Source organism: Scomber japonicus, chromosome 3 (genome assembly GCF_027409825.1).
Source record: "Scomber japonicus isolate fScoJap1 chromosome 3, fScoJap1.pri, whole genome shotgun sequence".
Lineage (NCBI taxonomy): Eukaryota > Metazoa > Chordata > Actinopteri > Scombriformes > Scombridae > Scomber > Scomber japonicus.
The window spans coordinates 11,219,173-11,507,530 of NC_070580.1; the positions used below are offsets into that span (position 1 = coordinate 11,219,173).

Here is a 288,358-nt window from a genome sequence, read left to right on the forward strand (position 1 = left end):
ACAACATAAATTATGTCCCCTCACCCTCACCCACGCCCTGCCTGTCTGCTTTCTTTATATTCTCCTTCACTTTCCCTTGCTTTCTTTCCTTTCTCTTTCATCATACTTGAAAACACAAGAAAGAAGACTTGGCTTTTGCTTTATGGCCAGCAAGGCAACCTGGGTCGCAGCTATTGATTTTGCAGGGCCTCAGCAGGTGAACCCCCTAGTTATGACAAAGCCCACGCATAATTTAGTCTGAGGTGAAGAGGATTTCTCACTTTGAGTCACATCATGCTCCCTCAGCCCACTCTCTCTCTCTCGCTCCCTCTCTCTCTCTCTCTCTCTCTCTCTCTCACACACTCTCTGTGTATCTGTCTCTTGGTTTTATCTCTTGCCCTCTGATGTATACACTCACACACATACACCCAAATGCTAGAGAAAGTTCAAGGCATGGTGAGACGGGTGTATTCACAAGCTTTGCCACAAGTAGCTCATATAAACCACCAGAACCACTGACATTTACAAAGAGTCTGTTTTTTTATTGATTGAAATCGCCAGTCACTCCCACCACTTCCCAACCGCTACATTACAGCCTGTATCTGCAGTTTCACTTGCAGCTTGGCACAGATGCCAAATGTGAATTTTGGTAATTAAAGTTTCCGTTCTGACTGTGTGCATTTGAGGTCATAAGCAGATCAAGTATTGTTGTTCATTTGTTGTTTAAAAGAACATTGAGCATTTCTTGTTACTCAGAGTTATCGTGGATGATCAACAGGTTAGATCTTCGATACATTTTGTGTTCATTCTCACTGGCAGATTCTTGCGATGACTGATACGCTAATTTTTTCCTGCATTCAACTGAAGCAAGGCACTCTTTAAAAGCCTTTCTCAGATGATATTGCAGTGTTTTTGAAAAAAGGCAATGATGTAATGCCGCTTTTTAAAGCCTCCACATGCAAATATTGTGTAATCAACAAGTCTGGTTCAGAGGAAGTGAAACTGACATCTGCTGTCCACTAGAGGGTGTCCAGGGCACACAGATGTTAAGATATTATACTGCAGCGTAATGGTTTATTTCTGGCTCTGAGCTCAAAGAAGTGATTCAGTTCCTGTCAACATTTGAAAATTATTTTGAGGCAATGTTACTATATCGTTCCTTCCCAAAGATCCAAAGATCTAATATGAAGGACTAAAGTAAAGTTAAAAACAATGTGAACACAGAGGGAAGTGTGAAAAAATGTTTTACTGACAAAAGTCAGGATAAACTCCTTAGTCAATGTTTTTTTTAAAAAAGAAGTTTTTATATTATATACAACCCTCCAAAAGGACAGAATACTCTACACACACACACACACACACACACACACACACACACACACACACACACACACACACACACACACACAAACAGACACACAGACACCCACACACTTGGATATTAGAGGAGAAAAACTCCTCTAGAGAATATGAAAAATAATAATAAATGTTGCCATAAATGGGCTAAATCTGATTTTTTCCCCCTGGAACTACATTATTTATTTATCTGTCTCTACTTTCAGTTCATGCTTGTATTAAAGAACAACTTTTTTGTGTGAAAAGGAAACCTAAAAAGGTCTTTAAGCCGCTCTGTGGCATCAGTGTAACTACAATAATTATGAAAGAACAGACACAATAATCACAATACATCAGCCCTGTTGTTTGTGTACTGTTCTATATGATGATTTTATTTTGAGTGTTTATTGATTTTGAAGTTTTATCCTTAATAGTTTATTGTGTTTTATGACTGCATTCATGAGATATATGATGTGTAGTACTGTTGAATTTGTTGGTACTGTACAGCAATAGTATTTTTTGTTTGGATATTTTGTGTCTGTCATTTTTCAGGGACATAATTTGACCCTGAAACAGAAGAGAGAGGGTTTAAATCTGCAACAAAAAAAGGAAAAAAAAAGAAAAAGGAAACAAGAGACAGGAAGGGAGGAGGAGGGGGTGTACGAAGACAAAAATAACAGGGGCATGTGCCTGTCTCTCCTTGGTATTTTCCACCCTGTTACATAAAATCCCTCCTTCCCTCTTGTCAATCCCTTCCCCTCTCTCTCTCTCTCTCTCTCTCTCTCTCTCTCTCTCTCTCTCTCTCTCTCTCTCCCTCTCTCTCTCTCTCTCTCTCCCTCGCTCTGTCTCTCTCAGCTCCTCCTTCCTCCCCGTCATTGGTCAGCTGGTCGGCTCCACAAAGCCACAAACTTGTTCTCGCCTCATCCAAGTGGATCAGAGTCCACACAGGGAAAGAGGGAAGGAGGGAAGGAGAGCAGTGTGGCAGTGAGCATCTATCACTTTGGGGCACTCTGAGTGAACAAGGGGAGGCGAGAGATGATCGGCAGCCTCTCTACTGAACTCTCACAGGGCTGACTGGCCATCAAATCACTGATTATCTCTGATTGATTATCACTATTTCCTCCAACTCTCCAGCAACATGAGCTCCTCATCAGCCAACCTTCACAACAAACGCCTACCAGGTGAGTAATTCTAAAAAACTTCTGATTTGCACAAACTCACCGCTGAGTGGATGTGGATGTTTTGAGATGTAACCATAAAGATGTTCCGGTTTGTTCTGTTAACACAGGTTTTATTTTTGGATATAGAGCAGGATGTTAGAGGGGAGAAAATACTTCTCCATATTTGGATGTAAGACATACAGTACACACTCACACACAGAATGAACATTTAAGGCAGAGGAATTCAAGCTAGTGACAGCTTGTGTGTGTGTGTGTAAATATAAGTGTAAATATAAATATGTGTTGAATTGTGCAGTAGGCCTATATGTACCACTAAGTTTCTGTGTATTTGTTAAATTAAATCTGTCAAACTGATGTGAAGTAACTGAAGAAAAGGCACAAATGAATACTTTCCCTAACAATGTCTTTCACTTTTCATTACTTGTAATTGGCACCAAAAGTATTTACAGCTCCTTAAGCTCTGTGTGTGTGTGTGTGTGTGTGTGTGTGTGTGTATGTGTGTATGTGTGTGTGTGTTTGTGTGTGTGTGTGTGTGTGTGTGTGTGTGTGTGTGTGTGTGTGTGTGTGTGTGTGTGTGTGTGTGTTTGTGTGTGTGTGTGTGTGTGTGTGTGTGTGTATGTGACAGATAGATGTAACGTGGAAGCTGGCGTGACAGATCAGCCACTGTGTTAAATAGCTGCAGCTGTGTTGATGTTGCCTAAAGTGAATGGCCAAAATGCTGTGCCAGCCAAAATCAGACAGGAATGTTGAATCATCACGCTGAGTAATCTTCACTAATACCAAGTGAATAGGTCGCACTCTCTTTGCATGGGAACAGGGATGCATTCCCACACAGACACACACATACACACACACTGAGGCAAGCTTGGATTGGGGCCACTGCAGAGCTCCATGACAAAGATCTCTTATTTCTAATAGGATTGCGCCTGCAGATCTCATCAGACCCGTCAGACTGCAGCGGGGTCTGCAGCTTGTTGCACAGACACACCAACGCTGACAGAACAGAGGCCTACAGACCTGAAATTGAATTAGTCCCAGTGAGATCAGTGTGTGATTTCATGAGGCTAAAAAGGATCAGAAAACGACTCCAGAGAAGACACATCCCATCTGTTGCTCTGCCCTCTGTGCCTCTATAGTCCTCTCTGTCACATCTTGATTATTGTGGGAATGTGCCAGAGAGCAGCACATCCATGTGCTGCAGAGTGAAGGACTGACCAGCTGTTGATAGCATGTTACAGACTTAGATGGTTAGACTTAGGTGCAGAAGGAATTATTTCTATTCTCCATGTATTCTTCGTTCAGTCCCTTTGGACATGACCCAGATAAGACCGAGAACGTAGACACTGTTTAATGAGCAAATTAGAAGGCTAAAAATCCATATCGTGTACTGTCTGTATCTGTAATTGATCACACGCTGAGGGATACAGTGTGTGCTGCTCTACAGTAGCTACCCACTGGAGCGTATTGTCTGAGCAAGAGAGGCTTCAAATAGGACCAAAGTGTTCTCTTTCTGTTTCTTAAGAGTAGCGACTTTGACAGACACAGTTGTGCCAGTATTTGGATTTTTAAACATTTCATTCTCCTGGTGTGCTTCTCTTAGGCATCTCTGCAGGACTAGAACTACCACTGAAGAGAGAGTAATTTGGGGGGAATTTGGAGGGGTTCACTTGCATTCCAGTTTTAAGATATATTTTATCTATATTTTATAGGTTTAATCCAGTTAGACTCAACACACTTAAATCTGATTACTGTTAGGCCAAATCTGAAGTGAATTGCTCCTAAAAAACACTACTGCAGCTTCTTTGTTAAAAACTCACTACTAATTGGTTACGGTGAACAAAACAACAATAACAACAACAATAACAACCCCCCAAAAAACAACATGTCCAACTCAGTCTCATTTTGTCATGGAATGTAATCTATACATGAATATTTCAAATTTTTTGGTGAGACTCTGCACGACTTTAAAACTAATGTATTTCAATTGGAAGTATATTTCGTGCCAGACATCATCTATAACATCTATATAAGGGACACATTTCTGTGTTTTTGGAGGTGGTAGGTTGGTGGATGACTACATAGATGGGTGGCAAAAGTGGACTTGACAAATTAATCATTTGTGTCCATGTTAACGGATCTATGGTTTAAACTTCATGACTATCTCACAAACTGCTGTTGTAATATATCAGTTCAGTCTGACTATGAGGCTAGATAAAATGGTAAGACATCCAAATGATTGTTTTGGTGGGCAACTTATGTTCTGTCTGTTTGAGGACCAAACTTACTTCAGTCAGCTTGAACCAGGCATCATTTCTCTGTCAGTTTCTCAAGTTTAAATCATATGTTTACAGTTTACAGACATGTTAAATGAATACTGGCACTGTCAGGATTATTTGCAGTCATAACAGAAATGTTTTTCCTTTTTTGGTCTTTTCTAAACCAAATCACAGACATTGGCTCTGAAAATCCCAGCACTGTTGCTGGAAGAGAAGAAGTGTTACAAGTGTAACTGTGTTATGCTCTTTCAGAAACAACAATAATACTCTCAGGATCATTGCTCACCAGAGTGAGAAGGGCTCACATGGTGCAAATACACACATTATTGTATTACAAACAATGCCCTGTGGCATGCCAACACTTTAAGTTAATTGTGTGTGTGTATTTGTGTGTGTTTATTCTTAACAACCTTGAATGGATGGCTGAATAAGGTTCCCATCAATTCACCCCTCTTAGCTGTGCTGCCCCAGGGACACAGACCAGCTCCTCTCATTATTTCACCAACAAATCCATCTACTCACCACCCTGCTCAATCCTTCGAGTATAGAGTTAAGGGCTCCAGGCATTTATCAAAGTGTTCAGGGCTCCACACAGACAGCAGCAATGTATCATGAATGAATGAGTAGTCCCAAATGTGTATCTGGAAATGTATCTTTCAGTCCCCTGTGTGGGTCCTGACCCTCAGGTTAGGAAACAATAATATTTGGCAGGTTCACTTCATGTACTTAGCTAGCCATGTTATCACGCTAACATTTGCTTACTAGAACTATAAACAAATGATGAAGCAGTTTTCCAAATATGTGGTCACAAACCACCACAAAGATATTGAAAAAATGACATTTTCGATGTGATGATGGTGCCGAATGAAAAATTGAGTCTACTGTGACCAACAAATGGAGATAAAATTAGTTAGCGGACTAAAAAATGATAGCAGTCAAGAAAATGAATCAAATAAAAGATGAGTTTACCTGAAAACCTTTCCATGGTTCTCTCAGCTCTAAACCCACTCGGTAGACCAGATAATTGAATGTTTTATGGTGTGGTTACAAATTTAATTGTCAGACAAAAAAAGTGAAGGTATTTCTGAGTGGTTTACAGTCACTCCTGACGCACTTTACCCTTAAAAGGGAAACCGCTCATTAATCATTTTCTTTATTATGCGGTCTTGTTGACTGATGTTGAATACTCCAAACAGAGAGTAGACAAAGAGTTTTTTTAAAACCCAACAACTTTTCACCACTTTTTTCCCACACGGTGATGTCATCCTTATTGACTGACTGGTTGAATTGTTTGTATAATGGTTTAATCTTATTCTACAATTCTAGTTAATTACCAAGTCATGCTGGATAAGGGCATTTATAAATGTGGTTAAAACTATGGTTATGTCTCTACTTTGTCAGCTGGTGAAGCCTATTGTGTCATGGAAGTCTGCTTGTGGGCTTATGGAGGGCAGTGGGACATGACACTGACCTACAAACAGTCCTATTGTCAGTCTGGGTGTAATCCAGGGAAACAGAGGGTTAACACTGATGTCATTGTTGTCCTGACACACTGGGCTGATGGTGCTGAACGCTGCTTTGTGCCGCCAAAAACAGTCAGATCTCCTAAGCAAAAATGAATAAACGTCACACATGCATGGACCCAAAATTACAGAGAAACCAGATGGACTCAAAAACAAACATCAGCAAATGCCATTAATAATTTACTCTTCTTACAACCACAGCTTGGTGAATGACAGCTTTTGAAGAGACACAACGTAGTAAGAGAAACCAAAAACTAAAAGTGTGAGACAGAGAGATTATTGTCCATTTTACTAGTGTGACCACCTGTCTGTTCCACTTCAATTCAGGGCATCTTTTGTTTTGTGATGACTGGGAAATAGATGTTTCCTGCTGAAGCCATGCTGTGATGTCTAGAAAATACACTAGAAAAATGTAAAAATACACAGAATAACTTAGCAGGATGTGTGCCGGATTTGCTTAAACATCATCTTTTTACTGTTGGTGATAATTTAGTGCTGCAATTTATGGCTGCAGCTTTACCCCTGCAGGGTAGAGCGGGATAAATCTTCTACCTGTAGCCATCCAGTCGCTCCGCCATTCCTCATGAGATACCATTAATTACCGTAACAGCCTTTGCAAAGAGACTGATCCACTAATGACCAGCTGCAGACTGTTTAACAGCCTGCTGATGCTGGGGTCAATGTTGTGCTGGAAGGTACGGAAGAGACACTCGGTGGAAATAACAACACATCCTCTTTAACTAATGAGCCCAGGCAGAATTCCTTTTTCTGCCTCTACCCTCTCCATTTCTACAACCCACACCCTTGTGTTGAGTCACTTTTGGCTAACCTCAATCTGATAATACTTTAGATTTTTTAAGACACCCTCCTCCTCCTCCTCATTCTCTCTCTACTCTCTCTCTTTGTACTAGTCCTCCCTGACCTTTCCTCCCACTTGTATGCTGCCTTTCTGTGTTTTCAGACACTCACTCCATCTTTCTGCACCCTCTCTCTCTCACTCTCTCTTGTCGCATTTGGGCTTTCGTCCATGTGAAATAAAATCTCTTTCCTCTAAGTGTCTGGGTGGAAAGGCCGGCCAGTGTATTGGGTGCCTAGAACCAAACAACAGTTACTTCATGTCTGTCCCAGCCATCAGGCATCATGCCTCGTCTTTTTGATATACAACCAGAGTGTGTTTTGGCGAGGCAGAAAGGGAAACAGATTGTCTTGGGAAAAGCAGTAAATCTGGCCTTTTTTTCCCTCCTCCAACCACCACAGTGTTACTTCGAACTAATAATGGGATGGCTGAGGCAACACATGGAAATATGGACCACCACCAGAGCCATTTAAACAGGGATGACCTAATCCGTTTGTACAAGGAAACCACTTTTCAGAAAGAAAAAAAGCCTTGGTTTGCTTGAATAGAATCAAACGGAGAGTCTGGCAAGCTGCTCTATAATATGCTACGACAACCAAAAACAACTGGATCATGTGGAGAGGCACTTTTCTCTGCTCTCTTCTGCCCCGACCTTCCCATTCCCCTGTCAGAGGGGAGTCTGTCTGTGACCTCATGTTTTCATTCAGCATAGACGTGGGCTAATGGCAGCCTTTGGGCGACACCGAGCCCTTCCATCCCGTCATTTAGCCCCCAGATCAATGCGTTGCCTCGGCTGGTTGTGCAGTCGGTGCTTCTGAACGAGGGTTTCAGGGTCCCGTCCTTGAAAATGCGACAGTGGAAAGAGGCACATGATGTTCAGCACATCAGATACTAAAAAGATACACAGAGAGTGACCTGATTTTAAAAAATACAAGAAAAAGAAGCCAAATTGAGAACAGTAGAGTATTGAATGATCTCTTCATCGTCATGTGGGGATGATGCATTAGAATGGTTGGCAGCTATGCCGGCCTTCTGAGAAGTGTCACGATGACACAGTTTTCATGGAAATTCAACAAAAGCACTAAAAAAAAGTTGTGACGGACTGCAGATTATGAGGAATTTAACAATGATGTATCCAAATGAAAGGCTGAGTTTCAGGGTATTCATCCTCTGCTACATCCAGCTGATTTCCTGTAACTGGCATCATGTTTAAGGAGTGCAGGCCAGTCCCCTTCCCTTACATCTCTGTCTTTGTCTGGCTCTGAATAGGCTCTTTCTCTCACTGCCCCCTGAGCGGAGGATCTGGGTTTGTCTTTATGTGGGGAGGCAGAGAGGCATGCAGACACGTCCGGCCTGCTCTGTCCATCTCTGTCTCTATCTTTCTGTCTGCTCCAGTCATTCTGCGTGTCCAGCTGGTCCTCAGCCTTGATCTATGACCTTTTCTTCCTCAACTCCCTAAGCAATAGAGGGAGGAAGGAGAGGGAGACAGAAAGAAAGAAAGAAGGAGAGACAGACAGACACAGAGAGAGACAGAAAGCGAGACAGAAAAAAGGCAGGAATAAAAAGTGAGACAGAATGTGAAACAGAAGTGACATGAAAGACAGAAAGAGAGACAGAAAAAGGCAGAGTGAGACAGAAAGAGAGATGAAAATTAAGACAGAAAGAGGAACAGAAGGAGAGACAGAAACAAAAGAAAATCAGAGGGCAAGACAAACCTCTATAGTTGTTTATCCCCTCTCACCATCTCTCCCTCCTCCTTTTTGAAACCGCAGGCCCTCCAGACGTCTTGTGGTATGAAACTAAAGATTCAGGGTTGTGGCGGGGCTGCAGCAGACTGGACATGTGATCTCATCAGCAATGGACACTGTGACCATGCTGTTTTTTGCCACAGAAGGTTTTTCCCATGTGAGTGGTTGTGCTAATCAGAGGTCACCAGGGTTATCCGCAGCAAGGGAAGCCGCATCGATCAAGGTGATTCGATGGAAAAAAGAACTGGTTAGGGAAGCAAAATCAATGTGAGGATATGCATCTGTAGCTAACCTTTAGCTCTCCGTGGGCCTCAGCCTTTAAGTAGAAACAATCGATGCTGTGATCAATCAGTGGTTAACTGATCTGGGGGGGAAAAAACTTTAGGATAAGCACTTTGTTTAAACCTGTAGCCTGTAATGAAAATCATCATTTTCTCAGAAAATGTCACAGCACTAACATGCTGTCTACCTCCTGTCTGCTCTGCTTAAAAATAAAAAAATGAAAGATATTCATTCATCCAAAAACAAATCTTGCATTCTGTCTGACATGATGTCCTTGGCTGGTCACATAAAACAAGGGACTCTTTTCATTTAAACATACATGTCAAACAAGCAGCTCCAAATTGTTAGTGACATCTTGCTTAGTCAGCGTGGATCCCTTTGCTCCCTTAAGACGCTGTGGACAATAGCTTTTCTGATTGTGTAACAGTGCAAGGAGAGGAGACTAACACACACATTTATACACACAATTGACAACCTCACACACACACATAGACAAAGACAGAAGTACTGCAAAGACAACTGCCATAAAGATGACCGATGCAGGACAAACAATTTGTATTCACTTGCCTGCTATTTCAATACAGGCCTACCATCATTCCTTTTACTTTTGCAACTAAGAAACAGCAGCTGTACCCTGTGAGTTTTATTGCTGCAATAACTAGCAGAGACACCTGTTTTCTGTCTGTTTGGTATAGTGCAATGGTTGAACTGATTTAAGCTTTCAGGAAAGAGAAGAGGCATAATAAATCACCATGTATAAGGTCAGTTAAAGTAAACTAACCTTAACGTCAGTTTACTTGTCATGAAGAGCACTACTCAGCCTGTGAAAACAGCAGTAAACCATGATGTCCTTTGTGGCCCCAGAGGGAGCTTTTTTTTATTTTTTACAAAGTCAACAAAAAACCCCAATGTTGTCATCACAGTAATATCCAATGGACATTGTTGATGGAAACTCTGCTTTGAAAACTAGGGATAAGGAGAGATATTGAGTTCCTCCAACCATCGAGCACAGCAAAACAGGATCTGAGGAACATGAGAGGGTTCAAACTTGACTATTTCTATATATATCTCGTCAAAAAGAAGAGAGGAGAAGGGAAGATAGATTTATAAAACAAAAACATATAAATATCTTTCTATATATAAGATGAGCCAGGTTAACATGAGCATTTAGTTGAAGAGAAGGATCTCATTTTGTCTGAACAGCCAGAGAAAAGCCATATGACAAAATCTGACAGATACTTATATTTATCTACCTGATTGGAAGACAATTCATTCCAGCTGGTTCAACTAATTTCCCCATGCCCCAAAAAGGACATGATCCAATTAATAACTTAAGGATAATCAATTAAAATATGGAAGAAAAACCTAAATTTGAGAAAAACCCCAAAGCACAATGATGTCTATTAATCCTGCTACATAACTTGAACCCCTTACAGTGTGATCATTGTGTCGGGGCAGATATTGTCAACTCATCATTTTTTGCGGCTAGTTTGCTTGTAGTATCTTGTGTTTTCAGTCTGTGGGGAATCCCGCCTATGTTTCCGGGTTCTGTCTACACCCACATAGGCTACTGTATGCCCATAGTTGTATTTAGCCAGTCCAGCCCTGGGGGCTGAGTTGTCCTCTTCCTCTCTTCCCTCCAAAGCTGTCTGCCTATCTGATCCCAGAGCTAGCGAGGCCCCCATGCCCAGGAGACAGGATGTCAAACAGGGCACAGCAGAGCTGCAGCGACAGGCGTGTGTCCTGCCGTCAGGCCAAATTGACAGTGCTAGCAATTTTATTCTGACTGCAATAGTTATAAGGTAAAATAGTTCATTATGAAGCCATACCAGAGAGGTTGTGTCAAAGAGACAGTCTCTTTGTATTGTGTACGCCAACAGAGAATACCTGGAACTCTTTTCTTTCCTGGTATTGTAATGATCTTGAGCTGAGTGTGTTTCTATTCTCCATCATTCACTAGTGTATTTATAGAGCTACTGTGACTGCTGCTCTCCAAAGGCTAGATAATCTTCACATTATTCCCAGTTTAGACAAGGCTGAAAGCTTCATCCAATTAGCTCAATTCCCGGCTTGCAGGTTGTAATGGCTTCTCAAAACCCAGACACTGCTCTAATAACTGTGTTAACACATGGGTTCGTAGTAACAAAGGAAATAGAGTGGAAATTTCTCTTTGTAATGAAAGACTTAAACATTTGTCAGTACATACTAAGAGGAGGCTATTCTAAAATATGCAACATGTTTTTTTTCTTTCTGTGAACTGAATTGAAAGAAATTGAGTTTTGGTAAACACACTTATTGACTTTTGTGTAGAATTAGATAATAAGACACCACTCTCATTAAAAATGAAGAAACAGCCAGGAGATGGTATTTTCCCTGTTTTCATACTAAGGTGAGGTAACTGTTGCTGCATATTTAGTGTATAGATATGACAGCCATCACGTAACTCTCAACAAGAAAACGTATTCCTTCCTCAGTATGCCCTTTAATGCAACTGCTTCATTTGTATCTTTTAATCTGCTTCTACATGGGTTTTGTCTTTACATTCATAGACAATATAGGAATCTACTCTCTCTTAAGCCTAATTTCAAGTGTTTGCGGAGGCCATATTTACAGTATTTACTGAGCCCAGCATTTTCCCTCTCCTCATGCATCTTGCAGTCACACTGCTGCATTTCACCCCTCCACTTGCACATTGGATGTGCACTCAGCTTTATTACAGTGATGCTGATGAGGGGGAAAATGGGATTGCATGGTATCTTAAACCAGATTAATTTAGCAAGAGATATGACGGCTCGCCTTTACAAAGCAATATGTGGATCAGCACTGATTTAGTAAATGTATAGGCCAGTACATTTTGTTTAACCAGTGTGCTGATCAAACCAATAAGTTTTGGTTTCATCAGTTTGTTTTAACAGACAAAGCAGAGTTGGTGGAATTAATCATCATCCACAGGAGTGAAAATTGAGAGGAAAATGGAAACAGACTGTTTATAGTTAAGATATGAACAGTATATTTCATTACTTGTGATAATATCCTTGCTGTGGAGACTCCAGAAAAAAGGGAATTCCACCTCCTTTCAAGTCACTTTATTAGCTCAATGCCTCCCCCTTCTGGCTAACAACAATTGACCCCTGTGTGGATAATGTAGGTCTCACATTATACACCAGGTGACAGCACTGTGTTTTTACCAGAGTGGAAGAACTTCTCTGTGTCTTGAATGGGATCCAGCCATTTATGTTGTCTGGCCATAAGGCTCCAGGTATTAGGTACAAAACGTCATGAGCTAATATCTCAACTTTTGTCCTGCTGTTGTGATTTCCAGCGGAGACCGAGCGTGGCCAGAGGCTCCCAGATGTGGATGCAGCACAACAGCTCAAGCTGAGAGAGAGACAGCGTTTCTTTGAGGAGGTCTTCCAGCATGATGTGGATGTCTACCTTTCTTCAGCACACCTTTGCATCAGAGACTACAAGAGACGTGAGTTGGACCAGCAACATTTTTATGAGCAGATGCACAAATACACACCCCCTGTTAAAAACAGCTTCACACCTCAGCTGGCCTTTAGCTGGTTTTACGGGATTTGCCTGTTGAGTTTAAACTGGTTTGAGCTAGGTTTTGATGGATGGTAACAAGCCAGCTATCAGCTAACTGGGAACTGGTTTGACCAGTTACAAGGTCAATGTGGATTTTCCAGTAGATACATAGAGTGTAAATATGTATTTAATTTCTAGCTTCTCCTCTACTTGCAGCTCCCATTGGAAGCATATCATCCATGGAGGTGAATGTGGACTTGCTTGACCAGATGGAGCTGATTGACATCTCTGACCAGGAGGCTTTGGATGTCTTCTTCAGCTCTGGGGGGGAAGAAGGGGTCCTAAACTCACCTCTGCCAGGTATAGAAATTAGTAATATGATCAGAAATTACAAACGATTAAGCAGCACATTGCGTCTCTAACAATGTTTTTCTTTTCCTGAACCTGAACCACAGTTCAAGGAAACAACAACAACGAGGAAGTCATCAGTAATGGACTCTTTCAACATGTCCTTGAGGGTCTTGACACCAAGTCACGCCTGTCCTCCACATCTTCAAACTCCTCCTCTGACAGCCAGACCACCAATACCAATGGGCGAGACACCCCTGTAGTCGGGTCAGACGATGAAGAAACATACACCAGCACAGTCAAGCGGAGAGCCGCGCCCCCAGAGATAGAGAAGGTGAAAAATCAGACTCCATCATCGTCTTCATAGGATGCACACTCCCCACAATAGACCTCCACCTGCAGCACAGAAGTCAACACCTTGGCTGGGAGCGAAGAGTCAACTTTCAGATGTGAGCTATTGAAAGTGCAGCTGTCTTCCACATACTGGCTCATACAACGGCTTTCAACCGTTGCTTTGATTTAAGGGTATTAGGTTGGGTTCTGTGTGCGTTTTGGAGATGGGGACCATGAACTGTAAATATGGAGATTTCCTTTTAATTCTCACCAATTTCCATCCCAGTTTTGGCATGTTTCAGAGGACAAAATCTATTCCCCTGTTTCTGACCTCACCGGACATGTAGTTGATATATGATGATGATGATGATGATGATGTTTCTAAATTTTGTACAGTATTAACACAACCCAGGACAGTGCAACAATGACAGGAATTAAACATAATCATTGAATGATGTATGACTTTGGGTAAATTTAGTTCTTATCATTAAATGTACTATTTTTGGGGACAATACTTTATCCTGCAAATGCAAATTCTCTGTTTTCTAGATCTAATTTCAAATTAATCTCTAACAAGTTGTCTTTGTTTTACCAATAAAAGAAAATAAACTAAGTTCATTCTTGTTTTTCTTAAGAGTAACCTTAACTCACACCTGGTTACTTTTAGCTGCGTGTGTAACAAGTGCTCTTCCACACAATGCTCGAGGGTGTCCAATACTCAGAACCTGCAAGGCAACATCATAAAATGTCCTTAAACTATGTCAAGTTTGTAGACTGCTGCTGACGCCACATCACAGTTGAAAAGGAAGAGAAGGACGTTTTTTCTCAGATACCAAAAATTGTGTCACAGTATATAGCAGTAGTATATAATCAATCCACTCCATGAATCGTTCAGTCATTGAGAAAATATCATGAGTAAAGAGTGACATGCTGTTGACACACTAACCAAACATGCTGTAACCTGTAATAATCATGTTTCATGGATGTGGGTGTGTAGAACAGAGGGGGCTTGGTCTTGCGTGCCATTTCTCAAATATCAGAAGACACTCACTCACTTTTCAAACACTCAGTGCTGAACGTACTGGACTTGCATCATGCTGCCCTTCCTCCTCCTGGTATGTAACAACAACAATTTATTTCTAAAATGACTTTAATTGGAAATGTGTATTGTTATGATATTTGATTTTTTTTATAGATATCAGTTTCTGCTACAATACATTGTTAAGTAAACAGAAATATTTCTTCTTTCTTTATATAGAAAATGGAAATGTGAGATAATATTACTTATAAGTTAGGCTTATTTTGTCATCTATAACATTGGTCTCCAGCCTGTTTTTTAATGATAATGTTATTTTCGAGCAAGCTGTCTATAGGATAGAGGACTTACTATATAGTTGATCTTTTAGCTTTGGTCAATGTCTTCCAGTGGGAGAGTTTAGATCAGTCAGTAATTAAATAGTATAACATTGACTCCTTTATGCATATAGTGAAAAAAATAATGAGGTGCAAAGTATAGATTCACAGCGTGATACTGTTTTTGTGGAAATGCCTTCAAAGGAATTGGTGACCTAACTAAACAAAGCGCGCTTTTCAAGTGTATTCCCAGGTGTAAGGACTATACACATTAGGACCACTCCCACTCATCGCCGTGAACTGTCCTACCTAATTTGCATGTTATGAGATATGATCTACTCGTAAAGGCCATGTGCTTCAGGTTTGATTGGCTGCTCCTCTTTCAGGTATATGTATCGCTTGCGTCATGCTCAGAGCTGCTGAGCCGCCACAAAAGAGTATGGATCATTGACTCCTTTACAATTGAGGAGGGGCATAAAGGGCCGTTTCCATATGAGCTGGGCAAGGTGAGAAAAACCACAGAGCAAATAAAACTTGTCAGAACTTGTATTCATAAATAAATCACTTCCTCTATTAAGCCTTTGCACACCCTTTAAAAGCTTAAATACCTAAGGGAATATAATTACCAAACATTACCATTTGGAAGCAAAGCTCTTAAGACACTTGATACTTTAATTAGTTGTTTTAATCTGTCTGTTATGAGCTTTATTTATTTATTTTTTTCTTCTAGCGATCTTTTTCTTTAATTTCATTCAAAATACAGGTCATTTAATCTTATAAATAGCAAATGCAGGCCATTTGCTATTTGCAAAACCAACTGTAAAGCTTTTGCTCTTGTGTTGTAGATTAAAATTGAACGTGACTACCGAGTGTACTTTAATCTCCATGGAGAAGGAGTGGATCAGGAGCCGAAAGGACTCCTCTCCATCAACAAAGAGACTGGCATCATATACGTCCACAGACCTGTGGACTACGAGGAGAGGAAACTGCTGAGTGTTAGACTTCACACATAATTATAAACCAACATCCAATTACATCATCTCATTTCTTATCCATATTGTTGTAAACTTTGTTCACCTAATCTCTATGCTTTACTTTGAATCATATCTTTCAATCCGTAGCTGAAATTTGAGGCCAAAAAGACAGATTCATCACCAGACACTAAATTAGGCATTGAGATTTCCATTCTGGACATCAATGACAACCCACCACGCTTTCAGACGGATCTGTTTGAAGTCAATGTCAATGAAGAGAACGTACAAGGTAAAGGACAATATGTCTTTACATTTAATTTTGATAATCATTTTTTGGGAGTAGTTTCCAGGGTTTCCAGGGAGATGCCAGCAAACAGGGAATTAATTACAATTATTTTCACTATAAGTCCATTTCTAAGTAACACAATGACAAAATGTGTGACTATTTTGGGCTTCATACACTTTCTGTAGTAAAACATCTAAAAGCAAAACTCATATCAGATGGGGGGCCCTAGGGCAAAATCTTTATCAAATGGGGGTCCATGATATAATTCAGTCTTGGGGTCCCTTATGTGAAAATTTTTTAGACCAATTGTTCTAAAAGGTTTTGTCATTTGCCAACAGGCTCTAATCTCCTGACTGTGGTAGCCCATGACCGTGACCAGAGTGGGACACCAAACTCAACTTTCCATTATGAAATCAAGTCTGTGACTCCAAACCTTCCAGACACTGAATTTTTCATCAGTAAAACTGGACTGATCTCATTCAGAGGATGCTTGGACCATGAGGCAAGTGTTTCTTCTAGTAAAATGCTAGGATCACATGACAGTATTTTACATAATGAAATTGAGAAATAGTAGCACTCCCAGTGATAGATGATGAAAGAATGTGATACATGACGCAGTATCTATGAAAATATGTAGGCTACAGTGCGTCTCTGTAAACAAATGGATGCGGACAACAACAATCGATATTCAAAACCATTCATCAAAATTAATTTACTTATATTAAGGTGGCTGAAATGTTTACTGTACTGGTGGAGGCCAAGGACCATGGTGAAGTAGTTAGCCTTTCCAGTTCAACCACTGTTGTGGTTCATGTCCAGGACGGCAACAACCACCTCCCGTCCATCATCGGACAAACTGTAAGTAGTATTTTCAGTTGAAACATGCTGAACAACATTACAACACACACACACACACCTTTAATGCTTCAATGGTGCATACTAGTGTCATCAAATGTCAATATTCAGTTTGACACGATGTCATTGTGTACTATAATTAATCATAATCCATAGACATTTACAATCCTTTATCTAGTCGCATGAATGAAACCAAATCAAACAAGCAAAAACTCCACAAAACACACACACACACACACACACACACACACACACACACACACACACACACACACACACACACACACACACACACACACACACACACACACACACACACACACACACACACACACACACACACACACACACACACACGCACACACACACACACGCACGGGTTAGTCAAAATATACAAACAAATTACCCAAAAGGTTATAATAAAGGTTAATAAATAACGAACAGAGAATAAGTTCACAATATGTTGCACAATAACAGAAGAGGATTAAGGCCACATGAAAAAAATATTTGAGCTTTAAGTTTAAAGTCAGAGCATTTTTTCTTTCAATTTTTGCTATTCTCTGTCATTTTTTCTTTTTTTCCCCAGTGTTTTATATCTGCTTATTCATTTCCCTCTGGCAGTAGTTATACAACCAAACGAATAAATAATCCATAAATGCAAGTCTAAATTCTCCAGGGATCATTCAAATTATTGCAATCTTGGGATTCATTTACAAAAGCCTGCCACAAAGAATATACACTTCTTTTAACTGATGTTTTAAAAATCAGTGTTGCTGGTGTTTATGCTGTTAATTTCACACTTTTAATGAGCCACATCAGCTCTAGTTACTAACAGTAACAGTATAATTGTCCAGGCAAAGAATTACAATACAAATACCAGGTGTGAAGACATTCACTAAGAGCTGTAAGAAGTATTAGTTAACTAGATTTCCTCTGCACCCTGGATTCATACTATAGGGGACTGGCAAAGTGAAGGAACATGAGACTGGGTCTTCTCCTCTGCGGCTGCATGTGACGGACAAAGACACCAAGAACACCACAGCATGGAGAGCCAAATACACCATACAAGGTGACGAGGGAAAGCACTTCAACATAGAAACAGACCCAGACACAAATGATGGAATCCTGACTGTAATCAAAGTAAGTACTGCTTGCTTTACAAAACAGTGACGCCCACTTTTAATCTTATTACAAGTTTGTCATAATGTGTCTTCTCCTGTTGAAGTTACTCTTTTTCTAAGTTGATGCATCTTCTGTACTGCTTAATTTCAGCCATTGGACTTCGAGGAAGGAACAGAGAGGCAGCTGTCTATCACAGTGGAAAATGAGGCACCATATTTCTCTTGTAAAGTGAAGGAGAGGATGTCCACAGGCCTCTGGAAAGTTGAGAACATCAAAGGTGATGATCCTGGTGCAGATCAGCCTCAATCTGTAAAAGTCATCATCGAAGTTGAGGATGTTAACGACCCCCCAGTTTTTGATATGACTGTCAAAGACGCCATTCTGGAGGAGAATGGTCCCCTTGGCACCTGGGTAGAGAAAGTAACCGCTGTTGATCCTGATGCCAGTCATGCAAATGACTTTGTGTGAGTCAGATGTTTACATTAACATGTTTGAGCTCTTATCTGTGATCACCTGTAATAATGCACATTGTATCTTGTACACAGCTACTCAATAGGACACGATCCTGCTGGCTGGGTGACCATTGATCCCCACACTGGCAACATCACTACAGTCAAGACACTGGACAGAGAGTCTCCTCATGTCGTTAACGGTGTCTACACTGTCTTAATACATGCGGTGGATGATGGTAAAACTCATTGACACACTCACTGAATATTTCTCACCTTTATGACCTAAGAAAGGTTTGATTCAAATCTAAAACACTCTTGTGACACCATTTAAAAAAAAATCTTGAACAGGTGAGCCACCTCAGACAAGCACAGCTACCCTGAACATCCATGTGACTGACCTGAATGACAATGTGCCACAGATGGCATCGGACTATGTGGATGTGTGTGTGTCAGATGATCCCACCACCGTCAACATCACAGCCTTCGACCTGGATGAAAATCCCTTCGGAGGGCCATTCACATTTAGACTGCTTGGGGATGTTAAAGGAAAATGGACACTGAATCCTAAATACGGTACGATCGACTATGCTGTGTAGTTAAACATCACAGCAAACATTTCACAATACAACAATTACATTTTTATTTTCTCTCTCTTAGGTTACACAGCTGGTTTGGTGAAGGAGCCTGGTGTTTATGCTGGCAAACACACAGTTGATTTAGAGATCTCTGACAAACAGGGACTGCTTGGCGTTTACAACCTCAGTGTGATTGTGTGTGATTGCTCAATGACATCCGACTGCCAAACCCACCGAAACGCCAAAATCACTGTTGCCCCCGGGACAATAGCCATAGTGTTTGCGTCAATACTTTTACTCCTGCGTAAGAAACTGAATTATGACTCACTTCTTTATCTCAGAAAAAGATATGGCATGTCATTTTTCAAAGTCAAACTAATTTTAGTCCTCAAAAGCACCAGATAATCAAAGGAACTGAATCATCAATCAATGAATCATCTCTCTCTCTCTGACAGTTCTTCTACTGATGGCAGTCCTGATCACCTGCAAAAAGGAGTTCACTGCTTTGCCATTTGGTGATGCCTATGGAGAAACGCTCCTCCTGTCCAACACTGAGGAACCAGGAACAGACTGCAAGGTCACTGCTCAGTAATATTTGAAAACTAACCAGTTACACATTTCCAGATTCCCCCTCATGTAAATAACAGCTGCAATTTCTTTTTTTCTTTGTCTTTCAAGGTACCTGATAGTATCCTGTCAATGTGCATGACACAGCAGCAACAGGATTCATCTAAAGGGCAAGGGTTGCAAAGTGTAGTGCAACAAACACAAGTGTTGACCAAGGTGGGAAAAACCTGAAGTAGATTTGTTTTTTGTTTTTTTAAATTCTGTTTTTATTGAAAACATTTTGACCAATTTGATCTTTGACAGGTTTTGTCATACAAACCCTTACTGAAAATATTGCTTGTAAAAATAGGCTGTTATATTGAATAATAGGTGGACATACAGTATCTTAATTCAGCTGCTTATCACAGTTGTTGCTTCTGTCAGTCTGCTCCACAGGATATGGAGCAAAACTACCAATACAACACAGTTCACAAGCAGGAAGACATTTCCCATCAGTTCACCAGTAGCAACATGAACCAGGTAATATGCTCCCCTTAAAAAAAGGTCTGGTGAATTGAAGTACATTCAAATATTCTTGTTCATTTGCTCCTCTTTTTTTTTTAAATGATAGTCTTTCCTCCAATCTGAGATGACCTGGGATTCTCAAGCAGCCAGTAGAGATAACCTCAAGTACCAGGTAGGGTAACAGCTGTTGGTTTGAACACACTTTAGTTTGAGTCAACAGCAGAAGAAACTTAATGTGGTTTTATGTGCACAGGGTCAGGACTGGAACATGATGAATTTCTACCACAGTACGAACTCCAGTGAAGTACAGGAGGCGACTCTATTAGGGCTGCTTCATCGGGTTAGTATACAATGCACGATACCTGTTGCAATTTAAAGGGTAGTGCTGTGACTTGTTATTTCTGTGCTGTAAAATAAGGCTCTAAAAGTGCATGTATGAGCATGCAGCAATAAACTCTATTCGGTTTGACATTTTCTACTGTCTGCAGAGGCTTCTTGTGCTCAAGGAGGATCAGGCGGACTATCAGCCTCACATCTATGCAAATGAGGACTTGGACAACTTCTCAGATCTGGATGCCATCTCCATTCCTGATGATAATTCATTCATGAAATCCCTGACAGACCTCAGCCCCAAGTTCAACCAACTGGCCTCCATTTGCAAGCCACCACATTTACAAAAATGATTCTGCTTTGTTCTGTAAACTATTTGATGTGTTTGAAACTGTACAGACTAAGTTCAATTTTAAAAGTTTAGTGTTAATGTTTTATGTATATATATTTTTTGGAATGCATAATGTTTAAACAGTTTCTCTATTCAAGAAGAATTTTGTACAAATAGGGGAGAATTTCCATTAATCACATTATTTAATAGCAACTGTTACACATGTTACTCCACAGTTAATTTAACATGTAGGGGGAAAAACAAAATAAAGTACAGCTGTCTGTCCTTCCAACTTTGAGAAATTTGGAGTTTCTTTTGGACAATCAGGCAGATATAAGTATAATACATACAGACAATTAGCAAAAAAAAAAAAAAGTGACATGCCTACTGGTTTGTTCAAAGACAAATTCCACATTACATGCTTTCAAACTACTAATGAATACATTTAATCCATGCAGCTGTACGCTAGAAGCAAAAGAAATTGTTCTCTCCTTCCATATAATAGAAGAGGTCCAAAGTACAATATTCCCATAAATGCACATTTGGGATAAAGAAAAACGAACATCTTTGCTTCAAGTGCTTCAAAAAGGGGAAACAAGGGAGGTACTTTTTAAATAAGTAGAAAACTACAATATCCATTATTTACAGAAAATGTTAGCAAAAAAAAGAAAAAAAAAAAGTTTCACACCCTCCCACTACCAACTTTTGGGAGGGGTCGTTGCTCAGTGGTGCTCTGCGCTTTGCGTCCTCGGCCCCTGAACCCTCTGCCTCTCAGGAGGCGGCCGGGTGCTCCAAATGTTTCCATGTTCAGCTTCTTCTCCTCCGCCCATGTGGTCCTCCTGAGGATGTACAGAAACAGCAGCTAAGCGTAACAAAACCTCCTTGATGTAACAAAAAGACAAACACTAAAGGTTGAATAATCACCTGGGTTTAAGGTCTGATGAGATGTTGTCAAAGAAGCCTTTAGCTTTATCGTAGTACTTCTCCCCAGGAGTTTCCTCCTCCTGCATACCCTGGCTGTCCAGAGCATCCCCTGAGTCTATCTTCTCAACTGCAACACAAAAAGGATTAATTAATTAATTGTGTATTCCACTGAAATAATTTTACGATATCCTTTGAAACAAATATGCATACCGACAACCTCTTTCGTAAGATCATCTTTAAACTGAGCATTTGCAGTCTCAAAATCAAAATCTGATTCAAACTGCAAGGTTGTGGCTTTGGAGTTTTTCACAAGAAGCTGGCCTCTGCTTCTGGTCCTGGACCTGCGACTGCCTACACACAAGTACCCAAAAGAAAACATTTAGACATACACCATAGAAAAACTGGTTTACCTCAGATATTTTAGTTTTGCAACTAACAGTCTTACTAAGAGATGAGTAATTTGTTCACTTGGACAGTTTGTGCTGTACTTCTGCCATCAGTCATTTACTGGCAGCAGAAACTAGTATTACTGTTCCGTCAGTAAGAAATGGCTTGAAAAATCTGATTTTTATATTGATACCTTGTTTCTGCCTTTGTTTCTGGTTATCAGTGCTTTGGCCTTGAGTCTTGGCTGCACTTTGTTGGGATGGTGTCCGACCTTAAAAAAAGAAAAAGAAAAGAAAAGTAAATGAAATGTTAAAGATGTTTCTTATTTCAGTTGCATTAAACACAAATGGAATGCAAAGCAATTGATAAAAAAAAAATAATAAAAAAAAAAAAATAGGGACTTGGATGTTAAGAGACACTTTTACGTAAGCCTACTGGTGGAAATATTCTCCTTTTGAGCTTGAGAACCATCCCGACTGGAGCGTTGGGCTGGACGAGCAGTCTGTTTGCTTTGTGGCGGGGTTGAGGATTTCCCCTTTTTCTGGGCAGCACTGGCCAACGGTGCGGTCTGGACAGCCTGCTCTACCATGGGAGCCCTTCTGGCTGGGATGCCGTGAAATCCTGGTACTGCATGAACAGAAAAATACATGGTGGTGCAGACACAGCCACAACTCCAGTAGATCCTAAATATATCACTGAGACATCAGAGGTTAAAAGAGGTCACTATACCTAGGCCCAGTGCTGCATTGTACTGCTGGTTGAGTAGCGAACTAGCAGCCAGCTGGTTGTAGGTGGGCATCATGTCCCTGTATGGACTCCAGCGTGGGTGATAGGCACCAGAGGAGCCTCCAACAGATGACTTAAAACAACATTTAAGACAGTTGTACTTGTTCTATCAGTTGTGAGTATAACTTCATACCTCAGCAAAGTGGAGATGACCAAGAAAGCACACACCTGAATAATAGCAGGGTCACGAGGCAGTCCATGGTATGGTTTTGGTGGTTCAGACACAGTGATGTCCTTTATGTCACTTCCTCTGAAGACGATGTATTCATAAATTTCATCTTTGGGTGGCATTGGTTTATCAGTGTGCCGGTCCTCTGTGCCATAGGATTTAACTGTTGGAAAATAAAAATAAATTACAAAAAAAAGTTACTTAATCTCCAATATACTTACTTCAAACTTTAATATAATTTAAGATACTTGTCAAAGAGAACAAAAACCCACAGGTGTAGACTAGGCTTGAGCCACACTCTGCAAACAATCAACCTACCTTTGGCTAAAGCAACCGTGGACCTGTCTGTGTCGACAGAGGATAATATGCCCTCATAACGAATCTGTGCCTTAGATATCAAACTTATTTTACTGCCAATGTAAGGAGTTCCTGCCCTGGCACTCATGTTTGAGGCAAAAAAAAAAGTTTTCAATTTGCTAAGCAGCAGTTCAGTCGCTGAATATTAACCCAAAGACACACATCAGACATTAACTTAACAGCAATGTGCACAATTGGCGGGCACCTGTGCGATTTATAAGATTGGCAGTGACGCGCCTCTGGTTCACCTGCGTATCGAAAGGGTTAGTTTGTTTATCCAGCCGGCGCATTCCGCAGTGGTTTAAGTTTCTGCTACATTTGATCATTTGAACGCAATGCCAATTTTATTATGATTGACCTTTCCCCTAAATCAAAATGTGTTATACCCTAAATTAAAAGACAGCCATACACCAATATAAAAATAGACTGAAAATGACATTGATACGGCATGAATATAGTGAAATGGCAATTGAAAATGCTTTTATTATAGTTTAAATTTCACTCTCCATTCTCAAACTGGCATTATCATTTTACCCTGAGTAGTAATATGACCTAGTTTTTATTATTAGGCTATTATGTGTCGTTTGTGTGTAAAATTCCTCACAGCTGTGACTGATAAGGATGAAAAAGATGAATGATAATGATAATGGCTATATAAATGACCAATAAAAGCCTATATGAGCGGCAAAGTGACATTTCCATATTTCAACAAATAAATAAAAGTGAAGACACCAATTGTGTATGAATTGTGCTTGTATGGAAACAGTCAGTGTAGTTGTGAGTATGACCAGAGACAGAAGGACTTTGGTATGACGGGCTGACAGCAGCTTCCTCTGTAAAAAGAGGGTGTGGCGCCCTCAAACGCCTCTTTACAACAGCAGGCAACTTCACTCGCTGGCCAAAACAGTGGAGCCATCTTGCACGGCGCATCGGCAGTGATTAAATTCTGAAATTCGTCGTGTTAGCTCGTTGTAAACCACATTTTTACTTTACTAAAACCTACACGGTACAATTCTGAAACGGACCAGCTATCGTGATAGCGTTAACGAGCCGGCGACGATGAAACATTTGACGAAAACATTTCAACTCCGCTGTGATGTTGTTCCGTCTCTGGCACCCGTTGGAATGACAGTTGAAGCCATTGGTACCGCCTTTTAGAATGCGGAGTAGCCAATCACGGCCTGTCGACACGCTTCCACGAAGACGTTTTAGTTGTTGTGCGCATGCGCAGGTCAACTGGGCAAATACCTCACTTCTCACAAGCTCGCAGAAGAGTGTGAAGATGGCGGTAGGCTCCGGCCCGCTGGATGATCTTTTATTACACACAGAGGTGAATAAAGCGGTAGTTTATCATCCCGTACGGTCTGTAGAGTCACAACTATCGTTCTTGTGTCACAATAATCACTGGTAGACACGAGGCACCCAGTAATTACATGGCTATAGTTCCGGGACAAGCGAGCTAATGTCCAGCTGGGACTTGGTCAAGACGGTTGCTGAGCAGGTACGCTGTAACTAATGTTGTTTTGCTCTTTAGTCTCTCTGAGTGTACATGAAAAGCAAGCACCGGAGCAGAGAAAAACCAGTAGATGTGCCTGAGTCTTGCCCCATCACATCCAAGATTGTTTCTGTTCCTTCTAAACAAGTTGCAGTGCAGGGGGGTCTCATCATAACCGGGTCCCCATGGTTCAACTACGGACGCGTCGACGGCCAGCACGGACGACCCTGGCAGAGCACTTGTTGTCAGAGGCGGTGTAACTTATTTCCCCCCCAAATCACCAGGAGAAAGTTGGCTCGTTCTCGGCGCAGAGTTTCAATGGGAGCCAAACTATGAACTCGCACAGTTCAGGAAGCGCTGCTGCCCCTCTGGTGGGGACGACAGTGACAAGTGGCACTGCGACATCTGTCACAGCTGTCAGCGGTGGACCCGTGTTGTCAAAAGGGCTGACCACCGCGATCATGCCCCCTTCAGTGTCAAACAGTGTCATCCAGACGCCTCTCATGAGCTCACAGAGCGTTGTCGCTTCAGCTACCACTGTGAGCCAGGCACCAGGACCCACTGTGGCACTCGTCAGGCCGCCTATGCAAACAGCGGGGTCGGGTGCAACTTTGAATGGTAACAACAATGCGAGCCCCGCAGTGGTTACCAATACAACAGGTATCGGCGCGCAATCTCCCCTTGTTAACAGCAGCCAGCCGTCCAACTCGGTGACTGTGAGGGCAGGGTCGCACATAATCAAGGCAGAGCCACCCACCACAATAATACAGTCAGCACCGCAGCAGGTTGTCACTCCAGGTGCCGTCAGCGCTCCACGGACTCCGGCTGCCGGCCCAGGCGGGATCCGACCAATGGTGCCTCAGATGTTGGCCCCAAGACTTTCTCAGACCTCAACGGGACAGTCTAGTGTACATAACATCCAGCTCCCCCCGGGTGAGTGAACTTAGATTTTTTTTTTACTAGTAAATGCACTGACATTTATTTCCACACTTTGCATCTATACTCAAAATAAGCATTTAATATTGATAGATCCATTAACATCATGTCAGATTGCATAGAAAGTGTGTGTCCCCTTAGAGTCGTTATGAGTTGCACATCCACTTCTTTAAATTTCACTGATGTAGGGCTGCAGAGCTCTAATGATTATTTACCATTATTAATTAATTGATTGATTGTTTGGTCTATAAAGTGTCTGAAAATGGTTTAAAAATGACATCACTGTTTCCCTGAGCCTTAGGTGACATCTTCAAATGTCTTATTTTGTCTGCAACAGTCTACAACACCAATATTGAATTTACTGACATAGAGGACTAAAGTAATCAGAACATATTGACATTTGAGAAGCTGAATTCAGAGAATGTGGAGATTTGTCTCCTTTAAAAATGACTCAAAACAATCAATTAACAAAATAATCAGTGATTAATGTAATAGTTGGTAACTAATCAATTAATTGTCTAATCACTGCCGTTCTACACTGATCTGTTATGATTTACAGTGACGACTTCACACAGTAAATCACCCATACTAATGTACGCCATAAATTGACCATGTTTACTCTGTGTAGTGGTTCAGCTGTTCACTGTTTAATTTATTGAGAAGACCATCGATTCTGTGATAATATAATTATAATTAAATTGCCTCATAGATCTTCTGACTTTTTTCAGGGATGGTGCTTGTACGCAGTGAGAGTGGGCAGTTGCTGATGATTCCTCAACAGGCCCTGGCCCAGATGCAGGCTCAGGCTCAGGGAGGCATGGCACCTCGGACTACTACTCCCACAAACATGCCTCAAGGCCAGGTGAGAGCATACAGTTAGACTATGAAGGCCTTTGTGTTGTCAGTATCCACTTTAGTGTAAATGTCAATATTATAGCCCATGTTCAGCTTGCCTGCCTCCTATAACATAGACAAGCACCTGTTGAGTAGAATATAAAATGAGATCGATTTAATTTACATATGTGTGTGTGTGTGGCTAGTAGTGTACTTGTTTATTATTGTGTTGTTTATTAGTCTTCATTTATGCAAACAGATAGATCAGAATCTGCCTTTAAGTTTACACACACTAGGAATTTCACTCTCAGTTTACTTTACACAGAATAACAACACAATTTAACACAACAGTCTTCAGGAATATACACAAGAAATGACTACATGCAGGTCAAACTGTTTCTTTGAACTGTAAACAGGATATAATTAGTACAAAGAAGTGAACAGTGCTAAGATAAACATCAGTAATGGCAGGGCTCCTCCTGAAGTTAGTCAGTTCGACCTCTCATCTGTATTCAGACTCCTCTCCATCTTTAGTGAGGCTGATGGCTGTTGTGTCGTCTGCAAATTTGAGGAGTCGCCCTCATGGGTCTCCTGAGGTGTAATAGTTTGTGTAGAGTAGAGACAAGAGCAGTAGGGAAAGCATACACTGACTGTCCAGATGCTGGATGTGATTTTCTCAAGCCTCACCTGCTGTCAGGAAGTTTGTGATCTGCTGACAGGTGGAGGCGGGACAGCATCATCCAATGATCTGTTTGCTTGATAGGCAAACTGCAGGTGGTCCAGCAGGGGGGGGGGCTGTGATATCCGTCAGGTGGGTCAACACCAGTCATTCGAAGCACTTCATGACCACAGACATCAAGGCAACAGGCCTGTAGTCGTTCAGTCCAGTGATGGAGGATTTCTTGGGGACTGGGATGATAGTGGAGCATTTGAAGCAGGAGGGGCTCTCTCCAGCTCTAGTGATCTGTTGAAGATTGGTGTGAAGATGGGGGGCCAGCTGGTGAGCGCAGACTTTCAGACAGGAGGGTGTGATGCTCACACTTGTTGCAAACCCTCAGGGCTGGTGGGGAGTTGGAGGGAGGGAGGGGTGATAGCAGAGGTTGTAGTTGGTTATGTGATACCAGTGTGTTTACCAGAATAGCGGTGCAGGTTGGTGAAAGTGAGGGACGGAGACGATTGATGTTACGTAGATGGAAGTATGCAGACCGAGTAACGCTATTGATGTGGGCTTCGAAAGATAATGTGCTGTCCAGGATGACACCCAGGCTCTTTACCTGAGGGGATGGAGGAACAGTGGAATTGTTGATGGAGATGGAGAAAGTGTTGAGTGTTGCTAAGGTTGATCTGGTACCGTAATGTCTGAGTTGGAGTGGGTGAGGGGTGTAAAAGTGGGCTGATCAAGCCTGCAGTAAAATGCATTCAACGGAGAAATAGCCCTTTATTTCTGAATTCAGATGTAATATGTTATTTTTTTCTGGTTCTTTCTGTCAGGCCCCTGGAAACACCATTATCAGCAGACAAGTGGCTCCCACCACCATCGTCCGACAGAACTGTCCAACTCCAACATCACTGTCTGCCACCACCACTCTTCACAGGCCTCCCATCCTTCAGGTAACCTCATCTGTTTGTGTGAAATCATTTCTGACATTTATTTAGCTGGTTGAACATTGTTACTTATATCGACTTTTCCACTTGCATTTAGGTACTTAAACCACTGAATGTAAACATACCTGATCAGATGAGTTGATTAGGAATGTTAAATATATGTACCCTAGTATTACAGTGACAATGTAATGATTATATGGGTTTTTCATCCTCTGTGATGAGATGTGTTAATTTGCTGCACAGTATGAATAAATGTTTTGAAGATTTATATCCTGCACTGTGCTATTTGGATTTACTGTAGTAAAGTTCAGACCTTGAGTTGTGCTTTTTGAAGGATTTATAAATATTTTAAAATTATACTTATTTATATATACTCTGTGAGTGTTAGACAAGTTTTTTTAAAGATCAAATTTACTTCAGATAATTATAAATATAAAACTAATACAATGAAGTTACTTGTTTTTCATGGTTTCTACAAGAAATTGGTAAAATTATTAGCCTTGATAGTTGAACATTTAGACTAATTGCATTGCATTGGTTACAACATGAAGAAATGTGGTTCATGCAGATCACTTCCTCTAACACCCTGTTTAAGCCTGTTTAAGTTTCATGAATCTCAGCATGCTCTGATGAAGGCTTCCCACCAAAATGTGTCTGCAAATTTGCCAGTTTTAAATAAAATAATCATATAATTATCAAAGAGTATGACCAAAGCACTAACACACCACCCCCAACCCCCCACCCCACCCCCCAATATCTTTGAGGAAAACAAACACGCTGGAGTGTGTTTTTGAGGAAGAGCGTTCAACTGAAATTGAGTGCAGCAGAGCACACCTGTTTCCTCTTATGAACTTTAAGTTTGTTTAATGTATTTGAGCCACTTTGAAGCAGCCCTATAAAACACTCAGTAACAGTAAAAGCAGTCTTTGAAACATTTCAACAACCTAAATGCTATGATGAGGATTTTTCTCTTCCTAGAGCTCAGTTGGGGCTGCAGTACCAGGAACGACCCCAAGGACAGTCAGCCAAACAGCTGGGACCGCAGTTACACCAGTAACAGTGAGCAAAGTGAGTTACGCCAATCAGATCAGAGTGTCTGCAAGTACTGTAACTTATCTGTAGAGTTATTGACATGACGTCTGATTCATATCTTTTGATCTGCAAATGCAACTTGAATTTCCTCATCTTAATGTGATTTGTGTTTCTGGCAGGAGACAATGGAGAATGTAAAGAAATGTAAGAACTTCCTGTCTACATTGATCAAGCTGGCATCCACTGGGAAGCAATCAACAGAGACTGCAGCCAGTGTGAGAGAGCTGGTCAAGGATTTGCTGGTGAGGTACCCATAGAAACAGGAGACATGCTGTTTATGGAAATAACCTCAGTCAGTCAACATATTATTGAGTGGTTTGGTTTAAGAAAGTTATGAGATCTAATATTTTATTTAAAAGAAGAAAAAAAATCCCTCTCGGCCTTTAAAAGTGTAAAATCTTCAATGAAGTGAAACATCGTCAGTGTCTACAATTATTACAACTCTCACTCCAGCTTTTTATGTCCATATATCGTATCAGGAGGGCAAACTAGAGGCAGAAGAGTTCACCAGCAGATTGTACAAAGAACTCAATTCCTCACCCCAACCTTACCTTGTGCCTTTCCTCAAGGTAAGACAGCGCATATTCTACTCATTTTCATTGACATACCTTCCAGCAAACATCTGTAAAAATGTGCGGTGTGCTATCTTAGCCCACAGGAAACAGGAAGTCATCTTTGATTGCATTTTGTAATGTTTGTCTGCAGAGAAGCCTCCCAGCCTTGAGGCAACTGACTCCAGATTCAGCAGCCTTCATCCAGCAGAGTCAGATCCCCCAACCAGCCTCAAGTCCAGTGTCCTCCACCTCACCCACCCCCACCACGGTGGTCCTGGGCAGCCCGGTCCCTCGCCTCAGCGCTCCAATCATCAGGCCTCAGCTCCAGCCTGGCGTCAGCAAGCCAGGACAGACCCCCTCACTGGTAACTCAGCTCGACTCAAATATTCCTCAATAAAACATAAATATTAACTCCAGTGATGCTCAGAGTAATCATGACACAATCTCTATTTTCAGATTCTCCAGCCTCAGCAGCAGAGAGCAATGTTGAGACCTCAGGTAACCTTACCGACGACCCCCATGGTGACTCTCAGGAATCAGGCCCCTGGCCGCATCGTGCTGGGACAGCCGCAGGTTCAACTTAAAGAGCTGCATCCAGGTGAGGATGTCAGTGTAACGGCACCTCTAGCTTTGTGTGTGCATGCGCATCTTTCATTGGGTAGCCAGTGGTATTTACTGCCATCTGATGTAATCCATCCATGTGTCACTTTCTGTGTCTGCCAGTTCCTGTGAGGCCAGAAGTGCCACTTGTTTCTAAACAAGTTTCTGCTGCAGCCTTGACTCCAGCTCAAAAGAACAAGCTGAAAGAGGCGGGCGGCACTTTTAAGTAAGAACAAAATCATTCAGATCAATTTTACCAAATATATTTAGTTTGTAATCACAAAGGTTTTATCATTAGTATTACTTGTAGGTGGAAAATTAACTTTTGGGTAACGTTGGAAAGTAAAAATGAAGGTTCATTTAAATCTTATTTTTGTCAGCATACCTTTTTAAATCTTAAAAAACAATATGTAGCTGTCATAGTGATTTCTCCTCATTTAAAGTTTTTCCAAACTTTTATGAGACATATCTGGATTCACTGTTGTCAATTTCGTGGTTGCTTTAATGTGTTTACATTTACAGAGATGATGATGACATCAATGACGTGGCCTCTATGGCCGGAGTGAACCTATCAGAGGAAAGCGCTAATATCCTAGCAACCAATTCAGGACTGGTGGGAGCAGTGACACATTCCTGTAAGGACGAAGCTTTTCTTTCCTGCGCCTTGCTGCAGAGGAGAATGCTGGAGATAGGTGAGAGACACTGACATCATAGTTCACAGTAAAATATGCATCTGTCTCCTAAAGCCCAAACGTGTCTCTGTGTTTCTGCTCCAGGCAGGAGAGTTGGGGTGACAGACCTGGGTGCAGATGTGGTAAACTACGTCTCCCATGCTACTCAGCACCGACTCAAAACCCTGCTGGAAAAGGTTTCCGAAGTGGCCCAGCAGAGAAACGTCAACCTCAAGGTTTGTTTCCAGCCTCTCTACGGGAATGAATTGGATAAGTGCTACTATTTATCCCACTGTTTAGATTTAGCTTGTTTTTATGGTCAAAAACACCCAGTTACAGCTATACAGTCCATGGAAGCAGCCCTTCTGTCTAAGACTGAAACAGGCTGTTTTGCGCCTGCTCAGTGGCCCTCTTCTGATTGGCTGACTGTTTTCTGAGTGACACATGCCCATGCCCACCATAGATAACGGATGGTAGTCCCACATAGGTAGTTTAAATCAGGGCTGCTAGATTGTGCCAGCCACCACTGAGGATAATATTGTCCAGCCATTAGAAAGCTGTGCAATGATGAATTTGCTTCTTGACTTCCAACAACTGTGTAGTGCTTCCTCTGCGACTGTCTGTCCTCTGCTCCACTCCATGTTTGAGTGAAACACAGAGCAGAGGAGAGAAACTAGTATGATCTTAAATGACGGCAAAAAGCAGTAGAGACTCTAACTCTGAGATGAAATGAAGCAAGTGCACATGAATTAGGTAAATAACATAAATAAACATTTTGTTTCTTTCAGGAGGGGCGGGCTGCCCCTCCAAGACATAGTTGGGACATCACAACCTTACGTAAGTCCAAACAGCTCACACAGTTTCTGAATACGGGCTGTGTGAATTTCTCCGCAGACTGAGCGCATTGATACTTTCACAGTATTTATACCTAGACCTGTTTTTATAATCAAAAAAAAAGAAATCTTCCTTTTTACAATATGTCCCATTTAAGGTTTTCACTGTATATTGAAGAGGATTATTGGCTTTGAAATAACAGACATATGTTTTGAGTCCTTGTATCTGCAATAATCTCTCTTGCACTGTCTTATTTTCTTTTTAACCTTTTAATTCTTTTATTGTAATACTGCCGTCTGTTAACAGGAGGATGATAATTATGAACAGAGCAGCGATGTTCGTGTTCAGCTGAAGTTCTTTGAGCAGCTGGACCAGTTAGAGAAACAGAGGAAGGAGGAACAGGAGAGAGAGATCCTTCTAAAGGCAGCTAAGGTACAGCAACAAGTGACACACATTACCATAATAAAAAACAATCCACATGACATATTCTGTTCTGATATTCTGTTGAATTTGAATGTATTAGAAAAAAAATGCTTTGAACACTTAAAGAGAGAGACTAGACATTCACCTTGATTATAGAACATCCAGTATATTATATTCAACAGGCACGTCATTAAACATCTCCTAGGTTTAAAGCACACTTGAAGTAGTTACAAGTTATTTTATGGTCATAATAGATGTCACATTAGATCAAGGCCCATTTTTTAAATATAAGCAGATACGTAATAAATGTTGATTTATTTCATCTAGATTTAGTGTTTTGGTGTCTTAAAGCTTTTCTACACTCCAGAGGTACATTAATAATGCACAAAGTTTGACAAAAGGTTGCCTGCGATTGATTTGGACCCAGCCTCAGGTTGTCTGTTCTTCTAATGATTGTACTGTGTGATAAATCAAATGGCACTAGGGATAAATTTATCGCACCAAATAAAATTCAAGCAACTATTTGACATTAAGAATAAAATGATGCATGGATTTAATAAATGATCTGGGCATACAAAAATAAAGTAGAGTAATGAATAGGTTTTTATTCAGTCTAAAAAACATTTCAGCTCTAAATGGAAATATTGATGGAAATGTAATATTGAGCAGACTTCTGGCTTAGCCTTAGATGTCAAGTAGTTGATATAGAAACTTTCTTCAGGAATACTGAATGTTTTCTGTGTGATTGTAGATATTCATGCAGACTGTATTTTAGATAACTTCATATTTTTCTACCACTTGCAAATTCCACAGTGTGTCTAGTACAACACAACCTGCTCTTTGGTCCTTCCTCTGCAAACATCAGTTATTAATGCGTCTCACTTTCGACCTTGCAGTCTCGAGCTCGACAAGAGGACCCGGAGCAGCTGCGTCTGAAGCAGAAGGCAAAAGAGGTACAATGAGACGATCACAGGCCACAAAACTCTTGTTTCTGTATGTTTATGCACAGTGTGGTTGATCTCTCCACCTTGGTATGCATGTGTTGTCCAGATGCAGCAGCAGGAGCTGGCTCAGATGAGACAGAGGGAGGCCAACCTGACGGCTCTGGCAGCCATCGGCCCCAGGAAGAAGAGGAAGATTGTGGACTCTCCTTCGTCCTCTGCTACAGCGGAGGTAACTGAACTGTGCAGTTTTCTTTTTTTCAGTTGTACTGTAACACCATGTGATACTCTTCTTTCCTCTGCATAGAACTTCTCTCTAAATGACTCAGCTATCGTGAGCAACAGTTGCCTCTATTGCTAAACAGAGACAGTAACAGGGAGCTACTTATGACTGACACTGAGGTTGGAACTGTCATAGCCTTGTATAAGCACCCATGGAAGTCAGTTGCAGACAAATATTTGGTGTGTTACTTCATTTTAAAATTGAAGTGACAGCAACAATAACACAGGAAGTCTACTTTCTTTGTCAGTCTAAAATATTGTTTATAGAAACAAGCTAATGTTACAGCGAACAGTGAGTCCATTATTCTCTCGGGTTACTGTATCAGCCAGACAAAGCTGATTTGGTGACGAGCTGTGACTGACAGGCCACGCTGCCATGCTGTCAGTCATCTGGGCTCTTCGGAAACCTGGAGAAAATAATGCAATGAAGCTTCTTATTAGTTCTTCTGGCAGATCAAGTGAATTAATGCACACTGTCAGCTGATTTATACATTCACACATCACATTTAAACAAGTTTACACGTGACTGTCAATCAGTGCAATGAGGTGTTCACTTATGATGCTACAACTGCTGGTTTAGCTTGGTCTCACCTTCTACTCAAAGCTGTTACTGGTTGGGTTGAGGCTTGTATAAACTGTATGTAAACAGTAACCATTGAATGCGTGGACTGGGTTCTGCTCTGCTTAGTGTTAGCCTTTGCGTTTGATGATTGCATTCAGTGGGGAAGAAAAGCCATTTCTGTGGAAAAAAACATTTGCTGCAATAAAAGGCTCTGAATCCTTTAAGTGTCTATGGCGGGAATTGGCAGAAAAGAAAACTAATCTTCAGGTAACAATGTATGATAGGTCTTTTATTTCGCTTTGACAAAGCTTGCAATAATTGAATGAGTTTCTGTTTGTATCCTCACCCTGGACTCCCTGTAACAAAGCTGCTTTCATGCTGCTTTTGTGGATGTAGACTTCTTTATAATGTTCTTTTATAAAATACAGAAAACAGCCACACAGTGCTGTTGTACTCTTTTAAGTTCAATGCAAATTTCTTAGGCAGTGATTATGTAGTGTAAGAGTGGTTACCAAATGAAACAAATACATCTTATGAATTACCCGGTAACAAACTGCGCTGTACTTCAGCAGGATTTTTAATGAGTTTCTTTTAGCAGCAACAGAAGCTCTGAGTGCATTTTCTCAATGACTGATGTTGTGCAGAGGTATGGGGTGTGGTGCCCAATGCACTTGGCCATGTCACAGTGTCTATAAAAGCACAAACATTTATAGACAAGGAAATCTACTTCCACTACCATTCACACTTTAGGCAATTTAGAGTTTTCTGTTCCCCTGAACCAGTGTTATCTCAACCATTTATCCATCACTTTTAGCAATTTCAACCATTGATTCATTCCTTTTAGCTTATAGTTATACCCACTTCATTATTTTTGTTTTTCAACCATTTATACATTATTTTAACTACTTCCATTATTTCAATGTTAACCACAGCTTTTATCCACAACTATTATCCAATACTTGAAGCTATCTATTTATTCATTATATTTTTAAGCTACTGTAACTGTTCAGACTTACTCGCTTGCCATCTAGTTTCAATTGCACTCTCAGTTTTAACAAATACGGTTTAGTTTTTGCAGCTTAAGAGGTGTATTTTTTTTAAACAAATTTTTGTCAAATTGGTTAAGCTACTCCACAGTCTTTCCATGACACCCATCCCAATAACTGGAGAAGTAGGCTTACTCCCTGGGGTGCAGGTACCGTTTGGTTGGGAATCACAGAATTTAGCTGTAGCAAATGGGAATAATCTGGAACATCTGGAGAACATCCCTGCAGGAGAACATGCAGACTTACTCCAAACAGGAAGAGGGTGACACACAGGTGGTGCTTTCAGTCAGTGCACACACTCACCGACCTTGCTGCTACTTAATTTATCAATATTATTAGGGTTAAACCTGAAAATATAAAAAAAAAGATACAAGTGTAAAGCTTCATATAGGTATGACATCTGCCAAATTCTACTTTGGGTCCCCTCACAAATTTCAAATATCATACACCCATTCCCTACTCTCACCTTCTATTTCTCCCTTCCTATGTTATTGCAGGGATCAGGAACAGGTCCCTCTCTGTCTGGTGGTGCTGGTTCATCAGGCTCCAGACCCACACGGCAGCGCATCACACGTGTCAATCTCAGGGACCTGCTCTTCTGTTTGGAGAACGAGAGATTTACCAGTCGCTCCCATTTCCTCTACAAGGGCTTTCTCAAATAGGCTTGATGTCAGAGAGGAGAGGAGGAGAGGGGAGAGCAGTGGGTGGGGGAAATGAAGTGTGTGGAGAGACCAACCACTCCCACCACAGAGAGAGCATAAGAGACTCTTGGAAGTGAAGAGGAGGAGAACAGTGACTTGGCACATGTCAAGGTTGTTCAGACGTACCGGATAACCTGAAATACAAAAGTAGCCATATTGGATGGCCTCTCTACCTCCCTCCTCAAATAAGGCCTATTTCCTTTCAGAGCAGTCAAGGACTTACTGTACGACTCCTTTTTGCAAAAAATGGATTATATGTTTTATGAGGAAGGTTTTTTGTATGAACAAATGACCTATTGTATAATTATGCACTGTAACACAGTAGTTTGTTTTCTGATTATTTGTATGTGCAGTAGGCTTTAAAGCAATGAAAAAAAAATCCACATTTGATATTTGATTTAGACCACCAACTAATTTTATTATTTTATTACAACTAATATTTTGTTGTTTTGTCAATTTAATTAGTTTGAACTCCAAACTGTGTAACCTACTGAGTTGCCTTCCTGACTATGAATAAGCCATATAGCCACCCCGAAGCAATTAACCCTGCTGTAACTCGCTCTGTATCTGTCATCTCTATTACTTTACTTGATTTGTTTTGTTTGTTTGTTTGTTTTCAGCATATTTATTTACTAAACTCAAGCTTAAATTAATTTTTAGTTATTTATTTAATTTCATGTGACACCTCATTTGTTTCATGTAGCTAAAATTCAAAACAAAATGTGTGTTTAACTTCATAGGACATGTTTAAAATCGTTTTTTTTTTTAACTTTTGTTAGGTGTATAGATTTCAGTGTGTGAAGAGAGTTTTTCAAAAAAAATCAGTTTGAATTGTTCTTATTGAAATTAGTTTGACATGTGTTGATTTATAAAACTTCAAACAGGTTTCAGAAGGCTTTTTAACCTGTATTGCTATACCAAACATACATCTACCTGAAACTGATTTCTATTTTTGTAGCTGCCCACAAACACACATTTTTACTCCTTCAGTGATGACTGACAGTGTCCTCCAATCATTTCTCTACCTGCTTATATTTTGGTGTGCTACTGGACAGACTTAGACTTAGATTTTTTTGGTATCTATGACTTAAGAAAATAGTTTCCTCATGTATATTTGTAAATGTTACACCTAAAGTTTTACACACAGTTTTGTATAGACTTGAGAATTTACCCATCCATCAAAAGGAAAAAAAAATGCATTTTCTCTATTGAAAGGTTTGAATAAATAATGCTTTTACAGTAACTGGTTTTGATTTGATGTGTGTGGTAGATTTCAGCGGGTCAACAGTGTTGTTTTGATTTTTGTTGTAGTCCACTGGGGGGCAGCATTGCACCATTAGAACACCTGGATTTGTGCAGCATGTGGCTCTTTGGATGGTGAGAGAGGCTTTGTACATGAATGAGCTGAATGCCTTTAATTCCTTCTTACTCTACCTGTACACTGATAATTCCACTTAATCCTCTAACATCTGTAAAGCCACATGCAGCGTGTCCCTTGGGTCTATACAGGAATCTACACAACTCCCATGAGCAGAACACGCAGCTCTCAGCCCAAAATGAACACACACACATGCACGCTCACACACAGTCTGCTACCAGTGTCCTTTTCTTTGTTGGGCTGTCTTGTTTGAGTCCGTCTCCATTATCAGCCCAACACATGGTGCATTGGCAACAGCTGCCACATCAGCTGCTAGCATTCACCACAACCATAGGCTGGAAATAATTAGGCCATTCTGCCACTGGGAGAGTAGCCTGATGTTACAATGATTGGGAGCAGCTTTCGTTTGCGCACCGACCAAAGAGGAACAATAAGTGTACATTTGGAGCCATCAGTGATGATCAACCACAATTTCATTTTCTATAATGAAAGTACATCTGGGAGCCAGTAGGTGGCAATAGCTCATTTTACCACATTACAGGATTCTGCTGTGGCAGACATGGACTGAAACTGCATCTTCATATTCTTCTTTATAGTTCATATTACCTAGTCACATTTGGTTGGCTTTATTGTTCCCATGCGTATATTTTACTCTGCTGGGCATCCACATTACAGACTTCTAGGCCAAGCTCTCCCATTTTGCACAACATTTGGCAAAAATAAGCCCCAGTATGGATTGTTAATAGTATCAAAGCATTGTGCTGCTGTGAAAAAGCAGAGCCGGATAAAACCCTGGCTTTCTGTTGTGAGTACAGAACCAGCGTGGCCTGACAGTCTCTCATGGCGGCTCTGTCTGGTGGCAGTGGTGAAGCAGGTAAGGCCTTGCACCTTGTGCCTCAACGCAATCCAATATTTTTCCTGGTAATCCCCCTTCCACTCCTCAACACTGCTGCTCTTTCAGAGTTAAGTCCACATAAGCTCCCACTTGAGTGCCAGAGGCAGAGCAGCAACAGGGATGGTGTGGTTGCCTAGCGACATCTCAGTCACTGCACCTGAGGGTGTTGGGTAAACACCCTGAGCTTGCCAGAGGGAAGAAGAGAAAAGTAACATCAGTGTTTCCTTCCATAACATTTATTAAAGGGGGCTGTTATTAATTTGTTACATTTGGTGTTGTCATTTTTGCTTTCACCCAAGGGCAAGATTATATTATAAATCATATCTAAAGCAAGTTTATTTGTGTGTTTGCGTGTGTGGGTGTGTGTGTGTGCTGGCACACTCATGCCTGTGAACGTTTGATTGTTTGTCTGTACGTCTGTACTTACCTTTTGTCTGATTCCAAGATGGGACTTGACTGCTCTGATAATGCATCTCAGCAGGGTGTTCCTCTCGTGCTTTAATGATAAGTCTCCAGTCTAAAATTCTTTGCTTGTTTACGCTCACAGAGGGGCTCAGTTTTAATGATGGTTAGAGGCGGATGAAAGCTCACCCAGCCTCCACTGCTTACATGAAATAGAAGGTTATGAAATTCTTTATTGAGGTAAGACCCCTATAGCTAGATGAATACGAAGGTTGTGATATTTTTTTCATTGACATTACTTTGCAAACCAATGAGTTCAAAAATCCATTCGTAATCCCACTGTATTCATGCTGTGAGACAAATGCAACACTAAAAGTCAGTTAATTAATTTGATCCCTTTCAATGCCTCCTTGCATATTGTTGATTAAGCTCTGAGCTTATGAATAAAACTCTCTCCTAGGAGGGACATGAGAATGTGATTTGGACGAACTGATGTGGCACACTGTGATTCAGTCGCTGCACATTATCATCCATTAAGATCCACAAATCCAGCAGCCTATAACCATTTTCGTGGTGAAATGAAAGAGAATGATTTTCAGTCTCTCCTGAGGAATGAAGCCCTGAAATATAACATGCAGCAACAGTTCATTAGTTTACACTTCCTCGCAAGTCCATTTCCTGTGTGTCCCTGACCCTGTGCCACCCAGGTTAATGCTGACTTTAGGAGTCTTTGGTTATGGGGGTGACCAGGGCAGTCTGCTTTGGCCCGGAGATGCTATAATAAGGCCAGTGTTTATGACCACTGCTGAATTGGGTTTGTAAGCGCAGCTGAACCTGTGAGGTATTGACGCAGGGGTTAATAGCCTGTTGGCCTCTTTAATGGAGCTGAATCAGGCCAAGCAGCAGGCAGCGTCAGCCCACAGGAGAGACACATCTCATTTTACAAAGTCATCTCCTACATGATGCAGGACAGGTACCAAAATGTGTTGAGTGTACACACCTGTGGTACACACAGAGAAAGATGCGACACGCACTGGAACACACACTCGGACAGGCACAGAAACAAACACGCTGAGGTGCCAGACTCCACCTGTTTCTACATGATACCGGTTGATGTGAAAGTCAGACTGACTTTCTGCATTTATACCCACTGAGCTTTTATCTGGTTCTCAAACTGAAGCACTTTCTCACACATTGATCTGATTTTGATCCTCAAGAATCTGCACAATTTAATAACTTGCTCAGCTCATGTAAATCCAATGTTATGTCAGGAGATATTACACTTTTACATAAAAAGTCTAGAGCTATGCTAGCAGCTCTATGAGGCTGTGTTTAGGCACAACTAGTGCTAACATGCTAATGTTAAGCTAGTATAATCTTCACCACATTAGTTAAGTTTGATAATAAACTAGTATTTGCTCAATTAATCAATCAGTCAATCAAGTTTATTTGTCATTTGTGATCATATAAGGTACAATTACAGTGAAATGTAACTTTTCAGTCCCTTGAATTTATGCCCTCCCAGAATTGTAGTTCCATTTTCTTCACCTTGCCCCTTTTTACTCCTCTACTGCTCTTCTTATGTTGCAAGCTGCTTTATAACTGTCTGTGTTTCCAGTTTGCAGCTCTAAGGTGTAGGCTGCAGGTGTGTGTTTATGCCATCTTAGATAGTTCTGGTAATCCATTGTTTCTGGTTGTGCAATGATTTAACTGTAGTTTTGGGTACAGATTCAGCTTCAGTTTTTTCACACATGATATTTATCACAGACTAATTGTCCTGAAACAAGCTCCACACTGTAGTGCAGACTGTAGGGTGGCCTCAGATTGGCCTGACCATTTCCTGACCTTTCACATCACTGGGGGCATGTGTTGTAGTTTGTTTACTTGAAAAATATCTTTTTATTTATAGACATTATTCACACTTTAATTACAGAAGCTGAAAGGAGCAAACCAAAAAAAGCCAACAAAACAACAAATATGAGAGGTGATCAATAAGCCAAGGAAAGTTTGCCTAATTCATGATAAAATACCACACATTATACATACAATAATTATAAAAAGTCTCTCTCATTGGTGAAACAAGCATGCCATTTTTGCCACTGTTTTTCACCCAAATCTTTGCAGAGGCATATGGAATAAGTCATTTGCTCTAAGACATGTAGATGTTTTACAATGTTAACAAAAGCCAATATTTTGTGCATGCCTTTTTGCTAGCAGCCAGCAAGACCTTTAGAAGATAAGTGTCCTTTTTACTCAGTCCTTCAGAGACATTTCCAAGATAAAGGGTTCTGAATGATGTATAGATATTGAAACACAGAACCTTTGAAATAATTTTGCCACTTCCTTCCAGAAAGTTTGGATGGGGGGACAGGACCAAAAGATATGAGCATGATCAGTCATCACCTCTCCAGTTGTGTGCCAGTCTGTTTGAAGTTTTGCTTAGGAGTAATGAAGAAGCAAATTAAGTTTTTCCAACAGAAGTCTCCCCAGGTCCAAGATTTGGTGGAGGATGACTGTGTTTTCCAGGCATTCAGCCACATGCCCTGTGTTATCTCAATGTTCAACTCTTTTTCCCATCGTTTATTCACATAGTCTGCAGTATCCTTATTCAGTGAAGTGATGCCATGATATAACTTGCTTATCAGACCTTTGTTGCTCCCTGAGTTATAGGCATCTATAAATATATGAACAACCGCTGGTGGATCTGTTGGATTACAACCTTTCAACTTTTTACAAAAATGATCATGAAGCTATAAATACCTGTAAAAGTCCTGCCCACTCAACTCATATGTTTGACATAAATTATTAAAGCTATTAAGCTCCCATTTTTCAACGATTTTGCATATGGAAGTGATACCATAATAGACCCACTGTCTATATCTATGATGCTGGTGTGAATTCAGGATCATAAACTGGCCATCTAAGCAATTCCATCTGTTTTTGGAGTTGGAATTGTTTAACCACTTCCCCCCATACCTTCAGTGAGAAATTCATCCATTGGCTTGCTGTCTGTAATATTCCCTTCTCTATTCCCATACCACCAAGCAGTGACTGTATTGGTGCATCTGTTAAAGATAACGTAATTTGTTTACATATTTTGACCTCAGCAAGATGGGAATGGTTGCTTCTCCAGAGCATGGGTAGTGATTCTGCTCTGTGGCTGTTTTTGAATGACATACAGTAGCAGTGATCCAGAGTGTTTATTCCCCTTGCGGCACAGTCAATATGTTGATGGAAGCCTTTTTTAGGTTAGCCTGATTGAAGTCTCCAGCAAGAATGAGCACAGCATCAGGATTACCAGTCAGTGAGCAGTTCAAGTCTTTGCAAAGATTTGACAGGGCAGCCTCTGTACTTGCCTGTGGTGAGGTGTAGACCACTGTAATAATGACCAAAGTAAATTCCCTTTGTATAAAATGTGGTCTGCACATCATTGGCAATAATTCCAGATCACACCAATTGTTGTTAATCATAAAGTACATGCCTATTCCAATTGTTCTTGTCCTCTGTTCTGTCAGATCAGTATATAGAAAATCACCTGGTTGAATGATGCAGTCTGGTATTCCAGGATCTAGTTTTGGTGAAACAGAGGACACTATAGTTCTTGAATTCCTATTGGAAACTGATGCAGGCACAGAGGTCGTCCTGTTTATTATACAATGCTTGTACATTGGCTAGCAGGATACTCGGCAGAGAAGATCCATGTGGCTCTTCACAACCAGTTACAAATTCCTTTATACATAAGTAGTAGAGGTCCCACAGTAGATATGTCAAGTGAGTGAAATTGGTATGTGTACATACATCTTTAATGTAAAAGGGGAGTCAGATTTTGGTAGATGTAAAAACCTAATCCATCAAAATATGACTCCTCTCTATGTCTCTCCCCTGTTACCGCTACTGACAAATAGGTCCAGATATGAGTGACGAATTAAAGGGAAAACCAACATAAAGTGTCTTAGTCAGGTGATGGACTACCACATGCTGTTAGGACAACTTCAGTGTGCCTTAGCAGTGAGTCTCTGAACTCTCTGAACAACATTCTTCCAAAAAATATTATATCATTTGGTTTTGATGGTGGTGGTGGAGAGCGCTGTCTACCACGTTGGTCAGAAAATCTCCCATAGGTGTTCAGCTGGATTGAGATCTGGTGACTGTGAAGACCAGAGCATATTATTCACATTTATCAAACCATTCAGTTAAAATGAAATCCCTCATAAAACCATCTCCCTGTCGCTTTACTATTCTTTCATTGTTGAAAAGAAAAAAATAAATTTGTCCTGCATTAAACTGAAGAAAGTAATATTTTCAATAAAAACATTTAAACCAAAGCAGAGATCACAATTAGCTGGTAGCGTGAAATGTTTGCACATCCACACGAAGGGGGCAGATTCTGCAGGGGAGTCAGAAAATTCTATAGCACCATAATAGCAGCGAGTGTTTAATCCCTCCACGTTTACCTCCATCGCTGATAGTGAGATACATTCCAAGATAGACATAGAGATGATCTTGTTTGTCTATGTGTTCGTGATTGTAGAAGGTGTTTATCCCCTAAATCTTAACCTTGATGTTTACTCTGATGTTTACATCTGAAAACCTGAATCAGTCAGTTAGCACAACTGGCAGGAATAGAGATTACAAAGTGATGAGTTGACCATTTCTCCATCCTAATAGGTGACTCAAAGTCATATGTTATTATTGTCCAATATTATTCACAAAAGGTGCAACTAATGTAAAAATAAACTACATACATTTGCAGAAATTTAGCAAGTGAGAGTCATCGAGATGTCTCACCCAAAACCATATGTCAACATCATGATGGATGGTGCTAAAGGAAGAGTCTTTATATGTTTCTTTCTTTAACCAAACTTGGTAGGATTCATCATCTCTGAAGGTCTGTGCCAAATTTTGTGGTAATTCATTAGTAAATGTGATAGCCTACTCCACAGGATAAGTGAAAACTTTGATCTGATGGTCCTGTGGGAAAATTAAGAGACCATGAAAATTAGAATTCATCCATCCATCCATCCATCTGTTGCCATTTCACATCCATAGCCAAGAAGCCACAACACCTTTACTCCCTGGGTTGCACAGCCTGAAAGCCAGAACCTCCCATACAAGGAACAGCTGTTTCCCAGGCTGTGAGACTCAACACCCTGCTACACTTCAGTACCTGACACACACCTTTACTGAGACCCTCTGCACCACACACAACTCCCTCACATGTCAACATTATGGTGGCACTAGATGGGACAATTGGGGGTCTCCAAGAGTAAGTGAAGTTCAACTGTTTGCCACCACAAGTGTCTGTACACAATTTAATAGCAATGCGTAAGTTGTTGACCAAAGTGGTGGACTTGACTGACCAATACTGCCACGGTGGTAAAAATGGTCAAATTCTACCAAAAGAATACATCACATTAAATTAAATTATCTGCAAAGTTGAATCAGAATAATCATGAAAAGTTATATACATTTAGGTCAATATATTTTCCTCACCTTGAAGTGCTTTAGGATTCACAAAGACACAATTAATTATGAAAAGTGTTATGTATTTTATTTGGAATCACCATGAAACAGATGTATATTACCACTTATGACTTTATGAATATTGAGTTGATATATGACACACACATAGCCTATAACAAAAAGTCATCAAGCTGTGACTAATCAGCTTACATTACCCACATGACCAGATAGGCTGTCATATCTCCCCATGATGTTACTGTAATATCAGCATAACATTTACAAGACTAATGCTGTTACACATGTGTGGTGCTCAATTATTTATTTATACTAATGACTTCACTATGCATCCATTATTCATTATAAGCGCTGGTCTGTCTTCCTGAAGTGATGCTGACAGAGGGAAACGGAGGGGCAGATGCGAATGGAAGCTTGATTGTACCCTAAAGAACACCAGAGGCAGACTAGGCTGTAAGGGAATCATCTCCTACCATTTAGAGATGTAGCTAGTGTCCCAGGGAAGGCACTTAACCTGTGGCTGAGGTGAAGAATTACATCCAGTTGATTAGAGCAGTCGCTCTGCTCGAGGATGCAGCTCGGATTTCCCACTACACTCCAGCATGTAATCACACAGAGAAGTCAGTCTCTACAGGGCCATTCAGCATCAGGAGCACAGTTTTCAGGTACTTGATTATAAGATGACTGTCAACAAATAAGAAAAGGGCAATCCCTTTCAATCTTTTCATTATTATAAGACTTCCTTTACTTTCTCAGGCAGCTTGATTCACGAGGTAACAACATCACAAGATCATGGGGAACCATCTCTAGAGTATCAGGTTAGGTGTTGAATATGAATATTTGGGCTGTTGTGTAAACATTCATTATGTTAAATGTAAAAGTTCTTAATTAGAGGGTTCATTATCCAGTGGTATGAAGAAGTATTCAGATTCTTTACTTACTGTAACTTATAGTTACTGTTGTAATTAGTAGCAATATCACCATATGGCAATTCTGGAGTCCAAGCAAATGAAAGTCTTAAAATCAGTGGTTTGTTTTGCAGGATTTTGGTCATGAACAAATTTAAATTTTGACCAAAGTTATTACGATTTCATCCTGAGTGGAACATGAATGTTTGTGCCTATACCATACAAGCTATTTCACTCAAAACCCCAAATGTCAACCTCATGGTGGCGCCAGAGGAAAAGTCAGGTGATCACCAATGAGCTGTGTTAGTGAGTCAGCATGCACAATATCAGAGCCCTGAAACTGGCTCACCTAAATGGAATGTTGTCATCATTAAAGTAATTAATTCCACCTGTGTTTACCCTGCTTTCACTAGTACAAATGTATGTTGTGAAAAGTGTCTGAAAATCTGTCCAGCGATGGTCAAGCTATTTCACTAAAAAACCCCACCTTTGTGAGGAACAATATCAACAGAGGTGGACCCTGTTGGTAATATCTGGAACTTGTTCATTGGAGCTTGAAGTCAATCAAATGATTTGCAATGTTAACTAATTGACACGCAGTGAACTGGGGCTGTTGTGGTCCCTGGAGGTGCCTAATTTGCCAATTTGAGAATCCATCAGTGCTACTACACTACAACCACTGTGCAGGTACAACACAATATTGTTAGGAAGTTCAGTGTATATGATTGCATCCTATTATCTGATCTTATTTGATCTCATCATATATAACATGTAAGATGTAATTGGTGAGATTGTAACTATGGCTGTTAAATAAATATAGTGGAGTAAAAATAATACTTCCATTTGAAATATAGTTGAGATATAAAGTAGCACAAATTTGATACATATTGATAATAGGTTTAAGAACTTCAAACATAGACTTAAGTTTAGTACTTGAACAAATGTACTTACTCTTCAAATCTGAAAACAGTTAAGATTTTATGTTTATTTCCATTTCTTAATTAGATAATCCCCTACAGAAAACAACTAAGCGATCTCAGCAAATGCTGTTTGATTGTGCAGATATAGTGTTTCAGGCCTGACTGAAATTAATTTGACTCCTGATGGTATTAGCTGGACCAGTCATCCATATCATGAATGGCTGGTCGTTAACAAGGAGATATTCTCTCCCCCACATGTAGCAGGAACATCAAATTTATTCTGCTGCTTTGATCTCATTTTAGACTGAGTCCTAAAATAGCAGGAAGCCCAGAGTGGTGTCAGCAGAAAAGCAGGCAGCAGAGCCAGCCAGTCCTGGGCGGTACCTTTACTGAATAGCAACATCAACACTAAACTGTGAACAGTTGGCATCAGAACCAACATCCGGTGGTGTTTTTCAGATTGGACAGTTCCCAGCTTCAGACCAAGAGACTCAGCAGCTATATGGAAAGGGAGTGAAAAGAGCCAGGCCTGGACACGTTTGAAGAGGAGAACTTTATTTACAACACACAAGGCACTGGCTGCAAGCCAGCAGAAAAGCTCTCAGTCTATGTACGCCATTTATCAAGGGAGCAACTTCAGTCTGCTTTCTTCTTTCAGACTGCCTATCTGCCACAGGGACACCAAGTGAACCTCAGCTAAATCCATCAAAGAAGCCTTCTATGAAGTTAATCTCCTTATCTGGCAACTTGCAATGACCAAAATGACTTTTTACCAACTTGATTATCATTTCATAGCAGCACAGCCCACCACTGATGAATCTCTTATTAACAGGGGTGCACTATCCTGCCAAGTCTTTAGGCAAAATTCATTATATTACCAAAGGTTATCTAGTCCAGTATGCTCAATCAGCTCTACTCATCTCTACCTAAATCTCTCTGTTGACCACTTCTCTAATTTCTGGCCATAGTGGACAATACAAGATTAACTGCACTCTGTTTCACTTCCTCATATCTAACCTTTTGTTTAATACCATTTTCTAAATGTTATGCATTGTCCCTGCTGTGCTTGAATTGCCCCTCTCTCCCATCCTACTAATCACTTCTCTGCACAGCCTACCTGCATCTTGCCACCACCTCATTTTTCTACCTCTCTCTTACTGCCTGCCTCTCTGCTCTCTCTCTGGGTGTCTCATTAAAAGCGCTCTATCTAATGAGATTACGCCGTGGGGATTAATGGTGTGGCTAATTGATAGACACACAGCCGGAGAGGATTAAATCCCTTTAAATCCCCAGTGGGTTTTTTTTTGGCGCTTCAGCTGACTAATTGAAATCACAGGAATGGACACAAATATAGTTCTTGACCCCATACAGTGCTCTCAGAGATGCAATAAAAGGACAAATAGCAAGTGTTTTGTATAAAAATGAAGCCACATCTAACAATAGGGTCAAAGATTAACTGCATAATCCTGAGGGAGTCTGTTCCACTTAATGACTCCTTCTAATGCTTGAAATACATTATTACACAGTTAGAAATAAAGATGCAGCGGCCATTGAATTTGGAAATATATAGAAACCAATCATTTCATGAATATATCTCATGAATATATATGATTATAGCATTTGTATTATTTGTCATTCAGCATTTTTATTATTATTTATTCTGACAAATAAGACAATCTACGTGAAACTGATGCACTCTCTGTGTTGCTCTCATCCTATCCATCATCTGTATTCCCTGGTTAGTACATACGGGTGGGGGGTAGTTGCCTGCATTGCTGTCTGCCACAGTACTTTATCTTAATGATAAATGTTACACTGAACTGTCACCTTTATTCTCCTGTTTTTTGTTTACCTCCAATTTAATACTCTTTAAATGTATTTAAATGTATTTTTATATTGCCTTGTGTTGCTTTTATATTCTGACTTTGATGTAATTTATGTTCTACGTAAAACACTTTGTTGTTGAATTGCGTTGTTACCACTGGGGGGCAACAAAGTCAGAAATTGTGAAATCCTATATGTGGCGTCTTTAATGATAGGTTAGTCGAGATGAGGCTGTAATAAATCATAATTACTATTTAACACTTTGAATGACATTATTTTTAAATTACTATGATGAAATCAACCAGGCCACTTCACACTGCTTACACCTGAAGATGATGCATGAAGGCAATATTCCAGAAAAGATGGCACCTTTTCAAAACATGTCTTGTTTATTTTCTAAAGCACACATCCAGTATCTAGATGAATGAATAAAAGAATTCCAGTACACTTAATAATAGAACAACTATCAGCAGGCATGGCTAATGACCCTTCCACTGTCCCAGGGCCAGAGGCCGGCAGGAGGAACATGTCTGTCAGAGACAATACAGAGTGAAAGGGGAAGGCTGTGTTTTATATATAAAAGGAGTATAACAAAGCATTTTTAAAAAACAATCTGCAAAATGAAAACAAAAGAGCAAAACCGAAACAAAGAATGTGTAAGCAGGCATCTTAAAAAATGGAACCGTATGCTTCAACAAAAGAAAAAGAAAATATCTACATATTAAAAATGAACGGGCCAAAAATCCCTTAAGCCCAGTGATGGGCTAGAGAAAGAGAGCAGCAACTTTTATGTCATCAATACTTCAAAAATAGGTATCTTACAGTATTTTTATTTTCTCAGTGTCTTTATACAGAGTATATTCATATAGTTTCTGCTGACTACTTTCACATTCTCACCACATAGTAACAAGTGCTTTGAGTAAAACATTTTGGAAAAAAAAATCATGCACCTTTTAATAGTTTTGTTGGCCTATAAAAAACGGGAATGTTCAAGGCGACAAAAAAAAAAAAAATCTTTCAGTACTTCTCAGAGGCCTTCGTTCCAAGTCATTTCAAGTTCCACTTTCTTACACTGTCTGACTGATCAGATCATGCCTACATAAGCTTTACATTGTGGAGAAAGCAACACAAAACCATACAGGGCAGGCAAGCGTCTCAACATATAGGCTCCTAAATTCATGAGTCCACAGAGGAAAGGCAGGCATTCTCCACTAAATTAGAAAACCCCCACATGTATAAAAATGGTCTCACACAATATCAGCGTGTCGCTGCGGTGGTGTCGACAGGTGATACTTGTGAAAGTCAAACTGAGCAGGTCCTTGGAGAAGAGGGTTGTCCTCACTTAAAATTCTTATTGGCTTCTTACAGGCCATATTTCATTGGGTTATGATATCTGATAGTCTGCCCTGGTTGTGTCCTTCCCTCCTGGGACTGGCTGCTGGGGTTCATCTGCACCACTGTGAAGGGGAGAGGAGAGTGACAGGCAGGGCTGGTTTGAGGAGCGCAGGGGAGGCGGCAAGAGAACGTGCCTCCACTGTACTGCACGAATGGCAACCGATCCTGAGATAGCAGGAGTCTGATACAAAAACACACCACAAAAGGCACTTTATAAAATGACAGTGCTTCTGTTCTAAGGAAATTCAAGTTGACAGAGTGAAAGAGAGAGTCCGAGAGCATCTTCCCAAAAAACATTCTCTTCAGTGTGAGACTAAAGCAAGAGATGGTATCTTTTTAACAATCAATCAAAGCACAAATTCACTACTCGTGTCTCTCACGACCGCCTTGATTCGTCCCCGGAGAGCTCCGGGTCCAGCACGGTGAGAGAACAACAAAAAGAAAAATAAAACATCACACTACAAACTCGCCACTAAAAAATATAAAGCCAGAATACAGTTGCGTTGCAGCAGAATTCATGTTTGTGGGCTTGGTCGCTGTGAGCAAACTAATGCAGCCCATGTAAGCGTCCATTCCTCACATGTCTACTGTGAAGCCTGCGTCATGTTTGTGGGCCCTGCCCGTGGTTTTGAGGGGCATCCATCCAACTGACCCCGCCTCTCCTGACCCCTGCCACAGCCCCACCCAGCCCTCCCCAGCTCCGCTCTCAGTCATCGTCCCCTCCTCCGTAGAGGTCAGCCAGCTTCTTGAAGCGAGGGCCCCAGTCGTTGAGGTAGTCATAGTCCTGGTCCCCTGAGCTGGAAGAGTTGAGCGAGCTGACAGAGCCGGCGGTTGAACCACTGCCCTCGTAGTCGAACACCAGCAGGGAGTCGTAGGGAGGAGCTGTGGGGTCGTTGTCTGCTGCCCTCAGACCCTGGAGACACAAAGACATGAAAGATTGACGATGAAATGTACAACCAGCACTCTGAGTGACAGTATGTCCTGTTCTCTCCAGTTACCCCTGATATAAGAACTTAGTCTTTTAGTAAAACAAGACATTGGTATTGCTGTCCACTGGCCATATAATAGAGGTGATGATTGTACTGTAATGGGTTCAGGGTGCACCTGCAACAAACTGTCTGATTCTGCTCAACAGCATGAACATTTTTCACAAGTTTGTTTTTATTGAGGTTTTAAAGTTTCATCATGGTTTGAATGCTGTCTCTGTGCCAGACATCGAGCTGTTTTTACAGGGGGGCAAACATTTCTAGTAGCACCCTGTTGTCAGGAATACAATTCAAGGGGAAAAAAAGAGTGAAATCCTGCTTTTTTCCCACTGACATATTTAAAGATAATCCATTCTGGGTATTGTTGATACAAAAACACAGGAAACTTTCAGCCTGCAAAATCCATGTTGTGTATAGCCTTTGTATGAGTCACATCATCGAGGTAACAATAACACTGTGCAAACTACTGCTAGGCTGTCTAGCTTTTAAATAGAAACACTTAGAGAAACAACACAAAAAATATTTTTATCCATTCAAACCTACATCATTAATGAATTCTCCGATGTCTCCAGGGTGAGGCAGACTGGGTCTGACGGGATACTGCGACTCAGCGATCACAGGCCTCTCGTCCACTCTGCGCACCCCTGCTGGCTTATTGATGATGTGGTCCAGAGACTCAGGCTGCTGCAGCTGGCTCAGGTCATAGTCCTGGATGAAAGCAATGGAGAAGATCAGTTTGATCATGACGGTTATCCCAAATTGCCAACCTTTTACTATTCCCTAAATATATATTGTGTTTGGGATGGAGCACAGTTTCCAAGTGGGGATATAGTGTCAGATCAGGTCCCAGGGTGCGCCATCACAGACTCGCTGTCTTTGATGTGTGTTCCCAATAAGTCTGCGAGGGCTCAGGACCGACCTGCTGTGAAATGTGTGCTACAGCTCTTCGACAATTGACAGCGCTACAGACTTTGCTCCAGAAAAATTGCCACAATTCACAGTGTTCTCATGTTACAAAAAATGGCCAGGACCATGTTTATATTGACGTGGCAGCTGTTGTTTAACTGAACTTAAATTACTGATAATATATACTGTGATTTACCATTTAATTTCATAAATGAACAACAAACACTCAATTTTAGGAACACCTGGGAGCCTCACACTTCACACTTAGATCACTCTCTCATGAAGAGCTCCTGCACACTTTGACTCATCAGTACGTACTCTTTCTAACAGAGATGAACAAGTGCACACAGACGCTCTCAATTTGCTGATATTTATACACAAATTATTCTGACTGTACTTTGCTGTGAGTCTAATCTGAGTCTGATTTGTTCGTACAAATAACTACACTGTATGCTGTAAATAGAACTAGTTGATGAGATCACTTTACTGCTTTCCCGCCGCTGATAAATAATTGCACGCACTAAATCTTAATGTAGGTGCCAAAGATGGAAAACATCTCTATATGCACTGAAGCTATCTGATACAAGCGTATGTTTTCTTTTTAACGCATATGGTGTGAGTGGGTGTTGGAAAATGGCAAGTTTCAAAAATGGCATAATTAATAATACATTGAATAAATCAAAGATGCTGGAGCTCATCTGTGTTAAAGGTTTATGTTTATTCAGTAAATAATATTAGATAGGAGGAGGTGGTAGGTGCAGTAGGTGAATACCTTATACAAAAATATTATTTATGGGAAAGCGTGTCTTATGGAAAGAGCTGCACAGTTGACTTTATGTGGAATTCAACCTAAGCAGCATATTCAGCCCCAGCACATGTTTTATCACAGAGGGCAGACTGCATCCTAAAAAAAATATCATTCAGTTTTAGAAAAACTGAAGGGAAGCTGGTGTGAGTCTTGTGTTCAAGAAAAGTGGCCACTGCTGACAGCATTTTATGAATTATTTATATACATTTACTATCTACAAACGATACCTGGTCCTCCTCTCCTCCTCCTTCCTCATCGTACTTGAGGATATTATCTCTAACATCGTCCTCGGGGTCGATCAGCAAGGGTTTTGCCTGCCGCTCCTTCTCTCTGCGCTTCATCCAAACCACAAACAGGAGAACCATGCCTGCGAGAAGAGGAAACATGAAAGGGAAAGGAGAGAAAAGGTTGAAAATATGTGGTGTCACAATGAAAGCGTGTCATTTTTCAAGCTCTTCTCATGAAACTGCTAACGGATCCTCTGTTGTACTCACTGAGCAGTATGATGATGCAGATGAGGATAGCGATGATGGCCCCGGTACCGAGACCGGCAGCCGCCACGGCCCCTGTGGTGCTGCAATCCCCGTTGTCATCACAGGGACACACTTTGACTCTGATCAAAGAACGATTTGATAGAGGAGGATTCCCTGAGTCAGACACGATGATGGGGATCTCGTACACACCTGATTCCAGGTAAGGAATCCTTAGCCTCAGCTGAGCATAGTCACCTAGAGAGAGAGAGTGGGAATGAGACGGAGCCGATGATGGAAAACAAACAGTGGAAATTAAGGGAGGATGTTAAGAGATGGAGAATGTGTAGGAGGAAAAAGACATGAAAGAAGAGAAGAGGAAGAAGATAAAGAGGAAAATAAGATGAGACAATGTGTTGCAAAATTACATTTTTGTGCAGGATAACATATCATCATTAGCGTAGGTACAGGTGAATTCATGGCCATAGGAAGTAGCAGCACCCTTGCCTCTCGATAGTTGGTAACACATAGTCCTATTTGTGCTGTTGTATTAATTTATTATTTTCTGTTGTGTGTGAGTCCGTCCTGAAAAAATAGACCCTGCAGGTAATGATAGTAGATTGGGGAAAAGAACCAGACATGAGACATGTGGCTCATAGACTGGGTTGACACATGGTGGTTAGAATTGTCTCCAGCAGCCTGACAGAGCCAGAATACAGTGCAGCCATTTACTGTGGACATTACACTCCACTTCTACCGGCCCCTGCAGGCTATATTGCGCTTTAAATTATATCGAGCAGTGTTCCAGGTGATTGCTTTATTGCGTGTTGTATTGATGTATGATGAGTGTTTTATTTAATGATATACTTTAAAGATCAGAGAGGCTGCCTTCAGTAAATGTAAGCGTTTCCAATGCTGCAGTAACTAATTAACCTGATGCACCAGATGGTTTGTTACACAGAACCATTTGAGAAGTCGTCCATGGAAACTGTTTGGAAAAGGGCAGGCTCTTTCAAAAAATACTTGGCAAATAATTGGGTGAACCATCTGTCTATCACCGTCTTAACTTGCAGGGCAGCTAGATTCTCAAGATCACTTGAGATTCCCCATAGATACTGATTGGTCCGAACCAACGGTGCTCCGAACCAATGGTGGTTCAGACAAAAACGCATGACTGTTAAAGTGTGTTGAGATGGATTCTTGCGTGATGCAGGGTAGGTAGCTTGTCATGGCAGCAAATATCGTGGGACATTTAAGCAGCAAAATTAATACTGTAGTTATGAACTTGACAGGACAGCGAGGGCTCTACAGGGGACACTGAATTAAAATTTTAGCTTCTGACATAGATTTTGTTTTTTAGAAAGCTCTGATGGAGCTCATGATCTATCAGGAGAAGAGCTAATTTACTCCAAATATTTTCACTGTATGAACCTTGACTATGTGTGTGTATGGAACAGCTGATCTATTGGAGGTGCAAGGGAACATGGGCAGTTCTTGTAACAGTGTCAAAGTCCCCCTTGAGCTGTCCCAATGACAAAAATACACAGACATGCCAATTCTATAGCTTCACTGTTTCATTGTGCCCAATAACAAACATTTACGTTGATATCACCCCCTTCCTGGAATTTTAAAATCCCTTTGAATAAATATGGGTCAAATTTGACTCATAACGCATGAAATACAGTATGTAGACTAGCTGCACAAAAATAAATAATTTTGAAATATTTCAATGTTTGTATATGCTGTGCCACTTAAGGAAAAGTAATCAAATCTCAGTCTCAAAGAATGAGGGTGTTATCTCTGCTTTCAAATGTCAGAATGGGTTAAATCTGACCCAAACAGTGTGTAAGTGTTAAATAACCAACGAAGCTACGCTGCTGTGCCTCATGCATGAATGCTTACAGCAGCTCTCTTAATGGGGAAACTTACTTATTGTTTGTGCTGCGGGGGGGATCACAGTACGATTTAAATAGTTAGCACACCCAAACCCCCAACTGAGATCATGTTCCTGTGGCTAAATAGTGCAACAGTTATTCTGACATGCATGTATATGAAGAAGCATTAAAGATATAAAAAAAAGCCCCACAACATATAACCTTCTGCATCCATCACTCAGTCAAGCTATGACAAGACGCTCAGTGGGAGAAGAATCCAGGTATGTGATCAGATTTGTCCTCAAGACAACTACTGTGATACATCCATCTGGGTGGATTAGGTGACAGATCGGCTGCTCGGGGGACAGGGAGATGAATGGATCTCATTTGTCACAAACGATAGATCGTATGTCAACACTGGATGGCACCCGCGTCTCTCACTGTGAGCTTTGTGAGACATTTTGTTAAACTTGGACTTCTTTCGCAGCTCAAAGCAATCCCTGGTTCCCCGATTGATGTCGCCAGTCATCCTGCAGCAGGATTTTGCATCCCATCTGTTAAGTTTATGGTTTAATTCAGCTGAGGATGCAGAGTATTCATATATCATCCCCAACCCCCATACCTCCTAAATTTTACTTTACAATGGCACATTTCAAGGTAAAATATTTGTGAAATGAACGATGTCAAGACGATGTACAGCATTTAATTACCGCTGAGTCTGGAAATGGTCCAGTTGCGGCGGACGGTGGCGGGAAAGGTAGGCAGATCAAAGACAAAGGGCCCGACATTGGGGTCGGCATCAGCGTCAGATGCGGTGATGTTGATCCTGGAGTTTGGGCGTGCACGCTCGCACACTTGAGCCTCCCTGGGTATCAGCACTGGCGCATTGTCGTTCACATCGATCAGGTAGATCTGAAGGGTGCCTGTCCCGCTGGCTTGTGGAGAACCTGACGGGAGGTGTAAGGAAAGAGAAGATGCAAAGAGATCAAATGAGGCAGGAGGATAAACATTAGAAAGGATAGTGAGATAATAATGTAGCGATCGAGAGAGGAGCGAACAGCGGTGAGGCAGAGGAGCAGAGATGAAATGATGGGAGATGGAGCAAGAAGCAAGAAAGGGGAGTTGAGAGGCAGTGTGATCAAACACCTACAGAAGCTGGCAAAACAATCCTTCCATTTGAATCACATTTTTGTGGTTGATTTATGTGTGGAACTGAGAAAATGAGGTGTACAGGTAAAGGAACAACGGGGAGCAAAAAAGGTTTTGTTTACTGAGGTGGCTTTCTGCAAATAGAGGGACAACACTGTGTACTTTTGTGGCGGAGCCACCCAAACAAAACAGCCAGAACAAATGAAAGAACACATACATTTTTTAGTCCTTGTGTTTAGAGCTGGCTGCTTTGTGAAAAGCTGAGGCTAGACTTATATTGGAGAGGACAACGCTCACCTAAAGATTGCTGTTATCTGCACTCTGCTGGGAAATGACTCAAACACTAGCCCTCAACGCAACGCAAGCTCTTCATAACTTATTCAGGATTTCTTACTACTGCCAGACCAGAACAGAACCATCAGACTGGGATTGTTGAACTGTTAACAGAAAACCTCTAATGTGCTTTGATTGCATCACATAGTGTAACTGAGCTGTTGTTTTCTTGCCTCTCTTTATGTTGCGGTTAATGCTGTACAATAAGATGCTGGGAATACTATTGTTTTTTTTAAATGCACTGCTTACCTCCAACTTCAAAGTGAACTTGAACTCAAGTATAAAACATTTGTTGTGTGTGTGTGACAGAAGTCAGTGTGTATTTTGTAGAAGTAATCAGCAAAAGCAAGACTAATTTTTAAGCAATTGTTTTTAACTTGATGTTCAAATTACTGACTTTTCAAATTACTGTATAGCATTAATATGAGCAAAACTCCAGTTGATGTTCTGACCGTAATTTTAACACCCTGAAATCCAGATGAAGAAAGTATATGTAATGCTCTGTTGAACAAACAAACTGCAGTGATATATTGTGGCCTTGATATTCAGTTGACAACCCCCCGCACACAGACTGTCAGCAAGCGGAACTAAATTACTGATGCGGTGCAGCATAGATACAGTTTACCCCAGTAGCTCATCAGTGTTCTACTTCAACTTTTTTCTCTATCAGACAGTAACTTGGTGCATCAACTATGTAAAGGTCTGTTGCCCTTGGCCCCAAGGCCCATCGACCGTCTTGTCGGTTATGATTGGCTGGGTGCTTTGTTGCTTCTTACGCTTCGCTTGAGTAGAATAAGTAAAGAGAATTTCAATCAAAGTGGAATATATCCCCTTGTTGACACTGGGCTCCAGAATCAATAGGCAGTCAACACTTTAAGCTTAAGTTGGTGTGCTTCAGGGCAACCAGTGCCTCATTTCTCAAAACACCTTGGTCCCTCATACTGACACAGGGAGCTAGCTCCTCCATTTGTAGTGCTTTAATTCTTTAGCTTCGTACATTGTTGCAGCAGCTGAGGCTGATAGGCCAGACCTTCACTGACTCTTATTTTTTCTATCAGAAAAAGGGCAATCAATGTTTGTGTACTGTATATGGTACAGTATCTACTATGTAAGCACAATGTCCCATTTACTTACTCATTCACAATCCACCCACACTATGAGTGAGATCTGGCAGAAAAGTAGTAAGGATATGGTTGCAGCATGGAACATTTTTCGTGACTGACTGACATTCTTACAACTTGCTCTTTTTTAAGTTTTGTAATAGTAAGTTTAGCCCAACCTGTATAAATGAGTATTCACTTTGGTCAAATACAGAAGAGAAAAGCAAGCTGACAGACAAATATAGGCAACCCTAATGTGTTTCTTTAATGTTAAGTGTGCAATATATTTCCAGGCTTAAGCTGAGGGAGACAGACTGAGGTGAGTGAACAACTTCTTGTATACAAGCTAGTGCTGAACCCAATATATACTGTTACATGTAATGTAAATGAATGGGATCATGATAAGGGTCTAAGAAGACGTTCCTCCACAACCTCTACATTGACCCTTTGCCTGCTCTGCTTTCATTCTGACAATGAAAAATGGCAATTACTCTTTTTGAGTAGATTCTCATCAATATCAATATATAGCTGATGTACTTTTAAATAAAAAGTAACACATAACTCATAAGTCATCCTGACTTACCAGACTTACCATTGTCGAAGGCCAGGAATGTGGCCTCATATATGTTGTTTTTGACATACATGGACTCTCGGTCGAGCAGGGCCATAGTGGTGATCTGACCATTAGTCCTGTTGATCTTCAGCCAGTTAGCTGGATCTGATAGCTTGGAGTATCTGTAAGTGCACATGTAGACAAAGGCAGGGAGATAGAGAAAGAGAGAAAATTAAAAAAAAAAGAATCCTCATGGAAATATACAAACACACATCAATCATCAATCAATCGGTCAATCACTCAACCAATCAGTCAATTTTATTTAAAGTGCAGAATCACCATGCAGCATGTTCCCAAAATAGTTTTAAATTAATTAAAATTAAATAACCATATTAAAAACACAACAGTAAAGGGTTGTTAAAAGGTAATGGACCTGACTATGTTCTAAGGTAGGCTATAATGAAGTGAATAAAGGTAGTTTTCAGTCTCGATTTAATGATTACAACTGCATGTGCTTCTTTAATATGTAATGGGAGGCTGGTCCAGAGATAAGGGGCATGGCTGGCAAATGCTCTGAAACCAACTGATTTTATGTAAACTGAAGGAATGAGCAGGAGATCAGCAAAGAGGGAACGAAGAGGGAGTGCTGGTGTATATGGCATAATTAGCTCAGGTAGGTAAGGTAGTGCAAGTCTATGCAAGGCCTTATCAGTTAAATGAAGAGCCTTAAAGTTAACTTGAGTTTGCACCGGTAACCAGTGAAGAGAGATGAAAAATGGTCTAATTTTCTAGTTTTTAATCAATGTTCTAACTGAAGACCTATAGTAGCACAACTAGGGCATCCAGAGAAAAGGACATTATAATAATTAAGTCTGGAAGGAATAAATGCATGGTTTAAGGTTTCAGCATCACACATTTTGGCAATGTTACTAATATATTACTACTATGAAAAAATGCTTTATATGAGGCTGGAATGTCAGATGAGAATCAAAAATCATACCAACTCTTTTGATGGTTGAGCAATAATACAACCAACAATGTTAACACTCAAATTCTCATACAAATGTCCATATGTTTTTTCAGCATTTACTTGCAAAGCATTCATGCCATCAATAGTTATTTAAAATGTCTGATATATTTCTGATAGATGTCACTGTGTGTAAACCGAGAGGGGCATGCTGAGGTAGATGTGACAGGGATGTGGTGTGGTAGGGAAACAGGTGGTGATATTATTCAGCATGAAGTGAGAACCTAATTCCACATATTAACTTTTGCAGCGGACTGTTATTTGAATCCCAGCAGCTCTGAATCTTTTATTTGTTGATCCAAAGTACCCATTATCAGGTTGAATGTTCATTACCATAATAAGCAATAGCAGCCAAGCACCTTTGAAATATTACAGTGACATGGAGAGCGGAACATATGTTCACAGAGCTTATCATAGCAGCAGCTCATTAGCATGAAGACCGATGAAAACCTGACAACTTTCCTGCTCTTTGTACCCACACAGTAGTCACAGCAACTCTCACAGTCATCACCGGTCGATACATCAACGGAGTGGAAAGTGACAGCTGCAATTAAAGTCTATGAATCCCATTAACAACTATGACGAGTCTTAACTACAGCCTGAGCGGAGGAAGTGCTTCTCTGTTCGTCCTAATGAAAAATGGTTAATTGTGGACAAGCGAGAAGTCACATCGGTAGGTAGATAGTCAGCCTGTCACTGTAATGACAGGCAGTGGGGGTGAGAGTCGCAGACAGACAAGGGAGAGAAAGAGAAAGAGAGATCAGAAGTGTGTATCTGAATTTAAGCATGGTCTGTAAAAAGCGTGATGAGGGGGAAATGGGGCTTAATTAAAGCAGTGCGTTGGAGGCTGACACTATAGTTAGCAAGAGCCTCACAGGCATTGAGAACACTAAGTCCATCTCTGTCTAATGACACACACTGCTGGACTGGTACATACTTAGCAAACAGCTGAATTACACAGACAGAGGACATGCTGACAGGCTGGAACACCCGCTATCATATTTTTTTTTCCCTACTTAAAAAAACAAAAGAAAAACACACACAGAAAGAGAAACCAAATGAAAATAAATACAATTTCCAGTGAAAGAGACTGTCATGCTATGTTAGTCAGGATTTGATGCTGCCTCGCAGGTTAGATTGTGGTGTTTGGGTGGCATGCCTGGCGCTCTCATTTCTCTCTTGTGCCAACAAGTTGTCACCATCTGCTGTCTTCCTCTGCAGCTGGCAGAGCAAAGTGCACATGAATATGTCTTAATATACTTGTGAGGACTTGCTCCTGACAAGACTCACGCCAAACGTAACCCGGAGTACTAACCCCAATGACCTCCAGCCCACGCTTAACTTATTTTTAAACGCGCTACTAATTTATTTATTTATTTTTGAAATACTCATTTGCTTTCTTGCTGAGAGTTACATGAGAAGATTGATATCATCCTCATGTCTATTTGGTGAATATGAAACTAGAACCAGCAGCTGGTTAGTTTAGCTTAGCATAAACACTGGAAACAGGGGGAAACAGATAAAGAAAAATATCACAAAATCGGCACTTTTGTTTTTTTCAACAATTGTTGACTATTTCTTGGCAGTATCATCCTGGGGTGTCCTTTGGTTGCGTGGTAAACTCATAGTGATGACAAGATCCCTTGTAAAATCCAAAATTGTCGTTCTTACATGTCAGTTTTGAATCGCATAGACAAATGACATCTCATGTGTTAATTAGGGGGCTTTAAAGGAACTGAAATAAGATCAACCGAATTAGGGAGTATCCCAAAATCCTTAAATCCTTAAATCAAGCCCCAAACTAACAACTTTGGCGGTAAAGACTAACAAACGAATGGCCTCACGTCAAAAAAAGTCTCACTAATTAAAGCTAATATTCTAGAATTAACTAGGGCAGAAATATAAGAACTCACACACGCAAACAAACACACATAAATTTGCTCTTGCTGCCACTTAAATCACAGTTAACAGGAAAAATCAGCTGGCAAACTGCCTCACATCATCTTCTCTTCCCTAGAGGAGCCCACAGAGAAAGATAAAAAGCGAGAAATTCAGAAACATAAGAAAAGCCGAGCTGGCTCCTCTCCCATCTACTGCTCACTCACACGCAGGCCTTTTATCCTCTGTGGGTGCTCGTGTGCATGCTCGTGTGCATTTTGGGAGTCTAAGTTTGTGCATTTCGGTGTCTATTGTGTGTGGGGGTTCAAGCGAGGTCATCTAGGGAATACAGCAGCAGCAGCAGCAGAGATGAGACTGTCTAAGCATGAGCTGAGCGTCTGCTGGCAAGCTGCTTTAGTGAAGACAGCAGTTCTGAGCTCCCATCAATAACAGACACACACACTGACGGAGAAGAAAGTGAGAGGGTCAGCGGGAGCAAGAGAGAGGGAAGGATGAGAGAAACGAGAGCATAAAAAAGAAGTTATTTCTCTCAAGAGGCATAGGAGACCACTTAGTTTGCATGACATTACTTTTTAGGAGAAGAAACCTGAGATGCAGATAATGTTCTCTCTATATATGTGTACATCTTGCACTACCTCCCCCTCACTATTTATTCAGTAATATTTCCACTGGGTTTGTTGGTGGAAGAGGCCGTCTCACTGACATTAAGAAAAATCAATCTCTTTCATTGGAGCTGGATATGGGGTGGAACGATGCCATTGGATCTCAGTGGGCACGTGGGAGTTTCTGTTATACAGGGTCGATGCCTGGATGGCACGATGCCCACTGTGTGTCACCCCAGTTAGGAAGGATGGAAGGAGGGATCAATGAGAAGGAAAAGAAGAAGATAGGGATCTAAGGAGGGCAGACAGACAGTGTCCAGCTCATTACAGGATGACCTCTTCACACCAGTCGCCAGGCAACGAGGAGGTAACCGGAGCCTATTCTGTGGGCGGGGGAGCGGGGGTCAGTTGAGAATGTCACAGAAGAGAGATAATCTTTGGAGAAAGCGCTGACCACTGTATGGGGACACAAATATTCAGTGGAATATACACCAAATCTGTGTTGAAAATATTAGATATGTCTCATGATGTATGAATGTCAAGTAGCTTCAGAGGAGCTTCAGGCTTGCCTCGGACAACTTCATTATAAATCCTTAACTGTCTTTTCATTTAAAGACAATACACAACAGCTGGTTTTCAATATACAGGTGAAGAATGCAGTTGGTAGCATGAGCAGAGATTGCTGTCATATTGTAGCTGAGTGTGCTCTACAGGAAGCATTATTAAAATGAGAGTAGGTCAAAACCTGGTATGTGGCTAAACCATGTGTGAATTGCTGGAAGGCTTTTCAGTTTGCATGTCGCCTGTGTATCATCATTTTTAACATGTTTGTTTTTACTGTACGTTTGTTTCTTTGTTTAGTACGTTACGTACAGTAATTGTAACTCAATGTGCTGTACATATAAAAAACATTAAGAATATTCTCTGGTACTGGTGCTGTTGTAAGAAGGGTTGAGTTAAGATTGATTTTTCATAGGTTTTATATATTATTTCACTTACCCACAACCTGAAAGATAGCTTTAATGCAGTAACGATCTAGTTAATCATTAATGCAGAGTGTATATTTCCTCAACACAGTGTGCTTCATGTGTGTAAATGTATTTGATTTACTGCTTTTATTTCATTCACCATGAACACGGTAGTGCTTTAATTTCAAAAGATACTAGATGCATGTAACATGTGGAAATTGACAGGAGGTTACACTAGTGACGGGGAACAGATCCTCGCAGTTGTCTACATTTGCATCTCAATGATCTCTGTCATTGTTTCGGCTTTACAGCCCATATGTTTTGGTTCACTCTCACCTATTTTGTGTTTTGTTGTGTCACTTTTTCGCACTATGAGTACTGATACATCACACTAAGTAAATACTGAGTGAACCCTCCATATTGAGATGTCCTTAGTACCTGACAATCTGATGGATGAAGTGGTCAGGGTCCTGAGCAGCAAACACAGTAAGAGTGGTTCCTGCTGGGACACCCTCCTCAAAGCGGATCATCTTAGGGTTGACAGGGAAAACGGGCGGCTCGTTCACATCCTGAACAGAGATGGTGACTCCTGCTGTGGACTGGAGAGATGACTGGATGCCACTGGCCAGGTGTGCCTGGTTGGACACCACCACGGTCAGCATGAAGGCGCGGTTCATCTCAAAATCCACCGGCTAAAGAAGAACCAATGAGTTAGGGGAGAGGAGAGAGATACAGATGACTAAATAAGAAGAGATGGGAAGAAAATGAGTATGGCTGATTGCAAGATTAGCTCTAACTGTGTTACAATTGGATAAAATTACATAATCAAAAACAATGTGAGAGTGAAGTACTCAGTCATCAGCAGCTGGCACTTCAGAGCAGGTGGAAACATACAAGATGCAGAGCACAACTCACGCTGAATAACAATGGAAAACGACACACTTTCAATTTTAAAAAGGTAAATATGATGGAGAAGTTAACTCTTCACTCTCACCTTGATCACTGTCAGCATGCCCTCATTGGTAATGGGGTTGGTGCGGATGGTGAAGTGTCCGGAAGGGTCCCCGCTGACGATGCGGTAGACAGCGTTCCAGTTGGGGCTGTGGGGCTGATCCCTGTCCACCACTGTAAGGTTGGTCACCACCACATTAACCTTATTCTCTGGCACCTCTCCAGAAAACTATAGAGTGGGACGAAGGGAGGAGGCGAAGAGGGAGAGAAGGGAGGGGAGGTGACAGCGGGGAGGATGGGAGACATAACATTACGCTGATGTTGTTCCAGGAGTCGGCTAATGCACGTTAATAACTTGATTTATTGAGACTTGAAGCTTTTTGCTTGTGCCATCATCAATCTTTTAACATTTTCAGTAATTGCTGTTACGAAAACAAACTGCTTTTTTAGGGTCATGCCAATAATGCTCATTACATTAAAACATGAATGGAAAGTGGTAGTTAAACAAATGGGGAATTGGAAAGATAGGAGAGGGAGAAAACAAAAGCAGACAGGAGCAAACGTATTTGTTTAAATGTGAATAATAGAGAATCATATCTTCCATTATGTTAATGTAGTCCCTTATTCCACGCTATGTCTACTCATGTGAAACTCCTTATTTGAACTAATGGATTTGTTCAATTAAGTGTTTACCCATTTAATTTGGATTCTGTGCATTCACCAAATCTCAGTCTTAATAAGCAATTAGATAAGTACTGCAATTAAAGCAGCGGTAGGAATAATCTTTGGCTAATGATCTTCATTATATTGCAATCTGAAACAACTCCCCTCTGAACTAACTCTGGAGGAAACTTGGTGACAGCTGCAGAGCCCGCAGAAGAATTTACGGCGCAATAGGATACGTGTCCTTCTCTATAGGGATTTATCTAGCTACAGAAGAACGGGCACTCAAAGGTATACACACAAAAACACACATACACACACACACACACACACACACACACACACACACATACACTCGGGCACACACTAAAAGCTCTCATTGTCAAACGATAATCCGTGTTTCCTCTTGTGAAGCCTTAACTTGTTTATGGAGTGTGTCTGCCAGCTGCTGTTCACTTTAATGGCTTCATCATCGTGGGATTGAAGCAGCGTCCAAGCCACCCGATTCCTCTCTTCCTCCTTCTTTTCTCTCCCTCCCTCCCTCCTCCCCTCCTCTTCTCTTATCCCCTGCAGTACAACCAGGCTGATAAGCACAGAACAAATTAAATATGCACTCTTAGTCTCTGGTGTGTGGGCTCCTCCATTTCCTTTTCACCCCGAGCTTTAGCACAACACCAACACAAACCTTCCAAGCTTTTTGGCCACGTTGTCAGACAGCCAAATGGAATATGCTCTCTCAGAGGCATACACAATGGCGCTGACTATAGGGGAGGGTGCTTCCAAAATGGCAACTCTTTCTAAAAATGCAATGTGGACCCATTGATAAGACACAAGAGACACAAGCTTTGGGTTTCTGTAGGATTTTGTAGTTGTAAAGAAGGAGTGGCACAAATAAGATTCAACTGTAGGTAAAACAGAGCCTCAGTTTACTTTGAATGCAAAATTCAAAGCATGCAACTTTAAGTATGTTACAATATATAACAAAAGCTATTGTCAACATGACAGATTCTGGCTTTACGTACAAATGTTATGCGCTCTGCCTATTTAAACAATTAACAATGGAACCTTTATTGCAAATCTTGGGAACAGTGTGAAGTTTTTCAGCAACATTAGCTAAAGACATTTTCTGGAGGCCTGCAACAAGACGAGAACAATTAAACAAATCCCGTCTTTTTGCTGGAAATGAACAGTTAAGACTTCTTAAACAAAATGTTTCTAAATCTTTTGGCTTCATAGTGAGGCTAGTTATAGGACAATGGTGAATGCTAAAACATAGTATAACAGTAACATACGTGGAGAGGAGTCACACATTAAATGACCTGATTCAGTCATGTCAGTTACAAAATAACATCCAAGAGCCAACACTGGCCACCTTAAGCTAATGATCATACCAGATCAAGTCCAAGTTTGAATGTGTCATTTCCTCTTTCAAATGTTACAAAGTGTCTTTAAAGAGCTATGTAATCTGAGATAAGGACAAAAACTGAGGACAAAATTACTTTTATGACTATAACTTTTAACACCATTAAAAGCATAGGCATCACCAGTGACCACTAGGTCTTACTGTAATAAACACAATTCAGATAATATAGGGTCTCTTATGCTGCAACTTCCATTTATTGCTTTTTTACATTCCAAACTGTTTAGACATAACTGGTCCTCTGATATTTGAGCTCCAATCAGGTCAGGGGAAATTAGTGAGGATACAGTGCTGTATAGACCCCAAATCATTTCAGAAAATTAATCTACATGAAGGTGTGCTGCACAGCAGGGGAAATCTACTACCGTCTTACTGAAAACTGACTCAGCAGATGAAAATGTTGCCTTTTAGATGACAGAGCTACAGCTCAACATGACTAAATGAGCTCTTACTCTCCATCATATAGGGTGCTGAGGACAACATCAAAAGGGTTATGACAGTATTACGAGGGAATAGATGTCCCAAAACAGACTAACTCTGTTCTGACAGACATCAGTCCACTTTCAGATAGCTGCTATGTCTTCACTGTGGTGTAATAAAGAGATAGTTAATGTCAACAGGTGTCTATCTTCAAGTCATTTTTTTTTGTTTTTTACAGACATACCTATCTGCATTTTTCCTCACAGCCCCTGCTCCTTTTTAACTCAAAGTCATGGAGTGGGAAGCAGAGGTGCACGTTGAATGCTGATAATCTCAGGCACCACAACTCTTTCAGTTATGTAGAAGCTGCAGCTCTACAGGTGAATCACAAATAGTGCTCTATTCAGATCTGTAAGCCTGTGTGTCTGGGAGTTTTTCAACTAACTCTCTAGTTCCTCATCATTATTCGGTGAATGACAAACCACTGGGTACACTTTTGCACGGGTGTTATACACTTGATTAAATACTTTATTAGCTAGATTGTGGCAAGCACCGTTGTCTTTTTGTTTATCACATAATGATGAACATGGCTCTAGCACAGCCCATTCAGGCCTGTGTGGTGAAATGAATAAAACATTTGGGGGTTTTTTTCAAATTAGATGCAATATATCAGCTTGGTTTACGCCCCCCCTCAAGCAATTTCACTTAATTAACGTGCTTATGTTTTCTCTATGCCTCCTGTAGAGAGCAATGAATTCCGCTTGCGTCTGTCATACACAAATAATTACTGAACTGCTCCAAGTCTAGTTGCTTGTGTGGGAAGCAAAAGATTGACAATCGACAGAGAACAATTTCTCCGTCGTCTGTGTCTAAATGAAGAACATCATAAACACATTTTTATTCTTTTTTTACACATTTCTGCCTTTGAGTCATAAACCAAAATGTGGTCATAACTTGTTTCCACCAACATGCTCAGGCAGTCAATTATTCATGAGCTTGGCAGGGAGAGTAATGGGTAAGGCCCTATAGACGTGAAAAAAGTGACATTTATTTCAAGGTGTGTGAGCATACATGTATGTGCATGTCTACTGTATGTGTCAAAGACATATGTTTTTTTGTGTGTCTATTGAAGCAAAGTGTGGCCTTCACTTTCTAGCAAAAGAACTGTGGTCCAGAGCTCCTCCCCAGTGTAGAGCGGTGACGGAGCCAGCACCACAGACGGGGACAGAGCAGTTCTGAGTGGAGCAGCAGCCTTGTTCGGCGAGCTCTACCCCTGACAGCTGGGGAGCTCTTATCAGAGCATGCGGCTGGAACTGTACTGGCATGCATGCTGACGACGGCCCCGCCGAGGAGACGGGGATCACAGTGTGTGACGCTGACATACTGCTTGCTCTGCCTCTGAGCTCTGCTGCAGACAGCATCTGTCTCTCTCTGGAATCTCAGAAATCCACATAAAGAGAAGCTCCAATCCTGTAGGTCTGTCAGGCTGCGGTCAGCATTTGATTCTATTCTATGACCAGGCTGAGAGAATACAAGCTATAAATGGGGAGAGGCACCCATTCATGCAGCACGCAGACCTTCTGTTTACAATTGATGCTTTACTTGTCAGTAACCTCTCATAAAGTAACCCTCATTCTCTGAAAAAACAAACAACTCTCAACTTAATCACACCCACACACTGCCATGGGAAAGTAGGCCAGCTGTGGCCTGGCTTCCTTTCAGACAGACCAGTGTGGAGGTATCAGGGACCAAGGCCAGATGCCTGCAGACAAACCATGGCCACCAGAGGCCCCGCTGGCTGGGAAAACATAGAGATGGAGTGAGGAGAACCCCTCCCATCATCAAAACTCATCTCAAACTCACTTTCAGTCCCAGTTTCTCTATTTATACCTTTTCTGTCCCTCCATATATTATTCTTAATCTGTCACTGTGTTGTCTATTTTTGTCTCCTTATGTATCCATCCTTATCCTACATCTCTGTCAGTTGTTCCCCTCATATCAGTGTTCTCTGAAGATATATTTCAGTAGCGGTACATGATTATTGTCTTTGACAGGGACCAGAAAATGTATTTTGCCAGCATTGTCTGCTTGGAGATCTGTTGAGCCGATTTTGTCTACAAATAATAAACCATTGTGTGTTGTATGTAGTATAATGGCTCTATGGGACACTGGAGACACATAGAGACTAAATGAGCAGTTGTTAAAATGGCAGTCACAGGTTCAAACCCTGAGTCTGATGTGCTCCTTACAATGAATAAAATATATGTTGGGGGGGGGACTCACCGTTCTGACTGTCAGTTCTGGAGGGTTGTCGTTGATGTCGGTAATGGAGATAAGGGCCGTGGCAGTGTTAGACAAACCAAAGTTCAAATTGCCTTCCATGTCGGTGGCCTGGACAATGATGGTGTACTCAGACACTTTCTGTAGAGAGAGGCAGAAAGAGAGAAAATATGATTAAAGATCTGTATATCAAACTTTCTTAAATTTTCTTGTACATATATATTTATGTGACAACGGCATATTGAGTCATATGAGTGAAAGACTGCATGAATGAAATTTCTCCAGCTCCCACTCATACAAACACACTTTCCTTCTTTTCACAGCTGCCCACTCACTGGAGCAACAGAGTTACTTGAGTCTGCTGAGACACCATATTTGGTCAACATCAGATAGCAAACAGCACACACATACAGTACACTGACACGAACAGTCATACACAGAGTAACAAAGAGGGAGAAATGTATTGGTAAAAGGCCCATCCATTAATGCCTAAAAGTCTTGGCTTTCCTCTGTGGGATGAGACCTGGATCATCACTCATTTTAATGGAGGCGCCGCCACTTTAAGAAGCGCCACAATGCTGCAGATAATACCAGGAGGTGAATGGGCCTTATTTAGTCCAGTTACAGTGAGGGGCAGTCGCCCCTGAGTGTACTGCAGCACCAGCTGAAATATTACAGAGCCATGACGACAGACACCATCAAACACTAGGCTTTAGACACAAGTGAATGAAACAGCATTTAAAACAAAAAGGCAGAGAGGGAGAGAGAGAGAGAGAGAGAGAGAGAGAGAGAGAGAGAGAGAGAGAGAACATCCACATCACAGGATGGTGGCTCTGTCCATGGTGCTGAAAGTTCAGTCTGTCCTCCAGACTCACCACTGGAAGGAAAACTGGGTGTGTGTATGTGTGTGTGTGGAATTCCATCCTAACCAATCCTAACAGTGTAAGCCTCCCTCTGCTTTGTGGTATTTTTCTCTGCCTATTAATCCATTTGGCTTAAGCCTTCAGTGCGACAGTGTGCAGAGAGGGAGACAGGGAGAATGGACGTCAAGGACAGGCCAGTGTTCTGTACCGCTCGGAGTTTGCCGCTTTGTTCAATCTCCACATTGCATCCCATCAATGGTCTTATATTTGTTTGTGGCTAGGCTAGTTTTGCTGCATTCACCCTGGGGTCGCACTTTCTACAGACTTGACAGGCAATGGCGTGATGTAAGGGGCTGCCTAGGGAAACAAGAACAAACCCAAGCAAAGGTCTATCTGTAGATAAGTGAGTAATTGCTTTGCTTAGGTGGCATCTTTGCTTTTTTTATTTCTTTGAGTCGTGGCTTTTTTTTCTCATCTGGTTTATTGTGTGCTCTTTGCAACTCCCACTTTGTGCTTTTTTCAATCTCTTGCTTTCTTTCTCATTGCACTCTCTGCCTGTCTGTTCTCTATCTATCTCGCTTACTGTCTCTCTGCAAGTCTCTGTATCTCTGTATCTCCTCTCTCCCTCCCACTCTCTTTTTTTCAGTTGTGAAGGATGCAGTTGATTGTTAGATCAGTCAGACCATTGAGGCCAGTTAAAACACCCAGCAGGAATCATTTAGCATCTCTTGAAGTCATTATGAAGTGCACAGACATGTTAATCTGCACCAAACCAACCCTATTAATGAAAACTCAATACTGGCTGCCCTTTATTAGACTCATAATGAAATATCAATACCATCTCCCCTCATAGAGCGCTTCAGTAAATAGAGCCTCCAATGAATGTGTCTCTCTGCAGACTCATTTAGATCCGGTCACATATATCACTCTAGAAATAGCACCAGATGGCTGTGGGAAGCTAATAGGCCCGAGCTTTGATGGACGCCTCTTTCTTTGGTCAGGTGAGGAGAAATGACTGGAGCTGAGCCAGCAGGTGGAGCTCTTACACAGTCGGGGATGTGGCTGATGCATCCCTATCCTGCAGGGTTATATCACTCATCTGAGGGTAGTTGGGAGTTTATGGACCTTCTATTGCACACACACACATCCGCTGACGCTCCAGTGAGCGGGAACAGGTGGGACATTTAGACACTGACACACACTGGGTACACACCAAACACACGCACAGTCAGACGCACTCTGCCTGTCCAAAAGTGGCTGCCCGAACAAGCCAGTAAAGACTCTCTAATGAGTCCTATAGAAGTGCTGAACAGAAAATCTCTCTGTTAGATTAGAGTCCAGCGTTGGCAAGGAATACAGCATCTTGTCTCACTACTAACAGCAAAAGACCAGACTCCCTCCAAAGGCCTTGAACCTCACGTACTTAATCTGCAGACGCTGAAAGTCATCAGAGGCCACAGACACACCTGTACACAGAGCTTTGCCAACCATAAAACCCAATTCCTTTTTTCATTGGGACTAAATTAGGTAGTCTACCATCCAGGAGGCTGAAGGGAAAAAAAAGGAAAATGGCCTCAGGATATCAATGTTAGCTACTCAACAAGTCATGCCAAGCTTTTTTTGTCCAGGACAGGTGGAAAAAACCTGGCTGCTCATGGTTTTTACTCAAATGGATTTGTGCTGCAGTGAGACTTTGTTAACAAGAACAAGGTAGGGGGAATAATGGTCAGAACTGGTAAGGTGATGTCGAACAAGAAAATGGAGAGGAGTGTTTTTCTGGCAAAGCATTCACAGTGGTGAATTAATTATACCCGTGAGCTGAATGTGCGTTTTTACTGGCGTGCTGTAAAGGGCCACTCAAAGAGAATAAAGATGGAAAGGCCAGGTGAAAGAGAGAGAGAGGGAAAGAGAAAAAAACTTGGTCTTTACTTGTTTCCTTTGTGGATTGTGTTCCGGCCTGCCAGGCTCCTACTAGCTACAGTCATTAGCTTGTCACTTGCAATCTGTCTCAAATGGCCCAGCACTCACGGCGACCAGCTACCCCCCTTTTCTTTCAACTACACTCTCTCTCCCTCCCTCTCTCTCTCTCTCTCGCTGACCCTCGGTGTCGGTGACCCTCCCTACTGTTTCAAATCAGGGGAGATCACTTCAATTACATTCACCAGGTCCAATTTGATGCCATTTGATTCAATTCAATTAGTTTACAGCTGAGTTCAATTCAGCTGAATCTATTTCAGTTCACTTCACTTAGACGTCAGTGTTTACAGCACAGTGCTGAGCCAGTAATGGAAATTACAAGTCATGTACTTCCACTTAGGGAAATGCTGCCTGAAGTATTAAACACGGCTAAAGTTATTTTCTATTTTCACATATTTTCCCAGCGAGTCCCAAAAATGCAGAGAAGTCAGTTTTATTTCCATCTTTATCATCCATCCCTCTTTCTTTTTTATTCCTCGCAGGGCTGCTCCCTCAGGTTGGGTTGAGGACACAAACAGACTAACATTACTTTGTACAGAACACAAACCAGCGGTAACTTACTGCAAGCAACGCACTGTTTGCTGAAAGCTTTTCACTGAGACCCATTGTACAGGCAATCACTCAGATACGTAGGTAAATCCGAGATATAAACTCAGAATCCACTTGATTAGATACGCCTCCACATTTACCCAAACAGCTCAGAGTCACATACTGGATAAATAAAGGCTGTGAGTCACATATGAATACAGCTGCTAAAGCATGAAGACTGAGCAAGAGCTTAATTGTCTGACTGAGCATTGCAATACAATGGACAGGACATGATTGAGCAAATATGAGCATGATGAATATGCTGTTACCAGACTTTCTGGCTCCAGCATGTCTCAAAGAGATATAAAGTAATGCCAGAGAGCAGGCAAACAATCCTTAAAAAAATCCAAAAAAGTCAGAGAAGAAAAGGATACAGAACAAAAATGATGTGTAGAAGACACCTTGTTACGCCTTGATCTCCTACAGCAGCATATCATGTCAAGTTTCTTCTCTCTCATCAAAGAAGACAAAAGGAGCCTCAAGAGGCCATGTGATTCCCTGAAGCTGGGCAAAACACCAAAATACTTTGGACGTTTTGTTGAATCAAAGCCTTTAACAATAAATCCTATCTCAAATTATATCTTAGAGAGGGTTCTGTGAAAGGTTAACTTAACATATTGAAAAAGGAGCCATAACATTCGAAATGCACTGGATTGGCCCTGTGAATCTATTTCTTTTACCTTTTGAGAATTAAGAATACCTATAATCCAGCAGGAGTGAGAGGGAGGATATTTGGACAATGAATCAGCATCAATCGTCTTTCTAACAAGGTGACGGAAGCTATAACAGGAGCGAGAGAGTCAGAGACATCCTGAATAAAGCTGTGAATGTAATATCTGGTGTGGTGCTAAAAATCTTTCATTCCTTTAACTTACAAAAGGAAATAGAAATACGTGCATGAGGATTGAAGGGGAACATCAATCACATGTAGGAGGAACATTGTTACAGTTTTAGAAAACCTGCAAACCTACACTTGCATTGTATGAAGGAATGCTTGCACAGATAAGGATGTTATGTATGGAGCATAATGGTCATCTGGTAGCTCCTCTTTCAAATCATCCTCCCACTAGGTAGCATGAATTATGCAGTTGGACATTTGTTGAAATATCAGGTGAATTTGAGTGTAAACGGATAAGATTAAGCCCTTAAAATAATTGGCTGGTATCAGACTTATCTATGGGTGTGTTCATGGCTATACAGTGTGGATATTTTCTTAGCTCTCTTTATTGAATGTTGGCCACAAGCAATAAATATCCACCTACATGCGTCAATACTCTACATTCAGCAACCCGCTCACAATCCTCTGATGGCTTCACTGTCTGGCTGCTAGAGCACGGATGCAAGTTGGCGAGTTAACATAACTCAGCGTCTCTTAGACAATAAAAGCCCCAGGCCCATTTAGGATGCCGGCACTCGTGCCTGATTCCCCAGTCAGACACTGCATATTCTAATAGTGCCAGGTTGTAGGCACTCATGTCCTTGAGGCAGCCCAGGCGATGTCCTAATCGACGGTGAGACAGTCTCACGTAGAGCTGGCATCGGCCGTCGGACAGCCTGGCGAAGAGCCACATCACACCATGCCACACCAGACCGTTCCAGTCCAGGGCTCATGGGAGATTGAGACAGCCTGGGGTAATGAAAGACAACAGCTCTGCCTGCCAGTACAGCCGCTGCCATGAAGAGTGGGTACAAAGGGAGAACATCCTCGCCAGCTGTGGCACCCTGACATCTTCAGAACCTGCTTAGGGTTTAATCTCTTTTTTCAGACACCTGCAGCACTGGAAATATGCTTCATTAGAAATGTTCTTGATCAATTATTGACTGATAGGAGAGTCTATTTTTGGTAAAACATATGCGCAAACATAGACAAAACTGTATGATCATAACCCCAAATACAAAACCCACATCCGCATTCAAAGAGCCATGATACTGCAAAAAAGATTAAGATGTATAAAGTCAAACACATGTACAGTTTACAGCTTAGCCCTACTAGTTGACCTGTGAGCTGGAGCACGTGGAAGCATGTGAGGTCAGAGGAGAAGAGGGGTTGCGGGCGCTGAGTGAGGGAGAATAATTGGTATTCAATGGTGTCAGAGGTAAGTGATACCAGGCTCACCTCCATGTACCCCCTGGTCTCCTCAACACGAGAGAACCTGCTTCACCCCTTAATTAGCACATGAATATTCTAATTAGACACCAGCACGGCGGATGAGGATGAGCTGAAGTGTATGAAGAAGCGATGGGAGAGGAGACAGAGGATATATTTGCTGCATAGATGAGGGTGCATTGTCTATACAGTGAGGATGCATATTCATGTTTTCATGTAGCAGCATGTGCACACAGTACTCGGCTTGCATGGATCCAGCGTGACACCTGGGATGGCATTTATGATACAGGCACGCTTTACTGCGCATAAACAACAAACGTACAGTAACTGCATGGGAGTATGTGTACGCAAACATGTGCCAATGTGTCTGAGTGTGTTTGTGCGCTTGTGTTGATGACCTTGACAGCAGGTGGGTGAACTCCCAGGTGTGTCCCAGTTTTAGTGGGAGGATCAGAGGCAGGTGGGACTGAGCCTGGCTTGATGTGTCCAGATTAATGAGCTTTCCTTCACTCACATCAGCTGCTACTGCTGCCGCATGGGCCAAGCTGGAAACAGGGACACAGAGCTGGCCCGCATTCACCAGACTCATTTATATTGTCCTACAAATGTATCACGCTGTCATGCATTGCCAACGCCGAATACATTTTGGATAAGGAACGAGCGCTTGTATGTTTTTATTCTTCCGGTATCAAAATCTGTTTTTGTTCTAGAGACTTTAACCATAATTATCCTCCCAATACGTGTGCCTTAGTGTTGGTAAAATCCAGTTTTAAGTTGTGCCTGGCCGGGTTTAGTGCTGAGAGGGACCAGTGGGACTTCTCAGAATATAAACATTATGGGATACACTCAACAGTGCTTTTATGTCTGTAGTAAAATCAGCCAACTAAATTACGAGGATGAGATTATCCTCATAATGGTGGCATATGAATTTGAGCGTTTCTATGATTTTGCTAGTTGTATTTTTTTTTTTTTTTAAGTCTTGCACGACAGAGACACAAGGGAACATCTGTGTGTATGTGTGAAAGCAAGGCTGCATGATGAACAGTCTGCTATGAAACACTACTGCCCACAGTCACCTGATGTGGCTTAGGATAAACAAAAGTGGACCCTGTGTGACCTCCCTCATTAGGAGAATAAGATGGAAGACGGAGAAGGGACGAAGTGTGTTGCGGTCGTGCTGGTGTGTGGGTTGGCGAACAACTACAGCAAGCAAAAAAGACACACACATACACACACACACACAGACACACAGACACATAAGCGGTGGATGAGGCAAAAGAAAAACAATGAGGAGAAATCTCCCTTGACCTCGCCAGCAGAGAGGTGTTGGATTTGCGTGGTCATTATATTTGCCCTGAAAAACATCAGATATTAGCCGGTCATTTATATTTATACACACTAAGAAAACAAGTAAATGGCTATTTTTTTTGTCTTGGTTGGTTTTATTTAACTTTTTTGTGGCTAAAAGTGCTCCTGATTTTGTTAAGGAGTAGTTATATCCAGGGATCGTACTGGGATCGTTTTCAGGATAAGATATTTATTTTGGTTATTTCATAGACTGGTGCATCCAAGAAAATAGTACAGAAAAGATATTGTGTTTTCAACTTATACTAAAATAATGTTGAGATAATTGCTTTTACATGACCAGTGAAATATAATTTACTTTACTTACGTTTAAGTTCATTACTCTTTTTTATCATTTAGGGAATTTAATGTCCCCCTCCAGTCAAAAATGTGTTTTTCATCTTATTCCATCAATTGGATATTTGAGCTTCACTGTGCAGAATTATGTATGTGCACAGATTGACCCTATAAGGCTGTTTTCAGTTTGTTCGGAGCCAGAAACTTGAAGCCTCCAGTGCACATACACACTGGAAATGGACTTTTCAGTGAAATGATTGGTACATTTATAGATTCTAGGTTCTTAATGAAGTAGACAGACAAGATGCAATTTATTATTCCAGGAAGAGGATGTTCATATGCTCTAATACACGTCTGGAGGGGATCTTTAAGGATTTGGTAAGGGGATTACTTAGGCAAGTAATAACCAAAATGGATGGAACAGACAAAGACACGTCAGTGTTTGTGGATGTCTGGGAAACATCATATTGCACTAATTTACATGTATTGTAGGTGACATGCATTTGATTGATTTGACGTCTTTCCACGAGGACACAAGCTACTGTGAGGCAACACCCTGTACCACCGCTCTGTGTGTGTGTCTGAGTGTGTTGTGGGTCTCAGCAGAGTGGCTCTGTGAAATAATGGAGTGGGTGGGACATGGGGGAGCAGGTCAGTGGCTGTGACCAGACAGTGAAAAATCATTTACACATTATGTATTACCCCCTTAAAATAGCAGTTACATTACTGGTAACTTTACTTTCATTACTCAACTGTCAGCTCTCTCAGAGGTGACTTTTAAACAATGTCAAAGCCTCCACACCCACATCATCTGTGTTTAATATGTGTAGAAAAAGAAAAGAAGACATTATTGTTTAACAGACATCTGGCCTACGGTTTGGAGGGATCATCCACAGTGACTGCATGAAGTCCTGTCCTCTAAGTGAAGGTGCATTGTTCTCACATCCTCCATTTCTGTACTACACCAACTGATTCCTGAATGTAGCCTTAGTAGCGAGCAGGTAACATTAGCAAGCCAGCGTAGAGGACACAACATGTAAATAAGACAACTTTGGAGTTCTGGAGTTACATTTCTCCTCTTCCTCCAACTCCTGAACCAACCAAGCAAGCACTACCCAAACAAACTGTTATCAACCCTCCATCGAGATTGCATGTTGAGGATTATTAGCTGAGATGTGATTACTAAATTTCAATATGGAAAAAGTAATTATGTTACAAAGTATTGCATTAGTGCAACACTTTAATCAGAGTAAAAAAGTCAAGAATACAGACTCCACATGTATTTATTGTAATGGAAATGTCCTCTATATGTGTATTGTGTTGTCTACCAACAGTCAGGACTTAAAGCTGAGCTCCAACAAGATGCAGTTTGGAATAGAGGAGGTCAAACTCATTTGGCATTGGCCTAAATTAACCCCTGGATTCAACCAAAACATTTTACCTTGTGATGGTTTAAGAGTGGAATATCTCTTCAGTAAGTTGTTGAAAGGTTAAGGCCCAAAATGTAAGACATAACAACAGTTAACCCTCACCTCTCTGTCCAGGCCGGCTGCCACTGTAACTATGTCTCCGGTCTCGCTGTTGATGGTGAACATGTTGGGGATGGGGCTGTGGGGTGTCTGCGAGAGGATGCGGTAGCGAACCATGCCGTTAGCTGTGGTGGAGTCGTCCGAGTCGCTGGCTGTCACCTGCATCACAGACGAGCCTGCGGAGAAAAAGTTAGTTAGCTTGAATGAGTAAAAAGAGAAGTAGAGTGAGCACTACAGGAGGTCAAGTTGGGAAAAAAGCAAGACAGAAAAACTAGTAGGCAGCATTCATTAAAATAGAAAGATGTGTTTTTTAAAGTCCTTGGCACACATACTTTTGGAACTTCATCATAACGAGGGTTTCCTGTAAGCACATTACTATTAATGAATTTGTATCAAAAAGAAGAAAGGGGGCGAAGAGAAAACCCATTTATATACATAGAAACAAGTCAATCAGACTTTGTAAATTGCTGTGACATTCTCTGTTCTTTGGCAAAGAACTTTTAAAGAAGGACTATTAGAGAGCAGAGTACAAAAACACAAACAAAATCTGTTAAATAAGCCCCTATTTTTAAGCTGTGCTGTTTTGTCCTCCGTATATAGCCAAGGCGGTCGCACAAAGTTTCCACCTCTGCAGAGTCCATTTAGTAATGAGCAGCGTTGGGTCTTCTGCCATTTCCACCATCCATTATTTCAGCCTTCAGCGGGACCGTGGCTGCCCTTAATGCTCCGATGCTCTCTCCCTATTTGTCTTAGAATCACGGATAAACACTGCCATTTAAGGCAGACAGCACAGAGGTGGTGAGGCGGAGGCAGTGTGTGTGTTTGTAATGTGTGTGTGTCTGTGTGTGTGTGTGTGTGTGCGGGTAGGTAGAGAGTGTACGTAAGTCGGCATTTCCTAACAGGTCCACGTGTGCATCTGTATGTATGTGAGTATGTCCTCACAGCACGTATTAGGCCCTGTGTCCCTGCATCTTTCCTGAGCAGAATTATTGATTTGCACGAGTTTGTCAGCTGGGCTCACAAATGCGACCAGGCAATTAGGAGCACTTTGTGCTGGAAAGAGGAGAGATCACCTCGCCTCTCTCACAGGGTTCTGTGAAAATGTCACTTTCCATCAGGCAGCCATTTACAGGCTGCTGCTGCTGAGAGAAAGACTGTCAGCTCACAGGAGGAGGACGGCAGAGAGACGAGACGGCTGAAGTGCTAACATGCTTGAACAAGAAGACAGTGTAACTAGAGAAAAACTTAAAAGGAAGGGACAAGGACAGAGTTGAAGGGTGAAACGGAGACAGGGGGGAAGCAGAGAAAAGGAGAAAGGGTGGTGATTATAATGTCTACATGGAATGCCTTGTCTAAATTAATGGGAAACCTGTAATTTTGACAACATTTCTGATGGATTTCAAAGATATACCATAGTTTTCATGTCACGGTAATGCATAAGCACTCTGGTTGCCTCAGTGGGCATGACGACGGCAGGTGGATGACATGCTGAGCAGGCATTAAACCTAAAATGTTCAATTATCACATTGAAAAACCAATCAAAATTAGTCTGCAAAAAACATGTCCTCTATGATTTACTGTACAGCAGAGGTAAGAAAATCAGATTTTGCTTCACCACCTTCCAAATCACACATGTAAATGTCTTAGCCAAAGCACGAGAAGTGCTGGATTTGAGCAGACTCGGCAGTCCCCCCGTGGGTCTGAGCAGATACAGGTGTCTCCATTGCCATAATTGGGTCTAGATGGCACCATCATTCCTGTGACAGCCTGCATGGACAGGATAATTGTAGCCAAGAATTCTATTTCAAACTTCATTAAGTTTCAAAGCAGGATTTGTCACTTTGTCCAGCAAGGAAAAGAAAAGGGTCTAAGGAAAGACAGGAAGAAGAAAAACAATTACTGCTACTCCATCGAGGACAGCGTCAATATATAATCAACCTTTCCAGTCCCACGGGGAGGGAGAGGACGTGATGTTGGATCACATATCAGCGCTGCTACCTTTCATTTCAGTGTGGAGGATTCAATGATATCATGATAGCCCGCCCTCAGATCCAAAGAGGGGTGGCCATGCCTGAAAGGGTTAATCTCTGAGCCTGTTTAATTCCTCTTTAATTTGAACACTAATTCCAAATCCTAATTGCTTTTCCGCCAAAATCGCTGGAGCTGAAAATTTAATTGGTGGCAGGCACACATATTGTTGGCCATTTTGTTCACGTGATTCGAGCTCACCGGTGAGGTCTATCTGCTGCCTAAACATTAGTCACCCAGAGTCAACATCTGCCTCCCAATTAGAGGGAAGTTTGGGGAAAAAAGAGGAAGATGGATAGAGATAGACAGACAGGAAGAGAGAGAGAGAGAGAGAGTGAGAGTAGAACCAGGAAGATAGACACGAACAGATGCAAAGTTGAGGAGGAAATTGCAAAGTGGAAATAGAAAGTGAAGATTAGAATAGAGGTGAGATGGTTTATAAAGACCACTAAAAGCAAAAGTACAAGGGGAAAGCAGGAAGCGAGAGGGCATGGGATGGACTGTTTAAGTGGATAATAACTCTCATCAGTGGAGGTAAGATAGAGGTGGCCTTGTAAAGGGAAAGAGTGGCAGTGAAACAGCAGATAGAGAGCGAGGAGAAGTAGGGGTGGAGCAGTAAGGTAGGTAAGAGACAAGGTTGAAACCTGGTGAATCTTTGGGGAAATGATGAAGGGGGCACAGCGTTGGAACAAAAGCCTCTAATGGAGCCCACTGCTCTCTGAGGACACAAGCCAAACCATTCAAAACCAGCTACTATGAAAAATAAGGGCAGAAAATGGCATTTGGACCTCAATGCAAAGGCCAGATCAAAGGCATGGGACTCTTTTTAGAGCCCTGATCCTTCTTAGTGAATGATGGTCTTGTCCCTGGATCCCTACCTGCTTACTCTTATTCAAGGTCACAAAGGCTGAAGCTTTTTCCAGTGTGACAGGCAGACAGCTGGCCCTCCTCAAGTCTAGTCTATCAAGCTGAAAAGCAACAGAGTGGCTGAATATGGAGAGTTATCTCAATTGTCAAGGATTCCAGTTGCAGTAAGAGTCTTGTCATTTTCTGTATAGACTGGCTGCTGGAACATTTTCAAAGCAAAAGGTGACCACCCACGGTCCTTTATCATAGTTCTCCACTGATTTTACACTTACTGATAGTGATTTTAATGGTCAGTATTGGTCAGTACGGCTCAGCCTGCAGAAAACTGTTGTGCAATGTCTTTTGTGGAGGAGCTTTAATATAAAGATAATATAAATACCAACAAAATGCCAGAAAATAACAGGTGACCAGCTGGGTGTCGGACTGTGCTGGGAAACTTCCTTATTAAAAAGAAAGTCTGTTGAAAACTGGGTTCATCTTGAAAGATACAGGCGTTTACAGGGGTTCGAATTGCATTATGGGAAGTGTATGATTCAGTGTTTTTGGAGCTTGGCCCAGTGTCTAGTGTTGGCTAGTCTCTTTCCCAAGTCTCCCAACTTTATGGAACAGCGATACTATAAAAAAGCATTTAAACAAGCAAAAGAACATCACAAGAGACGTTGATAAAACTTCTCACAGCAATGTTGGCAGAGGCTCAGAAGAAGGAGCCATTTTGGAAGTCCCTGGCTACAGTCTCATTCATTATCTTCATAGACGATGCTACATGACTCAGAGTTGGAGCACTTACACTGCTTGAATTGGCTTGAAATTTTCCCGGTTGAATCAGCAGTACATAACATGAACAACTGTGGTAGAAAATATCTGGTTCTTTGATGTGGGTCAATTTTAGATGAATCCAGCAACTATGGTACAATGTTTTGTTCATACCTGCAACAACAGTTAAAATGTGCCTCTGATTGGCTATGTCCTTAACATAAACCTACAGTATTTTTAGACTATCCAGAAAAATCCTGTGTTTCTATGTTCATGAACATTGAGGTTATTACAAAAAGACAACTTTTATATCTCACCAGCTTCTGGATCTTAGTGTGTTTCCTCATAGAGAGTTAACTTCATTTGACTGTATGAAAACTGAAGAAGTAGATCTTGGAGTATCTATCTCTTCACTTGAAAGGAACAAATTAACACCTGAGCCTTTTTGATAGTAGTTAGTGAGGTTTGATGAGATTTTGAAGCATGCCACTTACGCTTTATGACAAAACTCCCTGAATGACAAATGTTAGAGGAGCAGAAGCTTATAGGTATAAGTGGCAGGACTCTTTATAACACCTGCAGGTAAAATAGTTTCTTTGCTCCACATGAATATCTTGTCATAACGAACTGAAAGACGAGTCAAAAAAAAGCAAACTGTCACAAAAACGGTCCTTCATATAAAGGCAGCAGTGCTAAGCCTCTGTGTCAATAGAAACTATTCATGTGACCCTGATTGACACTATGACACTGTACATGTCGATATCATAAGCACTTGAGAAGCACTTGTGGGTTACTTGCTCACGCAGTCTAGGTCCAATATCCTGATAGAAATATTTTTCTTCCTCCACCTCTACTCGCCTCGATCACTCCATATCTCCCTTCCTGTGCTTATCCCTAATTAACCCCCCCTAGGCAAAACAGAGAAAGTCTCTCACATCTCTCTCTGCAACTGCTAGCACAACTCTTCAGGAGACAGGGGGAGAGAGAGAGAGAGAGAGAGAGAGAGAGAGAGAGAGAGAGAGAGAGAGAGAGAGAGAGAGACGCCTGTCCCCCCTTGGGAGGGCAAATCGACTGTGAGAGAAGGCACTCAGCGGCTGGTTTTGATCTTGCACTCTCATTTCAGAAGGCCTTTTTGATAAAGACGATCCATAAAAGGGAACAACTTGCTGTCAGAGTCTGGGAGGAGGGGGAGGGTAGGAAAAGGACAGGACATCACAGGGCAGATGTTCTAAGTACACGGCAAACTCAGAACACAAGTACTTTCTGAAGAAGTCACGCCATGTCGACTAATCTTCATCTGAGCCCACTTAACAAAACCCAAGGAGTGTCTCATGTCACGGTCTTGAAGATTTTATAGAGCGTTAGATCATTTCTGTGACCTCAGTTGAAAAAGCAGCAGTGTTTTATGCATTTTTATATTCTACGTGCGTGTGCTGCATGTTAGCTTCAGCTTATGGCTCTTGAGCCAGAAGCTACAGGTGAATTATTTTTATGACACCGAATGACGAGAGCTACTAAAAGAACATATTTGCACACCTTTAATAGGTTTAGCAGGTTTCCAAGGATAATCCTCCAAATTACAGACTGAATCCTATTTATTCCTCATTAATGCCAACACTAGAACTGAATTTGATCAGATAGCTCACTTTGTTATGTACTGTTTTGTTACGTTTGATTACCTGCACAAATTAAATTCTATTAGTCACAGGTTCGTTTAGTGTTGAGCAGGGGCCTGGTGGCAGAGAGTGACAAATGAAGCCGTTTCAAACCGATCCTGGCTGATGGTTTGATCGGATCTCTCACTACGTAACATCTGGTGACGGTGATAAGGGTGGTTCCCTGTAGGTCTCCCTCTTTGATGGCTTTCACACAGTGTTAGATGGAGAGATGTGTTGTAATGCTTCAGAGAACCTTTCACATGTGGGTCTGTTGATACAGAATGTGATACTACTACAGCGTAACTCCTAGTATTCCCTGTTTGCTAGGTATTGAGAAAAAAAATGTTATATCTTATATAGCTGATAGTTCCTGATTTTTAATGGGTTACTACGAAAAGCAAAGGTTTGTTACTATTACACAAATTTTCACCGAGTTACAAAGGGGCTGTATCATGCACCTTAGCACGTGCATATGTCTACTTTTATATTCTGCACTATCTTTGCAATAGAGCAGTTACAGTTCAACTCATTTAACTTATACTGCAGCTCCTCAGTTCCACCTCTTGTCTAAAAAAGGCAGTTTTAGCCCCGATGAGACAATTCTGGCTAACTTTTTCCACTATAATATAAATTAGAAATATTTTACACATTTTAAAATAATTTGGACAATTTCTTCTTTATTTCATAGAAATTGTGGAATGAAAATGTTTCACCTTTATTAAGTGAATAATTTCAACTTAACTCTAGTAGCATTTATTTAAGCAGATCATTTTTTGCAATTTCTTTTTCGACATCTATGCTGCTGAGACTTCTGTCACCATGCCCATACAAGTGAAGCCAGTAAATGTAGTTAGTAGTTCAGTAACAGAGAAAATGGGGGTTTTGATTTGTGTGAAGTGACCAGAAAATACATTTTATGGCACTTAATGAGTTTCATGATAGAACTATTGAATTGCTTATTACCCTGAAATTTCATACAAAACATTGTACAATTGGAAGCTTGTAAAATATTCTCTTTGTTTTTTCTACACATGCAGTGAACAGCTACAACAATGTATTGGCAAACCCACAATGTGATTGTAACATTGTGCTTCATTATGTAGATCTGGATATAATGTTTGATGTGTCACCAGTGCTCTGACCTGCTGTGGTCAGTGGAAGACAAGAGGATTGAGATATTCCAGGAGCATCGCTGCCCAGAGCAACACCTGTCAGCTGCAATGCTACAGCAGGTTTCAACACAGCACCTGTTGCCAGAATCATCACCTGAGGTAACACCCTCTGGGATTTTCTCAGCCTTTCTTTTCCACAGAATGATCAAAACCACATGCAAATCCTGCATGTACACTGGGGATCTCTGAAGCACAGATCACTGCATTGTGACCTGGTGGGTCTTTTGATAACCACTTAAAGTTTTGATTCATGTGTGACATTAAGCTTACGTAAAAGCATATCACAAGCATTAAATAAAGGACTGACAAAAGAGAAAGAAATTAATATTATAATGGCGTAAGAACAAAGGAGAAGTCAGGACTGAAAGACAGAGAATCTAGAGAATCTGAGACACTCCTGTGCCAAAAATAAGTGCCTCAGATTTGTCTCTATTCCTTTCATTCACTGTTAATATTTTTGGTTGTTGCCGTAGGTTTAGTGAGTCTATGCAGCAGAGTTTCTGCTGTAAAGAAAGGCACATACAAAAGAGTTTAGTCGAAGAGAACTGACATTAATTAATATACCTTACCTCGAGTGCACACTTGGCTCTTTATCCCTTTCTCTAACTGCAGGGCTGCCGGGTATAAAAACTGACTTTAGCAAAACTGTGCGGCACATCTCTTGAGGTCTAAACTGGGTCCATTATTGGTAAGTAAAATATTTAACTGAGGGAGGATATATTAAAGGCTTACATGGGCCAGAAAAGTATCAAGTGTCTCTTTGAACTGACAGCACCAGTCAAAAGTCTGGACGCTTTCTCATTCAAATGAATGTGAAGATGTGTCCAGACTGGTACCGCTCGCTGAAGATGAATCGCAGTCATTCGTTTTCTTCGACTAAACAGCCAATTAGGCCAACGCAGCATTGTAGCTTATTGTCCTAATTAAAATTCATCAATTCAGAGACCAGTGACTGAGCAAAGGGAGACAAAAAGTGCTGTGCTCGAGACACAAAATACTTTTTTGACACCAAACTCTCCATACCTGACATTGTGCCCCACAAACAAATGTTATTTGGCAGTGACTGCTTAATGAAGAGCAGAGCAATTACGCTGTACATTGTGTAATATGTTTCTTGTTAATTGGGATTACAGATAGCATTCTCTTCAAAACAAAACTGAATTCAAAGACTTTTGTCATTGCACGCTCTCATTTTAAAGTAAGCAGAGAGCATTGGAGTGAAAAACAAAGAAAGTAGCTTTTGGAATGTCTGGCTGCCCTCGCTAATTAGGAGCTCTGTATATAGACCCACGCTCCACTGAGGAGTAACCAGTATTCACACGCATACACATACACAAAGTCAATCCCATGCTCTCTCATCCATACACGCACACACACACACACACACATATATACACACACACACACACACACACACACATACACCATGCTTTCCTATATTGTTTACAAATCCCCCTGAGATTAAACTTTGCAGCAGAACAATATCTGAACGCTGTGAAGACAAACATGGGTCCTCGGGGTCTGATTGTTAGTACATGAGTTCTTCCAGTCGAGACATGAGAGCTACTTGCACATTCTGCTCTTGTCTCTGGCTTTGCACTGACCACAACTCTGTTCCCCGATTCTGAGGGAAGGTCTACGTCTCTCCATGCTCTGCAGAATCTGATAATGATGCATCCTGCAGTATACTGAAACACAGTTACCTTATGAACTTGCCTTGGTGTGAACCAACTGAAAACTCAAGAGTCATGGTAAATCCACACCTCAGAAGGTAGGTTGATGGTGTTAGTCAAGGTTACTGTTAGTAAGATTGAAATGTTAAGGTTTTCTGCAGGAACCTTGGAAGACTAAAAAATGCATGTGATGGGGCAAATTGACATTAAATGCTGTCAAGTTCAAGGAAACCCTCCATGATTCAAATAGTTTAAAACAAAGACGCAACCAGAATGCCTTTAAGTTCTTTTTTATTATTCTTAGCATTTTAAAGTAAACATTGTTATTCATAAGTCTAACTCTCAGTCTAACTGGCAGCTTCAAATGGATTAATAATGTAAAGCACAGTACTGGGAATATAAAAGTGCTAGTATAAGTGGTGGTTCATACTTAGTGCAGTAATTTAAGTGGTTACATTATACAATTTAAACTACATGATTGAAAATGATTACAGACTTGTATTTATAAGTATTTCATGGCTTTAGGTATAACTCAGCTGCTGAGAACTGAACAAAAGTGCAGTTTGACTTCATATTATCCTCTTAAGTGGCAAAACTATGTGTCTCAACTTTGTCTTCACTTTGTCTGTAGTCACAGTGGAAGCTGTTGTCATGAAACTCTTTTAGATATGCAAACTCTTATATATAAATCTCCTCAACACTACAGAAAACATGTGAATTTAATTACTTTCTTTTGAACTCAAACTGTCAAACAGTGGAGAGTCAATTCGTGACTTTCTTTCTTCACTTTTGTAAAAATTATATTTCCAGTAAAAAAAAAAAAAGAAGTGTGCTGTGCAGTGTGTTTTCTGCCTACACGAATAGCTGGAACCTGTCAATGAAAGAAGAAAAGAATATGTTGTTTGGAAAGCTGCCACCTCCATATGTGTCCATGGAGTTTCTAGCTGTTGGTTAGTTGTACATATGAGAGCATCCAACCTGAAGAAGGGTGTGTGGAGTTGTTACTGTTGCTACCAGATCAATACATTTGATTTGTTCAGTCTGGATAAAAAGTGTTGGCTTAACTAAGCTGAATAATTTAGGTATAGGTGGCATGTCATAGCTCGTTTGTTGTCTAGTGCTGGACCGCAACAGTCAGTCAATGACTAACATCAACCGGCAGCACTAGATTAAACTGTTGATATATCACTGTTAACGTCACTCAATTCATTTTTAATATTTCTTTTAGATGAGAAAGTAACCATTTAGATTCCCAATTTGTGATCCATTTATACAAATAATGTTTGTTTGAAATTTGCTCAATGTTTTCAGAGACGTGTGGAGTCGCAGCTGGCCGGGTTTGACCAGTTGGTCATCTCAGCTGCTAGGAGCCCGATTCCTGCGATGGTCGGCTAGTCAACGTCTGTCATCGACTCCGGGGAGAACATGATCCGATGAACTGATCTGCAGCTCTTTGGTGATTTACCGCTGTCTCTAAAGTCTCTGTATCATTTTGATATATGAAGTTTGTCTGAATGTAAAATTAAGCTACATGTTTTTACCGGATAGAACAATAGTGCTGCCTCTATATGTACAGATATCACCACATTTTAATAATTTAAATGTAGTAAAATGAACAGATAAGTCTATATAAAGATTGTTTTATCTTATTAAGCCCCATAACAGTTTGGATTTTTATCATAGCTACACTACAGACTGAATAACACAATTTAATACATCTATCTGAAGGTTTTGTGAGAAAAAAAAGTGTTAGTGGAGTTTTGAGGTGAGATTATTTGTCACAGAACAGTCAGTTGTTGTGTGTTGAAGCTGAGCTGCTACTGTAAGCAGGCAACATGTCCATACTGCTTCCTCCTAGTCCAAACTAGAAAGTATGCAAGTCTGAACTCGGCATACTTGCCTATGTCAAATCAGCTTCAGTCAAAGTCACTTTCATGCTTCTTGGGGGTTTGGTTGCCACATGTTGGCACTTCCTGTATCCATTGTTTAAAATTCATTTGTTTCATACACGGTCCAGCCATATACTATGTTTTAACCTAGTCGTGTTTTTCGTGTTTTCCTCCTTCTTCAGCTCCTGGTTGCCATGTACTTCTCTTCAGGATGAAAATCAACTTCAATTTGCATGAAAAACCAAAACTATCACACTGAGCAACATGCATGCATTAGTTTCATCATTGCTGCTTGGTGATGGAGTGCAGACATTTCAAATGATCTGGCACTCGCACGTGAATTGACCCTGCAGCGTTTTCTACAATGAGCTGACGGAACTCTTACCTGGTTTGGATCCTTCGGCCACGGAGCCGTTGTACACCTGGTTCTGAAACTCTGGTCTGTTGTCGTTCATGTCGATCACGTAGATGTACAGATCTATTGGATTCTCCACCTGGTTGCCGTTCATGTCCACTGCATGGGCTCGCAGCTGTGAACATACACAAATGCACACAGAGAAATGAAGGATCATTAGCCTTCATTGCTTAACAGGAGGCTGAATGACTTTTCCAGATGTTGCTAGGCTGAGTTTGACAGTAGGCCGCTGGGTGTTATTGATCGACTTTGTAGACCGGTCTGAACTGAAACAAACCAAACTTTGACTTTGTTAATTGGCAACTTCATTTGACTAACAAATATTCTGTTCCTTGTCTGCCAACGGGGCATGAGTATCCTGTTGGTATCTTGGCATGGACCATAACAACACAGAAAGGGGGCAAAGTAGTGAAATGTTCCACACACACACAAACAACACCTATTTTATTGTTAGCACAGCCAGAAGCCCAGAAAATATCAGAAAGGTGTTGCTGATCAAGCTGTGGTTTCTTTTTGTACGGAGCAAATGTTTGTCTCAGTTTTGTTTTGACAAAGCCGGCCATTTGGATGCATGTCTCTGACTGATGAGCTGTTCCTTGACAATTCTCAGTGTGAGAATAGAGAGAGGAAAGATACAGAGAATGAGGTGAAAGAAAAAAAAAAGGCGGTGTAGGGAAAAGGGGAATGAGATGGGATGGAGAAGAGGAGAGTGGCTGAGCCTTGTGCAAGTAAATGAGAGATGAAAACACAAAGAGGCAGTGTGGGGATGGGTGGGTGTGTGGGGTAGAGGGGCTTGAACAGGGAGGACTGACAAAAGCAATCATCATCTACACTGGGATGTCTTAATCTCCGCCGCTACTGTTACCCACCCTCTACTCCCCACCAATCCCCACTAATGATATCTAACATAACGCAAAGCTTTGTAATAGCTCTGGAACCAAAATAGCACTCCTCACCGTGACATACATTACTCTCGTTCAGTTGCCTAGAAATTCATATCCTCAGCTGAAATGTTATTCAATGACAGCTTGGCTTGGTAAAAAGAGAAAGGGTTTCTCATTCTGGCTAAAACCAAAGCAAAAATATTTTGTCTGCCACCAGCACAGTAGAAGAAGATTTGCCTGCCAGCCTATTTACAGGAAGTTATGATGTATGAAAGATTGAATGGTGGCACCTGCCTTCACCGAAACACGAGTCATCATATCAGCTTTTGTGCCTGCCTATCAATGATGTTTCAAAACATACCCAAACAGGCTCCCGCTTGAGCATTCACACACACACACACACACACACACACACACACACACACACGCATCCAAACACCAATTCAGACACATGTTTACGCATATTAACATGGATGCTGACATAAGTGCACAGATGCACACTGGAGAGACACACAGCCAATCAAAAGAGCCCTCTTTAGCCACTTAATGATCCTCAAGATGCTAGTTTTCCATTGGCTGAAGCACAGCAAACAAACATGGAGAGGAGACCCAACAAACAAACAAACCCAATCTGTTTTCTCAGCTGTGAACGCTGCACGCTGAGGGGTGTGTGACTGTGATATGTGTGACTGCTTCAGAGTATGTGCGTATATGTGTGTGTGTGTGCACGCGTATGTCTGATTATTCATTTTCCACTTTGTGTTTAACTGTGTGCGCATTCATTTATTTATTTTGGCCTTTCCGCCTGTGCATTTGTATATGTGTGTGTTCTTGCATGTTTGCCTCATTTCCATAGGTGTATTTTCACATGTGTATGTGTGTGTGTGTGTGTGGCTTCCTCTGTGTGAGCACTGGAGTCTGTTTGTATGTGTCTACATTTGTGTGCTCGACGGAGGAATTGGAAATGTGATCTGAGGGGTGGGAAGAGTGTGTGTGCGTGCTTATCCAAACTGCAAATGTATATGTGTGAACTGACATCAGTATTCTGCAGGGTGAGCTTTAATATGACTGGACTATCCACAGAGGAGAAATGCACTTTGTATTTGGCCCATTGGTCCCCTCACCTTATAAACACTTACTTTACACCTTTATTGGGTACACCTGTGCAATCCAATGCAATCCAATACAACAGCTCTGCCATAAATTCACTTTTACGAAGCTTACACATTTTTAGTTTTTGTTGACATTTTTGGAAAGGTGATAATTCTACTTGAATCCTACTACTTGCATTATATTAAGAAAGTGTTCCTTACATTTTGCCCTCATGTATGAAAATAAGGTGGACAAAATATTAAGAACACCTTTTAATTTAATGCACTCCAGTGCCATCACCACCACCCATTGCGTCCTTAATAATTAACATAAAGTAGAATAACTATGATTTTACAAATTGCTTTTGGAAATACATAATTTTCATCAGTAATAATCAATCATATTTTTTTCTTACTGTTTATTTTCAAATTGTGCGATCAGTGATTGGTCAACTGATCACTCCAGAACTTATTTCATACAAAACTATGAACTCATCGTGATTAGTGTTTTCCAGTAAAACATACTTACGCTGAATTTTCATGCAAACAAATGTAAAAAAAAAAAAAATGAAAATCCATGATATTTTCATATTTGCTCAATTCTCCTCGTGCCCTGCTGGCTCACTGTAACTCTGTCTGACAAAACTGAAACTCTGGCTCACACCCACTCTCCTCACCTCGCGGATCACTTCCCTCTGGTGCTAGTCTGTCAAAAACAGCAGCCTCGTCTCTCTTTTCACTTGAGCCCAAAACTAACAAGCAAAGTTTGGCCGGCAAGAGCGCTGCAGTGCTGGGAACTTCCCTGTCAAGTTGAAAGAAAGTAAGCAATGGACTAAATTTCCCCTGGGTCAAATGCTGGCTACATTCTCCCTACACTAAATCATACATCACATCACAAGCAGCATGAGTCCACAGGAGTCTACAGTAAATAGTAGCTGCATTTGAGTTGAAGTGCCCTCAACCTAACATGCTGTGTTCACTACAGGCAGTGTCAAATACGAACTGTTTGCTGAGTGGCTGTCCTTTCCTGGGGACCAATAACCTGGCTGCTTTATTGATCCCAATTTGCTAGTTGAGTGTAAGAGCAGGTATGGAGAGACAACATATACAATCATGCAATAGTGTCCAGAGCCTAAGCGACTTAGCAAGTGAAGTAAAGGCTCATCTCAAACTAAATGGAACACTCACACACACAAAGGAGTACGAGACAAACCAATCAAGGAGACAATCATCTGGAGCTTTGTCTTTGTTTATACTCAGCGCACGTACTGTATGTGTGCGTTGGTGTCTATAATGTGTGCATTTTGCCGAGTGTATGCGGTGACGGAGACGCTGAAGAGATCCACTCTCCTTTATTCTATCCTTCCTCCGAGACAGGAGCATGCTTTTGAATTAGCTCTATCAGCAGCACAGCCATCTATCATGCTGACAGGCACACAGGCGTTGTGAGTCTGACACCAGCGCTCACCTCGAGTGGAGGTGTTAGTCTTTGCTGATATAAATTGAAACCTATAATGTGTGTGTATGAACCAATGGCCTAGCGTGAACAGAAGTCTCATGTGGTCTGTATATTTAATTCACGCATTCCACAAAGCTGTTTAACCCGAGGTTCCAGTGGGGCCAGTCATGAACTCAGCCTCTTGTGTGTGTTTGTGTGTGTGTGTGTGGTGTGCGGGTGAAGTGGAAAATCCTATGGGCCATATGCAGGTTAACTGTACATCTGTCTGCTTACACCTTTGAACAGCACAGCTGCAAGGTGCATGAAGAGAGCAGGCAATACAGTGTGGGGGTGGCTAAGAAAAACAGGGCAGCAGAACAAAAACGTAAAGTGGGAGACATACTGAGAATAAGAGGAGATGGGGAAACGGAGAGACCTCACCCTACTTATGAAATAAACACACGTCATACATCAATCAACATATTGTACGTGTAGGCATAAAAACACTTTTCCAGACACACAGACGTGCACATACACACTCAAAGCTGCACCTGCTCATTAGCTCTGACGGTAAAAAACACAGTTTTCCTGCTCTCCACCTCAGTTGTGTCTCTTCTCTCTGTTCTATCCATCCTGCGCCACTCTGTGTAGCTAAACCTCAAATTCAATGACAGCTGAAGTGGTTGTGTGTTTTGTCGAGGCATTCTTCATTTCATCAGTGGCTTTGGCATCAATCAGAGCCTGGAGAGGCTGGAGTGAAGACACAGAACAGCAAGTCCTCTGAATGTGTTCCGACTTGTGGTTTTGTTTTTGGCAGGGAACATTAGTGGTAAAATGAAAGGTAGATCGGGAAGGCAAAAGGCAAGGCACATTTCCACTGGGATAATTGGGAGATAATGAGATAGATGTACATTGAGAGGAAACAAGAGGGAGACAAGACACAAAGCATTTTTTTCTTACGTGGAAGGATGCTCTCTCCTCTCTGTCCAGGGGTTGGGTGACAAACATGTTCCCGCTGATGGGGTCTATGTTGTAGATGCCACTCGGGGGCTGATCAGCGCCTGCTCCTGTGATGCTGTAGCGGATGCCGACATCCTTGTCCTGATCTGAGCGGATCTGAGGATGGAACCAGGAAAAACAAGCTCAACAATGAGAAAAAATGTCAAATATTGTACTTATTAGTCCTGGCTTTACACGGTTTTCTAACACTTGCAACGGGAAGCACAGTTAGTGACATAAATTGTCAAAAACGCTTTGTAACCAGGTTTGAGAGAAAACTGCGAGTACATGGGATGTGTGATAGATACAGTGATTATAACAGGCTCACTGCAAGCTTTCTTTTGCACACTTGGAATCTACAGCCTGGAGGTGAAAATAGAAAATTGAAAAATGTGCATGTGGGAAATGGATCCAACATTTTATCTGACCTGTTGGTTGTTTTGGTTTTTGTTACCGTCATGGCAGTTTCTCAACAGACATTGAACAAGTGTAAAAGGGCCTTACTTCCAGCTATGAAGTTACAGTATATCTGAAGGCTACCTGCCAGATGATGTGAGACCGACTCATGCCGTTATTCTCAACTATGTCTGACTGGAGATTAATATCTCAATGTGCCTGTTCCACCTTTAACACTGCAGGTGTTATTTCACACACAATTCAGAATGTGACATTTAAAGAGTGATATGTTTCACTCTGAACAACTTCCAGCACACTGCGACAGCTATAAAAATATCAATACTTTTGCTTGGTGCCTTGCTGACTTGAAAGAAAACAAAAAGAGATGGGCCTGTCGCACTTCTTGCAGTGGCATTGATTTTCAATGGGCTGCAGGGATTCTACTGTGTCACCACACAATGCAACAACATGAATGTGACACCAGTTAAATTGGTAGGTTACAGTTTTCATTATGAAGTGGATATACAAGGGCACTCTCCTCTGCTAACATCTTGTTAATGATCTCCTGGATAAATCAGGTGCTTTGGAGAACTTATGTCAATTGATTCAATAATTCTATTTGTATTTTTTAAATTTATTGACTGGGGACTACGGACGCAAATTAGCAGCTTTGCTATAAACCGGCATGTTTACAGAGATGTTTAAATATCAATGTTCATCAACGTGCATTGTCCCCATCCAAAAATAAAGTATTTATTTATTTATTTATTATTTAATTGTAGTATTTATAGAATATTTTTATAATGCATATAGTAATGTGATATTATGTGTAGTTTGTGGCTATGAATTGAACCAAAACAGTGCTGTATGGCTTGAGGACAAATAGTAATTGCAGAAAATATAACTCTCAAGACCCTTACATTAAATGAATCACTCCCTAGTACAAATCATTTGAATTGAGTTATTAGCAGCATGGTTCAAGAGACGGCAATGCCAGTCTGTTGGTTGGTCAGGCAGCCACCACTTCCATCCACTCCAAAATATCTCAGCAACAACTGAATGGTTTGCCATGACATTTTGTACCAACATTCATGGTAGCCAGAGTATGAATCCTAATGACTTTGGTGATCCTGAGACTCTTAATCTTGTGCCATCAGCAGATCAGTGTTTTCACTTGTCCAATCAAATATCTGAACACCTAGAAGTTGGATTGGCATTACATTTGTACAGACATTCATGGTTCCCAGATGATGTATCCTAAAAAGTTTTCCTCTAGTGCCACCATGAATATAACATTTGTGATTGTTTTAGGGAAATATTTCTACAATTGTTGGCGATTCATGTCCACCTTCAGGAGAATACTTTGGTTTATGACCAAAATGTGATAAACTACATTAGTCAACATGGTAAACATTATACCTGCTAAATGAATCTACAATAGAATTCAAACATGATCCATTTAGAGTGACCAGTATGTGTGGAGATCCTTACAAAAAATATATGTATATAACAACTTTTGTAGAGTGTTCTTCTTCGTGGGTAACCATTTTTGTTGATAAACCCTTAATAGTCAAGCAATGTCTAGCAGTTACACAATGCACAAATTGTGAGCAACTTAACTAGAAAAATTGATTCATAAGTACTTTTCCTGCTCAGACTGTGTTATTGGACTCATTTTTAGAGGCCTGCAGAGTAAAATATACAGTACTCAGTCTACAGTTTGCACTGCTTATGTTCAGTACCCACCCCCCACACACACATACACTTTGACTAAACTTTGAAAAAATACATTTTTTGAGGCACAATTGTTTTTTATCATCTTATTTCCTACTCCAGAAATCATCTAATGGAAGAAGAACAATACAACCCAGTATACATGGTTATACTCTGATCACTGTGTTACTTGTATAGTATACAACCTTACAAATACAATTTAATCAGATTTCATCAATGCCAACAATACTATAGGTGGATTTATAGCTACAGGCTCAAACAGTAGTGTATTGTCACAAACTTTAGCAGGTAAAAAGAGATTTGCAGATCCTGGACCAGTTTGATCTTTAAGTACCATATATCCGCATATCATCTTTTCTCCAACCTCAGCCTCAGGTTCAAAGCACAACACAGCATTGTCTTTTTTTTTTTTTTTTTACTGGGTCTGAACCATCACTATGGTTACAAGTCAGAAGGAATAATTACAGAGTCAAATGGAGAAAAGGGAAGGCTTGACTCTTTTTTCTCTCTATCTTTCTCTTCCCCTCCTATGCAATTTTCCTGGTCTGTGGGGCTGCAGATCATGCATGAAAATGAAATTACTTCATCCGTTCAGCGGTGACGGCGGCTTCTGCATAAAACATCTCTCTGTTTGAACATGATACCCTCTCTCTTAATTTCCATTGTGGTCCTCCCAAACCCACACTGCAGAACTCCACTGCAACTTTTCAGAGGCACAATTTTCACTTCACACCGGATCCATATGTGAAACCTGCAGGTCCAGGTGTAACGTACACTAATATATAACTCCTATCAATCAGTGAAATCACCCTGTAGTCACTGTAGCATGACAATGATACTGTACGACTAATTACATTTATTTTGCACTACGCCCACCATCTGTCAATCATAGCAGGATAAAATTATGGCATGAATAATAACATAATTTGATCATTCACCCACATCATCAGTGTCAACTGTTTGGATAACAGATAGATAATGTGGCAGAGCAGATGGATTATGAGATTCAGTAACAAGAACGTGCCTGAGAAATCCTCTATCTTATCTATGAAGGGAACATGTTTAGACCTCCCTGTTCAAAACAACAAAAAACTGAGGCACACCACGAAGAGTCCCATCTGCTTGAGCTGCAGGAACATATTAAAAAAAAAAAAAAAACATCCTGCAGCTACCATTTCTTTATTTTTCAAAGATATGTTTTGGGTCATTTTTGCCTTTAATGGAGAGTTGATAGTGGAAGAGCAGACAGAAAACCAGGTAGAGTGAGAGAGAGAGAGAGAGAGAGAGAGAGAGAGAGAGAGAGAGAGAGAGAGAGAGAGAGAGAGAGAGAGAGAGAGAGAGAGAGAGAGAGGAGTTTGACACGCAATGAGGGTCCCAAGCCAGAGTCAAACCAGGGGCGTTGCATGCACTGTAACCATTCAGCTACCAGGGCATTCTACATCGACTGTTTCTGCATGTAGTATTTCCTGGGTGCATAAGAGGCAGCTTGTAGTCAAGTGTGTGTGTGTAGTGAAGTGTTTGACAGGTAAGAGATTCACTATGTGTGCACCAAAGCGCAGATCAAAAGGACCAGCTCAGTTCAATAATTCACAAGACCGTCATGTGGGAAACACACATAAGAAATTTTCACCTGCCACGGGTCTTTGCTTCTGCATCCAAACGTGTGTGTGGTTGGATGTCAGTGTGTGTGTGTGTGTGTGTGTGTGTGTGTGTGTGTGTGTGTGTGTGTGTGTGTGTGTATGTGTGTGTGTCTGTGTGTATGTGTGTTTGGGTGCAATCTGTCTCCTCACTAGAACTTCAAAGCAGTGAGTGTGTAGCTGGCACATTGGTGTAATAGCCCCAAGAGGAGACAAAGGAGCTCTTACACGTCATGCAGCCTCTGCTTCCATGCCTGCTTAAAATTCCACATCAAGGCCACCTGAGACTAGATGTCACATTTGCTGGTGTCTCTTAATGAAGAGTCTTTATATCAATAAATTGAATAAATGAAGAAGCACGGCTTCTCAGAGTTCTGGGAATCCCATGAGTGACAACTGCTCAATTGAGCCATTTGAATAGAATGCTAATGATGAAAGCTGGGATTTCTCTCCACCAATCTATCTCTATCTTTCATTCTCTTTCTTACTTCGATACCTCCTGATGGACAGAATGGCTACTAATCACACTGAAAATAGCAGAAAGAGGCAGATGCAAGGGACTTAACTGGCTGTCTGTCTCCTCCAGATCAGACCAGACATCAGATAAGTGACCTATTTGTAGCTCTTTGAGAGTGATTTCCTTGATTACTGACAACTGCTGGAATCCTGTGGGACAAGCTATCAGCGTGAGAAGAAAGATGGTGAGGGATGGAGGCAGAGAGACACATAAAGTGAAAGCAATGGGGAGTTGGGGAAAATTAGATGAAGAATTAGTGTTCTGATAAACTCCTCAGGGTGACACCAGACACACAAACAGATAGCGGGAAAGGAACGGAAAGGAATTTATTTCCATTTCTTGAGCATAGCGGCTGGCTGCCTAATTAGCGCACTGTGAAGTTTCAGTCTGTCCAAATCTCCTTTAATTGATCCAAGCCTGTATGATCACCACATCTGCATAAATAGTTTGATGCCTACATTAACAGGAAATAATTTGGTGTTTATTTGATGTTACTCTGCATTTCATCCATTCATTCCATGGCTGACTTTTTCTATCAGCACTGCAATATGAACAAAGCAGCACACTGTTATGCAAAGGACAAGCATATGTGGAGCTGTTGTTCTCTTTTCCTGGTGGTATTTTTCTTCCAGGAAACAACAATCATTCAACCAGGAAGTCATTAAAGGACAGTGTGCTGCAGGCACCCATGGGATCATTAAGGGTTACTGTGTGCTATTGGCTAATGTCACGCAATAATGGGTTTACACTCTTTGATAGCCTCTTTTATGTTTTGTCCACGCTTAATGGTTCAAGTTTGTGTTGTAGTCCTTTGGCTTCACACATCTCTCTCCCTCTTTATTTTATAGCTCTTTATGGGTGCAGTCCCCTCACTTTGCCTTCAGGGCAAGCACCCCCCACAGGTTACACAGGCTCAAGAGCCACACCAGGGAACCAGAGGATGATACCACAGAGGATCAATACCACAATTCTATGATTTTCCAACGACGATAATGCTCCATGTTGTTTCCTCTGATAATCACTTTTTCAGTTAATCAAATGATTGAAGAAATGTCCTCTTCTTTCCTAGAGAGTATTCTCTTAATATCTGTGATGACAGCAAATAAGCAACATGCAGCTCAACTACAAGGCCAGGGGTCTCATTTATAAAACAGTGAATGGGATCCATACTAAAAGTGTGAAAAAAGGTACCAGAAATACATGTGTGCTGGTTGGGGCTGCAACCCAAGAACCTGCTGGTCAACACTAGTGGTGAAGGAGGCTGTCAAGCTGACAAAAGATGCCTTTCAGGTCTGGCTGGCCCAGGGGTCTCTTGAAGCAGCAGATGGGTACTGAAGGACCAAAAAGGCAGCTGCTCAGGTAGTTGTGAAGCAAAAATCCACATGTGGGAGGAGTTTGGGAAAGCCATGTAGAAGGACTTTCAGTTGGCCTCAAAGACATTGTGGCAAACTGCCAGGCACCTCAGGAAAGCTGAGGTGAAAAACTGCTGACTTAAGTAGTAACATTGTTGGGTTGTAGAAGGAACACAATGAGGATCTCCAAAACCCGACCGACGTGCCCTTATGAAGGCAGAGCTGGAGGACTCAGGGGAAGCTTCATTCATATGAGGTAGTCAAAAAGCTCATCAATGGTAAAACACCAGGTGTGGAGGAGATTCACCCTGAGATGCTGAAGGCTGAACCAGAAGGCAAAGCTCTCAATTTACCAGTCTGTCTACATTCCAACCATCACCTATGGTCACAGGGTTTGGGTAGTGACTGAGAGAATGAGACTGTGGCCGAAATGAGTTTCCTCCAGAGTGTGTCTGGGCGTAAAGATAGTGTGAGGAGCTCAAAGTAGAACTGCTGCTCCTTCACATTGAAAGGAGCCAGCTGAGGTGGTTTGGACACGTGGTGAGGATGCCTCCCTCTGGAGGTATTCCAGGGACATCCAACCTTGGGGCAGATCCAGGACACAGCGGAGGGACTACATATGTCTTCTGGCCTAAGACCACCTTGGTATCCCCCTGGAGGAGCTGCAGTGTTGCTAGGGTGATGGATGTCTAGGTTTCCTCTCTCAATCTGATGCCAGTGTGGCCCAGTCTTGAATAATCAGTGGAAAATGGATAGATGGATAGACTAAAAGCAAAATTCTGCAATTTTTCAATGTGGCTTATTTTAACTATCACATTTCTCCACCGGGCGAAGCAGCACAAGCCTCCTACAGCTTCCCAAATAAATTTGACCATAATCAATTTTGTGTGAATAGTTTCAAACACTTGTGGTATTATAGTTTGAACAGAAGGAACACAAAATCAGTCCCCTAGAAAAGTAGTACAAAGTGTCCACACACTCCCCTAGATGACCAGCCTTTGCACTTAGTTTTCTACTAGTTTTTTCATTTGTCTTTAAAAAAACAAAAACACTTTTCTAGTATGCACACATGCTAAATTAACTGTGAGCTGTAGTCTCACAAATGTAACAACTGGCATGTGGAGATAGGCATGATTAGCTGACATGTAGCCCAAGAAGTAGAAGTATCAAATGTAGTTAGCTATAACTACTTCAGGGCTAATGTATATGGTTACTTTTAGTCCAATTCAGAGACTCTGAGTTATTTGAGATTGATTTACATCAAATGTATGTTTATTTGAAAAGCTATAGGAGATGCATGCTGCTTGTCACAATGTACAGTATCACTAAAAAGGTTGGGCACACTTCTTCATGCAAGTAAATGGGATGGCTGTCAAAACTTTTGATAGGCATGTGTGTTGTTTTGTACAACCTGTGTTTCCTGAATCTTTGTAATAGAATGGGTGAGTTCATAGGTAGCCTGACCTATAGTTAGAATGGATACAATGTGTCTTACACTTTACAGTATAAGGAACTGGATGATGCTTTGTACCTTAATTTATCTAGGGCTGTTTTTTATTTTTCCTTTCCTTTTTCTATCTGATTACCTTAGTCTCTGTCTTCTTTTCTTTCTTTGATTCAAGTGTTACATTAAATGTACTTATTATATGAAGTCGTCATGCTCTGATAATGCATGGACAATTTAATATAAACCCTGATCAAATTAAGAGTTGCAAAAGGTCTATTGAAATTGCTAGGTGGGATGTCATTAATGGTGTCACAAGCTAAATACCAACATAACAGTTATTACAATTTGGAATAAAGTATGCAAGCTAGAAGGAAGGTTAATATGCAGTAGATTAATACAGTAAAGGCAAATTAATGCCTTTTCCATGCTGAGTTGCTTTATGAGAGGAAGTGATGCCAACCACTCCGGGGACAGACATGCTATGACTGAGCCCTTCTGGTGGCCTCTCCGTCACGCATTAGCTGTCATAGCTGTCAACCATAATTAAGACAGTGTCTGCCAAATATCTGGATGCCTTTAATAGAAACAACTCACCGACTGGATGCCTCATATACTCACAAGCCTGCTCTGCTTTTAGACTCTTGTCTTACAATTCATTTAGCTGTGATGAAAGCATAATCCTGAATTTTCCAGAATTAAAATAATAAATCACAGAGCCAGAATTAGCTTAGGGTATTGATCACTTCACAGTTCATTTATTATCCGGATTTTGGTGTAAGCAGAAAACATAATATTTCTGACATTTTTCAACAGTGTGTCAAGGTTTAAGGGATAACCAAATCTAATTTTCTCACTGATTCTCTACTCTTTCCCCTTGTAATGACTCAAATTTCCCTTAAGTAGTGTGAATTTCCAGTAATTTCAGCTGCAAGCTAATATGTTTCATTTCTATTTGCTTTGCTGCTTCTTTTTACACTGCTGCCTGTCGGCTAGGGCATTTGCTGGAAATTTAATGTTTTTGTGTGTGTGTGAGCGTGTGTGTTTCTTGCAGTTGCATAGGTCTGCTAGGTCTGGCACCAGTGTGAGTGGCTTTAAAGAGAGAAAATGACGTTTTCTTGCTGGAATAGACTACTGATTTTTCCGTCTATCCTGGACATTCTGACTTCAGTCTCACCACTGGGGTTGAAATGTTCACATCTGACAATAAACCGTTGCATTTGAAGGGATGCTGGAATAGCTGCTCACATGACTCACTTCAAATGGGTGAACTGGTATGTTAAACAGCATTATCAAAAGCATCTATGCATCTGCAAACTGCACAGGCATCCTTGAAAATCACCCTGTTTGATAATGTCTCATCTCTCCCTGCTGTTATACAGTATCTGTTTCCTCCTTGTTGAACACGGGGGAAATGGCAAAACTACATGCTTTTTAACTTCCTCTTAAATTTCAGTTTTGCATTGCTTTGATCCTTCCTGCTGCGCGCTTGTCACTCTTCAAAGCTGATGTGCCCTGCTTTTGATTGGGAAGAGGAATTCAAATAGTCTGATAGGCCATCCACACAAACATCCAACAAAATGACATAGAGGAAATAGTGAAGCAGAGGATGAAAGAAAGAGAGAGAAGGGCTGACAAAATGGGAACAAAATTTCCAATTAGGGAAAATGTAGGACCTCAAGTTTTTGCCAGCCTTCAAACTTTCTTTCCTACAAAATACAATAACAACCTTACAAGCCAGAGTGTGGCAATAAAGAAGGAAAAAAAAACACACTGTCAGTTTTGTGGCATCATGAGAGGGAATGGTGCGGATACTGTTTTAAAAATAGTCACATAGGAGGTCTGCGAGAGTGAAGCTGCAGAGAGCTCAGGTTTAATATCTCTCAAGTGAGAGCCACTGACAGCAACCATTGCACACAGTTATCCCTGATACTCATAAAGAACAGCTGCGTCTGCGTCTCGGCACACAGGCAGGCTAGTCCATTATGGATCGGAAACTGAATGGGAAATGAACAGAGCTCCATGCACCTCTGAAATATGTATTTTTCTTTATACCTCGTTTTCATTTGGTGTGCTCTCCCATTCTGTCTGTCCTTGTGCTGCCATATCAGTTTGTCTATCTCTTTCTGTCTCTCGCCTGCCTGTGTTCCCTCCTCCCATTTCCCACATATATAAAAAAAGCGAGAGTCACCACCTGAGGAAGGTTTGTCTGCTCTGGTACTGGCACTGTTACTCAGCCATTCTTCTCCACTTTGTAACACGGTCAATTAAAGTGAATCCTTTGACTTTCTAAGGTTTCCTGAGGTAATGCTGCTGTGAAGTGGATTCGGATTTAAAGATAATAGAGCAAGATTTTTTTTTTCTTGACAATTTATGGAAAACAAAGCTGAAACCTTTTGGGGGCGATGTTTTCCTCTCTCCAGAGGAACTGATTTAATGTGATGTATTAGAGAAAAAGACAATCCAGTTATATATGAATGTTAAAAGAAGAAGGAAGCTTAGAAGAAAATATCTGAGGAAGGAGATAGACTGTCAAGTAATATGTCTTTTAATAAACGGCAGAAAAAGAAAGGCGAGCATTCTGAATGCCGGCAGCACATTCAGTAAATAACCTTCAAATGAAAGAGTTTGGCTCGCTTTAAAAAAATAGATATGAAGTCTTTGGAGGAGATATAGTCTTTTTATCCTCACAGCTCATACTGTGATCGCAGTTATCTGGACGATATTCCTCAAATTTTGACAACCTGTCTAATGTCTCTTTCTTTAACTGGAATATCATCCAACTTCATCCTCTGTCATTCATCATTACCCAGTGGAGAGAAAGGAGTCCCACCACTTTAACATTTTGTATCTGCTCAAAAATAGATTAGAAGCTTTCTCAAGCGCACACGCGCACATGCACATGCACGTCACTGCCTCTACCTCAGACCATTAACCAGACGAAGGAATGAAATGTGGGATTGGAAAAAAGGGGCAATTAGAGGGAGAACAAATATTAATGGAAGTTAAGAAGTGACTCACAAACCCAATTACGGCATTAGCCAGGCAATTTAGATGAGCTCTGCGAGAGGCGAGAATCCTGTTGAAATGTACCAGCGGTCTCTCCGCATTAACAATGGCATTAATTCCCATGATTCGCAGTGAGGGAGAAGAATGGAGCAAATACAGCCATTCTGTCTGCCTTATAAAGAGAGCTGCATTCCCTAATTCTGTGATGGGAATGGAGGAGGAAGGAACCGATGTTCCTGTCTTACACAGTCCAAACAGACCGCGGACCCCTGGAGAGTCTCAACTCATTAAACAGCTCCATTCTACTGCTCTACCCAAGGATTTCCTATACAAGCACAATAGGTAAACCAAACCTCAGGTGCTCCATGCATAGAGAAATGTCCCACAGGATAATTACAGTGAAGACATGACTGGCTACCTGAAGGGTGACTAAAGGGAAAGAACAGGGTAGATAGATGGAGTTATGGATGGAAGGAGGGGACAGTCAGCTTTCTGCTGCTCCTGCGCTTTTCTTCTCCATCTACCTTCATTGTAAAATTGCATCCTTCAGCCCAAGCTGCTGCCACACGCTCCCACAGGAGACATGTGGCCCTGACAGTGTGGCCAATCAGCCAGTTGGCCAGTTGAAAGCCCTTCTGGCATGCCTAAGGCTAGTGGGGTCCAACCAATCAGTTAGAGGCCAGGCTTGAAAGGAGGGCCATGCTTGGCTCAGGGAGCTGCTAAGGCTGCCAATGAGAGTCCAGAGGGGAGTTAGAGTGGCTCAGAGGGAGGCTGCCAGAGGGGTCAGAGTGGACGAAGGCAGACTGACAGTTATTTAGTGAGAGGCTGAGCTCCGTGTCAGTCACAACAGCACTCAGCCTTTGTACTACTGGGTTGGTTCTAATGGGACTGTCACCTTCTAATTGTCCAACTGGGGATGCTGCAAATGACGGACACACACATACACTCAAATAGATAGACAATACATACAGACACATACACACGTACACAGATACACAAACATTCCCTCACAGACAAAGGCATACACCAGCTAACAAAAGGCAACACGGACACTCTTTTATGCTAAGACATTTAGGTCTCTGGAAAATTCTCACAAGACACAGTACACATTTACTGTACTGTCCTGCACATCCATCAACACTGCCGGCCTGGGGCTAATTTATATGTTAGAGTTACACCTTACATTGTGCGCATAAAATATCGGAAGATATTTGCGTGCACAACTTTAAGTTAAATCAATCTTCGGCATTTGTGACTTGTTATTGGTATATAATTGAATTGAGGTTTATAAGCCTTTCTGTTAAATGTTGGCAAATTAGCCAGAAATGCACAATTATCAATGAGACTATCCTATTTTACTGTAATCTAAACCTCCATTAATTTACTTTCAGGCCACTTGGGAGCAGCATCATAAGCTCTGAACACAACATTGACAGATTATCGCATTAAAATGTTGATGTGGTGAGCATACAGGAAACAGTTGCCTTGTCATTTCAGCTCTGTTTAGGTCTCCAACAACTCCTGAGGGAAATATTTGGCTAGTTAGTGGTTAAATGCTCCATCTGCTAGTTGTCCACTCTAGTTGTCTGCTGCTGGTGCTGGTCCGGTATTGTACAGTGGGTTAATCTGAGCATTTTTTACCGTCTGTTGAGGCTGAAAACAGAGTTAATGAGAGTGGAGAGACTGAGTCAAAACTAAATTGTGGGATGTAAAACCAAAACAAAGAGCTAAAAGATGCTAAAACACTATCCAGAGTGAAGGGTTTTTTAAGAAAGCTAATCTGTAAAATTTATACAGAGTATACTACATGTCATGACACAGATCTCTAGAACTAGGTCAACTGTCAAAAGTGACAGCATCAACCAAAAAGTCTGCTGTATGTGGAGTAGAGACAAACAGTAACAGTAACAATAGTAATGGTTTCAAGCCTCTAACATTTAATCATCTGTTTGGTAAGAAAGAAAAAAGGAAGGCTGAACTCCTGAAGGAGATGGAATGAAATATTTGGATCTCTTTTAGAGGACTTTGGTTATAGGACCTCCTCGTCATGAAAAAGTAAAGTGGAAATGGAAGTGGAACAAGATCAGAGCAACTTTATTCTTGGAGGCCTTGTTGTTGTTATGGATGATTCAGCACCAAGAAACTCCTGGATTCTGGGACGCACTCTAAGGATGGTGTCAGGAGAAAAAAGAGTGAGGAGCGTCCTGATTTAAACCAAAATGAGACATGTCAACAAGCTCCGTCTGTTCCTTGAAGCTGAAAGCTAAACTGACTCTGAATTTCTATCCCAGGCAGATGTTGCACATACTGTAGATTTGTGGGGAAAATAAGACTCTGAGATTTGAGATGTAGTGAGTCACTGATTGTATGAACCAACGCTTATTGGCTTTATTGACGATAACTTTAACTGCTGTTTAAGGAAACAGAAGCTGAATTGTTGGAGCTATTTGGGTGTACTGACGTGGTTATGGTTAATTAAATGATTATTTTTACATGCTGTTGATAGAAATTGGAAATTACTTTCTTCATGCAGATCAGTCATAGAGCTTGCTGCTGTTCCAATTTACAGCGGACACATATTGTGACAAATTACAAGGAAGGACAAGGAAGGAGCTCTCTTTTACACCAGTGAAGTGAAGACCACAGAAATTGAACCACTGCGGCATCTGAGAAGCTTGAGCCCATTTAAATTCCAAATATTTGCCAAAATCATCATCTTTTGTGATTTCTACTTTGATAACATTTGACAGAGGAATGCGAGTACATGTACCTTCTATCACTGGAGTAAACACTGCTTTTTTTGGATGAATAATTATGTTAAATGTTAGATGTAGATCAATCTGGTCTTGAATAATGTATTGTAATGTTGTGAATAGGGATATAACCTTATTGGCTTCTGTTTCAATGCTGGGTTATCCTGCACTGTAAGAGAATATGTTTATGGTAACACACCCATACACCCACACACAAAGTAGACACAATGGACACAATGTATTTCAATGCACAAGGGATGCAATAAAACTGCAGACAAAACAAGCAGATCCAAAAAGCATATTACAAGCTCATTATGAGCTGTAATGAAATACACTGTGCAATATGAGGTTGTAAATAAACCACCGTGTTTTCATTTTGAGCACTGAGCAAACAGCAGTACAGACATTACAATGTCACTGAGCTAAGTCCCCCCACCCCCTACCCTCATATATATATATCATATATATTTTAGCTGCTCTGCATGGTAAAGTAATTAGAGGTCCAAAATAAAGTCATGTAAGTAAGCAATATGTTTTTCCCAGCCAAAGTATGAAAAAGTTAACTTGAGTGGTTGGTGAAGTTTATCTGCTTCTGTTTGCTTTTAATAAATTCCTTCTAAATGAGGAGGCTCCAGTCATTCTGACTGTGACACATTCAACACTACACTCTACCATATTATATCCATGAGCAGTACCTTAATGGGCTATTCAAAATAATGAGGTAAACCAAATCATGCTGAGATACACTCTAATGTGCCAGTTCACCTATTCACCTTTTTTTTTTAATATGAATGTGAATGTATGATAAAGGCTATGTATTATACATATCATTACAGTTTAATTTAGCTCCATGGAAAGGGCACAGAGTCATGCAGTGTTCACAAAAGGAACAGCAAACACAGACATTTCTCTTCAGTCACATAATATTAAAATAACCTTCCACAATGTGTGCAATTATTTCCAGCTCATATTGTTCGTTTCCTTGTCCTAACTGTGGTCAGCGAGAGTGAGGGAGAGAGAGAGAGAGAGAGAGAGAGAGAGTGAGAGAGAGAGAGAGAGAGAGAGAGGGAGAGAGAGGGGGGGAGAGAGAGAGAGAGAGAGAGAGAGAGAGAGAGAGAGAGAGAGACAGTGTTTGAGGTCTGGTTAAATGAAAGGAGGATCTTTTCTCTTCCATATTCAGACTGCTTTCCATCAGTTTTGCCTCATTGGCCCTGGTGTAGGTGCTGTAGGAGACGGTTGAGATGAGAATGCCACAAATGGCCTGAAACTAATGTTGGCCTCCCTCACCCTGCAGATTTACAGCACTCTTCCAAAATGTTTTTCTTTTTCTTTTTTGTCAGTCTCTGTCTGTCCCCCTTTCTCCCCTTTCCATCTTCCACCCTTACTACTTTTCGGTCTATCAAAAGGAGTAGATCTTACCACATATCTCAGTATCCATTTAACTGAACCTGTTTTTCAACCTCCCGGTTTCCTCTGCACTTACATCTGTCATGTCAAATAATTTGACAGTGCAAGCTCGGAAGCATATTCCATTTGAGCACAATGGTAAATCAATGCTATCAAAGCTGCACCACTTGTGGTTCTTCATGACTGAATTGCACATGTCAAGGTAAAAATGGCCAACAGTGGAATGAAACTCTTGCACACTATTGGTGTGTGTGTGTGGGTTTCAATGTGTGTGTTTGTGCATTAGTGTGTGTGAGAGACATAGGAAGAGAGACCATTTCTTTTGTTTCAAGGAAGAGAAAGTACCTTTCAGAAGCTGAAACAGGGTATTGCTATATGAGCTCGAGGACTGTGATGTGATGGTGATGATAATGGCGGCAAAGTCAGAATGCAATGGGACATAACCTGAATGGCACCATGCATAAAACAAAATGACAAAGAAGCAATAAGTGAAAGCATTGTGATCATATGAATGATTATTTACAATTAAATCAGTCAGGAGTTTGTTTTGTGTGTGTAATTGGATCTGTCAGTGTAACTAGGATGAAATATCTTAGCGAGGCAGAGTTGCATTAGCCTCTCATTGTACTCAGTGTCATGCTGCCAGTTCTTTCTCCACTCTCACTGAATCAAAGGGAAAACAAGCACCAGTCCACCACACACCTCTATGGGCATGTCATTTGTATTATTTGATGGTTGCAAGGTGGTAATTACACGCTGAGGGTTAATTGGTCTCTTTAAACCTGGCGAACCTGCCTATGTGAAGGCTTGAGTATACAAACATGAGTAAAGAAAATTTAAAGAGTTTCCACAGCACATAAGAGCTGGCGTGTCTGAAAATCAAGTGCTTCCACTTTAAAGGTTGTTTTAGGCCATTTCTGAGACCGGCAAGATAAAGCAGGAAATCCCCACTGCTCCCCTCCATGGCTGCATGTCAGAATGGAGAGTTATGTCGGAGAGAGAGAGCAGGGGACTGAGGAGTAGGGGTCCATACCAATACCAAATATTAGTAATCAACGTGACCGATAACCAATATTAAGAATCAATATACTGTACAGTTGAGTATAAATGAAAATCCTGGTGTCAAAACTAAAATGCATGATTTTAAGGAATTTATGTCTTATTTATTACAGCAAAACAGCTTTGGAAAGCTTTAAGGCGGTTTCAATTAGTAAAATGCATTGGTGGAAAGTACATTAACTAAAGTGCTGAACTTTACTACAATTTTAAGGTATTTTGCTTGAGTTTTTTCATTTTGTCACTTTTAACTCCCATTTCACTACATGTTTAAATAAAATAACATAATGATGAGTTTATAAAATACAGCATATAGTTAAAGATTAAATCGGGGGTGGGGGGGGGGGGGGTTATATACTGTAGCACAATACATACATACATACAATAAGCCAGTAGAAGTACTTGGGCACCATCTTGGATGATAAACTGACTTTTGAGGCACAACACTGACTACATCTGCAAAAAAGCCAATCAGAGACTGTTCTTTTTAAGGAAGCTGAGGGATTTTAATGTTGACAGATCGCTTTTAAAAATGTTTTATTCATCTTTTATTGTGTTGATTTTAACTTTTGCAGTGATTTGCTTGTACAGAAACCTCAGCATCACTAATAAAAATCATCTGGGAAGTATCGTTAAACTTTGCCAAAAAATCACTGGCACTAGCTTGCAGCAGCTTGACAGTGTTTATCAAGCAAGAGCCATTCAGAGGGCAAAGGTCATCTTGGCAGGCCCACATCACCCTCTCCATGTTGAGTTTTGACTTTTGCCGTTGGGAAAGAGGTATACCTTTTCTGAGAGGGCCAAATGAAACAGATACCTCTCAGATCATTTGTTCCCTCTGCTGTAGGGTTTCTAAATAATCTTTAGGCTGGTTGTAACTCACCTGATGACATTTATTATTTATATTTATGTTTCTATGTATTGTACTGTTTTTTTGTTTTTTTAATGGTGTGAATTTGTTGACGACTGCTGTTGCAAATCAAATTGCCACTCGGGGATAATAAAGACTTTCTAATTTAATCTAATCTAATCAATTACTGATTTCTTCTTTCATACCCAATCTGTCCTCTCAACAATTCTCAGGTTTATTTCATGACCCTCACAAACAGTTCAACCTGGCTCCTCCTTATCAGTATTAATAATGTACTTTATTAAATGTATATAATATATAAGTCAAAGTTTAATTTTCTGCTAAACAAGTACTTTTACTTTACTTTAAGTACATTTAGCTGGTAATACTTCTGTACTGTACTTGTGATTAACTGGTGAAAATTATGTTATAGGCTATCAATGTTTTGCTGTACTCAGCTGGCTAAATTATAGCTCAAAAAATGAACTTATTGATGTTTGCTATCACATTCAAATGAGTTCAACGAGACTTAATGAGACTCAACATTAGTTTAACTTACATTATGTCACTGAAACAAATTGCATCATTTGGGTATTTATGCAGTGTAACTAGAAAGCTGGGCATGTTTGTTATAGAAATAGATCATAAGATTGTGGTGTTTTTAGAACTTCAGCGTAGATTACTGTGATGTTTATTGTAACTTTGCCAATAATGTGCTACCTCACCTTCTACACACAACTGTGCTTGCTAATCTGAGCTGCTCCTGATGTGTACCCAAGCAGATAGCGCTGTGGGTGGAGCATCGATTGACAACACAGAGTGGTGATGACAAACAGAGGGAGGAGGCTGCACCACAGTCAAATTAGTGAATATTGGCAATCGGATAAAAAAACAAACATATTGGGATAATTGTAAGAATGCTGAATATCGGATCCAATGATCAGCCAGGCTGATGATCGGTCGACCCCTGCTGAAGAGTCCATAAAGTAATGGACAGCATGACTCACAACCCCCATGATGCACTGCTTTCAGCTATGACTAAGGGCTGAGACACACCTATGCAGTATCCACATATAGTATATGGAAGCACAGACCCTCACACACATTGTACATGCAGACAAACACATCCACACTCAGACTTACCCCACCTCAACATTCACATAGCCACACACACAAAGGAAGCCCTTGAGGTTTAATCCTGCCATCTAACACCAGACATGTGAAAAGGGGATAAAAGAGGGTCCATTTCTCCAGCAGGGCAGCACAATTTGGTGCCTCCCCTGATGCTCCACAGCTCTGCTGTGTCTGTGTTTTGTGAGGGTGAGTGTTTCCATGCTTTGGTGGAAAATCTGCCCTCTTGCCGACACATTGGTGAAAGGCGATTTCCGTAATCCGGTAGTGTAAGCCTCGCTGTACAAATGGGCGTAAGGGACTTTGTGTGTGTGTTTGTGTGTGTGGGTTTGTGTTGGTGCCTGTGTGTGTGTCAGAAATGCCAGCTGAAAGCTGCATGTCTGTCTGGGCGACTGATAAGAGGCAGTGAGTGAGGGGAGTTTAGAGCTGAAGCATAGAGCAGAGACTACAACACCTCCTTGGAAACTTTCCTTTTTTGATTTTTCTTATTTTTAACATCCGTTGTTACCAAGTGGTTGTAATTATAAACTGGTTACATGCATGTTCAGTTCAACTTTTTTCTCCTATTTTGTCTCCATGTGAACAGTAGACAAACTACATTGGAATAATTGATTGAATTTAGGCAGATAGAGTATAGGTGGCATTTTCATCCTTTGCAAAACTTGTCATTTGCTGAAATTTGTGTAAGGCAGAGCTGTTCACTATAAAATTAAAATGTGCACAATCATTTGACTCCATTATTACTAAGTTTTCAGGAATTAAGTTAAAAAAAAAATTCCCTGCAAAACCATTCCTTTAAAGGGGACGTATTATGCCTTTTGTGATTTTAGATCATGATGTTGGATATCTTTGCTAAACAAGGTCGAAGTAATGAAACTGTAGGTGAATGTATGTAGAAATGCTCCTTGTAGGTCAAAAAAACCTTGTCCAGACCAAACCTTGTCCGTTGTGCATGCCCATAAATGGCCATTATTCAGTTGCCTTTGTTGTTATGTTTTGCTCATATTCTGGATTGGATTTCTGATATACAAATATATTGGAGAAGTTGACATTTCGAGTAAAAACCAAGAAAAAATAGTGAAACCCTTCTGCTACAGTTTCTTTCAGGGTTTGTTGATTCAGCTTCCAGAGCTGGTAGAACTCTCCAGAGGGAGCTGGCCAATCAAAACAGGGTTGGCTAATCAAGAGTGGGGCCTTAAAGAGACAGAAGCTAAAACAGCCCTTTTCAGACAGAGGCTGAACTATGAGGCTGCATAAGGGATCAGAATGATTTAAATAAGGAGTGTTAAGTGTAAATCATGCAAAGGTATTCCAGTAGAACCCTAGATTAAAAATATAGACCTGTAAATGTGCAGAATGTTTCCCCTTTAACAAACATCACATGTGTTTGGATAAAAATGGATCATGATCATTCAATATGCTGTAATCTGCAATATGATGTGAAAAATACTCCACCAGCTATATTTACATGTGAAACAATGCCACTGAGAGAGAATACTCCTGGGTAATCCTTAGATCTATTCTTCTGAGACCAAGCATGAAGTGCGAATTTGTGTGCTTTCCAGGCAAGGATTATATTTGTCTGTCTATCTGTCTGTGGTGCCCACAGGCACAGCAGACAAATCACCTGGCATCATGATTTAAATCAGAGACAAGCAGTGCTTTTAGCCTGCTGGGCATGCTTGATAGAAAATACCAGAATAGTCTCTGGATCTCATGGTGATATTACAGTATATGCCCCTGTCTTAGAAAGAGTATATGAATTGTCTATCAAGTCTCTCTTGGAATATTAAAATTTACCATTTTATCTGCAAACTCAAGTTATATAAAGTTTTGTGGCACTCCAAAGACTTTTGAATCAAGTTGTGTAGTATTTGCTGAAATGATTCACACTGTCACTCACTCTGACAAGCATATGAGGGAAGGGTCCTCGGGAGTTTTCAGGCACATTGATAGGCGGGATGACCCAGTCTCTCTTCTGTCGCCTCAGCCCATTGGCAGAAGAGCTTCTCTGATGTTTTCGAGAAAACTTGATAACTCTGGGTTGGGATTCCCAGACTCTTGACAGCATTTCTTCAAAGCCAACCTGAAAAGAAAAAAACCCAACATATTATATCATGCCACATCTTGCTTTGAATAAGTTGCGCATGTTATCATTTCAAGGATGCTATTTTCCAAAGACAGGTCGGAGATGAATCTATAAAGCGCTGTGAAATGACATGCCTTCCCTTCTGCTAAAATTGAAACTAAAATACTGGATGTCACACCAACAATAAAGCCATTTTGTGAGAGTGACAGAGAGGCTAACACAAGTACATATACATAAACATTTTCTGAATGCTGCATCACATTTCATGAGGCCGTTGGCAAGACACCTGAGCCTGCCCAAACCCTCAGCTTCTGACTAAGAGAGCGAGACCTCCCCCAGGCTACGTGGCAGGGTTTTGTTTACAGAGGCCCTGTTCACACCTGGCATTAACATGCGTCTTGGGTGATCCGATCACAAGTGGAGAGCTCTAAGTATGTCAGTTCACAACTGTCATTAGAATGCATCTCCATATGTGTCTCAAGTGACCACCTGTGATTGGATCTAATTTCCCTGCTCTACATGCAAATAATCACATACATCATTTCTGTTCGCAAAGACCAAATATGTTGTTTTTTTTAACTGGCAGAAAGCAGCAATGCACTCGTCATGCCTAGTCTACTGTAAATTAAATTAAAAATCAAAACTGTTCAGCTCAAATGGAAATCAGACAGTGTGCTTTGTGCATACTCCATCTAAGAGAAATCATTTTGCCTCTTGTTGTGGCTTCTTCTTGTTATTTTGCACTTTAATGATATAGTTGTCTCATGAATGAGTGACTTCTGCTTACACAGAGGACGTCATTTGAGCAGGTGGTCCTTCAATATGACCTAGGACACACTGTGTACACACTGCTAATAAAAGGTGACCACCTCCGAATGTGGTCTGAGCAATTGGATTTCACACCTGTTCTTAGAGCTGTTCTCTTGCAATCAGATATTTAATGCCAGGTGTGAACACAACCTAGAGCACCCTGTACAGATTTTTCATTCAGGCAACAGTATGCCTGCCCCTGTCTTCATCCCCTCTGTCCCTGCTGAAACAAAATGACACTTTACCCTGACAGAGGTCTATCATCACAGCAAATAGGTATTGACGAAATACCTCTGGAATAACAAGCAGAGCGGAGGAGAGAAACGGTAGACCGCCCAGCAGTGTCATCCTTGCGAGCACTTCGATTAAGAGCGGCTCAAAATGTCACATGCTAGTGTGTAGTGTTTGGACTTTGTGGATTAAATACAGGGTTCCTCAGTCCAGGGTCAATGGTTGACGTGTGTGCATGTGTGTTCGACGTCTCAGTTCTGATGAGGTACTTTTGAACATCATACAGAACAGTATTTTAATGGGATCTTCCAGGTAGGAATGTATAGGTGTACACAGAGCCCCTCTGCCCCTGCAATGACTCCCTCCAGCTGTAGCTGCAAAAAGAAGATTGTGTTCTTACTCTTCTTGCCTGGTGAAATAAGGGTTAGAAGGGTTTGTAAAAGCGTGTTTTTACCCCCCCCCTCCCAAACCTCTCTGGTGTCCTCCTGTGTAAGATTGTTGTATTGCTGTAATCCACCTAATCCTATTGTTGTCTCTGCACCCTGCGTACACACACACACACACACACACACACATACGAACACATTGGCAGAGCGCTGCTGTCACCTGAAGCACATTAGAAATCCTCCTGCTCATCCCACTTGGAACACACACAACGCAACTATACATGCAAAGACACACATGTGCACACAAGTATACTCCCACATTGCCATGACAAACACAGGGCGGAATTTCAGCCTATCAATATACACCTGCTTTGCCTGTGAGTGAGGCAGACTGTCAGCTACACCTGAGCAAACGCTGTGTATATTTTTCATCTTTTGTTTTAACTCTTCACACATTCACAGCTCAGAGGATTGAACCGCCAGACCAGGCCTCTGGACAGCCACAGCTGTGGATTAAGTTGGGCATGAGCATGACGTAGAGGGAGCGTGGCGACCGGAGTGGATGGTTAGAGGACAGAAAGAGGAACGAGGGGACCAGATGTGTTTCCCAGATAAGATAACTCTCGTTCCAGCTCCACTCATCCAAAACACTCACAGGTACCAACTGGCACAGGGCACTCAGGGTGTGTGCCAGCCCCTCCACGGGCAGCAGGTGGAATTAGTCTCTGTCTGTGAATATGTGTGTGTTTCTGTGGCTGTTTATATATTTGCAGATGCTCAAAACAAGGGACGTAAAAAAAAAACAAACAAACATGCAACAGAGGATAAACAACACTTGCTCTAGCAGATGATGATGAATCATCAGGACTGCCTACATGTCTGCGCATATGGACAGTTATGAATATAAAGGACATTTATTTCAATGAGAACGCTCATTCTCATCTACGCTCAGCCCAGTGTGCTGCTACTATGATAAAGTCCTTATCTTACTTCCTGCTATCAGCAAAAACACACAATGAATATATGAATAGCTGCTCTATATGCCATTCAGCCTGCTGACGGAAGCAGCACATCAGACCTGACGATAATGAGGCTGAAGCATCTGATTGGTCAGGCCACTGCATTCCTTTGGAAATGTTGCCAAAACAGAAATGAAGAGGAGAGATGGTCCGGCAGAGAGACAGACACGGAGAGAGACAATGAAAGAGAGACGTCCTTTATTGTATGTCTGCTTGTGGATGATATCAGCGTAGTGGCTGCATATGACTGTCACTTTCAAACAGCATGGCAGATGACAGGCTGTTGGCTTAGGGACAACACCAGTAATACAAAGGAAAGAAAGGAAGAAAAACTGGAAACAACTCTGTGTGGGCCGTCAGGAAGCAAGGTGCTTATTAGGGTTTGGGGATTCTTTTCTAGTCTGAATGTGTTTGTATATAGTATGTGCATGTGCAGTGATTTCAGTCATGCCTGTGTGAACATATGGGAAATCATGTATGCTGGCCTTGATGCAAGCATGTGAGCACACATGCAAATGTATAAAAATAATGTATGAGCATATGTGCGGGATTATTTTTCTCTATGCATGAATGTGTGCGTTTGTGAGTCTCAGTGTGTGTGTGTGTGTGTGTGTGTGTGTGTGTGTGTGTGTATGAACACATGTCAAAAAGGCAGTTAGTGTGTCCCTGATGCACCCGGGGCTCTTGACACCCAGAGGCAGGCAGGGCCAGCTGGCAGCTCTCTGCTCCCAGGCAGCCTGCACATTGTGGGGGCATTCTTCAGGCTTGTAGCCCCCAAGTCTTGGAGCTGACATCTGGAGGTTATCAGTCTGACAAACAGGCAGAACAATGTAAGTGCGTGCTCATCGCCCATTCTGTGTTCAGTGTGGCTCTGAAAACATTTGATTCAGGTCTTTTGATGTTTTTTTTTGTTTTTCAGTGCTGCAGTGTTATTTCCCTTTGCTGGTTCACTATGATAAAAACTGAGATCTGAGTGTTAGTCTCCAGTAAGAAATGCTCTCCCATGAGATCTCCAAGAAAAGCTAAAGTAAAGAAAAAGAACACTTAATTCTAACTTTGTATAACAAAATAAAACTATTGAAATTCTTACTGTTGTTATTTGCCTGTTGAGATTCACAGCTTTCCAGTGCAGATTGTCAACATAATCAAGCTATAATCACAAAGTTAAAGCACATAGCAAAAGTGCAACCATCCAACCTTGCTGTTGTTGCCTTTCAATGACCAGTGGACCCCAGGGTCTTACGTTCCACCATGCTGCCAGCCCTTGCTGTAATCTACCTTGAACAGGTGAGGCTGTCTAGGGAGAGTGTGGTGAAAATGCAAATCAAATAAGCACTAAAACCCGTTCCGGCAACCAGTCGACTTCAAATCCACTGGTGCATAACTAATGGGCTCTAAGCTGGTGGAGAAGGCAAATCAACGTGCCATGAAATCAGTACGAGTTGGAGAGCACTCAACGAGAGGCCCTACCTGTGTGAGGTGAGATAGCCTGAGTACATAAACACAGTGGAAAGGGCTCTCAGGCCAAAGATGCTCTACACTTCAATTGTTGCGGTATTGTGCACTGGAAAATTAAATACTAAAATGATCTGGTCGATCACGGAGCACATTCCAAGTATGCTAATTTCTGCTACTAAAACAGAACAGTGAGAAACTAAGCCTGTTATTAAAAGCAAATCAACACACTCTCACTGATGCTTTACAGTGAAGTAAAGCATAGTATACTGTAGCAGAGAAGAAAATGATTCTGTGTTGAACCCAGTTCATCTGAACCAAGCATATAATTTGTTACAGTACAGCATCTCTATCTACATATCAATCATCTGTACACAGAGTGAATGAGAAAAAAAAAACAAACAAAAACTTTAAATCACCATTGGGAAGAAGAGGATATCCTGAGCTGTTTAGATCCTCCGCACCTGTTTCCATGTTGACACAGTAGGCTGCGGTTAGATGATGCGATTATGATAACCTCTTTTCCAAAATAACTATTGACTTTCAGAACAAAGACATGGGCTCAGATAACACATACTCACCCCCATGTGTGTTTACTAAACTGCAAAATGAAAATGGGCCACATAGTTCAAAACCACAGCACTGCATTGATCAGGCTGATACGTTTTAATTTCAATATACAGATATCATGTCAAGTCATTGCATTGAACTGTATGCAACATGCCTCTGTTCACTGCCTTTACCAGTTTTAATATCATATATCAAAGGAAAATAAATACGGGAGTTTAGCTTTCTAACTCAATCCAAGAAGTTCATTTGGGCAATCAAGTGCAATTTAGACTACAGCATCTTAACTGGTACCACTTGTGATTAAATGTTCAGATATATTTCACAATTGAGACACACATGTGACTCTGTTCTTTCATTGTAAACAGACATGTTCACAAATATTTGGCAGGTGTTTTTACCTCACCCAGACACCATTACACAAAGTGTCATTCAGCCAATATTTTGGATTAATACTTTTTGGTCATTTTTGGTAAACATGGTAAATATACTTGCTGTACATTAGTATTACCATTGTGAGCATATTAGCATGCTGAAATTAGCATTTAGCTCAAAGTATAGCTGTGTCTAAGTACAGTTCATGGGTAGCAACAAGGCAAAAAGACTTCATCCACAGAACCGGAGCCTTCAGGGACATTTGACATTATTCCAGGTGACAAATTTAAACTAGTCTCAGCTGCATTATATGGACTAACTTTCTGCCTCTTGCATGTGAATGAAGGGGTAGATACATTTTATTACATTTTCAAAATGCAGCAAATAAATCAACCAGGCTGTATATGTACCATGAACATAAAAATTCAGGTCAATTAATGGATGTCAGTGTGGACAAACTGTTGTATGATTTCTCAGTCTTGTGGAGGTTGTCACTCAATTTCACATTTTTTGAGATCATCAATGTAAGTTTTGACTATGAAACAGAGAAGAAAATAAATAAAATGAAGCTTAGTGTAATTTCAAGCAGGACTATCCATGTACTCATTCATTCAATCTCATTCCTCCTGCTTTCTTCCCCCTGCTCCTCCTGCTCCCTTTCAGCTAATGAAGATTGTTAACTCTTAGTTAAACCAATCCAATTTTGCTTCAATTTCAATCAGCCAATCATGTCTTAGCTGTCAACCTTTACATATGTTGTCCTCTCTGCTGCTCTCAGCTGTCATTTCACCTCCAGTTCATCACTTCAGCACCCAGGCGTGAGTTCAACAGAAACCCACCGCCCTTCTTATCATCCAAATCTCAGCATCCTCTTTATCCATCACCGTCATCCAACAGCATCTAGACTCCATCAGGGGATACATTACTCTACTCTCAGCTTTACCACCACCTTTATATATATTTAAGATGATGTCAGGGTGTGGTCTAGTCGCCAATGACTTTTCTCATTTCTCGTCATTATTGTGCACTTCTCAATAATACTATTATATTTTTTTATAACTATGCACTCAAGTATCAAGTATTTATTTTAATTTTCTCCTCAGGCCATCACAGCAATTTCCCACTCAGGAGATTGGAATAAATTCAACTGTAACATTTATTTATATCATCTGAAAAAAAAGTGCATATAAACACTCTTGTGGAAAAATAAAGCGCATTCCTTTTAAAGATGGTTTTCATATTTCCATGCGATTAGAGAAAACACATTTACTTCTTGTTCAATTATTGAATCTTCCTCTAGCTCCACAGTGTGGGGAACATAATTATACACGGAAACTACATCACCTGGTCCTCGCAGACTCTGCCAGAGTGGAACATTAGCTCAATCAATGTCAATTATTTCCCAGTCTCCATTATTGCACTGCCAGGAGTGGGCAGAATTTTAATCCCCACTCTGCAATTGCTTTAGCTACATGAGTCTTGGGCTTTTTGTCATGATTAGAAACATGACTGAACATTAAGCCCAATGGCGTTCAACAAGTAGTGCAGGAATAATGATAATGGGTTTGTCGCTCAAGAAAGTGCAGCCCAGCAGTGGAAGTCAGTAACTATACATTTGGCTTTGTGTAGTTACATACTCGCTAATAGTGCCTTTGTAGCAAATAGGGCCATGTCTCTACTTGTCACACAGAGAAGCAGTGCAGCTTCACTGCTGTGCATGCACTCTTATAAAATGTTAACTTAGAGACAGCAGGACATATTCAGGGAAAGAAAGACACAATGTTATTACTTTAATTGGTAAAAGAAGGAATCTGAAAACGTGGCTCATAAGGGTTTTCTTAATTAACAGCTTGCCATATTGAATTTCACCCTGTTCAGATTTTACTTAGTATGTTAATGTGATTAGTTTCTCCTGTCTTAGCTGATTTCTGGGAGCCTTTGACAGGAATATCTTTTACAGGTTCAGAAGACAGCAAAAGATTTGTGGGCGATAGCATTTTGTCAAATCCAAATCCAGTATCAAATCTGCTTATCGAATCCTTTACAATCCTCTTATCAAATATTTTAAAGTTTGGATTTTAACAGTTGCAAGTAAATAAAGTTTTAAAAAATGTCAAGTTTCACAGTTTGTTCCAACAACCTTCTTATTCAAGCAACTTGCTCCAAACACTGGAGGTCCCATAGAAGAACTATACAGTATAAGATTAAATATTAATGTGAAATGCATAAACTGCTTGTGTTATACTCCTGAAAATATCTTAATAATTGTTTAACAGCTGATATAATCTACAGCTAGTAATGTTTGTCATTTTAAGTGAATGCATCAGCCATCATTGGGTAAAAGAGATGTATTTTTGAGTCTAAGCTTAATAAATCTGGGCCAAACATCTGGAAGGTGTTTGAAACATGGGGCAGATGAGTTTGTGTCAGATGGGAGCATGGCCTGCTAGTTTCTAGATGTGGTAAAGTAGGCAAAAAGCATTTTAGAAGTAAACATACAGTTTATGCTTTCCAAAGTGTAATGTAAATGTGTTATTTTATCATTTCAGTGTGCCCTTGTTTTTTTGTCTTATTACTATATTGGTTCTCTCTCATTACCTTTGTCAGTGGTAGAGGATGGGGGTGTCCGGCCAGGGCCAGCTTAACAGTGGTCTCCCAGATGTGTGGGTCATGGAGTCCCCGGGCCGTCACCATGAACTGGACAGGTTCTGACAGGTTGGCCACCTCCTGCTCAGCATACACCATCCCATCAGGCCTCACGCTGAAGTTGGGGTCACTGCTGATGAAGCCCACTTCTCTGTTGTGCTGGCAATCCTCAAACTTCACTGCAGAGACAGACAGAGACAGAGAGAGAGAGTCCAGATTTAGAGAGCAGCACAGTGAGATTTACTCTACGAGGTGTTCACAAATCCTTGTCACATCTGGCAGGCTTAAGATTAACCTGCATCCATCAAGACGTATCTTGAAATATCTCATCCCTTCTGCTGTCACTCCTGATTCTGATTTTGACATCTTTGGCAAAACAAACTGCTTATCTGTTTCTGAACTGGAATACATGGTGAGGAACCTAATTCTTTTTATATCATTCTTTTTTTCCAAACTAGATGGATAGCAATGTCAAAACAGTGTTTCCCCAGTTTCTCCAGGGAAAGCATGAAGACAAGGTCTAAATAAGTGCATTAGGCTGACTGGGCCAATTGTGCTTCATGCTTTTCTGCCAAGCACACGCAGCACAGTCTTGAATGACATGAAATGACAGCTCAGCCAGCAACTATGCACCAAAACTATGGAACCTATACCCACCCAATGATATAGGAGATGCAAGCTCTGTGAACATTTTTATGTATGTATTTATTCAACAAAGCTTTTAAATAACTGTCACTCTTCCTTTGTCCTACATATTTTATTGTTCGTATGCCTTCCTTTGTATTGTTTCTATCTTTTACATATCCTTTTGTTCTGTTCTTGGTATTTGCTGGCTCTTGTTTGTTATTCATTTAATTACTTTTTTTCACTTGTTTTAATACCTGTTTCTATTCTCTTGTTTCTTCACTTAAAGTGCTGATATGATGATATTACATTGTGAACAATTAAATGTCTCCACAATTTGATTGTTAATGTCGTGCTACAGTGCACACTGTCTGCTAGCAGGAAGCTAACGGCTAACAGCACAGACAAGGACCATCCACATATCTAATCTGCTGGTGAAATAAGCAGTTTTAATGTCCTGCTAGGAATGTCACCTAATGCACATCATGTTAAACTGACAGGTGGGCTGCAGCTGAATGCTACTGTTTAGCGCAGGAGGGTCAAACTCATCTTCATTCAAGGCCACAAACAGGCCAGGTTGGTCTGATGTGGGCCAGACAAGTAAAAAGATGGAAGGAAGGAGAGATGGAATGAAGGAAGGAAGGAAGGAAAAGAAGACAGGAAGGAAAGATGGAAGGAAGAAAGAAAGAAAGAGCAAAAGAAAGGGTGGATGGAAAGATGGGAGGAAGAAAGGAATGAAAGACAGATGGAAGGAAGGAAGAGAAGACAGGGCAGAAAGAAAGACAGAAAGAAAGGAAGGAAAGTTGGACTCCTCGGTGGGCCGGTTCTGGCCCACCGGTTTGAGACCCCTGGTTTAGCGGTTAGCTCTCCTGCTAACTTGTAGCTTTAACTTCTGTCAGCTTTTTTTTTGTCAGCTCTGACGCACTGTGTTGGTGCCTCTTTTTTTTTTTAATGGTACACACTCTGAGGGTTATCTGAAATGACACACTAATGCTTCTACACAACATCAGCTATTTGCTTTTCAGCTGTGAAATTAGTTTGGTTGTACTGTTAGTTTATTTCCTGCTGCAATATCCATTTTAAACAACGTCACAAATAGACTGTCACTACTTTTTAATGTAGCTTCGCACACTATGGGAATGTTTGTGTTTTATTGTAATTTTATGTCTTTATGTCTTTCATGGGTATATGTTTTTATGGTTTTTGTGAGCCCCTAACCTAAGAAATTTCCATCATTATGTAAAAGAGGCGAAAAAGAACTGTGATAAGATTGTGGATCATGCCTGAAAAAAAGATGATATAAATATATATATTTGCCATATCACCCGCGCCTAACATAGATAAAGTTTAATTATTATTATTTGCTGGGTTTTGCTTGACTGAGACAAAAGAAAGTGAGCTGAGAGGGAGTTCATGTTTATACACACACACACACACACACACACAGTTTCCACAGTGATATACCATATGTGTCTGTATGAGGAGTATTGGAGTGCGTAGGGGTGTTTGCTGTCTTTCTGCTCCACATGAGTAAAGGTCTGCGACAGATTGCATAGAGGCAGAGGGAAAGAGATGATGTTGGCTGCTGAGTTCATCAGTGCAGACTCTCCAGTGACAGCTGACATGAATTTGCCATTACACCACACAAAACACAAGGGGAACTGACAGCATCTCAGACATGACAATTTGGAAAATCCTTTTATTCCAACGCCAAATTTAATCAACGCTCAGTGCAACATTATCTCATGATTTGCAGCATGATGCAATGGCCTGAATGTGTGAAAGTTTTAAGCATGTCTATTGTGAACTCACGCACACAAACATACACACACACACACACACACCAACCCTCATCTCCCTCTACCCCCACGTTGAAATGCATGTGCTCAGATCTTATCCCACAAACTCTGGCTGCTAATAACAAGACAAATTGATTTCATAAATCACCCAGGGAACAGATTGCCTCTTATGAGCTATGGCAGTGTGATTTTTCAAAAATCCAGCGTGAAGAATTCTGCACAGCAAGCTTTTTATCAAGCCATCTATTTAATTTATCGCCCAGCTTCCTGTCAAAAGCAGCTCCCAAACAACAGGCTAATAAAGCATGAGAGTCTTCGTGGCCACTGCAGCTCAGCGTCACACAAATGAGGCTGCTTGTTTTCAACCTCTGAGTAATTGCATGCGTAATGGGACGGATGGTAAACACGGTTTTGACAATATGTGCATCTGTCTATGTTGGCAAATGCAATCCATATTTTCATTGAAAAAAAAACAAACTGCCCTGTAGAGAATGTCCCTATGTGAGTGATAAGCTTTGTGTGAAATTATTGCCTGGCTTTGGGGATCATTTATAAAGTCGGTACGTGATTTAACATCAGGTTGTGACAATGTGACACAGACCTGCTTGGATTGTCCACAGATGAATTGTGATGGCAGGCATGTATTATGTAAATGACTTCAATTAGCTTGAACTGAGCAGGCTAATTGTTGTCACTTAGACAGGTCTCTTGTGGTGCAGCTGGAGAAGCAAAGGCTTAAGGACATGAGCACGGCAAAGCGCTGCTTATGAATGTGCGTGCGTGTCCCTGTCTGTGTGTGGATGCACATACAGATATGTTCAAAGTACAGCTAGTTTGAGAATATCTGTTCTCAGCTGGTGCATATATTAATTTCAATGTTAATTCTACAATAGAACCAGCAAATTCTCAGAGGGACTGTCTAAATCAGCTGCCTTGTGTGCTGCGGTGGAGCCAGTTGGCATGGGAACACACATGTGGTCTGTGGGGCATCGCCATTGTGCAGAGCTGTTAGACAAGGGTCTTTAATTCTTTGTGAGGGCACCAGGTCGGCCCTCAGTTTACCATTCAATGCCTGGTGGTGTGCACCCGGGAGGGGCCGAGACCATGAACCTGATTTCTGACAAATCTACTAAATGTGGAGATATTCATGAATGCTTTGCTATTCATTAAAATACTGTCCACAAAGCACATTCACATCAGGTGGAGGGATCTGATCTGTCACGCTGTTAAATGGAGATGAAAGCGGCAGAAAGAGACAACGTTAAGACTAGATACTGATAGAGGACTTGTGTGTGTGTCTGCGAGAGAGCAAGATGGTAGGATAAAAAGGGGTGGGATAGGCAGATACTGAAGCACACCATAAGACAGAAAAAAAGATTGAGCGATTTATTTAAAAATATATAAAATAAACCCTAATTGGCACAATTGGTAAGGCCTTAAAAAACTCTCTCTCCCTCTGTCTTTTAAGACAAGAAGAGTCAATGTAGCAAATGTAGCGGTGCAGTTTATTCAGTGCTGTCACATCATAATGGAAATGGAAACGGTGAACGAAGACTAACGCTGCTGATGACTAATCTGTGCTTATTTATTGTTATTGTTCTGTAGCGCATGTAATTCTTTTTGTCACCTCACGCTTCGCAAAATACGGCATCTATTTGTACACAAAAAAAGAGAATGAATAAAAAAAAGAGAACGCTCCATGCCTTTTTTCACAGCTGATAGCTGTGAAGGTCAGTACACCAACAACCCTTCATCAATTTAAAAATAAATCAAAATCCCACACATATTTTCCATCATGTTCAATCAATGCTTCATCGCCTGGTCAGCTTATCTGGAGACTAAATAAAAGAGACAGATGAATGGACTGAGGTTGGGTTCTCACCTCTGGCTGTATGGAAGGTCTATATATATATCTATATATATACATATATATAGATATATATATATATTCTAAATGTAGTTATTGTACTGTATACATCCATCAGTGCACATTTTTTGTTGTCACAGACTTCACAGATCTCTTCAGATCTGATGACAAAATCACACACTGACCCAAGGACATCAGACTTCAGTACCAGGCATCTAAAGGCAGCTCAATTCACTAGCTATCTTTTATGAATCTGTTAAGGGTTAAGTGTGTAAATACATGTTTGTCATTGGGTTTAAAAAATTCTGAACAAGATATTTATTTCACCAACACTAAGCTGATACACCAATCGCCATCATGTCATTGCTTAGACAGGGACATGGCAAGTGGCTTACCCACAAGCTGCCAGGCTGTATCTTTGAGAGATTTTTTGTTGTTGGATGAATTCAGAAGACCAATACAAATATGTAAAAGGTGATGTCATGATAGAGCATTTCCATTAACATGCCTCTCTCTGACAGGGCGAAGACTGTATTAAAAATTTCAAGATGTCTCTGCAGTGTGAAGCTTGGGTGTGTATTTCTGAACATATTCCATTACAATGTGAATTAATGGGTTAATGGGTTAAAATGACTGTGTGATAATTGTGTGTCATTGTACAATACACATGGGCAATGACAGTAGGAGGGCATGGCTACTCTGCAACAGGGGACAATTGATAGTGCTGCTGCTCAGCAGTTCAGATTCAGAAAACGATGTAAACTGCATGAAAGTAGAGGGACAATTTTGTGTCTTGCTAGTTATGGTAACAGCCTTCTCATTCAAATGTCTATTGTGTCAATTGCCTTCTTGTTAATATATTTCGTGAGTGTCCTTGTACTTCGCCTTGGTTCACTGTGGCTGATGAGGAAAACATCAGGGGTATATGCTGCCAAGATACTGTATGCTGCACATGAAGCTTCTGTAGCCTGTAGTGTTCAAGCTTGTGTGTGTGTGTTTGTGTGTTTGTGTGTGTGTCAGCCTGCCCCTGTGTGTCCTTTTGTAAACTTCTTTGTGTGTGCGTGCACGTCTCTGAGTGTGTGTCCTGTATATTTTAGTGTGTCCTGCCATCCACAGCGGTGTTTGGCAGGCTGCTGAGGCTGGTGTCATTCTGCTCGGCTGCTCATCTCTGGACTTGTACGGCAGAGAACATGCTGTCCAACAGAGCGGCTAGCGCGGCACAGATGCGGCTAAAACAGAACAGCCAAGCAGCCATGACCACCGACCACCGACTCTCACCACACACCCACACACACACACAAACACACACACACAGACACACACACACAGACATGCTTATGCTCTTTGTCTCTTCCCGCTTGTAGATCCACGTCAATACCCTAGGGGAGGCCAGAACAGCTCTTGTATGGAAACATTACATGTGCATAATGTAGATGGCAGGTAGCATCTCCGCACAGCCGGCTTTGTGCACTCACACGGAGCATGCCTCCCTCATCCCTCTGCATCCGCCCACTCCGTGTTCACCTGTCGACCATGCACACCTCCCCTCTCTCCACCCTGTCACCGCCTCCTCCCCTGTCTCCTCCACTTGCCTGTTCTCTAATGTCACAGCTTCCCTGTCCTCCTTCCCTTTCTTACCATCCTTATTTTCTCCCTCTCCTGCTGTTTAACCGCCTCCACCTTTTCCTCATCCATCCTCTTCTTCTCCTCCCCTCCCGAGCGCACTTTCTTCCCCATTGAAAAGCAGGACAGCTACTCTGAGCCGACTGCTATGTTCAAATGGACACCCTGGTGGGTCAGTTATTACCATTGTTAAAGTGAACTGAGAGACAGGCACAAAGGCGCTAAAATAAGATGCTAAATTGATTGTAACATTTACACACTGGTTAGCTGGTATTTTTTGAAGTGATAACAGGATTTCACTGATCATTTTTAAGACTAAAATTGGATCTTTTTATAGACCTGCTTCCATTAACAACCTTTATTACAGTTATTAGTCTCCCTATTATGGTTCTTGATTTGTTTCTACATGTCTCACATTGTTTTAATTCCTTCTGCTGGTAATTCCTTCTCTGATCTGTTTTTTAATGAGCTGCTTTTTTAAATACAAGTAAAGATGAACGTATTAGCTTCAACAGCTAAAAATAGACATCTGACAGCTGGTGTGGGACATAAAGTACCCCCCCCTCTTTTACACGGTTGACACTGTTGTGAATGAAAGTTGAAGTTAAAAGTCTCACTGTGGCATACTCTGTGTCAGCCTTGCCACGAGTGGGGCTGGTAAATGGGTCCAGACTGAGCATATGGAGTTCCTTTTGTTAAGGTGTTGTTCATCGCAGTCGTGGCACAGTGCTAAGTAAACATTCCCACTGGTACCCTGCTGCTTTCCTCAAGCCAACGGGAAAATCAATGCCACCCACTCAATTTGCAAATAACAGTATTTTTGCCAGGCTGAGGCTTTGATAGACAGCAGTGCAGAGCCCACTGATGAGTAAACACGGCTAAAATACAAAGCATTCTGTATGAATGTAGCTGTGAGGAGTACTAAAAAATCTCAGTCCTTGTAGAAATACACTGCGACTTCAGTATTACAATTTTGTGTGCTTGCCTGCATGTAATTTGATAACGCAAGATCATTATTTGCCTGTTTAAATCACTTAATTATAATAAGTCTAGAATGACTGATTCATTAAAAGTGACGGCTCTGGTGTTTGACTCACCTGATGCAAAAATGTAAAAAGAATGAAATGCTAGGATGCTCAAGTATTTGCATTAGTCACAGTGGACTCAATTTTGAATAATAAACTGCATCAAACATGGCCCTGTGAAACCAAAGAAAAGCCTAATTTGCAAACCTTTGAATTCGGCATGAAAATTGCTGCTGATACCAAATGAAAAGGCACAACTGAGAAAAACATGTGAAGAAAAGTAGGGATGCTCCAATCTGACTTGTTTTTCGGACAACCCACCATATCAGGGAGGCCTGCTCATTAAATATCTTTAAAGAAAGCTAAAAACTTCTCCCTTCACTTTACACTTGAACTATCTTTTCTCTCTGCCTCTCTCAGTTTTTTAATATTCATTATAAGACACACCGTGAGGTTAAACCCGTGGGAAGATGTTCTGGGGTAATCTGAAAGAGGTTCATTTCAGTTAATCAAGGTCTGTGTCCATTGGGAAAAGGGAGGTTCTGTTTGCTTAAGGGTTCAGTGACCGAGGCACCAGTTTATGGATTATGTACTTTGCATTTTTTCCACTTATTATGTGTCAGTTAACTATTTTAATTGAACTAACTCGTGCAAACAAACTTGATGAATTATATCACAATTTACAGAAGTGTAAACAAGTAATTTCATGGAACTTGTTGGAGTAACAAGTGTGAAATGCCTCCCTACAGCTGACATGTTGTTAGCTCCATCCTTCTTCCTTCAAGCAAAATGCTGGGTGTATCAACGCACTGACAGTACTCATAGGTAGGCGTAAACATAGGATTGAATTAAATAGATTGTCCCCTATTGTCACTGATACCAAATCCAGCTGTTTGAGTCAGCATCCATATCAGTTCATCCCTTAAGTAAAGCACCATTTTCAGCTGCTATGTATTTTCACATTTATTGAGGCATTAAAAGGATCCAATAAAGAAGCATGCAATCCTTCAGTGTAAGTTTAAAGAAACATGAACATTCAAGGTTTCCAGTGACATTGACAGCGACATTATAGCAGATAAAAGTTCAGAAATTCAAGTGGTAATATTATTCCCACCTACACCGCCAAGCAGGATGAGTTATGAGAAAAGTTTACAGCTTTTAGTGTGCGGTGAAGTAACTGTGGTGGAACAGACATGATAGGCAAGTAAAGATGTAAAATCTACTTCTATAATCTAATTTATAATTTACTCTGATGCTGTGATTTTATCACCACTAGTGTACAATTTCATGTGAATCTGTAGTCAAACCTAAATTGCCCCATGCAGTACATCCCCAACCCTTGAAACTCTTTTGAAATCCAGCCTACTGGGCCCCCACAGGAATGCTTATAACTAATTCAATTTACATGCTGCTGTTTTTAAAACACTGCAGGTACAATGTGACTTTCCTGAAAAGGCTTTTTTTTACTGCCGCAGTTGGAAATGAATTTCTCTGCCTCTGCAGTTCTCTGTTTTAACAAAAGCCCACACAGTTCCCTCTGACAGCTCGCTCTCACAAAAGGAAACCACTGCGACTCAAGTGTGTGTGTGTGTGTGTGTGTGTGTGTTGCTGTGTGTGCTTATGCATGTGAGGGAGCCAGAGTGAGAGATAAAGAGCCAGAGTGAGAGAGAAGGGGGACATTGGAGTGGGAGTGTGTGACATGAGCTCTTAGCATATACAATTATTACAGGCGATGTATAAATGGGTATGGGTATCATCACTACCATTCCCATAGCTGTGTGTGTTTGTGTGTGTGAGTGTGCGTGGGAGAGAAGGTGCTGTCAAGTTGCATTTGTGTGCGTCAGCACACACGTTTCTCTTTTTAAACGGCACACACTTGTTATCTGGTGCTGGTAGACTTAAGGGGCTGAACAAAACCTTGTCACATTGTTAGTTCACTGTCACATCTATATGGCCAACACCCGCCCACAAACTCGCCGCCCCCACCCCATCACACCTTTGTTTTCCTCCTGTCACCTCCCTCCTCCTGCAGGTATGAGGGAACAGCTGTAAAAGAAGGCCCTCCTGTCATCAGCAGTGAAGGTGTTGGAGCCTACAGGCCTGTCAGGGTACAGAGAGTCTTTCTACTGCAGTGTAACCACGCACGCACAGGATGTCATGTGGGCCAGATGTTCTGTGGTGTCACGGTATATCAATGGATGATAAAGATTTTTTCACAGATATTTGTCTTTCTGCTGCACACCATCGCCTCGCACATCATTGCATTACACAGTTAGCTCCGTTCTACATAATGGCTCCAATCTCAGCATGCACAAGTGCTACTGTATTCTCTGTCCTGCGAGTTTTGGCCGGGGCACTTTGGAAAGAGCATTTGGGTTTTGCACATCCCCAGCTCTCCCTCTTATCTGTGCATTAGCATCCTCTCATGGGTACGTGCATGAGGAGGCTTGAGGAATGAGAAAGGGGAAAGAGGCAAGATAAAGAGGGAGAGAGAGGAGCAAAGCAGAGCGGATGCAATTAAAAGACTGGGTCACAGATCGCAGTGCCAGGCGTCAGTGTGATTAATACACCACCATTCAGCCCAGGAGCTTTTCTCCTCTCTCTCTCTCTCTCTCTCTCTCTCTCTCTCTCTCTCTCTGTGCAGAGTGTGTGTGTTGGAGTGGGTTGTTTATAAATTTGCTATCTCTTTAGCGTACTGTAGCTAGCTCGTCTCAGTACATGTTATCCCCAGGTGTGCCAGGTGGATTAACCCCTTTGATGTCCTTGGGTCCCGCTGACCTGAACAAAACAGGTCACTGGGACCAGAAGAAATGTTGTGTCCCTGTCTTACCTGATTTAGTTTGTTCAGGAAGCAAATCATTCAAACATCCAAGTCAAGATACATTTCCTCTTACAACAGAAAAAACAACAACACAGAGTTTGTTTTTTCATCAAATGACTAAAAACGGACTTTACAAAAAAAACAAGAATAGTTCATTTCATCTAAACTTTGCACAGATGTGAACTTAGAAAGGCTGGCATGATGCTAAACAAGAAAAAATAGCTTTGGCATGGATTAGGCTAATGGTGGGGGGCCTCCTGTGCTGTTAAATTACTCAATTCTATCTCCTCTGTCTTTTTAAGATATTTGAAATTTTGAGATTCACTGCTCAAGAGCTAGCTGAGGCAGAATCTGCTAGTACGTCACACCTGAAAGATAAATCAAAATGCTTTAGCTTAGGAAGCTTTAGCATGATCCCACCCCAGACCTAGCACTATGCTAAGTATGTATGTATGCAATTTCTGTAGCCTTGAGTTTGCATTACATCTGGATAATGAGCAAAGCAGGACAGTAAAAGTGGGCTGTTTGCTGGTTCTTCAGTAGCTAAAAAGTCTTTACAGCCTTCCAGAGGATGGAAATTTACTTTAGGAATCTTCCCTCCGTTATCGGTTGTGTGTGTTCTGCACATTTTACAGCTGACTGTCTGCTTAATGAGACTCAGTACACCCAAGCAGTAAGCTCTGGGTCTGAAAAATGAGGCCAACGTGGAAGTGACTTAAACCTTCATTCTCTCTAATGGCCAGCAAGGGGCGACTACACTTGCAAAAAGAAGTCAGATTGTATAGAAGTCTATGAGAAAATTACCCTACTTCTCTCTTGATTTATTACCTCAGTAAACACATTCCTAATGAGTTTATGTTCTCAATCGCTGGTTTCAAGTCTTCCTCAATACAGCATGATGTTCATTTAGTAAATTATGGCTCCAAATTCAGAATAAAACAGACGATAAAGCAGCGTATGCTTCAGGGTATGGCTACCTTGCGATTGAAAACTTGCTACCACTGTGAAAATGTTGGTTACCTCTCCAGCTGCAGCCAGTGCTCCGGGTAAAGATGTGGGGTAAGGGAACTTAAATTATTCATTGGGTCATAATCTGAGCCAATTGGAGTAGGTGGTCATAATGTTTACTTTATGTAGATAGCTTCTGAAACAGCCTGCTGGAGGACAGAGAGGAATCTGGGCTGTACGGAAAGATGGATTTACAGAAATCTAAACAACTTGTGGTGAATAAAATTAAACAGATATGTTTAAAATAGACTCAGTGTTTATAAAAATGAGTCAAAAAAGTCTGTAATAGATCTTTAGCGAGCACCCACTATCCATGACATGTTTGATTTTTTGGACACCTTTTGGCTGACCACCATCTACCAAATAATTTCAGACGATGCCAAGTAAGAGAAATCTGGCTCCCAATGAATCCACCTTCTGCAGAAAACTAGCATCAAGGCAACAAACAATGCTTCAGAAAAATTCCCCCAATTGAGCTGGTGGCCCTTCTCAGAGTCTTATGGTAATGAGAAATGTTTCTTTTGAAACACAGCAAGCCACACAAACATATGAACTGATTCTGTTTATTTATTTTTTATTTCTTTCATCTGGCTTCTATTCGCCAGACCTTGCCTTCAAGGCTTCCCCTTCGAGTTAGTGCGAGCAGAGAAGGAGTCACGCTTTATCACAGCAATATCTTTTTTAAGGAGGTGAAGCGAAGAAACTGCCTCAAGGCTATACACTGTCTGTTATCTCCCAGTACAATATAATAATTTCACAAAGCCCAAAGCGAAGTGGTTGGACCTCAGCTGGGCCGAGTGACAAAGAGGGGAATGTGAGCAAACTAGGGCCAAGGATCAGGGGACAGAAGGGACTTCTGGGAAATATCAGTGACTCTCACTGAACCGTATAATGACTGTAATGAAAACCCATTATTCTCAAATAAGTAGATTTTTGTTAGGGATGAATCACATTGCCCTTACTGCACTCAATATAGTACAATGACAAACTTTAAGTTTTAGATAATGGTTACTCTTTATGATAACTGGCACAGTGCAGAAATGCCTTCCATCTAAATGAGAGAGATGTTTTGGCCGGGTAAGTATGTGAGTCGAGTAATAATATATAAGGCAGTGGTCAGTCTATGTCCAGTGTTTAAGGCTGCAGCACCTCTAGCTGGTTATTTTTAGCTGCTCTTGATTACCCTGGAGACTGGCCTTAATAAATACTATAAGACTAAAAACAGGTTTTTTCCTCCTGCTCCTCCTCCTGATCCTCAGAGACACCAAAGACTCACTCACAAGGTAATCAGCTTTTAATTTTCTCCCCCTTCTCCTCTTACATCTCCCTCTCAGCTCTCACCCTCCATCAACCTCACTCATTGGCTGTGCCTACGAGCAGCCCTTTTTTTCCCTTCTCCCCGGTTCATCCCATTTTGCTCTCCATCTTTTCCCCCTACTTGTGTTATTAGCATAAAACTGTTTGCATCCTTCCCTGGTGATTGTTTAGCTGCTGTGTTCAGCATCTTGATTTGATTCCCTACAATTGCCCCAATTAGCATTACAAATATACACTTAGAGAGGAGCAGAAATATCTGTTATGCCTGACAGACTAATTTAAGAAAATAGAGGCCAGAGAAAAGGTGTATCACTGCGTTTCAATAATGAGTTGTCTTATCTGAGTCCACCAAAACCACACTTTGGGTACATTTATGTAAATCAATGAAAAGGTTGTTTGCTTTAACTCAGTGAAGCAGCAGACTGAATATCTGACAATGGTAACATATTGGATCTTCAATTGTGATAAACGGCGTAATCACAACAAGAAACATACCTCTTATCTTTTTTTTTCTCCTCTCGCCCCCTCTACAGCCTGGATCATGTCTTCTAAAGCCAATGATTAGACTTAAGACAGATCTCCTTCATTATCCGTTGCTCTCATCCATATCTCTCTAATCCTGTCTCTACTCCAAAGCCCCATGGGGCAAGTGATAGGACAGAGTCAGCCATTAGTCTACTGGCCCCAAAACCAGGGAGAAAACTCATCAGTATTTCCCCAGGAGGAGATCTAGGCCATCTCAGAGGTCAGCTACACAGACTGATATCGCATACTCATACACCCCCAATGCTTATTCTCTGACTCTTCATTTGGGTATGTACTTGCTGTTTTGGAGGTGACCTTTGCCCTTCCACAAGCTGGTTCATCTAATCAAGGTTGAGAGACCTTTAAAAAGAAACATTTAGCTAGAGTGATGTTGAAGTAATTGTCAGATTCCTGTTGGCTGTATCGGCAAAGGTCATTCTCCTGATCAATCAGCATACTAGCTGATGACAGTAATCGGTCTCATTATTGTCAACCAGCACAAAAAAAAAGAGTCTATGAGCCAGCAATATTAATCTGAAGAGCACAGGTACACAGCAGCCAATAGGGACAAATTGTTGTGAGTTGGGTGCTGATGTTGTCATTATGAAGATAACTGCTTCTCCAACAGTAGCATTAAGCCAGAAGGCGCAGTGTTAAAGTCAAAATGCGAATCAATGCCAAATGCTTTAGGCCCAGAGAGGAAACATTTTCCATTTAGTGTCAAGCCCACAAAAACATAGTTGGATGAACAGTGTTGGAGACTTAATGTTAGGACAAGCTAAGACAAAAAAAATCATACCAACTATGTGAAGTAATAAAAGATGGACACAATAAATATGAAACCTTAGAGTAATAAGTAAAGAATAAGCATTGTTGAAGCCGTGGTAGCAGTGGGTTTTCTTTTTCCATGAAAACAGGTGTCTGCTCTGGCTCAAAATGAGGTTAATGAGAGTGAACAAAACAATGTGCTGCATTTATCATTAATTGTATAATACCATGCTGCAGTTGAAATATTTCCTCCTGTGTAATCAGCCTTCTGCACAATCTTAGTTAAGATTGGATATGCGTAGCTACTGGAATTAAAAAAACACTGCCTGAGCCTTTCAGAGTGCAGCCCTCCCTTTAAAAGCAACAAATCTGACTTTTCTTTTAACAGCTTATTTGCTTTGAAGTCACCCTGGCCTGTTCCAGAAAATCAATTAAAAACATGACTAATACATTTGCACCTAACATTCTCCACTTTTCCTCTTTAGAGCGTTTGATGTCCCCCACTGCCGAACACTGTGTAAACGCTGAGATCATACAGATAGTGATGGGAGGATTTCAACGAGGACCCTTTCGTACTCATTCACTGCTTCGAGTGAAGTTCCGACCTAAAGTGAAATGAAATAATGACGGATATCATTGGACCCCTACTGAGCTCTTTTTGCACAACACTGGACAGAGAATCCAGCACGCCTTAAAGGCCCATCAGAGGGGATGGTACAATATTACTCTTTTGTCTTTCAACCATGCAAAGACATTTTCCCGTTGGATGATTTGTAATAATCTCATGCAGGTGTCCTTTTTCTTCTAGCACTCTGGCCCTCCTTACATTTCCTACAGTGTCCCCTAGTGACAGCTATCAGAGAGATCTGCAGTGGTCCTTAATGCCGGCATACGGCTATCCCTTAAGTGGACACTAAGCCTCATTGTCTGCTATAGATGTAAGAGACACAATAGGAGAGGCTGAACCCCTCTGCTCAAATATCTACACGGAGGGAATGGGAGGTCGGTCTCCCCGGGCCATGACGCCAAAACCATTATTCTTATCACTGCAGGACAACTCACTGCAGGCCAGAAAAACCCTTCCGAAAGGTCAAATGAGTGTGTTTCTCAGTGTGTGTGTTTACCTCCTCCCTGCCGCTCTCACACCAGACATTTCTGTATTTCTCATTAACTGATAATACATCACTCATGACCTTGTGATAAAAATACATTAGCTGGAGACAAGTCATTAATCTATAAAGAATCAGGCTGTTTAGGTTATCAGGTGAGAATGGCTATACGTGTTATCGCACAAGTAATGGGAATAGGCTTAATTGCCCATCTTAAGTGAGTCTCTATAGTTGGAGGAGGTTTATGTGCTGTGTACGGGAGCGAAGATGACACCATCATGTTTGGCTCCCATTGAGCAACGTGATGTAGGATTGAACAGTATGCAACAGAACTCACGCCAGTCTCAGATAGGACTGTCACTCATGACTATAAATCCAGTTGGCTCAGTTTCCCAGATTTGGACCTCCACTAACCATTTTTGTTGCTATCTGGTCGGTCTTATTAACAACTAAAATGATCAAAAGCATCCCTCCATTTCCCTCAGTCTGAATAGGTCTAATCTTCTGCCCAGGCAAGCAAGAACGCTGTTATACAGATTATCTCTGTTAGAAATAATGAAGCTGAAAAATCTCACAGTAACCTGTCAGCACCACAGGACAACCCAAAAGACAGTATACCATCTTAAGACAGCTCATTTTGAATGAAACAGACATTCAAACTCCGTCTAAACCTGGATCCAAAGCAGCACTGATGATAAGAGGGAAAGGTTAAAAAAGGGAAGAGGAATGCGGCTCATTAGGTTCATCAACACACTGTTTACTACATTCTCAAAAACTTAAGAGCCTGTCTTATCTCATTTGACACGACTGACAAACTTTGGATCCAATCAGTTTTTCACCAGTTAATTACTCCACCTATTTTAATTCACCATGCTAGATACATTGCTTTGAAAAGGCTTAGTCTAAAATTAGTATATTAACAGTTTATTCTGCCTCACAGAAGCTGAAAACACAGTTGTCCAATATGTGTGTGTGGTGTTTGTGCTTGTGCCCATGAGATACAAAAGGCAGCGAGAGAAGCAAAAAGTTGTTTGAATTAAGTAAAATATGTTTAATCAGTCTTGGTATCATTTTTCATTAATTAAATATGAGCTATAATTGCACAGAACCATTATCACTCCCATTACAGAAAAAATTAAATACGCCACCCATTCTGTCGAGTTGGCAACCAGAAGCTGATGGCTGGTTGTCAGCCTGGCAAACCGCTTCTAAAATTTACTCTGGGGCCCTGGAGAGGTTGGCTAAATTTTTTTTTTCAGTTGAGCAAAAGCTTGAAAATCTAAGACCCAACAGTATTGAATACACAACACAAAAGCACACCGAGGGCTCATCTCCCAAAACAGGATTATTAAATTAGCAGTTTGAATGCACAGAGTACATGGCAGAACAGCTCTTTTTACTTCAGTCTGTGGTCATGTGTTTTTTTTTTTTGTTTTTTTTTTAGATTTTACTTTGTTCAAGTAACATGATTATCCTGCTTCTTAAGAAAGGCCCAATGGCACAATGTATTGCAGTTAAAAGAAAGATTTACTGCCAACACTTGTGAGAGTAACGCTGTTGATTGCGCAGATAAATATGAAAGCTGCTGGATGTGTAAAACAGACAAGCTAATCTACGGCAAATGTTCCAAGGCTGGCACAATTAAAAAACACACAAAGAATGTGGTAAGATATGTATACAGTTTTTATTCCCTAATTAAAGGGGCCCTGTAGTGTTTTCTAGTAAACAAACAAAAGTTATGTTAACATTCAGTTACTAACCAAAATGCATTTTATGTATCCTTGAGGTTTAACAAACCCCTCCACTGCATTTCCTTCCTCATCAAATGTTTGCTAAGCTGATTTTTTTGAGTATTTTGAATCTTGCTTGCATCCTTGCATACTAGTTTGTAGTCCTCCTTGTAGCCACCTGTAGCTCACTGGCAGTACTGTGAGACAAACAACACCTCTCACCTCTCAGACATTAAAAATGACCAAAAACTGCCAGTTTTCAGCTGATTGGCTATGACCATTGACCTGCTCCAGTAACATGTTGCACACTGGCATCACAACCACCAGAACAACCAACCAAACGCTGGACTCAGATGGTGGCATGAACACAGACTACACCTGGATTATCCCATGTCTCCTCAAGATGGGACAGGTGGTGAGTCCGTCCCAAAACAGCCTTCATACAACACAGAGTATACACACTGGGGTGTGTTCAGCTGTTTACACAAAGTTTACCTGAAACCAGGTGATTGTACTTTTAAGGGAAATTCTAATATTAATGTTTCATTGAAAATCAACTACGGGTTGGTTCTGCTGATAATATTGCTGCAGTTTTTATTTATATTAAATATAATTTAACCTCTTTCTCATTATCTGGCACAATGGCATGAATCCTGCTGTGTGCTTCAATATGTAAGGAAAATATTAAAGAGTTTTAAACAATTTGAATGTTGAATATTATTAACCTTGATCTAATGCTATGATGACCAGAGCGCAGTGAATAAAATGTACACTGGCTAACTGGAACTTTTTGAATAGGCTGCACTAAGAAAAGATAATATTTAGGAAATTACAACATATAGTGAAAAATACAGTGGAAAGAACTGAAAGAATCTTTTTTCATTTTAATTTTTTTTTTGTTATTGTAAGCTGCTCTTTACTCGTTGTTACATTAAATGTTTCTGACAATGTTCAAACCCAGAGAACTCTGTAATTGTAATCCAAGTATCAGCCCTTTTTCACTTGGACTGCCAAAAGGTCATAAATGGACTTTTTATCCACATAAAGCCTTAAAAATGTGTGATAGAAAACTTAAGCTCATGCAGCAAAAGCAGCAGCAGCTGCTCCCCCACAAAGCAATACATCCACTTAATAATCGACACCTGAGTGGACATGTAAATGCTCATGCTCTGTTCTCTCCACATTCACAAATATTTTCTACAGTGTTTGCAAATATTCCACCTGCACAAAAATTAGCAGGGTGAAAACACATATTGCGCTAAAAATATCAAGCGAGTGTGAAAAGAATATTTAAACCTTCGACTTAACGTGTAAACAAAGTCTGTAGAGGAGGAATGTGTTTCAGCAGAGTCAGCTGTACTGTAATCACAGTTTCGAGCTTTAAAATATCAAATTAATTGCTCTGTTTTATTTTCATGCCAAATACATGAGTGAGTTTGTCTCTCTTGCCAGCATCAGTTTGACAGAGTGTAGGTGTTAAACTTTCGAAACCGTGAACGTTTCAGACACTAAGCCTATCTAAGCTAGCCAACAGCACTGCTCGTGTTATGCGCTGTAGCTTGCTAACCTATATCGTATGTTTGGACTTGAGCTGTCTGCTATGCATAAATCTTCACCCTGCTGCAGGCTGAGAGGTGACAGAGAGGCGGATAGGGACATCCAGTGCAGTATGAAGGATGATGGCAGCCATTCCCCCAGGCCATGGTGATGGCACTACATCGATCCAGCCACTCCGGAGCCTGAAGTGCAGAGCCTTTTGGCTTTGTCAGCACTGTTCAGCTCAGCATTGCTCCAACTCCCCCGATCACTGTCAGAAACCCAGGAGAAAAAGCCCAGAGAATAGAAGGAGAAAACGCTGATGTTACTGGAGCCAGACAGGTGGCGCAGGATATCAGCTAATAACTGCTAACTATTCACTGAGCACTCCTTTATAATTTTCTCGCTCTTTTGAGACACGGGCAAATTATTATTTACTGTCAGGCAGGGGGAGAAGCAGAAAGACACAGAGGGGTTTTGGAGCTGTTCCTTCTTCATCTACTGCTAAACAGAAGCACCTGTTTGTCCTATTCAACCTGCCAGCTGGTCCTTCAGGAAACTTAATTCTACTAATCCACTCGCATATTTACTCAGGTGGAGGTGTGCTGGCAGCAGTGAAGGTATGCACAAACACTGTTGTCTTCAGCTGGCCAGTGTTCGTCTTCTTAGGTGATTCACTATGTACACAAGTTGTCATCTATCAATCAATCAGACTCGCTGATGGGAATCAATCCAGGCTACAACCCTGATCTTAGGGATTCCTGTTTCATTGTTACCACCTTTTTAAAGCTTCCTCTAGATTGTGGGTCACAGCACAGGTGGGCGGAAAACCTGCAGAATCTAAAACGGAAAGATTCAATAGAAGACACACACAAAGATTCAATCTTAAAACATCACATGTAGGTGTGAGCGTGGGGCATTTTGAATATGGCAGTCAAGGTTGGTGATAGACATGTGGTATGTGGCTGTGTGCTTTGGCTTTTTAGACTGACACCATATTCTAATACAGGAACAGAAGGTGACATTTGAAAATCTTTGGCAACAGTTAAATTAGTCAAATATAAAGCAGAGATTTGCAAACCAGTACATGAATATTACTTTTAGGTTTTTATCCTCAAGCCCACGCTGCTTTTACAATTATTAGCAAACTATATTATATACTGCATTACAATGATTAGTTTGTTTAGTCAGATATTTTCTTATATTAGCGACATCAAGGTATCATCTGCCATCAGTCTTCATGTTCCAGTCAAACGTTACAGCACTAAGTCTTGTAGGACTTGTAAATCTGAACTTTCTGCTGTGCACAGGAAAAAAAAAGGAAAAAAAAAAAAGCTTTCGTTCACCTCATAACTATTTGTGTGTTCAGCAATAATGGTGCAGTGAAAATCCATTAGGCGCAATTGTTATGTTGGCATGGTTACTGTTTAGGTGGGATAAGCAAATTCTTGCACACACAGGGAATTTTGCAGGCTTGTCAGATGTGGAGCGGCGACAAATATCCATCTCTCCGGTTATGCTTCAATGTAATCAACCTGGCTCGTTTTAGGCTTGAAGAGCTTCTTTTTTTTATCTCAGAGGGGGGCTACACTAAGATGCAAATTTATTATAGAAAAACCCTATTATTAAGTCCCTTGAAGTCCCTGATTGTATTGTGTTTTCTTCACAAATTGCCCTGGTTAAAAGTTGTGGATTGCTGACATCTCAAGATGGCTTTTTGTTATCTCAGGGTTTTTTTTCATATTTCAGAATCAGTAACAAAAATATTTTATGAAGTTAGATATGCACGGATTGATAAGGTGTTCATAAAAGTTACTTTACAGACATCACACTATCAAATAATCAAACAACGTGGCATTTCCTCCCATTGTGCTGGAACAAAAATAAAAAATTCATTGAGTACCTCCTATGAAAAGCTAGCTGGGAAATGTCAAGACGGCTGCCATTAAAGACACAGTGACATTTTTATTCCATCTTTAAAAGCTGTGATTCCATCTCTGCCAACAGAGGCCCTAATCTCTCCCGCTCCCCAACAGACAGAAGCCAGACAGATTAACTCAATTACTCTTTGACTTGAGTGAATGAAGAAAACAATACATTTCTCATTTAAGTCTAATCCTGTGTGGGAGAAGTGGAGGAGGAATATTGCAGGTGGAGTGAATAAGGCAGAGATGGGGGAGAAGGGGCTGAGGCACGTGGGGGGGGGGGGGGCTTGAAAATGAATTCTGAGGCAGCCCCGCATGTTTGCTCATCTTTTTTCATGCTTTCTCTTAACTACAGTCGCAGAGAGGCAGAGTGAGAGAAACAGCAGGCTGGGAGATGTAGATGGAGAGGAGCTGTGAGGGCAATAGACGGAGAGATAGACATGATGGAGTGACAGACGGGCAGAGAGTCAGGCAGAGTGGGGGGGGGGGGTGAGGGAAACGAGAGAGACAGAATGGGGTTTACAGCTCCGGTATGTCAGAGGTAGTTTGCAGGATGAAGCAACCAAAAAAAAATCAACCAATTTCCACAGTGCTGACACACCCGAACTAATACCCTGCACTGGGCATTACAGTCAGCCGCTGTATGAAACACGGTGTGACACATGTGGCCTCTGTATTGTCTGCAGCATCTGTTGCAGGGGCACAGATGGCAATGGCTATCCTCGCCACCGCTTCGCAAAAGCTACCGCCTCGTGGGAGATGTGGTCTGTGTGATGACGTTTTTACTGACAGCGTGGGCCATCTGTCAACACGTCGCAGCCCGTTTTCAACTTCCTCGTCTCGCCTGTAAACGCGGACTCAGTCACACACATACAAGGCTAGGTCGCGGGGAAAAAAGAGGTCGCTGTGTGAAGGATGGATATTTGTATGGTGCGTGTGAAAAGGTCAGGGCCGGGCGCTCGCTGCGGCAGCAACATCAGTGAAACCCTGGAGCGGCAACAGCGGTGAAAACCTGGGATCCTCAACAAAGCTCTGTCAGACTGCAGGAGAGAGCTGTCAGTGCAGACGCCTAAACCTTTACCGCCCTTCCCTCTCCCTCGTGCTCGTTCTCGCCTCGCTCTGACTCATTGTGTCAGCTCTTAAAACTCTCTCCATTCTCTCCTGCCTTAAGCTAGACGCAGAGAGCAAAGGGAAGAATGAGCCCATCTTTGGCTGGCTGTAAACAAACAGGAACGCTCTTTGTTCTATGTGGATCTTCTTTCTCCCCTTGTCTGCGTGCCACATCAAACTTTTCCGTTCCACATACATGCAAGAATGGATTATTTTCCCCTCTTTTCCTCATTTACTGGTCCTCTGGTTATTCGCAGATAAAAATAAATTGAGGGAGGGGGAGATAATGAAGATATGATGAGGACAAAGCAGAGACAGTGATCCAAGAATATTGAAATTGACTTGAGTGGCTCCAACGCTCTCTCTGCTCCCTGGCTCTGAATGGTGATACAGTCTCATGAAAAATTCATCTCTCTACTATCAAAAGAGTCGACGTCTGCATTTTGGCCAGATTGAGAGACAGCCAGCAATGTTTGGACTGTCTGTGGCTTTGGTTTATACGATGATGTCTGGTTCTCAAAAGACTGACACTTGAGATTCAAAGATTCAAAGCTGAAGCAATTATAAAATGTATTAATGGACAGAAGGGGTGAAGGTAAATGAAGAAGAATGTTCAAGATGTACAATAACAAACTATTCAAAGAGATAGCAAACATGTCATCCAGGGACACCACAGATTCAAATATCGTCATCTTTTTCTTCTTTGTATAGGGAATCAAATGTCATGAACATTAATCTTGTTTAACCTCACAATATAAGATATTATTGACTGTTTACACGCCATACAAATATGATTCTGCGCTGTACTACAAAGGGCTTTAGTGGGTTCATGAAAATAATCTACACTTCCCTGGTGAGCATGTTATTTACCAGATTCAGAAATGTAAATTAAATGAGCCACCCAATTCCCACAACAGATCTTTGAATATTCTCAGTTTTTTCTAAACACTGAAACTGAAGGAATGTAGCTGATGCTGCTTCTTGTGAGACATGTTCACCTCTTCAAATGATGAAAAGCAAAGAAAAGGTCTAACTCTGTGTGAATGTACAAGGACATCTCTATAGACTCACAGAAGAATATGGTCAAATGATAGTTTATCTGCAGTTAGTGACAGTACTCAGAATTACCATGCATGGACATGTACAGTACTAATTCTCTCACATAGGCTACACATATGAAACCAAAGTCATTCACATACTGAAAACCACACATACTGTACAAATAACATTTCTTTAGATACACAATTGAAACATTCTGATTGAAACTATTGAAAAAGAAAGTGCCCAGAAGACCAGGATGTCTTACACTGAAAATGTTTTTTGAAGCTTGGCCAAGGAGAATCAAAGTATTATCATTACACCGTCTGATGCATGATGCCACCATGATTCCGAGGAAACTGCCCTCTGTGGATAGTCTTTAAGCCTTCACAGATAGAGCCATTCATTCTCTTTGCCCATAAATGATCATACTAAATGCATCTACAGTAATGAAATTTGCCTCATGGTCCGTCATTCTACAAACAAGGAAACACAGTTACCCATCTGTGCGTTTAGGGAGTCAGACAGTCATATCCTATGACCTTGGGTGCCACAGCAATGCTGCGCTACCGTTATCAAAGTGACTCCTGCTTTCCCCAAAACATCACACACTGTTGCCTTCACCATCTCAAGGAGACAGACGGTATGTCTCTCTGCCAAAATGATAGTGCAGCCTTTACTGAGAACTGAAGGCCTATGCTTGGCCCTAAATATGGAAAATTCCTTAACAGTGTTCACAGTTACTATTATAAAAATATTTTCAGAAAGTAATTGAGAAAAGAGAGCCCATGTTGTTTGTTCATTAGCTGCACTGATGTCTGCTCAACAGCCTGCAAGTAGCCTAACCAAAGCACATCGATACTTAAAAATATATTGGTGTCAGCAGAGACCATCAGAACCCTGCAACGAACCATTGCAACTGGGCAGTCACTGAGCATTGCTGCTGCCAGCTGGAGCTTCAGTCAGGAGAGAATGTGCACCACGGTATCAAACGCAGCAGTGCTTCAGCATATGGACATAAAAGCATTTCACTTGTATGTCAGCCATGTATATGAGCACACTTTACTAACATGTGTAAAAGCTTTTCAATAGCTTTCATCAGAGCATTTCAGTTGTATGTAAGTATATATAAGTGTATAATTTTTTCGGTTTGTGTCAGAGTGTTTCACTTGTGTATGTAAATCATTTCACCTATATGTATGCATGATTTTCAGTATAGTATGTGAATGTTTGGTTTCATAGGCTATGTGTATGTGAGAGGAAAGTACATGTACGTACATGCATGATAATTATGAATAATGTCCCCAATGACTGTTCATGCTGCACTTAATATTCAACATTTCTGTGTGGTCTGTTATGCTGTGCTGTGTCAGAGTGCAATGGTAATGAGTGGTGTCTGAATGCTAATGAGCACTTTGAAAAATACATTGAAACACAACTTTTAAACACCTGCTTTTAACATACATTGAATCAATCCACCAACAATTTCCAGGGTAATAGTTAATGTGTGGAAGGAATTAGAGACATCCATCCATGTGTGTCCTGTGCAGCACTGTAGCATGTAGCTACGACACTATTTTTACTTACTACCACGCCCCCCCCCCCCCCCCCCCCCCACCCAGAATGTGATATTTTCATATTAGGTGCTAATCTTGCTGATTGAACACAATAGTGATAGAAAAATAAGCTACAAGCCTACAATAAGGCTACAGCCATGCTAGCAGCTTGCGGCGCTTTGAGCAAAATGCTAAAGGTGGCACACTAACAATACTTTTGTTTGGTGTGTATAATGTTTACCATATTAACCATCTTAATTTACCATGCTAACGGGATATGTACAGTTCAAGCAGTCATGTCCGTTTCAGCTAAAAAGTCAGGGCATTAAACCAGATGAATTACAAATGATCCTGTTGAGAAGATGTGTATAGCAATGTTCATGGCAGTCAATCCAATAATTGTCAAGACATTTCACTAAAAAACACACTTGTGAAGATGTCAAATATTAGCACTTGAAGAAAAGTCAGGGGATCACTAAAGTCATTAAGATACATCCTCTGGGAACCATCAATGTTTGTTTTCACGGCAATCCATCCAATAGCTGTTCAGATGTTTCAGTTTTAAATCCCTAGAGCTGAAAGTATGGCTAATAAAAAGGTGACCTATTAACCACAGTCACCTCCATTAGTCACTTCCTGTCTCATCTCACAGCTCTTTCATCAAAACTGCCACATCTCTTCTGACCTTACCATAATATTCCTGTGGCAAAATGGCACAGCCTTTAACTCCTTTCTCAGAGATTGTGTTGTAGATTTTATGAAGCACATGACCAACTCTGAGACAAGCTTTAACTGCTGGATAGTGCTGCACGTGTGTGCAACTAGCAATGGCTGTGTGTTTGACTCAATATTAGCTTATACATTTAATAAAAATGGTTAAAATTCGAACATTTTATCATTTATTTTTAGTGTATGAGATGCTCATGATGCTCGCTAAAATACAAAACGTATTTTTCAAAGTTTTTGAAAATCACATTCATTGGCTGAGAAATTGTTGAATATGCAGTGAAGTTCAATAAACTCCTGGTAGGGTGCCAATTTAAATATGTAAATGTCAAGATTACTGCTCACCTAATAAAGGCTTGTTGGAGAAGCTGGGGCTGAGACTTAATGTATAATAACGGGAATAGCATCCACAGACTCTGCACTGCACAGATCTGAGTTTCCGGATGTTTTTGGTATCATTAGGGTGGTAATTCAAGACAGCACTGCTCTGCTAATAATAACAAAGGTCAATAAAATATTTATAGCCTTAAATCAGGGATGAATATTAATCAACAAGTAACAAGTTAAGCATATTTACAGAGAATAGCAGTAAGGGAATAAGCATACTAGCAGTGCCTGGCTGTAAAGAAGAATTTAAAGGTGTGAAAGTGAAGGTGAGGTTTCTTGTAAACAAAGTTTTCCTTTCAGTTTTTCTCACCAAAGATATTGTGTTTGCCCTTGAGGCCTAATAAACATGCTGAATGCATTTCCTTCCTCATATACATAACGTCTGAGAAGCTGATTTTCACAATATGTTCAATCTTTCATTGTTTACATTAATGCTTGCTTGCTGCAGTCTTCTTACTGCCTTCATAGGTGCATTGCTGCATTTTTCACTGTTCTGTTTTTCTCCTCCTGTAGATCTCTAGAATAATCATAGCACTACTATTGGCCAAAAGAAACTCCACAGGGTGCATTTAATGAGATTGGGAGAAAAATGCAGTTACTGAATTGACTGGAATACATTTTTTGAAAAACTGTAGTATGTGAACTGCTAGTCCAGTGTGGTTTAGTTTGACCTTATACAGTAGGATGACTGGGAGAAATAAAGAGGAAAACACAATGAGAGAAAGGGAGAGTCATATAGCAAGGGAGGGAGAGGCGAACAAATTGAGCGACTGATCATGTATAATTTAAGGACAAGTGACTCTCCCCTGAGACATCGCTGACAGTTAATAGGTCACAGTTATTAACGCAAGAGAGCGATCCAGCCGGTGCTTCACACCACAGTGTTTTGGAGGCAACAATAAAAGACAGAATGAAAAGCAAGGAAGACATTGGAAGACAGGGAGGATTAAAGAAAAGAGATGTGAAGAGGAGATAAAAAAGAATGAGGAGAAAAAGAAAGGAAAAGGGGAAAGCATGGGAATTAGCGAGGACGCTGGGGAGCTTGTGATCAGATAAAAATAGACAGGGATGAAGAGGCGAGTCATGTTCATGGTGGAATGTGCACTTTAAGACCTAAATAGTTCTCAGAGTGGCTACTAATGTACATCTAATTTTACCTTTAATAACTATACTAATCAGCTTTTCCTCGCATGGGTCTACAGTTTCACAAATGAACAGATTATTAAATATGACTAGACGACTCTTACTGTAGGTCACTATATTCTTCAACGCTGTATATGATGCACATCCACACTAATGTGAGTACTTCAAGTCAAAAAGGGACTGAAACACTAACTGAATGAAGCACTATACATTCAGATCTTGAAAGAATGCTTGACAGAAAAAAAAAGAAAAAGAAATATGTGGTACTTGTTAACATTCCTGCTCGGTATCCTTGTGCTAGATGAACGGTAATGCTTTGTTGCTTGCCACTCGTGGAGCTACAGTGTAAGAAGCTGTGAAAGCTGGCTGAAGAACACGTAGGCGCAAACAGTACCGGTCAAAAGTTCAGATACAAAATCATCATCATTCAATTCATTCAATTCATTCTTTAATTTGACTATTTTCTACATTGAAGAACACAGAAGACATCAAAGCTATGAAATATCACATATGGAATCATGTAGTTAAACAAGAAATATTCTTTATATTTTAGATTCCTCAATGAAGCCATTTCTTTACCTTGATGATAACTCTGCACACTGTTGGCTTTATGAGGTCGTCACCTGGAATGGTTTTCAATTAACAGGTGTGGTGCCGTGTCAAAATATAACTGATGGAATTTCTAGCCTCTTTAATGCATTTCAGATTAGTTGAGTTGTGTCGATGTAGTGTTGGTATATAAGAAATAGCTCTATTCAGTCATATATAGCACAGTAGCAATCCATATTACGGCAAGCAACGCTCCACGAATTAAAGAGGAATGACAGTCCATCATTACTTCAAGTTATGAAGGTCAATCAACCTGGACTATTTCAAGAACTTTGTAGATTCGTCCAGTTCAGTTAAAGGAAAAAAAAAAAACATCAAACGCTGTGATGAAACTGACTCTTACGAGGACCGCCTCAGGAAATGAAGACCAAGAGTTACCTCTGCTGCAGAGGATACGTTCATTACAGTTAGCAGCCTCAGAAATCGCCAATTAACAGCACCTCAGATTACCACATCAATGCCTCCCAGAGTTCAAGTAGCAGACGCACGTCAACATCGACTCGAGGACACTGCCTACGTGAATCAGGCCTTCATGGTTGAACTGCTGCAAAGAACCATTGCTGAGGGAGACCAGTAACAAAATAATTGCTCGGGTTAAGAAACACAAGGAATGAACATTAGAATTTGGTGTCATGAGTCCAAAGTAGATTTTTGGTTTCAGCTGCCGTGTCTTCATGAGAAGGTCATTGGATGGTATCTGCATGTGTAGGAGGTGTGATACTTTGCTCGTGAGTGACACTGTTGGGCATTTATTCAGAATTCAAAGCACGCATAACCAGCATGGCAACAACAACAACACATCATCCCATCTGGTTTGTGCTTACTGAGACAATCATTTGTTGTTCAAGAGGACAACGACCCTAAACACACCTCCAGGCTGTGTAAGGGCTATTGGACCAAGAAGTACAGAGTAATACAGTGCTGCATCAGATGAGCTGGCCTCCACAATCACCCAGCCTAAAAGCAATTGAAAGGGTTTGAGACAAGTTGAAGTGCAGAGTGGAGGAAAAAAAGCAAACAAGTGCTCAGCATTTGTGTTCCAGATGACCTGAAGAAGCTGGTTGAGAGAACAGCAGTAGTGTGAAAAGCTGTCATCAAAGTCAACAGTGGCTATTTTGAAGAATTTGACATTTAAAACATATTTAGCTTTGTCTCCATTTTTCTCACTTATTACATAATTCAATCCATTATTTCATAGATTTGATGTATTCAAAATTGTAAAGTGAGAAGTTGTGTCCATACTGTTGACTGGTGTTGACTGGTACTATGTAAACACTAATGAAAATATTGGGGCTGTCAAAGTTAATAATGTGGGCTATGAAACACCAAGTTAATAACGTGTTATTATGATTGATGTGTTATTCTGATAGTTTCAATAATAATAAATATACATTTACTGAATAATAAATAATGAATAAATAAATGAATAATAATACGTTTGCCACTTTTCACTTGACATGTATTTGCTTATGCCTAAATAAACATGATTTAAGTGTTCTTTATCATAGTGTAGGTGTAAAGGTACAGTCATGCTGACACAGTCATTTCTATGGTCTTTGGTTTTGTTGTATATTATTATGTTTAGACTTGAAACCTTACACTGTGTAATATGATATGACAATGCACTAGATGGATGAAGGGTTGCTGGCAAATAACTTTATAGAAGTATTGCAGCGAAAGTAAAAAACCAGTAACTCATCTGAATCAGCTGTAGTATCTTTATATATTATATAGTATCTTTATGTAATCTCTTCACAAGTCTTTTTTTTTCAGTTTCATCACATTGACCTAGATACTGTATCTTGAAACTCAAAGTTCAGAAGAAGAACACTTCATCTTCAATAGGTGCATTTGTTTTTCGTATGGTAGTGGTCTTGTTTTCATTGATGGCGGGTGGGTTTAATATACTGTAGCGTGCATAAGTGTCCTTTGATGAGTATAATATATATTCTACATTAAGAACAAACATCTGATCTTTTATTTGCCCTCCAGGAACTATTTAGTTTAAGTGCGTTTAAATATGTTCATGTATGCCTGTGTACATAAAAGAAATGTATTATAATATAACCCTAACCCTTTTTACATGTCATATAATGGAGTGTACTAAGATCAGAAAGGAGCAATGGAGGCAGTGCACTTTTTTTTAGATGAACCACAGCCCCTTAAAAGAGGCTTTGCATGTCCCTGACATTCATGTACAAATGCACAATCATCCCATTTTTGTTGACATGTTATAATCATTAATTCATTTTGAAAATCCTGATGTGCTCAGTCAAACATCTTCAGTCAGCCACATATTTTACTGCTTTGTGGGTCCCTATAGGCTGTCAGACCTCTCAGTAAACAGTGGGTGTCCTGAAAACCCCACTCTAACTCATCAGTGATGGGATTATCAGCTGCTGCAGTCTTTGGTTAATCTCTCACTCATCAGAGCAGTATAGGATGCTATAGGTTGTGTGATCCTAGCTAGCGCTCCTGGTGTCTGAGCTGTGTTTGCACGGTAGCGTACAGAGTTGAGCTAATCACTTAACAGGTCCACTGAGGGAGTGTGCTCGCTGGGAGCCTGCACTCAACACGGCAGAGTGAGAGCCAAGTTTGTGTGTGTGTGTGTGTGTGTGTGTGTGTGTGCGTGTGTGTGCGTGTGTGTGCGTGTGTGTGCGTGTGTGTGCGTGCGCCACACTGAGGATGACTGAAGGGTTTTGGCAGAACGAGGTCACTCTGTTCTACCAGGTGAATTTGTGTGGGGGTGGACAAGATAAGGAGTTATGTTTGTGTGTGTGTGTGTGTGTGTGTGTGTGTGTGTGTGTGTGTGGAGATCTATTTGTGTGGCAAGTGTGTGAATATGTATATATGACTGCACTGTAAGGCATGTAGCTTAAAAGTTCTTTGCGAAATTGTTTTTTCATGAATGCAGCACTGCTACATTTGAATCAGCATTTGAAAGCTATGTTTAGTTTTAATGAAATGAGCAGAAATCAACAAAATCTGCATTAGCTACCTATATAATGTGATAATATGGAATCATCGTCATACTGGAGAGTATTTTCCTGCAGGAGCTAAACATACTGTGGGTCAAATTTGATCACTCAGCCATTATTTTCTTTACAGTGTGATGTTCAGGCTCTGTGTCTGCTAGATCTTGTTTGTTTTCTCCTTCCAGTCTGGCAGGTTCAGCCAGGAGAGCCACTGAGTTGCAGCTGATTAAAGATAAAAGTTTGGGTACAATTTAATCTTATACCAGCTCAGAACTTCCCGAACCCTCCATGGTCTGACAGTGCTTATTTTATCTCCATGACAAGACTATTTAGGCATCTGCTTTTGAGCCCCACAAAGCAAATACTTGCATGAGCATGCTATGAAATATAAATAAGCAGCTAATGTAACCCTCTGTGGGACCCATGCAGGGATGAGATGTGATGTGAACACTGTGCTGCTTAATGAGTGTCTCAGGAGAAGGCTGGTAGATGTCTTCTGTCCCTCTAGCCACCCCAGAGCAGTGCCCTTCTCTCTCAGCATCATTAACTCCTACAGTAATGATGACAAAAACACACACTCATGTAAGTTAAGTGACACTTGTATGTATTGAGACTAAAATAAATGTGTAGCTTCACAGTGTAGTCAATCCAAAAAGTCTTCATTATGAAGTTTACTAGAAAACTCACAACAGGTCTAATTCATTTAAATGAGGTATTTTGAGAAAATGTCAGCACTGCAAAACAATAATTAATACAAGGCAAAATACCAAACGGCTCACATTTTGGAAGGTGATTTTGTGGTATTTAATCATATTGTTAATGAGTGACTAATTGAGGGGTTGCTTTCATACTACCATCCTGGCTGGATCTCAGGAGAACAGCTTTTAGTGTTTGTTTAATCCAGTTCAAGATGTCTTGGAGCCCTGTTTGTATTTGTTGCCCTAAAGGGTGTGCTTTATTTTCTGCTTCACACAAACAGCCTTTCATTTATCACATCCGGGGCTGAAAAGACACCTGTCGCAAAGCTGGCACCAGAGCGAGAGATTGAGAGAGAAAAAGGAAAGCCTGAGGGAAAACTAATGTTCAGTGTGCTTTGTCCTAAATATTAACCAGCCGCTTCCTGCTCTAAACCTGCTGATGGTAGCCACTTCTGGATAGACGGAGGGGAGGATGCACCCACAATCCTCCATGGACAACAGTGCCCTACTTGTACAGAGGTGACCCCCGCAGCCCTAACATTCACCATTGTTATTTATGAGCTTGCAAAGGTGTCCTATTGCAGGGAGACCATGTGCCACCTGTTTTAGCAGCGGGGTTAAAGTACAGCGCAATGTGTTCTACAAAGGTGAAACAGGAGGTGCTTGGCTGTAGCTAATCTACTGGGTAAAATGGGATGGGAAGTTTTAAACTAGGCTGCAAGCTCTAAAGTCAGCAGCTACCAGTTCAACTAAAACAGATTTTGGATTTGACTTATTCAGCTGCTTTGTGGAGCACTCTCTAAAACACTACTGTCAGACTAACTGCTGTGCTGATAACATTAGTAAGTAACAGTATAGATGGGGGAGCGGCTTGCTTGGTTCACTCTGAAGGTAACAAAATATGCCTGGAGGCTCCTCTAAAGCTCACTAATTTACACATTTAATCCGTACAAAGACTTAAGCGTAAAAACACTCCAGCTACGTATTGATCTTTTCATCCAACTGCTGGCCAGAAAGCCAACAAGACTATTCCCCAAAAATCTCAAACTATTGCTTCAAAGACCAAAAATATGGAGGAAAAAAAAAAAAGCTCCATAACAAGAACTCATAACATAAACCAATATGTGCAAACTGCCCACTAAATTAAACCTGGTGCATGAAAATGTGTTTAAAAAAAAAAAAAAGGCTGCCAAGTGTGGTCTTGTTTGTTTACTGTAATTAAAATTATGGCTCCGATTTAATGCGGTATACCACGTTCTGATTCAGACATTAGTGTAAGAAACAACATTTGATGGTTTGAGGCCAATTTGCATTTAAAATTTCCCAAAATGGTAGCACACGACAGGGAGCAAAGTGTGTTCACTGTCCTCACAAAGTTGTTCACCTGTTTTCTCTTATAAAGTGCTCATGTATAAAAATAAAATTAAAAAAACGATGCTGTAAGACTTTATGCAGCTCTGGCTTTATAAAACCAGGTGGGCTTTAGTGTGGGATTCAGGTGCAGGAAAGAACAGAGATCGTCTCAGTGACACCTTGAGAAACCTTTTTACTGCTGATTCCTTTATTTTCTTTTTGTGAGGGAAGGTTCCCATTTAGCCTAGCAGTCAAGCAGGGAATTAAGGATGTAATCAGAACTGAAGATAGTCATCTGGACTATATTTGTGATTAAATGTAGAGGACATAGGTCGGCAATTTTCTTATTAAGTGCTGTTGTGCTGAATAAGGGCCCTTGGGGTTTATTATCTGTTCTTTAAAATTCATGACATTGAGGAGGACTACCACAAAGACCTACATCAGTCAGCACCAGCAGCTCTCAGTATAGCCAAGGATGCACCAGGGTGGAGCCTATTACTGAGTTTATTCTCATGGAAGTTGAGGCAGGAAATATTTTCTTCTTGTTACTCCCCATTTAATGATACTGAGGTGCATTTATTCATGCAGTGTACACACAGTGTCACAAGAAAAGTCCAGATGTGCACTATTATACTGGCTGGATATCTACATGCAGACGCTATGTGCATGTGTATGAGGACACACACACACACACACACACACACACACACACACACACACACACAAAGGAAGCAGACATGGCCTTTGGACTGAGTGAACTTTATCACCACTTCAAAGCATCAAGGTTGAACAGAGGACTCGGTTTCCTATAATGAAGAGGAGATAGTTAATCTAGCATTAACGCCTGGCTTCCCATGAGGAAACACCATGATTCAGGGAGGTGTGAAGGCGTCTTCAGTATGCGCAGACATACTCTCTCTCTTTCTCTCTATCTCTGTCTGACCATCTTCTTTTTTTCTTTCTTTCTCCATGGTGATACAGACCCACCACAAAGAGCGCTCGAATGAAAGGGGCGTCAAACGGACATCGATTTCTAATAGGGAACTTTCTGGATCAGCATGGGACTGGGCCTAAGTCACGACTGTGCTTCGGTCAAGGACACCATGTGTGGGAGCATCAACCGCACCTGTCTCTCTCCGCCAGGCACCAAATGAACCGCCACAGCAGGACACAGGGATCAGAGAGCAGTGGGAGTCTTCTTTCATCTCAGGGGGATTAGCGCTCCCATAGGCGAGAAGTATACGTGTGTATGTGCGCAGTGTTAACACTCTAGCAGAAGTATCTACCTTTTAGCCACAGGCAACACACTTCCTGTTTCTGCTGCATGCTGAGGTTTCCCCCAAGGCCACAAATATATGAGGCTCCATAGGCAAGAGAAGGATGAAGGTGAAGACATCCTCCTTGGGCGAGTTTTTTCTTAAAATAAACATGAAACTGTGTTTGTGCACTCTTTCCTCATGTGTAACAGTGACGGTTAAAGGTTGAACTACAACACTGTTGGTTGATTATATCTAAAATATTCAGCTTGTAAAAACACTGTTCAAAGCTCCCTGTTATGTTTAAGAGGAATCCCATTTGTATGAAGCAGGCGACACAGTGATGGTAACAAGAAAAATGTTGACATATGGTGGAGAGTGCCATCCGTGGTAATTCTAGTGCAGGCATTAAACATGCATGGAAACAGTGAAAGCTTCAGTGGACTGTATCCACTCAGTTCTACTGAAGTGACAGTGCCATTGGGGAAAAGGTGGGGCAAAGAGCAAAACCATCTGGGAAACAGAATTGCGTGACAATTTATGGTATGCTGGATCATCAGCCACTTCACACTAAGCAACACCTTTAGCTCTGTTCCTGCACACGAGCTTTTAGCAGAGGTAAGAGAATATAGGTGCTACATGGATACTTTTTATTCTGTCCCTCAATCCCGATCTTCTTTCTCCTCACACATACATTATGTCCAGACACATGTGTACACAGCCCTTCCTTAATTTCTGCCACACAGCCAGACACTGATGGTAACTCTTCACATACTGTCAAGAGAGTGTCTATGTGTCTCACCTTGTGCAGCCTTTCTCTTTTATTGATGCCACCACTAAGAATAAGAATGACTCCTGCTGCGCTCTGTGTCCTGGATACTAGAAACAGCCACTCAGCTCGAACTCTTCAAAGCCGGCTGTCTGCACACATTGAGGTACTTAGTCTCACCATGGAGGCAATTTCGCAAGATTTATGTTCAGTTACAGCAGTCCAAATGTGAATACATCATATGATATTGCCCATTTACTGAATAAAAATTGGACAGCTCGTATTTGGTCTTATGTGAATGAGTGATTCTTTTCGTTTTGATGACACAGGTGTTTTCTAATTGTGTTTCCCTGTTTTATATATATATATATATATATCACCGACTATCAATATGACACAATATTCACAAAGGCCTACCTCTCCAGTTACGCCAGCGTCCAATTTCAGACAGTCAAACATCACCACCCTCCCAACAGACCTGCTCTCCAAACCATTTTCCTTTTAAAAACAGACCTGGCCCTATCACAGCTGAATGCCCTGGCACGGCCATCCACCTGCAATATGCCCACTATGCCAGCCTATGCCTGGACACCAGATTCTGGGCAGCGAGCAGCGGGCAGCTCATAAATGAGTAATGGCAGTCACATTAACATTTGGTGGTAGGGCAGGCTAAGGGCAAGAAGGAGGGGCACCCAGGGACTGCAGGCGCTCCCTCTGTCTTATAAAACAGTAGCTGATTAATGTTTGATTCGAGCTGGCCTCATTCTTCCACCAGCACTGTGCAGAGCTAATCTGCAGACTGGCTATGTATGAGAGTGATGGAGCTCTAATGGTGAGGCAGAGAAAAACAGTTTGTACAGGTGCTGTTTGGAAAGGTTGAGCCAGCAGTACGCTGTCTTTCCTCTGCTTGTAAAATGAAAAATATCACGGTGCAGAACAGTTGAATCAATTCAAAATGAACTGGGGCATTAATAGGATAAGGCACAGAGACGATGATAAACGATGAGAACAGGACTACAACGGGGTCACTTTGGGTGAGTCTAATCTTCAAAGAAAACCAACTTTCAAAACTTACAGGTGATGAATTTATATCTATTTTTTTCTTGATTATGTACTCTTTAAAAAATGTCTGCACATTATGTGACAGGGATGTTTAAACAAAGAGTCTTAAGTCACAGTGAGGCTGTACTGTAGACACAGCTGTGCTGAGTTAAGCTTCCTAACATTTGCTACTTAAAACAAACAAAAAATGATTCTTAACACACATTAGCTGAGGCCTGAAACTTCAGGGGAGCTTTGGGATTCATCCTTTGCACCATGAATATCAGTCAGTATAAAATTTCAAAGTAATTCATTCAGTTATTGTCGAATTTCAGCCTGGACGAAACAGGTGGACCAACACTGTAACCGTAACCCTGGTGACACCACTAGCTTGGGTACAAAAAACAACACTTAAAAACAAATAATGAATTAATTAATGAATATCAACAGACTGTAATGAAAAAAGTTTGCTAAATCAGGTCAAACAAATATGTTTCTACAGTATGTGATGGCTTCAACATGTGATGAAATACTATATACAGTAAATATCCAGGACAGGCTGCTTTCCTATACTGTAGTACTGAGGAACTTTTTAAGGAGCACCAAGCTGCTGTGTACATGCATCCATCTTAAACATAATCTTAAATATAATATAAACGTAGATGGAGAGGCATATAGCAGATAAGTGGGTAAAATAAAAGCACAACCTACTACTTCCTACCATCAAAAGAAGTGCATACTGTATGAAACATCTAGTGAAATAGTAACTCGGCACACAGTCCTATCCTTTGCTATTCAATTCAAAATTGACAACAGTGAATCACGCAGATCCACAGCAACAGAACTTTACCTTTCATTCTTTTATTCATAAAATGTCAACAGTCGTATCCTGCTCCGTGTGTCTGACTCACAGGTGGATGGTGAATGTGCTGTTTTGGATGATGAGGGAGAAAATTGTAACAGCAAAGTGGTTCTGACAAGTTGCGTGACTGGGGAGCAGAGGAAATTAGAATTTGTCATAGGTGAGAAATACGCCTCTTCGTACTTCACAGAAAAAAACACTCATTTCATTTTCCTTTTTCCAGAGAGAATACTTTACAGTGTTTCACATTTCTCCCTCTGTTTCCATAAAAATGAGTGGTTGCATTACATTGTAGTCCTGGAGCTATTTCAGTGTCTAATCCCTCAAGATTAAAAAAGGAACATCCTGTGTTGCCGGCTTTACTACTATAACAAAAGGGAATTTACTTACATAAACATTCAGTACTGACTCTCACAGCCAGAAAATTATAAATTTAGAAACTAAACATCTCCAGTGTATTTTCTTGGGTGGAGGTACATTTCACTTTTTTTTAAAGTTTAAATTTTCACCACAATTTTCCTTCTTTTTTTCCGGGAACGTTTTTACACCTTATAACTGTTCATGTTAACAGAACAACTAGACCAAACATAACTATAGCAATATCATCAGTGAATTCTTCAGCTTTTAGTGCTATTTGCTTTCAAGTGGAGATGAACAATAATTACACAACAGTGTTATGTTGTTAATGGAAAAAGGCCCAGTGAGACTGGATGTGCTCTACATACCAAATTTGCTGCTAAATGGGAAACATTTCTGTGGCGCAGTGAAGAATTCAGAGAGAGTTTAAATGATATTAATGTGTCAAGTTAAGGTCGATTAAAGTAATTTGGTAACATAGAGGGAAGTGCAGTGAGAATAAACGTCAAGGGAAACAGGAACTCAGCAGGTTCTGTCAGCTGGGATGTTGACATATGCCGCAGGAAGTCAGCTCCAGCAGTAATCTTATAGAAATGACAGATTAGTGCTTATAACATAAAATGTCTGGAATGCATACACACGTACACACCCATCCACCCACATGAACACACAAACACGCATACACACACATAGATGCATGCAAACATGTACGCTCATTTGCACACACACACAACATTGCATTGAGTGCATCCTCTGAGTAGCAAAGTAATCTGCATGTGCAAGGAACACTGAGAGGTAGTGTTGATTGACAGGCAAATCGTTGCTGCTGAAATACCCATTTGACAGAGAAAAGCACCAAATGCATGAGTTAAAAGCCAGCCACAGAAATCGCCTCAAAATACTTCACATGAAAGCAAACTTGAGTATTTTGTGCGTCTTTCAGAACCGTCTGAGGTAAAACGTGCAGAAAATATCAGGGCCGCCTCCCCTCCCCCCCAAATGAAGAAATGTAATGCTCTTTGTGCAAACCAGGGATGTCAATCATAAGCGCTCCTCTTTGAGGGCCAGGCCTCATGCGAATGTCAGCTCAGTAGTACATTATAATTCCACCCCAGATCTTGAAGAATGACACAGTTCGGAAGCTGCACTTGGCTCCACCGTGCAGCTCTGCCACAGAGGGGAAAAGGGGATAATAAAAACTGCTTGCCTTTTTGTTCAAGAGACATTGTAATTTAACTGGTGGTAGAAGGCAGCGGCAATTGGTTTTAATAATGGTCTCTACACTCTAATTTGTGTAGGGATTTGCCTGGGCCAGCCTTGTCTCAGAGGCCCTTAATGCTACTGTGCCATGCGGCCTTGTAGCTGAGAGAAGGGGAGGACGTGTCTGAAAGTACTGAGCTGAGGAGAGCAGGGGAGATATACAGTTAAAAAAAAGAGTTGGAAGGAGAGCTGGGGAGGAGAAAGACTCCCATAGTGGGAGAGGATGAGGAAAGGGAGAGGTACTAATGTGTGCTGTGCCATTTCTTGTTACTCATAATGTCATATAATGTTGGTGTAATTAACCTGAGGAAATGTGGCTCCATTAGTCCCAGTCCAGGTGTTAAAATGAAGTGTGAATTAATTGGTCAAGTATACACCATGACTGAAATAATAATGCCAAATTAAGATGGGAGAAGGTGCCTAAGAGTAGATAGAAATCACTGCAAATTATCTTTTTTAATTACAGATTCATCTACCAATTATTTTCTTGATTGATAATTTAATCATTTTGTCTCTAAATATCAGAAAGTTCCTATTATATTTTTAAAGGCCATGATGATGTGTTCAAATGTCTTATTTTGTCAGTCAAAATCCCATAGATTTTCAGTTGACTATTATGTATGATACATGAAAGTTTGAAATCCTGACATTTAAGAAGTTGCACCCAGCTAATGTTCGAATATTTTTATTTTTAAAAATCACAAAAATCATTGCTGAATCATTTTCCGTCATTGATTAACTGACTAATCGTTGCAGGTCTGGTTGGCAGCGTTTGCTCTTTCAGCCGAAACAGGCAGGACTGAAGGAGGAGATGCCCGCATGTAATGTAGAAACTCACGACACGGTAAAGTGGCGTGACCCTGAACACATGCTCGCATTGTGCGCACTCTCTATTTTCTCGTTTGTATGCTCTGAACCTCGGCACAAAGCCTTAGACGCCATTGATTCCAGAAACTTCCCTGTCTGCTTTCATCTGCATCACAAAAGAGGCTTTTTTTCCCTCTAAAAATACTGATCAAGCTTTATCTTTCTGAAACATGTAATCCAGTGGGGGAAAGCTGGACTTGTAGCCATTAGGCGCTGTCCTCTGGTGCCTTGACTCTGTGCTGTCTCAGCCTTTGTAGGGAAAGGCCGGAGCAAAGCTTGTTTCCATTGAGCTGGGAGAGCTGGTCAAAGCCTTGAGATCAAGCAGCTTCCAGCACTTTTTTTCTTTTCAATAGCTTTGGAGGATGGTTGCAAAAATTCTCCACAGAAAAAAAAAGATCTTATGTTTCCCCTTGTCTCACGCAGGTTTGACAACATTTTTGAGGAAAAGTTTGAACATTTGGAAATGGTAAGTCTTAAATTGGGTAGGGTAAGAAAAAAAAAAAAAAAAAAAAAAGGAGCTCCTCGCTGGAGATGGGCTGCCATTTTTGTGCTTGTTTGTTTCCTTCTTCTCTGCTATCTCTCTTTGCACATAACTTTTGCACAAACCATCTGCCACACAGGTCCTGTGCGACTTTACTTCAAGAGCTCTTAGTGGCTGTCTTCATCAGCTCAAGATCTGCTGCAGAAAAACAGCTTTAATTGGTACTGAGGGGGAAGAGAAGCAGAAGGAGCCACATGCTTCACCACATTTTAGAGAAAAACGTGTGTGAATGATCAAGAATTGCAGCCTCTTTTTGGCAGACGCATTTAATGCATCAACTCACTGTTGTGTTTTTTTTTTCAACATGATCCCCCTTTGTAAAATCAAACATACAAATTAAAAGGATGCTCGAATTATTAAGTAAAGCACTCTTCAAATGAACACATGTTCACATTAGCAACACTAAGGCAAGCTGTTAAATTCCAGCCCTTAATTCACTTGGAGCAATAGCTCTCCAGATCCACGCAGGTAAATCAACTTGTCTGGCTAAAATTGCTAACTGTAATATATCACATTGGCCTGTCAATATCCCTGAGCCCTGAATTTGCCCTACTAAGCACTGAGCTAGAAAGATTGAAACAGCAAATGTCAGAACAGTGTGGAGCTGCTTTCAGGATCTTGCGTTACACGGGGAAGGAAGGAAACCTCACAGAGTGCAGCCAGCAGTGCAGTCCGATCCATTCCAGCAGGCAATTACGCTGTTTCACCAGGGCCACTAGCTTCACTACAATTAGGCTGACAGAAATGGCCTCTCTGACACATTAGAAGAAACCAGGGATGTTTTCTTCCCCCCTTCTCTTCTCTTTGCGCTGTCAGGGTTCTTCGCCGCTTGTGTTGTTTCAGAAGAGCTTTGAGACATTAGCTTCTGTTGTTGCTCTAGCTTTGGAGACATTTCGCAGCCCATTAGCTGCTCTTTCAGCCCCAACCCCTACTCAAAAGCAGGGGAGAAAGAGGGAGGGGTGGGGGAGACACAGACAGACTGAGAGAGAGACTGTACACAAAGCACTTCTGTAGGTGTATCTGGTTCAGAGTTAGTGATTTCAGATGCAGACTATTAGAATATCATTTAAATATAATCTATTGTGAAGATATTTAAGTGTTATAGGAATATTTATTAGGGGTCGACAGATAATGTTTTTTAAGGGCAGATACTGTTCATTACTAATCAAGGAGACTGATATTAAAAACTGATATATGCTTGCAGTAAAAATGAAAATTTTAGTGTCAAAATTAAGAACGCAAGCTTTTAATGCAGTTATGTTTCATTTATTACAGCATAACAGCTTTAAAGCCTTAAGCTTATACATTACAACACACTGTTAAAGATTAAACCAAAGGTTCCCTGTTAGCTTGTAGCCCCTTACAAAGAGTGTACATCTGTGTCTCTTTGTTGTTCCACCAAAGAGAAATAAATGTAACTGTTTAAGGTCCAAAGAGGTTACATTCTACAATATGTCACCAAGAAAAGCAAAGAATAAAGAAACATTCTGAAAGATTAATACACATTCAATTATATGTAGCAGAATTATGTTTTTTCTTCTTTCTGACTCAATCTGTCATCTCAGCACTCCTCAGGTTTATCTCATGACCCTCACCAACGGTTCAACCTGCCTCCACCTCCAGCAGCTACAACAATGAAATGCTGCTTATTCATAGACTTATCAGTATTAATAATGAACTTTGTTAAACTCATTTAACAGGTCAGTCACAACCCTGTCACTCATTTCTGCTAAATGAGTACTTAGCTGGTATAACTTCTGTACTCATACATTGTGGTATTGAAACTTTTACATAAACGATCTGAGTACTTCTTCCATCACAGTTTAAATGTTATATATTAACAACATGTGAATGTAGGGAACCTGTCATTCAAAACGTGGCTACTTCTTTACTAATGATTAGCTGATTGTGTACAATAGAAGTGACTATTCAACTCTGACATCAGTCCTATGCCATCCATGTATGGATTAACATGGATCTTTGATGCAGATCCATTGTGTCTAAAGTCTCTAACAACAATCCAGCTCCTCTCTAACAGTTACAAAAAACAGAGTCAGAGACAGCTTAAGGACCCACTTCAATAATGTTACTAGTAGTTGTGAGTTGAGAGTGATTAACTGGTGATAATAATGTTATAGCCTATCAATGTTTTGCTGTACTCAGCTGGCTAAATTATGGCTCAAAAAATTAACTTGTTGATGTTTGCTATCACTTTCAAATGAGTTCAACGAGACTTAACGAGACTCAACATTAGCTTAACTTACATTATGTCACTGAAACAAATTGCATCATTTGGGTATTTGCACAGTGTAACTAGAAAGCTGGGCATGTTTGTTATCATAGAAATAGATCATAAGATTGTGGTGTTTTTAAAACTTTTCAAACTTAAAACGAATATAGTGATGTTTGTTGTAACTTTGCCAATAATGTGCTACCTCACCTTCTAAACACAGCTATGCTCTCTAATCTGAGCTGCTCCAGTCTACAGATGTTTCTCTGTGTCATCTGTGGTACAGCACCATGTACAGTCTTCAGTGCTGATAGGCTATTACTCCTGATGTGTACCCAAGCAGATAGCGCTGTGGGCGGAGCATCGATTGACAACACAGAGTGGTGACTACAAACAGAGGGAGGAGGCTGCACCACAGTCAAATAAGTGAATATTGGCAATCGGATAAAAAACAGACAAACATTGCGATAATGGTAAAAATGCTGAATATTGGATCCAATAATGAGCCAGGCTGATGATCAGTCAACTCCTTATATTCATTTCTAAAATGAGATTGCTGACATGACAGGATCTGCAGGGAGAGGTAGAGTTGTTTATTTGACCATAAAAAGACATTCATGTAGTACATCAGATATCTAACTGTCTCAATATAATCACTGTTGCCTTTAGCCAAAAAAAAAGAGGAAACCATATATCAGTTTATGAGCTCACACAATCAGCAGCGATCAGAAGTGAAAGCCGATGGTCAGGATATTGTAGCCTAATCAGCAGTACATGCACCGTGCGGTTTATATAGTTTGCTGATGTGCAGTGCGGTTTGGCCGAGATGGAGTTAAGGTGGTTTCCAGCACACTTGATGGGGCTGAACAATTTGCACGGCTGGCAGAAAAACCATAATCAATCCGGAGATTATAGATAAGGGCACTAAAACCAGCCAAGCACAGCGTTTTCTCTTATCGCAATTACACCTTGCCCTCCTGCCTCAGGTACAGCCAATTAAACTGGGAGAGGATGCGCCAGCAGCCACTTCACATTGAGAAGACCTATCAGACAACTCTAAACACACTCCATCACTACAGAAGGGGCGGAGGAGAGCTTGTTAAGCACTGGAAGACACATGATGAAAGCACAAGTGTGCACCTCAGGTGTATATGCTGTATGTTTATGTCAGTCAAAAAAACACACATGCACGTATTTTATTATGAAAACAGTTATTGAATGGCCTGAATGATAAATGCTCTGGTGAGTGATAAGCAGTCTACTGGATGGTTGCCTGCTGGCTGCGTTTCATAAACGGACCAAGGGCACACAGACCTTGCCCTAACACAGCCTCCCTCTCACTCTCTCATCTGCTTTTTAATCCATTCATTACTTCCCTCTTCTTTTTCTGCCTTTCACTGTGGAATATCACTCACATTATGTGACTACTCAGCAGTACAGAAAAGGAAAGTAGGTGTGGGAGAGGAGGCAACTCATGCGCGGGTTTTAATGTGAGAGCAGCAGGGTGGTTAAGAAAGGCAGCGGTGAGGTCAAAATCAAGGATAACACTTAGAATGAATACAAATCTTTGCTTATTGTGACTTTCTATTCCCTCCTTATTGTTCAAAACTAACACACAGAAAAGAGTGGCATACATACTGTTGCTAGGTCGGCGATGAAAAATTGATCACACAAAGTTCTCTGTGCTGCGCATCACTGCTGTGTTAAGTTAACCAGGCACACAAACACAAACCTCACGGGCTTGATCTGAACCACAACTTTACACTTCTCTACCCTCTCACCACTTTGAGGTTTCAAAGCCTAGATGCACAGCATGTGGTGTTTAGTCTACACTGTGTGATTCCACCACACCCATTTAGCTCGACAATTTCACCCTGTAGCACCATCCCTTTCGCGGGGCGGAGAGAGAGCGAGTTAAGCGAGATCACTTCTTGTCTCAGCGCCACGCCGAAACTCGACATGTACAGCGGGAGAAGAACATGAAGCTGTGTGACAGAAGAAGAGAGGCTGACACAGGTGGTCTCGTTTTGCTTACAGGGCAGACCAGATGTCCGGCCTGAGTATGCACGCACGCACACACACACGCACTCACACACACACACACTAACAAACACACACACATATACACACACATGCAGACATGCAAAGTAAGACATAAACAAAGCTGGCACATTGCATCTTTCTACCTGCTTGATGAAATAATTAAATTGCTCCTTTGAGCACTGGAAGCCATTAATAACAGCAAGACAGGAGGGAGTCAAAAACAAATTCAAATGAAAAGAGGCCGCCACAGTGGGGGAATCCATCTACTCTCTATTTAGACTACATGGAGATGCGTTCCACTAATGCTGGAATGAGACAAAGTGAAAAAGATACTCCTTATTGGCTTCTTATTAAATACTACTGGAGTCAAAAGGGGGTAAATTGACTAAGTAGGTCGACGCAAAAATGCGTGTGGGGAAAATATGCTAAATTCAAATTCTGATTGGCCACATGGGTCTGTGGATGCTGCTTCCATAATTGCCTTTGCTTGATGTTTTTGTCCTCGTTTCAACATTTGCCGTGACATGCAATGTGCTGGAGAGGAAAATAACTTCCTGGTGATGCAAATGATGTTTGTGGCTCGGCGCTTCCCCACCGAGACCAACACATCTGAGAATGGTTCCTTCCACATCAACACAAACAGCCAATCGGCACTAGCTTGGCACAGTCCGCGCACAGATGGCTCCAAATCAAGCTAGTGTGCGGCTTCAGTACTTACCACGTTCGCTGGACAGGGTGGTGTCTGTCAACCGGGGGGAGAAAGAGAGGAAAGGGGGGGTACGGGGAGGGGGAGAGAGAGGAAAAAGGGGCACGGGGAGAGGAGAAGGAGAGAGAAGATGATGATTAGAACATAATAGGTTTCAGTAAAAGTGGCACTGCGATACTAAAGTCACCGTTAAACAAGAGAACAAAACAGATCAATGAGGAGGGTTAATGGAAAGTCAGGCAATAGCTGGACAGTGACATATAAAGAACGCAGGGATGCTATTGGACTAAATTTGCTGTCACATCAGCGTAGTGGCTCACATTTGTCTCTGTCTATTATCCAGGCAGCACCATTTAACCAGAATACAGTTTGTTTTCTCTGTTATACTTCTTGTCATTGCCTCAAGCTGTGGGATTCATCATTATCTTCAAAAGCTTGTAGTGATGTCTATATTGCTCTTGTGCTCACTCATTGAAACACAGGAGAATTGCGGGATATTGCTCATGCACATTGCACACAGTTATGTACAATCGTCGTGGGCGATATTTATTCAGACCTTGGCACCACAGCTGCGTGACAGAGAGAGTGGAGAGGCAGCCAGTGGAGGTTCTTGATGTCTTTCTCCTGGTTGCCTGCCCTTCGCATGTCCTCCAGCGCCAGCATAGTTGTTTCGTGAGATTTGATCAGAAGTAATCTCCATGGCTCCTTTTTTTTTTTTTTTTTTTTTTCCATGTGTGCATTTATTACTCTCATTTTTTTAAATCTGGAAAGCCTTAAAGCTGACTGAAACTTTTTTTTTAAACACCAGCTCTGATCACACACACTTGGTCACTAAGTTTGAGGACATTACAATTCCCAGGCCTGTGATTTAAAAAAAAAAAAAAAAGTTTGAATAAAAACACTAGGTAATGGCTCTCTGTTGGTTCCAGACATGCACAATTTCATATTAGTAAGTTGCTCTTTGCTTACTTGCAAAAAGTTAGCAAGAAAAATTAAACTTGTGGTGTGGCTGTAGACTCTTACTGGGGATATTTACTGTCGCAAATTACTGTAAGGGGAAAAAACTTTTGCGATAACCCTATTTTTTAATTTAGCAGTGCATTTACTAAGACTATACATTTAAATGAGCTCAGCCATAGTTAGTCTGATTTTGCAGTCTGCTCAGGGCTGTTTTGTTGTGCATGTCTGAAAAGGAAAGGAGCAACAAAAGTGTTTTCTGCTGTTGAACTCTAATAAGTGATTGAAGAGAAGACAGCTGGAACTGCAAGCGTTATATTGAGAAGAACGCTTTATGAGAGAAAATATTGGTTAAATATTCGCTCAACAAGGTCAGTGATTGAATGGGTTTTGAAAAATCTGTGGGTGATTTTTAGTAGAACTCCTTTGACAAGATTGTTTTTCTACAGATAATACAACAGTTAATTACTATGTTATCGCTATGAGACATTCAATGCCTTAGTTAGTGAATCAACCCTAGTTTAGCTTTCACTCCAAGCACAGAGGTGATTTCAGTCTGTTGTCAGATGATGTTTATAAGATGATGTTTCTCACACATGGCAACCTTTAAATACAGGTGTGTGCAGGTTGTTTATCTGACATAACTCCAACATACCAAATTAACCCTGACATTTATTTCAAGCCTAAAGCATCTATTGTGGATGGAGTTGTGCTAACCAACATTTTCCTCCTCCAGTCTGCCTCTGTCAGTTTGTTGTGTCCCTGAAATCTTGAGATAATGTAGAGCTTTAAAAGTGTCCTATAACTGTAAGAGATTGTAAGCTGCTCCTTTTGTTGAGTTTATTGAGAGCTGGTCTGGATCAGTGCCTGCTAAATTAAAATTTAAACATGAAATGCATACCACATTTGAATGAACGCCTTTTCTAAATTGTTTAAGTCACGCAGACTTCCCTTCAGACACTCTTTAGTCTTCAGTAAGTATGTTTAGTTTCTTGGTTATTTGTGAGCTTGCGGTACAAACTTGCAGAATGGATGACAGCTTTTGGTCTCTTTGGCTATAGTTGTTATGATCAAAATGCATGAATGCCAATGAGTCACACTTTTTTCTACTCACGTCTCACCACGAATCCATTGAAGTTCATCGTAAAATCTTTGCAACTTTTTGACTTGTTTACAAAAAGCGCACACATCACTATCTAAATGAGAGTTTTCTTGTAGACAGCAAGACTGTCTCCATTCCCCCTCTCCATGTATAAAAGCACCCCACTCTATCCCAACAGAACTTCGCTCCGCACATGTTCAATTATTCATCTCCCTCTGTCAAGAATTCAGCCTTGCTAGCACTTGCCAGTATCCCCCACAAATTGGCAGGCAGGCTCATATTTGGCATATGGTGCAGAGCAGTGCTGCTTTTCCTCCTCTCTTCAGTTGGCCTGCTAGCGTTCCTGAGGGGCACAGTAACACACATTGGTATGCACACACGCACGCAAACACACACACACGCACACACACACATACAAACATACTTACACACACCAATGATGCACCATGTCTATCAGTTTTGTAAGTGAGACCCCCCCCCCCATTGAGTTGCTGGGCATTCATCCACAACCTCTGTGCAACAGGTTTCAAGATTTCCAACAACAACACTGTACATGCTGGAACAGCCAAATCAGCAACAGCCCGCTACTCACAATACTGGAAGCAGACATCTAACATCACTCAACAGTCAAGAATATCTGACTATCAATTAAGACCAATAACAGCCCTGCACACCAGCACAGGGGCTTTGAGGTAATCTGCCTGATCAAACCTCTTTTCAGGTCGAAGTTAGATGGAGATACCACCAGTACACCAAACTAATCCAAAAGAAATCAAATCAATCATATAGGTGGAACATTTTACCCACCTTAAAAAGGTGCAAAACAAGAGAGTCAAGGAAAACCAACAATCTATCCTGAGAAGAAGTCCCATCAGGCAGAATAACCACTCAGTGTTGCTCATACAGTATAGGCATTTTTCACTGAGGACATTTTAACAGCTCGCCGTTAGAAGAGGTGTAAATGATTACATTAAATATGGTTGAGTTGCATTTAGCTGTTTCAGTTTCAGGATGCTGATAGTGTTCATGCTCACTCAGTGTCACACAGTGCTTTTCCTACAATGTCATGTATCCGCTGTGAAAAAGCAGATATTTGTTTTGTAAGGTGTAAGATCTCACTAGTATAAATGTGACCTGCTCAGAAATGGGCTAATTTACATGACCGATAGTACACTGCCCTAACTGAAACCAAGAATTTCCATCATAATGACAACACATGACATATGGTTATTATGTTATAATATAGATATAGATAGATATCACATAGATTATAGCATACAAACCTAATGAGCACTAGGCTGTAGAAACACTCACAGATCACAGTATAAGCTAAAAACTGCAGAGCAACACTTAAACTTACTAGAGTGGAGGACAGAGGTTTGATGTGTTTTTTAAGCTTTTACCTTTAACATTAAAACTATCATCAGGAGCCGGTAGAGGTACCAGGAAACAACTGACAGCCCATTTCGAAGTTGCATCAATTATACTGATGATGTCACAGGTCTGCACTGTTTGTAAGATTTAACACATGGGTGTAGAAAGCATTGAAAATCTATATTTCCTTTGTTGAATTCTAGTGCTTTTAAACAGGTGGTTTGTTACTTTTATCTGATAATACTAGCATGAGATAATTATGGGTACATTTTGTAATTTCATTCATAGAAAGTGTTTGGTCCCAGGTCACATATTTGAAGATATTAAAAAGCTACGAGTACAGAAATTGATTGGATGATTAATTCAGAGCCATCTTAATAATAACCACTCATAGTTTATTTAAAACTGAGGATCTCTTCATGCATGCATTCAATTGTAATTTCAGTTAATTTGTTATCAGATGATTGAGTAAAGTGGAGAGGACGACTGTGGTCACATTCATCTTCCAATCATTTCTACTATTGTGAAAAATCACCAGGACCTGAGGCTTGATTATTATGTTTGTTGGGAAGTTGGTGGTGGCTTTGTTTACACACACTTTTTTGTTTTACACACATAACACTTCCATGCCACTTAAATATTTAGGGCAGCATTTCATTACAAAAGGCATCAATATAACAGCCATCTGCCCCCTTTCATGAAAAGCGATAGTCTTGAAATCATAAGTGGCATAAGTCTGAGGAGTGGGTGTGAGCAAATCAATCAACTTAAGTGGATCACATCATAATAGCTTTGTGGCCTCTGGGGCTAAAAATACACATTTCAAACAGTTCAAATAGCAAATAACTTAAAATCCAACATATAAAATGCAAAAATCTCATGAAATATTGAAATGAATGTGACACAATGACTCTACTGTCACACAGAATGACACTCAGGGCTGAAAAAATAGAGAAAAAACTACATATTTGGAGAAGCTGCTGAAATGTCAGGGCTACAAAAACCCAAGTGTTCAGCCTGACTTATTGCTTACGACCCTCTACTCTTCTTGTTGCATTTGTTTAATGGTAGACTACGAGTACGCCTTACCACATAATGAAATGTAATTGTTCACTAGCATTAGCCATTTTCACAATCTCAAACATGTGCTTTTAAAAAATAATCTCTTAGACAGCTGACTGGTATACTCCCAGGAAGCAGAAAAAAGCCTGTATGTGGTTGTTCCACCATCCATGAATACATGTATATGAGTGAAACCTGTTATTCTGCGGTTAGCTAAAAGATACACACTGTAGAAACTTGGTTGAGTATTTACAGTATGACACAGGGAATGCACAGCAGGTTTACTCTTCATGTCCTTTTATAAGTTGCTCAGGTGTTGAGCATTGAGAAATGAACAAGTACCATCAAAAGGCTTTCATTCTTTTATCCAGCAATATATTCTTTTCATATTTTAAGTATAGTTCATTAAAAAAATGCGAGAAAGCACTGACGCAGGTATTTAAGCCTGACACGATGCTGTTTCTTTCATCCTTGCTCTCCGATGAATAAATGACATTTTCAGATATACATCCTGTATTCTTTTATGGACCAGTTTTTCCTGTTAAATTCATCCACAAAACATTTGAACAGGTTCTTTACAAAGCCAAGTACAGCTGTGAAAAGAATTAGTCAAAACAAGTAATAATGCGGAATCCCACACATTTTAAACTCACCCAAAAAGGTCATGGTTAGTCATTTCCTTCATCAAAGGTATGAAGAAAATATTTAAAGCTCTCACAAAGCACCAAATTACATCCGTATTGTCTGTGTGCTAACCTTTCTTTCAATTCATGTACGGATCTAATTAATCTAATGAATCCGGGATGAAAAAAATCTTCAGTAACTTCTCAAAGTATATGCGAGTGTAAATGACTTTCACTAGCGACATGCTGAAAGGCAGCCAAAAATTTTCACAACATCCCAACAACGTGTTAAATCACACGCGTGCCGCCACCTGTCATGTGAGCGAGCGTGGATTGATGTGAGCACGTCTGTTTGTATGCAGATGAATCCTTATGCCAAATCTTCTTGTTGCCCTTGTGATGACTAATAACCAGAGAGCATTTTCAGCTAATAAATAATACATTTAACAGTCTAATCAAATTGAACAAATGAGTATGTCTAGAAAACTATTAATCAGAGAGTAAACATGTATTTACAAATATAACACTGGCAAAAACAATCAATTATTCATAAAGTGAATGCTGGGTAAGTGGGCTTCTTCCCGGGTGAGATGCTGCCATAATTGGAGTGGGACTACAGGAGTTCCGGCTGGTGTGTGTGTGTGTGTGTGTGTGTGTGTGTGTGTGTGTGTGTGTGTCTGTGTTGGGGGGGGGGGGGGTTGTACTCACACATATACACACAAACGGAGACACGCACAAACACTTCTCCCCATGCGCCAAACTTCCCCCAAACACGACAAGAGCAGGCAGAGTCGGCTCATTACTGCCTAATGAGTTGTCTGATTAGTGCCGAATATAAAAGCCTTATTGTCAAGCGCTGTATGTTTATTTTGATTAATTATTGTACTAAAGTGACAGAATGGAAGCACAATGACATGGAGCATTAACGTTTTGTGGTAATAGGGCCCTAGTGAAGAGGGCAATTGTATACTCATCCCTCAATACAGCGCACCAACCACAGCCACTGCCTGAAGAGGTTTTATATTGGGACTAACAGACACGTATGTTGCCTCTTCCTAACATGCAATTCAACCTTTAACTCCATATGGTAAGATGAGGACTGCGTAATCCAACAGACCTGTAGACACTAATGCTCAGTAATGACCAGCCTCTCTCCAAGCAGGTGGCTGGCATTGAGAGGGTTAGTCCTTGTACACTGTGTACCAATCAGTGATTCTTCCCTTTTCTAGTGTTTTTTTTGTTCTCAAAGTAATAAGAAACAAACCAAAATGTGCAAAACTCTCATCTGAGGTGTGTATTTACTTACTCTACATACTTTTTCCATCTTATATGGTGACATCACCCTGCACAGGTGGGCGTAAATTAAAATTTAAACCGATAAAACCTCCATAAATCTTTCAACATCCTCTCTTGTGCACCTACCCCTTAAAATAAAAATGTGTTTCTCTCCCTAACTGACATCTTATTGGGTTTACACTTGCAAATGATCCCTCTCTGCACTATGTTTCCACCCCAACCTCCTGTTTCAAAAGGAAATATATCAAATCAAGGAAGTAAGAGTGTCATTTGTGGAACCACATTGTATAAATACTCCATCACAGTCTACTTAAACTGAAGTTGTCTCATCAATGCTTTTTGTAACAATTAAGGGTCAAATTAGTAGATGTACTGTAAATTGGGAGGGGGCACTTATAGTGACAAGCACAGAGATAATTATCAATAGACTCTGCAGGTCATTGGGCTGTTGGTAGCGTTTTACCATCTTCTAGCTCATTGTTTTGGTTTTACAGTTTAAAGCCCACCAATTCAATCCCACCATTCACAACCTGCTCAGCACCAAATAGGACACAAAGTAGATGACTAGTTGGAACATAGTGGAGCATTTATCAACTAAACAGTCAGATATTTGCCTCACAACTTAGTGAACAAAAAAAGAACAAAAGATTGAATATATAAAAAAAGAGTGAATATCGGACTATTATCAGGTGGACACAAAGAAAACCACAAATAAATGAAAGTATTGGTCCTGTCCTTGTCACCTGGATGTGTGAAAGAGCAACTGTTTGCTAACACTCACATGTCAGCTTTATAAGAAGATATTATGTCAGTCTTAACAGTTTGTTGTGCTGGCCAAAATAGTGAAGGTTTGAGTAAAGGTTTAAATAAAAGTGCATTATCAGCAGAGTGCATCAACATCAGTATTTTATTAGCTGATCATATGATTTGTTTGAAATATTTGAGTCTGCTGTGTGACCACTAACTAAAGCTTGTATTGTAATAAAAGGTATTTTCCTCTGTAAAAAAGTGCAGTTCTGTGATGTTACATAAAATGGAAATCCAAGTCAAGTGAAAATATGTGCTCAAAGTACTCAAAGCACAGACCCTCGAGTAAACAAACTCAATTATTTTCTATCATTGCCACTGGAAAAATGACAAAGGCCAAGACTTGAAATCTAAAATAGAAGTGTTGATTATGAGAAAAGAAAATATGCCAGATGCACAAACACTTGTTCTGCAGTGAGTCATGACTCCCTCTTGGCCAGCAAGAAATCACATGTTGAGAGATTAGCCTCAAATCACTGATTAGCAGAATGTTTCTAGAGTGCTTTTATTTACAATTCAAACAGGTAAAAAAATACTTTGAGAGATGTTACCTTGGCAAGCCAGCACAACCTGAGTGTGTTCAGCTGCAGAATATAATTAATATCAGCCAGCCTTTCTCTCTTCAATGTCCTGAGGTATAGGAAGGTGTAGTAACGGTAAAAATCCCAGCACCACATTTAACTGTGACCTTTTATCATAATTACTCCCTTTGATCAGTCAGTTAAATATGTTTCCAGTTCAAATAAATACATTAAATGTGTTCCATTTAGTGTGGTTGACATACGCTGAAAGACATTTTCTTGTTAACCTGAGGTCAGTAGACCTAGATTTGCATGAATAAACATGTACGTAGTTGATGCAGAAGGCTTTTCAGTGTATCCTGTCTAAGGCACGTCTCAGTAAATGTAGATTTTGATCTATGCAGGTAAGATAAATGGATGAATGCCAAAATCGTATTAATGTGAGAAGATCTGACTTTATGCCTGTGAATAAGACCCATTTCCTTTCCCATAATTTATCTCTTTTCCTCTCCGTGCAGCAGGCCTCTCCGTGAGCAGAATGCTATTTGTATCGTCAGAGGAGGGACTGTGTTGCTTGCCCTGTTGCTCTGTACACACTTTAAATCAGAGGTAATGGGGCACTTCAGGAGACCGCTGTTACACACACCCAACTGCCAATACACTGTAATCACTAAAGGCCTCTTTTCTTCAGAGATAAGAATTGTGAACGTGCATTGCACTCAAAATTACGCGGATACACTGGGGATGAATTGATGATAACTTAGTGAACAGGACTCTATGATTTATAGTGTTTTGACATCACTGCCTTGGTTACAGGAAAGCAGTCACGCCAAGTGAGATTTCATCCAGTTAACAAAGAAAAAACATGTAGCACCCGTTCATATGGTCACTCAAAACAGATGTCTCAACAAATTATTAGAAAAACAGATTGAGAGGTTGATTCAGTTTACATCATACATGCTAATTTGTAAAAGTTGTCCATCAGAAAGCCATCAGCAGCTGATCCACTAATTTTCCCATTTGTGTACAAGTCAAGAATAAAGTCTATACGGTGTTACAGGCACGGGAATCAATCCTGCCAATAATCTGGACAACAAGCAAATAGAATCCATTCAAATGTGCAGCAGCTGCTTAGATGCTTCTCTAACTCTTGGTTTTGAAGAATTTCTCAACATGTAAGGGTTAGGGTTAGTAAGGTGATGATCCACACTGGAAATGTTTTTTAAAAAGAAAAAAAAATCAGCTCTTGTGTTTGAGGAGACAAAAGTCAGTAACTGAATAATTCAATCAAATAAACAGCGGAAACATTAACAACATAAAATGAACAACTGAGTCCTAATTAATCTGAAGTGACAGAAATATATTACAGATAGTGGATGATGGCAACATACAGTTTTTGGGTTTCACTCTAATACTTAAAGGTAACTGATGCAAAAATGAAGTGTAAGTGTTTTTTGATTTGTGGCATCAATAAATACAGATATAGCTCATTTGTTACAATACTTTTTACTCTGAGAACTAATAGAATAGCTGTAAAATAATACAGAGTGAAACAAAACACTGAACATGACTCATCTTTAATGAAAATGACCCTCTCATTGCTGGTGAAATATCCCACCTGGCCTGAGTTTAATTATTAGACGGCTCCACAGACATACCTTCTCATTTCTCTGTGCAGTGTCAGGTCACTATACTGTACATCTATTTTCATAACCCTCATTGTTAACAACCTCATGGGCCAAATCAGTCATGTTGTGCAGAGTGCCCCCATTAATGTATACTGTATACAGCTATTTGTACTTTCTCTCAGCCAACATTAAAGCACTTTCCCTGGAGGCTTAACACATTTAATGGGGTGTCTCAACCTTAATGTTAATGCACTGTAGGTAGCAGCTGATAAGCCCAGTAGGTGGTTTCATTCCAGCATGTAAACATCTTATGTGTAAGGATATTTGGCCTTTGTGGGTGTACATTGGCATGCATTTATATGCTTGACACTTGTACATGTTTGTCCAGTCAAAGCTAACATTTTCTACCTCTGCCTTCTGATTAAATTCAAATGAATATGCATGGAATACACTCACTTATAAATAGCTACTTCTCAAACGAATATGCATCACAATATGTGATGCACAGAGTTTTCTCTGAACGCAGCCTCCCAACATGTAGAGACAGAGGCAAAGAGGGAGGTGGGCGGGGGGTCCCTGCTGTGATGAACTGGTGCTGACACAGCCAGATGTTTAGTTAAAATGCAGAGCCCCGATGTGGGATGGAGGGAGGAGTTGACATGCGCTTCGGGGGCTTTAGGCAGCCAAGTGCTCCTCTGTAGCTGCCTCGTATCTCTGTAGGCAGACTGTGTGTATGCTTTATCTCACACATTTGCATTCAGCTGAGTGTGCACGTTTGTGTGCGTGTGTGTGTGCATGTGTGTACACAATCACCTAGCAATTTGGACTACATGTAAGAACTATCAGAATTAATGGCATGTGTATGTGTGCTCCTGTACATGCACTTGGGTGTGGGTGTGTAAAGAATGCTACATTGAGCATGTGTCTAAACCAAGGTCTACTGTCGCAGTATCCTCTCTGTGGACTGTGTCAGAGCTGGAGGGCGATAGACTGCACAAGCTCGCACAGAGTCAAGTGGAAAACACATGCACAAACACACTCTCTCTCATACACATACACACACACACACACTGCTGACTCAATCCTTCCACTAACATGCGGAGTCTGACACTGCTCTTTGGTGGAGAGCAATATCCCAACGGCAGAGCTTCTGCTGATATAATGAGGTAGGAGGTGGCGTTGAAGAAGCAATCAGTGACGTCTTTTAGATGTGATCACATTACCAACTGACAGCATCAACAGCCTGTCATCATCATCACTACTATCATCGTCTTCATCAACATCATCAACATCATCGTCTTCCTGCTGGCTCGTTAGGGCACGCTGCAGTGAGACAAGATGGAGCCTGTGACAGAATGGCAAGGGATGGACTGTAATGTTATTAAAGGACCAGTATGTAGGATTTAATGGCATCTGGCAGTGAGGTTGCAGATTATAGCCAACTGAATATCCTTCCCGTTCCGAACATGTAGGACAATCTAAGGTGGCCATGAAACTTGTGAAAAATGCAAAATGGCCTCTCTAAAGACAGTGATTGGTTTGTCCATTCTGGGCTACTGTAGAAGAATGGTGGTGTACCATGGTGTACCTCCATAGAAGAGGATCCGCTCCCTATGTACTGTAGATATAAAAGGCTCATTCTAAGGTAACAAAAACACAATGATTCTTGGTGATTATACATTAATTAAAACATACTCATCAATATTACATTTAATTATTTACAGCTAGATTTCACTGAATTCTACACACTGCACCTTTAAACGTGCTCGTTCTGTAATAACTAGCACTTGCAGCTGGGGAGGTAGGCAGGTGGCAGATGACAGGCTATGACACACACATTTTCTTTTTCTTTCTCCCTCTCCTGCTCTCCTCTCTGTCCCCCATGTCCTCCTCTGTCGAAACTAATCTCATTTCCCAGTAGCTCGAATTAAATAAATGTCTGTCATTAAGACCAGTGAAGGATGGCGGAGGGCCTGGGGAGATCAAGAGTTGGGTAGGCTGGGGAGGACAGAAGGTGCTTAGTTAGACCCCGTGGATCCACAGAGGGTGGGAAGGAGATGATGAGGGTGGAAGACAAAAAAGTAGACACTAAAGCAGAGGTTTCACAGCTTCTTTCACAGCTGCTCCCTTTTCCATTTTAGTGACATGTTGCATGAATAGGAGACCATTTTAGAAATAACAAGAGAAGATAACTAATATACTGTTATGATGAGACAAGGGGAAAGACTTCACCTCTGGAGCAGCCAGGCAGGCTCTTTCCATTTGCTCTGTGACAGGTTTTCACCCTCTACACCCTCAACTACACCTCCCTGCAACCCCATTTAACCATTAAGCCAACAAAGAGCACCACTGCCTGCTCACCAAGTATCATCCCACCTCAGCTCTCTTCTATCCTCTGGCTTCTATTGACAACCAGGAGCTAACGGTTACTGTGAAGTATTTCACATCCACTGGGGACTCATCCTCGCAGTCATATCTGTCCAATGTGTGTCTATTAGGACGCGGCTAAAACCTGCCATCAATCCCTGAGGTGTCTATTTGATTATCCCCACATGGGAATACTTCACTGCCAGTCTTAGGTAACCTGCCACACTATTTTAACAGTCTCCCTTGGGTCTGTTAGGGGTCTATTATATGTCTGCTGGAGGAGGTGCACAGTACATTATGAAATGCATGTCGGCATGCAGACACTGCTTCATCAGTGTCTCTGGAGTCTGCTGAAGAAGGGTGTTGAGCCCTGACTCTCAAGTAAAACGTGCAAAACAGCAGTTTACCAAAACAAGAAGTAGTATAACAAAATCAGTGAGAAAAGCTGAACCTGAAACCCATTATATGACTGTGGAGTGTCTTTGATGTTGAACCAAGAGAATAAAGTGTACGAGGCACTTACTGCAGGAAGATGTGTCTTTAAGTGGACATGGCATTTATGGAGATGTTCAAAGCAAGCCTTTATATTGGAATGTAGTGCCTTTCTTTCTCCTCCTAAAGCTTTCATTTAAAGGGTTTTGTGGTTAACGGGGACCACAGAAGTCTCTAACTGACCCTGTGTGGCGATTTGCTTCCTGGATACATCAAAAGAACAACTTTTGTCAGACTGATCTATACTATTGTCCTATGAAAGGGCGTATGAGTGTATTTTGACAAGGGAAGGTGCAAAAACAGCTGTCATCAAGCCTTTTTTCCTGAAAAAACGGGAAAATGAAATCAGACTTTGAAATGCAGCACAACATCAGGCGCACTCTTTCAGACTGACCTGACTAAGCTTCTAAAATGTCAATGGTCGATAAATGTCACAGCTCTATAAATACATCATTAATGCCATTGATGCTGTATTTATGGAACTAAACACCATGTTTATGGTAATGAACACCTATAAATTGGTTCGATTTTTTTTCAATTTATGTATCAATGCAACAAACATGGACTACAAACTAACTTTTCGATTGGACCTTTTGCAAACTAATAGTTATGTTAGTTCTGTTGTTCTTCAAAAGTCTGGACCAGCATGTGAAACCAACAGACATAGAGCCTAAATTTGGCTTTAGTATCAATGTGCTTCAAACATTGATTGTATAGAAATATAGAAGTCATGATATCTCTCCATAAGTGAAGCCAAAACATCTGGATTGCCCCCTGGTGGCTGGCTGCAATATAGGTTATAAATCCTGCTTCTTCCATTTTTCTAATCTTTTTGTTTTTAAATAGTTAGCTATAGTCAGCTGCTCTGGATAGGATATCTTTTGGCTTCACTTTTGCATAGCAGAAGGAATTAGAGACATGTAGTCTATGTTTATAGTCAATGGTTTCAAATGTTTACACAGACACTGTTTTAGAGTTCACTCCACTGTCTTTAGCTGGTTATAGTTCAAGGAAAATGGCAGCAAGAAGGCCTGAGAGTGGGTCACATAAGAGGTGATGAGCTCAGTTCTGGGCGCTGAGACAGTGAGAAGGTCAAAGAGAGCACTCAGATATGTGAACACATTAAGTGGACAGAGAACACACTTCAAACCCCTCTTGTGAAGGACCAAGGTAGCACTTGGGGCCACTTGCTTTTTAGCACTTTCTGTGGCTTGCCCGAATGTTGCAACAATATTATAGTGTATGTGTGAGAATGTGTGCATGTGTATGTGTTGTTCTTGAAGCATTAACTGCATCTTAATGTGTGAGACAGTAGTCACGCAACCCTGGGGGCTTTTATTTCAGCTATGGAGGGAGAATTTGGGTTGTAGGTTCAGCACCAACTGAAATTATCCAAACCGCTGATCTCGCAAACCGTGACAATGTATCCAAACCGTGACAATGTATCCAAACTGTGACAATGTATCCAAACTGTGACAATGTATCCAAACTGGACGTGTTTTATCCCAACATTAGCAATGCCCAGTAGAACTAGGCCAATTTTCTGCTACTGAATGGGCTTGACATTCAATCCAAAGCATGTACTTGTACTCATCAATGCAAAGAGGTTGTTGATTCTTGATGGATTTCTTTCAGTGCTTATATTTGAGGAAATCTTCCAACATGGCATCTAGGCTCATCAACATAAAAAAAACAAAAAAACAATCAAAACAATAAAACTGTATTTTTTTCTACTAGATGAATCAAGCAATCAGCAATTGAAAGTCACTCCTATTTCTAACCCAAAACATCAGTTTAAGAAAGTAACATTCTCTGAAGTGTGTGTAATATTTCATATGGGGTTTTTAACCTTAAGGCTACCATGTGAAATGATGTCTATATTCAATGTTTTTAACCAGAGGGCTTTATGTGTATCCTTGAGACCTGACTAATATTTTGAGCTCATTTTATTCTATATAGAAAGTCAATTTTTGATCTTGAAAACTGTGTTGTTTATACCCTTGTTTATGTCTTCCTCGTTCCCACCTTTTACTAATGCATCGCTACGATTCTCAGAACATTAGCACAACTGTCTGTCTGTGGAATAGTTTGAATGTATTACACTTTTACATTTCCACAAGATAAAATCATAACATTGTTCATAACATGTCATGCTAATTTGTGCTAAGCAGTACTCTAACCCCTTCCTGTTGCATTAGTGTGACTCTACAAGAGGCTTCCTCACAGTTAGAAACGCAGCATTAGGGGGTCTCTGAACAGGCTGATGTCTGATTCATATTGTTACATATCTTTATTTCTTTCTCTTTCTTTTTTAAACTCCGCCAATTTCCCAACATCCTGTAACCTTGCTGTCTCAGTCGTGTTCCATATGTGCAGTATTTGCATTTTTATGAGATGACAATTGACTTGAACAACAAACACAATAAAAGTACTATGCAATTATGCCTTCTACTAAAGCCCACATAGGGAGCAGATGGTTGAATTCGTATGTCATGCTGTCATTTGTCTGCATAACCTCTGTGAGAAGAGCTTTTCAATAAAACCAAAATCTGTGGAGCAAACACAAATGCGATGCATTATGGGTGGCAGAAAAGCAGTAAAATCCCATCATCTCTCCAATTCAGCTGTGTATAGTACCAATAAACTAGAATCTGATCTATTCCAATACAACTGCAGAAACATGGACCAATATTTTGCCATTAGGGGAAATACAGTTGCCGTCATACGACTCTGGAGTGACACTTAGGTACAGATATAAAAGCCCTACTTTTTATTTGATACACATCTTTATTTGATGCACGACATGCAGCAGGAGTACACCATTACTCTGCCCCTCGGAGGATTTGTAGGAAAAATCCAACTTTTCGCTTTCTTTTCTGTGTACAGGAGTTACAACAAAGATAGGAAAGCAACCGAGCGAATGAGAGCTAGAGTTTGTCTGCTCCCATGACTATTTAATTCTGCTGTTCTACATTTCAGAAAACACTAAGTAGACTGCAGCAAAGAGTATTGTGGGGTTTCTCCAGTAGCTACAAGTGTCAAATATTTTATTTATTCTTAAAAAGTTTGAGTTTAGCAAACTTGAATCATCTGACTTTGCATATCTGCGAATGAATTAGTAGTTATGCAGGGTCGTGCATTTCCTCTAGATTGGTGGCTATGTGTACACAAGCATTTATGCATCAGCACAGGACAAACTAAGGCAGACAAACAACAGCTCCAGCCCATCTAATAACAGTGGGGCTTATCAGCCGCCTCTGCCTCCTCTAATTTTCATCAGTTTTGACAAGCCCATTAAATGAATCTGGGACCAAAAATAAACATGTTTGTGTTTAGCTGAAGTGACAAGCAGTGATCACACCTCCCAATGTTGGCGAGAGAGATACGACGACTTTTAATTAAAAATGCGGCCCCCATGCACAACAGCCTGGACATGATAAACAGGACTTTCGCCTCCAGCACACAAACTCATGCGAGGATACTAGGACAAAGTGTGATCTAAGACCCAGCACATTACTGGTGTTGATGATCATTAACACAGAAGCTGAATATTCTGGAAGATTGATGGTGCGAGTGTTGGTAGAGGGATTACGGAGCAATCCTTTCTCTAATCCTGATCTAATAGTAATGAGTTGTATTATCCTTCTCCTCGAGTATATTAGTTATGTGGTTACAAGGACTGAATTGATGATAAGAGGACAGTTGACTTTCTATCTATCTAACCCTAACCGTCCCACTCAGTCATTCCGCATCCTACACTCATCATCAAATATGAAAGGCAGAACTCTATCTTTTCACCAGAGTTCCTAACATGTCACATCTCCAGTGTTGCAGTATGTTATCTTAAACAGGCCCTGTGGGAAGCGCTCTTCAAATTCAAATAAAAAAGAGATACACAAGAAAAGCCTTTAGAATCCTCGGCGGACAGCCCAGGACAATACGGCTTTGGCAGAGGCGATGTCAGCACTCAGGGCCATTGACGGCCAACACCTATTTTTTCTCGGGATGACATCTTTATCGGTGGGCATTGTCATCCACTGGAAAAACACAAAGAGACCCAGAGACCCCAGCACCCCCCCCCCCCCCCCACCCCCCTTCTGTCAGTAGCACAAAAATCAGTTTCCATGACAACGCCAGTCTCCAAACTTCCAAGTCATTTCTGTCACAGAGGCTGACATAAGGTGAGCTATCATTACTCCCCCCCCCCCCCCCCCCAAATCTCCATCTTGCTTTGCTGCCTTCAATTCAACTTCTCTGCCTCCCGTTGAGTTGTCTTGTACTATTACTGTCCCTATCATTCTTCTCAAGCTTTGTCTCCTCCGCTCTCTCATTTTCCTTTCTTTGATAGCTATTTATTTCCCAAAGCAGCACCCCTGGGTTAAGATGGGAAACGTAAGTGAAGAAATAAAGACACTGACACAAGTTAAGTTTGTATTTTCCCAAAGGCATTAAATCCTGTGTAGCAGGTTCACGACTTGAGATGTTTCCTCTGGGTTACTGAGTGCCGGGTAATGAACAGAATGGTTATTATACAAACATATTTTCCCATATGACCACCACTTTGTTCTGGACTCTGTATCCCTGAGATGTTTCGGAGAGGTCTATAAGATCATTTCTCTTCATCTGCTTGCCAGAGGTGTTTTATGCGGGGGGCAGAGCAGGTGAACCTACGTGCAGACACACTAGGACAAGGTTTTTATTAAAGCAGGAGAGAAGAAACTAGTACAGGTGGCTGGAAACCAGGAGCTGAGGTGGGTTGGGGCAAGGGGAGCAGGCCCAGAGCGGAATCCGTGGAAGCTGGGTAGGGGGGTAGTAGGGGTCCAGGGCAGAAGACTGAGATGAAGACGAGATGAGGGACAGGAGACAGGGACTGGAGACGAAGCAGATGCAGTAGATGCAAAAAAGAAACAAAATACCTGAGAGGTAAAAAGTGTGAGTGTGAAAATATATGAATAGAGGAAGGGGGGGTGGGGGGGGTGGGTAATAAGCGAGTTCAAGGTCCTCAGGCAAATATTGCTTTATTTTCTTTCCCCCTCTATCCTTATTTGCCTGGCTCTGAGTAAATGTCAGACTCTGCTGGGAGATGGCAGGAACATCTTTTTTTTCTTCTTCTAAAATCTGAACCTCAAGCATCATTTCTCCCTGTATGCCAAAAGCATCAGATGTAAAATATGGAAAATAAGCTTGAGTCAGATATGAATGATCTGCCGTGCTTTAAGAGCCTATTCCACTCTTTGTCGTGACAGTCTATATGACCATGAACAGGGCAGAGGCTGCTACCCACCAAAAATGAAATTACAGTCACTTCTGTCCTGTGCAATGAAATGAATCATTACCACTGCAGCATGAAAGAACATAATCTGGCCCGCCCCCAGCTATTCCCCTATGGGGACTGATTTGCGATCGCATCTGAAGAAGCTGTGCATTCAATCAACAATGCAGCTTTCAGCTTTCAGGCCACCCTGCTGAAAGGCTTGAGGGATACAAGAGATCAATAGAGATAAATTAATTACTACACTGCCAAATGGGAATACTGTGTGGCCAGAGTTACTATAGAAACACAAAACGACATGGCAGCCTACATAAATGATACTGAGGGTGATATCTGCACTGCTACAAAAGGGGTCCAGAGGAGGTCTTGGAGTCGCCTGTGGCATGCCATGATCATTTCTGCACCGCTGACATTAAGAAATACCCACTGGTTTGATGCAGAGGAGCAGCTGGTTGCATGAGAGGCATAAATGAAGTGTTTGAACAGCAATGCCTGGATATTGAAGCCAATCGAGCAAAAAATAATGCCGGCTTGCCAGGGAGGTTTGTGTCTCATTAATGTGAGTGCGACTCATACAAATTCATGATATGAAAGCAATTAAGACAAGAAGTAGGCGCGATGAAAACAAGAATAAAGGGCAGATATGAGGCGCGGCTGTGGCACTTATCACCAGCGTCCACTCCCCCTCAGCTGGTTCCACAGCGAGTCCACAGTGGGGCCGGGCTGCAAACACACTTCCTCCTGGCACGCTCATCTATAAAGAGTAGCAGTGTGCCTGCCTGGGGGCTACATTTGCTACAACACTAATACCATACAGGCAACCAATGAATTCCTAAAGAGTACAATCAAGAGGGAAACAGTCCTTGCCGCTAACATCGCATGGCACTCGCACTCCCTTCCTGCTACTTACACAAGCAATATTCCAAGTGTTGTTTTGTTTCCATCAAATTTTCCATTAAAAGTGACATTTCATCTAAATCAAGCCCTGGGGTGGAAAACCCAGACAAAAACTAAAAAGGAGGCGAGGGATGGGGGGAATTCTCACGTACAAGCAGCGGAGACTGTGCACACAAGGCCTGTGTTTGTGTGTGTGTGTGTGTGTGTGTGTGTGTGTGTGCATGTGTGTGTGTGTATGCCTCCAGCACCTGACTCCATAATCACGGAGAGTGCCATTATTTGTAGCCATCAAAGCAAGATCAAAGCAATTACTTGTGTCTCTGCATTCACAGCAGTTATTAAAGCAAACAGCACGGTCATTTATCTGAGATATGTAAACATCACAGCTTTCGCTCCCTCTCTGCCTCCTCAAATGCTTCCGGCTTCACTGATTCACAAGTATCTGAAAGCAAGGTGTGTGTGAATGTTACAGGATGGGATGTGTGGTGGCAGGGCTGCTTGGTGACATCTGCGGGGCTCACAAGACAAGTGAAATAGGCTCCATTCCTCTCACTGCATATGAATCATTGTTCGCTTGTCATATTGCCACTGGAGTGAGAGACTGAGAGAGACCAAAGAAGAGAGGAAATGAGCGCAGGCAAGGAGGTAGGGGAATAAAATGAGTAACAGCTCTTGACCAAACACTCCTCTTTTAGGAGGATTGAGTCTGGGAAATATTCGTCCCCTTAGGCATCCAGTTCGCTGGGACTTATCGAGGTCTGGGGTCTTTTAACAGCAGAGAACACGCCGAACTCCCCTGAGACTTCATTGCATTTTCCGCCAGAAATGGAAAAAATAAGACATAATATCAATACTCGGTGTATAGCCACAGACTTCAAAAAAGTGAAAAGCAGTATTGCCTTGAAGCGAAGCGGCTTCATTTAAGTGCCGGCTCCTGCTAGTTCCCCATGTTTCCCAAGTCCCTGCAGTATCTCAACAACTGATGAAACAGTTAAGAAGAGTGGGTGACGCATTCTCCTTGGAAAAAAAAATATCACTGCTTGACAAATGTGGCTTTGTGGCAATCAGTCTGACTTATTTTTGGTCTATCTATTCTCTATATAGTACAACTTATTCATTTCATCAGGTTCATTTGTTAGCACACATTTATAAAAAGAGAGGAGAATAATCATCAGTGTATCACAGACAGACAAACACCCACCCACACACCCACACACACACACACACACATACACACGTGATCTTGTATTGCTTATTGCTCATTTCACTGATGATGAGAGGGAAACAGAAAAAAACACTTCCATCCTGATAAAAATGGCTCACAATATTTCTACTCAATATATAAAATTGATTATGTATGCTATGAGTGAATTATTATGCTGTGCCAAAAACTGTGATGGTGCAGCAGTGGGTAAGTATTACATCTTTCTCAGTCAACTCCATCTTGTACAGAATTGGAAGATCGAAGTGAAGTAACACAAAGTTTATGTCACTACACGGTCTGCAGTGTACAAGTCACCTGTGCGTCTTTGAAACTATATAGAGGATGTGTAAAAAACCGCTGGGGCGTTCATTTACACATCTGCTGTGACCTTTACCATCTACTTTAATGAGATTTCCATCGATTCACTTTCCCAGAGAAAATAAATCAATCGGAAACTCTATCAAAAATTGACACAACACCCCTGAATGCATCAACGGTCATGTCTCCAACAAGTCAACTGCAGGTATAATGAGACATCTTATAAAACAGTCAGGTGATTATGTGCATGTGTGTATGTGTGTGTGTGTGTGTGTGTGTTTGGGTGTTAACATTAGGATGCTGTCTCCATGTGTGCTCTGCCAGGAGATGATATAGAGGAAATTTGCAGGTTGAACTCTTCACCTGACATGGTCCAATTAGCCTAATCTTCACACTGGTTCATTGCCGTTTGGGTGGATTACAGGTGGAGGATGAAGTGGATCAATAAGAGTTCAAGTTCAAGTCAATTTTGTTTATTTATATAAAGACGTTTATCACCACCCCTCGCTTAAAGTGAACGTAGTATTTCCAGTAGGTGAGGACGTGTCTCTCCTGTTGTGTGCTACATGTGTGAAAGGGCAACTCCGGACATTGTCTGGAGTTCGTATGAGATAAAGGCTTGAGATGAAGCAAATAGTGGAGATTGAGCGTGAGGTAGTCTTGTAATAACAGACAATCCAGGATATCTACTTAGTGAAGTGTGAGGATCTCTAAATGCGATGTAGTTGCTTGAATGATAGACAGGACAGCTGCTAACAATCCTAAGCCCCTTATATTTTGTCAAGGTTACGCCTTACCGGAAAATCATGCTTTTCTCCATTCTCCACCGTAGCGGACTGCATATCACCACCCCAATATGAGGGGCCACCCGACTTTGGATTGGTTTCTCAAATCCAGATTTTTTTTTTTTTTAAACTCTCCATCCAGTTTTAACAATGAATCCTGGGGCAGTGTCTTCAGTCTTTATGAGTGAAGCGTTTAGAGGTGACCTGTGAGTCTACGGTGAAGAGGCTCTTTATAGTCTATGGCTCAGGAGGTTCTTTATTGAGCCTTTTATCAATTAAAGCAGGTGTCAGCATATTCACAGCTGTATGAAAAATGTTCTTCATCAATTACTTCACATTCTGCCAAAACAGAAGTATACATTTGCTTTTACTTTAATATGTCCCCATCATACAGCATATTGTATCTCAGAAAGTGACCCATCATTATGCAGTGAGGTGCTTGTGTCTGTGTGTGTGTGTGTGTGTGTGTGTGTCTGTGTGTGTGTGTGTGTGTGTCAGAATGAGAGAGCATCTGATTAGACAAACAAAGGAATGTTTTCGAAGGCAAACGAGTGGGAGCTCGGCAATTAGGTGTTTCAATTCCACTGATTGGGGATGACAGGGGCAACACACTGCGTTGAGCCTCACAGTTAGACATACACGCATATACACAGCCTTTCTCGTGCACGCAGCACAGAATACTTTGCTTCATTTACTGCAATTCCAAATTGGATCTGATAAGCAATTAATGGTGTAATTGGCCGTTGGAGAGGTTGTCTTCTCCCTGGAGTCTCGCTGGTTCCGCTGGGCGTCCTAGTGGAGAGGGAGGGATGTGTAACTGTAATAGAAATGCACCATATACATATAATCCAGTTAATATTTACATTGACCTAGTTTAAAAATATGCTCCAACAGCCGAACACAGGAAATATGACTAATATATTTTCACATTTCCTCTATCAACGATGTAGTATTTATGGGTTCTTGCTTAATAAAAATCAAATCAGACTTCTTAGAAAACAATTGTCTTTATGAACCACCCACTGCTTCACATTTTCTTCTACGGGTACAATGTTATAGGCACACGTGGGTATTTATTGTATAGAACTCCTGCAGTTTGCATTACCAGCCTCACCAAGAGCCAATTTGGGAATCAGGTTTCATCACACACGGAAGCAGACACTGCATTATCTGCTCTCGAATCATGAACACACTCAAACTACAGGAGTACAGAATCGCTGTGGCCTTTGCTCTGCACATTATTATTAAAACTGTCTCTACTGCAGAAGTAGCCATCACCTAAAGCACACATGGGTTCACCTCTCGATCCCTCTCTCCCTCCCTCTAACACCAGCACACTAGCTGTGTCTCTCTATCGCTTTCTCACAATAAACACCTGCTACTGCTTATGTAGTCCATTACAACCTACCTCATCAATGGTAAATATGCAGTGTTTAATGTATATATATAGTATATGTAAATGGGGCAGATATACAGTTCATTTGCTATATACTGTATAAAACACTACACTGAATAAATACTGTAAAATCTGTCTTTATATAACATTTAACTATTCGTTCTTGTGATTAATTAAAATACACAGAGGATGAAAGAGAGTGTCATTAAAAGAGCTCAACCAACAATGTTTTACTGCTTGTTCTTAATGCTTTCTTTTCAAAGAGGAGCTCACAGTATACAGTTAGAACATTTTTAAAAACTAAATAATCTCCAAAAACCAGTTGAGGAATATTTTTAGTTGTGGATGAATACATATGCAGTACTCTGGTGATTTACAGCAGCAAGATGATGTACTTCATGTGGTATTGACTCAAAATAAACTACAGTGTCCTTGTTCATAGTGTGACTCATTGTTGTAAAACAAAAACTATTTAAATGCACCAGTGAAGGTTTATGGCACAGAAGGATGAGCTAAATTAGATACAGAGTCAATACACTGTTTGCTCTGGTCTTCTCGTGGGATTTATTGACATTATGAAACATCCAAAATATTAGCTTTGTCATCAGCCTCACCTTTTCGACTAAAAACGGTGTGCCCAAAAATACACCCACCAATAATATTAATGTTCAATACTTTATATCACTCTGAGAAATGTCTATACTGTATATAAAATATTTAACTGTGTGTTGACATTGTGAACATTAAAACCTTAAGCAAAGATCCATCCTGTGAATGCTTTTGTGGGCACTTCTTTCCAAAACTGTCTGTCACCAGCGTCTTTCAGAAATATGGCGATAATCAAATGAACTCCCCCTCTGCTCCCTGTGTCATGGCCGAAACATAAGAGCTGGTGATTGATGAACAAGCCCGGCAGCTTTGGGCCATACATTTATCCCGAGGCATTCGTAATGGAATTGACCTTGTAATAACCCCACCCCCTCTTCCTATTTTTTTTCTTTTATTACTTCTGTCTCCACCTCCTCTTATCCACCCAGAAAAAAAAGTATTTTCCCAAATAGCAAAAAAAAAAAAAAATACAAATGACTAAAACCACAGATGTTACCCCCTGCTGCAGCCGTACTTGATTTCAATGAGTCAGCGGAATTATAAATGCACTGTTCATTATTAAGTGGACAAATGTTTCTTCCCAACACATAGTGGAGCCATTAGGTTATCACATGCTCCTCTCTCTATAATTAGGTGCTCACCACCCCCCCCCCCCCTTTCAAATCTCTTACACACACAAACGTGGACACGTACGCTCACATAATAGAATATACACCCTGCTGTGAAGATACACATTTGACAAGGCCTGGCAAATTCAGTCCCAGGTAAGTAAATACAGTACAAATAGATGGTTGTTACTGGTTGTGCCTGGGTGTATATGGGTGGTATTTCAGACATCTGAGTGTGCTGACTACATGAGCCTGTGTCTTATTGCTCTGTTAGTGCAGTCACCGGACGTTTATTTGTCCAACAAAACCAATGGCACAACAAATTGATCAGAGAGCTACTCATCCTGCTCAATCCAATAACCAGATGTGTGGAACACTGTATGTCCTGACTTCCCACGCCTCAAACAGGCAGAATAGCCACACTGGAATAAGTCGAACATGTGATTTTCTCTCTGTTTCACATTTTGTGTGGCGGTGCTGTCCACAGAAACAGCATCATGATGCATACTTGATGTGCAGAACAAATTCCCTTTAGCCCGCGGCATGTCAACCGTATCTCCCTGGAGAAAAGAGGAAAGGGGAACGCCAGAGAGAGAGAGAGAATAAACAAGAGAGAGAGAGTAAGAGAGAGAGAGAGAGAGAGAGAATAAACAAGAGAGAGAGAGAGAGTAAGAGAGAGAGAGAGAGAGAGAGAGAGAGAGAGAGAGAGAGAGAGAGAGAGAAAGAAAGAGAGAGAGAGAATAAACAAGAGAGAGAGAGAAAAAGAGAGCGAGAGAGAGAGAGAGAGATTGAGAGAGATTGAGAGAGAGAGAGGGAGAGAGGGAGAGTGAGAGAGAGAGAGAGAGAGAGAGAGAGAGAGAGAGAGAGAGAGAGAGAGAGAGAGAGAGAGAGAGAGAGAGAGAATAAACAAGAGAGAGAGAGAAAAAGAGAGCGGGGGAGAGAGAGAGAGAGAGAGAGATTGAGAGAGATTGAGAGAGAGAGAGGGATAGAGAGAGAGAGAGAGAGAGAGAGAGAGAAAGGCAGAGCTGTGCTTTCCGGAGCAGACATTTGACCACTTTGCTTTGACGTCTTCAATACGTTTTTTTTTTCTTATATAGAATTCCCTGCTGCATGTTTTCTACAAGCTGAAACACCCACAGGTGAGCTTGCCTGCATGTAAACCATACACAATGGGACATCTTCAAAGCTCAGCTGAATTTGCTTTTCACATTTAGTAAACGTAACAAAATATATCTCCCCGGGAGAGTGTTGGTGAGCTTGTATTACACTATAAGCTACAACAGGGAGGATGCTGAGCTATGGAGTGGTGGAATATATTTCAAAATGTGATTTTTAATGGCTGAATATTCAGCTGCTCTGTGTTGTGAAAAATCCTTGGTATGCTTGGCTGGGGAGCAACCAGGACTGGAAATGGGCTGGAACGCATCCTAACATCATTCCAGGAATAAAATCTTTGAGGGGAAACCAGTTTATTCGGGGATGTTCTTGCTTGAAAACGACTTATTTGGCAGCTGATTTTGATATTAGTCTCAGTGATTAAGGTTACCTGAGAGGCTCAACTGTCTACCTTGAATATAACCAACTGTAAATATGAATGACTTGGGTGAGTGTTTTTCAGGCTAAAATCTCAAAGTTGTTTATTTTGATTAAAGCAGCTATCAGAAATATTTCTGGGTTATTTAACAGGCTAGAAAGGGTCAGGAAGGAAAGAAAGAACCAGGCTGTAAGACAAGTATATTCACTTGTAGCCATCAAATTAAAACACATTGTTTTCCACTGAGAAAATGGAAAAATCACGCATAATTGTGTGAAACATGTTAAACGGATAATTACCTTACAGAGACCTGTGCTGTTATGCTTATGTGAAGTTTATGTTTGTGTGCTGTATGTTATAATCAGGAACAAACTGAAAAGGGCACCAAGAGCAATAGCAATGCCAAGTAAAGAAAAGACAACCAAACAAACCAATGGCATTTCTGATTTGAAGAAAACCAGCTAGATTATTTTAAAGTGTCATACTTCCATTGTTTTTTTTAAAGAACACATTCAAATACATTTCACTACACAAAAATATTCACTTTCAGAAACAGCGATATATAAGCCTTAAACGTATTCCATCTTATTCTTTTACAGAACTGTACTTTCATCATTATGTTTGTGTGTATGTAATTCCCAGAAATGAAACAGAAAAAGTGCTGTGTGTGTGTGTGTGTGTGTGTGTGTGTGTGTGTGTGTGTGTGTGTGTGTGTGTGTGTGTGTGTGTGTGTGTGTGTGTGTGTGTGTGTGTGTAGCTCTTCAGTATTCTTTGACATTGCTGTATTTATGCTCTAAAAATCTCATTGCTGCTGTCCTATGAAAACCTTGTATTTCCACAATGTCAGCTTTTCATGAGCTACAAATAAAAAGCTTAGCTTTGTGCTCATGCATTTTTCAGATAAAACGATGGCTTTTTTATGTTTATTAATCTTAACAAGTAGGAAAAGGTTCTCAATCTACTGTATAAAGGAACACTTAGTCATTCAGGGCACCTGCAAAATTCACAATAAACCAAAGATGGAGATGCACGGTTTTAATTTCCGACTGTATCACCTTGGTAGGATCTGGTTGACTTGTGAAGACGTGCACATGATATTGCTTTGACACATCCTCATTAAATTTGCCAATCAATCTACTGGTGATAATTCAAAGAACAAGTATTTAACACAGGATTGATGCTAGTACAACCCATTTTAGATCTACTTTATAGAATGATGCTGTACACAAAGTCAGTTTGTTCACTGTCATTTCTGATTTCCTAGACAGTGTTCATGGAAAACTGACAGGACCTATTTTGCAAGGATTGCCAGATTCAAAGCTACGATGTCATGACTACGCTGCAAGCACTTAATCCCTCTGAGCAACCGGATTCCTCCTCTCCTCCGCTCACTGATAATAGTTAAATTTGAGGTAGGAATGCTGATGAGGTATCCCACTGAGGAGGATCTGAGGATGAGCCTGCCACAGACACCACCTGCTTACATGGCACTGATGCCCAGCTTCCTTTCTTTCATCCTACATTTTCCCTTCTCTCTCTGTTGTTCTCCCTTTCAAGTCCTATCATAGATTTGCAGAAGCCTCACACTTTTTCCTGCATTTTCTCTCTGTTCACCCCTGCCCATCCCTCTCTCGCTATCTCCCGTCCGACTGTCTCTTTCCCTGTCCATCTGCTTCTTCCTTTATTTCTCTTTCTGCATCCCCTTCTCTCTCTCTCTCTCTCTCTCCTTTTTTTCCTTGTTTCCCAACCCCTCCCTCCTACCAGACATCTGAGCCAACAATCAATGCCATTTCATTCCGGTGAGGGAACAAATGGAATTCCAGCTGAGAGTGCAGCAGCAGCCAGCGAACAAAGGCTTTTCTGTGACGCTGACTGCCCCCCCCCCCCCCCCCCCCCGCCCCCCCTTCCCCACTCTGCAGCACAGAATCCATCCTGCACCAGGTCCCTATCACCTCTTTATACATATACAGGAAAACCTGTCGTACAGGGAGGAGTACACTTTAGCCAGCTGTGCTTGCTAATTAACTAGAGGATGGTGTAGACAGAGAAGGAACTCATTCTGTTGTCGATAATGATTTCTTCTCTGCAATTAAATTCATTATTGAATTATATTATTTTACCAGATAATGTTTTGTTGACACAGCAGCCAATGAGAGACAGAAATATATATAAATGTGTATATATAGTTTCCTGTGTGTCCATGTTACCTTAAGAGACCACGTCCAAATTCATGTCTTGACCTCCATCAGCTATTTCACTGCAACTGGACACACTCCAGCTGCTGATGAAAATCATGTTGTAAAGATCGAAAAGCTTCAGACCTAGCTACTAAACTGACCTCATGGTGAGATTTTTGCTGTTGCTTTTATACTATTTTAACTTTGACGATATAAAATCCGACCCAAAATATGTAACACCACTAGTATGATTGCATGGTGAGAAAGTTTCATCATGTTCTGGAAGATCAGACTGCTGAAGACATTCATTTAGGCTGCGAGTTTGAAAATGCCTGCCTCTCTATTGACTGCACCACCACTAGAGCTTGCCCTTTTTTATTATCTCTTTGACTTTAATGTTCTCTGTCTATGTAAAGCAACATCAATTACCTTGTGTACTGTATGAAATGTGCTCGGCAGATAAACCTGCATTGCCCCCTGTCTTTATTTTCCCCTCTTCCCTTTTCTTTCTGTGTGTTTGATGAGGAGACTCAGACTGAGGAGAGAAACACTATAGGACAAAATGAGTGACATAATAGCAATGAACACTAACTGTAGCTCAAAAGAAAAAAAGCAAACAGGAAGTTGCAAATGATCACTTTCTGTAATATATTTGTAAAATATAACTTTTGTGAACATTCAGATGTTCCAGAATAATAAAAACTGCTGTTTTTCACTGAAGCTGTAGCCACCATAATCTACATGTATATCTATGAAATCCCTTGGAGAAAAATCTTGGTTATTCAAAATAAGCTTTTATATGAAAGAGCAATTTACCGACATGGCAAGAATAGTCATTTCTGCACTGCAGTGATTTGATATTGACTGCTACTTCTACAGTAGCTGTTACTGTCAGTGTTGTTTCTGCAAGTCGGTTCGATTGACTGGCCTGTTTCTCTGTCTGACAATAGAGGATCAGAATGGATAAAATAACATATTAATAGCTGCCTCCCTGCCTCACAGCTCAAAGATGTGTTTCATTAAACCCAACTGAGATGTGCCAACTAGAAATAGCACTAAATCGAAGCAGGAGAGGAGAGAACATGCCTGACAGAAACAGCATTGTTACAGCTCTCAGCATTGTCATAAGAAATTATATGAGAAAATACAATCAGCCTTCTGCATCTGGCTTACACTGTCTGTCAAGTAATTTATCCTCTTTTCTTTTTAACCACAGTGGATTGATTATTCTATTTATATAGAACATACAACTTTATATAACACACCTAAAATGCACAAATTCATCTAAGTCTTTCCAAAACAACCCCTTGAGATTATGCTAATCTAAAGTCCCTATCAGCCACATAAGCATTTGAGCAGACAACCAGTGCTGTAGTTTCTTGATGAAACAGGTTAAGTGTTGCACACCAACATTTAAAATTGCACAATTTTGCAGCAAAATCAGTTCACTTCAATGGAATCACTGCATTGAGTGGATTCACTCATGGAGGCAAAGTACATCTGCACAAATTAGTTCAACTTTGGTGAATTCTCACATTGTCATATTCTGTAACATGGACTAATAGCAACCTGTCTTCACTGTCCTCACAGCTGACCTTTTTGGGGGAGTGGAGAGGCAAAGAGTCCAAAATCGAGGACACTTAAAAGGTGTGCTGTACTATTCACTTTTATTTAACTCTCCTCCTTTTGAATAAATATGAACATATTGTCCTGTTAATAACTGAGCTAAAAGGCTTTTGCTAACTATCAGTTGGCTCAAGCCTTTTCTCCCCTCTCAGTAATCGTGAATAATGATGTACAATCCCACACACGACACGTCAAGGCGGAGTGAGCGGCCCAGTGCAGAGAAAATAGGAAGAAGTTATGGCAGTTGACCAAAGTGACTGACTAGTGCTAGTATATTCCCAGATGCCTAACGTCCCCATTTAGAGTATTTCACCAACTAGATCTCCCATGTCACCTAGAGCCACATGTTTGGTCAAGACAGATAAATGTTGGTTTCACACTTTCATATTGTCAAACCATCAAAAACAAGAAAATATGAGGTTTCTACTAAAACAATCATGTTTTTCAAATCAACGGTACTACATGAATCCCACGCACTGTCCCCACCCCTCGCCTCACCCTAACATCCACTACTGCACCTCACTATCTCCCAGCTGAGGCTCCCTCAGGCATAGCCCTGCCTGAATGTCTGGCCAGCTGTGGCCATCCCCATAAGCAATAGAGAAATAATGGTGAGGAGTGTAGGAGGGGGAAAAAAAGAGGCCCGGAGGAGAAAGGGAGTCTAAGAGAGAGAGAGAGAGTGACTGACCAGCTGTGAGAAGCTATTTCCCTCTCATGTAATGCAGCACAATCTATTGAGAGTAAACCCATAAAAATAAGAGCAAGGAAGGAAGTGAGAGGTTCAACACACTCAAACAAACAGTGTTTGTGCACACACTCAAATAAAACCTACACTAATGCAGGAGAGTGCCATGTGATGTGAAAATTGAACAATTTCAAGATGCCCGATATGACTGAATAAGCACAGCAAGCACAGCAGCACTCAGTGGAATTATTAATGAATGCACTGACATTTCTTTTAATCACCATGCCCTGTTAGATGCTGTCCAGCACCGTGAGAGGTGTGAATGAGTGAGTGAGTGCGAGCAAGTGAGAGAAAGAGAGAGAGAGAGAGAGAGAGAGAGAGAGAGAGAGAGAGAGAGAGAGAGAGAGAGAGAGAGAGAGAGAGAGAGAGAGAGAGAGGCAGAAAGACAGAGAGAGAAGTGGTAACAGATAATGAAAAACATAATGCATCAGCATACGGTGGATTGTGCAAAGGATGGCAGAAATAAGCTGGTGATCCCTGAGGGAAAATTCAGCCCCATGCAAGAGCAGCCCAGGAGGTCCGGCTAACATTAACACACATTATACGCTAGGCCAGACTTACAGCAGGACACCCATCACATGCTGTTAGCATCTCTGCTCCTTTTACTCTGTTGATTTGAATTTATAATAAGCTGGATAAGGTTTAGGACTAGCTCCATGTCAATATAAAGCTGGTCATTTGCTCAATGCATGTTAGTGCCACTCATCCAAAAGGGGAAAAGGACATCTACTCACACAGGTTTGTAATAAACTGGATTATGATTCATGCTACTGTACATATGTGCAACTGAAGCATGGGAATATGTTAAAACTTACATAAAAGATGTGTAAATGGCCACAGGCAGACACATTTTCTTTGCTTAACTGCTCCGTCTACCTTCATGTGACAGCAGCTTCCTTGAGATCGCATTATTAAAAGCTTTTAATGACATATGCTTCAAATATTTGCATAATATATTACAATGGCTGAGGATTAATCTGCTCCTTGATTTAAATTAGTTAGCATTCAGAGATTTGATTAAATCACCATCACTTTCCAAGTAGAATTAAGCGCAATCAGTGAGGGCAATGGGAAATTACATTTCCTTTAACAAAATTTGCATATTACATTGGCACTGTTAATGTATCCTTGGCAAAGAATGTGCTTACTTAGTTCCAACTGCTACAGACAACGGATAAAACTGTTCCTCTGTGTTTCTAGCTGTGTTTTTCTTGACAATACATAATCCAAACACAGTATTCGAATGGCAGACACATCGAGTGATTGTGTTCCTGAATTGCAACACGTCTATTAAATATAGTAGCCAACGTTGACATGTCATGTCTGATGACATAAGTTGAGCCCTCTGCCTCTACACTCACACACACGCGCTTTCCTGTAGGCGTGCACATCAACAAGTGCACACTTTAAAAGCTGTTCGCAAAAACACATTGACACATGACTCATACACAAGTGATGAGGAGATGCGTCACCTCTTTAAAAGTTCTGGCACGTTCACCATAAGCTCTCTAATACAGTTATGATGACAAGCTGACAAATTCCTATTCCTGTTCCTTGAGTGCAGGATTGAGGCGAGACACAGCATCTCCAATTACCACCGCCACACCTGTGCTTCTCAACTCGCCTATAAGCCACGCAATCAGTTAAACTGCACCTACTGTATCTCTGTGCCAAAACTCGACTTTCCTTTCCTCCGCCTCCTCTCCTCTCACCTCTCGCTGTCAGCTTGAGTCCACTCTTCACTAACATCACCATCCATACTCACTATACTCCATAGACAGCCGAGCTGACATTAAGGCAGATGGATTTTCCCTCAATCCGCTTAAGACATCAGACGCTGAGTGACTTTGTTCCATTTTTTTTAAAGAAGCATTTTAATACTGCTGCTTTCATGTTTGAGTGCTTCCCCACTGTTACAGATATTGAGTCTGTAGACTGCTGCATGACAGGCAGGCTGGCAGTTGGACATTGTTGAATGCGAGCGATGAAGCGCTTCTAAACTCAGCCCAAGTGCTTTAGTGTTCTAGTCCTAATATTAGAATGACATATGGTGATAGCAGGTAGGAGGTTGCATGTATAATATTTGAGTAGTAGAAATAAATCTAATGAGGTCTAATTTAAAAATGCGTTTCAGACACCCGTGACCACATCCAGGTAGCAGGCTCATATGGTGGATGCTTTTCAAAAATTCAATATTTGCATTATATGAATATTTGTATTCACCAGAGGGAACCATTCTGTATGTTAACTATGCCAGAAAGTTAATGGAAAAAAAATTCTCCTCAAGCAGTTTGTGGTGGTGTTCAAATTCACAAAAGGCTCCTCTTCATCCCTCAAACCTTATCTGTCCAGACAAAGGGACTTTCTCTTCTCTTCCAGAACTTGAATTTCCTCCAACCTAATTCCAACACAGACACACAGGCTCGCAAATCCAAGCTTGTCACTTTCTGACTGTTTTTTTTTTTTTTTTTTTCAAAGGAAGTAGAGGAGAGGAGGAGAGCAGATAGTGGGAGGCCAGGGACGAGGCAGTTTGTCTGATGTGAATGTGTTTTCTGTGTTATCACTCTGAGTGGGTGAGTTCCTATGCTGGCCTGATAACACACTGACTCCTTTCGGCTTTTTCTCGCTGTCTGCCAGAATGGGTAAGTCATTTTGTGTCAACACAGCTCAGCTCTGGAGTGAACAAAAGTCATATGCTGTCCACACTGCACAGTCAGAGGCTGTGACTTCTTTTCCCTACCGTGCCATCTTGTCTACAGCAATCGTATGTTTAAGACTTATGCTGGCATCACCTCAAGAGCATGACCGCTGTGGAAATCCAGAGTGACAAGACAATACAGTTAAACACAGGCATGATGTATCTTGTGGGGAAAATTCAGCAATGTTTGCAAAGAAAGGGTGATTTCTTTTTTGTCTTCCTGCTTCCTGCTCTGCAGTCTGCATTTTGTCAAAGATCCATGCCTCCAGGGCCTAGTGGTGTAGTTGCTGGCTTCATTGATATAAATGAAACCCCCTGAGGGAAGGAGTAGAGCATGTTTCATATGAGGACAGCTCCATTACTTCAATACATGTAACATAAGTTGGAATCGCAGAGTGATGTATAACTCTAGCCCGTGACATTCATCACTCTGTGTGACGGCTGCAAATCACATGCATGACTTACCCAAATCTGACCTTTGCTGATATTTATACAATTTCTAAAAATGTAATACAATAGAAGATGTGGAAAAGGAAATGAAACATCAAAAACACAGGAAATAGTTAACAGTGTCTTTAGCCTTTAAGTTCCTCCTTGTAGTGGAGGAAAAAAATGCAGGGAATAATGCAGGGATTAGGCTCATAATCAATCAAATAGATTAGAACCACTGACAACAGTGCAAGCAGCGGTACCACATAGGGTCCGCAGTCAGCCTGGGTAGGAAGTGTTGAGTGTTTTGGCTGTGATTGGCTACAGAGGGGGGTCTGCAGGAGAGGAGCAGCACTGCAGTCAGTCCTACATCGTAAATCATGCTCCCTACTCCTTAAGATTGGTTTAAATCAAGCTTCTCTTTTGGGCCTTGACTGGGTCCCTGGGCTTATTAGAGCCTCACGCAGAGAGAATAACCAAGCTTGCTATTCATCAGAAAAGCCTTACTAAAAAAAAAAAAAGGCCAGGCCAGGCCCATTCATTTGGATCATCCATTTAGATGGGCTCCCTCACAAGAGAATCTTAAAATACATATGTAACACTCAACACAGGTGCTGCAAACCATCTTTATACTGGACGATCACAGTGACACTTCTCAGGAAGGAATTCACTCTAGATTTGATATTAAACATAATTCAATCTCTTATATTGTCGCAACAAGCCAAAGGTGCCATCTCAGGTGTTTAATGAATCCACTTATTTCACACACACAGTAAGCCACATGTGGCCTCACACAACCTCCGTGCACCACACAAGAGTACAAGAGAGTTCATATGTTAAGACTCAGTTGTATATTTTTGCTCTACAAAAGAAGAAGAAGAAAAAAAAGATATAATCAATGAATACACCAACACAAACTGAAAATTGTGGTGAACAATTACCAAGCTAATAACATTTCTTAAGAATGAACATCAGGCAGACTCGGGCAAGAAAATAGTAGCGAGCAATTGTTGCAAAACTACACCTACACATATTTTCAGAGAAACAACAAAAGATTGAAGCAGAACACAGAAGCTTGGAGGAAAACAACTGTAACTATCTGCACTGTGAACACTAAACCTGCACGGGTCCAACAAAAGCAACAACAAAAAATCCAATGCTTTTTGAATAGAGTTTTTTTTTTTATATGGATCAATACATATGATGCTTTGAACCAACTGGATGGCCACATAAAGACACAATCCTAAAGGGGGTGGGGGTGGGGGGTCCTGAATTCTGGACATTTCTTACCATTATTACTGGTGAGAGACACAACATCTAAGAGATTATGCTCTCAAATCACTGGGAACATCTCCATCATGTCACATGGCTATTTTACATCTGATTAGCCTGACTGCTGTTTAAAAAAATAATAATTCATTATAATTCTACGCTGCCTGGCCGTTCGATATTGGTCAATACATTAAGCCATAAAGCTTGGCAGGGTTTGATAGTAACACAGAAAATTGCTTGCTTTTTATCAGTGGTGAAATCCCAAAGCCTTAAATATCTGATAGCTCATCATGTAAATGCGGCAACTTGGCTTATCACGACGAGGCGGCCTTGAGAGCCATACATAAACACTGGCAGCTTTACATCACTGACAGCCTGATTCTGCCCTGTCAGCAAAACCCGGAGGACTACAACCAGGATGTTCCACACTGAGAGTCAAACTCTGAAAGGGAGCGAGCGAGCGAGAGAGAGAGAGAGAGAGAGAGAGAGAGAGAGAGAGAGAGAGAGAGAGAGAGAGAGAGAGAGAGAGACAGAGAGAGAAGACTGACAGAATAAAAGTGATAAAGTTGGTTGAAAGTGTCCTTCTGCCTACTGTATTTGCATTGCTGACTTACAGTTATTTTAAGACGTTATATCAGTTTCTTACCACCTTGATGACATCAGCTGAATCCTGCAGATATAGTGGGCTTAGTATTCATTGTCCTATTCACATAAGAGACATTGTGCTTGTCACTACACGGCAAAGCGCATCATGGAGAACTGCCTACATTAAACCCTCCTGATCGAACCCACTGATGACTAATCTTGTCATGATTTTTTTAACAACTACACATAATCTGGTGAGATATTGTGCTGAATAAACCTGTTTCTTAAAGTGTGTGGGCCCCATTGATGCAGCTCATATTGATTTTTCCTGTCTATGTATTTCTCTCTCATGCAGAGTCTCCTCCAGCCTAACCTGCGCTGGCTGATAAACACGGGGCCATCAATGCAGAGCGAGGTGCCGGGGATTAGACGGGGGACATCCTTCAAAAGGTCTCTGTCTCGTTCACAGGGTAAGGGTCAACGGGAGCACCGGGGAACGGCCTGAATCTGAGACAAGGTGACAGGTAAGGAGTGGCAGGTGATAAGCAGACCCGGGAAGGGTTGTACATGCCTCTGGCGTTGTCAGAGATAATGGGTTCAAAGTCAGGCCAAAGGTCTAACAAGAGACGTGCATGTGCGTAGATGCTGTGCTAATCACGGTCACACACACACACACACACACAAACATGGAGACAGCACAGCAACACATGAGAACAAAGAGATATTCTCTTAATTGAAGTGATGCCTGCAAGCTAGTTCAGTTAGGCGGACACGTGCTGCTGCTCCACTCGCATGCCATACTCCCCTCATTGGGACATATATCTAACGCACCCCTATAATCATTGTGGCAAACTTAAGTCATCAGTGCTCTGCTCACATGCTTGCTTGCCACTACGGCCATTCATACAGCGTTTCAAAGCCCCACCTCCACCTCAGCATCCGCTTAAGAGTCCATCTTCTCAGAAGGGGTGGGTGGGGGGTGGGGGTTAGGATCATCACTCTCCACTCCCTGCTGTGTGAGGTCAACAATTCCTTGTAGGGAATGGCAAGGTCAGGGTCTAGACGCCAAATGCTAATGTTGTATATATTCTATATTTAAATAATAATGTACTCCACATGAGTTGGCTGGTTGAAATACATACTAAGAAAGACACGCACAATGCATGTAATTGCACTTAGAGCATGACCTTGCATGTCAAATGAAAGCAAAACATATAAACATCCTTCTCAGGTGCGTTAAGCCCACTCTACCTCTACCACACTCTGCTTCAGCGACTAATAGGTTATTCATATCTCACTGCTAACCCCCCATTAGCAATGCTAACGCTGCTAGAACTGCTGACAGCCATTTCAGCTGAGCCACTTCCATGTTTACTTGTGATGTCAGAGGTGAGAGCAGGCTATATCACTTCAGTGTTCCTATTGGTGGTGTCAATGCAAACACAAAAAAAGCCCTTGAAGGTATGTGGTACTCAGGGGAGCTCCAGAGTGGGCTGTTCCTTTAACGAAGTCCCTGGAACAGTTTGGTCCGAAAACTAGTATTAACATTTGAGTGATGACACCCTACTATGGCCCCGCAGCCATAGTAATTGGTGGCATTGTTATAAAAAGACAAAGTCCTTGTAGGGAGGAGGTCGTGTTAGATGGACGGGTCAAAAACACATCAGACCTGACACGGGAGATCAATGTTTGTTTTCCATGTCCAGCTGTGACTCATTATAGTGTTTTAGCTTGTCATTATTGTCACCCAACCTTAAGTAGCAACTGTGGCCATGACAACATCATAATCATAACCCTAAATATATGTAACCAAGTCCTATTTGTGCCAAAACTATACCAAACAATAACCCTAGCATTGTCAAACGATAAAAGCTATTTATTTTTCAGCTGTGTGAATGTTTTCAAAAATCTTTGGAAGACACAGAGAAGCGCTGTCATCCTGCCGATGCTGCAGAAAATGTTTGTATGTGTCATTCTGGATTGACGATGCATTTCGTTGTTCCATTTGCAGGACTTGTTATGGGACACAGTATGTGATTCTCTTAATACAACCATGGAGAGCCTACCATGGACCACCAACCCATTAAACTGTCTGCTTCTTTTAAAAAGGGATGAGACGAGCCGGTGTAATTGGACATCATTAAAAGCCGCTTGACAGGATGGCCTTAAATAATGCTGCTGATACGGTGCTTCTTCTACTCATAATCTATCCCTCCTGCTCCAGCCTCTTCTCCACCTTGTTCCACATGGCGTCAGGATTGCACTTGTGCGTCTGGAAACTGAAATTGTAATAATTATTTGGTCACACCCGTGCGCCGTGAGTTTGAGCCAGTGAATGCATTTGCAGATTTTAATTTTAGAGACCTATCTGTGAATTGAATCCATTAACCAAACAAACCTGTTACTGTCAGCATGCCCCCCCCAACACCACCACCACTGATAGAGAGGTAAACAGAGCAGATTGTATTTCCAAGGAAAGAGCTTTACAGACATCAATGCAGGGGTTTAATGCAGCATGCCAATCTGCTGATGTTTTTCAATTAAAGCTGGTTGATATGGTATAGGCAGTGGGGCTGCCTGGTTGACAGGCCAGTAATTATGGGTGGTCCATTTGAGCTATCACTCTCAGGTAATGGCAGACCTGTCACACTCACAGCTCTGATGATACATACATTCATCACCACAACTGTCTGGACACTCAAACTGCACAGCATACCCACAACTTTGCAACCGCACTGCACCCGAATTATAAAGTGCAGACGGAAAAAAAAGTGGGTGCCGAAAAACGCCGTTTGAAGCCGTCTGAGTCTCTAGCTGAGCTCCCGGTGACTGAACAGCATGAGACGCTGTGACAGGTGAATGTGACAAATTCATTTGCGTGTGCCAATTATCATTACGCATCTGCAAAAACCATAGTTTGCAGTGACAAATGCTTGTTTCTCTCTGATCTCTCCCTCTGAGCATATTTTAGGCAGATGTCTTACGTTTTATCTAAAATGCTAAACAGTTACTCTGACGGCTAACATCACCCAACACAGTAAGTGAGAAAAAGATGAAAACCAGATGTTTCCTCATCTCTGGGTATTTTATTACTTAATGTAGTAAAATACACAGATTGTATGGAATATCATCACTATCACTATCTTACCCATGTGTGTTTGATATATATATTCACATTAAACCACATGCAGTGTTTTAACTCATTCATGTAATAATTTCATACCACAAATAGTTTTACTGAGCCACAGCAGAAATTTCAGTGGATGAGAGAGAATTTTTGCCAGAGCACAAAATCATTCAGAGGATGAAAAAGCAGTTTTCACTGTTTAAGTGGTCATAGCTTTTTATGAGATTGTTCAGACAATAGTTTTCGCGTTGGATTGGGTAATTGAGCCTTGAGCATTGAGCCTATAGCTGCAGCTCTCAGATGTGAATGGCACCAATATTATGAACATGTAATGTGATGGAAAAGAAAAAAAGGGGGTTCTTAATAATATTTTGGAAAGAGCACACAGAGATAGCAAACATTTTTTCCTCATTTTTCCCCCCTCAGCAAAATGACTTCAGCGGACTGTGATGAATTCAGCCTAAGATGGATGACGCCTCAGAACGCAGACTCCTCTGCACTGCTCCTCTCCTCTCCTCTCCGCTCTGCTTTGTTTTTCTTGAGCTGCACAGCCAATATTCCAGCACTGCACTCATTCTCTCACCCTAAAAATCAAAGCGGGGTGGAGGGAGGGAGGCAAGGAGGAAGGGAGGGGGTTGAAAAATGAAAAATCGGCGAGAGTCAGAGATGCTTGTCCCAGCGGAATCAGAGGCACTTTAAAGCATCAAACAGAAGAGGTGATTCTCCCAGCCGGGCAATTTAAGAACAATCAGTGTGAATTGTTGAGGTCCTCCTCCTTCTAGCAACACCAAGGCATTGGTGCCATTGTTCATGTGAGCAGCGCTAAACATGCTACTACAGAGGGGAGGGAATGAGTGCACAGGGGCCTGATGGAGAACAGGTGGAGAGCAGTGTCAGGAACAGTGTTGAATAATCCAAAAAACCTTTTGTCTCCATATTAAGCGTCTCACATTTAAATTGACCACAGAGCTTTCGGTCGATTGCTTCAATGATCTGCTCTGTTACCCGTGTTCTCAGCTCCCCTCTGAACACTTACATTTCTACTGGCTGCCCCTCAAGTAATCCATCACGATCAATCAAGTCACAAATAGCCATCTGACATCACACCAAAGCCAATAAGCTGTTCAAAGCATTCAGCCACTGTACTATATGTATAATATACAGGCTCAGTTTTTTTTTTATACAAAAGAAAAAATCTTGTCATCTCATCATCAAAATTATGAGAATACCAAATATACTGTTACTACAACCATAGAGCTTTGTTTTCTACGTTAAGTAGACGCTGCCATCATCACATAATTGAAACGAGAGGCCAAACCCATGGAGAATAGTAGCAGGGGAAGCTCCACTATCTCCCGATACCTCATTTATTACACTGACCGGGGCATTAGAACCTGTCAGAGTGAGTTTAACTTGGGCAGGTATCCATCCACACAGCACAGGATACTTCATTTCATCCATGAGTGAATGGGCAACGGCATAAAAAGAAACCTAGTGGCAGAGAGGAGAGAGGGGCTGAGTGCTGTGTGTGTGTGTGTGTGTGTGTGTGTGTGTGAGTGTGAGTGTGAGTGTGAGTGTGAGTGTGAGTGTGAGAGAGAGAGAGAGAGAGAGAGAGAGAGAGAGAGAGAGAGAGAGAGAGAGAGAGAGAGAGAGAGAGAGAGAGAGTGAGTGTGTGTGTGTGTGTGTGTAAATGTTTTTGTTGGCATTAGTCTTAATTAAGCATTAGGCATACTGTAAACTCATTTCTGAGGTTTTAGATAAGGTTAGAGTTAAGGTTAGGTTATCTACAATGAATGGAAGTCAATGCAATGTCCTTCACAATGTGTGTGCTTGTGTGTGTGTGTGTGTGTGTGTGTGTGTGTGTGTGTGTGTGTGTGTGTGTGTGTGTGTGTGTGTGTGTGTCTGTCTCATAAGAGTGTGTAGGTGTATCACGACTGTTTTTCCAGTCAAAAGAGAGCCTTCAGGTTAAGGTAGGAGGTTGGTCTTTGGTTTTTAATTTGAATTCAGCTGAACACCAGAGAGCTAAATGACCATGTAAAGCCTCAGGCGAGCTTAAAGACATTATTGCATGTATGCATAGCGTATGTAAAAATCACAGTCTAACTCCTCACGGCTCTGGTCTCTGATAATGTCTCTGAAACCATCTTCTCCTAAACACTCAAGGGTGTAACGGCTTAAGCAAGTAGGATTATATAAGAAGTCATTCAACTTCATACACTGAACATGCAACAAATTACATGTAGGAGCCTCAATTTAAAATGTTGTGGTATTGGTATGGAAGAAGCATCCTTTACACAGCAGCCTACATGAAGCTCATATAAGCCTTCAATGTGAAATTTCTTGATAAACAAATATCAAACTATAAAAACAGGCAGACTGAGGTGAATATGATTAATATATACATATATATATATATATATATATATATATATATAAATATTTTATATTTGTGAGCGCTCTGTTCAGGTAATATTCTCAGGCACTGACTCAAAGCAGTGTTAAGGTTAAGTCGGGGGAGTTTAATGAATAAAGAAGAATGTGAATCCATGTTTCTCATACCTGTGCTACAGCGAATAACCTTCAATGACCAGAAAACAGAAGGGTGTGAAGAAACTAATTAAACACTAATTCACAGATACTAAATTGATTATTTTAACCACATTTAAATGTATTAACAACATTTCTTAAAGGCACTTCACAGGTTTATCTTTGCAGTGTTTTGCAACCTCACATCACTGAAAAAGCAGCCACTCATTAAAAGTGTTATGTAACTGTATCATCCACCTTTACTTTTATGTTAACTAACCTGTTTTTGATTTTTAGAACAATTACCTACAAGTGGTAGTTGTCACTTCATACCATGAACCAAGGCTAAACTTTAAATTATAACAATCAGAACAGTGATAAAAATACATGCATAGGTTAGACTCAGCTACTCCCACTTCTATGTTTACATCTTCTCGTCTTCTATAAGCAAAGAACAGACACGTGCAGTTCCTCCAGTGCTGTGAAAGCCATGACAGCATTCTTCATTTTGGACGTACTTTAGGAGGTTGGTAGCCTTTCATTTCTGTCAGTGCTATAAGCTATGAATTTTGCATCTGGTATTGAACTGCAGGTCCAACTGTAAAGAGCTACAGGGTGGCGGTTGTGAGATCTCCCACAACTAAATGTAAAGGTAAATATATTTTACTATATGTCCTGAAAATGAATATGTTTTGCTGCATACAATGATTTTATTGTCTGTGGTGTGTATACCATTGTGCTGCCAGTACTTGACTGGTATTGTCAACATTAGGTGTGTGTGTATGAGTGTGTGTATTTGTATTACTCACGCTGTGCGGACACGTTCACATTGTGGGAACTTGCCTCCCTTTTGGGGGCAAAAAGCCAATCCTCATAACTTTTGGAGTGAAGACAGGATTTAAAGGATCAGTGTGTAGAATTTACTGGCATCTAGTGGTGAGGTTACAGAATGCATCCATATTAATATCCCTCCCCTATGGTGACCGAGAAAGTCGTTTGGTTTGTCCTTTTTTGGGCTACTGTAGAAAAATGGTGGTGCAACATGGCGCCTCTGTGGAAGAGGACCTGCTCCCTTTGTAGCTATATAGGGCTCATTCTAAGCTAACAAAAACACAACGATGCAAACATTCTCTTAAATATTATATTCCATTTCTATCAAGTCTGTTTCACTAGATGCCACTAAATTCTTTACGCTGTACCTTTAAAGGGTAAGTTAAGGTTAGTGTTCATTTAAGGTTAAGGTTAGGGCAGGGGCAAGTTATAGTAATGGGTTAGGCTACTGTAAATCAATGTAATGTCTTCTGAAGTGACAGGAACAAGCCTGCGTGTGTGTGTGTGTGTGTGATGTGTAATTGTAAGTAACCTTTGTGTTTCATATTGTCCTCTCCACTCCATAGCTCACGCAGATTTATTAGGATATTTTTTCTTTTGTTGTAAGTTAGTTGTGCTGTTTCATGTGTTCGTTGAAAGTGGTATACTCTATGATAATTTATTTACTTAATTTATTTTGAGTCACTCAAAAAGGTCAGTTTTGAATTTGAAGCTTTATTGTATACATTTTGCATTATTTGGGAGGAGTTTGTGTCTCTGCTCTTCATCGGTTGCTCTACAGTATGAACTATATTTAGAAAGTCATGGGGATGTACAACAGATTTAAAATTGTTTCTTTATGGGATTATTGACAAAACCAAACAATAAAAAATCAATACATGGCCTCATCACAGCAGGTCCCACATCCATTGTGTGCCAGCATTTATGAACCCAAATAAATATTTTTGATGCACCTTGAGCTCTTCAAACAGACATAAAACAAGCTTTATAATACACACAAGTTATAGGTATCATTCTCCATAAACCAGCTATTGCAGCTACAGAATCAAATCTTACTACATTCTGAAAATGACATTTTAGTGTGGATGAATCTTGAATAATACTTCTTTTAAGATCCAACTGTTGTGTTTGTCATTTCAGTGAGGTTTATTTCACTGGTTCTTGTGAATCTGAAGAACATTCAGGTGGTTTGGTGTTATTGTGCTCACGGTGCTTTTCTTACAGTGAAGGTTTTCAGTCTCTGTAAGTCATCCATGTGCACATGGTGAAAGAGAGGTCTGAAACACTTTTAAAGTTTCAATGACTCTCTGAATCTCCTGAAAACTTGGCTTCTATATAAACACACCTCTGCTGTCTTTTATCGCATTGATCAAAATGTTTGGAGCTCAACAAGCTTCACTGAACACACCGAGGTGAGGGGTCAACTCCGATTTCTCTGTGTCTGGATGAAGTTCTGTCTAGACTGGTGCAATCTCTTTCTCTATTCATGTGTGCCATCATCAGAGACACCATCTTTTTTCACTTGCTGGAAGCTCTTGGAGGAGAATCGATGTGCTATGCATCTGATGCAATGCTCACTGACATCCAGGTAGTGTAGTTTGTGTAAAAACCAAAGCTACCCACCACAGCGTTTCACCTGAACAACCAGCTCCCTATGATACAGCCTATACTCCTGCCAACACTGTGTGGCATCTCATTTATCATCAATCACTTCAAGTAAATGTCTCCCAGCCACTGATCAGTCTCTTGGATCTCCCTTCAGGGATTTTTTTCCAACCTCACTGTGCTGAACTCCTAAAGCTCTCTTTGCATGAGCAGTCCGCTCATACCACAGCATCTCAGTTTGAGTTTGGTCAGGAATTTAGCTTATCTAATCCAGAACTTCTTCATAAGCCTTTTTAGTCAGCTTGCTTGAATACTAAGGATCATTGCCTTGTTGGAACACATTCAACCTTTATTATCAGAGGAATGAGCGTTTATTTTCTTTAAGACTTCTCATGTTTCTCTCAGAATGCATTTACTGTAATTCCACAGACAAAAAAAACTTTCGATAGCGTCTCTCCCACAACCATGCCTGACTGTTGATATAAAGATTTTCTGGATTTATTCCAAATATGTCTTCTTTTTATATTCTAACCACCCACTTACATTTTTGGACTGATCTCTTCAAACAGAAGGCCCCCACAAGTTTTCAGGTTTGTTCAGGTGCTCTCAAACTTTTTTTCGACTGCATAAATTCCACATCTATTCAGTGTTCTGTTTATCATTGATGGATGCACAATGGCAACAGATGCAGCAGGGAAGGCTTGGAGATCTCTAAAGCATATTTTGTATTCTTTGACTAGCTTTAACACTTGACTTTTGGCTCTCTGATGCTTTTAAAGAAGGACTTTGAAACAGATAAATTGCCTCCATTTGTGTATTATTTGTCTCAGTAGACTGTTGAGGCCCAAAACTTTTTAGATTTAGACATCTCACTTCATGTTTTTCTTTGAAGTGCAAGTGAAACACAAAACTCGTCAGGTTTCCCCATCTGTATTCACAGGACTTCCACACAAACTGCTCCTCAAATACAAAATGACTTGGTTGACTTCTCATCCATTTTTACCCCTTTCTGATTATACTTACTGTTTTCTAACCTGCACCCTACATTTACAATCTCATTAGGAAAGCTCACTGCATTCATTACAATTATCATTTATATACTATTGACTAAGTCATTTGGTCTTATATTGAATAAATTCAATAGTGAGAATGAATTAGGTCAATTCATTAGCAAGCCATTTCACTTATATTATAAAATGTCAGAAATTACAATGTTAAAGACAGTCTCAACTAAAACTACTAAAAATGTAAAAAAAAAAAAATTAAATTAAAAAAAAAGCTATTAAACCCTATTAAAATAAAATTAATGAATAGAGTTGATTTAAAAGTCAAATTAGTTGGCAGAACTTTCCACTTCTTTAACGAAACATCAGCCTGTAGATATTTATATATATATAATCTTATAGATGCTTATTTAAAAGGTCATAATTTCTGAAAATGTCCAATGAATGATGGAAGACAAAAATGCCAATCATAACATCAATGCATGATATTTTGATTCCCGTCAGGCTTGAGTTGCTGATTTTGCAGACCGGTGCTGGCGTGTCCTCGTCCTCTTCCTCCACTCCCTGGTCCGCCACAGACATCAACATGACAGCCACTTAAACTATAACCTATTCTGCCTCCGCCAGGGAGGCTACAGGCAGGTCACACCCAGGTGATAAGTCTTAGTGCTCCATCTGATTCTCTCTTCATTTTTCTGCCTGTGTGCACTTCACATTTACTGACCTTCCCGGTCCATCCCTTCCAGCCTCTGAGCCCGCTTTACAAAGGCGCTGAGGGGAAACCACTGTGTCAGGCTCAGGTCAGCGAACACTGCAACAAATAATTTAATTGCTTTCCTAATCACTGACCAGATGCAATGAAATAGTTTTTATAAAGTTGTAAATGCTACAGTACACCATGCAGAAATTGTGCAATAACATCTCGTTTTTTCTACTTATATGGTTCCTTTTTTTAGCATACACAGACGGCACAGTCAGGTTTTTGCACTTCCCAAGTTTTAAAGATTTTGTTTTGATTAACCAATCCATTTCCTGGTGTAGGATGGACTCTTCCATTTCCCTCTCTCAAAAAGAAAAGAAATTGGTCCATTAGAGAGGACATGTTTCCTCTTTCCGTCTCTCTCTCTCTCTGTCTCCATTTTACAAGTTGTCTGAGGGGAATATGTGTCTATTAATGACGGAGGCGCGCAGGAAATAAATGGCTGCATGTAGGTGGAGAGAACAAAGCAGAACAGGGAACAGAACAAACAGATGAACTGAGGGAGAAACAACCATGTCACATGTGTGAGAGTACTAGTCCGCTTCTCAGCAGCCAGCCAGCCAACGGCAGGCTAACGTGATCTGCATCTCAACAGCACTTGTCCTCTGGCACACTGGCAGCTCGCTACCTCCTTCAGACCGAGCTGCCAGGAGAAAGAATGAGATTCACAAGGCTTCAAGGTCAGATATCAGATCTAGATGAGGAATAATAAACATGTTTGAATTGGCAGTCTTGTGCCTGGACTGGACAACCATTCAATTACAGATTGACAGTGTGTTAATTCAATGCTAGATCTGAGCGGCTGATTGAGTTTGAATTGTTGCTGCTTGTGGGATTATGAAACATGACAGGCTTTTTATAAGGTGTAATTAACGCTCTGATTTTAATGGGGACATGACAGATATTAAATTGGTTTCAGATCTCAGTGTCGAGACTGTCAGGGATGCTCTTTAGTGTGTGTGTATGTGTGTGTAAGCCATAAGTCACAAATGCATTTGTGAGCATTTCATAATAACACAAGAACAAATCTTTGTATATGGCTGCACTGTGTATGAAACACTAGAGAGCTTTTTAATTTGAAATAAGGGCTTTTAATTTGAAATGGATACAGGAAGTGGCAGCATTCAGCCAACTAATGGTGTAACTTTGTCACACAGTCAGTCATTCTAAGCCTGTCCCCGCTGTTGCAGTCCAGCCAAAAATCAACAAGTAAGTTCTCTCCTTAAAAGCACTGAAACTTTAAAACATCTTTCCTCAGCCTTAATGATGTCTCTAGGTACCTAAACTTTTGTGTTCATGTTCAACTGAACAGCTTGCAACAGGGCCCAACCATATGGTTCAAATGCAAAAACAGCTTCGACAAAAAAAATTCCAAGGAAAAGGAAACACTGGGTCTGTTCTTTCTGGCATATGAGTCAGGAAAACAAATTCTAATGAGCTCTGACTGTAAAATATAATACTGTACTCATCAACATTAAAAGTCCATAAACTTTTACTGTAGGTATAAGACCTCTTTGGATATGATACGCAGCAATGACCATGACTATGATTATTGAGCATGCTGGAGATGTCACATTGGACAACTGGATCATCCGCTCCGTCTATCATGTTTGGACTCTCTCTCTTCCAATGTGAACCCCTGCTGTAATTCGACGGCAACACCTGAAACGGCACTTATGTGCAATCTTCCGAGACACATACCCGTTCTTGTCCCATCTCTGTGAGCACCGGCTGTAGCTATCTCTCTGTCTTCTGTGCCATAAACACTGCCAAATGGAGTGTACGATAGCCAGTAAAAACCAACAATTAGTAAACCCATCTCCCTGAGGGACAGGCTGTCAGACATATTCATGACCATCGACCAGATCTTCTTTGGCTATTTAGTTAAGCAAATAGAGATAAGCGGGAGCACTGATGTACAGTATGTGTAAATGTGTCTGTGTGATGGGTTGCATTAGGGCCAATAATTGACATGAAGGAAAATAAATTACATGTTGTAAAGTAGTATGGGGAAAACTTTTTTTCCCTTAATCCCTGTCCCTCTAAACTGCTCCCATGAACCATCATCATTATTATTACCATTATGTGTACTTACTTATATATTCTTTTCATTTCTAATTATATATAATTATCATCAATAATATTGTTGTTATTGTCATTATTTGTATCATAATCATTGTTATTATTATTACTGTTGTTGGTGGTGATGGTGGTAGTAGTGTTATAGTATGGTTTTTTTTCACTTTCATGTATAATTATTTTCAATTTCTCTTTTATTCTTTTATTGATATTATTTTTTATAACAATAATAATAATTGTTTCCCTTTCTCCACCCACTGCAGGCTGGCAAGCTTAGTTTAGCTCTGTCCAAAGCTACAAAAATGAATGTGTTCACTAATTAACACATTGGATTTTTTTATTATTGAAATTATTAATTGTAATTTGGTTTGGTAACTGGCATGTTCCCACAAATGTTATTTACCACGGTACTCTCTGATGCACAAGTATTCTGTGACTAAGAGGTCAATGTCATTATCATCAGGACTTTCCATATACTGCATGTACAGTTCTTAGATTCTGAGCCTTATATACAAACACTGTGTTTTTTAAATATCTCAGCTCACTCGCTTAATACACATTCAAATGGCCATGAATATTTACAGAACTTTAATTTGACAAGAAAAAAGGGTCAGAGCTAGGCTAGCTGTCTCCCTCTGTTGCTGGCTGTATGCATATTCATATATTTACCATACAGATTGTGAGATGTATATCTTCATCTAACAAGGAAACCCAATTTTGAGCCGGTCTCTGTTTACTCTATATTTTAGGTTTTAATTCAGCTAAAATGCTGCCAAAACAGCATTTGAAAATGTTTTTTTCCTTCAAGTGAAGTGTGATAGTTAGGCAACAGGAACATTTAAACCTGCTCTCTCAAATGAAAATGTATTCACAGGAACAGTCCTGACAATTTATTTGCTTCACTGCATCTGTCTAATGCATAAACATGTCAGGAAAATTAAAGGTAATTTTCCATTTTGTTCCTCATGAATTGTTAAGTCAGACATCACTACACTGCAAAAATAGCACTTTGCATTTAAAGCTGCTTCAGTCAAGTAGCAAGAAGAGCCAATAACATTATCAAGTAGATATTTGAGAGTACTTCTTTCACAAAGGCTGCATTTGTTGGCCCGGTGTGCTCAACAAGAAACCCACATTTAAAGACACATTGATTTTCAGTTCTTCCTTTTTTATCACATCATTCCTCTCTTTAACTGTCTAACTAAGTATAACGTTTATAGAAATGTTGAACTGCCATACAGACTTTCTGAAATCTAAAAAGTCAACTGAATCCATGCTATGTCATGACAACCTAACTGATCTGATACCACATTAGATCACATGCTTGGGAAAAGAAACTCATCTACATCTTTGTGACGGTCCCATAGATGAAACAGATTAACCTTAATACCAACCCACTGGAATGTAAGGAGGGGAGCCGTGTCACTAGTCGCCCCCACTCAGCCTTCACCCTCCACTTTCACCCATGTGAAGATTTGCATCCATTTCCTCTCTGGAGGGTTCGTGGCTGCGGGGCTGCGCCTTGTCAAAAACAATTACATCCCTTGGTCTCTGGGAGGGCCTCCTCTTAATTTGCACTGATAAGCATCTCCTTGCATATTAGCAGTGAGGCCCAGCGGTCATTCTGCTCCCCACAGATAATGGACTGGGCTGGCAAACAGCATTTGTCAGGGACAGCCACTTACCTGGGCCATGCACGACATACTGAGCAATGCTAATAATAGCCACTCAGCCAGACTAGCAGTTAGCAGGCCACGAACCCCAACCCTGCGGCTAGCCAATCGATAGTCATTTACTCTCACTCTCCTTTCAACTCTACAGAGAAAAAGATGTATTACTGAACCCCCTTTCTGTTGCTTTAAGGCCTGGATGGTGAAAAAAGACTTTTTTTTTTTGCTCCTGTCTGCTTGATTGAGTTTCACAGTTGCCAACTGTTGTATCACAGCAGTTGCTCTCAAATATGAATCTTGATTTGAAACTTGCATGTTCCTAATCAATCTATGGCATACAATGGAAATCCAATACATATTTACAGGAGTATAATGGTTAAATTGCATTACAGACCTTGGAGGGAACTCTAATAATAAAACAGTATATATATTTGTGAACCATGGGTGTCCTAAGGCTTATAATATCCCATTTTTAATATAGCTGATGTGTTTTCACCTAATCTCTCCATCCTTAAGTAAAAGGCACAATGTTATTACATGGGAAATGTGGTTTATTTTGAAGGATGGACACATAGATTGACAGATTAGTGAAGACAGAGAGAGATTGCAAACACAAATGGAAGAAAAAATGCAGGAAGACTGACTGGCTAACTAATAGTTAGATGGATATCTAGCCAGAGAGATGGCGACGACAGCAGTGAACGTCAAGATTAGAAGGGTGTGTGAGACAGCCAGAGAGGGGTGGGTGGGGGAAATACTGAAAACACAAACAGAGAAGACAGTGTGATTAATTCCTGTTCATCATCTCCACTCATGCAGCAACCGAGCAATAATGGCGTTCATTTGGCTGGCGAGTCCGCCTGAGTGGGACACTGTTTCCTTATGGCTGCAGGTTGGCATTAGCCCAGCACACTTATATCATTAAATCACTCATTAGTGGCGGAATAAACGACATAATTTGATTTACACAGCCAGTATCACTCCCCGAGCAAACAGGTGAGTTGCACAAATACAATTACATGGCAACAATGACTTCAGGCGGCGGAAATTATCAACGGCACCCGCCAGCTTTCTTGAAGCATAAATGCACATTGACATTTACAGGAGGATCCAGAGCAATCCAACTCACACACATTTGTATTCAAATCTTTTCTCTTATTTGTACAATCTGAGACCACGTTGTGAACACATTTGAAAAAAAAAGGCACAGCTACAGATGTCTATATTGAACTGTATTATTCTCTACAGGCCAAAGACTGGCTGTTAAAATATTTGCACAGCTTATATACATAAATTACAAATCAAAACAACTACAAAAGGTTGCAAAGGCCGGCTGTTTTACCGCATTGTTGTGATGACAGAACAAAGAAGCTGAAAACGGTACAAACTTGATGTATGTGTTTGGGCGAGTCCCTGACAGTCCCTTTTTCACATTAAATGTGTTAAATTTCACTGCTGCGCCTCGGAAAAAGCCATTTGCCAGAGACAGTTAGATCAAAGCGAACGGTGTTGATGTCAAAAGCAGTTAGAGCCATGATACAGCAGACAGTCTATGAGCCATCACTTCCTTTAAAGAAAGACAGCGGGTGGAGAAAAAAAAAATAGACGGAGGGAGACAATGCAGTGAAGGAGAGAAGGACACCGATGCTGGATTTTTGTGTTTGCACAGTGTTAAGCTTCTTAAGTGGAATCTGTTGTGTCATTCTTTTTGTCTTCCACTAAATGCATGCGTGTCTAAATATGTCACTGAGAATGAATAACGTGCACCCACTGCTGCCTTTGTGCAGTAGAATATTAGTACAGCAAAGTATCATATTTGGGTTAGGATACATATTCAAACTAAGTGATTGAGGAATCCAATGCAGTGTAAATGCGAGAGGGGGGGGGGGGGGGGGGATTTGGACACATTCCAAACAGCCTTTGCTCATTTGCATCTGAATGATCACTGCCATTAGTATGGTAAATATGCTGTAACACATGATAAGTACATTTAAGAGGGAACACGCACCAAATTAGGATCAAGAATAGTTGCACAAAAGTAAAAACACAAAGAAAGTTGCTCTCTCCCACACAAGCACACAGATACACAAACCAAGTAAAGCTTGCAGAAGCCTTTTGTACCTGTATTTCATCCTTGTCCTGAGGGGCATTTGCTTCCCCTCTGTGTAAGCAAAACTGACATCCTTTATAAAAGATTTATGAGCCAAAGATGCAAACGATAGAGCGTGAACTCCCTTGGGTGCAACCTCTTCCATCTGTGAAGGATCACCTGTTCTTAGGTGGGCTAAAACGCTTGTTCCCTGCCAGTGTACTAACAGGCGTCCAGGCCATAGGGAGCAGGCAGGGGGCTGCAGTAGGATGCCGCGCACAGTGCACAGTGCACAGTGCACAGTGTACAGCCTCCTGGCACTGGCTGCGGCCCCGCTGAATGATGCAGCAACAGCAGCAGATATTATGGAGTTCTCAACCAGCTGACAGAACTTTCTACCAGCTGTGGTGTTGCTTAAACACATGGCCGAAGGCGACTGGAAAGCAACTGATAAAAATCTGCCTTTGATGTGAGCAAACTCGAAGAGATTAATTCAGCAGTCTTCACCTGCGTTTTTAACTACACATCGACCGGGGAATCGGTGCCGCTTTCATTTTTTTTTTTTTTTGCAAGAGATTTTTTAAAATGCTACAAATCAGCTAAATTAGATCTTCCAATAAAATAAAAGTGGGATCACAGGGGAGGATAACACGTGGTATGTGAGTGTAGCTTGTCTTTAACATCTCCAATATTAGCACGAGGTAGGTACGTGGAGCAAGTCAAAACACAGGTGCACCCACCAAAGCACAAACAGATTCTGCTTCAAGCTTACTGTACAAGTTAGGATGGCCACCGAGACGCTCTCCAAAGCCAAGAGGCTAAAACAATTTGCAACATGAACAGGATCTACAGTGGAGGAAGAGCGTGTAAAAGGAAGCTATTACATCAAATCCCAGGGAGCACCAACAGGATTACAGCTGGATGCCTATTTCTAACAGTCCAACCCCACAACTGGTCTGAGTGAGATACTGGTTTAACTTCATCACCCAACACTGACACATGTACAGCTGATGAGTGAAGCATCTTCTGTTGAATTTTACTAGTCAGTATCAACCCTGAGGCACAGTTTTGCTCACCTGCACTCATTCTGCTTCTTTTTCTGCCTCATTCCACTTGTTATTCAGATAAATGAATAGCTAAGCGTTGTTGCCTTGACTGAGTTGTGCTCCTGGAGAGGAGTATTCAGCCCAGTCTCCCACAGGAGAGGGGGGCCACTAAAATAATGCCGGGCTTTGTGTGAGGATCCTGCTTGACCCCCCCCCCCCCCCTTTTGCTTATTCGCCATCTCTCTCCCTCTCTGTCTCTCTCTGTGGGCCTCCCTGGGCACCTCTTCGTACCTTCTTCCATCAGTCTGAAAGATAAACGCTCCCTGGTTCAAAGTGGGGTCACACTTGTTGCTTTTATCAAATTTTCTATTCATTCGCTGTATGAACTTGATATGCCTCACCCCCCTCCACCCCCACCCCCAACGCTCCTACCCCCACAAGGCTTCTGTGAGCTTAAACAATGAGTGTGGCTGTCTCCCACAGCTACTCGCTAATATGGAGGGCATGTATTGAGTCTGTTCAGACACATTTAATTGCCAAGCTTGTTTACGAACCACGCAACTAGTGCTGTTTTTTCTTACTGGTTTATCTCGGTTGTTCTGAGCGAGGCTAACAGGAAATACTAAGGCAACTACAAAATACTGACCTGAAATTCAACATGTCTCATCATATGAAGTCTTAGGGCATTTCTACATAAAGAGAGACAAAAGTAATATATTGAGGTCACTTCTCTGTTCGCACCAAAACTAATAAACTATTGGAAAATGACTACATTTGTTTTTCTTCCTTTTCTGCTGGGGCAAACAAAACTGTATATTACACCTAGTAAATATGACAACTCAGTGACTGTACTGAGTCTCTGCAGGTTAAATCTCTGTTCACTCACCTCCTGCTCTCCATAGTCTTATATTATGATTTAGTATAGCTGACACAACCTAAAGTGTGTGATTCTGGTATTCAAAATGAGCGATGGCATGGAGAGCTGGAGGTGTCACAAAATGTACCACTTAATATCTCTGCTACATAGCAACCGATTGTGTACGTCATTATTTTTTTTTAAAAGAAGAAGCTTTTTTTCCCCCATTAACACTACACAATGACATTTCCACAATCCTTCAGTTTGTAAAATGATTTATTTTTTATTTTTTTTAAGAAAAAGCTGTTTGAGGTTGTGAAAAACATCAACTTAATGTGGTTGGCAGAGAAAAAAAGATGTGTTTTAAAATGTAGTCAGGTCGAGTGGGAACACAGCCTTAAATTACACCCCACAAGGAGACATTTTTACCTTCAGGAGACATTTTGATTCGCAGACAAATAGGGAGCGTAGGCCTTATAAAAGAGAGAAAATTGGCCAAATGGTCATTATCAGCTGAAAGAAATTCCCACTGTGGCCTGAATGAAACTAGTGTCATTACCAGGCTTTGCTTTGCAAAGCTATCAGAGGAGGAGGAAGGTGGGAGATGGGAGCCATTATCCGTTTGTTAATTGTGCCGACCAGTCATTACTCATCCACCTTTGACCTTATAGGTTTCTAGAAGAATTTACTGTCAGTCCGTGACAGGGTGGAATTGCTTTGAATTGAAAAGCAATGGAGTCAATAAACCTATTCAAACTACATATTCCCCTAAGTTCCTCCCATCTGTCTGCTTTCCTTCTAATCACAACCTTTATTCCCATCTTTCCCTCCTCTTTCTTATACTCTTTTCACCACTGACCCCTGTCATTTGTTAAAGGGGCACAGCAACGTTTTTACACATCACATTCAGTTTACTCATCATGAGGAGTGCTGCTCAGCCTGTGAAAACCATTTCATAGTGTCTTCTGTGGTAGGCGAGGGGAGCCCTCCAAAGCCTGAAAGAATAACCGTGATGATCAGACTTGGCCTCGGAGGCTCCAAATTTATAACAGAAATCCTCACAGAAACTGGAGGCGTGGAGATGAAGGGACGTGGGTGTTCTCTAGGAAGAGACCCCGCTGTAATGACAGATGCTATCAAGTTGCATTACAGGAAAAAGGATACATAACACATTCAGGTCTCTTTCCTTTTTCCACTCCTTCAGACTTAATAAACTACCTGTTCTTTATTTCCCTGGCATTCCTCTCTCTCTCTCGTACTACAACTGCCGCCTGTATCTGACCAGAGTAGGGAAAGACAGAAGCTGAGAGTAATAGCGAGCCAGGTGAGTGATGCCCAAGGTAAAGAAACATCATCTTGCAGCTCATCCCCATTCCCTTAACTCTTCTACTACTACTCTCCTATCTCTCTGTTCTTTCCCTGGGGGGCTTCTGACTCAATAGACCAGTCCACCAGTGTCCCACGCTGAATCCTGAGGGTCGTCCCTTCCCATTGGTGCTACACTTCTTCAGAAATAGGCATCACTACGCATCACAGCGGCCCTTTCTCACGCTGTAACACCAATTTGTGTAAATAACATACACACACACACACACACACACACACATACACATACAAAAACATTGCTGCACACCTCATCACAGATGCAGAGCCCTTTAAAGGGCAGCCAACAGTCCTGTTATGTCATTTCTTCACAGAATTAAATTTGCATGTGTGTGTCATGTTTGTGTGAGTGCGTGAGTGTGTGTGTGTATGTGGGCCCAGATACAGTAGCAGATTCATGTATATGAAATTAATTATCACTGCTGGCTCCATTACAGTATGTCTCCATTAGGCCTCCTGCTTTATTGTGCATCAAAGGGATAAATATTAGATTAGCCACATTTAAATATTTGTGTCCTTTGCCATTTGCATTTCCATTGCTTACTCATTGCCCCAATGTTCACATTTATTCTCGTTCTGATCCCATTTAATGACTCCTCTGATTTAATGAGTCAAATCAGAACTTTATGAATCTCATCTAACTTTAAAGAATAAATTGTGCCCCTGAGCCTTCACATCACCTATGAGAGAATGTAATAGTGAGTGTTACATTGTGGGCAGAGGAGACATGCAGTGGGGGAACAGGTGCTACAGGGTAATTACAAACACAGCAAGCTTTTAATTATGCTCTCTAGTATGAACTGTTAATGAATGTGAACCTCATGCAAATAACGATGTGTTCCCACCGTGTCTACACACATGTGCAATCACCCACACGTACACATACACACACATACATACACACACACACACATATTAAGTGTTAAAGAGGGGGATTGGCACTAGATAGCTCCAGTGCAGTGCCTCCTCATGGCTTGGAGTAAAGCTCCTCTCACAAGCCACACTGTTATTTCTCCAGAGTTCCACTCTTAACACAAACACTGACAGCTGGAAACTTGCGGGACTCAGCTTGGGCTCATTCACCTGGTGTTATCAAAGGAGGTACCACCGTGCAACATAACAGGACGTGAACAGGTTATAAGGTGTTGCGACTTTGTTGGTACAGCCTCGACAAAATAAGCCAGCATGTTGTTTTATGGTCCAAAGCTTTCTCTCTTCAAAGCCTGACCTGTCTAAAAACTCTTCCTTTGAGGGCCTGGACATCTTCCTTCCTTTGTGGCTTTCTTGTTCCTCCTGCTCCTCACTGTGGGCTCTAATCCCCGCAACCTCCCATCTTTTCAACTCACCTCGTAGCATGATCCTGCCTGACACGGATGGGAGCACTGATAATTGATTCGCCGCACAATCCCCTCATATCATTCCACTGTAATCTTTCCTGTTTCTGTTTTCCTGTGTTTGTGTACGCTTGTGTGTTTACCATGTGTGTTATTGTCTGTTGGCATGTGTTCCGTTTTTCATATGAATGGTAGATAAATTATTGCTTAAGCTATTCGGCTTAAGCTCCTCAGTCTGGGAGAAAAGCAGCAGTGTAGAGACTGTGAAGCCTGCACAGTGGCTGTGTGTCCTCCTGTCTACATGCTGGTTTGTCTCTCTTGCTCGGCGTGGCTGCCTCGCTGCGTTACATTCTGTCCCTCCATGTCTTCATCCCTCTTCCTCTATCTCTCTGCTCCACTTTCTCTCCCTGTCCTCATGTCGTCTCTGTCTCACAGGTCTGTGATGTAAAAACAAAAAAAAACAAAAAAAGACTAGCCAAGCCAAGCGGCAGACTTAAAGGCTTTTATAAGGCATACAAATAGGCTGCAAATCGGATTAGGGCAGAGGGGAGGGAGCCTTTTCTATTGAAAATCCATTTTGTGATAGGGTGGACATTGTATGTACAATGACAGGCAGGACATACACTTGTCTCAAACAGTGTGAGGATGACTAGCAGAGAGAATGCCACTAATCTACATGAAAGAGAAAAGCTTTCATATTGAATGCCACAGTGGATGATGCTGCTGCATTTGGTGTTTGCACTGAGAAATTTCCCAGATTCTTTGTGGTCCACTGTTATTATCCAAAAGAAGAAGAGAGACACAAAGGAATAGAGTCCAGCAAACACTTTTATACAGACCAGTACTCTGTATGAACACAGCATCACTGATGTAGGAGTATCAAACAGGTTGTGATTAGTCTGATTAAAGGAATGAGGCTGGCAAGATCGCATATTTTTTTGTTATTGTCAATGAATACATCCATTTTTTACTAACGGCTCATTTAAGAAAAAAAAACACTAAATCATTTCCTACAACAGATGCATTCTGTACTTGTTTATCAAATGTTATACAAACAGGAGTGAATAGTTAATTTCTTGTAAATTATATTTAGACAGACTTGATGTGCTGGTGTTTACAGCAGCCAAACAGTGTATGTGAGATAGACTTATAAATACTTTACAGTGTGCGTCTTCATGGTAATGAGACAACAGGTCACTCAGTGCACAGTTGTGTCTCGTTAAAGTGCGTCTTTTAATCTGTCTCTGGGTGACAATGGAGCTCTATGGAATAAGGAATATATAAGGATACACATACAGTACATTGTATCATGCTTCAGACAGATGATACCTTTTAGTAGGATCAATTCCTTATTGGTTTTTATATTTCAGTTTGATTTATAATAAGAAAAATACAGAATATAACCATATCTTACCCTATGATAAAAATGAGGAATAAAACAGTTTGACTCATCAAAGGTCGCGAATGCACGTGTAGCCACAGTAAGTGGTTTGTTATTGTGGACTCTCACGCTACATGTGACACAGTGGCCTGCTGAGATACACACTTTCCATAAAGACAAGCACTGGAGGGTATGGACCCCCATTGGTCTCCATTTCTAGTGTTCCCTGTCCCTTGGCCATGAATGTCTGTCTGTTCAAACAGAGAGTGAAAAACACCCAATATGAGGCTTCAAAGCACACACTGTTCTCCACGCAATGTGGCCCATTATCACCATGGTGTTCCTACTAACAATATAGAATACAGTCGCCTGCATTCAGACTATTACATAAAATGTAATTATGCATGGTATTTCAAATGTTGTACAGCAGAAATGTCAGAGAAATGTCAATGGATCATGTGTGCAGAGAACAAGCACATTACAGAGAATCTATGGAAAAACAGGAAGTCTGTAACTTGTCAAAAATTCAGACAGTTGATATTTTGGAAGCTGGCTGAGATGCTCCAGTGCTCCGCTGAAGCTGAGCAGGCTCCAGTTGATAATCATCTGCTTTGTGGCGGGAAGCAAGGGGAGATGGAGCAGATGGCACTAGTTTTATTTTGCCGCGGATGCTTTCTCTGAATAAGGAACGCTCTACTGAATGCCAAGCTCTGTGGGAGAAGAGAAGCAAATTGAAGCCCTCCTGCACTGCACTCCTCATCAGGGGAAGGGCTATTGTTGTGTGCGTGCTCCAATTCCAGAGTGACAGGCCAGTTCTGCTCATTCATTAATGTGCCGAGCTCGGGGATGGACAAGCCACACGGGAATTTCATTACCTCATTCACTCATCCACATTTTTCTTTTTCTCTCTCACCTTCTCCCCCCTTCTCTCTCACTAACTCACTCTCTCATGCCCGAGCTGATGAGAAGTGATTCTGTTGTTCCAGCAAATAAGCAGGAAAAATAGTACAACTCCAATTCAATTAAAGAGTAATGATTTAGTGTTTTCAGTTGCCGGCTTTCACCCTGAAGAGGAATTGGCATTCCGCTCCCAGTATAGCCCTGATTCAACGCTTTCTGAATAGATAGCGTACAATAACAGGCCTAATACGTGCACCGGGAATGACTACCACATTTTAATCATGTAAAATCCAAAGCCTTTTTTACAGAAATGAAACATTTCTTCGGATGGTCTAAATGTCACATTTGGTGGCATTTCAGTGAACAACGATAATGAGAAACTAGACGGAATTTGTATCATATGGCAATAAGACCCCCCCCCCCCCATCCCCTCTCCCCCAAAACCCATTTGAATGTAATTATGAAAAAAAAAATGGCATAAGTATAATTCAAGCCAACCTTAACAGGCTGCAACTGAATTATCTAAATGAAGTAACTCAGTGTTAATGGAATGTGTCGATGCGGGAAAGAGGCCAGTGGGGCGAGAGGTTAAAGGGCGTCACTGAACAATGGAAACAAGAGCAGAGAGAGGCATGAGAGAGCAAGTGAGGAGGAGGGGGGTGGGGGGGGGTGGAGGTAAACCCAGAGGGAGAGCAATAGGGAAGGCAAGCAAGAGACTAGAGCACTAACTAGTTTCTGATGATGTGTTCAGGACAATGATGTCTTGTTGCTGCGTCTCAGGACAGTTAGTGCACCTCTCACTCTCTACCCAAATGTCTCCCTCTCTGCGCCGCCCGCTTGTCCCTGCTCATCGCTCCCTGCTGTACAGTACAACGCCGTGCACACTCTGAACGCTCCATCGTTGCGGCCCGACACGTCACAGTAATCTGTGGAATGAGCCAACCATTTCGCTCAGACATCCTTCTGAGATCTCACTGTTATCTTTGGTTATCAATGGAGTCCTCTGTGTAAATGGAAGCAAACTGTGGTGCGGTTTGGATCGTATTTCACACATGTAGCAAAATCAAACAGAGGTAATTGGAGGCAGCTTCATCTTTTGTAATGACACTGAGAGAGGAGTCTGTCGAACAAATATCGGCTGATTAAGAGTGGCTGTGGAAACTCTATAGACAAAATGTACATACAGTCCTTCATTACAATATGTGATTTATTTAGCTCTGTGGTGATTTGTACAATTTCACTGAGGCCATCTGAGGAGCAGGCTGCCACCTCCTGCCCATGTGCCATCTTTCTGTGCTGGACATGGACATTGGCACCGGCCAGCATAAATGATTGAGTTGGATGTCAGAAGCAGAGTTCTTGCCAAGGGTCCACAGCATCCATGCTAATGGGCTGATGGAGCCTAATCTAAATAAGTGTGAATAAAAGGGCTTTTACTGTGAGTGTTCGCATCTAAAGCAGAGAAACGTGCTGGAAATTGCTTCATCTTAATCAAACAGTAGACAAGACAGGAATTCAATTCGTTAAACTTTTGCCATTTAGCTTTTTTCCTCGAAATAAGCTTTAGCTGGGAGAAGAGTGTCGGTGCGGTGCGAGGTGTTTTCACACGCATCTTGTGTGTGCTCAGTTTGTTTGTTTTGTTAGTCCTTAGTCTCCCGAAGCCCATCTGAGATCAATCACTGGGCCGAGCATGATGGAGAGGCCTGCCAGAGCTCACTGTTGTGGCCTTGATTCACTAAAACAAATAAAATAGGCAGAGGCATTACAGAAAGGTTCAGCGCAAGCTAGACAAGCGACCACACCAAAGAGTGTTCAGAGAGGAGGGGTGAATAATGAGGAAAGGGATAAATGTCAAAGAGCAAAGCAGGAAGAAAAATGATGATATAGGAGAGATAGAGAGAGGCGCAAGTACAGAAGACGACTGGGAGAGACTGGAACAGAGGCAGATATAGACAGTGCAGCAGGCACAGCGGTGTTGTCTGCCTACGTTAGTCCTGCTCATCTCCTCACCCTGTTTCTCCCTGACAGCGTGTCATCAGTGCAGCTCTCCTCTGTTTAGACCCTGCTGTGGATGGTGCAGTGCATGCCCATGTGATGAAAGGAAGGTATGTTTAATGCAACTTCCTTCACACGTTCTGTAAATTCTATTATGTCAGAGCGCATCAGCATCGTGCTGGCCTGAGTAATACCTCCCCTCTGATGATTATGTTGGCCGTGTAACCTGAGCACTGCAGCACTCAGCTCGGCTCAGCTGGATTTGATTCAGCTGCATTTACCAGACTACGTACGACAACGCAACACAGTTCTTTCTCTCAACATAAAATAACCCAAGGAAGCCATTATACACCCCTGTCAGCACTTAACCTTCCCCCCCTGCACTTCAAAGAGACATTCAGGAGCAAGTAGTGCCGAGGTGAAGCCCCCCCTGGGAGCCCCCTGCCAGACCCAAGCCCCCGCACTCAGCACTGTCAGATACACCACCAAGCTAACACATCAAACTACTTCCTATGGTTCCATTCGGTTTCGTTTGTTCTGTGGGTTCTTCAATAACGACACCGTAGTCTAACTTGAAAGAGACTGTTCTTTATATACATTACTTCAGATAGTCACGTAGTTACAGGAGACACCATACACGTGCAGTTCATGGAACCCCTCTCTGCACATGCCCCATCTGATAGGCATACAAATGAGACTAGGCACTGTTTGCTCTTATCACTGCATTTCCCTTTCCTCGAATAAAGTAGTCTGCTTTTATGAGAGTAACTTTCAACTATTACAAACTCAACTTTAAACTCTTAACTAATCACCATCAATGCAAGTTACTCTTATCTTACTCTGTTCAACTCCAGTGCGCAACTATATTATTATAACACCATAAACTTTCAACTAAGCCAAGTGTCCTTAAATCTGTTCAATGAGTCTCTCAGATGGTTATACATGTGTTGAAGATCTTTTGACAGTTTGTTCTTGAACTGGAGTTGGTGCCTCAGGTGATGGATTTTCTAGTGAGTGCTGAGGTTGTTGGGCAGTATCAGTCCTCTGATCTGCTCTGGCTGGTCCCATGAGAAGATCTCGACCAATCTCTCTCAGAACAGCACAGTGTTCTGTCTGAATGGAAGGTGACCTTGGCTGGATTTTGCTGAGAATGGTTGCTTTCTGTGCCCGTGTACACAATTTGGCTCTGGTAGACGTTACTGTCCATTACCTTGTGCATCAGCCTCTTCACTGTCTAGACTGACTTTTCCATTATTCCATTAGACTGTGTGGTAGTGAGGACTTGACGTTATGTGCGCAAAGTTCTGTACTTTAGCAAAGTGTTGGAAACTGATGTTAGAAAATTTCGGACCGTTGTCTATGAAGACCTCGCTTGGGACACCATGTTTGTGGTAGTGTTCATGCATACAGGGAATAGTAGTCTGTAACTACAATGTAGTCTCTCTCCCTTCAGAAAGAAACAGGTCAGTTACCTTCTGATTCGGAGTGCCTGGCACTTGTTGTGGCTTTAGTGGTTCAGCAGGATTTCTTGCTTGAAATTTCAGACATGTTGTGCAATTGGACACCTTATTTGTCACATCCTGATTGATCCGCAACCAGTACATCACCTCACATGCTCCTTTCCTGCATTTCTCAATCACAAGATGTTCTTCATGGATCTTGTTGAGCATTTCATTTCACAGACTCATGATTCACTTCCCTTGTAAATTATCTCTTCCACCGCTCTGCAGTTCCAGTACTCTTTGATGTCAGGTGGGCAGGTGGGCAGTGCTTCATGTAGGGCCATCCACCTATGATGATTTTACTGAGTTTTCTTAGAGTTTCATCTCTGTTTGCCTTAATTATTATGAGCTCCATCTTCACATCTGCCATGGGTAACCCACTTGTGATCATGGCCACATAAGCATTCGTCGTGTCGTCATTCTTCTTGGTGTTTACCTGTGAGTATCCTCTTACTTTCACTTTTACTGCATGCAGTTCAGGTCTGGGTCTTGAACTCAGTATATATCATAATATATTAGCTTTGAGCCCCGGTCTCCATTTTGTTTTGTCACTACATCCACATAGAATTCCTCAGTGTCTCTCTTGTCTGCTGTATAAATTTCGCATTTTTGGGTTTGATTTTTACAGCATCGGGCATAGCAGTTATTCTTGTTGCATTTGTTAGATGTTTTGCCATATGCTGGACATCTTTTAGGATGATGCTACATGCCACATTGACCATATGTCTTTCCTTGTTTGTCTCTGCTTGCTGGTTTTGTTCCATTTTTCACCTCAAGGGTGGCGCTCTGTGGGTGGGTGTAATCCTTCTATTTTCACCTTGTTAGGTCCTCTCTCTCCCACAGTAGGCTAACAATGTCCTCTGCTGACTCGATGATATATATAGGGTGGCTTACTTTTGCTAGTATGATCAAGCAAGATTGAGATGAGTCTTTTTTGCTAACTTTGAAATTTGTTCATGCTCTTCAAGTGCATCCTCTGACACCATGTTCTGTTTGTTCTGTGGGTTCTTCAGTAATGACATTGTAGCCAAACTGAAAGAGGCTGTTCTTTATACATTACTCCTGTTAGTCAGAGTCAAGAGACACTGTCATGCTCCATCTGATAGGCAAAAAAATGAGACTTAGCAAATCAGTGTTTGGTCTTACTGTTACTCTACTTCATACTGGGTGTGTAGAGGAGATGATGGCAGCACCCTGTTGGCCTTACAGATCAAAGAGAGGCAGAGATTGGAGGTCTGCTGTGTACCTGATGCGTAAAAGTGAACATTCAGTTGAAACATATTCCCTCTCTTGAATACAGTGCACGGACAGGAAAGATCAGGAAGCTTTAGACAAACTGCTGTAGCGTCATGTAAGTGCCATTAGAAGAATACATCTCTCATAGCAAAGAAATGTTCTTTTTCTTTCTTTTTTATCATCTAACAGAGATTTTAATGTATTAAACTATTAATCTTAATTATATGTATCTATTTGCAGTAAACAAATCTTGTTGGGTGGTATGTAATTATAAAAGCTTCTTTACTCTTGATAATGAGAGATAACACAGAAGTATCCAGAAAAAAGAGAGGATGAAAATCTCATTATAATGAGAAAAGGAGGTTTTTGGGTGGCAACAATGTGCTGCCATAGAGCTACAGCTGCACACAAGTTTACTCTTTCTTTGTGTGGGAGGGCATCTCTGACTTTTGTCTCTTTGCGCCCTCTGAAACTTTTCTGGTTTCTGGGTTTCCATGCAAGAGAAAGCAATTTATGCTCAATTTTTGTGTTTTTTCTTCCTCAGAGCACTTTGCATGTCATTTAACAACAGAATTGACTTCTGATCTTGCATTCGAAATATGACTTCCCGATCAAGATTTTGGCAGGTGAAAGACAATTTGTAAATTCCCAGCTGTTAGCATGTTTAGCCTGTGTGCATTTGCATTTCTATTGAATTCACGTGCCATACAGTGTGTGAATAAATGCATATTTAAATCAAATGATGTCCATCACACCACAAAGACTCACTGAGCCACAGTAATGTTATCCTCTACCAGTGTTTAAAATGCATGTGTGTGCAAAGGCAGCTTCTTGCACCTTTATGGTAAATGAATAACAGCTCCTCAATAATCATACATTTTAGCATCAAACAAAGTGTATGTGCCTGACTGGCGGTGTTTACAGAGAAAGCCTGTATAACACAGTACAATGCATGTGCATTTATTAGCCCTAAGGGCTCCATTCATTTACTGATTCAGTCCTGATACAAAACCCTCACATTGCTATCAGTGTTATCAGGCACATGCTGCACCCCTGGCAGTCACTTTGGAGGATCCTGCTGTAGTGTAACGGCCCTCCTGCTGTATCCTCCATCACCGCAGTGTTAGTCTTTCTGTTGTCTCTCACACAGCAGCTGACCACACACACACACACACACTGCTCATCAGAGTGGATGAATGGCAGTGTAAAGAAAGCTTAAATTCAGATAGCGGGAATGGCAGTGTCATCTCATTTACCTTGATTTACATTTCATCTGTGTGTGCTATTTGTGTAGGTCACACACTCTGCGCTTCAGTTATACATTTGCTGTTAGCTTTTTATTAAGGTGCCATGTTTGATGTGTGCTGTACCATTAATGATCCAAGGCAGGGTTTCATAAATGCATAATGATGTTTACCATGAGATTGGGAAGATTTTTCATCAAAACATCATAATAAAACCAAGGTTGTTGGTTCATGAGGTTTAGATTGATATTTAATCACACCCTTAAGATCTGTTAATGGAAACTGCAACAGAATTACAGTAACCGTCAACATGTTGCGATACACATGCAGACACAGACACAGCAACGGTGGGAGCGTGTTGTCACCCCACCATGATGAGCTCCATGTGAATGGATGGAGGTTTGGTTCATCTGCAGTGCGTCGGAGTCTCACGGGCTGGCAGGGCTCCAGTGCTCTGCTCGCTTATTCATCTCTTTCTCCCACAGCCAACATCGTCTGACACACACACACACACACAAACACATACATTTGGCACACACACTCATCCACCGGAGCGATACCACTTGATTCGCACAATGTCATTAATCTAAAACAAAGCCAAATTCAGGGGGCCGTGTGATAGCCACAAAACAAATCATGCTAATTGACATTTTAAAAATCAATCTCATCATGAAGATAAGTGCAGTGAAATGAGGAATCAAAGTCCATCAGAATTACAGCACTGCGCAAAGTCAAAGTCCACTTAGCTGACTCCCACAGGTGCACAGAGAAGAGACTAAACTTGACATCCTAAAGAAAATATTCAGTCGTGAGAGTAAATTATGCATACAAATGTGCCACAGGTTCGAAAAAATGCTATGTAGATTTGCCAGTTAGGTGGTTCAGGGTGCGGAGGAAGTAAATAAATAATCCTGTTTAATAATTCATTGAAATTCATGTTGCTTTGCCTCCAGCCTTGAGAGTATTTAGAATGCAGCCTGCAAGGGCCCTGCCTCTGACTAGTGGTGGTGTGTGGTAAGATTATTGAAAATGGGAGGAAGCTCAAGTATGCGTGCACTCACACACACACACACAGAAATAAATACATATTTGTACCATGTATCATATATTCTATAAGATACTGGTAAAAAGGACAGCCACCGTCAACGTCTTATCCCCTGTTTGCTCCATTTCTCCCTGGCACGACAGATACAATCTCCAGAGTGTGAAGAGAAGTTCACACAGAGCTTCAGGCTGGTGAATACACTAAAGCTGAGAAAGATGGCGAGGCAGGAACAGGGAGGACTGCAAATTGGATCTAAAAGAAGAAGCTGAAAACAGGGAGCATAGAGAGTAGGGAGTAGGAGAAGGAGACAAGAGGAAAGGAAAGGAAATGAAAGGAAAGGAAAGGAAAGGAAAGGAAAGGAAAGGAGGGGGAGAGAAGAGGAGAGGAGATGGGGGAGAGAAGAGAGGAGACAAGACGTGAGGAGACGAGGGGAGAGGAGAGGAAGGGGGAGGAAGAGGCTTAAGGCTAGTGATCCATGTGTGACCTATTCCTGATGATATCTTTGCTTGATAGAATTACACCACCAAATAAAATGATCTCTTGTTTCTGTCAGTCTGTGTGTGTGAGTGTATGTTTGCGTTTGTGTGTGTGTGTGTAGATTCAGTGTAGATGGTTACTCACATATTTAATTTCCTTATACTAAGCCTTAATGAGGTGAATATTGTTTCTGCATAATAAACCCATCAGTTCTCATTCCCAGGTCATCAAATATCACCGCTTTGTCACGCCCCCTCTGTGTTTGACAACGAATCACAAGGCATCCTTTAATGCATGAGAGGCACCAGGCTTACTCCAATATAAACCGATCTGAGTCATCATTAGACACATGCAGCATCACAGCAGTTCATGGAATTTAATCTATAGAATATATTTCAATTGGACATAGGCATGGGATGATAACCGTGTTCAAGGTATACCGCGATATGAAAAAGCCACGATAACCGAAACCGCCAAATTTTCTGTCATACCGTTCCTAAGGTATGAGCTGTTTATTGTCTGGTCAAAGACAGAAAGTGCTGGTCAGAAATCCCTCAGGTGGTGCAGCTGTAGAGTATCGCGACCCCTCACACTGTCATCACAGATTCAGATTAAATGAACACGTCTGTCTTTATTTTTCTTCCTTTTAGGAACATTTTAGAGCTGTAATCACAATACCGCCATACCGTGAAACCGTGATATTTTTGCTTATGGTTATCATACCGCCAGAATCTCATACCGGCCCATGCCTAATTGGACATATCTTTCATGCTTGCACCAACTGTTACAAATCACTTTCAAGTCAAATCATCACTGTGGTCAAGGTCTGGTTCAATTTAGGCACAAAAACCACTTAGTTAGGGACAGATCAGGATTTTGGGTTAAAATGCTCACTTGCAATATGGTTGGACACAGGAAGTGAACACTGTGGTCTCCTATCACAAAGTCCAGCTAAGTCTACTTTTTGTCATGAACTTTTGGATAACCATGAGCAATAAAAAATGAAGTTAAGAGGTATTGAAAGAGGTGCATTAAAAAAGTGACGCCGAGGGGTGTGACAAAGTGTCAGCATTTGATGAGTTGGGAGTGAAAACAGACTGAATAAACATGTAAATGACTTGAGGGGAGTTGATGATTAAGAGAATATTTTGAAAACAGCATCCGTGCTACATTTGCAGGGTAGAGCTAACATTTTGGCACCACTACCAGGCTGTCTTAATGCTTATTAACGAGACAAAGTTAGCAATTCTTTTGCATTTCCCCCTCTGTTGGCAGCTGAGAAATCAACGCTAAGATTAAATTATAATGAAAGTACACGCTGTGAATTAGAGGCAAAGCACAAATCTTGAGATATTTAATGGGATTTCACAGAAACCCTTTTAGCACGTGTGCACCTGTGTGGCTGTGTGCACGACTGTCTGAAACCAAGCTGCATTAACAACTGGCTTAAATATGACAATAGGGCCTGGAAATGCAGTCATTAAATTAATAAAATTGGCTCAACTTTTCAGTCCGCAGCTGTTTCTCTTAATTGCCTTTCCTGCTAATGGCAGCTCACAGTTCACCACATTATAAACGTTTGTCAGGATAAATGTTAAAGAAGTAGAGTGCAAAATCTGTGAACGACTGATAAAATATGCAGGTGGCTTTATTGCATGGAAGCCTGCATCCTCAAAACCACATTGCAGAGGGGGCATTCAACTGGTGGAGCACTGAGTACAGAAAACAGTTCTCACGTTGCAACAACATGTCGTATGGCAACAAGGGTGTGAATAAAAGACCTTGTTTTATAACTTTTACATATCTTTTAAATGATATTGCTAAAAACAATCTGATGGATATTAAAGAATGACCACAACATTTCATTTCTGATCAATATTCTGCAGTATCTCTAAAAAGAGTGATATCTTGGTGGAAAAGTAATAATACATGTAGCTACAAGGAAAAAAAACTTAAGTGTGGACGTTAAAGCAAGAGACAGTCGAGAATCATCTACATTTAGCCCCACTGTGGACAATACAAAAGTCAATCAACTATAATAATAAAATAACTATCTGTGATAAGGACTCCATTTTATTCTGTATTTCAATTAGGTTCATTCAGCCATTAAGTGTTTAATGTAATGAGTTTTTAAACTGCACTGGGATATTTCAGTTAAAGGTGCAGTCTGTAGATTTAGAGCATCTAGCTGAATAGACTTGTTTTAATTTTAATTACTGTAACGCACCTGAAAATAGCAATCATAGTGTTTTAGTAACTTTAGAATGAGCCCTTTATATCTACATGAAGAGTGGGTCTTCTTCCATGGAGGCTGCCATGTACTGTAGCACAACCATGTTTCTACAGTAGCCCAGAATGGACAAACCAAACACTGACTCCAGAGAAGGCCTTTCATGCCACTGTAGGTTCTCCTACATACTTGAAAGGGAGGGGAGGGGTTATCAGTTGGTTGCAGTCCGTAAACCTCATCGATAAAAGCCAATAAAACCTACACACTGGTCCTTTAAAGAGGCTTCTATTATTGTAACAATGCCGTCAATACAGTATATTGTTTCATCTTTACAATGTCTCGACATCACAGATACTATGGAAATGAACTCTGTACATGCCAAGCATCCCAATATCCACTACATATTTAATGCATCTGTAACTGTACTATAAGTTCATTGTTTACCCTTTACACAGATTTCTATACAGCTGGCTCTTTTGATCAGATATACTGTGGGACTGCGCTGATGTTCATGCCTTCTTCCAACTCCTCCTCGCATTTCATCTAACATGCTGCGGGGCCTGAAGGTGGAAATGGGTTCTGTATTGTTGCCAACAACCACCCCAGCTCTACGATAATGAGCTCTACAGGCCCTGAACCTGACCCAAGCATGAAAAGCTATCAGTTAAAAATAACAGGCAGAACCATCGCTATGGTCAAAGAATTGTATGGTGATTCAATGGGTTAATAGAATCTTGGAAAGGCATAACAGAAATGCAAATCAAGCTGTGAATCACCACATGAAATCAGGAAACCCACCAGATAACTACGGATGGTGGATGTTTATTCATGACAGGTGAGTTATACGCGGTAGGCCTATGGCCCTGCAGGGCACTAGTGCTTATTCAACCAGGACGTTTAACTCTCAGTTTCATAATGATACTTTTAGAGAGCTGCTCAAAGCTTTCCATCTCCTCTGGTCAGAATGCAGCTTAGAAATGACTACAGCATGTTCAGCCCGTCACCTGTGAGCTGCAAATCAAAAGGCAACATTCCTAAGCACAGACACAAGCTGTCGTGAGAAAATACCATCTCGAATGCAGGCACGGCAATGCAGAAGAGCAACAAACTGGGATTAGCCTTGATGTTAGATGGTTTGCGTGGCTATAAATTTGACGCTGGATTTAAATAGGTGTCTGGATGTTACAGCTATCAATCACTTTGCCACAGCCCTGTGGTGGCTGTAATCATGATGACACAGTAATATGGCTGCATCCGTTTGTCTTTTACCCAGGCTAAATTGCTGTTTATGGCAATAAGAAGGCTTCTATTCCCAGAGGCCTCAGTTAGTCAGACTGCCTCTTATTGTCTTACTGCTGGGTTGTGGTGCAGAGCACAAACACTGTCACCAACACCACTACCCCCCCCCCCCACCTCCTCCTCTATGCCTCTCTTCTCTGTTGGTTCTCAGAGCTATTATTTTTATCTGAAAACCTATACGAGTCTACAGAGAAAAAAAGAGACAAGAGAAAGAGAACAAGAGGGGAAGAGGCACACAGAGAGACAGAGCAGGGCGGGAGAGGAAAACTGTGATTCTTCTGAAGCTGTGATCGATGCTAGCAGCGTGTGTCTGCATCGCACCTTGCCAGCAAAAAAGGAGGGCTCTATCGATTTGCTCCCAATTTCAATCAAAAAAAGTGGATTCTGAACCCCAGATTTTCCTCTGTAAGTCTACACATTACCAGGTTCTTGCTAAAAAGATGCCAAACGTCAAGCTTAAGCATATTTTCAAAAAACTCCATATTGTCGTTATGTAGAGACAACAAAAGGCACCTTGTTGTGTCTGCGACCGGGACGACTTTGGCATAGTAATATGATATTTTAGGTGGATTTCTGATTGATGCCAGACGATGGCTATAATCTTCTCATCAAGATTTGCAGTGCATCTCACATCACGCCCCAATATGTCAAGAAGTGAATAAGCAGTACCAAAAGGTATAATCAGATTTAGAAATTAATCTTATTTTTTTCCTGGCAGTTTTACTCAGCGCTTGTCCGGCAAACATCAGGAGCATACAAGTCTGCAGGTGGATTATTATAATGTTGAAGAAACCCATCTGGAGGTCAAAGCTAATAGTGTAATGGCACATTTAACATTTGTCCAGATACCTACAGGGGCCTGTGCTACAATGAATTAACCTTTACTGTAAGTGTTTAAGTGTGTGTCAGTGTGTGCATGTGCGTGGGATACAAGTTGTGTGTGACCTGTTCCTGTGTGAGTGCTGCTGTAAATAGAAATCAGGCAAGACGTGTCGCACTTTGTTTGGTGTCTCAGTTGGGGTTTTTTTTTAAGGGAAATGGATTCATAAGGTAGCTGGTGATTGCATGATGAGGTCCAAACAGATGGACAGACGTGCGGACAAAGAGAAAGCTGATAAAAACATAAAAAGATTCAATTCTTTACTGACATCGGAGCTGACGATAAGAGGGAGCAGGAGACAGAAATGGATTAAGTTGTATTACAATTCTACACCAGAGTATCGTCTGTTTATTCTTGTCAGCAAAATATATTTGCAGATTTGTCGGGCTCCCGCAGACAAATCTGCATCATGACCGGACGGAGTGTGCTTCCGTATTGTGATTTCCAATCAGCCATCTGAATCCTGGCCAGAGTGCTCTCTTTCAAAACAACCTGTTAGTAGAAAGTATAACTGAGTCCTCTCTGCTGTTGCAACAATTGTATTTATTTTTTTTTAATAAGCAAGTCAATCATTGCTCTAGAGGTAATAACTGCCGCTAATTTAGAAGAAATACACCTAGAAAGCTTGTCTATAACATGACAACATGATTAAAAAGCAATGGTTTCCTCTAAATCATAATTGGAAAGTTTGATGGGAGGGAAAAAAAACAGTGAAAACAGACCCAATAAAAAAGCAGTTTGTTTCAAATGAAATGAGATGAGCTGCATGAGAAGTGGGCATCCACAAGTCACTGTGTATGAGCAAATAAGCCTGCACACAGCCAGCTTTTTCAGGTTAAAATAGACAGCAAATTGATACAATCAAATTCGAAAAGCATCACCGCCATAGGGGATGCAATTCCCCCCCCCCCCCCCCCTTTTTTTTCTTATGATGGAGTCAGGATTTGTGTTTCTATTTTCTTTTATGGTGCCATCGTTTCCCGAACTGTTTCTTTTATGTGCCTCAGAGCCTGGTGAAAAATGGCAGAGACGTTGTATATCTTTCAGTACCAAGGCTAATCTGCAGCACACACACACTGTTTACATATACAGTACATCACTGCAGTTGCACTCATTCGTTCATTCATTTAAAACTGTAAATATAAGCGACTGTGAACCCAAGCCCATATAAATTCTGGTATCACTTGGCATATGACTTTTTACTATTAGGAGGTACAATAAAAATATGAGTCCCTTAACTGGTTTCTAATGTAAGGCATCAAGCTCCATATACTCAACCTAAACGTTTCCTTTTCTAACAGCAAGACTGTGGAGAGTGCAAATCATCACATTGTGAATAGAAATAATAAGAAATCTCAAACCCTCATGTTGCTTTCAATGTGCAAATTTAACAAAATTATTATTTAAACAGTCTCAATCAAACTGAATTTTAACTGTTACATCCTCACTGCTAAGATGAAATTGATGCCTCTATTTTAGTCATGGAAGTTGTTAATTAATATGGGAATTCAAAACCTTCCTTTCTGTTTGATTGACAAGTTTACACCTTTACCGCTCTTTCTCTCTCTCTCTCTCTCTCTCTCTCTCTCTCTCTCTCTCTCTCTCCCTCAGTGTGTTGTATATCTCTCTCTCCCCCACATCCCTCTCCTTTGCTTACTAATGAGCCGTGAGATTGACAGCTGGATTACTGGGCTGCTTTTTAATCCTTTAATTTCTCCATTTAAAATAATCACCCTCTGGATGAAGCACTGCCTACCAACACATACGCACACATATACACACAATGCACAAAATATACTTTGCTCCAAAAATAAATAAATAAATGTGCACGTTTTTTTTTTTTCTCGCAATTTAACAAAAATGCACAAGAGAATATGGTTAGAGCGAGAGCACGCGGGCGCCCTGATCAAATATAGATTCCAGGCTGAATTAATCCAAAGGACAAAGTGGAGCACAAACCCCTCTCTGGCAAGGGACCTTTTTGATATTAGAATTTGTAGAACAAAGGCATCTTGACAGTATAGTCTTTTAATTAAGGCGATAGAATAGCAAAAGCCCTGTGGTTTCAGAAATGGCTGTACAGTACAATACAGCAAGGCCCTCTGGAGATACATTTAGCAGCAGCTTAGAAGGATCTATGTGTTGAGTCGAGCCAAACGTAAATCATTTTGATTGGGCCATGTTTTTCATCTCCTCCAGTGCTGCAGACTGAGGATATGAGTGCTGGAGAACATGTGAGGTCAAGTGGCAGTACAAGGTCAAACCGCTTGGCCATAATTCATCAATAAAGTGTGAAGCAGTGTGTCACTTTGAGCCCCTGACTCAGGCATGAGGGTGGAGAGGTGGGGGTGCTAGTTAGGTAGAGGTGGAGGTAGAGTGCAGTAAGTCTGGAAGCAATAGACAGATGTCCTTCTAAAATATACATGTCTGTCTGACATTGTGGACTTACGGGAAAATGTCACGGTGGGCTTCACAAGTACAGGAGAAGGATTTGGAAAGCTCACGTTCAAGAATGCCTTCTATCCGTGTTGTTCTACCTCCATCTAATCCTGTCTTTAGTCTCCAACTCCTGCTCCTCCTTCTCCTGTGTTTAGAAAGAGGTCTGAGTGGTCTGAGGACTTGTGAATCCTCCCCAACTGCCTGAGCTGATAGAGATCCACTCCAGACTAATTACAACATGTCCAGAAGTGGTACATAAGACTAAACATTCAGGCCAAGCTCGACGGAGGCTGGAAAAGAAAAACTAAGAGGTGAAAAACCACAAACTGTCAGTGATGAACAAAAGAAGAATAATTGCAATCTCTACAGTAAGCGAATTATTGCTTTTGATTCCCTTGTGTACTGGAAGAAGAAAGCTTGACGTGATTCAAAGCCAATGAAAAGACGCTGCACTGAAAAGCCACAATTTCAGACTGATGAAAAAAATTGGTTCAAGCTGAGCTTTTTCCACATTATTTTCGAAGCAACGAGGTTCGCACTGAGCTCTGACGCATTTCTTTTCAGTTTATGTTGCAGGGTTACTGTAGTTAAACCTCTTTCTTTTGTCTATTAATTGTAATCTGTAATAAATCTATCCAATAATCCACCTAAATGACACCGAAGTGAACAGTGTTGTGACAATACATGCAGACAAGATAACGTGTCAGTGAATAATACAAGCTGAAGAAACCCCACTTATACACTGTAAGGCCTGATTGGTATTCAGATGCATGTAAATCCTGGAGCATAGAGGAGGGGGTAAAAACCTTTGTAATGAACTGATAGATTGCCGGGTTACACTTACAGCTGAAAGGTGAAACAGAGGTCTCCTGGTGGGAAAAGTGTTCCTTTCTGCACTGCAACAAAACGCCAATAGAGTCTTAATCAAGGCCACCGATCATTAAAGTGCACCGAGATGCAAAGCACTAATACACATCGATTGAGAGAAAAGAGAAGGGGGGGGGGGGGGGGGGGGTCAATTAAAAAAAGGTTTTCGATAACAAATGCAAATAGTATTCACAAAATACAAGGTCATCAATGGTACACAAGGTATTGGTTTGTAAAGAGAGGCATCCATCAGGAGGGCTAACTGATAACTAATTTGTTTCCAAAAAATATCAAAGAAACTTTACTTTATACTTTATCCATGCATATTTTCTTTCTAAATCTGTCCTTGTCTTAACTCCTGAAATACAGTAGTAAGTCTCCAGTTCCCCGTCCAACACAGTCCTCTTTCTTATCCGTTAATCCCTTGCCAAGGACTCTCTTTTTGGCTAACACCATCAGAAGTGCCTCATTCTTCTTCTTCTTTTTTCATATAATCACTTTATGATTCCACCCTGAGCCGCCAGCTCTTGCAGATACAATCTAAAAAGGTCTGATAATATCGCGATTACCTCTGTTTGAAGGTCAGAATTCAGGGCACAATTAGCTCACCCCTATTTTGTCAGGAAATGTAGATCTACTGCATAATCTCACTCGGCGGAGTGCGAGCAGAGAGCGTGCACGGCAGCAGGAGTCTCGGGAAGTTGGGCCTCTGACAGCTTCTCGACGTCTAAATGGGAAGAGGTTGGAATGAATCATTGCTGTCTTTCAACGGGCTCCAGATGGGCAAGTAGTGAAACTATATGTGTCGTAGTGAAATTCCACGAGAGTACATGCCATGACCCAACGACCAGCCATCAGACTAAAGCTAATACGAGTATACAGCGAGGGGAGCTCAGTGGAGATCAGTGCACTAGAACTAATAAAATTCACATGGAAGCCCTGACAAGAGGCAATAATATTTCTGCTGACAGCCGATTTCCCATCTATCAAAACCCGTTTTTTAAGCTTACTACCTCCACAAATGACTACAAAACACGATGAAAAGCATTGTGCGGTGGCATGTACTATATCTTGGGTGGCTTGCTGGATGGAATTGGTTCAGCGTGTATGTCATGTTGTGGGGAGCTTGAGGGATCTAGGAGCGTAGCTTGGTTTGGTAAGAAGGCAGGCGAGATAAAGAGAAATGATGTGGCTCATCTTCTGTACCTGTATTCTATCAGCTCGCCACAGACTGCAGGTCCTGGCTGCAGAGATGAAAGACTCTCTGGAGGACAAGAGAGACGTTCGTGAGTCAGAAGGAAAATGGCATCCCGCTTATCAAATGCCTGGAAACGTAATCCCACCCACCTCCCCAACCTCCCCCCCCTACATCCACCCACCTTTCAGTTCTTGGGTCTGGACGTACTTATGAAAGCCCTGTCACTTTGGATGCTGGGTTAGGAGTCAGAAGTTCTCTACAGCACAGCGCATACTGAGCTGGCTGCTTCAAAGCAGATATGGCTCCTTGCCAGATTTTTCCTGCCGCAGTCTAATTGGGGTCATGTAACAAGTCATTTTGTATGTGTAACTTTTAGAGATGGAATTAAACAATAGGAAATCCATGCCGAAAGCATATGCTGATGGAGGCATGATCCTCCTTAAATTAATCTTTCAGATTAAAGTACAGTGTGTGTATTTTTTTTTCTTTGCACAAGCTGCAGTAGTTATAATATAACTGCAAAAAAGACCCAATTTTAAATATAAAATCTTGGGATGAAGGAAGCAAGGAAAGGCACCCAAATGTGGATTTAAAAAAAAACAATTTCAAAGAGCAAGGTCATCACTTGTGATTCAAGGAAAAACAGAAGGACTGAAACTGAGCATATTCTCTTTGAAAGGGCAGAGTAGGGTTGAGACGACAAAGTGGCAGCTGTAAGAAAAGAAAAGATACTGAATGCGTGTTTAAAGAATAGGCACATCTCTTTTGTTACTGTCTGACAGAAGACATTAAGTTATCATCATTGTTTTTGTTTGGGATTTTTTTTTTCCATTTTCCCATATCATAGTGGCCCTTTACTGCGTTTCTGAAATGCTTCCACTGAAAAACTGAAATTGATTTTTCTCCAAAGATGAGGCTTCTGCAATGCAGTAAATCCATCAAAGTCATTTTCTTTGTCACAAAATCTTAGCAACATAAAGTAAAGTATGCAGTGAGACAGGCATCCAAATCACACAGAGCTGTCTTTTCTCCTGTGTTAAGAACTGGTGAAGGGGCAAAGGGTGAAACTCATCACTGCTGTCTTTCCAAATATGCATTGACAGTGACTTAAAGAGACACTATCCTGACTGAAATGTATTTCAAGTCTTTTCTTTTTTTTTTCTTGTGCTAAGGCCACATCCCCTTGTCCGTGTTCCTAGGTGTCTGTTCCGGCTCTTGGAGCGAGGTGATGGTTTACACAGCGATGTGCAATCACTGGAATATTTCTTTTCATGGCTTATCTGCCCACAGCGGGAATCTGCACGGACCGCGACTCAAGCCCGGCTGTCTGCTTGCCTGTGTGCCACAGCCTCCCCCTCCAATCCTGACCCAGCTCTCAGACAAACAAGTCCATGGAAGAATGGGATGATTTATTCAGCACAACTTAGCAGCAGCAGCACAGAGATTCGTGAGTTAGTTAAACAAAGGTCTTTTATGGTCAACCACAAACCCATAACAGCCTTTTTAACCTATAAAGCCAGCAAAGAATGACCGAAGGGGGCACTGAATGATGCATTACAATTCAAAAATGACCTTTCAAGTCTTGACCAGACACTTTACTTTGTCTACAGAGAGAACGAGAGAAAAAGAAGAAAGGTTAAAGGTCCATACCACTGTTTTAGCATACTGTAGTGTATTGACTATAAGTCATGTATCATTTAAATCACTGCTGGCCATTTTCAAAGCCATGCTGTTGTGTTTGTTTCTAGTTTGTCATTGTCCAGTGAAAAACATCTCCAAGTTTATGCTTTCAGGGAGGGTAAAGCAGAGTTTCCCAACATGAAGTTTTACCTCTTCAAGACTCTAAAAACACATTGTAGCATTTATCATGAGACAATCTGTGATAAGGGGGTTGCAACTGGGCATCTTTTTGCTATGAAGGGTCACAGAACAAACTGGTTGGGAACCACTGCTACTGATCCTTTATGGGTTGAGAAAATTCCCCTCCTCCATCAAATCATTAAAACATTTAAAGCTGTTTTTGTTCGCAATCTGATCCTTTAAGCACAGACAAAACACATAGCATGACAACCAGGCATAAACAACCAGACCATCGAGAGAAATATATACAGCCCATTCAATTAACACAGATTGTTGTTAATGAATTTGATATCAAAAGTACAGCGTAGTCACTGCTAAACAACCACACACCAAAACAAAACAAGAAAATTGAGGCAAAACGACTGCCACTTCCCCCTCAGCATGAAAAGAGCTGCAGTCCCAACATTGTTCAGCTACTGGAAACGGGAGCCGGGTTCACACTGCACCTGCTGGGCCACAGCTCTCTGCTCTATCCACCATCGCTCACTATCCATCTCTCCAGAGAGACAACAGCCACGGCCCACAGTGGTCCAGCAACCCCCTAGCCAGCATCCCAGACCCTCCCACATCTTATCCCTGGCCCATTCATTTTCTTGGAAAGTGACAGTTTCAGGTTATACATAGTGTTGCGTTAGTATTAAAGGCGTCCTCCCGCTTTGTGTCCCACTGTATAGAAAAACAGACCTTCAGTAAGGCTAGCCTCTGCACATTAATCATTGCATGAGGACTTAAGGTGCTGCAGCCCATATCCCTTTGAGTGGCCAGTTGGGAGGACAGCATGGCTCTCAGATTGATTTTCACAAAGAACAAACACAGAGACAGAGAAAATGAAAGAGAGAGAGAGACGCAGACTGGAAGCCGATGTGGAATGAGATCAAAGCTGAGCTGATGCACCACATCACCAAAATCAGATGGATACAGTTGAGCTTTGCCGTAACCTGTGTCAGCAACCAATATGTGCACCAGGACATGTGTGTGCACCAACATCCCCCTGAGACACACACATACACACACACACACACATAAAAGATGCTAAAGCACATAACCACTGAGCAGGAGAAAGCAACATACGTCATCTGTCTAGTAGATACATCATACTGTGTTAATGTTGTTTGGGTCAGTAAGGACGCCTCAGTCCATTTCCAAACAGGCAGAAACCTTGAGCCCAGAGCCCCTTCAGGCAAACACGCTCCCCGCTGACCGGCTGCACTGTCCTTGTCAGCCTCCTAAATAACAAAATAACCTCCAGAATAATTCAATTGTTTTGCTCTGAGCCGGAAAATGCTCAAACAGCTGTTACAATGAGAATGCCATTTCCTCCTGGCAAATAGCATTTCACGTAACAATAGACAAATATTTGGCTATAAAAGCAAAGTGTCAGGGGAGAGCTAAGCTTATTGTACACTGTTGCTGAGCTGTTACCCGGAGTGTGAGTAACAGCCTAGAGTACGCTACAGGGAAGAAGTAGGAGGAAATGTATAAACCCAAATGTTACCAAAACCTAGCCCCCCCCCCCCCAAACCTACAGCGTAGATCATCACCTTGCAGTTCTCGGGTTCTAGGAGTTTAAAGCTTTAGTTATAACATGGTCCATGTTATAGAAACTCATTTTGCACATATCAAAGATTTTGTTTATCTGTCAATTATGCAAATTGAGAGTCTAGGATGTGACTTAGAGGGATTTTTTCCATTATGGCAAAGATTCACCAGCAAATAGAAGAGACACACTGAAAAAGCCACAGCATAATTTCACATGGCAGGAGATGAACCTCACAGTAGAGGCAGTACGCTGCCTGCGCTGAAAAGAAATGGAGCGAATAAAAACAGAATTGAATTCCTCTGAAAAGCAGAATAAAGAATAAAAAAGGCTGGAAATGTATAACAATGAACACTGGTAATAAAATAAAAGTTTTTTGAGCTTCCAGCTACAAACATGCAATGTAGGCAACAAGCCATTTAAATGAGTCTGCTCTGCAAGCCTGCTGTCTAGTCAATCAAAAAAAAAAAGAAGGAGCATATTGTTGCTTTTGTACTGCAATTGCTGGCATTTAGGTGTTCATCCATCAATGAAGCTCCACATCAAATGACAACCCTTGAACAGAGTGCGTTACACATTCTGCTGTCACGTCATGTTTAATCACTCTGCAAGATTTATTTCTACTCAAGTTGCATCCCAACTCTGAATCTTTCTGCTTGAACGTATGCAAGCCTGCGCGCAAGACAAGCTGCTTATGTTGCACAGCCACAGCCAGAGTCTGTTCTGACCTTCTTTAGGAGTGATGGAGAGCCCCCACGCCATAATATAAGTCTCTCTTCCCACCCACCCCATCCACCGCACACACACACATAGACACACACTTTCTCACTCAATCACACTGTGAGGTTGGGGTCACATACGGGCAGAGAAAAGAAAATATCATCAGTGGGTAAATGAGATCCAGCAGCAGTAGTCTTACCTTTGAGAATGCTCTGGCCGCGCAGTACGTCTCTCGAGACAATCACTGTGTAGAAGTTCTGGGAGAAGCCTGGTCTGCATGGAGGTTTAAGGGGCTGACCTGCCTTACTCCCCTGAGGAATAAAACAAGACGGCCTGTTAAGCATTGGCAAATTGACTTGCGGCCACAGGGTCACAAGGCTGATCTCACAGCCTTTTCAGACTGATATTGAACCATGCAGTCTCTCTGGCTACAGTGAGTGATTTGCTTTACACTACAGTATGGTGCACTTGGACCGTCACAGTGAGGAAAATCCACATCTGGGGCTAAGGACACCTGCTCCAGATAACTGTCACGACAGGCACTATAGAAATACTGAACAAAAGGGCGAGTAAATGGTTTCTATGATGGTGATCGTCATCATCATTATGACGGACGCTGTAATAGTGATCACCATGAAAATGATGACACATCATGCTAATGGCAATAATGATGATGACCATTATACCAGCGATGACTAAAGCTAAGAGGAGATGTTTAACTCAAACATTCAGTACATGTTACATGCTGATGGGATCGTTAGAGCAACAGACACTCAAGAGAAAGTGTGTGTGTGTATATGTGAGAGAGACGCCAATGAAACAAGCCAAATGTTTGTATTAAATTACAAGCATTTGATATATAAGCATAGTTGCAGGCACACAGTACTATATATCCAGCAGGCATTTAATTCCCCACAGAATGCACTTGCAGCATCCACCTCATACATCATATCAATTTATGGCTTTTATAAAGAAAATATATTGTGCTTTTCTGCTGCGTAATATAAGCAACTCAATATTCCCCTGACTGCATATCAACAGAACCCAACAAACTACAGCTGCATTGGAGGAATAGGGGTGATTGCAGCTGAAGTTTGAGGAATAAAGTATGGTAAGCTCTTCATTGATCATTTGCTTCTTAAATCACCCCCTTAAAACAGCCACCTAACATGATAACCAAGTCGCCTAATTAGACATTAATCCCAGAAATGTGGAAAAGGAGAAATGACAGTGCGTAAACGTGCGTAAACGAAGTTGATCGCAGCCAACAGAAGGAGAAGCCCCTCTTGGAAACCACTGTCCTCTGCAACAAGGCACTGCAGTTTATTTAAGCAGAGAGGGATGGGGATGCTAGCGAACATAGTTGTTAGTTACTTTTTTCCCCTCAAATTTAGGCTCAAATATTCCTGACCTTAAACACTGCCGTAATAAGCTCGGTTACACGCATCATGTTGCCTTTAGCGCAACACTGCGGGGGACAGTGAACCTTTCACAGCCACTCTCGAGGGCTCTCACATCGCGCTGCAAAGCCCGAGTAAGCAGTACTACAGCAGTGCAGCACTTCCACAGTACTGTGTTAATCGAAAAAAGACCGGAAGAAATTAACTCATCTTACCGAGGATGCACCCACAAGTAAGGAGCAAGCCAGAATGACGCAGCCAACGCTCATCTTTGCAACAAAAAAAAAAAAATCGCGTGTTAGGAAAGAGAAAAAAGGGGAGGAAAGAGATGCGTCTTCTTCGCCAAATACCCCCTTCAGTAATTCCCGGAGTCCTGTATCTTCTTCTCGGGTGCTGAGTGAGAGACAGTCCTTACTTGTCTGGCGCAAAAGTGCCGCTGAGACAGAGATGCTGCGCTCCCATCCAAAGGAAGCCGGTGCCCATTGGATAACAGCGTCACTACAACCCCTCCTACCACACGGCGGAGCAGGATCGGCAGTGAGCTCTGTCTGCGCTCCAGCTGACTTCCTGTGATGCCCCGTACATATCTGGGATATATTGGTTACAAAAATGCATTTTCCAGGCTATTTAGATTCATATTTTTTGACTTCAGATGGAGCAAAGGCGGGTCTGCTGGTGTGAGTGACAAGCAACCATCCGAGTCCTTTCATGTGTCCATCAGCTAACTGGAGTCTATTTCACACCCCAGTTACCCCCTCTGCCCCTGATCCGTGGTATAAGTATGGCATGAGCTGCCCAGTTATTAGCTTTTTATTAAAGCTGCTGTAATAGACCACTACAAGATAGACTTTGATGGTGAATATAAGGTTCAAAATGAAATAAAGTCAAATCAATCAGAGACCTGAGTGATGATCCATAAGAAGTATAAGTGAGGTTTTTTTTTAACTAAACTATATTCAGTCAGTTCATCTCTTATTTTAACAGATGTGGACTGTTGCACTGATGTGGGATTTTCTGACATGAATTATCGATTACAATGCTCTGACTGAAAGACTGTGGTGTTATATGTACAGTTCTACAGCCGCCTGAAATCATTTCAATATCGCCATAATGAAATAATAATAGTAAATGTGTGAACTGTGCCTTTAACTGGTCTCACAATTTAATAATGTTGACATTTCTAAAGCCTCTGATCAGTGCCTCAATTTCCATATCTGAGAGGTCATGACAATTTAATCCCCTCAAAAGGAATAGGACAGTATTGCAGTGTCAATCAACGCAGCCCAGTGTCTGCTCCTGTCACTGCCACTCACTTCTTCTGCTTTATTTTCTCTACCAACTCCTTCAGTAGTGGGGAAAAAGATATCTTAAGTTTTTTTGGGGGAGAGGTTTCTGTTTCTTTCCTTTAAATGGTATCTTCAAAAACAAACTGCTTGAGGCTGATAATTAAGAAGTACTCCTAGTCTAGTTGACTACAGCTCAGTGGGTGTTTCTGTCCAGAGGGCAGGATTTTTAAGGTCAGAGATATCAGAAATACACTCCACTCATCTCTCTTCGGGGCAATGTGCCTCTGCTTTTATTACACCATCGAAAAGTTGGCAGAGAAACAGCACGTAAAGGATTTAAAACCTCCGCCTTGTACAACAAACAATGCCTCTAATAAATAACTTCACATTTTTTGTATCAGTCACTGTCATTTCCTTATATATGGGTCAAGATGTTGACAGGAAGGAGGGGTTAAAAAGGAAAAGAGTTCCTGGAAGGAAAATGCCTGAGTGTGCTAAAAAATGGCACGCAGACCCTTGCCAGCAATAGTGTAACTATATTACCCTGTGTTCATGAGTTAGAGAAGACCACACACACAGTTTTAACTTCTAACCTAACAGAAACACATAGTGACCATTTTCAGACTTGTCAGCTCATCTCGCTTCATGCTTCATATTATCTTCTCGATCATACAACCCCCCGACCCCCCCCCTCGCCTGCTTCCGTCTGCACAAACATGATGATATTCATGACATTATTGTTTTGCTGGGGAGAAAAAAAAAATCCTCCTTCTCAGTAAATTCTGCGTGGCTCGGAGGTACCCTGCCAGTTTCGGAACGCAAGTAAATTATTCCTCTCAAGTATTGAGCATTTGCCTAATAAAAATACCATCTGGGCACTTGAAGTGAATTGGTTTAGGGCCTTGCTGAATTATTAAACAAATCTCTCAAAAATGGCTCCCAGTTCCCTTTTTATAAATGGGAGGGGGTGGGAGGGGGGGTTACTGTATGAACACCTTACTGTTGATTATTCGGGCTGACAAATTCTATTCTCCATTTGTTATTTTGGTGAATTGCTTTCCCTCCTCTAGTGCAGCCGTTTGTGAGGAGTTATGTGTCTCTCCGAGCACCTTCCGATTTCTTGGTTCCTTTTCTGCATCCTTCCATTTACCTAAAGATTTAATCGCACAAATGCTATCACTGTTTGTTTGTGTGATTAGAGAACACAAGCCAAATTTATTAGCACACAATATCATATGTCATAAATTGTGTTTCAAGAAGCGCATATTTACTACAGCGAGCTTTTCTGTACTGCTACATCTATATTGCCGAGTGCCAAAATGTGTATGTGCTTCCACTGAAAGGCTCATTGGGAATTTAATGATCCTGCCTGCATAAATTAGGGACAACCAGTACATGATTACTTGGGTCTGATACCAATATAATAATTAGGGAAGCAATTTAACTTACTGATGATTTATTTTATATGATGCAGTGGATGCTCAGGTTTAATAATATTTCTAATTTCTCTGAAATCTCTGAAACAAATTCATACAGGAGACTAAACTTTTATAAGCAACTTTTTTTTTTTAACATATTCATGTCAGCGCTATCACAAAGAGGCAGGTGCAGTTCACTTTCACTGCTCTGCACCTCTGAGTTATAATGTGTCTAATTAGTCAAATTATATAAAGGGTGTGTTTTTGTAGCTCTTTTTAGTGAATCTTCACACTTCATCACTGTGAAAATTCACACAGTAAAAGATACTTCCTCCATTTTTTGTCTTCATTAGCCAAAATGGACTGCTGTCAAACAGTCATGTATGATATTGTCTCAGTTTCTCAACCGTTTAGTCTAGTAATATTAATAATGTTGGCTTTTTTTTTTTTAAAGCCTATTGTATAAGTGCAAGACAATTAATGATAAGTCAGCCAGCTCATTACTCATTACTATCATTAAAGTTGTCAAGCAGATTAATGATTAAACAGGAACTCAAGGAACTGATATCATGCTTGAACGAATAATTGTTAGGTCTACTGTACACATCATGTCATCTCCATGGATGCGAATTTGAACGTGTGAACTTTGCATTGAACGCATGTACTCACAAGGTGTAAAAGCCACCCAGAGTTTCTCACCTCTGCATTTGCACGCCGATGATGCAACCGTTGCAACGTTATCAGCTGTGTGTGGAAGCATCACACTGTGCCATCCATTTGAAACCTCCTCACCGCGGACCAGGGAGAGAACTCCACAGATGTTTCCAGAGCTGTGTGTGAAAATGAACAAACTAACTTACGCTGTCAGATAGAGGAGAATAGCGTTTCAAAAATGTGTAATGGTATAAAGCATTTCTAAAATATTTGGAGGGTTTTCAGGTTTTTAATCAATGTCAGGTGTGAAAGAGAGCTACAGCTGCTGGGAGTGTGTATCTAATAAAGCCTCTTAAATGATTCTGATGACTGTGTGCAGCAGAAAGTCTTTTTCTCAAGTGTTTCATTGATTGTAAAACTATCACTCTATGCAGCTGTGCTGGAGTGATGTTTTTCTGTCATTACAATGTAAGTGGAATATACTGATGGAATATATATGTATTTTATGGCAACACATACAACACATTAAGTTTTTTGAAAAGCCAACATCAGTACAACTTGCTCTCACATATAGTAACAGTAACATCTTTTCCTGAGTAGCATCTTATAACAACAATTTATGTGTCTTTCCCTAAAGATTGAGGTCGACGCAGTTTTCAGAGTATGAATATCAAATTGATGCACGTGGAGAAACTGAAAAGCATCGAGAGAAAGCTCCATTAAGCAGCAACACAAATTCTGCACTGCAAACTCTCCACCACACTGAGTCCTTTCAGACTACCAGGAGCTGATGTTTTGTTTTTACCTGCTCTTCACGAATGAATGAAATACGCGCTCGACAGAATTGCCTGAAGACCACGAGAAGCAAATGATCTGTCAGTAAAGGACCAAAGCAAACATTTGCTCAACACCTTGAGAAAAGGAAGAGATGTAAAATGAATATAAAGCAATTTCACCCATGATCTGATTTTTTAATTTAGCCCTGATTAAATAATATAGCTGTGCGCTGTTCCGATGGGCTTGGCACGTTTTTCAGCGGTACAAACGCAGATCTTTCTTCCTCCGCAGGGATTTGACTGTATAATCCAAACAACAGGGAGAAATCAATGGGTCAGTTTTTATCAGAGACTATAAAACTGAGGCTCAAAAGTAATAACACAAGGCTGTGGGGCTGTTCTTCATATTTAACACAAGAGAGGATAAGCCCCTGCAGATGCATTTATCCATAACCTTCTGACTGCCATTCCAGTATATACCATGATTGCCTAATAGATGCACAGAGTGGCTCGACAGTGATGGATGATGGTGGATGTCATTTGATTTTCATTTGAACCAGAACATCACAATCTACTCCGCCTAATTAACCTCTCTGTCTGCTTCCACTTGGAAGACTTCCACAGCCAGGTGGAGAAAGAAAACAGACTGAACAGACCACGTCCAACATACAGTACCTCACACACAAATGATATATATTTTTTGTAGCCATATGTCATGTAAGAAGATTTATTTATTTACTCTGTGCTATCAAATCTATCTCCTTAAAATTACATTATATAAACCTAATTTGTTTTTCAAACTATGGATTGTGTGTGCCTACCTTTAAGTATGTTCCCTAACAATGTTTCTTTGTTTCTTTTTATTTTGTGGGTAGCACTTAATTATCGTAGGGAGGTGGTCGTGATGGATGTTGGGCAAATAAGACTTAAAAGGACTTTTACACTGTAGACTATGGTAGGTTCAGGCCAAATAAACTTGGTTAAGCTTATAGAAGAATTATGGCAGAATGTCCTAGTTTTATCAGTGCTTAAACACAACCATAATAGAGCTCAATCAAGGGTTAACTGCTTAGAGGGAATAATGTACTGAATACATGTTAAATAGGTTATTAAATAGGTTATCAGTCAACATTTAGCAACTTGACATTGTTAATTGATGTTAATCAATTAACATTAATCAACAGTTTTCCTCTTTATATCGATAGAAGCAGTAATCCTGATGGTGTTCAGTTTATTTTGAAACATATGTACTAATGTAAATCAGTGTTATATAAGTGTAATTTGTAGCAGACACAGTTGATGGAACAGTGTTGGAAGTCTTTGAAGCCGCATGAGCTTTAAATCCCTTTAGGTGAAACTATTCAGACTATTCAAGTGAGAAGCAAAGACTGTACAGTGTGGTATATGGATGTGCTGCATGTTTTCACTCTATGTTGTTTTGTGTTGTGTGTGTGTTTGTGTGTGTGTACACTAATGTTGCAGTGTTTAAGAAATTTCTAGGAAAACCGGTGTACTCTCTAGAGGCAACATAATTACTCTTATTACACACTGTATAGTTGCATTAAGCAAATTCATACTTGCTTAAGCAAAAAGATGCAAGCACAGCTTTTACATGACTGCATTGTGTATTCCTGCGTGGTGGATTGGGGGGGTGTTAATTAATAAAAGAAGCAATCTGGAGGGGAGTTCTATTCAATAACGGCAACTCTACAAGTTCTGTCTCAGGAAAAAAAAAATGCAATAACACATAAAACTGCAGTGTGAATAATTCAGAAGCAGAATGCATAAATAGTGGATTAGGCTTGATTTAATTATGTCTGTGTGAAAGCAGAGCCTGGCGTTAAACAAACAAACACAGGCAACCGGAATGAAGCAGTTCAGCACCCAAGTGGCAAGGCCTTGCAAAGGAGCCAAAAGCACGCTTCTGTAGAGATCAAACACAACCAGCAGCATTTAACTGGGGCCAGACACAACGACAGGTACAATAGACTCAGCTCCTCTTTTCATTGTTGCGTAGAGAATTGGATGTGATTCTCTCACAGGAGTGTATCCAACATCATTTTCATTGGAGGATCATTGTTTTGTTTACTTCATAACACTGTCCTCTGTATTCTCATTTGCACGCATCAGGTGATATTTATTTCACTTTGATAGAAAACCCCTATGGTACGCAGCGGTCAGCTTATGATGGAGCACTGTTTCACTGAAAATGTCTATAATGTCATATCTATGGTGGTCATGGCATGCATGCTTACTGCACACATTTTCCAACATACCTTTAACTGGTGCAGAAGGCAGTCAGCACATTGGCCTTTATTGATTTTCTGTAAGCAAATATTAGAAATAGCTTATGAATAACTGCATTACCATAGAAATAAGTCTGCATGGGGAATACATTCACAACATCACACACATAACATCTTCATGAGCACTCATCATTCTCTGGCTAAAACCGATCACATCACATCATTCAGAGTTATAATTCCAACCCTGATAAGACTAGTTCATTTGTGAGTGGCACAGGCCTGACTGAGAGCAGATGTAACCAACCTGAGAGGGACATGGGGAGAAATGTGAGCTGATTCCAGAGTTATTCTCTGGGTGATGGAAACCAATATGAGGAGCCAACAGTCAGCTCCGTCTACATGGGCTGAATGGCTGATTGAGTTCAGGTGGAAGAATGGGACTTGGCAGCGATGAAGGGAACACCCCTTTCATCCACAGCCATCCACTTTCATTACAACACACCTTTGAAACCGGTAGCATATAATCACAGCTGAAACCTGATCGAGGGGGGTGGGGGGGGGGGGGGTTGCTACTATTCACAAGTGGCATTATTCAAAACTTCCAGCCATGTCCGCATTATGTGTTACAATGCATCCAAAGATGGAAAAGTTTGATTTATGCTAATGTGACTTCACTTTTATTGTTGTCCTTGCATTCAATTTTCCTATTTCTATAGCGCAAGCGTTGCCATCTTTTTTTATAAACCATGTTCTATTTGCAAATGTTAGAATTAATGGATTCCTTATGTCGGGAGCCAACAGCCACGTAGCCGTCTGCAGCGTGTCCCATTGGCGAGGTGGTTAAAACTGTGTATGGGTGTCGTACATCTTACCCTATTTGAATTTGCACTGCCCTCTATGTCTCCTTCCAGGTAGAGATATGAAATATTGACTGTTCTCATCTGGGGCTGCAGCCCACACAACCCCCCCACCACATTAAACTACCACCCCCAGCTACTCTGCTATCAAAGTGCTGGCACAGCAAACTGGAGAGAGGAAAGAGTGAAGGAGCAAAGAGGCAGATATATGGAGGGGTGGGGGTTTAAGCAGGAAAGGGAGGCACATGAAAAAAATATGCAAAAGGAAGGATAGAGGAGCAGTCACAAATTATCTGTAAACAAAAAATCATGAGGGGTGCTATTAAATAAATAAGACCTATAATAAGTGAGAGAATGGGAAAATATGGGTTGAAATATAGAATGAATGCCAAAAAAAAGTTAGAAATGTGTGAAAAGAAACTCTCACAGACTCTTTTCAGCAATTTGAATGTGAATCTAAAGAGTTCTGGCACTGAGGGTGTGACAAGACAGCTGATTGTGCAGTAAGGGGTAATTATACACCCCAGTCTGCAGTCTACTGCTGAGTGACAAATAGTCTTCTTGCAGCATACTTGCCTATCTTACCATGTCTAAAGCTCAGGAGGGAAGCAACAGTGGTAAGGCTGCGGCTGTATGACCATTTTCGGGGGGAGAAAAAAAAAATATGCTGGGTCTGTCATTAAGATGTTCTCAGTACTGTAAATCCAGCAGCAGGGACAAAAGCAGTTGTTAGTAGCCGAGACAATTATCTGTGGCAAGGTTTTGTTTCCAGCTGAAAATTAAAGGGGACAAAGGTAGAGCTCCTGTGGCACGCCAAATGATGATGACAGGATATTACACATAAACAGCAGCTTAGTGTGCAAATAGATGAACATGAATGGAGCAGAAAAAGAAAAGTTGTCTCACAGTACATCAGACGTGTCTCCCTGGGAAAGAGACAGAAGAAGTGAAGAAAGCACAAACTTTAATGGTGGCTTCACTTCTGTCAGACATTTTTGTATTTAGGACAGTTTTTATTCATTATCCCGACATGACGAAATCGTGGAGAGGTGAGACCATGAATTAATCCTGTCTGTCAAATAAACTGCCATAATTGGAACGCTATAAATTTCAAATAAATCATTTTAGCTTCAACTGCTAAAATATAAAGTTTGAGGCATAACTGCATAACCCAAAGGAGTTTGTTTTGCTTATAATTGAAGTTTTAATTTGATTTAATCTTTTTGGTCCTTAATTTAACATTGTTACAAAAGAATGTACAATTATACATAGCTACATTAACACCTTTAACACGTAGACATGTATTCTTTATATTTGCCCTAGTTCTTGTTTTTTTAAACATACATATTCCCTGAAGTCCATACTGTCCATACTGTCTTGCTCTGGTTTTGTACAGTTTTTAATTTGTACATTATTTGTGCAGTTTTAATGAGAATCACATCACTGAATTTTAATGCACAAGTTAATAAATAGTGCATTGGTTGATTCATTATAAATCATTTGGCTTACAGTTCTTATAGCTCTTTTCTGTAATATGAAAACTGGCCTTGTGTTGGTTTTATACATTTCCTCATAACTCCACAGAGTAAGTAATGAATGGAAGTATAAAGAAAAGAATACAGTATATAGAACAAGTCCTGGTTCAAGATATCTGCAGTGGAGTTAGACATTTTTGGCTTAACATGATTTATGTGTGGTTTCCAACAGAGTTTATGATCTATTATCACTCCATACACTCCTTCAGCTTTAATATCATTGCTCTTGATGCTTCATGGCTCTTATAGATGGGAAAATGGCTCTATTGTTTTGTTCAAGAACATTTTATCATGAAAAACAACTATTTGCATGGCGTTCATATTTGGAAATCATCGGCACCCGCTTGTGCGGAGCACTGTTTGCTTCTGTAATGTGTTTATTATTAATTCAGCAGATGAACAATTCATCACTAGTGGAGTTCAAATTAGGCAGGAGGGTGTATGACAACTGTATTCATTCCGGTGCCGCCAAGATTTTTACTGCCACACAATTTTAAGAAAGAAATTGGTTTATTTATTTTAATGGTTTCTTTCAGAATAAATCACATGACAAGGACTAAAGATTCCCAAGATTAACACCTGTCAGCAGTTCATCATCTGAGATAAAATCCTGGTGACTCCGGGTTCACTGAGTGAAATGTGAAAGAACAATAGTTAATCAGCTAAGCAGCAATAGCTGTCATTTCAAATGAACACTGTGTGCGTGTGTGTGTGTGACACATTTCAGACCAAAGACCAGTTAATTAGAGAACTAATGCTGTGCCCCCCTGCTGGGAAAAAGCTGATTTTTGGGTCAGTGGTTAAGGTTGGAGTTAGGGTAAGACTCCAAGAAATGTATATGTCTATATAATGTCCCAAATGTGACCTAAGTAAACTTGTGTGTGTGCGTCTGTAAGTCTACCTGTCTTTGCCTGTACATATACTGTAAAGCATGACTGAGAATGAACACCTCATGTGTGTCTTCAGTCATTAAGGTAAAGTTAGTAAAAGCAGCAAAGAGTCTTATCTTCAGCCACTGTTTTTCTGTCTAGGGTGTCGAATCCAAAATGCTTCCACACATTACTTCTCAGATGATTTGGAGTCATAATCATCAACACAGCTTGCTTAAGTTTCATTCATTTTACAGCAGCAAAGACAACAAGAGACAAATGAACCACTCAGTGTTAAGAAGTCTAATCAGTAATTAAAAACACCTGTGTGGGTGTTCATTGGGTGTGTAGTTAGTCGTGCCTTTAGATGTGGTTTAATTTAATTAAAATGCAGTTCAATAAATGGAAACTTCACAAACAAACAAATGAACATTTTCCCTCTAAAAAAAGAATGAGTATTAAGTATTCAGCTTTCATCTGAATAATGGAGAGACTAATGTTATGGCAGTGTTTGGTTTTTATGGATCTTTATCAGAGTTAGGGATGTTTAACTGAGACACTATTGACATCATTCTGTAGTCATCTTTGAAGCCTTTTCTCTTCTGAATATGAAATACAATACATCAAATAAAGCATATTTTACCTTGTCATAGGACAGCCAACAGTGTTTCTGGCTGCAGTCTGTTTTTCAGTCACATACTCTTGTCAAGCTGTAGGAAGCAGTTGGTTTGAACAATCACATATATGTTTTCTGACTGTTAACATTTTTTAGGCTCACCATGAGCTACCATGACACTCTCACTCTGTGACACCATCATTTCGGCCTCTTGACAGGTGAATCTGCCCAGATCATTTCTGTAGTCAATATGTCAGAAGAGTATTTTTATTTGGTTGCTCTTGTTAGGAATTTATTTCCTCCTTGGCAGGAAAACGTAACAAGCATCAGAAGGTTAAACAAAACTTACAGACACTTTAAAGGACTGACTAACTCCAGCAGGAACACTGTGTAAACACACAGAGTGACTAGCATGGCACCTTTGAGGCTACGAACATCAGTGTCTTAGAACAAGCTGTGGGTAATGATTGTCAATGGCAGCTATGACCTGCATATAATCACCAGGTGAGAGTGCTGTGACTGTCAGAAACAGCCGCAGGCATCATAGGCCAGTTTGCTAGTAGCCTTGCTAGTTTGTCTTTTTGTAGAACAACAAGGTAAACTTGTTAACGTGCACCCATACATAGCACAACATTTTTTAACCCAAACTGTCCTTGGAAAATGAGTAAAAAGACGAACAGCCTAGAAGGAGATGCTTGTTAATCAACTTGTCATTTTATTTTCTCTGCTGCTTAGTTATGACGAATAAGGACTCCAACAATGCTAACATCTTCAAATGTAAAAATGATGATTACTTGAGTGTAGCACCAAACCCATGTAGCTATTTAATTAGCAAAGGTGATGGTGCCTCCACTTAGCAGGACTGTACAATATGAATCACTAGTTTTGAATCCCACTAAGAAATGTTTTTTTAAGTACTATTCCCATTTTAAACTCAAATTACATCTTAATGAGATGTAAATATGACACATACACACAGTACTTTACTGAAAATAATGAATTAAGTTAACAAATATTTCCACCAAGAATAAACAGCAGGCATAAATATTGAACAGTCTTGTTTACCAAGCAAAGCTCTTAACTAAAGGGCCCACATATCTCTCTCTTAAACCAAAAACAAAATGGTGCACGACGAATTTGTTGCTAAAACAAATGTTTGCTTCACTTGGTAATGCCTACCTAATACCTAATAAAATAGCAGGTGCACTGATTAGTGGTTACTCACAGCTGAAACATGGTTGAAGGATGACGAACGAGGCTGAGTGAGGTCACAGGCTGGCGGCAAAAACAGCAACAACAGCGATTTCATTTAGATCATTAAACTAGTTCACAACATTAACACCGTATCAACATACAACATTAGCTGCTACTACAGTGAAATACATGCTAATATAACTAGAGCGCTAATGTGCTAACCGCGGTTAGCATTTGCCTTTTATACACTCCGTCATGATTAAGCAACACAAAAAACACACAGACAGAGATATTTACCTTCTGTTAGTAGCAGTATTCCTGTTTCTTCTTGGCAAGACTCTGAAGCCAACAAAGAAATGAACAGAAACACTCTCCAGCAGTGTATACAACTTTCACACAGCTCTTCTTGTTTACCTTCTAATGGGGTGGATTCAGACTACTGGGGGTCACCTGTACATCCCGCCCCTCTAGCGTTCCTATTGGCTGACATGTTGGTAACAACCAATGCAATTAAACACATATTAAGATAGACAATCTCATGCCCTCAGGGACTACGTTGTGAGATAAACATGCTGCTCTAATATGTACAGCAAACAAACTACTTGAATTACAATGAACTTCAACACAATGACAAAGATGTATCTGCCTGTAGCGCTTTTTAATTCACTATGTACTGTATTAAACATTGAAATTAACAACTTTCTCAATGAAATACCTTTTTTAAATAATACTTTTGAACATTCATTCCTTAACTATTTACATGTGTGTGAAGTGAAACATTTTAGACAGGGCTATATGAGAAAGAAAGACTAATATTCCTACAAAATATCACATTGTGTGTGTGTTATATATTATGAATATTCATGCAAACATTAAATGTAGTTACATTTTGAAGAGGTTAGCTTACTTTCCAGTTTCTGTATCATGTTTGTTTTTGTTAGAATTTGTCCTGTTAATATGAGTCTAGTAAAAAGACAAGTTATATTCAGTAATAAAGCCATACTAAAATGTGTCCATTCTAACATTTCTTTTTAAATGCAAGAAAAACCCTCATAACACGACCCACAGTCAGTGTTGTCCATTAGATAAAGCTGAAATCATGCTAACAGATTAGCTGGCTAGTGGTAGTGCCAGCTCAGCTTCCCCTGTCAGTCACGTGACCTTTGCCTTGAACGTTTGTACCATTTCAGCGAGGGTCTCCCTGTGGGTAATAGCTTTGTCACTGCCGACATTTTGACTTGCCATAGAGGGCGAGGCACATGTGTAATCAATACAGCTAACAATGGCTCTGTTCTGTTTAATAAGAACAGGAGAAACACACAGAAAACAAGAACTCTGAAACTGCCTCACCTATGTTGAACATCGTCATTAATTTCATTAATTACACCCATAACTTTCCTTTGATGTCAAAATGTCTGCCATGACAAAGATCTATCACTGCACTACAAGGGAACATCTGCTGTTTAAATACATAAATGTCTAAATGTCTAGTCTTATGAGCTAACCCTCTCTTTCTCCAAATTTAATTTCATGCTAAAAATAAAACATTGTTGTCTATCAGGCCAGTACAATATTTTGTCTTCTGTGTTGTGTAATGTATTCATTGAGAACTTAATGTGCGTTTGTAGTGTTAATCATATCTCTGCTCATTTGTTGTTATTAATGCACAGCCCAAACTCTGCTTATTAGTATGTGAGAGAGCGCGGGTGCAGCAGTAGGCAGCGCAGTCCTTATTGGTAGGGGTATTACTTGGAACAACAAGGAACTGGGAGCATTTTCTCCGCTCAGTGCAGCCAGAGATTGGCCATCTTCATATCCAGGCCAGTTTGACCCACTGTCAGGTGCTTATAGAGACATCACTTCATTAGCTGTGGATGATGCCGGACACACATAAGGGTCCACCATCTGCTCCCTGAGCCTCGCCAAGGTTAAATATTCTCTTGGTGAGATAGAAAGGGAGGCGGTGGTGATATGTGTAGGCAACAATGGATGGAAAAGGTTGAGTTAGAGAGAAGTAATGGAAGAAAAAAAGGCAATATTTCATATACCCCTTAATGGACTGAGGGCTACTGAATAATAAAGACAGTTCTACTTAAACAGAAAAGCATTACTGCTATAATCACTCACTGGAGGGAATGTTAGAAAACACTAGAGTGATTTTTATACTAGTGTGATACATATATACAAATAAGAGGAATTATAAGAGTGCATAATTAAAATGCTAGAAAAAGATCATTAAGTGTTTTTTGTGTGCAGTTTAGCTTTCAGCCTTGACCACTGCATTTTGTTTTATATTTCTTTCTTTTTTTAAGGCCATTACTCAGCCAAGTAACAGGAATGCATTAAAAGATGACATTAATTTTATCTGTCAAAGCATTAACATTGTTTAATGCATCAGGATGTCATGACATCCACCTCGATCTACAAAGTTGTTCAGCCTCATTTCATTCCGACAGTCTGGAATAAACAAAGCATTAAGGCCAACAGGTACGGCCCCGCTGGAAGTCACTAATTGCGGCGGAGATTCTCTGCACGTCAAATGTTCACCCCGACACTGGGGTCACCTCAGAGATGAGGGGATTGGCTAATTCGGCTAATTACCCTGGCAGATACTGATGAGTTCTTCCATTAGCAGGGTCACCCTGTAGGAACCCTGTCCCAGTGTAGGAATGCAATTAGAGATAGTTCTGAAATCAAATTCTTTACTTCATTTCTGGTTTTAGAGAATGCGCTGCAATAACAGGACTAAGTGGGAAGTGGTGTGGGAGAGGGGTTGAACTGTATGTGCTGTGTTATTTTATAATCCTGAAATATGGATATGTTGTCAAAAGGTGCTTTCAAAACAGATATATTTGAACGGTGCTTTGGGGGGATAAAAAGACATCTCTCTTCCTCTGAGGAGCCAACTGCAGCACCACATCCATCTTGTTCATTGCTGTGTGAATGTTCCTGCTAACAGCACACCTTTGTACAGACTGAGCCGTCAAGATACTTTCATCATGCTCTGAATGGACGGGATCACATATTAAAGGCCATTATGCTTTAGGGGTGTGGAAGATCAAACATCAAATTAAGGCTGATTTAGGGCCATTTAACTGTCTCTCTCAGACACAAAGGAGCCAACCAGGTTTTTTCTCTCTTGAAATGGAACAATTTCCTGGGATGTCTACTGTGATGCATTATAATGTCTGAATTTCAACTGTCATCTCAGCCCTCATTAGGGAAAATTCCATGGCAACAGTCTAATCGCGCTCTGATAATATGCGTATAGCCTATAAGTGTGTAGGAGACGGACTGTGTCTCTTTGTGTGTATTTGTATGCATATGTACCTGTGTGTTTGCCAGTATGAGCGAGACATGCAGAGGTAATCTGCTGATCTCCTGACCAATCTCAATTTACATGAAAACCAATTACAGCTGAGGCTGATGTGTCTCGTTCCAGAGCAAAAAACAAAAGCGATGCAGAGGAACGTATCATAGTGAAAAGGCAGAATTGAATGGATGAGTGCTGAGATACAGAGCAGTGGATCATCTGAGGGCTTGTTCGCTTTGATGAGACTAACAGTCTCCATTTAGACAAACCATAGCTTCTGCATAAGAAGGACTCTTTTCTGTGGGGAGAGATCACAGTTTGAAAATGAAATTCTTTTTCTCACTCATAATGATTCTGCTGCTATGAGTCACCGTTACAAGAGCGGTTTCTCTTTTAGGATGCACAGATTTCCATTTTTGATAAATGTCATAATTTAATCACAGATAGTAAACAATCTTCTAAAAAGAGCAGTACCTTAGAGATATCAGGATGCAAGAAACAGCATTCAGTCTGGCACAGTTCACCACAAATATATTATAATCCTTCATAAAAATAAAAAAAGCTCCTCGACAAAGAAAATAAGAGGCACTGGCGAGACATTTTCACAGATCTCTTGAACATGAAATAGCACCTTTTATCCTTATACCTTGAGAGATTTTCCTCTACAGTTTGTTATTCCATAATTCAGTTTTCACCTCCTGCACAAACACATACATTAAAAGGAAACCAGACGGCGGAGAGGAAAGCCTTGGCTTAAACAGCTTTTCTATAAAAAGGAAGCCTCCATGTTTGGCATGATGTTCCCCAGCAGGAAGGCGGGTGGAGTGGGCTGAGGTTTGGAGCGGTGGGGTTCAGGTCAGGGAGCAGAGAGGAGGAAATGAGTGGAGACAGGCACTGCTCTCTGCGGTGAGCCTGTGACACTGCCTGGCCACCTGTCAGGCCCGGTTTGCTGCCTGTCAGGCAGCAGCCTGGGATGGGACAGGCAGGCAGGGGCTCAAACATGGAGACGAGGGATGGGGAGGGTGAGCGGAATGTATGAGAGACAGATGAACTGGTGTCTGCATTTCTATGTCAGGTCAGGTGGAGGCGATTACTGGGACTTCAGAGGACACATGATTTTTACACAAACCATAGCAGCTGGTGTTGTGTTGTATTAGTGACAGGTGAGAGGAAGAACATGCATAATGGAGCTTAAAATATTTTGCTGGATTTACAACAAACTGTTTTTTCTTCTCAACAGTGATGAGACAGTGAATAAGAAGATGTATGACCTCTACCAGCAAGCAGGTTGCGTACAAATATTATCTGTTTTATCCTTTAAAGATGTGATCTTGAGGTGAAGATTTACAACACACTTAATTCTGTTACTGCACATTCAAATTCAGTTTGTTCTACACAAGAGTATAAATAGAAAAAAGAGCAACAAAAGCATCTTGTTGATTAACCTTTATCTCCATAAAATGTAAGAAAACTGTTCAAAATGACAATCACAGGTCACCAGAACGCCAGGTGGCATCTTCACAGTTATCCAAACAACAGTTCAAAACACAAATATATTCCATTTACCATCATTTAAAACAAAGAAGCTTGAAATTCTAACATTTGAAAGACTGAAACCCACATTTTTTGTTGCAGATATATTTTTTTGTCACCCAACTAATCAGTAAATCATCTGATTGTTGCTGCTACAGACTACAACTAGAACTACAGAATTGTAAATGTCTATACAGTGTATGTAATTGAAATAATTAATAAGGTGAGAAACAACATTTGTGACCCAAAATTCTCAGGAAGTGTGGTAATCAGCTGTTTGAAAGAGAAGGTTGTCGTATGCTTACATAACAATCAATGTCCGGTATTATAAGATGCATGTAAAGGCTGATTATTTTAAACCAGTTCAATCAGGAGAGACAAGTGAATGAAGCAAAAAGAGGTGTTTATTACATAGATGATATTAATGATTAAGTCTTGTCAAAAATCGTTGGCTCTTAGACTCTACAGGGAGAGCAGAACAGCAAGATAAATCCCCCCATGGAGTCCAGACACTGCTGGTGGTGTGTTTGATGACTTCTGCTGAGACTGATCAGGCTGATGAGACTGATGATGTGATGCTGACACTGATGAATCTGCCAAGACTGGAGGTGGTGATGGGGAGGTGCTGGGGGGCGCCAAACAACAGCAAAAAAAATGCACAAGAGCAGAGAGGGAGAAAACATATTTTTAAAAAGGCACCTGCAATATGATAGGCTGACAATGAAGGTGTGCCACCGTGCTATTGGTTAGATGTGAACAGCTGACGTCTTAATTGATGGCCGGGGAATGAAAGCAAGGCAATTATGAGTGAGTTGTATGAGATCTGAGCATGAAAACACATAATGTTTCTGACTGAACATTAGCTAAGCTTCACCACAGAAAAATAATTATTTCATCACAAAAAATAAAAGAAAACCCTTTTAAAAGATGTTCTCATCATGAAAGGGGATTTTTCTATACACTGCTCTTTTCATTAGGACAAATTAAATGCTGCCCTTTTTGTTTTACAGGAGCTATACAGCATTAGGAAACAAAGATGGTCTGTTTTAACCTTCCATTACTAAATACACAGATGATTTTTTGTATATTTTAAAATCACTTTTGAAAGCATTACTTCTTACAGCCTTACTGGCATTATGTGAAGGAAAGGAAACCTAGGAGATGTGTTCAGGGTCGACCCAAAAAAGAACTTGCTATGTATGTGAGTGAACTGCAGCCAGCAGTCCTTCTTTGGGTTCGGGGTCGATATATACTGTATATTCACATCCCTCATGAAAACCATCCCATCTGATCACCAGGGGGGAGGAGATGGTGTGAAAATCTGACATGTTGTATTCTGTTTGAGAATTGCATTAATACTCAAGTCGTCCTCAAGTCGGTCTTCTCCACATATAGAAGATAAATATGGAACACTCAAAACAATACGGAGCAGGGAAAAAGACACAAACACACACACAAACACAAACACACACGCATGCATATAAACACAGAGAAAAGAGCAAACTTGTTATACTCGAGTGAGCACGTGCATACACTCCTCACACACTTGTACCATGGATGAAAGCTGATATCAGGCCCTGTTTGCAGCAAGGTGAGGTAGGGGACATACTGTCTGAGTTCTTTAACACCACAAACTTGACAACAGCACTGCCGGAGAAGGAAGACAGCTTCTCCCCATACACGCTCCGGCTCTTTTTCTCTCCTCCTTGCACACTATACTACTCCCCACACACACACACACACACACACACGCAGCACACAGAGTCCCTGACCTCTGTGGTGTGAAATGGAGGGCTAGGGAGGGAGGTGGGGGTGCAAAGTAAAGCAAGAGAGCTGTCAGAAGAATGCATCCAACACACCCTTGACAGGATGGAAGTTCAGAAGCTAGCCCTCATCATGCAGGCAGAGCACAAGGGGTGAACATCTCAATTCAAGCGATTCAGCAAGCAGAGCACAAATCAAGGCACATTCTCCATATGTCCGCTGTCTGAACTCAGCCGGCTGCTCACTCTGTAAACATGAAAATCTGCTCATCAGCGCTGATTGTGGTATATTCTGACATTTGCTATTGTCCCATCCTGTTTTCATATTTTAATTTTGACGGCGAGAGGACGAGAGAATATTGTTTTGAAGTTAACTCCGAATAAATCCTTGGCTGTGGGGGTTTGTTTGTGCATAAGTGTTGGAAAAAATGGACTACAGCAACGATAGACTGTTTAGTCATGATTAATGGTATCCAATCAGATCGCTGTGCAGTAGCCTTTCACCACCCAGGGGTGTCTATGGAAATCATTTTCATATCCTGAAATTGATACCCACTCTCTTCTGTGCCTGCCTCTCTCTGTACATCTGACCTAATCAAGTATACAAGATGAATCTGGGGTGGTCATGTGATTGTCTTGTCTCTTTCTGCATTGCAAAAGATTGCTAATCGGCAGTGAGTTATGGCAATAATAACCAAGCTTCCTTATAATAAGGTAATCAATTCAATCTACTGTCAATTGGCTCAGATTAATGCTCCATCTTTGTTTCCTATAGGGGGGGCATAATTGAAGGTTTCTGAGACTATTGACTTAGGTTGAGTAAACATCTGTTCTTTAATATTCTTCCTTGAGTGCATCCATTAATTATAATTGTGCCCAATTAACACAGTACACATTCAGTGGAATATATCGGGATTCAGTTTGTTCTGTGATGAATGAGGTGTCATCTTTCCTTTCAACATCAATCGCAATAATTTCTTTTTTTTTTTCGACCACGCTCCTTCCCACCAACGCTTCTTAATATTCTTCTTTTTTAAGAATCCAGTAAAAAAAAAAAACTCTGAAGCAAGTGACCTCTGATCTCACAGCAAAGGATGAAATTTTATTGCCAAAACAATCACACAAACCACCTCTGACATTTACACAACAGATGCCTATTGTTAAGCCCAAAGGAAACTTTGGGAGGAGGATTTTCATTGAACACCCACATGCTTGGCCTTTTCTCTCCATAGAAATGCTGCAATGCTGACCCTTCAAAGACCCTCTGTGGTTCTGTGGGTAAGGGTTGAGAAGACTTTGTAAAAGAGAGAAGAGGGAGAGAGATTAGAGCCTCTCTCTTTCTTTCAGAGTAATGCATCTCTCTCTGAGGGGAAGAAATCAGAGAGAGGGGTCAAGGAAGGATATTGAACAGGGCTTCAGACAAGTCTGAATTTCAGGATATCTATGCTGACATGAAACCACCAAATTAAATTCAGTGCAATTGAATCCCCCTTTTCTCCACTCTAAAACTCCCTCTCTTTCAAAGCAGGCAGAGGGGAAAAATCAATAGCGTATGTATTGATATTAATGTTCAGCATTATGCGTCTAAATGAAATCATAGCAGCAGAGAGGAGCATAAGGCCTTTATTAACAACATGTGCTGAAATCAAATTACACTCTAGTTCTATCTCTCAGGTGGCTTTCCTCCAGGTAAACCAAACTGCTGCTGCCGTGTATTGTTTACCTCCCTCTAAACTGGGCTCTACTGGAAAGAAGAACCTACTGCAGTTAACCTGTAGCAGATGGTAAAAAAATAAAATAAATCACCCTGTGTGTTACTTTCATTCATGTCCTTCTGGCTCCTTTTTTTTAAATAGCAGGCCCACAATGCAATACTATGGGAAGAGTGCATGAGGTCATCTGAAAGAAGCAAGGAGCTAAGCAGCTCAGTACTTGGTGTTTTTGTGCTCTCTTCATAACCTCATCCAGGTTGGAGTCTTTCATAGGTAGTTATATGCAAAGTAGAATTGACAGTGTGACTTTCTGCACAGAATCAATAGTCTAATTCACACAATACAACAATCAGTTTAGAGGACATATTCCTCAAGCATTTTCAAACACAGCCTGCATATCATAGTCACTCGCTCTAAATTAGTGAACTTCAGCAAGAACAAGCAAATTCTCATTTGCATATTTTTCTGTTCCACATATCTTGCAAAAATGAATCTTTTTACAGCACTTAGACAGCAAAGTGTCACTGAGATGACAAAACATGCATTGCAAATGTAGCTTTTAGATTATCGTTGTAGCTCTCCTTGAAACGCCACTAGTGCACAAGCTGCCAGTTATGTAGAAAGCGTGATAGGAGCTCAGGAGGTGTATTTAGTTAAAACAGGATGAAAGGAATGAAAATTTAACTAAATGGTAATTTAAGCAAAAAAAAATTTAAAAAGAGGTGGGCAACTTGGAATCGTGTTTCTCTTTTCATGCCCTGGAATAGTGACACTAAATAATCCAGCTCCTACTATGTGAATGGGATAAATGCAATCTGCTCTGCATGAATACAAATCAATACATTTACTGCATAAAAATAGCGCCTGCTTGGCTAATTACATTTCAGGAAAGCATTGTTTAATTGAGGAGGCATTATGTTGGGGTCACGTCTGCTTGACTGACAGCTGGCTGACAGCAGACTTAGCTGTGAAACACTGTTTACAATTGTTGAAAGTCAGATACATTTTTTATAAACTGGCATTTCAATCATATAGAAATCCAGTGTAAACGCTATTTCTTTACTAAAATGCTTCCTCATAATTGTATTCTTTAAGAAGCAAAACTGGACCTTGATTAAAAATGTTAAGATGAATCAATGTAATTTATGCAGTGGCAGATGAAGAGGTCTCTGCATCTTCCCTCAGATGGCCGGCAGATTCAGTACTTGGATCAGTATTTGGTGCTTATGAAGGAGGCTTTTCAATATTCAAATCAAATCAGTATAAAAGCATGAACTTGTCACGCCTGGATGCATTTAAATATTGAGTAGCCTTCCATCATTTCTTTCCTGGGGCCAGCTCTTGAGATGAAAGGTAAGAGAGTGGAAAGGCCATGCCTGGTCAAGCGATTTGAAAGTGCTGATATCTGCATCCCTTTGAAAATCAAATGCATTGCCTTTGTCATCGGGGGCTTCGTCTTTGATATTTCTTTCTTTTTGTCACCATGATGCCCAGCCTTCAGCTGTTTTATGGGTAAACGGCTCCCATATTAATGGTAACTGACTATATTTTCAAATCCATTTGATCCTAAGAGGCAGATGCAAGACAGATACAGCATCCTGCTGTGCTCCTACAGAAAAGAAAATCTACTGTATGATAACATAGGAAGAAAAAGTGAAAGTGACACTCACAGTGTAGTGCAGTCATGGCTGTGATGTCTCATGCTGCATCTCCCAGCATTCAAGAGCAACTGTATAAACAAATACAACTATTTATTTACATCTCTCCAGTTTTGAATATTAATGCAGTAGACATATAAATGGGTGCAAGAAGAATAAACCAACATTGAGTGTTTCAGTTGTTTGGGGCCACTATGACCCTCCAGAACAGCTTCTTTTCTATTTGAGTATTTGGGGGACGTTTTATACCTCTCACAGTCATTAGAGTGTTGGAAAGAAATAAAGGATGAACATGATTCTTCTGAGAGATATTCCCTCATTATGTGTTTTGATGGTAGTAGTTTAGAGCGCTGTCTAACACATCTCCCATATGTGTTCAGTTAGGCTGAGTACTTGTGAAGACTATACTATACGATTCACATCATCTTCACACTGATCAAAGCATTCAGTATGGAAACATCTGTATTTGTGAACAAGTATTTCCTTTATTTCTGTGTGTATATTTAGTGCTTACATATTTTGCAATAGATCTTACAAGCACATGTTCTTGCTATCTAAATCATAAAAGAATCACTTGTTCTGGGGCAGGCCTAACTGTCCTGAAGAAAGGAACCATCTGTTTAGCATGTTTTAGTCATTTCATGTTATTATTAATGATGCATATGTTACATTTTCCAAAGCATGCTATTGTGTTTTATAGTTTCTGATTAGAGTTCAGATTTGATTAGATTTCAGATCTTTTTAAGGTGTTTTTCTACCATCATGGTAATAAACTGGTGACTGTGGTGCTGGGCAGGTGGTGTTCAGTGGGTGTATCAGAGCTTTGCAGGCTGGAAAACTAAAACAACCATCCACATTAGACTAAAAGGCTGAGAAGAGCTGCGGGGAACTGCAGAGCTGGGACGTAACTCTCTGTGGCTTCAGCACTGTGAGCGACTCCTCTCACATTCACTATCATTTGATCCATGATTGATATTTAAATATTTATTAGTGCAACTTCAAGCTACAGCGCATTTATGAAAATCATTTCTGAAAATGATTAGAAAAACCATGAAGCTATTTGGCACATATTGGTTCAACTGCTTTATAAGACCAAAATGTTACTTGCCAAATATATAAGCCAAATTGAAGGTTTTGTATTTTTTGACTGAGATGAGTAGTATTTACCCGAAAGTGTGATTCTTTTACCTAACAAATTCCTCTTCAATTTATTTCAATGTGTTATTAGGGATGTGCAGAGAGACCAATATTTGTATTTGTATCTGAATTTGTTAAGGCAGCAAAATCGATTGTATTTGTACTGTATGTGAATACAGTAAAAGTGGAAATATGTGGTGTACTTCCAAGTCTGAGACTGCCTTGTAGACTCTAAAAAAAAAAAATCCAATTTGGGATAATTTCAATGATTTTTTGAGCACGGACGCCTTTATTTAACTGTAGACAGACAGGAAACAAGGGGGGGGGGGGGGCGGGGGGGGGGGGGGGGTGTAACATGCAGCAAAGGACCTCCAGCCGGGACTCAAACCGGGATCGGCTGCTCTACTCTAATCACCCGACCACCTGCGCTCCCCATCCCAAATTGTTTATATTTTTGTTTATTATGTACACATTACCAGCGACACACATACACACTTGTCACATCAGCACAATGAGGTGGAGAACAAATTTCCACCAGTCACATAAAGAGAAGCAGCTATTTGACATGTTTTTTTTCTCTTCCCGAAAACAAATACTTTAAAAAATATTTGCTTGAAATAAATATTCAGAAAAAACAACTATTTGTCCTTTGCCAAACAGCGTAATCGGATTCAGATACACCCCTAGTGTGTACCTTCGATACACTGCAGGCTTTCTAAACAACAGCATTGCTTTGGGCTGTTTTCAGGACTCAAACGAGTCATTTTGAGTTCAGTTGGGGAGGAAAATTTGAAAAAGACTTTTTGTTTTGTGGCTGCTTTCAGAAGATAAATGACAACCAGCATAATTACCACAAACAGAGAGAGTCACTTGTGTAAAACAGCTTATGAAGAAGTTATCTAGAATTTGAAACGTTTAAACCAAACAATATTTCCTGCTACTGGAGCATCGTTTTAGGATTGCCTGGAATACTGTTGCAGATGAGGATCAAGCGTGACTCAGACCTTCCAGGGAGACTGTTCCATAATCAGAGGGCTTGCCAGTAATCGTAGCACACCATCTGGGATCTGGGTGCAATGATTTCCTTAATGGGGATGAAAAGGCTAACAGGGACAAGAAGCAATGGGTCTCCATGCCAGGACACAGGTCCAAAGAAGGTCTTACCAAGTGCCAGTCCAGATCCATCAACTACCATGAATAATGCTGGTCAGCTGCCTGGGGCCATTCTCATGGCAGGGATGAACAGTGAATTGTGTGTGCAGAAGTGCCTTTACTGTATGTGCGTGTGTGTGTGTGTGTGTGTGTGTGTGTGTGTGTGTGTGTGTGTGTGTGTGTGTGTGTGTGTGTGTGTGTGTGTGTGTGTGTACATGTAAGTGTATGCACTATATCAGCAGGTGTGAATATAGCCTGCATGTGTGTATTAGGTGTGAGGAGTGGTTAATTGGGGCCCCAGGTGACACTGAACACTGTGACATATTGTCAAAGCTGTGAATCCTCACTGGAACAGACAAGACAACAGCTATTCTGAGCCATCAAAATGGACATGTCATGACTGACCATGCCACCGGGACTGGTCAGACACTGAGAAGACCGTCTCTGTGCATTTTGGGGCACAGCGTGGGCAGACTCTCACTGGGCCTGTTTCCTCTGTGGTGGTATATTGATGCCCGCCATCAAAACAGCTATTCCTCCTGAGCTGTGGATTTGGCAGATCACTCCCCACGGCACTCAATGATCTAGAGAGGCTTTGTCAAGCTGTAGCCTGCACTTTAGACACGCTGTCACAACTTCATAGCTTAGCACCTCTCAGATGCTTTAGTGAAGTTAATAATCAGATTTTGCATGAGTTCAAGTGAAGTGTGATGTGGTTTCCTAGAATCGTACATTAAAGTTTAACAAGAAACGATTGACGAATTTTTTATTCACTTGAAAAATGAACACATTTGCATTTGAGGGACTTCCAAGACCTTGAAATTGATAAGGTCTCTTCTAAGAATCATTAAGCAGTTTTCAAGAATTGTGAGCATGTCTGAGCAGAGACGTCCAGTGAAAAATATCAAAGAAACATTCCCTCTTTCCCATAGCTTATACATGAAGTTTTCATTAAAATGGTGTCTTTTAAAGTGCATGTATATAATATTTGAATGTTTTATCAATATATGTGATTCCAAGCTGAAATGTGTTGGAAAGAAGGCAAAAACTATTTTTAAAAAGGAAGTTGATGCTCTCAAAATGAAGCAGAAGCTTTAATCACTCATAATACGCTAGACAATTGTTTGTTTTTTCATTTAATTACTATGAGATGGTATAAATAACCAAGTGCAGTGATGAAAAGAAGAAAAAAAAAGAATAAAACATTAACTGTGCCCAACTGATGAAAGTAGCTTGTCACATTATGACAATCTTTAATTCATCAAAATCCTCCAAGTAAAGAGAACATAATAGTCTGTGTTCCTACAGGGACTGCTGTGCAACATAACCACCACTGACTCCATTTAACTGACTCAGAAGTATAAAGTAACCCTGCATTCACTCCCAATAGGATTGAAACAGTGCATAAAAATCTTCTGGTGCAATGCTGGCTTGCTGGCAGAATTAAAGTGTCTGAGTACAGGAGACCTCATGGACACTTTAGAGGGCCAGTGTGCAGGATTTAATGGCATCTTGCTGTGAGGTTGTAGATGGTAACCCGCTGAATACCCCCCCAACCCACACCTCCTTCCAAGCATGTACTGTAAGTGAACCTGCAGTGGCCACTTACCTCACAAAAAAGACATGAAAGTTCCTCTCTAGAGCCAGTGTTTGTCCGTTCTGGGCCATGGTAGAAACATGGCAGCGCAACATGGTGGCTCCATGGAAGAGGACCTGCTCCCAATGTAGATATAAAGGACTCTTTCTAATGGAACGAAAACACAATGATTCTTATTTTCATGTGATAAAACACTATGGTACATTATTGATTATACACAATAGGCTGCAGATAGACTGAATTTATAAAGCTCTTTTCTAGTATAATCAACCATCCAAAGTGCTTTATAAAACAATTCACCCATTTCTCCACTGATGCCAGTAGCTTCCATGCAAGGTGCCTGCTCATCTGGAGCGATACTACACTTCCTTCAAAGTGCTTTACAATGTTTCTATGCTCCCACACACACACACACACACGTACTCACAATACAATTGTACAGCCATTAGGAGCAATTTGGGATTCGGTGTCTTGCCCAAGGACACCTTCTGATAGACGACCCGTTCTACCTCCTGAGCCACAGTCGCCCCAAATTAAAACATACTTATGAATATTATATTCCCATTTCTGCTGAGTTTGTTCCGCTAGATCACACTGCACCTTTGATTCAGTGGGCGGTGAGATCATAGGTTACAGTTCACGGGAATTGAGGGCCAGTGCTTACGTAGAGTCGACCGATTGGGAGTTCTCTATGTCATGAAATTTATATTAATGGTAGAATGTTAATGTTCCCCTCCCCCCAGCCTTGTGCTCATTTTCAAATATATGCTGATCGAGAGAGTTTTAGCTTCAGAGGCTGACAGCAGAACTGACCTGCTGGAAGAAATCTCTCCGTCTTTGACTGTCCATGGGAGGGAACGCTGCCGGCAGTCACAAAAACAGCAGAAATCCTCTTTGCATTTCATCCTGTAGCTCTTCAACTCTCTGACTGCGTGTTCCTGCGGTTATCAGCTAGTAAAATCTAGTTTTAAAACATCATTACTGAACCTGTCTGCTGTGGAGCAGAGCTGCGGCGCATATTTCCTCCAGCAGGTCAGTGCTGCTGTTAGCTCCTGAAGCTAAACCTGTCTTCATGTGAAAATAAAGCAAGTTAAACAAAGACAGGTTTATTTAAACATAACATATGGCTTGTTTAAATGCTACATATGTGCATTTTCTTGTGTGTAAATTCATTCTGGTTTTGGCAATAGCAAAATCTGATATTTATCGATAATGTGTATCAGCTGGTTGTTAATCACCGGCAGGTCCCTGGCTGCTGTTTAATAGGGGTCACAATCACATATGCCTCAGAAATACTGAAGAAAGCCTTAGGCTGAAACACTTCACTTTCCTTCTGCCGCTGTGCATTATTGTAAGTGTTACATACTTATTTGCAAGCACTGACAACTTCATTTGCTATTTTTGGAAACATTCAGCACACATTGTACTCTAGCCGTATGAGGAGACAATCGATATGCCGCCGGCTCCGCGAGCAGGATTTAACTCCATTTAGATTCAATTTCCAGGTGTCATGCTTAAGATTATTTCATTTTGACAGAGTTTGGGTTGGGAGAATGTCATAAGCAGAGATATAAAGTGAAGGAGCTGGACAACACAGGGCACAGCCTTGGTATTATCTCCCGCAGTAACTGGATTGAGAATCTTGGCTGAAATTTGAGCTTGTTGAGATTGATTTCGTCCTCTGGAGAAAAGTTCAAGGAAGGGACAAGTTTTCTTTTCATTTAAGACAAACCACAGTGTTTGAGGGGAAAATGGTGGTATCTGCGCGTGTAAAGCAAACTATTTGCGCTGACAGCTGATGATTTTATGTCTTCACATCTCACTCACACTCCATCCATCGCACCACCACACAGTTTCCATTAGCGTTCCTCTCTCCAGGCACTTGTGCTTTCACTTGCTATCGCCTGCGCAGAAACGGCAGAATACAATCATTCAATTTCTTTCTTTCTTTTCTTTCTTTTTTTTTTTTGCCTTGGGTGAACACTCCAATTCCCTGTATGGATGGAGACCATTACAGATCAGACAGCGCACGGGGGAATGTGTCACGCCGGATCGTCAGCACTGAAAGTCACAGGTGGGCACATGACAAGTCATTAAGTGTCAGCTCTTTCCCCATGTAGGAGGGAGTGCCCTGGGTCAAATGGAGACAGTGACTGTAGAAGTGTAGCGGAGACAGACAGCGATCATAACAGGCCTAATGGGCAGGACTAATGGTGCAATGGGCTCCAATTACAGGCCTCTCTGACAGCTGCTCACCAGCACCCCGGCTTCACCTGCACTGGGAGCGCCCAGTAACCAATAGCAGACCAGTTGAGGACATTGTTAGCTCGTATAGAGTTACCTCCCCGGACTCCCTCCAGGACACAGTGGTCCACTGCACACAACTTAAGGGTCTCACTGTGCATGGAAGAATTTTGCTTTATGGGCAAAGGGACTGTATTCTTAATCAGCAGTTGACAAAAATTGAAAAAAAAAATTGAACCTTTAGATTTGTGTACATGGACACGAATTTTCTTCTTTTTTTCATGACGCTCAGCATAACTATCAAACTAATGTATTTCCATGGGAAGTATCTTTTGTGCCTTTGTGCCTGTTCTTCACTATCACTGGGTGTAATTAAAATAATTGAAAGAGGTCATAACAGTAATTTATCATACTGTTGAGATTTTGTGTTGAGAAATGTTAATTATTAAAAGAACACATGGAAAGTAACATTAAGTCAAATACTTATCGGTGGTGAGTCCTCCAGTTTGCCCACTGGACTGGTGCTCACAGCATCAGAGATACTTCCAAGATACCTGAGATACTTTTTAAAAACCCAATAACGTGGAACATTTCTGTCCATGTTTTTGTGGCTATTTCACCAACTGATGTGATAATGAAATGAATATTTGGTCACTTTTTCTCTTCGGCTGTTTAAATTTTGTGTATTTTTAAAGGAGGACCATATTGTTTCCTGCCCCTTTTCATCCCTACCTAACGATGCTGAATTTAATGGCATGTCATTATTTAGCTTATCACTAATGTCAGCTGAGTTTGGAGCCATCAGTTGACAGCAGCAATGCATCACTGGATATAATTTTCACAGAGTTCTAATCAAAATATTAATTGTGCTGCTGTGCCGGGCTTCACGGCTTCAATCCATCTGCAAGGAGTATATTAAATAAAGAGTAGGTCCTTCCTCAGGAAACCCCGCCCGCTAATGTTCCCCAGCATTATGCACACACATTTGTCTTCGAGGAGGGCAGCTTGTCCTGCTAGTGAATTACTCTCCAGCGCTTAAAGAATATTCATTCACTTACCGCCGGAGCAACCTGTCTGCTTCCTGCCCTTCTAAATGGCTGCGGATCATTATCAGTGATAGAGAGGCTTTTTTTCCCCTCTCTGTGTGTTGGCAAGCGCTTTGCTTACAGTATCCAAACTGCCTAGCTCAGCATTTGTGTTGATGGATTAAAGCTTGTTACGGCAGAAGCATTTTTGACCATCAGTGAGACATGTCACTCTTTAAGCCATTAATCATTTATTTTGGTGAGAGGCACAATTGTTAACCGGCTACAGTGTTGTTGCAATACTTCTGCAGCAAAGTGTGATGGGTGAAGAACCAGAGGCAGTCAGAGAACAGGCTGAGCAGCAGGGTTTTGACCAGTACAACAATGCAATAACATGAAAGATGACAGTATTATGATTCTGGGTTCAGTATAGAAAAAATTTCAGAAAAAGCTGCATCCAACTTAGGGGGAAATCATGCTTTTTGCGATTTGATTTTATTTTTATACTATTATGATATCCGATATTTACTGTAGGTTAAACATGGTCAAAGTTCCAAAACTTTATGTAAACCACGTTCAGTCTTCCTAGAGTCAGCTTGCGGGAGCTGGCCAATCAGAACACAGGGGACCTTAGAGAGGTAGGAGCTAACACAGCCTGTTTCAGACAGAGGCTGAACTGAGGAGCTGCATAAAGAGCCAGTGTGGGATAAATAAGGACTGTAAATCATGCAAAGATATTCCAGTAGTGCCGCAGAATATAAATATACACCTGGACATGTGCATGATACATCTACTTTAATTAATCACTGATTTAATGCAGCACCCAGTGAGCACACTAAGTGACCCAAATCAAATACACCAACAATGCTGCATGGTAAACAGGTGCATGCTGGCTCTGGCAAAAATGCTCATGATGGATTATCAAGCAGTGACTCCTACATTCCTTGAGATGTCCATTGCTTTTGACTATTTGTGCCAAGTGTTATTTTTCAGCAAAAACTATTTTAAACTATATTTATGGAGCAGACTGGGAGGAGAGAGGAAGAGCAGACTGGTCATATTACATGCTGATGATGCTGCTGAACAAGAAAAGAAGTTGGACGTTGGACAGACTGTTGAGGTCGTCGTAGAGTTCAGGGTTCATATGGCTCGACAGGTGAGTGCGACAACCAAATCACTGATTGGTTGCAACCTTCCAGAAGTCAACAAGGTTGTTGACGTTCTGTTCTGGCATAAGAAGCACAGCGCTATCTTGTTTATGTAGCCTATTAATGCATGCAGCATCCGCCTCAGTGTCCACAGCACAGTCTATTTATTTCCTGTCATTTTTGTTTTTGCCTGAGGTTTGTCCTCTTCTCTGGTTAGTTAGGAAATATTGAGAAAAGCAGCTGTTTATCTATAATTGGCAGTCAGTTGGTTGTAGAAGTTGAAAAAGTGTCAGTGTATAGAAAAAGAAAAGGAAAAGATTTGGACGTAGGGACTCATCTCTGCAGTGTGGCCCCCACCCACGCCTAGAGTGAGGTTGTTCCTCTGTTGCGTCAGACAATCATACAGGTTGTGAAAACTGGGGTGAAAAAAAGCTGAAAGTGAAAACTCTTATAATGTTGGTGATAATTCTTACCTCGTGAATTCTTTTTAGCAACTCGATGAGCACAGTGTTATTATTACCAATTGAAATAATGGCCAACACCGTGAAAAAGCACAAATGTCAAAGCAGAATTATCCTTTAAAATGAAAACTCTCCAAAAACACTTAAATAAAGTCGTGACCATGATATTGATATGCATTATACTCAACCCAAACACTGCAGTAGAGTCTACACCTGCATATATTTATTTTCATATGCAGCCTTCGCAACTGTAAATCTGTGCGTGCTGACCTGACACCTCCAGCTCAGCATTCCCCACCACAAACTAGACCTCTGCATGCCAATTACTCAACAGATAATACCTGTGGTGACTATGCGACTGGAAGGTTCATTACCACACTGAACCCGAACCAGCATTAGCCTCTCCCAAGTAAGGTTATATACATACTCAATATTGCATTTCAATGGGCTGACCTCAGCAGTTGCAGTTTAACTCTCAGAGCGCCAAAGAAGACTTCACAGCTCTATTATAAAAGTCAGTGGGTCACACACACGGAACAGACATTATTCTCATATTAAACAGTGATCTGCTCTCACACCACATCTTACCCAGACCATTTGTTATTCTGCAGGCAACCCAACGCTCCAACACAGGGAGTCTGGTGAATCAGACACACACTTTCTTCATTCTTTTTTTTTTTAACCATCCTTAAATTTCATTCTTAATCCTGTGTGGCCACGCTGGTGTGAAGTGTAAGTGGGCAGGGCAGCATGCAGCGCTCAATTAAATCCCCATTGTGTTATAACAGCGCCAACGCTTCGTTTTGTATAAGTACCTGTGTTACAGCATGTTATATAAAAGGCTCTCTGTTGTCCAGTAATATGTGTACTCAAATGAACATGATAGCTCACAGATGTGTTATTGTTGCTGTTTTGAGGTGGAAGCCTGTTTGCCATGTTGTTTTGGCTCTTTTTCCATCCTCTGTGTCAATCATCTGATCCAAAACACCACTGGATCCATTCCCTGTAGAGGCCTGAGGAAAAGAGAGCAGAGAAAAATATATTTCTCAGTCCTCTTTCCCTCTTAAAACTAGTGTTTTTACATGAGGGACCTCTCCTCCCATGTTGCATAGCTTTTGTCTGATAGAGAGGGAAATAGACTAGTAAGTCTCTTCTTCCCTCCTCCAAGCTGTATCTGTTTTATAGGGAGTCTCCAGAACTCAATTTCCATGTCATTTAAGGCCTGGCCTAGGGAATAGTGGTAGTCAGAGGTGTAAAATGTGCCCTTATCTACCCTTCACACACACACAAAGACATAGACACACACACACACACTTATCCCCTCACGTCTTTAGAACACACACTGCTGGCATTTACTGCCACATCAGCTTATAATGTTGACACATTGTATTTCAAAAATATATTGAGCAGAAAAAGGATCTTTTAAGGTTGTTTGTTTAAACACAGAGCTGAATTGAATGTGTGTACCTGTGGAAACTATGTGGACGGATACTGTCGGGCACAAGAAAACATCCTTTTAATCCAGATAATGGTGTTTTATACTGTATACGGCTGCTTGTGCCCATCAGTGAGTACAGTGCTCCCACAGTCGAGAATAAAACAACAACTTTATTTCACTTTCCACCTACTGGCTCAAGCATAGAAACACAGAGATGCAGTTAAAGTGAGCTTCATCTCCTGTTTGTGCAGCTTTTATGTATAGAACATGTACCATACCGTACCCATTTCTTTTACTCAGGTTTGGACAACTACTTGCTTCCAGCAGCGCAGTCAATCTTAAAAGCTTTACCTTTCTCCTCATGCTGTTGAGTCAGTGCAACAGCTCCACATGCAGAATGTTATCTTGTTGTATCCACATAAAATATGAATGTTGTATTCATATTTTATTCTTATATGAAATACGAAGCAAATATTTGTTAATTATATATTGAACTAGTATCTCTTTATTTATTCATAAAAGCTTCTTCACTCTCAATGCCAACTGAATTGAGCATATTCTATTAAATGCAGCTGAAAGGCCAGGGAGAAAATTAGTAAGTAGACCTCAAATTAAGATTTTCAGACTACTTTTTCTAAGCTCAACATGTATTTTTCAGTTTTGAATTCATTTATAAATACTTCTCAAATTCATATAAAAGGGGACATACTGTATCATGCACATTTCCTAGTCTATATTTTTAATTTGGGGCTCTACTGGAACACCTTTGGAAGATTCACAGTTGAATTAGTATTGCATCTTATACTGACCCTACGCAGCCCATCCGTTCAGCATCTGTCTGAAACAAGCCATTTGCATCTGCTCTGTTCTGATTGGTTGGCTTCTGGATGCTGCGTCACAGCCAACTTCCAGCCGTTCAGATGTTCGAGCCAAAATTGGATCTGAAATAGAGGGGACAATGTGAACAACACATGGCCAAACCTTAGGAACATTCATCAACCATTTATGGGCAATGTTTTTTTTTCTACCTTTCAAACTAAGTAATTTAAATTATTGGCAAATACATTAATAAATACATACATTTCATTATCTGCTTACATTATATAACACATAATTGATCATGTTTTTATATATTTTAAATAGAGGAGGTTATTGACCAAGTAGTTTAAGTTGCAGACAAGGTTCAATATCAGCTACAAATGTACAGTAACTAGAAAGCACTGCCTGGAAAAAAAACACCAAGACCCAATAATGTACTGTATGGTTATAGTGTCACCAGAATCAATATGTTTCTCCCTATTTGGAGTGTGAAACTGTACAGTATATATTTCATGTAAATATACTACAGCAATCACAACCTCCAATCCCAGGCGGAGTTAATTAGGTATAATGTGTCGTACTGTGGGCTTTAATAGAGCAATGATATACTTAACTAGTTAGTGTCAACAAGATTAAAGAGACTGCTGTATATAGCATGCTAGCTACAAAGAGCACCTGTAGGTGTAAGAAGGCAATCAAGGAAAAAGCTGCCAACCTGTACTAACAGCAAGTTTCCTCTTAAACACTCATGCAGCTGTCATTTCCTGTCCGAGTTTCTTCTACAAATCACCAGCTAAACTGGCTGACGTGCGCTCGACCTGCACACGGTGGTTGTTGCTGCGCCGTTACTTTCTCTACGCTCCTGAAGCCGCTCTCGGAAATATGAGCTTGACCGAGCTGAGGAGGAAGGGGGAGGGGGCTGTGTGCGTGAGCAGTGATTGACAGCTGTCAGACACTCCATCAAACATAATCCTGGCTCTGATTGGTTCTTTTGGTCCGGTCGCGGTGGATTCTGGCAATTTGCAGTAGGAGCAGTAGGTGGGGCTAAATGAGCCTGTTTTTTTTACAGATTACTAGTTTCATGTAATGCTGTCTTTACATAGTGACAGTCTTAGCAAATTTGACAAAAAGTTACTTTATAAGACTTACCAACTGCAGCTTTAATGTATGACTGTGAGAGTCATGTTTTTTGTCATTTCCCTGCACACATTAGTGATTATTTATACTGTGTGCTGGAGCTGCAGCAGCGTGATGTAGAACACAGTGTTCTCATTATGATCATTAGAAATAATCTGAGCTGCCATCCATCCATCCATTTATCTGTCCAGCCATGTAATAAACACGTCGTCTGCGGGGGGGGGGGGGGGGGGGGGGTTGTGCACATCCAAGCATGCACTGGTTAACAGGCAAGGATTTAGGTAAGTCTACTTTTTCACTTTTGCGTTTTCACATCTATTATAAAAGACAAGACCGCAGGAAAAATGTCTAAAGCATACATTCAAAAACAGGTCTTTGAATTATCAAAGTTTAAATATATATTTCAAAACAAGAAAGAGTTAAGATATTTTTTTCAGCCAAAGAAAGAGACTAAAAGGAAGCAAGAGAAACTCTTAAAGTGAGCAGCTGTGACTGAAATAATGAGCCACAATACCTTGTTAAAAAACAAACAAATCACAGTGTATTAATATCAACTCATAGTTAGCAGTTTCACACTTGTAAATAACTTGGTATTGTTATAACTGGTAAACATGTTTTTCTGATTGCTTCAATTTGTCCATTCGTAATACAGAAGTAACTGAGAAACCAAACATATGCTTGACATTAGCCATGCCAATTAAACACTATGTTTTATTCATATAGCACTACACTGATGATACAGTGAGTGTTTAAACCATTTCAACAACAACTCTGCATTAAAAAAAAACCTGTGTTGAGTTGTCCAATGATATGAAAGTTTAAAAGTTTGAAAACATGGGAATCTTCCTCATGTTTACCATCTATCCAATATGATGCAAAAGCAGTATCTGAAGAGAGAGATAGCATTACAGACTGGGGGTGTGGTGTGATATGGGGATTTACCAAGCAGGGATGGTCTAACAACAGATACCATCAAGTTGCATTGTGGGAAGTGCAGGATCCATGTTTTTCTGTGTTTGTCCAATTCCAGGATAAAAATCAGGATATTTTTTCTTCATCTGTTATTAAATCTGTCTCCTGTGAGTCTTCCTGACTTTAACAGATTAGATCCTTTAAAGAGAGAATCTGCCCTGTATAATTAGTGCTATACAAGTTATTTGGATTGATCACATGAGGGACCCACAATATAAACGTAAATATAACCACAAAATAATGATTGTCTTTGATTCTATGTGAGAGGAGTGCTGACTGCTGACTGCTGGATGCAAGTTTACCTTAGGAAGAAAAGGGTGGTGGTGGTGGTGGGGGGTGGGGGGGCATGTTCCAGACGTGCTGGGCTGCAGTGATGGATATTGGTAATTACTTTTAGTGATCCCATTTAACCCTACACACACGCACACATTTAATTGCCTGGAACAGAAAAACACAAATCGAGTTAATCTGGTATAAGAGGATCCCATGTGGAGAGAGTTTTAAAGAGTGACTGGAGTGGGTTGCCCCTTGTTCTCTGCAGACAGGGTGTGGCTGTGGACTCCTACGGATTTTCCCTAGAGAGAAGATTAATAACGACTCTGATCGCTATCCGGCAGTAGGTATCATCACAGTTAGGAAGCCAGAATATTAACAGTGCTTGTATTTATAACTACATCATGATGATTGGTATGATGATACATGTTTCAGTATATTGATTTATGGGTTTTATTTCTCTGCCAACTGTAACGAGTGAGCCTACCTGTCTGCATGCAGTGAAACAGGTGAGCTGAGTGACAGATGGGGAGCAGATCAATCAATGATATGGTAAATAATTTAAAAACACATACAGTGGGAAATTTAATACCCCACACGGGCCTTCAGGATAAACAGCTGTCGGTGCAGATTTCACTTCCTGATTGGCTGACGCATCCCTTTTCTGCCACATAGTATGCATATTGTGTGTGAAAATACTCATGATAAAAACAACAGTTCATATTGATGTGTGAATGAATTGTACAGGGAAAAAACCATAAGTGTGTAAAAGCCTGCAGGGTAAGTGTGTGTAAGTGTGTGTAAGTGTGTTTGTGCGTGTGTGTGTGTGTGTGTGTGTTTGAGAGAGAGACAGAGAGAGTGTGAGTGTGTAAATGTGAAAATTGTTTTGTATTACAGAGACATACTGCAAAGCTACCATCTGTATCTGTTTGTCATAAAACTATCTCTTTGTATTCATTATTTATAGTGGAGGTGGATGATATGCTGTATACTGGAAGTTATTCTTCTATATGTTGAGGTGTGGTTTCCAGCTAAATATACAAAATAACACAATATTTTAACCGTGTACAAATCTTAATTTGCTTTCTAACCCTGGTCAGAAAACGTACATGTGTCTTTTGTCACTCAATTTGGAGGACGTGTTGGTTAACTTGTTTTTATATAATGTAAACCACTACAAAATGTGAATTCTGTTGATTTTAGCTGTGAGTGTGATGTTGAGTTATGACACTAAGAATAGTGTGAAATTTAAATTGTGTCCATTGGGTGATGGGTGAGTCAGGGGGAGTTTGGGTGAGGGGGACAAATATTAAAGTAGAAATTCAGATGCAATAACAGAACATGTTTAAAAAATAAAGAAATAAATGAAAAGCATGCTAATGCTGTTCATATTTCCTCCAAACAAATTACTGGTTCATATCAGGATGATGTATTTGTTTACATCCCGCTATGTTTTCAATCACATTTTAAATTACTTTTTTAAAAATTTGACTTGAAACACTTTGTGTATCTGATTGTGTGTATTCTGTCAGTATGTGTAACAGATCAAGGCCCACACTCATCTGTGATCAGTGTAATTGATTTTTGCATGTACATAATCTCTGCAGCCTGTGTTTTGCTCCATATTGTCTGTGCCTGATGCAGACATCATCTCTGATTATCTACAAACCTGTCTTTGTTGTTATGGACATGTATGTCTCACATCTAATCAATTATTGATCAATGAACATGTGCAATCCTTTTATGATTAAACAGACCAATTAACACTCAGCGCTGTATCAATATGACAAACATGACAGCCGCGTCTCTTGATAGCTGAAACTCATCAATACTTCATGAACTGATAAATACTGTATTTGTGCCCAGTCTGATCGTATCTCTACTACGAGGATGGCATCTTTCTTCTTTTTTCTCATCAGCCGATCTAACAGCACAGGAAATTAAGAGAAACAAGAGCCAGATAGAGATTCCTATCGCGCCAGCATTTTATTTGCAGTGTTTGAAAGCGGGATGAGAGTTGACATAGGTTCTCCTGCTCTTTAGGTTCTTTTCATGTATTTTTCACCGCTCATAAAGTAGCTTTGACATACTTTGTAGATGAAGATGATGCAAAGAGCATATAGGGTAAAAGTGTCGCTCTCACTTCCCTTTTGATACACACAAAAAAAAAACAACACACAAATAAGCAGAGCGGCTTAGGCAGTGAGACTGTTGCTGCGTTTCACAAAGACAGGGACAAGTGAAGTTTGCTGACAGCCAATTTAGAGCAAGTGGTAGAAAACCTCACAGCCCTGCCACAGACTGGACAAGAAAATTTCTGTTCTTTGATAAGCTTCATCCACTGCCTATCCAGCTGTGACTCTTTATTTCATCACATACCTTTTCTGTTACTGTTTTTTTTTTCCTTCCTTTTATGCTATTTCAAGCTCTCAATTTTCTCCCAGCCATAACAGTTGAATGCAATAACCATGATTCCCCCCCTCGAGATGTTCTTTACAGGTAATATGATGATTAAAATGTCTTTACAGATTCACATGAAGTGGAATGTCTAACCCTTAAAGCTTGTTGGCATTATTTAATTGGGTATATCCTGCTATTATCAAACCTAACAGCTACTATTACTCTACCGACCTTTGGATAAACAAACTTTCATCTCCTTAAACAGAGACAAGGGAATAATTTAAGGCCTCGTGCTTTTTGGACTGGGAAAATGGTGTAACCTCCACTCAGCTGTGATTGCTCCTTCAGATCCATTACAACTAGAGAAGGGTTTGTCAGCAATATAGAAAAGAGAGAACCTGACATTTTCCAAATGTTTCTGCATCCATAAGCATCATTGGAATGGGCTGTAATAATGCATATTTAATTACATTCTTCGAATCATGAATGTCACTGCTGGTGAACTCTTTCCATTGATCAATGTGCTTGCATGACCTGGCAAGTTAATACCATCGCACTCCCACTGCTGAATTTCTCATTGCGCGCTGATCGTCATGATTTCTGATGATTCTCTTTCATTATTGGTCATCTGCCACTAATAAAACCATCACACAGCTTGCAAACTTCTACCGGAAAAAGACTGCGGATGAAAGTTGGATGGAACTTTAATGGAAGTTGATAGATTTATCATATTTTTCTCCTCTTTTTCCATGAGCATTCTCAGCTAGAGGTTGTAAGCTGGACTTTGTAGTGATGCTGACACCTCAGTGATATGGGTCCACATATTGCGCTGATTCCTTGAGACGTCTCAGAATAAATTCAGCAAAGTTCTTCCTTTGTAGGTTGTACAGCACAGCTGCCATCACTCATGGGCTGCCTCATTTTCTTTACTGCAGGCTAAAAATGACCTGACTGCTCTGTTATGAGAGATGGTGGTTGTTCCTCCTTTCAATTCAGTGATGAATGATTCCTGAGCAGAGTGGGCATGTGTTACGTATAGACTATAGGAGGGATCAATACTGCAGCTAGCCGAGCTTGCATCCAAAGTATAAATCTCCGGGACATCTGAAGAATGGAGCAGCAGCACTCTGTCGGAGCACTGACTCCCTCCTCATCACCTGTGATTCTCCAACCCACCCTCCCCCCACACACACACACACACACACACACAACACTGTGATCACCGCTCCCATCACACCACCCTCCTTTGACACGGAGGGGGAAATAAGATCCAGTGCACTCCCAAGGTCACCGTCACAGTCTCTCAGGCTCCTGTGATGATACGATACACTTCACACTGTCTAGGAGAGTTAAATGAATCTTCAAGTGCAGGCGTACAAGGGAGAGATCCAGCGATGTTCCAGACTTGACAATAAACAACATATCAGATGGTGAAAGAAGTCGAAGATATTGATAGCTCTGTTTGTCGAGGCTCCGTGCTGGAGCTGCCGGCGGGGGCCTGCCAGTTTTCTGATTCCCAACAGCACAGCGTGTGCTTTTAAAACAGAAAGTAAACTTTGGAGTTTTTCATGTCAACAGTGTTCAGCGAGGCCTTGAGGATGAACGTCACCCAAGCTCAAACTAAATTATGAACCAGCAAAGAGGGGAAAGCATCTGCTCGAAGAAAGTGTTTAAAAGAACACCAATGCAGACTGGTTTCCATGAATATTTGATGGCTTAGTCCTTGAGTGCCAGAGTGCAGCATATTATTTAATGTTCTTAATGGTGTTAACTCCTCCTATGCTGATGTGAATGTGAGCCGCTCGTCTTGCTAACTCTCAGAAATCTCTCGCTCCGCATTGTATCGGACAACCAAAGCATTGTCTCTTTGTTAGTTTTCTGCTGAAAAATGAACAGCTCATTTCTCAGCATCGGTTAGGGATGTCTCACTACCTGAGCACACTTTTTCTTCCTTTAATTAAAACATTCGGTGCTAGGCGGCAGGTTGAAATGGCTTCTGAAAAGCGGAGGCATACGTCACAGGGAGGATTATGAGAGTCTAACTGGGGAAAGGAAAAGGTGCTTAACTGTGGAATTACAGCTGAAATGAGTTTTTAATCGTGCAGTTAATGTTGGGGAAATGTGAAGCCCAGAGACAGTGCAAATTGCCTCCATGAGGGATAAGACCGCATCAGGGGAGCCAAGTGGACAGATAACTTTATATCAGATTGCATCTTAGTGGAGACTATAGAATTGAGTGTGCCTTTGTAGACACTTTCACCTCCATTATTTCCTCTACACTCATATAATTAGTGTTTGAGATATTCAACGTGCATAATAAATGTATTGATGAAGTTTGCAAGTTAGCAGGCTCAAACTCAGGACCTGCTTAAGTTGCAACTTCTACCTTTGTGGAATATTAAAGCCAAAGGTCACCTGGACTCATTAGCTACAGCTAATCCTGTTTTAGTCTTTAATGCTTGCATGGCTTCATTGCAACAAAAAAGTGACTCTCGCTTATTTTTTTCACCCTCACTGGGAAAGCAGGGGAGCTGAATGTGCTCCTGTTAATGAGATACTGGTTATCTCTATCACACACTGCCTCCCACCTTCTCCCAGCTCTGCATTATTGTGCATCAGAGAGGAACTCTCAGTGTCATTAGTGTTGAAAGAGGGTAATGGAACAGACCTACCAAGTTTCATCAGGGGTTACCATGACCCAGTAGGAGTAATACGCCTGGATGGATAGGTCTGATTATGTGGGATCTAGTATGTAAAATAAAATGGAGACTTTCTGTGCCCACCGCTCCCTCAGGTTGTTCTAGGGCTCCGTGCCCTGTTTTATCCAACACCTAAATGAATGGATCACAGTGAGCTCTTATGAAAATTATCCTACTTGTCATTGGCTTTGGAAAATTCTGCAAAAAAAAAAAGTCAACCTGAGAAATTTTATGGATCATTTGCAGCATAATGTGAGTCCATCTCTCTCAGGAGCACGCCTTGCGTCTGCATAAATGGATGATGAATACTGCAATGATTATAGATTCATCTTTCATTGCTCTGGCCATAGACACCAAAGTTCCCGAGAGCAACAAGTCAAATGGCTTGTGTAATCTTCAGCATGGAGGGCTTGTTTCCTTTTAATTCAGCAGGAGTGAGCCAGAGAAAAAGGGAGCCCGGTGATTGTAATTCCCCAAAGCATTTCATTATTTCAGTCTGTGTGATAACATCTTTAATTCCATTTTAAATAGGTTTATATGTCCATCATAAAATACTCCCTAGTGGGTTTAATTATTGCTCTAAGATAAGAGACGCTATGGGAAGAGAGCAGGGACAAAAAGGAAGAAAGTCATTTCTAAAGATGGAGACACAAATTATGTAGCTCCATGTCTGATGGTGTCCTTGTTATTGCTTATCGCTTGTGACATCACTTCCTGTAGCTTTCATTTGTTTGGCTTTATCTTGTCATCTATTCAACACAGACAATGGACCTGCAGCATCTGCTATGAGCCTGACACAAAGAGGCTTATTATGGCAAGATTAAGTGTAATCTAAAATTTGCCTCATTCAAGGGGCTTTTGACACAGTCACAACACTGTGAATCTTACCAGTGCCCCATTTTAACTATGAATACATTCACCTATGCTTATTGTCCTGTGTTCTTGGACTGTTTGAAGGGATTTTAGACATCTAGTGCAGAAATGCTTTTACCTACTCTTTTTTTTCTTGCTATCTCAATCTAGAAAAAAAGAGACCTATTCACATTATTTGCATGCACTCAGCTTCACATGTATACATGTATACATGTACACATACACACACACACACACACGCAAGCATCCATATATGACCAACAGCAGATCCTCTGAGTTTCTTTCTGAGGCTCTGTCACCTTCAAACCAGACACGAGCCAGCCAGAAATTGCAATGTCAACCATAAAATAACCTTAATTTGAAATTCACTTCAAATACTTAGAAATTCCATTTCATCCAGCTCATTTCAGTGATGTAGCTAAATTTTATATGCTACCTTTTTTTACCCTAAAACAACTGGTTTTGAAGCCTGAAAAATGTGCCGCATGGTAAAATGGTAATCTCTTAATCTGTCTTCTTATCCGCCCATGATATTTTTCTGAACTATTCTCTCTTGACTCACGGTAACCTCCATCACTCCCACGTACTCTCTAGCAGTTAGGTAAGCTGCATTTACCACTTCATCTGCTGCAGGAAATTATCACCTCTGAGAATCTGCCCGAAGAGACAGAACTGAGATACTTCTCAAACTAAAATAAAGCTTCTGTTTTGAGAGGAAAAGACAAAGAAGTCGACACAGAACACAGTTCCTCTGTGAAACAATACCGGCTGTGACTGCAGTTCATCCTGTCTGACTCTCTTAATCAGCACCACCTGAAGTTTAAACTAGACGTTAAGAGTGGGAGAGATTCACTCAGTTAGGAACTTAATACCTATGTATAAATGATATTCCCTACTTGGAAAAGATAACAATTTGCAGTGAATATTCTTTGAAGTTTGAATTCCCCTGACTGCTATATTGATTAGTGGTCAGTTGAAGTCAACAGTACTGATGGGAGCTTTATTACTCCACTTTATGAATGATGTTTTATTAATGACCATGTAATAAGATTACCTTTATCTCAATGAAAGGCATCAATCTTTCTCTCCCACTGAGCAACGCTGTGAACACTCATTAAGCTCTGTATAGATCTTGTTCTCTAAACCTATGGTAGACCTACAGTGCCTCACATTGACTGCCTCACATTGACTGGTATTAAATTCAACTAAACTATAAATCATGTCACGTTAATGAAAGCTTTATAAATTAGTAACTTTGTCTATCTTTAGATGAGTCATTTATCAATTGACTAAAAGGAAAAATAATTAATGAATTCATTAATAAAAGATATAACATAAATTAAAAAGATAAATGTTTAGAGAAATGTAAAGTTTAAGCATCATCAATATTATAATACTCAACACTTGTAGCATGTTATTGTAGCTTCACAAAATACAATTATAGGCGTTAAGTGTCACTTTTTGTGTTGTAAAATATAGACATTTCATCCTTGTAGCCTAATTATTACATCATTGTAAGTAATTATTTGACATTGGTTCCTCATGTGTAATGAAGGTCTATTTCATGACTATCTTACAACCATTTCATGCACCAAACCCCTTTCAAATATCACAGCAGTTCTGTGTATTTACTTGCTCTCCCAGGAAAGATTGCCATAGCTTGAAAACTTGTTTCTCATTATGTGTTTAACTTTAATGGCAACAATTTTGGCAGTAAAGTGAAAACATGAAGCACTGAAGTATTGTGTGCTGTACGCTGTGGAAATTACAGTTGCTATTCAATTGCAACAGCAAAAATGTTTTGAAGGTTAATGTATCCGCCGACATGATTTTGTCTTATTAACATAATGAGGAAATGTTGTTGATTAACATATCTGCCAGAAGTTCACTAACAACATTTTGTCTACTCTTGCAATACAGTATCTGCTCATAGTGATTAAAGCATTATTGTAAAGTTTTTATGTGTATGCACTCACAGCACTTGGTTAAGGTTATGGAAAGATTAAATATTTATAACTATAACAACATTGCTTTTGTTGGAAACAGGATGTGTTTACAAGAACAGGAAAGAGAAAAAAAAAGAAAATGAGTTTTCCCCAAAACATATTGGTAGTATAAGTGTAAATTGTTATTATATGTTATTTCTAGGAGACAGGGTTGTGTGCAGGGTTGCAGTGATACACAGCATGAGGAGGATTAATAAGGGCCAATCAAAACAAACAATTTCGCTTGATCAAAAGCCATGTGACCATAAACATATACAGTAAATTTTAGTCACTGCAGGGACACAAACAAAACCATTCTGTGATTTACTCTCAGTACACCACAAACACATGAAACTGTTGCTTCATCATGACCTTTAACCTCTACAAAAATAAAAATCATTGTTGTAGAGGTTGAGAAAATATAATCCAGTGTTTCCCAAATCCCCCAGGTATGGTGACAAGTCTTGGATTGGTTGAAAGTGATGGTTGACAGCTCTGCTGAGGTTTGTTTTCTGCATCCAGCCTTGCATAGTGGCAGCTAGTGGACTTAGTCTCTGAGGTAAAACCATCTTAAACAATGACAGCCTCCCCCTCTCCTGCTTCATCTATCAGAGGCTTGACACAGGTCAGAGAGATTGATCTCTCTTTCACGTGGGCCTGACACCCGCAGAGCTCTGGCGAGGCTTGTTTAACAAGCACCATCCTCTCTGCCAATAAAAGGCACCTTTTTCCCCCCTAAGGCATCTCACAGGGCAGCGCTCAGCATATATATTAGCCATAACTTTTTTTAAGAGCAGGATTTATAGACCCCACAGTGGGAATATTTGACAGACCATGGTGAATTAATTATTCCAAAACAATTTGATATATCTGATTATTAATTCTGGGACACAAGCTCGCTTAGAGCAGAGACTGCTTGTAAAGGTTGGATTTATCATGTTGACATTTTGCTACAGCCAATGCTCCTCTCTCTCTCACACACACACACACACACACACACACACACACACACACACACACACACACACACACACACACACACACACACACACACACACACACACACACACACACACACACACACACACACACACACACACACACACACACACACACAATCTCTCTCTCACTCTCTCTCTCCCTCTCTCTCATGCAATGCAGTTGTTCAAAGCTCTGCCCTACAGTTTTTTTCCCCTGCTGCACAAAGTGGCAGAACACAAATATGCCCTTTTCGTCTGTCTTCTGCTTCTTTCTCAATGAGAAAGCTACGGATGTTTTAGTAAGAGATTACAGTGAGCACACAAACATATTGCTCGCACACACCGGCTGTTGACAAGCGTTCTCTCTACTGATGTGCCATGCATGGTGGAGCACGCAAATGAAAGGTCAGGCCCATCAACATCCATCTCCCCCCTCAAATGGCGGCAGAGACACCAGCCTAATCCAGCTGTACGAACAAAACAACAAAGATGCGAGAAAGGGAGAACTCTAGTAGATGCATCAATCTGAAAGCATTAGAGAAGGTTAAGCCCCTCAGTTTGTTCAGCAAGCACTCCACAGCAGCTATGTACTCCCGGCTAAAATGCATGCAAATGAACAAAGGGAGAGTGTTACTGTTTAGGTTGTGCTTTTGCTACAGTGCATTTAGAGGGTTGCATTGACTGTGTGTTACACCATCTATTGCTGTAAGCTCTATGGTGGTAACCTGCAGCCTGGGAGTACCTACTGACCTGCTGAGCCATCGAAAATGAAGAGCTGATCTCACCAAACCTTTGACATTGACTAAAAGCCAGGCCCGAGCCTTAGACCAAACCTTATGAGCCTAGCAGATATCAAACCACAGTTGCAGTGGAGGAAGGTACAACAGAGGACGTCCGGTGAAGTGTTGCCTGCACAGACACGCTCCTACATGATGAGTAACCTTGAAAATGAATTTAAGCCTTTCCTAGTATAACATTAAAGCAAGCCAAAACACACACTATAGTGATTTCCCCAAGCACTGAGTTTCATTACACTTTGGTTACCTCAGTTCTATTTTGGCAGGCTCTGTGTGTGCCCTTGATGTGATGAGAAATGTGAATTTCTCTATAGCCTATAACACTGTGCCGCTCTCTCAGACCCACTGCCTCATAGTCATAATTTACATCCCACTTGAAACGTTTCTCTCGGTCCTCTCTGCAGCTTGTTTTTCACACACTCCCTTGCACATGAGCAAGCTAAAAGCACTGTCATTACTCCATCACGCTCTTAAAGCGGTGTATCTGACCCATTAGAGTGGGCTGGTGGGAGTAGGGCTGTGAAATAATGATCACTGAGAATTCTATAAAAAGAAAACTGTTGCGAGCATTTGTTAGTCACAGCGGAGCAACGATTAAGGAGACTGATTGAAAGTGTCCCGTGTGAGCGGACGTGTCAGACTCCAAGAAAGTTTGCGATCGACGTAATGGGCCAAATATCTGCTCCGCTTGGCTCCTCTCTCCCCCTCTCTCTCTCTCTCTCTCTCCCCTCCACTCCGCAACGCTCTGCTCAATTAATCCAGAGCCTCTTAATGACCCTCGAAGGTGACTCGCTAGATAAGTGCAATTACACTGGAAACAAGGGTGCTGCCAATTAGTCCTCAAGTCTCCCTCCATCTTTGCAGCAGAGGCTGGGCACGTCCCACCGGGTCAGCCTGTTTGTGACTTCATTAGCAGACTTCTAAAAGGGGAAAATGAACGCCTGGCCTAGATCACACTTCTGTGCACAGGGATCAACACCGCTTTCGATGTGTTTGTCCTTAGATGTGCAGGAATGACAGAAGAGGTACAGGAACGGCAACACATTTCCTCACACCTTGACATCTCTGACTGTCTGGACAGATAAGTGGCGTTTCTGCAGTTTGCTTGCTTTTTGTTATTTTAGGTAAGGAGACCCAGGGGAAGTCATATTGATCTCGTCTGAGTGTTTTATCATGCCCGAGAGTGGTGGTGATGATGGTGATGATGGTGATGATGGTGATGGTGATAATGATGATGATGATGCTGCATCCAGTGACAGCAGAGAGGAGGTCTGACTCCTCATCCTTCCTCTCTCTCACTCTGATGCCTCTTTGCTCATGTCTAATTGCTCCCCCATTGTTCCTTCCTGTGCAAATTGTTAATGAGAATTTCCTGCTATGTAGACGTCAGGGGCACAGTCACTTGTTGTCTGCCAGCACAGAGTCTGTGAGTAATGGGTGTGACTAATGCTGCTTGGCAGCTTCCACTCTCGTCCCTCCCTGCCATCTGTCCCCTGCCACCCCTCTGGGTGCACTGGGGTGCTCTCAGCAGGTCTCGGTAATCATACACACATACACTCAATACACACACACACACACACGCAAGCAATTCGAGCCATTTGACAACATTTTAGAAATTGTGTTTTTCAAATCTATGAGTTGCACACATACTGTGCCACTGCATGATATGAGTCACCTTCACAACTTGGAGTCACCCACTAATTAATTTCCTTTAAAATCACTGAAACGGAGAGTCAGTGTTATAAAACTCTTTTTCATCTTTCTTACTTTATCAGTTTTAAATTCATCTAAGGAGAACTGACTTCTCCCTTTATGATGACATAACAAATCCTCTTCACATTTATAGCAGAGAGGATTGACAGTTTTTAGCTGAATATGTGCTTGCTTTTACATTTAACCTTCATCTAGAGATGCAACGGCAAATGAGATGTGTGAGTAAGTTTAGAGGATAAATGTATCCAGGATGTCAGTGCTGGCTTAAGATTGGGAGAAGCAGCATGAATCTCATTACGTCAGCCCCTGGACCTGCCCCTGCAGCCAAGTGAATCAATCTGAGTGACTTTAAATTGGTGTCCAATGAAGTAGGAATTGATCCTTGGCCCTGTTCTGGTTCTCTAAGGCGGTTTGGACTGTAATCTTCTGAAGCTGCAGCTCAGATGGATTTAGAGGTACAGTGTTAACCCGTTTACGTTGCCTTTACTTACTAAACTTAAGGCAACTGATTACCTTGGAAAAATTAAGTAATCAATAATGAAGAAACAGTACACTAAAACTAAATGATTTGCACTTAAAGGAGGATTTATATATTATATATATATATACATATATATATATATATATATAAACTGTTACCATATATATATGTATATATATGGTAACAGTTTTTTGATTTTTCAATTTTGGGTGTCTGCTCACATAAACCCAGGCTCAGCATCACCTGTTGAATAAAGTTAAAATATGTATGATGAACTTTGGATACTCCAGATGCAGGTCATAAATTGGGCCCAACAGGAGGCACACAGCCTGAGACGGTTACAGTTCATTCATGACAACATTACCTTCCAAGATGCTCCCTGCTTTTGATGTGTTGAGTTGAGGCGAAGCTACATCTTCCTGAAGGCAGAGGACTCCAACTGGAACGTCTTTGAAAGGTTTTGCATCATCAGTATCCTAACAGGGTGTGAGAGAAAATAAAAAGAGAGGACATAATATAGCCAGGTAACATTTATAGGTAGAACTACTATTTTACTAGTAAACCATGATTTTGTTTAAAGGACCAGTGTGTAGGATTTAGTGCCATCTTGTGATGAGGTTGAAGATTGCAACTGACTGAAAACCTACAGTGGCTGTGAAACTTGTGAAAAGCGGACAAGGTCCTCTCTAGAGCCAGTATTTGTCCATTCTGGGACGCATGGCGTTGCTACATGATGGACTCTGTGGAAGAGAACTTTATTTCCATGGTATTATACACGAAATAATACATACTCGTGAATATTATATTCCATATCTGCCTAGACTGTTCCTCCAGATGTTGCTACACACGAGACCTTAATACACCACACACATAGCAAAAATGAAATTATGATATCTCAGTCTTCTAAAGAACAACAAATATGTACCTACCTTCTGTCAAGTAGCCAAACAATTGACCAGTGAAGATTTCCATCTTCACAAGTGCCTAAAATGCATTAAACTACTTAAATATGTTGATAATAATTGTGGAATGTCACACACTACATTTCAAGCTGAAACAAGTTGACAATATAAGCCTGAACTTACCAAATTTCATGATATGAAAGGAGAAATGAACAGAGAAATTGCAGCCAGTGGTCAAAGTGGTCCGTATTTACCCAATAACAGTGGGAGAAAAAAGAGAAAATCACAGTGTTTTTTTTCCTAGACAACATTCACGGCTGAGCAGAAGGTGCCTTGAGTGAGATACAGATAAAACAGTGAAGTGAGCATCAAGGCTGTTTTCTTTATCATTAACCAAGCCGTGAACAGACAGACTGGACTAGGTGAGTGAATTAGCCAATAAGAAGCTGGATTAAATCGGATTATATTTACTTAAACTCATTAGGAACACCTGCACAATCTAATGCAATCCAATACAACAGCTCTGCCACAAATTCTACATTTACCAAGCTTAAATGCTCATCAGTTTTTGTTAAGATGCCATAATATCTTATCCACTCCAT

General features: G+C 40.9%; 5 protein-coding genes across 6 annotated transcripts; 3 read left to right on the top strand and 2 right to left on the bottom strand.

Moving 5' to 3' along the window:
* The first annotated feature begins 2,269 nt into the window (after positions 1–2,269).
* On the top strand, positions 2,270–13,904 carry si:ch211-253b8.5 (dysbindin). Its single transcript, XM_053315205.1, has 4 exons — positions 2,270–2,495; positions 12,503–12,655; positions 12,928–13,071; positions 13,167–13,904. The coding sequence occupies exons 1-4, from the start codon at positions 2,453–2,455 to the stop codon at positions 13,424–13,426; spliced, it is 600 nt and encodes a 199-aa protein (XP_053171180.1). The 5' UTR covers positions 2,270–2,452; the 3' UTR covers positions 13,427–13,904.
* Positions 13,905–15,095: 1,191 nt separating this feature from the next.
* cdh27 (cadherin 27) lies at positions 15,096–20,763 on the top strand. Its single transcript, XM_053315484.1, has 16 exons — positions 15,096–15,251; positions 15,591–15,740; positions 15,867–16,008; positions 16,344–16,507; positions 16,732–16,863; positions 17,818–18,000; positions 18,133–18,446; positions 18,528–18,670; positions 18,783–19,007; positions 19,092–19,313; positions 19,465–19,586; positions 19,688–19,792; positions 20,000–20,095; positions 20,187–20,252; positions 20,334–20,420; positions 20,569–20,763. Exons 1-16 carry the CDS (start codon positions 15,096–15,098, stop codon positions 20,761–20,763), a joined length of 2,502 nt encoding a protein of 833 aa, XP_053171459.1.
* A 660-nt stretch (positions 20,764–21,423) lies between these two features.
* On the bottom strand, positions 21,424–24,471 carry LOC128355042 (protein LSM14 homolog B-like). Of its 2 annotated transcripts, none has more exons than XM_053315199.1 (8): positions 24,390–24,471; positions 23,007–23,170; positions 22,782–22,911; positions 22,488–22,679; positions 22,246–22,323; positions 21,876–22,016; positions 21,666–21,792; positions 21,424–21,580 (listed from the first exon to the last, which is right to left on the bottom strand). In XM_053315199.1, the coding sequence occupies exons 1-8, from the start codon at positions 24,430–24,432 to the stop codon at positions 21,424–21,426; spliced, it is 1,032 nt and encodes a 343-aa protein (XP_053171174.1). In that variant the 5' UTR covers positions 24,433–24,471. The 2 variants fall into 2 exon arrangements, with proteins under 2 accessions (XP_053171174.1, XP_053171173.1); XM_053315198.1 differs by lacking the exon at positions 24,390–24,471 and adding an exon at positions 23,326–23,452.
* Positions 24,472–24,558: 87 nt separating this feature from the next.
* Positions 24,559–37,159, top strand: LOC128355034 (transcription initiation factor TFIID subunit 4-like). Its single transcript, XM_053315187.1, has 15 exons — positions 24,559–25,792; positions 26,524–26,657; positions 28,121–28,240; positions 29,213–29,302; positions 29,446–29,568; positions 29,806–29,895; positions 30,032–30,244; positions 30,337–30,478; positions 30,604–30,706; positions 31,003–31,172; positions 31,257–31,387; positions 32,292–32,417; positions 33,305–33,361; positions 33,459–33,581; positions 35,737–37,159. The coding sequence occupies exons 1-15, from the start codon at positions 25,192–25,194 to the stop codon at positions 35,899–35,901; spliced, it is 2,388 nt and encodes a 795-aa protein (XP_053171162.1). The 5' UTR covers positions 24,559–25,191; the 3' UTR covers positions 35,902–37,159.
* Positions 37,160–49,846: 12,687 nt separating this feature from the next.
* Positions 49,847–240,436, bottom strand: cdh4 (cadherin 4, type 1, R-cadherin (retinal)). The gene is made up of 17 exons (XM_053315209.1): positions 240,309–240,436; positions 238,893–239,004; positions 161,202–161,225; positions 117,938–118,164; positions 110,311–110,493; positions 91,083–91,238; positions 86,680–86,824; positions 76,258–76,430; positions 67,553–67,690; positions 62,810–62,995; positions 62,254–62,507; positions 57,350–57,501; positions 54,895–55,131; positions 52,335–52,568; positions 52,068–52,207; positions 50,670–50,834; positions 49,847–50,053 (listed from the first exon to the last, which is right to left on the bottom strand). Exons 1-17 carry the CDS (start codon positions 240,360–240,362, stop codon positions 49,847–49,849), a joined length of 2,787 nt encoding a protein of 928 aa, XP_053171184.1. The 5' UTR covers positions 240,363–240,436.
* Positions 240,437–288,358: the final 47,922 nt, after the last annotated feature.

Bases quoted from the DNA above. Each gene is read 5' to 3' on its own strand.
- si:ch211-253b8.5 (XM_053315205.1), top strand. From the start codon at position 2,453: ATGAGCTCCTCATCAGCCAACCTTCACAACAAACGCCTACCAG. The intron at 12,656-12,927 runs GTGAGTTGGACC...CTCTACTTGCAG, and splicing joins CATCAGAGACTACAAGAGAC to CTCCCATTGGAAGCATATCA. The intron at 13,072-13,166 runs GTATAGAAATTA...CCTGAACCACAG, and splicing joins CCTAAACTCACCTCTGCCAG to TTCAAGGAAACAACAACAAC.
- cdh27 (XM_053315484.1), top strand. From the start codon at position 15,096: ATGTGCTTCAGGTTTGATTGGCTGCTCCTCTTTCAGGTATATGTATCG. The intron at 19,587-19,687 runs GTCACTGCTCAG...TTGTCTTTCAAG, and splicing joins AACCAGGAACAGACTGCAAG to GTACCTGATAGTATCCTGTC. The intron at 20,421-20,568 runs GTTAGTATACAA...TACTGTCTGCAG, and splicing joins TATTAGGGCTGCTTCATCGG to AGGCTTCTTGTGCTCAAGGA.
- LOC128355042 (XM_053315198.1), bottom strand. From the start codon at position 23,452: ATGAGTGCCAGGGCAGGAACTCCTTACATTGGCAGTAAAATAAGTTTG. The intron at 22,324-22,487 runs GTAGGCTTACGT...TCTTTTTTTAAG, and splicing joins AAAGGAGAATATTTCCACCA to GTCGGACACCATCCCAACAA. The intron at 21,793-21,875 runs GTATGCATATTT...TTTGTGTTGCAG, and splicing joins TCTTACGAAAGAGGTTGTCG to TTGAGAAGATAGACTCAGGG.
- LOC128355034 (XM_053315187.1), top strand. From the start codon at position 25,192: ATGAACTCGCACAGTTCAGGAAGCGCTGCTGCCCCTCTGGTGGGGACG. The intron at 29,569-29,805 runs GTGAGGTACCCA...ATATCGTATCAG, and splicing joins AGCTGGTCAAGGATTTGCTG to GAGGGCAAACTAGAGGCAGA. The intron at 31,173-31,256 runs GTGAGAGACACT...TTTCTGCTCCAG, and splicing joins GAGGAGAATGCTGGAGATAG to GCAGGAGAGTTGGGGTGACA.
- cdh4 (XM_053315209.1), bottom strand. From the start codon at position 240,362: ATGAGCGTTGGCTGCGTCATTCTGGCTTGCTCCTTACTTGTGGGTGCA. The intron at 110,494-117,937 runs GTAATGAGAGAG...TTTTCTTTTCAG, and splicing joins ATCCTCTACCACTGACAAAG to GTTGGCTTTGAAGAAATGCT. The intron at 62,508-62,809 runs GTGAGAGTGAAG...GTTCTTCTTTAG, and splicing joins GCATGCTGACAGTGATCAAG to CCGGTGGATTTTGAGATGAA.